Source organism: Hyperolius riggenbachi, chromosome 3 (genome assembly GCF_040937935.1).
Source record: "Hyperolius riggenbachi isolate aHypRig1 chromosome 3, aHypRig1.pri, whole genome shotgun sequence".
Lineage (NCBI taxonomy): Eukaryota > Metazoa > Chordata > Amphibia > Anura > Hyperoliidae > Hyperolius > Hyperolius riggenbachi.
In genome coordinates, this window is record NC_090648.1 from 190,590,498 (window position 1) to 190,835,497 (window position 245,000).

General features: G+C 43.1%; 2 long non-coding RNA genes across 2 annotated transcripts in view; both read right to left on the minus strand.

Annotated features, from left to right (window-relative positions):
- Positions 1-107,903: 107,903 nt before the first annotated feature.
- LOC137561260 (uncharacterized) lies at positions 107,904-230,770 on the minus strand. Its single transcript, XR_011029954.1, has 4 exons — positions 230,674-230,770; positions 190,067-190,135; positions 129,650-129,791; positions 107,904-108,089 (listed from the first exon to the last, which is right to left on the minus strand). It is a non-coding gene; the product is annotated as an uncharacterized lncRNA (long non-coding RNA).
- Positions 230,771-242,902: 12,132 nt separating this feature from the next.
- LOC137561261 (uncharacterized) overlaps positions 242,903-245,000 on the minus strand; it is a 52,918-nt gene continuing 50,820 nt past the window's right edge. The window contains exon 2 of the long non-coding RNA XR_011029955.1: positions 242,903-243,282. This is a non-coding gene — a long non-coding RNA (uncharacterized lncRNA). The remainder of the gene's footprint in view (positions 243,283-245,000) is intronic.

The window sequence follows — 245,000 nt, forward strand, 5'->3', positions numbered from 1 at the left end:
CTTTCTCCTTTACACGCTTCTTAATCTAAAGTAAATGCTTTTCCCATTAATAGCTGACTGCTATATCAGCTCTTTTGGAAGGCATTTTCTTCTAGCTCAAAATAAGTAATCTCAGTAGGGTTTCACTTAATAAAGAATGTTGTATCAAGTCATGGCTGTGCTCATGCTTAATGGACAGTGTGTCATGCGATGTTTTTGCTATTAACACACATTTCCTGGAATGTTCATGGGATGTTGGAAGGGGGGTGGTAGGGGTGGGGAGGGTATAGCAATACATGCTAGAGTGTTTACAAAATGCTACTATATAGTGCTGATTCACTGTATAATGTTGTAGATGATGAAATTAAACAGAGAAGTTTTGAATCAGGATGATTCCATTTACTGTCTATTAAAAGAGTAAAGGCCCCTTTACACTATATCAGTTTCCGTCAATTGTAACTGAAAGGACAACTGATGTGCAATCCAGTGTCCATGTTTTCCTATGACCTTTTTCACAGTCTATGCTGAAAAACGGAATCTTTTTTACAATGTACTGCTATGGAGGAAAAAAATGCATTAAAACCCAACACAAAGCGAAGCATTCAACCACATTAAAGTGGAACTGAAGAACTTAAAAAAACAAAGTGTTTAACTTACCTGGGGCTTTTGCCAGCCCCTTGCAGCCTTCCTGTCCCACGCTAGTCCTGCGCGATCCTCCGTTTTCCCGTCGCCAGCCAGTTTCGTTGCTGCTGACTTGTAAGTTAACGGCAACTGCGCCTGCACGCCCCAAGCCATGCGTATCTTTCTTCAAGTTCCAGCCTGCAAAGGACACTATTGCGGGCGGGAACGAAAAGAAAGATACGGATGGCTCGGGGCACGCAGGCACAGCTGCCATCAACTTACAAGTTGACGGTATATGAAACTAGCTGGTGGCAGGAGAACGGAGGATCATGGAGGACCAGCGTGGGACAGGAAGGCTGCAAGAGGCTGGCAGAAGCCCCAGGCAAGTGAAATATTTGTTTTTTTTAAGTTCTTAAAAGGCCTTGAGGGTCCTTTTATATTCGATCAGTTTCTGTCAGTCATAACTGAACGGACAACTGATGTGCAGACCAGTGTCCATGATTTCGTATGACCTCTTTCACGCTATATGCTGAAAAACTGAAGCTTTTTCACAGTGCACTGCTATGGAGAAAAAAACGCATTAAAATGCAACAGTTAGCAACACATTGTAATAGACCCCAAGCTTTCAGCTGATAAGCCTTATTCAAAGTATATAAATACATTTGGGATAAGACAGTGTATACAGTGGCGTAGGGATCACCATAGCAACCATAACAATTTCTATGGGGCCCAAATCCCTTAGCCACAACTGGGGGGCCCGCTTGTCCCCTGCCTACTTTCAGTTTGTGACCCTCCCCCCTGGGCTCCCCTTACTGCAGAATTGCAGAGAGGCTGGCAGGTGAAATGGGACTATTTTCCAATGGCCGCCTCTCTGCACATTCCTCCACCTGCCCGACACTTATTTTATACTTTAACACAGAAGAGCAGCGATGGCTGTGGCTCCGCCCACCACATGTAGCTCCGCCCCTCCCAGAAAGCTGGTTTATGAAGCCCCGCCCCCTACTGGCTGTCTGCCCAGTCACAGCATCGGAAGAGGGGGCAGGGGGCACATAGCTTGAAAATTGGACCTGAGTGCCAGGGCTCCGGGCAGCTGGCACTGTGAGCAGCTGCCATGGTGAGAGCAGCTGCACAGCATGTGTGTGCATGCAGTCTGTGCGTTTTAACTTTGTGTGTGTGTGTGTGTGTGTGTGTGTGTGGAGGTGTGTGTTTTGCTGTGTGTGTGTGTATGGGGGGTGTTTTGTAACTTGCTTGGGGGGGAGGGAGGAGGAGGTGTGTGTGTTTTGCTGTGTGTGTGTGTGTGTGTGTATGGGGGTGTGTGTGTATTGTAACTTGCTGTGTGGGGGGGCGGGGGAGAGTGTGTGTGTGTGTGTGTGTATGGGGGTGTTTTGTAACCTTCTGTGTGTGTGTGTTTGTAACTTACGTGTGTGTGGGGGGTGAAGGTGGGTTAGGCGAAACAGGTAACTTCAGTGCACAGCACCAAAGCTGGGTTCCGTCATGGCACTAGTGCTATGATGCACGGCCCGTGCGTGATGTGGTGATCCGGTATTCGCCAGTTTAGCAGGGAGAGCGGTAATTCGGCTCTCCCTGCACCCAACATCACGGCGCCCATACAATACACACACGTTGTAGGGGAAAGTGTGTGTGTGTTTTTAACCTGCTGTGTGTGGAAGGGGAGGAGTGTAACTTACTGTGTGGGGAGGAGGGGTGTAACTCTGTGTGTGTGTAGTGTAATGTTAAAGCAAAACGGAGGTGAATTTTAAAATAAAAAAAGGATACTTACCTATGGGGGGGGGGGGGGGGGGGGGGAGAAAAGTCCCCAGTTTTTCCAGCACTGTTACACCTGTTTCAATCTTCCAACACAGGAGGCTTCGGGAGCCTGATTGCTTCTGAAGACGGGTGGCTGCGTAATGCATATGTGCGCAGGAGAGCGTGCTCACGCGTGCGCAGTACCGAGCCGCCCATCTTTACTTGTGGCTTCTTTGAGGCCCTGAAGTCCTCCTGCTCACTCGCCATCATTCCACGCAGTGGTGTAGCTAAGGAGCTGTGGGCCCCGATGCAAGTTTTACAATGGGGCCCCCCAAGCACTCTATACAGAACAATTAATACGGCGCACCAAAACCTGCCAATGGCAACTACAGTGTCAGAGGCGCAAGAAGGGGATGGGGAGCACTTTGTTAATGATTACCACTATTCAAAGTATCTATAGAAGTGATTATTATGAGCACAGGACCAATAGAGAGCTAATACTATAGTTGAGGGAGGGCCCCTCTGGCCCAAGAGCCTCGATGCGGCCGCAATCTCTGCACCCCCTATTGCTACGCCCCTGATTCCACGCTGCTCCGTTCCTCCGATGTCCCCCTCTGAAAGCTGGATGCTTCAGCCAGTCGTTTCCGGGGCCGCACACCTCTTTGATCCTCCTCTTATTGCCTAAAGCATTCTGCGCATGTGCAGTAGCAGTTTTTTTCTTGCGTAAGAGCAGAATAGAGGGAGCATTATAGAGGAGGCATGTGGCATGGGGCCATGCATGTGGCATTCGGAGCGGGACAGCGGGGGAACAGAGCAGCACAGAGTGACAATGTGGGACCAGGCAGATTTCAGGGGGCAGGAAGGAGCCCCAGGTAAGTAACTGGCCATAATAATATTCACGTAATGGCTGTGCTCATGCTTAATGGACAGTGTGTCATGCGATGTTTTTGCTATTAACACACATTTCCTGGAATGTTCATGGGATGTTGGAAGGGGGGTGGTGGGGGTGGGGAGGGTATAGCAATACATGCTGGAGTGTTTACAGAATACTACTATATAGTGCTGATTCACTGTATAATATTTTAGATCATGAAATTAAATAGAGAAGTTTTGAATCAGGATGATTCCATTTACTGTCTATTAAAAGAGTAAAGGCCCCTTTACACTATATCAGTTTCCGTCAATTGTAACTGAAAGGACAACTGATGTGCAATCCAGTGTCCATGTTTTCCTATGACCTCTTTCACAGTCTATGCTGAAAAATGGAATATTTTTTACAATGTACTGCTATGGAGAAAAAAAATGTATTAAAACTCGACACAAAGCAAAGCATTCAATCACATTAAAGTGGAACTGATCTTAAAAAAACAAAGTGTTTAACTTACCTGGGGCTTTTGCCAGCCCCTTGCAGCCTTCCTGTCCCACACCAGTCCTGCGCGATCCTCCGTTCCCCTGCCGCCAGCTAGTTTCGTTACTGCTGACTTGTAAGTTGATGGCAACTGCGCCTGCGCGCCCCAAGCCATGCGTATCCTTCTTCAAGTTCCAGCCTGCAAAGGACACTATTGCGGGCAGGAACGCAAAGAAAGATACGGATGGCTCTGGGCGCGCAGGCACAGCTGCCATCGACTTACAAGTCGACGGTATATGAAACTAGCTGGCGGCGGGAGAACGGAGGATCATGGAGCACCAGCGCGGGACAGTATATTACTGTTTCTTTTTAAATTATGGACCTGTAATAAGTGATGGATGCAAAACTGAAAAATGCACCTTTATTTCCAAACAAAATATTGGTGACATACTGGCCGGATTTCCGCACAGGCCGAATAGGCCCGTTCCTAGGGCGGAAGAAAAGTAGCAAGAGAGCTGGGGCGGCTGTCACATACTGGCAGCAGATCAGCCGTTCGGCGATCAGCTGTCTGCTCCAGCCGCGCTGTTCTCTAGTCTCTCCTGCATACACGCAGCATGAGAGCGCCCCTCCCTTCCTCTCCACTCTGATGACAATGAAGGGAGGAGGGGCTGAGCTCTCTGCTGCTAGCCAGCTGGGAGATTCAAGGGAGGAAGAGAACTGGTAACTATGCGGGGCACTGTAAGCATGGAGGGGGCTTCGGGGAGGGGAAACAACGTGCAGCCAGCCATAGCGAGTGTCTCTCATAGTGAAGTGTGTCTTCAGTAAATATATTGCTGCACACTGTCACTCAGCCCCTACGGACTATGAGTGAGTGCCCAGCTGGGAGCTCTGTGTCTCTCTCCCCCTCCTTCCTCCCCCCTCCCTCCAAGCCCGTGATTTGTAGAAAGTGAGGATGCTGCTGCAAGCCCAGCAATCACCATACCTCCCAACATTTTGATTGTGAAAAACAGGGCATTTAGGCCACGCCCCTGGCCACACCCCCAACCCCCTAGTCACGCCCACCCCACAAAAAAGTTTTTTTCCCCAATTATTAATTACTCCCAAAGGGGAGGCGCTGTGAGGGTGCCAGTGGGTGGGGGGGAGGATGGTGAGGGTGCCAGTGGGTGGGGGGGAGGAGGGTGAGGGTGGTTGTGGGCGGGCAGAGAGAGATCGAGGCACCAGCCCGGTATGCGGCATGGATAGCCGCCGCCCGCCGCCATTACACTTCTCCCTCCCTCCCTCCTAATATGCCCCCAGTGTCCCCTTCTCCCCCGCAGAGTAAAATGGGCAGCGGTCGGAGCGGGCAGTAAAAGTCTTATCACTGCCTCTCCGCTGCGTACGGGGATCTCCTCTGCTCTTCCTGCTTCCTGTGACGTCACAGGAAGCAGGAAGATCAGAGGAGATCCCCGTACGCAGCGGAGAGGCAGTGATAAGACTTACTGCCCGCTCCGCTGCCCATTTTACTCTGCGGAGGAGAAGGGGACACTGGGGGCATATTAGGAGGGAGGGAGGGAGAAGTGTAATGGCGGCGGGTGGCGGCTATCCATGCCGCATACAGGGCTGGTGCCTCGATCGTTTTTTTCCCCCACTCACTCCCCAGCGGCCGGGACCAGGGGGGGGGCAGCGCGGGACAGCGGGACGGCCCCCCAAAATCGGGACTGTCCCGCCGAAATCGGGGCGGTTGGGGCCCCTGAATCACTGCAGCCTTATCTATCAATAAGATAAGGAAACAGAGTTGCCTGGCTTTGTGTGTGAAGAGGAGAGCACACAGGAAGTAATGTGAGAGCAAATCAGGCTGTTATGCAATAACTGAAGCCTGTGTGACTATGACAGCAGAAATGATCTTACATCTCTCTGCTCATTGACAGAATCCTGCTAGCCTGGCCATAATCTGCAGTGCTTCCTACCTTACTCCCAGAATGCTGTACTTCATGCCACCTCATCACTCATCCTGATGCCCTCTCTCATCTCCTGTCACTCTCTCTGCTTCTCCCCTTTACCCCCCCCCCCTTCCAGTCCTTACACTTCATACTCTCTCATCCTATCTGTCCTTCCCTCTTTATATCTCCCAAAGCATCCCACCACTGTGTCATGTAATGCTTTTAACCCCTGCTATGTGATCACAGAGGTGCAGCGCTTAGTGATCCTGATCGCCTAAGTGCCGGGCAGATGATGGGAAAAATCTGGTTCCAAACGTGGGGTTTGTATAAACAATGGCACTGCCGCTGCCCATGTGAACCAGCTCTAAGTATAATATAGTACTCATATCCTCCATACCACATTGCAGAGTAAATGGTCAAGTCAATGATTGTCCTCAGAGGAGCTCACAATCCCACCATAGTCACAGTATAATGATCTACTTATTTATTTACCTACTAAATTATTATGTATTTATATAGCACTGACATCTTCTGCAGCACTGTACAGAGTACATATTCATGTCACTAACTGTCCTCAGAGGAGCTCACAATCTAATCCTACCATAGTCATAGTCTAATGTCCTACCATATTATTATTACGTATTTATATAGCACTGGCATCTTCTGCAGCACTGTACAGAGTACATAGTCATGTCACTGACTGTCCTCAGAGGAGCTCACAATCTAATCCTACCATAGTCATAGTCTAATGTCCTACCATATTATTATTACGTATTTTTATAGCACTGGCATCTTCTGCAGCACTGTACAGAGTACATAGTCATGTCACTAACTGTCCTCAGAGGAGCTCACAATCTTATCCTACCATAGTCCTAGTCTGATGTCCTACCATATTATTATTACGTATTTATATAGCACTGGCATCTTCTGTAGCACATTATAGAGTACATAGTCATGTCACTAACTGTCCTCAGAGGAGCTCACAATCTAATCCCTACCATAGTCATAGTCTAATGTCCTACCATATTATTATTATGTATTTGTATATCACTGACATCTTCTGCAGCGCTTTACAGAGTACATAGTCATGTCACTGACTGTCCTCAGAGGAGCTCACAATCTAATCCTACCATAGTCATAGTCTAATGTCCTACCATATTATTATTATTATGTATTCGTATACAATACAATAACATTTCTATAGTGCTTTTCTCCCACAGGACTCCAAGCGCTTAGGCCCTCTCAGATTCAGTATAGCACTGACATCTGCTGCAGCACTATATGCCTAGCCTAACCCTAAATTGACAAATGACCTAACCACTTTTTTTTTTTTTTTTTTTTGTAAATTCCTACCCCTGACCTGATATCCTGATCTATCAGTATCCCTAAACCCCCCATCCAATAACACTATCCTAACCCTGCCGATGTCATGGGGCGGCTGGTGATAGTGGGCCTAGGGCGGTAAAAAGTACAAATCCGGCCCTGATTGTACTAGGGAAACATTTTAAATGTTGCAATAACAACAAATGTGTAAATAAAATGTGTGGGTTTTAATTACAGTAGCATGTATTATTTTAAGACTATGATGGCCAAAAACTGAGAAATGATGAATTTTTTTCAATTTTTTTTTCTTATTTTCTTCCTGGTAAAATGCAGTTAGAATAAAATAACTCTTAGCAAAAAGTACCCCCCAAAGAAAGCCTAATTGGTGGAGAAAAAGAAAAACAAGATATAGATTGTTTCATTGTGCTAATGTAACGATTGTGGAAATCTCTCCGTGATCAGCGCACAGGACGTGCGCTGCCTGACACTGCGGAAATCCTCCACAAGCGTATAATTTGAGGGAACCCAGCAAAAGGTGCAATGCACCTGTAGAGGGAAATTCCTGTCGGCAGGTGGAGCTGTGGAGTGCAGAGGAACAGCTCCTCTGCCCTGCCACAGACGCCAGACAGGAATGGCACGAAGGGAAGAAATGCAGGGCTAGATAGCCCTGAAAGAGAGAGATCAAAGCGACAGAGGCTATGTGTGTCCACCAATCTAGTCGCCACCCTGCGACGATGAACACACAACCAGGAAAATAAGGTGAGAAAGCAATCGCCAGAGATGGTGGTTGCTAACAGCGACACAAGACCGAATAAGCACAGATGAGGAATGTATGTATGTCCACCAATCTAGCCGCCAACCTGCGATGGCGGACACACAACAGAGGAAACCAAGTGAGAACGCAATCGCAAGAGAAGTGATTGCGAAAGAGAATGAGCACAGGGATAGAATGTATGTACGGTATGTGCCCCAATCTAGTCGCCAACCCGTGCACACACAACAGCAGAAACAAAGTAGGAACGCAATCGCCAGAGAGGCGATTGCCAGAGGTGACACAAGGCTTAAGCAAGACAGGGCATGCAAGTAGCAAAGGCACAGCAATAATACAATGAAAAGATAAGGAAAATAACAAACGCTAACTAAATGCGAACACCGCACTCATTCGCAACAGTGAACGCGTTTACTGCGCGGTCTCCGTGTGTTAAGCACAACAGAGACAAGCACGCCTAACTAACCACCGACAGACAAACATGAAACATAGGACGCGAGCGCTTGCTTAACGGTTACCTCACCGAGCCTCCAGCAAGCGTTCGTATCAGACAAGACAGATACACGAAAACAGGAATAAGTGAGAGATACGATCCACCGCTCTTTCCGCTAGAGCGAGTGCGATCCAAGTAAGGCAACAGAGCTTGCAGGATCCCCTGCTCTTTCCGCCAGAGCAAGTGCGATCCAAGTATAGCAAGATAGCTTTAGCAGGATCCACTGCTCTTTCCGCCAGAGCGAGTGTGATCCAAGTAAAGAAACAGAGCGAGCTGAATCCACTGCTCTTTCCACCAGAGCAAGTGCGATCCAAGTACAGCAAGAGAGACAGAACAGGTAATACAAATAATACAATCCTGACTGCTCTAGCAAGGATGCCTAGCGCAGTCCCAGGAATACTCTAAGCTAATCTTCAAACAATAAGCATGGCTGACACTCCAGGAGTGTTTCACAGGACAAACCCTTATGACCAGCGAAGTACTGTGGAATCACATAGTATATATAGAGCCAGCCTACAAAGGATGTGGCTAGGCAATTTGCATGACAAACGTATGCAAATTCCTCAGCAGCAGCAAGCTGCAAAACTGACAAAAGGTCTCTTTTCCAGAGACCTGCAGAATGCAGACCTGAACAGTGGTAAAAAAACTGCCTGCCTGCGCAAGACAAACCCTTATGACCAGCGAAGTACTGTGGAATCACATAGTATATATAGAGCCAGCCTACAAAGGATGTGGCTAGGCAATTTGCATGACAAACGTATGCAAATTCCTCAGCAGCAGCAAGCTGCAAAACTGACAAAAGGTCTCTTTTCCAGAGACCTGCAGAATGCAGACCTGAACAGTGGTCAAAAAACTGCCTGCCTGCGCAGGCAGCTGAGCGGATCATTAAAGCTAAGTAGTAATAAAGTTGTAGGCGAATGAATGGAAGGAGCGCTGACAAGTGAAAATTGCTCTGTTTTTTAAGGGGATAAAAAACCATGGAGGTGAAGTGGTTAAATGTTGTTATAGCCAAGACAAAAATGGGCAAATAAAATGTGTGGCTTTTATCTACAGTAGCAATGTTTATTTTAAAGCTATAGGGGATGGAATTTGAGAAATAGTGTATTTTTCATTTTTTTCTTTGTTTTTCCCTTTATATTACATACAAATTAAAATAATTCCACAGTAGAGTCAGCAACGTCATATCTTGTTAATGGATTAAAATAAAGAGTTGTTTCATATTGAATGGATGGTGCTGGCTCAGTGTAGATTTATGTTTGGAGGTGCCTGAGTGTACAGAGGCATTAAGGCCCGTATGCAATTAACTTTTTCTCATGAGTTTTCTCCTGGGTGATATTTTTTAATTTGTCAATAAATTGCATTTCAAGCAATCAGAAAGCAAGAAAATACTCCAAATAATTTTAATAGTCCTTTTTCCTTTACTTTTTGGTACTTTTTTAGTTAAAATGTGCTGGAAAGGTATTTTAATGTGAAGATGAAAAATGATCTCCTAGGAGAAAACTCAGGTGAAAAAGTGAATTGCATATGGCCCCAAGAGTCTAAGCACATCAAACTTTCCCTCCTCGGGTGCTAGTCTCACAGAATGGCTTAGGAAACAAAGTAATTACTGAAAACTAGCATCATCTACAAAAAGCTTAATTTGTGGCAAAAAAACAAAATATAGATGATTTAGTTGTGATAAGCAGTGATAAAGTTATGGGCAAATGAATGGGAGGAGCGTGGAAATTTAAAAATGGCTGCGGCGTGAAGTGGTTAAATAATGTGACACAGCCTCAGGAATAGCGTCCACCTGCGCAAAATGTAAGTGAACATATAGTTTCATTGGTAGCAGGGAAAAAGGGCGCCGACTGAGGGTGGACGAAAAGGGCGCCGCCATAGACTTTAATGCAATTATCGTTAATACGGCGAAAAAAGCAGAAAAAATGGCGCCACAAAAAATGTTGTTAATAACATTAGAACATTATAGTTTTTGAGGTAGTTATCATTTTAGAAGTTTACAACGTTATAGTTTTTGTCATATTATTTTGTTAATAAGTACAGATTTTACGTTTTCAAAGGTATTATCGTTAATATATGTAAAAGGGTGTTTCTGCAGAGGGAGTGGTTAGGGTTAGGCACCACCAGGGGGAGTGGTGAGGGTTAGGCACCACCTAGGCAGTGGTTAGTTTTAGGCAACACCAGGGGTGGTGGTTAGGTTCCACCAGGGGGTTGGTTAGAGTTAGGCACCACCGGGGGGGGGTTAGGGTTAGGCACCACCGGAGGGGGGGGGGGGTTAGGCACCACCGGGGGGTGGTTAGGGTTAGGCACCACCGAGGGGGGTGGTTAGTGTTAGTCGCCACTAGGAGAGTGGTTAGTTTTAGGCACCACCAGGGGAGGGTTCTGTGTGAGGGGGGTAGGGTTGGGTTAAGCAGTATTGACGAAAAATGCAACGACATTTAACGTTAATATTTATTCGTTATTATATCACATGTGTTTTTTTGCAACAGTAAATATCATTAATGAAGCTTGACAACGATGGTTCTCATTAGCAAATTTCCTTAATACCTGGCGTCAAATTCGTTAATAAGTCGGGCCCTTTTTTCAGGCGCCCTTTTTTCATGCACGCGTTTTATTTCATATAGGCACACTCACTGGTCAGCTAGAGACAACACTGGCATTTTAAATTCTCATACTGATTCTTTAGTCTCCACAGAAAAATCATCCTCCAGCAAACAGATTAAATATGTGTTTTGACTTTTATTATAGGATTGCTTAAAATCATGGACAAGGAAACCAGAGAATTCCAAGATATTCCTTATCATTGCTAGTAACCCAACATCCTGCATAGCAAATATCCCTTGTTGCGTGTCAAATAATGTATCATATTAATTAGCCCTAGCAAATATTTTTTGGGATATTTGAAAAAACACTTAGGACAATACACTTCATCCTCCTCAGCCAATAACATATAGTAATAATTCCTTTATATAGAGCAAAAGTGAGTGCACACTAATAATCTGCCTGATGACTTATTCAAAACTTCTCCAAGTGGTGCAACATCCTGTTAAACAAAGATCCATATATATATTCCACACAACAGATATGGAATCCAGGAGCAGCTCACCTGCATAGTAAAAACTTCAACACTTTAATCAAATTCTTTATAAAACCATGGCAGCAGTAAAAAGATTATACTTATCAACTCCAAAACGCAACTGATGCAGCAGTATATGGTGAGGTCAACAGGAGGTGCGGAGATAAATCGGTCGACGATCGTTTCACCCTGCCATAAGGTCTTGATAAAGAACCATTATATACCTTTGGGTAGGGTGTGTGTGGAGACTTGGAGGTGGGGTCAATTATCTGGCTCTGGGGCTCAGTGGGCAGGGACAAAGGGGCTTAATGCCACATACAAGGGTGGAGTTGGGGGAAAGGATATTGCCATATTCCTTTCTTTTGTTAAAATAGGGGATATGCTGTCTATAAGGTGACCAGGGGGAGCTCCCTTATTCCATGGTAAGCTTGTTGTTTGCTGATCAGTGGAAATAGGTTGCACAAAGCAGCCAGGTCTCAGACTAGGCTAGGATGGGGCACCAGGGAAAAGAATAAGAGTGTTCTTCAGACTAAGAAATGCAGGAGTCATGAAACGCATTCATAAAAGCCTTCTATTCAACCCAACTGGGTTGAGGCCTTGCAGTGATAGAATTGTGAAGGTATGCTAAGTATGGTTGTGACCTTTGGAGTTGTATAGTGTAGCGCTTAAAGTGGTCCCCTTGCTGTGATTTCCAACAATTCGTCCACTTTGTGTTGTCCTCCTGTGCTGTGGAGTCCTGCAAGCAGCAGAACAATTGAGGATGGATCTGTAAAACTATTTGAACCAACTGGTGCTCGTCATAAATGTTGTGTAGAATCTAATTCTAAATGCTTGTCCAGATTTTCAGCTGCAGTCTGATGGATGAAGCCTGACCATGCTACAGGAAGGAGGAGGAGAACAGTTCTGTCATACATCGCATGCTCATTGATGAGGGCAGTTGGTTGCCTGCAGGGAAATTCTATCATAAATGGCTGTAAAATTCTAACCTAATATTTGTCTTATCCCCCAAGCATAGTCACTCTAGCTGACCATGCGAACAATACAAAAAAAGGACATGGCACTCTATATTCTGCAACAAGCCGTATTGGAGCTCGGTGGACACACAGCATGTTGTGGGTTGCTAAATAATACTGTCTTGTAAAATCTTGAATAAACTTCAACTGTTAAAAGAATCTGTCATTTCTATGCTTGTATGCTGTATCTATTAACATACTTTACACTTTTTCCTTTAAGGTTGCATGGACCAATTTCTGCACCTCACAATGTATTGGTAGCAGAGGCGTAACTAGAAATCACTGCCCCCCCCCTGCAAAACTTTGGATGGGGCCCCCCAGCTGTCATTGCTGGAGGGGGGAGCGCTGATGGTAGTCCAAGATGAGGGAGGGGGGAGCGAAATGAGGGATGCTGTTTTTACCTGCTGCTCCCCCTTCCTGTGCTGTGCCCCCTCCTGCCCCTAAAATGGCCCTGGAGTGCCTCAGAGCCAGCCCCCCCCCCCCCTCAAGCTTCTCCCCCTCTGGGTTCACCCTGTGGCTGCATCCCTTGCAGGTGGTATTGTTATGCCCCTAATTGGTAGACAATCATTATCTTAAGGTCCCATACTTCCTCCAGTATGATTATGACATAACCGGAGAGTTAGCTGTTCTGTGTAACATGTCAGTGAATTGCCTTTGCCTGTAAGTGGTAACACCAGAATGGCAAGGAAAGGTTAGATCATCTAAGGCTGGAGATAAAGAGTAAAGCTCCCTGTAAGAGCTAGAGTCATTTGTGCAGCGCTTAGATCTTAATTATCTTGATTGCTTCAAGTGATGCTGCAGTTGAAAATATAAGTCAAGATCCTTATTTTTATGACCCTTCCAACCTCCTATTTCTCTCTGCAGTAGAAACCCACATGCCTTTGAAGCAGTGTCAACTTGGAGTGATCCTATGCAATTTATCTAATCTCTGCAGGGCTCAGGCATCAAAAGTGATATTTTTTTCTGTACTGTATCCTCCCTAGAAGTTACATGGCAGTACATATCCTGAGTGTGTGATGTGCAATATTTTACACTTAGCAGCAAAAGATAATAATTGCATGATTGGCTAACTACAAGGGCTGGGGCCCACTAGAGCATTTCCTGTAGTGGCTTCCAAAGGACAAAGCACTGCAGCAGTGAAACCTTACGGATTTGGTTCCATTTGCAGCATTGTAAGCACGGACAATTGCAAAGCACTGCATGCAGCTAGAGTTGAGCTGAAATTTTCGTAATTTCGCATTACTATAATTACGCATGCGAAATTTGCGATTACGATGCGAAATTAGCGTAGCGAAATTGCCATTAAAATCGTAATTGAAAATACCGTAAGCGTAATTTTCAACGCGAAATTTCACGTTTCGTTCATGCCGTAATTTCGCATTAAACGCTACCGTAATTTCGCGTTAAACCGTAACGCTCCGTATAATATAAAAAAGCCGCCGACTTTAAGGGTTAATAGCAAAGCCCCCTTAAATGCTAAGAGCCTCAAATTTGGAGAATATATTAAGGAGATCAGGAGGAATAAGAGGAAAATTTTTTTTTTCAAAAAGACCTTATAGTTTTTGAGAAAATCGATGTTAAAGTTTCAAAGTAAAAATGTATACATTTAAAAACCCGCCGACTTTAACGGTTAATAGCAAAGCCTGCTTAAAGTTTAGGAACACCAAATTCCTAGGGTATATTAAGGGGATCAGTGGGAATAAGAGGAAAAAATTTTTTTTCAAAAAGACCTTATAGTTTTTGAGAAAATCGATTTTTAAATTTCAAGGGCGAAAATGTCTTTTAAATGCGGAAAATGTCAGTTTTTTTTGCACAGGTAACAATAGTGTATTATTTTCATAGATTCCCCCAAGTGGGAAAAAAAAAAAACGACGTGGGGTCCCCCCTCCCAGACCTCTTTAACCCCTTGTCCCCCATGCAGGCTGGGATAGCCAGAATGCGGAGCACCGGCCGCGTGGGGCTCCGCACCCTGACTATACCAGCCCGCATGGTCCATGGATTGGGGGGTCTCGGAAGGGGAGGGGCAGCCAAGCTTTCCCCTCCCCCTCCGAGCCCTTGTCCAATCCAAGGACAAGGGGCTCTTCTCCACCTCCGATGGGCGGTGGAGGTGGAGGCCGCGATTTCCTGGGTGGGGGGTTCATGGTGGAATCTGGGAGTCCCCTTTAAAAAGGGGTCCCCCAGATGCCCACCCCCCTCCCAGGAGAAATGAGTATAGAGGTACTTGTAGTACCCCTTACCCATTTCCTTTAAGAGTTAAAAGTAAATAAACACACAAACACATAGAAAAAGTATTTTAATTGAACAAAAAACATAACCACGAAAAAAGTCCTTTAATATTCTTAATTAACCATTAATACTTACCTGTCCCTTTAAATAAATGATCCCACGCAATATCCTCGGAAATGTTCTATCAGTTACAATGTAACAAAGTTATTACAATGTAACAACTTTGTTACATTGTAACTACGCCGCACCCGACGTCACTCACCGCCGCCGCCGCCGCCGCGTCTGCGCTGCAGGACCCGACAGAGCTCTGAGCTATAGCTCAGAGCTCTCGAAAGCATCTTTGTATTTGGGCTCCAAGGAGCCCCATTGGTCCTTAGCAGACCAATGGGGTTCCTTCTGATTTGAAGGAACCCCATTGGTCTGCTAAGGACCAATGGGGCTCCTTGGAGCCCAAATACAAAGATGCTTCTCAGAGCTCTGAGCTATATAGCTCAGAGCTCTGTCGGGTCCGTGCAGGACGCTAAGTCCCTGCCGGCTCCGCTGCCCTCCCCGCCTCTCCCACATGTCACCCACATGTCACCCACATGTGGGTGACATGTGGGTGACAGATGTGGGCGGGGTGGACAGCGGGAGCTGCGGGGACTTGCACGGACGCGTATGCGGCGGCTGAGCGGCGAGTGGCGTCGGGTGCGGCGTAGTTACAATGTAACAAAGTTACATTGTAACTGATAGAACATTTCCGAGGATATTGCGAGGGATCATTTATTTAAAGGGACAGGTAAGTATTAATGGTTAATTAAGAATATTAAAGGACTTTTTTCGTGGTTATGTTTTTTGTTCAATTAAAATACTTTTTCTAAGTGTCTGTGTGTTTATTTACTTTAACTCTTAAAGGAAATGGGTATGGGGTACAAGTACCTCTATACTCATTTCTCCTGGGAGGGGGGTGGGCATCTGGGGGACCCCTTTTTAAAGGGGACTCCCAGATTCCACCATGAACCTCCCCCCCAGGAAATCGCGGCCTCCACCTCCACCGCCCATCGGAGGTGGAGAAGAGCCCCTTGTCCTTGGATTGGACAAGGGCTCGGAGGGGGAGGGGAAAGCTTGGCTGCCCCTCCCCTTCCGAGACCCCCCAATCCATGGACCATGCAGGCTGGTATAGTCAGGGTGCGGAGCCCCACGCGGCCGGTGCTCCGCATTCTGGCTATCCCAGCCTGCATGGGGGACAAGGGGTTAAAGAGGTCTGGGAGGGGGGACCCCACGTCGTTTTTTTTTTATATTTCCCACACTCAGAACGAAGTAAGTAAAACTCTTCCCACTTGGGGGAATCTATGAAAATAATACACTATTGTTACCTGTGCAAAAAAAACTGACATTTTCCGCATTTAAAAGACATTTTCGCCCTTGAAACTTAAAAATCGATTTTCTCAAAAACTATAAGGTCTTTTTGAAAATTTTTTTTTCCTCTTATTCCCACTGATCCCCTTAATATACCCTGGGAATTTGGTGTTCCTAAACTTTAAGCAGGCTTTGCTATTAACCGTTAAAGTCGGCGGGTTTTTAAATGTTTACATTTTTCCTTTGAAACTTTAACATCGATTTTCTCAAAAACTATAAGGTCTTTTTGAAAAAATTTTTTTTCCTCTTATTCCTCCTGATCTCCTTAATATATTCTCCAAATTTGAGGCTCTTAGTATTTAAGGGGGCTTTGCTATTAACCCTTAAAGTCGGCGGCTTTTTTATATTATACGGAGCGTTACGGTTTAACGCGAAATTACGGTAGCGTTTAATGCGAAATTACAGCATGATACGACTGTAATGCGAAAATTACGCAAAAATTACGCTTACGCGAAATTTCGCGAAATCCTTCTTCATTACGATTATGTACTTACGGCCATAATCTTAATTACACTAATTACGCGAAATTTCGCAAAATCGTAATTAGGTCATTACGCTCATCTCTACATGCAGCTATTTTGGGATGATCCCCGAGTGATCACATTCAATGGCTGCAGGGCCAAATTGCATTCACTCCGGGAATTGCATTTAAAATTTCGGGACTTCAGAGTTTCTGAAATCAGGAAACCGCTCGTAGTGTGCCCTGGGCCTAACTCACTCTTTTGTATAAAAGCAGCCTATGTATGTTCAGTTGGTCCCTCTATGTATAATTACCTGGGTATCAGTATGTTTGCACAAAGTCCCCATTATCTGACACTGGCAGGCATTGCCTGATGCCTGATACATATGCTTGTTGGTTATTTGAGCAGAAAAAGCACAAACCTCCCCCTACGTGCATCATAAAATACTCACTGAGTGTCCAATGCTGTTTTCTAACCTTCTGGTAGCTCGTACCAACTTTCCATTGTCCTGCGTGTATGGCTCCTGGCGTGTCACCTGCCCCGCTTTGTGTCACATGACATGCTGGGTGCCATGCACAGATGCCAGAGATTGGCTAGGAGCTACAGGAAGGTTAAAAGACGGTGCTGGATACTTGGTGAGTATTGTTTGCCCCGCAAAACCCCCAAATCATAGTCCCCAGTATTCCCGCAGGCATGCCGGTTAGATGAGACTTCTGTTGCCTGAGTTCAGGATAACGGGGACTAAAACATACAAGTCAAACTTTGGCCCGTGGGCCAAATATGGCCCTCAGAGCCATTCAATTTGGCCCTCAAGTGGTTTGCTCACTTTGCATTATGTTTGGCCCACTCTAGGGAAGCTATGTTGGAGGTGAAGCCCTAGAACACCAGGGAAGCCATATCGGGAAGGTAGGGGGAAAGCACTAAATACTACAGAACTGTATAGGGGAGGGTGGGGTCCTCTAGAACCAGGGAACTGAATAGGAGAGGGTGGGGGCCTCTAGACACCAGGGAACCGTATAGGGGAGATAGGACTATTAGACACCAGGGAACTGTATAGGGGTTGGAGGGAGGTATTAGACACCAGAGAACTGTATAGGTGATGAAGGTGGCTAGTAGACATTGAGGTTGGCCTGCGACTAGGTCCCAGTGTACAGTTTTGGCCCACTTTGTATTTGAGTTTGACACCCCTGCTCTAAAGCATACACTGCCTGTACTATATGCTTCACTGTATGCATCGCACCACATGCCTCCGATTTCTTGTTATTCTGTTTTAACAGAGAACGCAACCCAATGACCCTGTGTGAAATTATCCTCAATATCTATTTCCAGGCTTTTATTTTTATTTTCATTGAAAACTTTGCTGTATCTGTAGTGTACACAGGGGGAATAGTCCACTGTACAGAACTCTTTGTGATATTTAAAAGCTCCCTTTTAGTGCATTGGACTACCCATGGCGAACAGAGAGAAGCTTATACCACTAGCTAGTGTATATAAGGATTATAGAACAAGACCATGATTCATGAAGTGGGCCATAAAGAACCAAAAAGCCCTCTAGTGAATGTTCTACAATGTACCTCTTAAAGGGAACCTGAAGTGAGAGGGATGTGGAGGCTGCCATATTTATTTCCATTTAAACAATACCAGTTACCTAGCAGTCCGGCAGATCATTCTGGCAACAATAGTGTCTGAATTGCACACCTGAAAAAAAGCATGCAGCTAATCTAGTCAGATTTTTGTCAGAAACATATGATCTGCATGCTTGTTCGGGGTCTATGGCTAAAAATATTAGAGGCAGATAATCAGCTGGAAGGCCAGGCATTGTGCATTGTTTAAAAGTAAATAACAAACACAGAACATTTATATTGCGCTTTTTTCCTGGTGAACTCAAAGTGCCAAAGTTGCAGCCACTAGGATGCGCTCTATAGGTAGTAGCTGTATTAGAGAGTCTTGCCCAAGGTCTCCAACTGAATAGGTGCTGGCTTACTGAACAGGCAGAGCCAAGATTCAAACCCTGGTCTCCTGTGTCAGAGGCTGAGCCCTTAACCAGTACACTATCCAGGCACTAGGCTCCTTATCCCTCTCACTTCAGGTTCCCTTTAAAAAGAAGGTTTGTATTTGTAACAGAAGTTGTGGCCTGTGAGAGCCTTTTATTACAAGAGGCAGTGCTATATGTATTTTTAATTATACACTAGTATGTTCATTTTGCAAAGTAGCACCAAAATCAAATGCATTAAAAATGACCATCACATTCAAAGTGAATTAGAAGAACATTTAAATACACAGAAATTAACAGTAGCAGACCTGAAAGTAATGGCTTTGAGGGGAAAAGTTTAGTACTGGGATCATTTTAAAGAAAACCAGGAGCGTGGATTTCCTCTTTGTGACATAAAACAAGAACATAATAAATAAAACATCTTACTTTTTGCAATATGTAAGCCGCATGCAGAACATTTCAGTGACTGGAGCCAGTGGATGACCACAATTAGAATTCAGTCTTTACTGCTGAGTAGTTTTGGTCTCTGTAATTTACTTGTAATGGTTGGGCTTGAAACATATATTTAATAGCTCTGATTCGTTTAGAAGAACCTTGATTAGGTCAAAGTTAGCTCATCTAAATGCATTTAACAGCTCTATTTAATCTAATTAAATACTGCAATTTATAACTTTTTAAGTGCATTCACTTTAACTTCAGTTCTTTCTCACATGCTCTCTGCTTTTAAAGGAAAGCGATGTAAAAGCGTGATATCTTCATGTGTATTACGAGATGTCACTGTATGTTGTGAGATTCAGTAAGCAGGCTTGTTATTTCCTGTAATGCAGTCAAGTCAGTGCCTTGTCAGTGCTTAAAGCAGTTTTTTCATTTAATCACAATTTAATGTGAGCCTGGGATGAGTAAAGTAGAGAATTGATACTTACATGGGACTTCTTCTAGCCCCATGAACTCCTGTTGCCTCCCTCGCTGTCCTCCCCAGCAGCTCCGTTCTTCTGGAATATCTCCTGGTAATAAGGCTTCCGTGGTGCCAGTCAAGTCCCTCTACACATGCGCTGGGAGCATTCTGCGCATATTACAGTATGTTGGTGCAGAATGCTCCCGGCAATGGGAGGGCGACCAGACCGGCCTGCATTGTTGACAAGGGGTGAAAGAACCTAGGCTGTCCGTTTTCATACATTTTTAAAAAAAAACATTATTAAGTATACTGCTGCAATCTGTCATTTTACTGTAAGCATTTTTCCTTTCGCAAGTTTAAAATCAATTTATCTCAAAAACTGCAAGTATCTTTTTTTTTTCTTTACTTGTTCCCACTATTCTCACTAACATACCTAGCAATTAGGTGATTAAAACACATATCAGGGCTTTGCTTTCGGTGTCATTGACTTTAATGTAATTTTGTGAAATTGGTTCACCAAAATTTTGCTGAACCACCGAAAGTGGATAGACTGCCAGAGGCAATTTTTCCCATCCCTATTCACTGGACAGTGTACTAGTTAAGGGCTCTGCCTTTGACATGGGAGGCCAGGGTTCGAATCCTAGCTAGGGTCAGTACCTATTCAGTAAGGAGTACCAGGCAAGACTCAGTAACACTGCATGGTGGCCCCTTGCGCATGCCATTAGTGGCTGCTGCTCTTGAGTGTTTTGAGTTCAAAGGTGCTATACAAATATTAGGATTAAGTACCTCTGAACCAGGGACAAAAAACATGAATGTAGCCCATGGTTGGCTAGGCTTTATTTGAATACATTATGGTATGGACCTCTTATACTACAATTATAGTAAGTAATACATTGAATTTCATGGTCCATTGACTTGTTTTAAATCCATAATCCATAATTTTAATGCAGACACATCTTAAGCACACACCACAAAACACGTACACACATTTCCTTATTTTATACATTGTATTGTAACAAGAAGGGGAAGAATGACAGTTATTTTTTCATGTTTTATTGATCTTTACACACTGGGATAATTTTATGTTTACAGTAAACGCCACATCCTTCTGAATACCTGACATATACTTATAGGTGATGACCTACTGATAAGTACTGTGTGAATGTAAAAACCTTGTATGGCTGTTCTAACTTTATTTCATAAGGGGTTTATTAAAGTCTACAAATACAGTGGGTTGCAAAAGTATTCAGCCCCCTTGAAATTTTCCACATTTTGTCACATTACTGCCACAAACATGCATCAATTTTATTGGAATTCCACGTGAAAGACCAATACAAAGTGGTGTACATGTGAGAAGTGGATCGAAAATCATACATCATTCCAAACATTTTTTTTACAAATAAATAACTGCAAAGTGGGGTGTGCGTAATTATTCAGCGCCCCTGAGTCAATACTTTGTAGAACCACCTTTTGCTGCAATTACAGCTGCCAGTCTTTTAGGGTATGTCTCTACCAGCTTTGCACATCTAGAGACTGAAATCCTTGCCCATTCTTCTTTGCAAAACAGCTCCAGCTCAGTCAGAATAGATGGACAGTGTTCGTGAACAGCAGTTTTCAGATCTTGCCACAGATTCTCGATTGGATTTAGATCTGGACTTTGACTGGGCCATTCTAACACATTGGGCCTGATTCACAAAGCGGTGCAAAGTGTTTGCATGCGAGTGAAAACCCCTTTATCACGCCTAAACTCAGTTTAGGCATGATAAGAAGAAACTCGCGCGAATTTTCCGCGCGCAAAGTTTTGTGCGCGCAGCACCCGGCGTTTCGCGCGAAGCTCCCATTAAGCCCTATAGGACTTTGCACGCGCGCAAAGCGGTGATAACTTTGCTAGTGCAAAGGTTATCACGCCTAAAGTCTTTTAGGCGTGATAACTGAGTTATCACCGCTTTGTGAATCAGGCCCATAGATATGTTTTGTTTTAAACCATTCCATTGTTGACCTGGCTTTATGTTTAGGGTCATTGCCCTGCTGGAAGGTGAACATCCACCCCAGTCTCAAGTCTTTTGCAGTCTCCAAGAGGTTTTCTTCCAAGTTTGCCCTGTATTTGGCTTTATCCATCTTCCTATCAACTCTGACCAGCTTCCCTGCCCCTGCTGAAGAGATGCACCCCCCGAGCATGATGCTGCCACCACCATATTTGACAGTGGGGATGGTGTGTTCAGGGTGATGTGCAGTGTTAGTTCTCCGCCACACATAGCATTTTGCATTTTGGCCAAAAAGTTCCATTTTGGTCTCATCTGACCAGAGCACCTTCTTCCACATGGTTGCTGTGTCCCCCACATGGCTTGTGGCAAACTGCAAACGGGGCTTCTTATGCTTTCTGTTAAGTGTTATTTAGAAGAAAAGTAAAAAAGAAGAAAAATCGGCACAAGATGTGGATCTGGCAGGTCAGGAGATGCAGGTGCAAAATGCAGTTGTGCCTCCAGCAAGAGGTAATGATCAAATGATCAAACGAAAAAAGGGAGGATAAAGCCGGGCACCAATTGCATGTATCATTGAAAGTGTTGGGAGTAATAAATAGGTGACTTATTAGCAATTGGTGCCCGGCTTTATCCTCCCTTTTTTCGTTTGCTTTCTGTTAACAATTCCTTTCTTCTTGCCACTCTTCCATAAAGGCCAACTTTGTACAGTGCATGACTAATAGTTGTCCTATGGACAGAGTCTCCCACCTGAGCTGTAGATCTCTGCAGCTCGTCCAGAGTCACCATGGGCCTCTTGACTGCATTTCTGATCAGCGCTCTCCTTGTTCGGCCTGTGAGTTTAGGTGGATGGCCTTGTCTTGGTAGGTTTACAGTTGTGCCATACTCCTTCCATTTCTGAATGATCGCTTGAACAGTGCTCCGTGGGATGTTCAAGGCTTTGGAAATCTTTTTGTAGCCTAAGCCTGCTTGAAATTTCTCAATAACTTTATCCCTGACCTGTCTTGTGTGGTCTTTGGACTTCACGGTGTTGTTGCTCCCAATATTCTCTTAGACAACCTCTGAGGCCCTCACAGAGCAGCTGTATTTGTACTGACATTAGATTACACACAGGTGCACTCTATTTAGTCATTAGCACTCATCAGGCAATGTCTATAGGCAACTGACTGCACTCAGATCAAAGAGGGCCGAATAATTATGCACACACCACTTTGCAGTTATTTATTTGTAAAAAATGTTTGGAATCATGTATGATTTTCGTTCCACTTCTCATGTGTACACCACTTTGTGTTGGTCTTTCATGTGGAATTCCAATAAAATTGATTCATGTTTGTGGCAGTAATATGACAAAATGTGGAAAACTTCAAGGGGGCCGAATACTTTTGCAATCCACTGTATTACCAAGCAGAAACAGTTGCTTGTAAATATTTATACGCTCTCTTAGGCAATAATAAGTACTGTATATCCTTTAGATTGTAAGCTTGTAAGGGCAGGGTTCTCTCCCTTCTGTATGTTGTAAGTTGCTGTTCATTTATCAGTGTAACAATCAGGGGCGTTTCTAGGGTCCTTGGAGATCGGGGGCACCTGTGGGCACCAGGTGGGGAGGTATATGCGGCGCGCGCAGCGATAATTTACAATCAGTATAGGCATAGATCAAAGATGTATACGCACATACAATTTTGATTGGTCAATCACTGACCCCCAATTTTACCACCCCCGTGCAGTAAGTGGGCCAACAGACAATGAATTTTATGAACAGAGCTAAAATTGGCTAATCAAAATTGTATGTGTGTACCAGGCTTTACAGCTAATACTGTACATGCTGAAAGTAGCAGGGATCAGCATACAATGTAGCTGGTTTACAATCAGTAAAGGCACAGAGTAACACCTTACACTGTACACACTAGAGGTAAATCAGCACACAGTGCAGGCACTAGAGAACAGCGTATACTGTACATACTGTAGGCAGCAGAATTCAGCACACTGCAGCTAGTGTGCCAAAAATATGAGGATCACGTTGTGCGGCGTGCTTATCGCACCGCACCGAAAAATGGGTGGGCCATGGACCAGAATATAGGTGTGGTAACGGGTGGAGACAAATTTACATGAACCTAGCAATGGTGGGACATTAGATTATGACAGTGGTGGTGAACCTTTTGAAGGCCGAGTGCCCAAACTCAGAGCCGGCCTTTGGGAGTGGCAAGTGGGGCAATCGCCCCAGGCCCCGCGCCTGAGGAGGCCCCACACCCTCTGCAGTGCTGAGGAGCGCGGGCATAGTTGTTAATACTCACGTGTCTTCACCGATGCTCACAGCCACCATCTATTTCCTCTCCCAGCATCTGTGTATTGGTAACAGCGCCCCCTGGGATGACGTGACCGCATGTCACCACAGGGGGCACTGTTACTAATACACAGATGCTGGGAGAGGAACTAGATGGTAGCTGTGAGCATCGGTGAAGACACGTGAGTTTTAACAACTATGCCCGCTTTCCCCAGCACTGCAGCCACCTTATCTAACCTGTACTGCAGGGCACTTACCTATCTAATCTATACTGCAGGGCTTCTACCTATATACCGTACTTTTCGCCGTATAAGATGCACTTTTTCTCCCCAAAAAATGGGGAGAAAAAGTCCCTGCGTCTTATACGGCAAAGGCAGGGAATCCCCGACTTCCGAACGCCCGCCGATATGAACCGCGACCCGCCGTCGGGGATTCCCTGCCTGTGGTGCTGCTGTGGCCGTCTCCTTCCTCCCCGCTTCCCTCTACCCGCACCTCGGGTCCCCCCTGCGTGTCCTCGGGTCCCCCCTGGGTGAGAAACAGCAGCGCTTACCTTCTCCATCTTGCCCGCGGCGATTGAAGACATCTGGCTTCAGTGGGCGGCTTCCTCTAGTGCCGGCTTGTAATGACGCGTCATCGATGACGCGTCATTACAAGCCGGCACTGGAGGAAGCCGCCCACTGAAGCCGGATCTCTTCAATCGCCGCGGGCAAGATGGAGAAGGTAAGTGCTGCTATTTCTCACACAGGGAGGCCCGACTCGAGGACACGCAGGGGGACCGAGGACACCAGACAACCCGGGGGGGGGGGGGGGGGGGCAGAGAGCGGACACATGGGGGGCAGAGAGTGGACACATGGGGGGCAGAGAGCAGGACCATGGGGGCACACAGGAGGACCATGGGGGCACACAGGAGGACCATGGGGGCACACAGCAGGTCACTGGGGGCAAACAGCAGGACCATGGGGGCACACAGCAGGACCATGGGGGCACACAGCAGGACCATGGGGGCACACAGCAGGACCATGGGGACACACAGGAGGACCATGGGGGCACACAGGAGGACCATGGGGGCACACAGCAGGACCATGGGGGCACACAGCAGGACCTTGGGGGCACACAGCAGGACCATGGGGGCACACAGGAGGACCATGGGGGCACACAGGAGGACCATGGGGGCACACAGCAGGACCAGGACCATGGGGGCACACAGCAAGACCATGGGGGCAGACAGCAGACACATGGGGCAGACAGCTGGGGGCAGACAGCAGGACCATGGGGGCAGACAGCTGGGGGCAGACAGCAGCACACTGGGGGCAGACAGCAGGACACATGAGGACACCATTTGGGGGAGGCCAGGAGGTCATGTACAAGGTGCTCCTGAAATATGGATGCACCAGGTTTAGTTTTTTGTTTTTTTTCTTGGTTTTTGGCCTCTAAACCTAGGTGCGTCTTATATTCCGGAGCGTCTTATACGGCGCGAATCTATACTGCAGGGCACCTACCTATTTAATCTATACTGCGGGGCACCTACCTATCTAACCTATACTGCAGGCTGGCACCTATATAATCTATACTGCGGGGCACCTACCTATCTAACCTATACTGCAGGCTGGCACCTATCTAATCTATACTGCAGGCACCTATCTAACCTATGCTGCAGGCTGGCACCTATCTAATCTATACTGCAGGCTGGCACCTATCTAATCTATACTGAGGGGCACCTACCTAATCTATACTGCAGGCACCTATCTAACCTATACTGCAGGCACCTATCTAATCTATACTGCAGGCTGGCACCTACCTAATCTATACTGCAGGCTGGCACCTATCTAACCAATACTGCAGGCACCTATCTAACATATACTGCAGGCTGGCACCTATCTAATCTATACTGCAGGCTGGCACCTATCTAACCTATACTGCAGGCTGGCATCTATCTAATCTATACTGCGGGCACCCATCTAATCTATACTGCAGGCACCTATCTAATCTATACTGCAGCCAACTTCCTATCTAATCTATACTGCAGGCACCTACCTATCTAATCTATACTGCAGGCTGGCACCTATCTAATCTATACTGCAGGCTGGCACCTATCTAATCTATACTGCAGGCTGGCACCTATCTAATATATACTGCAGGCACCTATCTAATCTATACTGCAGGCACCTATCTAATCTATACTGCAGGCTGGCACCTATCTAATCTATACTGCAGGCTGGCACCTATCTAATCTATACTGCAGGGCATCTATCTAATCTGTACTGCAGGGCACCACCCTACCTAATCAATACTGCAGGCACCTATCTAATATATACTGTGGGGACCTACCTAACTAATCTATACTGCAGGCACCTTCCTATCTAATCTGTACTGCAGGGCACCTACCTACCTATCTAATCTGTATTGCAGGGCACCTACCTGTCTAATCTATACTGCAGGCACCTATCTAATCTATACTGCAGTGCACCTATCTAATCTATACTGCAGGCACCTATCTAATATATACTGCGGGGCACCTACCTGACTAATCTATACTGCAGACACCTATCTAATCTATACTGCAGGGTACCTACCTACCTATCTAATCTGTACTGCAGGGCACCAACCTGTCGATACTGCAGGCACCTATCTAATCTGCACTGTAGGGCACCACCCTATCTAATCTATACTGCTGGCACCTATCTAATATATACTGCGGGGTACCTACCTAACTAATCTATACTGCAGGCACCTATCTAATCTATACTGCAGGGTACCTACCTACCTATTTAATCTGTACTGCAGGGCACCTACCTGTCTAATCTATACTGCAGGCACCTATCTATCTAATCTACTGTATACTGCAGGGTACCTACCTATCTAATCTATACTACGGGGCACCTACCTATCTAACCTATACTGGAGGCACCTACCTATCTAATCTATACTGCAGGACACCTACCTATCTAACCTATACTGGAGGCACCTACCTATCTAACCTATACAGTGTGTGCTTCCACAACATGTATCCACAGCATATGTCTCTAGGCCCCGCATATGACACTCGCCCCGGCCACACGTACTCTAAGGCCACCTCTGCCCAAACTGCAACCCAAAATTCACTTATCTATCGCAAAGTGGCAACAGCAATTTAAACTAAATACTGTACAAACGTTTTAACTCATACATGAACATTATGGAAAATCCAAGTTGAAAATAAACTGTGAAGATAAACAATTTCATCCATCCTACTCCTGAAAAATGTATTAAATTTTTTAGAACCTCCCAGTTTTATTTTCTGTTTTAAAAAGCTAAAAAGGTAGGTTTATTGCTATTGTCTCATATGATAAGAATTCAGCTTTTCCCATAGTCTCGCAGTTAGCAATCATGTGACCCCCAACAAGACAAATTCAGCAATCATGAGGCCCCCAACAAATCATGAGGCCCCTAACAAGACAAATTCAGCAATCATGAGGCCTCCAACAAATCATGAGGCCCCCAACAAGACAAATTCAGCAATCATGAGGCCTCCAACAACAAATCATGAGGCCCCCAACAAGACAAATTCAGCAATCTTGAGGCCCCCAACAAATCATAAGGCTCCCAACAAGACAAATTCAGCAGTCATGAGGCACATAAATAGACAGCATTTCACATAAATAGGCAGAATGCCCCCTTAATATGGTAGCCACCCAAGTTAGGTAGTGAGTGACAGGGATCCCCAGGTTAGCTAGTGAGTGACAGGCGCCTCCAGTTAGGTAGTGAGTGACAGGGACCCCGATAGTGAGTGACAGGGAGCCCCTTTAGGTAGTGAGTGAATGCCAGGGAGCCCCTTTAGGTAGTGAGTGAGTGCCAGGGAGCCCCTTTAGGCAGTGAGTGAGTGCCAGGGAGCCCCTTTAGGTAGTGAGTCAGTGCCAGGGAGCCCCTTTAGGTAGTGAGTGAGTGCCAGGGAGCCCCTTTAGGCAGTGAGTGAGTGCCAGGGAGCCCCTTTAGGCAGTGAGTGAGTGACAGGGAGCCCCTTTAGGTAGTGAGTGAGTGCCAGGGAGATCCTTTAGTAAGTGAGTGAGTGCCAGGGAGCCCCTTTAGGAAGTGAGTGAGTGACAGGGAGCCCCTTTAGGCAGTGAGTGAGTGACAGGGAGCCCCTTTAGGTAGTGAGTGAGTGCCAGAGAGCCCCTTTAGGAAGTGAGTGAGTGCCAGGGAGCCCCTTTAGGAAGTGAGTGAGTGACAGGGAGCCCCATTAGGGAGTGAGTGAGTGACAGGGAGCCCCTTTAGGAAGTGAGTGAGTGACAGGGAGCCCCTTTAGGTAGTGAGTGAGTGCCAGGGAGCCCCTTTAGGAAGTGAGTGAGTGCCAGGGAGCCCCTTTAGGAAGTGAGTGAGTGCCAGGGAGCCCCTTTAGGAAGTGAGTGAGTGACAGGGAGCCCCATTAGGGAGTGAGTGAGTGACAGGGAGCCCCTTTAGGAAGTGAGTGAGTGACAGGGAGCCCCTTTAGGTAGTGAGTGAGTGCCAGGGAGCTCCTTTAGGAAGTGAGTGAGTGACAGGGATCCCCATTAGGTAATGAGTGAGTGCCAGGGAGCCCCTTTAGGTATTAAGTGAGTGACAGGGAGCCCCATTAGGGAGTGAGTGAGTGACAGGGAGCCGCCGCCGCTTCCCCCTTACCTCGCAGTCAGAAGACCTCAGGATCAGCGGCGACCCGACCAGTAGTACGAGCGGGCGCCGGACGCACCCGCTCTATATGCGGAAGTGATGTCACTTCCACATATCAGTGCGGGCGCTGGGTCCTAGCGCCCGCACGATAGGTCGCCGCCTGATCGCGGTCTGAGTGACGCGGCGGCGGCCGAGGGAGCCGCTGACAGAGGCGCGGCCCTGCGGAGATCCGTGGTACCCCAGAACAGATTGGGGGCACGTGCCCCCCCAAAATAGGGCTAGCGACGCCCCTGGTAACAATTATACTTTCTACCACTTCTGTAGTATGTACCAATGTTTCTATAGTGTTGGTGTTCAACAGAACAAATTTGACACATCTGAATACTTAACACCTCACTTCAGTACCGATCCTTTATTTTTGTTACTAAGAAAAACTTGGTTGCCATGTTTCACCGTACTGTACTACTACTACTACTACTACTACTACGACTAATAATAATAGTTGTTGTTGTTATTATTATTATTTATTGTCTGTGGAACTCCAAAAACATTTATTCATAACATGTTTCATTTTTGCCTTTTTTAAACTTATTTAAAGAACAACTATCGAAAAATTTTTTAAAATACATTTGTATGCATAGTTTTAAAATGTACATTTGTTACAGAGTGAAATGTACTATAAATTACTTTTTTCCTATGTTGCTGTCACTTATAGTAGTTAGTAAAAATTTGACAGATCTCACGGATTTGTGACTGGTCATTCTCCTTATGGGGGATTCTCAGGGATTTTTCACCCTTCAGTCAGTTGGGACAGGACAGTCCATTAAGCATTTTTACCACACAGGCCACACCCCCATAAAAGAAACAAACTTAGCAGCAATTTTACAGCCTGGAGTCAGTGTAGGGAGAACTTCCCCAAAAGTCCTATTGAGGACTGATCCTGCTTTTATTTTGTTGTTGTTTGTGCCTCTGCCACAGTGGCACAGTGGCTGCAAATAAACATTTTTAGGCAGGTAAACATAGCGGCCCTTCTGAAGAACTTAATTTGAAAAATATAGAAACATTAAAAATAAGGAGGTCCACTGCAAATGTCTGGTTCTCGAGCATTCACAGAAAAATGTGTGAACTGTCCACGAATATTCGTTTGCAAAGTTTATCCATCACTACTTATAAGTATTTATGCAATGAATTCTAAATTTTACATTTCATTTTTTCAGTTTTCCTTTCATATACATCCTTATGCTGGGAATACACAGCTCGATTTTGAGCCATTTAGATGGCTCGATTGCTAATTTCCGACATGTCTGATCTCCCGCCCGATCGATTCCACGCTCGATAATGCATAGGGAACAATGGGAGAAGATAAGAAAAATGAATGGAAGATAAGAAAATCGCCCGCATAATCGAGCGCGATAAACAATTGGGCGCGAAATCGAGCGCGAAAATCGAGCCGTGTATTCCCAGCATTACAGTTTAGATGAGTGGGTAAAGCAACAGAATACAAATAATCATACCAGCGTTCACCTGGCCACGCCTGATTATCTTCATGCCCATTTCTACAGGCGTGCGGATAGTGCCACCGCACAGGGCGCAGTGCAGCACTGAGGAGAAGGGGGGCGCAGGCAGAAGGACAGGAATGACAGAGAGAGGGTGACGTGCGCTGAAGAGGAAAGAAAAGAAGTGCTGCGATCACTTCTCTCTCTTGGCTGACTCCTCCTGGGCGTCCTGTTGCCTTGGCTGCAGACTGAAGTAACCACCACGTGGTTAAACTGACATCCTGCAGCGGCACTGTAGCAGCCATCAGGCCACACAAGGAGTTGGCTGCTGTGTTCCTGTGCGTGGTGGAGACTGGGGCAGGAGGAACTGACAGGCAGCGGAGGCTGATTTGACTGTGCTGCTGGGGTCACAGTCAATCAGGACTACAAGCAGCTGCCCCCATCTGAGACACTTGGGAGAGGTTTCCCGGCCGCCATAATCCCCGCCCCCAATCGCGGAAGCCCCGCCCCCGCATGGGACTCGGATGGTAGGATGGCTGGCTAAGGTGAGCACTGCCATCCACATGCAGGAAAGGCCATCTGCAGCCCGTCGGAGCATGTGTCTGGAAGATGGAAGTGTGCCTAGAGGAAGCCCCATCTCCTGTTCAGAGGAAGCCCAGCCCCCCTGCACAGGGGAGAGGTCACCCCCAGTCTCCTGTGCACTAAGGAGGTTTTGTCCAGCAAGAGGAAGACTTGCCTGGAGGAAGCCTTGCCCCCTTAGGACTGCGGAGTGTGGAAGAATGGACACCTGCAACCAGAATTTAGTAAGTATGAATCTACCTGCCCCCATTGTCTTCGGTGACCTCTCCCCGCTAGCTCCAGTGACCTTCCTCCTCCCAGTAGCCCCAGTGACCTTTATCCTGCCCCTGCTAGCCCCAGTGACCTCTTCCCTCCCCCCACTAGCTCCAGTGACCTCCTCCCTCTTCCAGTGGAATACTGCCCCCTCCACTCCAGTAGCCCCAGTGACCTCCTCCCACCCCCACTAGCTCCAGCGGCCTTTTGCCTACTCCAGTTGACCCTGTGAGCTCCTCCCCCCCCCCCGAGCTCCAGTGACCTCCTCTCTCCTTCACCACTAGCCCCAGTGACCCTCTGCCTTCCCCCACTTGCTCCAGTGACCTTCTCCCTCCTCCCACTAGCCCCAGTGACCTTCTACCCCCCCCCAGTAGCCCCAGTGACCTCCCTCCACGTAGCTCCAGTGGCCTCCTCTCTCCTCCCCCACTAGCCCCAGTGACCCACTGCCTTCCCCACTAGCTCCAGTGACCTTATTCTTCCTCCCACTAGCCCCAGTGACCTTCTACCCTTCTACCCCCCCCCCAGTAGCCCCACTGACCTTCTGCCACCTCCCACTAGCCCCATCAACCTCCTCCCTCCCTCACTAGCCCCAGTGACCTTCTCCATCCCCTCACTAGCTCCAGTAAACTTCTGCCCCCCCACTAGATCTAGTGACTTTCTGCGTCCCCCACTATCCCAAGTGACCTTCTCCCTCCCTCCCCCCACTAGCCCCAGTGACCTCCCTCCCCCACTAGCTCTAGTGACTTTCTCCCTCCCCCACTAGCTTCATTGACCTGGGAAGAGGGGGGGATACGTCTCTCCGCCCTGGTCTGAGTACTCTAATACCTGGTACACACCATGCAATTTCCTGTTAGATTGGCAGTTGAATCAGATTTCTGATCATTTTTCTGATCGATTTTCCAATCACTTCTATACAAAATTGATCAGAAAAATGATCAGAAATCAGATTGGACCTGTTGGAAATTATTGATTCAACAGTCAATCTGATGGGAAATTATTGGTTCAACAGTCAATCTGATGGGAAATTGCATGGTGTGTACCAGGCATTATCTGCTATATAATGTAGTGTGTGTGATCCATGACTTTGAAGCTGGTAGTGAGTTAGTTTAATTCCTAAGACAATCTGCTATGTGATCTCCTGTGTTGGCTTAGTAGGTGTTTTCTTTATTTCTGAAATCTACCTCTGATTTGGCTGCCTTCAAAAAAAGGTGGTATAGCCAGTTACAAATTGTAAAGGCCTATACCCAATACGAGTTTTTTTATGGCATTTTCTACAACTGTCCATTTTTTTTGATCGACAAGCGTTTCCGCGGTCTCAGGATGTGAGTACAGGTGTGTTATTTACACAAATTACATTTTGCAATGTGTGGTGATAACAACCACAAAGGATCGGATTTTTAAGATCCCCTGCGACTCTCACGCAAAGTACCGTGAATGTTGGGGGGGGGGGGGGGGGGGTGTATTTTTTGACACTCGCCCTGGGAGAAATTTATCCTAGAAACTGCACTGATTATCTTACTCAAGAACGGGGGAAGACCTGCAAGATATGAAATGGTTAATGTACAGCATTATAAATTGGGCAGCACTATTTTTTTCCAGCAGAGCTCCTAGTGAGAGTATCTTACAGCGGCAGCGCTCCAACACTTTCTTCTATAATTAATCATGAAAGCCTAGAAAAGTTTGATATCACAACTGATTATTAATACATTGGCCTTTCCTCCTCACAACCCTCATCTAAGAAAAGAAATGGTGAATAAGTAAATGATGTCCCCAAACTCTGGTCTGCACACATTGTGAGACGCGGTTATGGTGGCTCAGTGCAATGTGCTCCTAGGATCAGAACATCTCACTTTCATTTTTGACATTGACATTCACCCACCCTTCACAATGGAGCTTTGAGGCCTTTGAATTTCTGTCTCCAAGTAACTAGTCATATCATGCTGGTACAGTGAAACAGCACTTCATTGATTAGCTCCATGATTAATCCCGAGCAGTAGTAATGCTTATCTTTTCTCAGGCAGAAACTTAAAGAGGAGTGGAGGTCTGAGCATGTGATGTGGCTGCAAGCTACATGCAGTAAAGGAAAATGTCATAGTAAAGTTCACAAGGTGAAATATGCATAACTGTTACAAATGTCAACATGCACAAAACCAAAGCATATATAATTCTGCACATTGAACACAGCAGGGATCTGTCCAATTGTTAACAGGTTCGTTCTACGGGAGTCCTTTCAGCAATTCAAATTTCTAATGATATTTCTGGACACCCTGCAGTGATTGCCTGTTCTATAACCAATACACATGTTACCTAGCTATGGGTAAAAACAGAAGGCGTTGCCTTTCGGGCAGTTTATGTATTGTATGATAAAAAGATTTAGATCAAAGACCTGAGTTTGTTTTGCTTCTTTTCTGTAATACTTTCTCATGGTTAGAAATAGACGTTTGCATGGAGATAGAATTATCTTGTTCACACATAGAGGCCAGCAAAATGGAAACACTGCCTGTCCAGGCAAATAGGGATCCAAAGCAAATACACATGGACTGAATATGTCCACAAACAATGAACTGCCACTGTGGCTGCAGGGAAACATAATTTGGCATAGGTTTAGGGTGGAGGTGTCCCAAAAATGATAAAATAATTAATATCAGCTTAAAAAGGAGAGGCAGTATTAAGACTAATCTCCCTTGAAGAAACAATAGCCAGTACAATTTGATTCAATTAAAAGTTTTATTTTAACCAGAAAAGGGTATGACAATGCGTTTCACGTGATTTACCCGCTACCTCATGTCAGTAATACCCACAAAAAAAGTTCTGTGCGGCTTAGATTGTGAACCATACCTGCACCTTCGCATGGCTCTTCATATTGAATCAATCAGTTGTACTGGCTATTGTTTCTTTAGGAGAAGTAAGTCTAAATATTGCCTCTCTTTTTTATGCCAATTTTAATTATTTTATAATTTTTTTGGGTGTCTCCACCCTAAACCTACAGTGGCTTACAAAAGTATTCGCCCCCTTGAAGTTTTCCACATTTTGTCACATTACTGCCACAAACATGAATCAATTTTATTGGAATTCCACATGAAAGACCAACACAAAGTGGTGTACACGTGAGAAGTGGAACGAAAATCATACATGATTCCAAACATTTTTTACAAATCAATAACTGCAAAGTGGTGTGTGCATAATTATTCGGCCCCCTTTGATCTGAGTGCAGTCAGTTGCCTATAGACATTGCCTGATGAGTGCTAATGACTAAATAGAGTGCACCTGTGTGTAATCTAATGTCAGTACAAATACAGCTGCTCTGTGATGGCCTCAGAGGTTGTCTAAGAGAATATTGGGAGCAACAACACCGTGAAGTCCAAAGAACACACAAGACAGGTCAGGGATAAAGTTATTGAGAAATGTAAAGCAGGCTTAGGCTAGAAACAATATTTCCAAAGCCTTGAACATCCCACAGAGCACTGTTCAAGCAATCATTCAGAAATGGAAGGAGTATGGCACAACTGTAAACCTACCAAGACAAGGCCATCCACCTAAACTCACAGGCCGAACAAGGAGAGCGCTGATCAGAAATGCAGTCAAGATACCCATGGTGACTCTTCACGAGCTGCAGAGATCTACAGCTCAGGTGGGAGACTCTGTCCATAGGACAACTATTAGTCATGCACTGTACAAAGTTGGCCTTTATGGATAAGTGGCAAGAAGAAAGGCATTGTTAACAGAAAGCATAAGTGTGAGGATCCACTGGGCTGCCTGCGCAGGCAGGCAGCCTTTTGAGCACTGTTCAGGTCTGCATTCTGCGGGTCTCTGGAAGAGAGACCTTTTGTCAGTATTGCAACTTGCTTCTGAGGAATTTGCATATGTTTGTCATGCAGATTGCCTAGCCACATCCCTTGTGGGCTTGCTCTATAAATACTATGTGATACCACAGTAAGTTGCTGGTCATAAGAGTTAGATCCTGTGTAACACTCGCCGGGACTGTCAGCCTTGCTCTTTGTTGAAGATTAGCCTAGAGTAATCCCTGGAAACTGCACTGGGCAGGTTTCCCTAGTGCAGTTAGGATTGCTTATCTGTTTTGTTTGTCTGTTGCGATTGTCCTGTCCCAGCGGTGGTCGACAGGAAATCGTTCTGTGTGTCTGGGTGCTAATCGGAACAGCGGTTGTTACTGGTAGCCCCTTCTGATCTGTTCTTCTACTCTGTACCTGGATCGCACTAGCATCCTGCGCTAGTGCTGTGGATCCTTCTGTTCTGCTACTCTGTACCTGGATCGCACTAGCATCCTGCGCTAGTGCTGTGGATCCTTCTGTTCTGCTACTCTGTACCTGGATCGCACTAGCATCCTGCGCTAGTGCTGTGGATCCTTCTGTTCTGCTACTCTGTACCTGGATCGCACTAGCCTCCTGCGCTAGTGCTGTGGATCCTTCTGTTCTGCTACTCTGTACCTGGATCGCACTAGCATCCTGCGCTAGTGCTGTGGATCCTTCTGTTCTGTTTTCCTGGATCGCGCTAGCCACTTTTGCTAGTGCTGTGGATCCTATCGTTCGCTTATTCATGTTTTCGTGTGTCTGTCTTGTCTGCTACGAACGCTTGCTGGAGGCTTGGTGAGGTAACCGTTAAGCAAGCGCTCACGTCCTCTGTTTCATGTTTGTCTGTCGGTGGTTAGTTAGGCGTGTTTGTCTCTATTGTGCTTATCACGTGGAGACCGCGCATAAACGCGTGCACTATTGCGAATGAGTGCGGTGTTTGCGTTTAGCTAGCGTTTGTTATTTTCCGTATCTCCTCATTGTATGATTTGCTGCGCCTTTGCTACTCTCGTGCTCTGCCTTGCTGTAACCTTGTGTCACGTCTGGCGATCGCACCTCTCGCGATCGCGTTCCTACTTCATATCTGCTGTGGTGTGTGCACCGCCGCGGGTTGGCGACTAGTTTGGTGCACACACATACAATCTGTCTCTGTGCTCATTCTCAATCGCCTCTCTTGCGATTGCGTTCCGTCCCTTCGTGCGATTCCTGTCTGGCATGTGTGGTAGGGCAGAGGAGCTGTTCCTCTGCACTCCACAGCTCCCCCTGTCGACAGGAATTTCCCTCTACAGGTGCATTGCACTTTCTGCTGGGTTTCCGCAAATTATACGTTTGTGGAGGATTTCCGCAGTGTCAGCGCACACGTCTTGTGCGCTGATCACGGAGAGAATCCCACAATCGTTACAATAAGAAGTCCCGTTTGCAGTTTGCCACAAACCATGTGGGGGACACAGCAACCATGTGGAAGAAGGTGCTCTGGTCAAATGAAACCAAAATGGAACTTTTTGGCCAAAATGCAAAACGCTATGTGTGGCGGAAAAATAACACTGCACATCACTCTGAACACACCATCCCCACTGTCAAATATGGTGGTGGCAGCATCATGCTCGGGGGGTGCATCTCTTCAGCAGGGACAGGGAAGCTGGTCAGAGTTGATGGGAAGATGGATGGAGCCAAATACAGGGCAAACTTGGAAGAAAACCTCTTGGAGACTGCAAAAGACTAGAGACTGGGGCGGAGGTTCACCTTCCAGCAGGACAACGACCTTAGACATAAAGCCAGGTCAACAATGGAATGGTTTAAAACAAAACATATCTATGTGTTAGAATGGCCCAGTCAAAGTCCAGATCTAAATCCAATCGAGAATCTGTGGCAAGATCTGAAAACTGCTCACAAACAATGTCCATCTAATCTGACTGAGCTGGAGCTGTTTTGCAAAGAAGAATGGGCAAGGATTTCAGTCTCTAGATGTCCAAAGCTGGTAGAGACATACCCTAAAAGACTGGCAGCTGTAATTGCAGCAAAAGGTGGTTCTACAAAGTATTGATTCAGGGGGCCGAATACTTACGCACACCCCACTTTGCAGTTATTGATTTGTAAAAAATGTTTGGAATGATGTATGATTTTCGATCCACTTCTCACATGTACACCACTTTGTATTGGTCTTTCATGTGGAATTCCAATAAAATTGATCCATGTTTGTGGCAGTAATGTGACAAAATGTGGAAAACTTCAAGGGGGCCGAATACTTTTGCAACCCACTGTATGTTAATGCACAACTCCTTTAGAGATTATTGTTATTTTTAGTTCAGTACCCTTCAATGGACTTTTTAGCATGGCTCTGAAATCATAGATGGCTGCAGAATAAAACAAAGATGCCATTTTAATTATGTTAAATTTCAAAACAGTTTGAGTGTCAATGAATATGTATTATAACTTTTTTCTAAAGTGTAGCCCAGTTTTCCATTTTACCCTGCAATATCTCTTAAGCTTTGTATTATCCCTGATTTTCAGTGCCCTTTGTGATCAGGGCCAGTTTGATACTTGTCCCCTTGTGGAGCTGTTCCTCTCTCCCCTTACATCTATGTGATGTATGTCTTACAATCCTCTTATTTATAAGAATACAAATAGTATAACTTATATACTATACCTAGGTCCCCTGGCTCTTAATCTTGCCATTGCTTGCTGGACTCAGGAAACATTGGTGGTCTGAGGGTGGAGAGGGACCAAGAGAGACATGGGGAAACAATGTAGAACTATTAAATGTATGGGTTAGTAAACAGTTAGGCTGTGATTTGTACAGAAAGGGGCTCTAAGTAAAGATAATCAAATTCTATTTCCATAGAATACATGTGGGGTGTTATGGGTGTACAGGAATCAACTTAAAGGTTTAGTGGTATTGGTAAGCAGACAGCATTTTCAGTTTGGTCATCTTTTTACATGTAGCCCTAGTTTAGTTGCAAATAACATCTTAAATCTTGTCCTACAAAATACTTTACTTTGTGTTGCAGAGTTGTGCATCCCAACTGAAAATGAAACAAATGACTACAATATGCATACCACTTTAATCATACCTGTAGAAACCCAGTTGCCCTAAACTGCTACCTATATGTACTTTAAAGCAAATCTGAAAGAATAAAAACCCAGAATACTTTCGTCTGTAGAGAGAAGCCTCTGGATGCTCCCGAAGCTTCATCAATCCTCCTCAACTTCTCTGCAGCCGTCTGGGGCCCTCTTCTTCTCTGCAGCCATGCTCCCCTCCATGTATGAGCGCCACTGCACTGTACCTGTGTGAGTCCTGGACTTGCCTATGCAGTAGCGAAAAGCCGCTTGTGTACAGAGTTAAAAGTCATGTATGAGTGGTTCCATGCTACTGTGCAGGACTCACGCAGGTGCAGTACGGTTAGAAAAGCTTGGCCATGAGCAACATAATCAACAATATTTCAAATATGTTTAGAGGGACCTAGCACAGGAACAGAGGGGGTAAGACAACTGGGGAGGTGTAACGATCGGTGAAGCACAGAGAGGATCTGATTACCGGTGATCTGCAGTATCACTGGGAATACAGATGTATACCAGATTATAAGTGATCTGCAGTATCACCGATAATCCGATATACCAGCTAACCTCTGTTCACCTGAGTAGAGTGTAGTGTTTGGTGTAACAGTAACACTTTGAGGACTAAGCCTCAGCGCAGTAAGGTATACTGCACGGATTCCTTCCGAAGACCTGGTCTCTCCAAGACGGGAGGAGTCAGGCTGCGAGTAGGAAGGATTGTCTAAAAGTAACACTCTGGAGGAAGTGTCACTGATAGAACGGGGAACCGCCTCCAACAGTGAGGTCAGTTCTCGAGGTCGGACAAGCCAGGTCGTACACACACGGACAGATAAAGTACAATATCAAGAGGCAAAGGCGGAGTCAGGTACAGGCAGGGTTCGGCAACAGGGTATCAGAAATATCGAGGTACAAGATCAGTAGGCAGAAGCAGAGTCTAAGGACGAGCCAGGGTTCGGCAACAGAGTATCAGAAATATCGAGGTACAAGATCAGAGTTCAGGAGGATAGTCAGGCAGGCAAAAGGTCAAAACAGATAATCACAATCAAACTAGTACTTTAAGCTATCAACAGAAACTAGCTAAGTGTAGGATTACAGCTCCAGCTGGTCCCGGCACACTTGCGGATCTGACTACGGATCTGGGTGCTCCCACGTATGTGATTGCAACGCCAGACAACCAGCAACTGAATAAGCAGCAGAATATATAGTTGCTGGACTCTGCTGCCCCGCCCGAACCATTCAGCTAATCATGAGTCCTGCAGGAATCAGCTGACCTTCCTGATCAGCTGACACTTCCTCTGCAGGTATAAAGGTCCTGAATTCAGGCCCGCGCGAGCATAGCTCTCCATCTGCCTAGGTGCACTAACAGACCCAGCCACACCAAGCACATGCTGCTGCATGCAAACAGCCGCTTTGCTGTCAGGACATGCGGCGGCTTTTCCGCGTTCCACCACACAACCAGACGCGTGCAAACCGCCGCGTAGGACGCGGAGTCAGCCGCCTAGCTCTTTGCACACGCGGCGGCTTTTCTGCGTTTCCTCACAGTACCCACCCCCCCCCCCGAGGAGTGAACTCCGGACAACTCCTACCAGGTTTCTTGGGATGTAAAGCGTGAAACTCTTTCCTTAATTCGTCCGCATGCATGCGGTTCCCAGGTACCCATTGTCTCTCCTCAATGCCATACCCTTTCCAATGCACCAGATATTGTACTGAGTTCTGTACAATGCGCGAATCTAAGATTTTCTCTACCTCATACTCGGGTTGGTCCTCCACCATCACAGGAGGAGGAGGAGTAGGACCCACATGAACCGCAGGTTTGAGTAGGGACACGTGAAACGACCTTACGCCTCGCATGCTGGCAGGAAGATCAATGGCATAAGTGACGTTGTTGATCTTCTTGGTCACAGAAAATGGACCCACAAACCTGGGGCCCAGTTTGGCAGATGGCTGCTTCAGGGTCAAGTGACGTGTGGACACCCAGACTAAATCCCCTGGCTGAAACTTCCATTCCATGGAACGTCTCTTGTCCGCTTGACCCTTTTGACTTTGGAACGCTTTCTGCAAATTCTCTCTAACAATTCCCCAATTGCCCCTGAGTGACTTCTGCCAATCCTCCAGTGCGGGAAACGGAGAAGAGGCAACTGGCAGCGGGAGAACTTGGGCGACCTCCCTGTCACAATCTGGAATGGAGAAAAACCAGAAGAAGAACTCTTCAAATTATTCTGTGCGAATTCTGGCAAAAGCCAGAAACTTTACCCAATCATTCTGTGTCTCCGCAACGTAACATCTTAAGAACTGTTCTAAAGACTGATTAATTTGTTCGGTCTGCCCATTGGTCTGTGGGTGGTAGCCTGACGAGAAAGACAGCTTCATGCCCATTTGGTGGCAAAATGCCCTTCAGAATTTAGAGATGAATTGGACTCCCCGATCGGACACAATGTTTTCCGGAATGCCGTGCAGCCGGAAAATGTGGACGATAAATAGGTCGGCCAATTCCTGGGCCGAGGGGAGTCCTTTCAAGGGCACGAAATGGGCCATTTTGCTGAAGCGGTCGACTACCACCCAAATGACCGACATGCCTTCAGACCTGGGGAGTTCACCCACAAAATCCATGGACAAGTGGGTCCATGGTTCACTCGGGGCGGGCAAAGGCTGCAAGGTACCGACAGGTGCCTGCCGGGAGAGTTTACTCTTGGCACATAACGCACACTCCCTGACATACTCCTTGCAGTCTGTTGCCATAGAAGGCCACCAAGCACACCTGGCGATCAGATCCTGCGTTCTGGCAGCACCAGGGTGACCAGCATTCTTATGGGCGTGAAACATTTGTAAGACCTGTAGACGAAAAGGTAGTGGGATAAACAAAACCCCCTCTGGTTTTCCCTCAGGGACATCCTGCTGAAAGGGACCCAAAGCTTTTGTCCAATCCTCCCAGGTCTCTGTGGCTGCTAATACCAGCCTTTGCGGGATGATGGACTCAGGAGCGGGGGGCTGTGCTGTCTCTAATTCGAAACATCTGGACAGGGCATCTGCCTTGATGTTTTTGCTGGCTGGAGTGTACGTGATAATAAATCTGAATCTCGTAAAAAATAAAGACCAACGGGCCTGTCGGGGACTTAGTCTCTTAGCCCCCTTGATGTATTCCAAATTTTTGTGATCAGTATAAACCGTGATCGTGTGCTCTGCCCCCTCCAACCAGTGGCGCCATTCTTTAAATGCCAATTTAATGGCCAGAAGTTCCCGGTTGCCTATGTCGTAGTTTTTCTCTGCCGGAGAAAACCTACGGGAAAGATAAGCACATGGATGCAATCTGCCTTGTAACCCTGACCGCTGAGACAGCACCGCCCCTACCCCAACCTCTGAAGCGTCAACCTCCACAATAAAGGGAAAGGAGGTGTCTACATGTCTTAAAATAGGCGCTGCGCAAAACAGTTTTTTCAAGTGCGAAAAGGCTGCCACAGCCTCAGGAGACCAGTGGGTGGTATCTGCCCCCTTTTTTGTGAGACTGGTGAGAGGGGCAATTATCGTGGAGTACCCCTTTATGAACCTCCTATAGTAGTTCGCAAAACCTAAAAATCTCTGCAGGGGCTTCAACCCCACTGGCTGTGGCCATTCCAGGACAGCTGTGACCTTGGCAGGATCCATTGACAAGCCTGAGGTGGAAATCACATACCCTAGAAATGTGACAGTGGTCACCTCGAAAATACATTTCTCCACTTTGGCATACAGCATATTTTGCCTCAATTTGTCCAACACGAATTTAACGTGGACCCTGTGCTCGGAGAGGTTGTTGGAATAGATCAGTATATCGTCAAGGTATACTAGCACAAATCTACCCAACACCTCCCTGAATACCTCGTTGATTAATTCTTGGAAGACGGCTGGCGCATTGCACAACCCGAAGGGCATCACTAAGTACTCGTAATGCCCGTCGGGAGTGTTGAAGGCCGTCTTCCATTCATCGCCCTTTCTAATGCGGATCAGGTTGTATGCACCCCTCAGATCTCATTTTGAAAAGATCTTGGCGTTCGTGACCTGCGTAAATAAATCGTCTATCAATGGTAACGGATATCGATTCTTCACCGTGATTTTATTCAGGCCACGGTAGTCGATGCAAGGTCGAAGCCCTCCGTCTTTCTTCTTAACAAAAAAGAAACCGGCCCCTGCAGGCGACCGGGAGGGGCGAATGAACCCTTTGGCTAAATTGTCACGAATGTACTCCTGCATTGCTATTTTCTCTGGTCCAGACAAATTATACAGGTGACCCCTAGGGGGCATACAACTGGCACGGAGATCGATGGGGCAATCGAAAGGGCGATGATTAGGTAACTTGTCAGCAGCCTTGGGACAGAATACATCCGAGAACTCGGAGTATTGCTCGGGAATACCCTCCACATTAAACTTGGTCTGACCTAAAGTCACCTTCCCTAGACACTGTTGGGAACAGAAGTCTGACCAACTAGTTAATTGTCCAGCAGCCCAATTAATCTGTGGCGAATAGAGCTGCAGCCAGGGCATACCCAAAACAATTGTGGAGGTGGTCATGTGTAATACAAAGAAACTTAGACTTTCGTTATGCAGAACCCCAATAGTGACTTCCACCTCTGGTGTCTGAGACAGCGGACGGTCCCTTTGCAGCGGGGAATCATCCACAGCAGTAACCTGGATAGGTGGTCTTACTGGGGTGAGCGGAATGCCCAACTTTTCTGCGAACTCTGAACTCATAAAGTTAGTCGCGGAGCCTGAATCAAGAAAGGCCTCTGTGGCTTCAGATTTGTCCCCCAACGTAATCGTACAAGGAAGGAGTAAACGTCTTTCTTTTAGGGGTGTGAGTTGGGAGCCCAGGGTGTCACCCCTTACAACTCCTAGGCGGTAGCGTTTCCCGGCTTATTTTTATCCGGTTTAATGGGACAGTCTCGTACCCTATGCCCCCCTTCACCACAGTATAGACATAATTGCTCAGACATTCTCCGTCTTCTCTCCACTTGGGTCAACTTAGACCGACCGATCTGCATCGGTTCAGGTGGCGGCAAGACCGGAGACGATGAGACAGCAGGAGATGGAGTTACTAGGGGTGCAGCAGGAGGTGCTGCGTAGGAAGTCACCCTGACACGATGACTGCCCCTAGTTTGTCTCTGATGGCGTAGCCTACGGTCGATTCGAATGGCCGACGAGATGGCCTCATCGACTGTCTTGGGCTCGGGTTGGCTTAACATTAGGTCGGAGACCTCATCCGACAACCCAGACAGGAAGTAGTCTAACAGGGCATAGGTGTCAAACCTAGCCGTAACTGACCACCTATGAAATTCGGCCGCGTAATCTTCGACTGGACCTCTGCCTTGCCGCAAAAGCTTAAGCTTCCGCTCAGAGGTCGCAGCAAGGTCAGGGTCGTCGTAAATCACTGCCATGGCTTTAAAGAATTCCTCTACCGAGGTAAGGGCTAAGTCACTGGCCGGCAAATTGTACGCCCAGGTCTGGGAGTCACCAGTTAGTAAGGTCTTAATAAATATGACCCGTTGGGTCTCAGTTCCCGAGGATCGGGGTCTCAGCTCAAAATATGATAACACTCTACTCTTCAAATTCCGAAAGTCAGACTTGTGGCCGGAAAATTTATCAGGTACGGGCATACGTATGTCATCACTAGGAGGGGATCGCACCGAATCAACTGACGTCTGAAGGGTTCGCACAGAGCCTGATAGGGCATCAATTAAGGCTTTGTGCTGGCCCAGTGCTTGATGGATGCTATCCACCGAAGTGGCAAGCACAGTCAGAGGGTCAGCGTGTGCGTCCATCTGTTTTTTGGTCTGGCGTTCTGTAAAGATCGGTGAATCACAGAGAGGATCTGATTACCGGTGATCTGCAGTATCACTGGGAATACAGATGTATACCAGATTATAAGTGATCTGCAGTATCACCGATAATCCGATATACCAGCTAACCTCTGTTCACCTGAGTAGAGTGTAGTGTTTGGTGTAACAGTAACACTTTGAGGACTAAGCCTCAGCGCAGTAAGGTATACTGCATGGATTCCTTCCGAAGACTTGGACTCTCCAAGACGGGAGGAGTCAGGCTGCGAGTAGGAAGGATTGTCTAAAAGTAACACTCTGGAGGAAGTGTCACTGATAGAACGGGGAACCGCCTCCAACAGTGAGGTCGGTTCTCGAGGTCGGAAAAGCCAGGTCGTACACAGGGCCGGATTTAGGGAAAGGCCCCCAAGGCACAGGACTAGGGCGGAATTAAATTTGCTACATTCTTGGGGCGGCTGCGGGTGACACAGGTTAACTGACTGCAGCACGCACCTGTGACCTGCTGTCCCTCCATACGCGCTGTGTCAGCCTGTCACTACTGAGCCAGTGAGCCGCCCGCTGCGCTGCCCCGCTAGACGCTAGTGTGTGTCCGCAGCCGCCCACCCCGCTTGCCGCTCTGCTCTGTGTGCAATGTGAGCAGAGGCAAGGCGGGTGAAAGCGGCTGCGGTTGCCTGGCAACATGGACGGGAGGCGGGATCCCACAGGAGGCCTGGGAGCAGATCGGACTCCGTCTCCGAGTGCCGATGGTGGTGCGCCCTGGCCCCTGCCCTGCCCCTGGACTCGAGCTAGCCTAGCCTGCCTGCATCTGGCAGTCACCAGCTGCCGGCCAGTACAGGCAGACTTTCGCTCTAGACTCTGGAGTCCCAGGCAGGCGGCAGCTCCAACTTGCAGGCGGCTAAGAGAGAGCGAGGGAGAGGCTCTTTCAATAGGGCGCCCCCGCTGTCAATCAGTGACGTCACGTGACGTCACAGATTTAAACAGCACAGCGCTGGCTGGCCAGGAGTCTAGGGGAGGTCTCGCGGTGCCGCTGGGGCTGATGGATATGAGAGCCTCAGTGCAGTGCGCATGCGCTCGGCAAAGACCCCCCTTAGCTGCGCACATCCCTGGCTGGCTGGCAGTGGCTCCAGATCTGTGACTACGGAATTGACTGTAAGTTTTTGCTGCAGCCGCCAGCCGGCCTGAAGCATGATGATGTCTGTGTTCCTGACTGTCAGTGTCAGGAATCAAATGTCAAATGAATGTCAAGCTGGGTGATGATATTGACTGAGGGTCCCCCTTAGAAGCTAAATGTTATTTGCTAATTAATGTATGTAGTAAGGTAGTAATTATATGCTGAGGACTTCTTAAGCCCCCATCCTGTCTTTGCTGAATGTGTCCCCTAATGGTTTGCTTCTGCGGCTGCCCTGTCCAGCAGCCCATGCTCTCTGTCTCAGTTTCGCACTTTACAGGCAGCGTATGTGCGGTGCGGACAGGGAATGTTCTGCGCAGCCCATTTTGCTTACTATAACTGCTTGCACAAAATGCTCTTAAAGGGAACCAGAGAGGAATGGAGCCTGGAAATAGAAAGAGCTTTTATACATACCTGGGGCTTCTTCCAGCCCCATAAGCCTGTATCGCTCTCACGCTGCCATCCTCCGCTTCCTGGAACCGCCGGTACCGGGCCCGTCACTTCCGGCGGACGCGGCCAATTGTCCACATCACAGGGGCTCCCTCCATACCCGTACGCATGCGGCTGCGCAGTAGCGTATAGAGGGAGTTCTGTGTGATGCGGAGAATCGGCCCCGTCCGCAGGCCGAGTCGCGGCAATGACGGGACCTGGTACCGGCGAATCCAGGCAGCAGAGGATGGCGGCGTGGGAGCGATCCGTGCGTATGGGGCTGGAGGAAGCCCCAGGTATGTATAAAACCTTTTTTCGATCCTCTCTGGTTCCCTTTAATGATATTTCAATCGGGGCCATGCACTCTGGTATGCGACTGGGCTGGATTGCGGCTTCATCATTGTGGGAAAATGGTGGTGATCAAGCAAACTGGTTACTGGGGACTGGAGGAAGCCCCAGGTAAGTATAAATCTTTTTCCTTTAAAGTATCCCTGAGGCCCCTTTTCCACTAGCAATTGCTAGCGTTCGCGCTGAACGCTAGCGATTGCGATTCAGCAAAAGTACAAAATTTAGCGGCGATTTCCTGACGTTTGCGATCGCGATTTTGCTATGTACTGCATAGCAAAATCTCGGCAATAATTGTTCCGCCACACGATCACGATTAGGCAAAAAACGAATCGCAGTAGTGCAAATGACCTACCACGATTCCTATGTTAAAAAGCAAACCGTAGCGATTTCAAAATCACTAGCAGTTTGCGATTCAGCAATCGCAAACGCTATTGTGGAAAAGGGCCCTGAGACGGGAAAAAGTTTTAATTTACGTACCGGGGGCTTCCTCCAGCCCCTCGTAGCCTTACAGGTCTCTTGGTTTCTTCATGGTTTGTTGTCCCCCTCCAAAAACTTGTCCACTAGACCAGTCGTGGCTTCTGCACATGCGCGACCCAGGCCATGCACCTCCTCAATCACGCTCCCACTGCTCTGAGCGTTATGCGCATGAGTAGACTGCTCCCCGCCATGGGAGCACGATCAAGGAGATGTGCGACCTGGTCCACACATGCGCAGTAGCCCACAACTTTTGATCTTTCAGAGGGGCTAGTAAGGCTTGTTCGGTTAACTCACCCTTGTTGCCACCTCTGTGCGCTGCTCTATACATTGCCTTTCTGCTCTTCCAGTTCCAACTGTGAATGATGAAGTAGCTGGAGAGCTGAAATGCTATGTGGAGGGCGGCGCACAGAGGTGGCGAAAAGGGTGAGTGCTGTTGTCAGTTAGTGCATCAGTTTAAAGGGGTTCTTTCGCGAAAAAAGTAGGTAGTTAAAAAATTTGACAGATGACAGGTTTTGGGCCAGTCCATCTTTTTAAGGGGGATTCTCAGGGCTTTCTTTGTTTTCAACAGCATTTCCTGAACAACAGTTTAACTGCCAAAATAGCAAGATACCAGCCGGCCTCCCTAATCATTTGCACACTATTATGTCAGTTAGATTTTGCAACTGTTGTTCAGGAAATGCTGTTGAAAACAAAGAAAGCCCTGAGAATCCCCCTAAAAAGATGGACTGGCCCAAAACCTGTCATCTGTCACATTTTAACTGCCTACTTTTTTTGTGAAAGAACTCCTTTAAATTTAGTAACATGGTTTTCAGAGGTACCGATTGTAATGCTCATCCCTAGTTGGGATGAAAACAGAGTAGCTACAGTATGTACCCTATGGGGATTGGTAAGAAGCCCCTAGGTAGTATGGCTACTTTTTAAAGGCTATATGAGGTAAAATAAAGAAGTGAAACTTTACTTACCTAGGCCTCATAGAAATCTATCTGCTCCCACACTGAAGTTACTTTGTCATCCAGGCTGCTCCTGTCTAACCCCTCCGTAAGATCACCCACCCATGGATGGGTTTGCGGGCTTCTGTGCAAGTGTGGATGTGCCGTGTGGCTCTCATGATCGCACTCCTATGAACAGATGCATTATTTGCGGACAGCACAAACACAATGCTATGGGAGCACAATCACAAGGCGTGAATGTCCGGGCAGGGGGTCGGCAATCTTACATAGGGGACAGTGGCAGCCTGGAGGACAGCAGAACTTCAGCACGAGAGCAGATAGGCTTCTAGGGGCTGTACAAAAACGAAATAAGTAAAGATTCACTTCTTTATTTTACTCATATATCCTTTAAGGGTATCTGAACCGTATATGTGTGAGTATACACTCACCTAAAGGATTATTTGGAACACAATACTAATATGGTGTTTGACCCCATTTCGCCAACATTTTGTGGTTTATTTTAAAGTTAAAAGTGTTGGTAGGCAGTGTTGAAAAAAATGCGGGGGGGGGGGGGGGCGGTCGGTGGTACTGGGCCTAGGGTGGAAAAAAGTACAAATCCGGCCCTGGTCGTACACACACGGACAGATAAAGCACAATATCAAGAGGCAAAGGCAGAGTCAGGTACAGGCAGGGTTCGGCAACAGGGTATCAGAAATATCGAGGTACAAGATCAGTAGGCAGAAGCAGAGTCTAAGGACGAGCCAGGGTTCGGCAACAGAGTATCAGAAATATCGAGGTACAAGATCAGAGTTCAGGAGGATAGTCAGGCAGGCAAAAGGTCAAAACAGATAATCACAATCAAACTAGTACTTTAAGCTATCAACAGAAACTAGCTAAGTGTAGGATTACAGCTCCAGCTGGTCCCGGCACACTTGCGGATCTGACTACGGATCTGGGTGCTCCCACGTATGTGATCGCAACGCCAGACAACCAGCAACTGAATAAGCAGCAGAATATATAGTTGCTGGACTCTGCTGCCCCGCCCAAACCATTCAGCCAATCAGGAGTCCTACAGGAATCAGCTGACCTTCCTGATCAGCTGACACTTCCTCTGCAGGTATAAAGGTCCTGAATTCAGGCCCGCGCGAGCATAGCTCTCCATCTGCCTAGGTGCACTAACAGGGATCACTGGGATGTGATGTATGCGCCTCACGTGTACGTTGCGGAGATACTTCCGCATACGTCACCTAAGATACTGATTGCTAATTGGCTGATGCGCCGTAGAGGGGAGAAACACTGTGAGCCAATCGGAAGGCTCGCTTTACGGAGGTAGCGTTGGGAAGCGTTCTGGGGACACAGAAATGGGAGCGAGTTGTACAGCTGCCATATACATGTTCACCAGGACTGGAGGTATTCCCCTATGTATTTGTGAGCAATATAATAGTATTTTAGGGGGGGCAATCTGTATACAGGGCATATATAGATCTACATTGTCATTGGTGGATGACATGATTAACAGCACTCTGAACCAATGGAGTGCTGGCCCTGCAAAGGGCAACTTCAGGGACCACCTATAGGGGAGGGGTTCTGCCCACCACACCCTTGTATAGGGTATATAAGGGAAGCTGAATGTCATTTGTGTTTGACTGCTATGATGTTATGAGCCTATAGGCCATACTCTGTATCTGTATAATTATGTAAATTCGCACTTTAATCACTAATTGCACTTTTATGTCACTTCACCCTTGAAAAAGCTCCGTTTTGGAGTGAAACATGTCGGGTTATTTGGTGGGGGTTGTGTGATTTTAATAATTTAGCTGTACTGTCAGAGGGCCAGGGTTACTTAGTGACCTCTCTATTATTGACGCAGTAGGCCCGACAGTACTTATGAGTATGTGTAGTGTCAGTCAGTCCACATTTTATATTGACCAATAAAAGTTAATTTTTATCTGATTCAGTAACGAGGGACATTTTGTTATATATATGTGCACTAACAGACCCAGCCACACCAAGCACATGCTGCTGCATGCAAACAGCCGCTTTGCTGTCAGGACATGCGGCGACTTTTCCGCGTTCCACCACACAACCAGATGCGTGCAAACCGCCGCGTAGGACGCGGAGTCAGCCGCCTAGCTCTTGGCACACGCGGCGGCTTTTCCGCGTTTCCTCACAGGAGGCCTCTGGACTCTGGAGAGATTTTTAGTGAGTGCTGAAAATGTGTGAGTATTTTATGTTTTCATATGTGTGCATTGTCTGTGTGTAATGTGTGTTGGTATTGCGTGTATTTGTGTCTATCTGCATGGACAGTATGTGTGTCTGTGTACAGTATATGCTGCTGTTGAGTATATATATATATATATACTTTATGTATGGCTATATGCATTGCATGTGTGCATTGTGTGCTTGTGCAATCTTTATGAACTGAGCAAGCGCAGAGCGCTCCCGGCCATGGCAGTGTGATCAGGAGAAGTGCGCAGCCCGCTCGTGCATGTGCAGAAGACTATGACCCAGCCGCGGTCGCGATCTGATCTTATGGAAGTGAAATTGGCACCCTCAAGCATGGGCAATTTCAGCACTGGACAGATACACTTCTATGGGCTGGAAGAGGCCACAGGTGAGTAAAGCCTTTCTGTTTATTTTTACCTCATGCATCATTTAAGTACACACATGCATTAATTCTTAATTTGAGGCCAAATACTGTAATAACACATTGCTAGCCTTCAGGCTAGGGAGGGGGTGCAGAGGGACAGCAAGCTGCATACAGCTTCTCATGTGTGTATGTGGCTTAATGGGGACCATGGTTGAAAATTGAAACATCTTAAAGAACCTTTAATGTTAGGCTTTGTGTTAGTGCTGTAAGTATTGGAAGTTGCTAGGGTTTAAAACTCACCCACTCGCCTAGAATTCATTTAATGTTAGAAACTCCAGCCACCTAACATAACACTGTGGCTGCTAAGCTGGGGGTGGGCTATGGAAACGCAGGTGGAGGTAGAGAGGTAGAGCTTGGGAATGCTTCAGACTTAAAACAATCCTTGCAGCAGTAATACACATCTTTACAACTATCTTCTTCAACCGTGGTATTCTTTAAAGAGAACCTGAACTGAAAATAAAAAGTCAAAATAACCATACACAGGTTATACTTGCCTCCTGTGTAGCATATTCCTCAAACTCTTTCTCCTCTCCTGCGTCCCACGTGTTCGCTGTGATCAATGGAATTCTCTGTCCTCCATTTTAAAAATGGCCATTACCCCTTAACAGCTTTCTGGTCAGCACACTGTTAAACTGTAATATCACCCACTTAAGCCATAGGGAAACATGGACATTACCTTGCACATTCAGTTGTAACTGACAACTGCTGATATATAACTGACAGCAACTGCTATATTTCAGCTCTGACAAAATATTGTCAGAACTGGATGGGATCACTGTAAGAAGAAAATGGTGAGCTTCTGAGAGGAACTGAAGGCGAGGCAGGTATATAATATTAATTTACAGCTACGTCATGTGTTTATTTTAAATAATTCTACTCGCTTCAGGTTCCCTTTAAGATTGTAGACAGTGTGTGTGCATGCTGGAAAAGAACTGCTTGGAACACAGCCATGGACAGTTTTGTATCTTTCTTCTAGAGTGCAGGCAGTTTTAAGGGGGTTGAGGTGTTTATGCAGACCACAGTTGTTTGTGGAGGCATGGGGGGGGGGGGGTGTCTTTTATGGGGTCCCGATACTTAGAGGTTCCTGGTTATGCCAGCCTTCCTTCCGCTCCTCTGCTTTGCCCTTGTTGGTCCAATGGAAGCTGAATGAGCTAAATTTCTGAAGTGCCCATCTGCTATACATAGCCAGGCAGGAGCATGCACAGAGCACTGAGTGGGACAGAACATGCGCTGAAGGTGCAGAGCTCCTTCAACAGTCAGACCCACAAAAAGGAGTGGTGGAGGAATGGAGGGGAGGCCAAGAAAATCAGTGGACCTGTAAGTAGCAGGACCTGATAATAGATATATTTATGTTTATTTCAGGTCAATACATGTACCTTTTATTCGTTTTTTATGGGGTGGGGAGGTGGTGGTGGTGAATGGTGGCTGTATGCGTTGTGGGGAAAGGAGGCAGAGCAGGGGGATTGGCCACACTTGTACACTGGGGGAGGTGGAACTTAGGAAGGGGGGATGACATTTTTGCAGGTGGGCCACAAGGTTTGTAATTGCGCCCTGCCCCTAAGTATTCCTCTTTTATTTATTTTTTGCTTGCTAAAAGCTAAAGGGATGTTGTACTATAATGTTTTGTGCTGATTTAAAAACAAACAAAAAGAGCAGAAGTAATAAACAAAATATCCCAATAAGACATGCTTACAATATATACAATTCCTAGAAAAGCACGAGTGCCCATGTTGGATACAGATACTGTACACAGATACAGCAAAGATAATCTGACCGTTGGAGTTCATATGGTATCAGAAGCAATTACTTTCAATGTCTCTGTAAAGCCAACACTGATTCCTTCTATAAACTAAAACAATGGAACATGATACAGTACACAGTCTCAAATGGTACTAATCTACTGACTAATGCTATTATGAGCCTGATATCTGTTACATTCCTGGATTTAGTAAGTGAGTTTCTGAGCTGCGTTAAGACACTGAGCTCCATCTTTTAGAAGGTATATTATTTCACTGTGTGGCTTTATGTGCACTATAGTGTCATTTTATGTAACTATATTTAACTAAGATGTCTAATCTTGGGGAAACTGTAGAAAGGTCGACATTCTTTGTCAAACTGAAAGATATCCAAATGTAACCATGACATGATTTCATATTAAAGAACACATCTAAAATGTCCAAGAACCCTTTATCCAGCACAAATACTTCTATGCAGGGCCGGCCTTAGGTTTCACAGCGCCCTGAGCGTAACCAGTTTTTGGTGCCTCCCCCCCATTCATCCTCTTCGATCACACACATGCAGATCACACAGACACATACACACATGCAGATCACACAGGCACAGATCAAATACACACGCAGATCACACACACACATGCAGATCTCGCACACACACATGCAGATCTCGCAAACACACATGCAGATCACATACAAACAGATCTCACACACACACATGCAGATCTCAAACACACACACTCACAAATGCAGATCTCATACAAGCAGATCACACACACACAAGCAGATCTCGCACACACTCACTCACACATGCAGATCACATACAAGCAGATCTCACACACACACATGCAGATCTCGCACACACACATATACACACACACACATGCAGATCACATACAAGCAGATCGCACACACACACACACACACACACACACACACACACACACACACACACACACACACACACACACACACGCAGATCACATACAAGCAGATCGCACACACACACACAGATCACATACAAGCAGCACACACACATGCATACACACCGATCACATACAAGCAACACACACACACGCAGATCACATACAAGCAACACACACACGCAGATCACATACAAGCAACACACACACGCAGATCACATACAAGCAACACACACACGCAGATCACATACAAGCAACACACACACACACACACACACACACACACGCAGATCACATACAAGCAACACACACACACACACGCACACAATCGCAGCAGCAATCAGAGAACACCAAAAAATGCTCTATTAGTGGCAAGAAAAGGAGGTAAAATTCATTTGGATGGTAAGTTTTATGGCCGAGCAATAAATCATTAAAGTGGTGAAGTGCTGAATTGTAAAAAAATTGCCTGGTCACTGGGGGGGGTGTTAACCTGTGGTCCTCAAGAGGTTAAGAGAAGGGAAGTTAAGATGTGATCATCCATATATAAGTTTGCTTTAAATTCAATTTTCATTCTTACCTACAGTGGTCCTCAACTTTGTGGTCATGTGATAATCTGTCCACAAAGCAGGGCAGCATTCCTCCCTTTCCCACAACCCCTTGTGCTGGATCCCAGGAACCCTTGTGTATTCCCATTTCCCACATTGCCACATTCATTTGTGATAAAACACATGCATAAAGCATGGACTGATGGACTCCTACTGGGTGGGAGACCAGTGGCTGTAAGAGGCATGCCTCCTCTTCAGTCATCAGCAAGTTAAAGGAGTAGATTTACTTACCTGTAGGAACTGACATTACTTCTTAAGAGGTCCTGCAGGGGCGTTATTGGTATTTAGCATTTTTTTCTTTATAGAATAAGCCTAGCAAAGCAAACATACCTTACACTTACTTCCTGTGCTGTTCTTTCATGTAATGAAATAGTGAAAATTATTTCCCCTCTTTACAGTGGTATCTTCTTGTTTATTTTCTTCACTCTGTTGGGGTTTTCTTCAGCCAGTTAAGAAATCCACATGATGGTCTTTCTTCACTCCATCAGGGTCTTCTTCCACACACAGCCTTCCTTCTGGGCTTCCACGTGATGGCCTTTCTTCATCCTGTCAGAGACTTCCTAACACTAGTGATGACCATGTCTAGGAGAACTCACGCAGAAGCATGTGATCAGTTTGGTTAGTTGATAGATGTGTAAGTCTATGATTTGCTAGTCATAATCATGTGCTAAAGCAGGATGTGATCACAGCAAATCAGCTGATCAAACATATCACATGCTTCTCCATGAGTTCTCCTAGACATGACCACCATTACCTAATACAGTCTTTCTTCCTCTCACCAGGACTTTCTGTAATGGGTGGTGTTCTTCTGTACACTGGCATATAGTACTGCAGATGTCCATGACAGAGGGTCATATCATTAAAGGACCCTGAAATAGTGATAGTAAGGGAATTCTTAAATTATTACGGTACTTTCAGAAGCACAAAGCTTTTTAATTTAGTTAAAAAGATTGCTAAGTGTGTAATTTGTAATTATGTCATGTTATTATAATAAATGTACCTCTCTGAAAATAAGCCCGTGCTTTACATATTTTCAAACAAACAGTAAAAAATGTTTAGTTGTTTTTAATGAAAAATGGTCACTCTGATGACCTTCATTTACAAATGGGAAATACAAATACCATCCACCGCATTGTAACTGACCACATCTCATTTTTTTGCAGAATTGACTTAATTGTTGTAAATGTTCTACATCCAGCAAGAAATAATTGATGACTAGGTGCCTTTCATTAGAAAGGAAATTGTGCACTGTTTCAATCACCACTGAGTCATTTCCATTCAATCACAAGTGGCATATGTGTTACAGGCATTCATTTTTCCCAGCTGCAAATCAACTTTAGGGATGGAGTCATTGGTTGATGCCAATGTTCTAGGCAATCTAATTACCATCAGTCCCTCTTATAAAAGTGGTTGGGTGACTGTGACTTCACGGAGCATGCTGTGCTAGATAATGAAAGAAAAGTATAATATCAATACTGCTCCAAATATATGCTTTCCACCTATTATTATAGTCAGAATTTTATTTATTTTGGTAATGGACTTGAGGGACATTTTGGAAACTAATGTGAAAACCAAGCTAATGACTGTAAATCAACCCTGGAGTCAGTCTAAAGCAAATTTATAAGGAGGAGAAACGAATCTGAACGCCATCACAGTCACATAAGTCAGTGTGTAAAGTGCAACTATAACCAAAATGTTTTATTTTAGTTTTGAGAGTCAAAGAGTAGAATCTCTGTTGGATAACTCCCAGCACCATCTGTTTTTAGGTACACTGGACAGATTAATTATTTCTGTAAGCAAATTGGAAGCAAAACATGGAAATCACAGCAATCAGCCAGATTTAATCTCTTAACCGGTTAAAGTGTAACTGTCAGGCATAAAGTCAAAAATCATCTCTTTATTTTTATCTGGTAAACAAGTAGTAAGGATGCTAACCAGGCAATCCAAAAGTTAAAATCACTATTACTTTTCTTGTTGATAGGTGCTAATTCCCCAGTTTACCTGACACTTATTTGGTACAAACAAAATTTGGTAAACAAAAAGGAAGTTGAAGGGCATGCTGAGTTGTCTTTTTTTTGTTCCTTTACTTTCCTCTCAGACTTAACGAATGCAGCCTGATTGGCTGAAGCCTCTTTCCCTCCTGTTTTCCCCTCCCACACCTCTGTTCATCTCTGATTGGCCAATATTTCTCATGCTGAGACAATGCACTTTCTATAGCGAAGGGCAGGCAAACCAGGCACAGGAGAGTAAGGGAGGAAATTACATCAGGATTGGCTTAAAAATAGCCACACTTAAAATGGGAAATGAGAAGAAGGATTTTCTCTTTTTATACTGTAGAAAAATCACGGACAGTGCAATACATATGTTATGTAAATACAGCAAGTATTTATCTACTTCAATATGTGTTTTTTTCTGAGATAGTGTGGCTGACAGCTCCTCTTTAACACAAACTGAATGTATATATTCAGCTACCATCGCCCAAAACCCGCCGACTTTAAGGGTTAATAGCAAAGCCCATTAAATGCCAGAATCACCAAATTTGCAGGTTATGTTGAGAAGAAAAGTGGGAGCAAGGGAAATTTTTTTTTCCAAAAAGACCTTATACTTTTTGAGAAAATCAATTTTAAATGTTCAAAGAAAAAAACGATACATTTAAATGCCGCCGGTCAAAGAGTGTGGGAAATATTTCCCAGCAGTTAATAGCAAAGGCCCCTTACATCTTAGCAACACCAAATTAGCAGGATATGTTAAAAAGATAGTGGGAAACAATATTTAAAAAAAAAATTAAACATTTTTAATTTTGGGGAATGTTCTGTCTGAGTGTGGGAAATCTGAAAAAAAGGGCGTGTGATCCCCCTTCCGGAGCCTTTGTAACCCCTTGTCCCCCATGCAGGCTGGGATAGCCAGAATGCGGAGCCCCGTCTGACTGGGGCTTTGCACGCTGAGCTATACCAGCCCCCATGGTCCATGGTATGGGGGAGAGGGGGGCCAAGCCTTCCCCCCCCCCTGGAGGCCTTGTCCAATCCATGGACAAGGGGCTCTTCCCCACCTCCGGTGTCCCAGGAGGAGGTGGGGGTGACGACTCCCGGGGGGGGGGGGGTTCATGGTGGCATCTGGGATTCCCCGCCAAGGAGAAATGAGTATAGGAGTACAAAGAAATAGGAAGCCCAATAAAAGCCTATGGGGGATTTTAGCATTTTGCACCCCCGTAACTTTGTTTTTCAGAGATGTAGGGAACCCAAAATTGAAGTGCAAGTACAACAATATGGCTTCTACCTGCATGCCAAATGTCGTGAGCTTTAGACTTTGCTAACGGCCCTGGTGGCGATTTACGTTCGTCACCAGCACCATTGCCAAAAAACAAGCTTTTGTGACTGTAGGCTATGACCTCTTTTGCCTAGGGGCCCGAAACTCACCAATAAAAGCCGATGGCAAAATTCAGCACGTTTGCACCCCCATAACTCTGGTTGATTTATCACCCACCAACTTTAGCAGTTAATAGCAAAGGCCCCTTACATCCTAGCAACTCCGAATTTGCAGGATATGTTAAAAAGATAGTGGGAAACAATATTAAAAAATATATGTATATATTTTTGGGAATGTTCTGCGTTTGGGAAATCTGAAAAAAAAATGGTGTGGGTCCCCCTTCCCGAGCCTCTGTAACCCCTTGTCCCAAATGCAGGCAGGGATATCCAGAATGCGGAGCCCCGGCCGACTGGGGTTTCGCACCCTGAGCTATACCAGCCCGCATGGTCAATGGTATGGGGGGGCTCTGGGGAGAGGGGTGGCCAAGCCTTCCCCTCTCCCCCAAGCCCTTGTCCAATCCATGGACAAGGGGCTCTTTCCCACCTTTAAGAAGGGGACCCCAGATGCCCACTCCCCTCCCAGGAGAAATGAGTATAGGGGTACAAATTACTCCTTACCCATTTCCACAAAGGGTTAAATGAAAAAAAAAATTCATTCGATTCAATACAAAAAGAACCGGCTCATTCATGAGCCGGTTACTATAGCTTAGAATGCGTCCTGTGCGGACTTATAGCTGTGGATCCCGTGGTCTCTCCCCACCTGGCTGCACCTTTCACCCTCACCTAGGCTGGCACCCGGTGCACCCATGGGTGCACCAGGTGCCAGGCTAGGTGAGGGTGACAGATGAGGAGGCGGGGAGGACAGCAGGAGCCAGCACTATGCATCTACAGGATGCATTGATCGGGAAGGGGGACCCCACGATTTTTTTTCCAGATTTCCCACACTCAGAACATTCCCCAAATATACATTTTTTTAAAAAAAAATTTAAATATTGTTTCCCACTATCTTTTTCACATATCCTGCAAATTTGGTGTTGCTAGGATGTAAGGGGCCTTTGCTATTAACTGCTGGGAAATATTTCCCCCGATCTGTCATTGACCGGCATTTAAATGTATCGTTTTTTTCCTTTGAACTTTTAAAATTGATTTTCTCAAAAAGTATAAGGTCTTTTTGAAAAAAAAAGTTCCCCTTGCTCCCACTTTTATTCTTAACATAACCTGCAAATTTAGTGATTCTGGCATTTAAGGGGGCTTTTGCAAATAACCCTTAACCCCCCTGGCGGTATGAAAAATTCCGCCAGGGGGCAGCGCAGCAGTTTTTTTTTTTAAATCATGTAGCGAGCCCAGGGCTCGCTACATGATAGCCGCTGCTCAGCGGCCTGCCCCCGCCCGCTTCGATCGCCTTCGGCGATCTCCGATCAGGAAATCCCGTTCAAAGAACGGGATTTCCTGGAGGGCTTCCCCCGTCGCCACGGCGATGGGGCGGGATGAAGTCACCAACGTCAGCGACGTCGGGACGTCATTGGGAGTCCCGATCCACCCCTCGGCGCTGCCTGGCACTGATTGGCCAGGCAGCGCACGGGGTCTGGGGGGGGGGGGAGCGCCCCGCAACCGATAGCGGCGATCAGAGTGCTGGCGCAGCTAGCAACGTGCTAGCTGCGTCCAGCAAAAAAAAATTATGAAAATCGGCCCAGCAGGGCCTGAGCGGCACCCTCCGGCGGCTTACCCCGTGTCCAGCACGGGGTTACCGCTAAGGAGGTTAAAGTCTGCGGGTTTTGAATCACGAATTCGTGATCATGACCGAATTTTCCCCTGACCTGGATTCGAATCCACCCGAATCGAATTCGAGTCCATTCGAACCAGCCAAATCCGAATTCGAATGTACTCGAATCGAATTTGGGTACATTCGAGCATCCCTGGGTGTGAGCGGTCCCGCCTACTGCCACTTGTTCTTGACTGGACTTACTTGGCAGAGATTGGTGAATGAAAACATGTTCCCGAAGCCAATCAAAGTGCCTGTGAATGAATAAGCATGGATTTTGTTCATTCATCAAAACAAAAAGTAAAAAGTAGAGAAAAAAAAAACCACCAACACTTCCTGTGCACCGTGCCATCTAGTTGACAAGAAAAAAAAATTACGCTGAAATCAATAAAAAGACAAATCACTTATAGCTTTAACAGAAATGTCGCGAACGGTTCCCAAACCGTTCGCCGGCGAACATCTCTGCATCACTGGGCCTTCTACTACTTCCGGGTCGCTATGACCCAGAGTAGTACGCCTGCGCTGCCCGGCAGAGCGGGTCCTAGATCACGCTCCTGTTGCCGGGCACTTTCTGCGCATGTGCGTGATGTCATGAACGACGTCACGCTCATGCGCAGAGAGTGCCCGGCAACAGGAGCGCGATCTGGGACGCGCTCCGCCGGGCAGCGCAGGCGTATTACTCCGGGTCATAGCGACCCGGAAGTAGTAGAAGGCCCAGTGATGTTCACCCGGCGAACGGTTCGGGCCATCTCTAGTTTTTAACCCCCTCTAGTAACTCCACCCTCTCTCAGTAAGAAAAATAAAACACTTGTAAAAATAATTCATAAAATTGACAGCATTAAAAAAAATACATAAATAGTTACATTACTGACATTTTTTAATATGTATGTCATGATGAGGGTACAATATTGTTGATCGGGTACAAAAAACAGAAATACAGCTTTCAAAATAATATGTTGTCACCATACATTGTACTAGGGACATAATTTAAATGCTGTGATAGCCAAGGCAAATGGTAAAATAAAATATGTGGGTTTTACCTTTAGTAGCATTGTTTATTTTAAAGGGACCCTGAGCAGTAAATAAAATCGAAATTTGGACTTGCCTGAGGCTTCCTCCCCGAGCTCCTCCAGCAGCCGTTAGCCTCCTGCACATGCAAGGTTCTCTAAAGACTGAACCACGCATGTGCAGGAGGCTTACAGCGACCGGCATTCTCAATCACGCATGCTGAAAGATGTTGGGGAGACTTGCTCGATCGGGTGCGCAGTGGGAACGACGTGCAACTTCCCGATGATCGATGAATGCGATAAAACCCTGACACGGTCCCCCCAATGAATAATGTGCCCCGTGTAAAGTATACATTACCTGTCCGCGACCTGCGCTTGCCCCTCCGCTGAATTCGGGTACATTCCCCTCTCCATACACGCATGCCTCACGTGTTTTCCTAGCAAGGGCGTGCGGGTGTCATGTCACACACGCACCCTTACTAGGAAACCACATGGAGCGCGCGTATATGCAAAGGAGATATCCAAGAGGCAGCGGGGGACAAGTGCAGGCTGCGGATAGGTAATGTATACTTTACACGGCGCACCGGGGGATATTTACATTAGGGGGGCACAGTGGTGAGGAGAAAGATGCGGCGCACAAGGACAATTCTGGAAAAAGGAGTGCTATTATTGTTAAAAGGACAATTGAAGCGAGACAGATATGAAGGCTGCCATATTTATTTCCTTTTAAGCAATACCAATTGCCTGGCTGCCCTGCTGATCCTCTGCCTCTAATAATTTTTGGCATAGATCCTGAACAAGCATATGCAGATCAGATGTTTCTGACATCATTGTATTGTTATTATCATAGAATGACTGTTTTATATGCTCATAAAAATAAATAAGCAATCTGAAATACTGCTAAGGCTTTCTAATAATTCTTGTACTATATAGCGCTGAGCTGAATGAATCAGGTTTTTTTAAAATAAAAATAGAAGCCCCACTTAATGAAGAACCATGTTTTGCAATGTAGCACACCCCTGCAAAGAGACACGCTTCCGTGTACATATTTTATATGTGGTAGCTTGTGATATGGCAATTAGAAGTCTATTCGTCACATACATTCAGCATGTAGTGTCTGTGGTAGGTGTAAAAATAGATCTTTTTCAATTGTACGCTTGGCTAGGCACGGCACAATCACTACAGTTGGCTGGATGATTGCCAGTACATCTCCTCCTCTCTTGAATGATAGTACAAGGAAAAGTAGTAATTATCCTGAAATTATTCTGCATGGCTAGAGAGTTTGAAGATACTAAATAAGAAATGGCTCTCATCCACAGTCCACAAGGCTTCACCTTGAAATGCTGAAATCACAAATTAAATTATACATTGACCTGTATTAAGAAACCATTTACTAATTTTAAACTCTGGATTTTGTTAATAATGAAAGGAATGCTGATTAGAAGCCACATATGCAGTGAATGTGATGGGCTGTGATAGGGCTGTGATAGGGCTGGGAGAGGGCTGTGATAGGGCTGTGATAGTGCTGTGATAGGGCTGTGATAGTGCTGTGATAGGGCAGTGATAGTGCTGTGATAGGGCTGTGATAGGGCTGTGATAGTGCTGTGATAGTGCTGTGATAGGGCTGTGATAGTACTGTGATAGGGCAGTGATAGGGTTGTGATATTGCTGTGATAGGGCAGTGATAGGGCTGTGATATTGCTGTGATAGGGCAGTGATAGGGCTGTGATAGGGCTGTGATAGTGCTGTGATAGGGCTGTGATAGTGCTGTGATAGGGCAGTGATAGGGCTGTGATAGTGCTGTGATAGGGCTGTGATAGTGCTGTGATAGTGCTGTGATAGTGCTGTGATAGGGCTGTGATAGTACTGTGATAGTACTGTGATAGGGCTGTGATAGTACTGTGATAGGGCTGTGATAGTGCTGTGATAGTGCTGTGATAGGGCTGTGATAGTGCTGTGATAGTGCTGTGATAGGGCTGTTATAGTGCTGTGATAGGGCTGTGATAGTGCTGTGATAGGGCTGTGATAGTGCAGTGATAGGGCTGTGATTGGGCTGTGATAGGGCTGTGATAGTGCAGTGATAGGGCTGTGATAGGGCTGTGATAGGGTTGTGATAGTGCTGTGATAGGGCAGTGATAGGGCTGTGATAGGGCTGTGATAGTGCTGTGATAGGGCTGTGATAGGGCTGTGATAGGACTGTGATAGTGCTGTGATAGGGCAGTGATAGTGCTGTGATAGGGCTGTGATAGGGCTGTGATAGGACTGTGATAGTGCTGTGATAGGGCAGTGATAGGGCTGTGATAGGGCTGTGATAGGGCTGTGATAGTGCTGTGATAGTGCTGTGATAGGGCTGTGATAGTACTGTGATAGGGCTGTGATAGGGCTGTGATAGTGCTGTGATAGGGCTATGATAGTACTGTGATAGGGCAGTGATAGGGCTGTGATAGTGCTGTGATAGGGCTGTGATAGGGCTGTGATAGTACTGTGATAGGGCTGTGATAGTACTGTGATAGTGCTGTGATAGGGCTGTGATAGTGCTGTGATAGGGCTGTGATAGGGGTGTGATAGGGCTGTGATAGTGCTGTGATAGGGCAGTGATAGTGCTGTGATAGGGCTGTGATAGGTCTGTGATAGGTCTGTGATAGGACTGTGATAGTGCTGTGATAGGGCAGTGATAGGGCAGTGATAGGGCTGTGATAGGTCTGTGATAGGTCTGTGATAGGACTGTGATAGTGCTGTGATAGGGCAGTGATAGTGCTGTGATAGGGCTGTGATAGGTCTGTGATAGGTCTGTGATAGGACTGTGATAGTGCTGTGATAGGGCTGTGATAGGGCTGTGATAGTACTGTGATAGGGCTGTGATAGGGCTGTGATAGGGCTGTGATAGGGCTGTGATAGTGCTGTGATAGTGCTGTGATAGGGCTGTTATAGTACTGTGATAGGGCAGTGATAGGGGTGTGATAGGGCTGTGATAGCGCTGTGATAGGGCTGTGATAGGGCTGTGATAGTACTGTGATAGGGCTGTGATAGGGCTGTGATAGTGCTGTGATAGTGCTGTAATAGGGCTGTGATAGGGCTGTGATAGTGCTGTGAAAGGGCTGTGATAGTGCTGTGATAGTGCTGTGATAGGGCTGTGATAGGGCAGTGATAGGGCTGTGATAGTGCTGTGATAGGGCTGTGATAGTGCTGTGATAGTGCTGTGATAGGGCTGTGATAGGGCAGTGATAGGGCTGTGATAGTGCTGTGATAGTGCTGTGATAGGGCTGTGATAGGGCAGTGATAGGGCTGTGATAGTGCTGTAATAGGGCTGTGATAGTGCTGTGATAGTGCTGTGATAGGGCTGTGATAGGGCTGTGATAGTACTGTGATAGGGCTGTGATAGGGCTGTGATAGGGCAGTGATAGGGCTGTGATAGTGCTGTGATAGTGCTGTGATAGGGCTGTGATAGGGCAGTGATAGGGCTGTGATAGTGCTGTAATAGGGCTGTGATAGTGCTGTGATAGGACTGTGATAGTGCTGTGATAGGGCTGTGATAGGGCTGTGATAGTGCTGTGATAGGACTGTGATAGTGCTGTGATAGGGCTGTGATAGGGCTGTGATAGTGCTGTAATAGGGCTGTGATAGTGCTGTGATAGTGCTGTGATAGGGCTGTGATAGGGCTGTGATAGTACTGTGATAGGGCTGTGATAGGGCTGTGATAGGGCTGTTATAGTACTGTGATAGGGCAGTGATAGGGCTGTGATAGGGCAGTGATAGGGCTGTGATAGTGCTGTAATAGGGCTGTGATAGTGCTGTGATAGTGCTGTGATAGGGCTGTGATAGTACTGTGATAGGGCTGTGATAGGGCTGTGATAGGGCTGTGACTGTGAGCCACATTTGATAAAATACTGTTGTGTTGTATGTCTCTGTTCTCCATGTAGATGCTCTGCACTCTTGATTGATCTATACATTATCAAAGTTTGTAGTCATGTGATAGTAGAAATGTCCGTTTTATTTATACTATATAGAAAGTTCTCTGTGATTGAAACAGGCACATATCTACAAATCATGGGGCCCCCAGCAAAACTTTGACGAGGCCCCTTTAATGTTCCCACCCCTTCCCTTGCCTCCTCTTGGTGACCCTCACAGTCTAGGGGCCCATCTCACATGGGCCATAAAACAAATGTGGCCATCAACATCATCACACCCATAACATGTAGCCATAAAAACACCTGATCTGGAGGGAGGGAAGGTTAGTAGTTGCCCCCCCCCTTACCTCGGTCCCTCCCTGCAGTCACAGGGGCAGGTCCCCTGTTGTTGTTACTCCCCTGCCTTTAAACATAATCACTTAACTATCATATTTTTATTTTCAGGTATATAGTTTTTTTTTAAATAACATTGGATCAGTCTCTAATAATTGCAGTTTCCACAATACACTCAGCATTTTAAAAGATTTCACAGAGCAGGCTGCTGAACCTTTGAACTTTTCTCTGCAGAAAAACCATAAACAAAGAAGAAACAATGAGAGACAGTTGAGACAAGTGCTTCAAAAGACAGTGCTGTCCACGACTTTATTAAGTCACAAAGCTCACAGAAGCTCTTTTGCATAGATAACAAATGAAGTTTCTTAACTCCTCCTGTACTGGAAACAATATGAGACTCATATCTGTGCTAATAACTAACATCAAGTCATCTGCTGTTCTGTCTGGCAGTGATGGCACTGATGATAGTTAATAATCCGTATATTGTTGTATGCAAGCTGAAACTATGGCATTGCTGGATTTCCAGCTAGTTACATTGAAAAATATGCACTCTTATGAGCCCAAGTTCACAGTGGCATTATTGTTGCAAATGGACACTGTTCAGCATTGCTGGGTAAATTTATCAAAAGCAGAGCAAAAAAAAATAAAAAATGGCACAAAATTGGTGTTAAAGAAGAGGTGCCAAAATAGAACAGTTGGACAGACCAATCAGAATCCTTGAGCTGGGCATCTGCTTTACTTTTGCTTCAGTATTCCCACCCCTTCTTTTGGTAAATTGGTCCCACTGTCCTATATAAGCATTTCCTGTGTCTTTCAGCTACAAGTGGAAATTATGATAGTTGCAGAGTTGCTGTGAATGGAAATGCACGTATGCAATGAGTCATGTTGGAGGAGAAACAGTCTCAGCATCTAAAGGCTTTATAATTCCTTAAAGTTTATCTATATAAAAATGTTCCCATTGCACACCCACTCAACTAACACTATGAAAACACTATGAAGAGCCCCTAGACCCTAAAGCCTTCCCCAGATACTCCAGATACTCGCTAGGCCCCAGTGAGGCTTTCAGCTGGAGCTGTGGAGTCTTCTGGAGAAAAGCTATCAATTGTGGAGGGTGAGTGTTGCATGTGTCATTTACCGTCACTAATCTTATTCCAAATTCAGTTCTTGGGCATAGGGGATTGGAATAATTTGGTGAGGAAGAGTTCAAGGCGATGTAGAGCAATGTAGTCCAAATGTGTGGAGAGGGATGAGGGGTACAACTTTAGGTTAGGTGAGAATGAAAAGTAAGGAAGAAGAAGAAAAAATAATGAATTCTTGGTTCCGGACCTTAACACTTAAGGACTAGAGTACATTTAGCACAAGTTTAGCAAAGTCCTTTTTTAAAAAACCTGTGTGATTTTGAGATTTTTTTTTTAACCACAAGCAGATAAATATTTGTATTTTTTTTAAAAAGTTTTTTGCACTGTGGAAGTACAGTGGGTGGCATTGTAGGAAGTGATGTGAGCGGTGGAATGCAGTGCTGGATCACTGGAAAGGAGGTGAGTCATTGCTTCCCTGCCTGCTGCCTGGCTGACACTTATACACAATGCTTATACTGTAGCTGGAGGGGAAGCGTGGACCGGGGGGACCCAGGGGAGGGGGTGTCTGGGTCTGACCCCCATCCCCACTGATGTGCCTGCTGCGGCGCTGCCCCCCCTTTCTGGCTGCTATCCCCTCCAGGCTACCAGGCTACCTATACTGGGGGCAATTATACCTATGCAATTATAGGTGGAAAAAAGTCTACAACTGGCCCTGTACACACCCCGTGTAGATAGTTTATTGCCCAAGATTTAAACTGGTTTCTAATGCTGCAAGTTGAGAGAGGATGCCTCTCTCCTTGATAAAGCGAGGTGACTCTCGCGGAACTAGTGGGAACTTGTCCTCTGAGGGGATTCCTTGTTCCCTGCTGTGCTGCTGAGATTGACTTTACTATTTCTGGGCTAAGTATCTCCTATATATTTTTTGCACTACTCCACTTTATGCTCTTTTCCCTATGGGCTGCTCCTTTGCCAATTTTTTTTACTAGGCATCTTATCACTAGTAATACTGTATACTTGGATGGCAATTGTGCACTTTATTTAATAATCTTATATATGTGATATTTATTCGTGTGGGTTTTTTTTTTTTTTTTGCACAGGTGTTTATTAGTCCTGCATCCCATTAGGTTGTATACTGAACCCGGGTTCCCCCCCCTGTTGGGCTCAATATTGAACCTACTGTGGGGTTTTATATCTGACAGCAGCATTGTGTCATTATACAATATATTGCATTTAGAGTGATTGTTTCATATGCAGCAGGGATCATGTTGGAATATTTGCTTGGTTTTTAAATGGTTTTATTCTTAATTAAATCATCAGTACTGTGATTATTAATATACCCAATGTTGAATAAAGATTTTTGTTATACTTTTTCAAATTTTGCTGTGGGAGGTGCTATTTTTTAAGGGCTTTCTTCCTCTACCATATAATTGCTCTTGTTTTGAGCCCTAGCACACACAGTTATTTGGTTGAGGTGTTGCAGACACTCCCTAGAAAGGGCTCTTCACAGGCGTGCAAACACTTTGCACAGCTTTGTGAATCAGGCCCATGTTCTACAATTAAACATACATTCTAAACAATGCACATTCATTTCTAATTTAAGATGAAAAATTGAGCGTGGCTGTCCTGTCTATTTTCTTGTTTCATTTTTCTCTCTGTCCGCACATTTACTTGTGTTTAGAGAATACATTTAATTAAGGTTCAATGCTATTGAGAAGAAAGGGTACGGTTTAAGACATACTCTTCCTTCTGGCTTTTAAAAGGAGCAGTAATAAGGATTAGTAGTGATTAGGGTGACATGCTGGGTATCAATATGTTCATTTGGGATTGAGCTACAAAAGCAAACCAGATGTGACATCAGAATGCTCAATATGTGCTCTGTAAACAGCCAACAATACAGGATATCAATTAACTTGGAGGTTGTCATGAAGTAGTTAAATTAAATGTAACTCCAACAATTACATTTTTTCCGTTTTTGGAGTGGACTAGCGATATCACCTCTGCAAAGTTCTTACTACCGCCAATGTCTCCTCTCAAGAGAATTGTCTTTGTTGTTTGTTCCCGTTGACCCTGTCATTAGAACAAGAGGTGAGGGGACATGTCTCACCAATATGCATTCATATCTGCTAATCATGCATCAAGAAGATCTGGGTCCCCACATATCCATTTGCATCCTCTCTGAAATGTGTTGTTTAGGGTTGTGGTAGAGGAATAGTAAGGGCAATGTCTGGTTCCAGTCACAGCAGAAATCCTGGTTAAACAAGCCCTGTTTAGCCCTTTATTGAAGTATACTTTACTTTCAGTGGTGGTTGGATTGCAGAATCCTATGATTAACGTTCTTTTTTATTATCATACTTTACCTGTTTGTCAGTGTTCCAGCTCAATAGTGGGGTGTGGTTGCATCTTCTCACTTCTATACTTTGCTTAGGCTGATCTGTGCATACAGTTCATGTATGTATCTACCAAACAATAAGGTAGGAACAAACTCACACTAACACCGTTTATTACAAATAGGCTGTAGCGGCATAGACACAGGAGCTACACCTCATAGGCAGGCCACATAGGCTTGATATTGCCACTTCTCTAGCACCTGCCTTTGTCTATTTGGGGTTTCTGTGACGATGACCACATATTTTTATTTGTGAGTGTAAAGCTGGCCATTTAAGTGTAAAGCTGGCCATATACTGGCCCGATTTGCCGCCGTTTCGACAGCAGATTCGATCACTGGGATCGAATCTGCTGCCAATCGTTCGCGCTACATGCCGAATTTCGATCCATTTCGTCCGATCCCGTCGATCGCTCCGTGCGGAAAATTACCATCGATCGCCCGCGGGTAGGAAGCGCATCGCTAGCGGCGTTCGAGTGCCCGACGACCGACGCAATAGAGCGGCAATACATTACCTGCTTCACCGGCGCGACTGCCCCCGGTCACCTCTGCTCCGTCTCCGCTCTGGTCTCCGGCATGCTTCAGTTCTTCCTGCCCGGCAGGAAGATTAAACAGTAGAGGGCGCTCTACTGTTTAAACTTCCTGCCGGGCAGGAAGAAGTAAAGCATGCCGGACCTGGAGACCAGAGCGGAGGTGGAGCAGCCGTGACCGGGGGCAGTCATGCCGGCAGAGCAGGTAATGTATGCGGGCTTGCGGGCAGCAGCACCACCACAACAGATTGTGAACGGTTTCAGGCTGAAATCGGTTCACAATCTGTTTGCTGTAAAGGTAGCCATACGATCCCTCTCTGATCAGATTCGATCAGAGAGGGATCTATCTGTTGGTCGAATCTGATGGCAAATCGACCAGTGTATGGCTACCTTAAGTCACCGCGGCTGTGAGATGTGGTTCTGCCATGCCTTTGCCAGTACACTCCTTTTGTAATTAATGGCGTGAGTTCATTTCTGCTTTAATCATTAGGTACAATCATGCATGGGCGTAATTAGAGGGGAGCAGCCCCAGCAATCCCAGGGGGGCCCAGAGCTGTGGGGGGCCCCAACTACTAACCTTCCTCTGATACAGGGGACTAAACTTCAGATCTGGTGTTTTGTGGCCACACTTGTTATGGGGTGTGAATATCATGATGGCAGCACTTGTTTTATGACCCTTGTGAGATGGGCCTCAAGGGGAGGCAAGGGAAGGGGTGTGAGCATTGGGGGCACCATCAAAGTTTTTCTGGGGAACCCCTTGAATTGTAGTTACGCCACTACAAGCATGAATTGTATGTTTCTTTCAATTTAAAATTCAGCACCCAAAACAGAGGTATGATGCTGAAATGCCTGTATGTGTGCTGAGAGACGTTGGTTAGCATAAGAACCAGGTCTGCTGATTGTTGTTTGCTGAATTGGCTTAATGCAAATACTGTAGTTTCTGTTAAGTTGTGTCCTCCATTAATAACAACTGCGTTAATAGAGATTTTATCACTGTTTGTGGTACAGATTGTGGTATGCATGTATTTTGTGAGTGCAAGGAATTTATACTGATATGTGTTTGACTTGGCCACACCCCCTAACCTCCCTTTGCCTATTGAGGGTTTCTGTGGGGATGAGCGCACCTTGCTTGGAAGCTCAGTTTAGGTTTAAGTCTAGAACAGCCGCTATCTGTAACCCTAATAAAACATATATCTAGCAGGAAGGGGGAAAAGGGAATAACCTGTTTATGTCTTGCCCCCCTGCTACTCACCTTAAATATGTGATCCTTCCTTATTACAACCTTCTCATATATATTCCTCAGTTAATTTGGTCATTATATTTTTTATTACCAAAATATTTTACTTTATTGTTAATTTTCACAACCTTTAAAAATATTAAATCTGACTCATCACCTATAAATGGGAGTCACTGCATTACAGGTGTCGACCTGCTGTTGAAAAACTGAACCCAAAGACAGTTTGTGTCCCTCCTTTTTCGGTCATGGTATTTCGTCACAGCCACTTAACCTACTTATGGAAAAATAGATAATTGACTAAGAGTGCTCTGAAAACTATTTTAGCATACAAAATATATCTTAAATGGGCAGGCAGCAAATCGTGTTTGCTAAAGGGCTGCTAGATCAACTGACTCTTGGCCTTTTGATAGCATCTTTGAAATGGAAATAGCCATCTGCTTGACCTTCTGTTCAATGACCCTTTCTGTACAAAGTCAAACTGCAATGACTTTCCTGCTACAATTCACCTACGTAACATAAACTGATTTTCCTCTGTTTTTATTTGCACGTTTATTGATCCGTTTTTTTCCTTTCCTTTAGCACAACAAAAAGTGATATAAATTGAAGAAATCCACTGCCAGAATAGGAGAAAGCAACCTAATGATAATCGCCTATTTGAATAGCCAGAAAAATGAATTCAATGTTTGCTGTGAGGATGTGTGTACTGCACAAAATAAGTACGTTTCTCCTAGGTTGTATGCTGATCTTTTTACATTACTGATTGTGCTTAATTATGATTTTAGGTAAATATCTACAAATGGCAAATACTATACTTTAACATTAACTGTTATTAGACTATATACCGGTAAGTTACAGGACAACTGAAGCGAGAGGGTTATGGAGGCTGCTATATTTATTTCGTTTTAAGCAATACCAGTTAACTGGCTGTCCTACTGATCATCTCCCTCTAATAGGATTAGCCATAGACCCTGAACAAGCATGTATTTCTGACATTATTTCTGACATTATTGTCAGATCTGACAAGATTAGCTGCATGCTTGTTCCTGGTGTTATTCAGACACTACTGCAGTCAAATAGGCCAGCAGGGCTGCCAGCCAGCTGGTAATTTTTCAAAGAAAGCAGCCTTGCAGTGTTGGGTCCCCGGTACAAATCCCAGCACAGGGTTTGTTTGTTCTCCCCATGTCTTGGTGGGTTTCCTCCGGGCACTCTAGTTTCCTCACATACGCACAATATAAATACTAAATAATAATAATAATAATAAAAAGGAAATAAATATGGCAGCCTCCATATTCTTCTCTCTTCATTTGTCCTTTAAGATCTGTTTCGTCACTTTTCTGTACAGATTTACATTTGTTTTTGTTCACAGGAATAATCAGAATAATGTACTGTTTGCGCAAAAAAATAAAAAAACATGTAAAGGTGCATATGCACATCCAAATTTGATTGGCCTATCAATGACCAATTTTTACCACATCCATGTGGTATGAGGGCCTTAGAAAACAGACTTTAAAGAGACACTGAAGCGAAAAAAAAATATATGATATAATGAATTGGTTGTGTTCTATGAATAATTACTAGAAGATTAGCAGCAAAGAAAATATTCTCAAATTTTTATTTTCAGGTATATAGTGTTTTTTCTAACATTGCATCACTCTATAATGTGTGCAGATTACACAACACTCAGCATTCAAAATTAGTCTTTCAGAGCAGTCTGTGAAGTAATGACCTCTCCTCTAGCAGAGAAAAAGTAAATAGTCCAGGAACAGTTGAGATAATAAAAGTCAGATAACAGCCCTCTCCACGACTAAGTTAGTCGGAGAGCTTAATAGCTTTTTTGCATAGAGATAACAACTGGAGTTTCTCAACTCTTCCTGTACTGGAAACAATTAGACTGATGTATCTGATCTTAATGTTTTTTTTCTTAGCTGTACTACACATACAAATCATAATATAATCATTTTTTTTTCGCTTCAGTGTCTCTTTAAATACTATGAACAGATTGTGTAGGTAAGCTCTCATATTACATAGAAGGGGTAAAATTACCCTATTATTGGCCAATAAAAATTGGATGTGTGTACCAGGCTTTATATTTAAACAAAATTATTTAATTATGCATGTGTGTGACTGCTATCAGAATGATCAATACAGATATTTGCCAAACTGACTGATTTCCTATCCCCAACCTGTGGTCCGCGGCCCACTGGTGGTCTGCAGGACGTTTCCAGTTGGGCCGCGGGACTGTCCTCTTGTCTGCCCGCCCCGCCCCCTCCGCGGCCGCCGCTCCGTTACCTCTGGCGGCCGCGTGGTCTCTTATATTCTCCCTTCTCTCTCTTCCCAGTGTGTGTCACAACAGCGCGCCCTGCGGCTGCTGTGATAGAGAGGGAGGAAAACAGGAGAGAAAGAGCGGCTTCCTGTAGCGGCGCGCCGTTACTATGGGAACCGCTCTCACCTTCCTGCTTCCTCCCTCTCTATCACAGCAGCCGTAGGGCGCGCTGTTACTCACACGCTGGGAAGAGAGAGAGAGGGGAATAAGAGAGACCGCTGGCCAAGGTAACTGCAGCGGCGGCCGCGGGGGGGGGGGGGGGGGTCGGGGGTGGGGGATGGAGGAGGTGTGTGTGCTGCTATACTGGGGCACTATACTTGCTATACTGGGGCACTATACTAGCTATACTGAGGCGCTATACTGGGGCACTATACTTGCTATACTGGGGCACTATACTTGCTATACTGGGGCACTATACTTGCTATAATGGGGCACTATACTTGCTATACTGGGGCACTATACTGGGGCACTATACTAGCTATACTGGGGCACTATACTAGCTATACTGGGGCACTATACTAGCTATACTGGGCACTATACTAGGCGTAATGGGCACTATACTGGCTGTACTGGGGCATACTAGCTATACTGGGGCACTATACTAGCTATACTGGGGCATACTAGCTATACTGGGGCACAATACTAGCTATACTGGGGCATACTAGCTATACTGGGGCATACTAGCTATACTGAGGCACTATACTTGCTATACTGGGCACTATACTGGCTGTACTGGGGCTTTACTAGCTATACTGGGCACTATACTGGCTGTACTGGGGCTTTACTAGCTATAATGGGGCACTATACTAGCTATACTGGGGCATACTAGCTATACTGAGGCACTATACTAGCTATACTGGGGCATACTAACTATACTGGGGCATACTAGCTATACTGGGGCACTACCTACCCATACGGGGCACTATACTAGCTACACTGGGCACTCTATTAGCTTTACTGGGCACTATACTAGCTTTACTGGGCACTCTACTAGCTATACTGGGGTAACTGTACTAGCCATACTGGGGCAACCAAACTCCCTATACTGAGGCAACTATGCTAGCTATGACCCCCCCCCCCCCCCCCGGTAACCCGCTGTGCACGACACTGTCCACTAGGACGCTACACCCCCCCCCCCCCCCCCCCACGCGGGCCCCGGAGAAAAATTTGGTCAGAAAGTGGTCCCCGGGCCGGAGAAGGTTGGGGACCCCTGCCCTAGAGGGTGCAAAATACACTAGTCATGAAAGAAGTGGAACCAGCGATTGCTGACACAAAATGTTAGTTTCCTGTCTGTATTGCTTATCCTGTGACTTTCATACTTTCTGGATCACCTGCATTGAACTTTCCTGATCTGCCTACATAGTCCAAATGCACGACTTGGAAAGTTTTGTCATCAAAGGATTTACACTGCACCCTAGTAATCATCATTTTTAGAAGGATGTTCACAATATGAGCCTCCATATTTCTCTTTTAATAGCTATAATTCAACTTGGTTGTATTTTTAAGGTGATCCTGTAGGGGGTGTCTGCATACCCATTTGGCATTAAAGTGTGTATCAGAGATGGGGAAAAAATTGTATACATACCTGGGGCTTTCTCCAGCCCCATGCGCACGGATCGCTCCAATGCCGCCGTCCTCCGCTGCCTGCAACTCCAGTACCGCTTCCCGTTTTCCCCAATTGCAGCCGCCAGAGAGATATGTAGGGTCCGGGGCAGGGCCGCCATCAGAAATTTTGGGGCCCCTCACACATCATCAGGCCTGGCCCCCACCTCCCTGGGCCCACCCACTGGTTGCTATGCCTGCCCACTAGCCACCCCCCCGTGTCTGCACATTGCACACTGAATAAAGTGGCATTCACATCGTGATGCTGAAAAAGTGGGCGTGGTCATGCCATGTGGGTGGAGCCAAATACTAGCAAAGTACAGGTAGTCCCTGGTTAACAAATGAGATAGGGACTTGTAGGTCCGTTCTTATCCTTTATCCGTTTTCTTTTGTCCCCTTCTTTTCTTCCTGTGCCTCTTTTGTTCCCCTCTGTCTCACCTCAGTTTGTGCCTCTTTTGTGTCCCTCTGTGTGACCTCATGTTCCCGTCTCATCTCTTTTCTCCCTGTGCCTCTTTTGTCCGCCTTGGTTCCACCTGTGCCTCTTTTATCCTCCTGTGTTACCTCTTGTCCCCTTCTGTCTCAGCTCGTCCCCCTGCCCTAGCCAGGTATAGGTGCCCCCAGTATAGGTATCCAGGCATAGGTGCCCCCAATATAGATATCCAGGTATAGGTTCCCCCAGTATAAGTAGCCAGCTATAGGTGGTGTCCCCATATAGGTAGCCTGGTGTAGATGCCCCCAGTATAGGTAGCCTGGTATAGCTGGTGCCTGAATATAGGCCAGCAAGATACAGGTGCCCCCAGTATAGGTATTCAACTATAGGTGGTGCCCCGGTATAAGTAGCCTGGTATAGTGGCCCCCAGTATAGGTAGCCTGGTATGGGTAGTGCACCAGTATAGGTTAGCCAGGTACAGGTGCCCCCAGTATAGGTAGCAAGCTATTGGTGCCACAGTATAAGTAGCCAAGTATAGGTGGTGTCCCAGTATAGGTAACCAGGTACAGGTGGTGCCCTCAGTATAGGTAGCCAAGTAAGGTGGTGCCCCAGTATAGGTAGCCAGGTATAGGTGGTGACCCAGTATAGGTAGCCTGTAGCCAGTTATAGGTGGTGCCCCAGTATAGGTAGCCAGGTATAGGTGGTGCCCCAGTATAGGTAGCTAGGTATAGGTGGTTCCAGCCCTAGTATAGGTAGCCAGGTATAGATGGTGGCCCAGTATAGGTAGCCTGTAGCCAGATATAGGTTGTGCCCCAGTATAGAAAGTCCGCTGTAGCGGGCTCACCCATCTGCTCCCCATATTCAAGCGCTGATGTCACTCTTCTCTCAGTGCTGGAACATGGTGTGCTGGTTAGTGAGCCACAGGCCGCAGCAAGCACATGCGGCCCTTCCAGCGCTTTGGGGGGCCCAGGGCCCCCAAAAGCCCTGGGCCCCTCACCGCAGTGTCAGTTATCCCCCCCCTGGTGGCTGCCCTGGCTGTGGCCGTGCTGAACATGCAGGAGCACAGCATGAGCAGTAGCATGGAGTTGCTTGTGCATGAGCAGCTCTGGCTTCCTGCTCTTGTTGTTGTATTTCTTTGGGGGTTTTCAAGAAAAACTTGAGGTTCAGAGTTTATAGTAATTTTTGATTACAACAAAGAAAAAATGTGTATCAAGTTAAAACCTGATAAATCTGGCTTGCCAAATTTGGCCTAACTGGCTAATCACGAGCCACTGCACATGCAAATATGAATTTGCTTTCACATGCTAAAATATGCAGGGTCTAAAACTAAAACCGGTTGTATGGGGGCATTGGGGAGCCTCCCCGTGGCGCTCCGGGATAGTGTTAATGTAGCATGAACTAATCCCTGCAGGGAAACTGCTTTGCGGTATTAGTTTTAGACCCTGCATATTTTTGCATGCGAAAGCAAATGCATATTTGCATGAGCAATGTCTCGTGATTAGCCAATTAGGCCAAATTTGCAAAGCCAGATTTATCAGGTTTTACTTGGTTGATGCACACATTTTTTCTTTGTTGAAATCAGGTTTATAATAATTTGTTTATAGTAAGAACCATTTCAAAGGAGGGAATGGCAAAATACAAAAATATTGCAGTTTTTTTTGGAGAAAATCGATATTCTTAATTTTAGCAATGAGTGCTTTTTATCACTGTCTGTTTTACAGGTTGCTGTGGTTATCTGTTTTGGAGTGCAAAAGATAAATATTAAAATATGTTTCATGTGGCCACAACCCTTAAAGAGGAACTGTAACCAAGGATTGAACTTCATCCCAATCAGTAGGTGATACCAGTGGCGTAGGGACCGGAGTTGCAACGGTCGCCATGGCGACCGGGCCCGGCTCCTAAAGAGGTGGGAAAGGGGCCCGGGGGCCCATGTTCATGTGGAGGGCTGTGCGGCCCGTGCGCACTATTGGGAGAGGGAGCCGCAGCCGCGGGGAGGGCAGCCCGGCCCCGACCTCCCCTCCCTTCCTCTCCCCGGGGCCCCCCCCTCAGATGCAGAGTTAGTGGTGCACGGAAGCGATGTAGGCAGAACTCACCTCCCTGCGTTCCACTCGCCGCTGGTCTCCTCCCGCTCTGCATAGATGCTGTTACACACGCAGCTTCCGGCTAAACAGGAAGCTGTGTGTGTAACAGCATCTATGCAGAGCGGGAGGAGACCAGCGGCGAGTGGAACCAGAGACGGAGGTGAGTTCTGCCTACAGCGCTTCCGTGCGCCGCTAACTCTGCATCTGAGGGGGGGCCCCGGGGAGAGGAAGGGAGGGAGAGGTCGGGCTGCCCTCCCTGCGGCTGCGGCTCCCCCCTCCATTATGTGGGGGCAAAGAGGGGGCAGCTACCTAATCTATCCTGGGGGGGGGGGGGCAGCTACCTAATCTATCCTGGGGGGGCAGCTACCTAATCTATCCTGGGGGGCAGCTACCTACCTTATCTATCCTGGGGGGGGGGGGGGGCAGCTACCTACTCTACCCTATCCTGGGGGGCAGCTACCTACCTAATCTATCCTTGGGGGGGCAGCTACCCAATCTATCCTGGGGGCCAGCTACCTAATCTATCCTGGGGGGACAGCTACCTAATCTAACCTATACTGGGGGCAGCTACCTAATCTAACCTATACTGGGGGGCACCTACCTAATCTAACCTATACTGGGGGGCACCTACCTAATCTAACCTTATACTGGGGGCACCTACCTAATCTAACCTTATACTGGGGGGCACCTACCTAATCTAACCTATACTGGGGGGCACCTACCTAATCTAACCTATACTGGGGGGCACCTACCTAATCTAACCTATACTGGGGGCACCTACCTAATCTAACCTAAACTGGGGGCAGCTACCTAATCTAACCTTATACTGGGGGGCAGCTACCTAATCTAACCTTATACTGGGGGGCACCTACCTAATCTAACCTTATACTGGGGGGCACCTACCTAATCTAACCTTATACTGGGGGGCACCTACCTAATCTAACCTTATACTGGGGGGCACCTACCTAATCTAACCTATACTGGGGGGCACCTACCTAATCTAAACTATACTGGGGGGCACCTACCTATCTAACCTATACTGGGGGGCACCTACCTCATCTAACCTATACTGGGGGGCAGCTACCTAATCTAACCTATACTGGGGGGCACCTACCTATCTAACCTATACTGGGGGCACTTACTTATCTAACCTGTATTGGGGGCACCTAGCTAGCCTATACAGGTGGCAACTATACTGGCTACCTATATTGGAGGCACCTACCTAACTAACCTATACTGGGGGCACCTACCTATCTAACCTATGCTGGGGGCAACTATTCTGGCTACCTATATTAGAGGCACACACCTAGTTAACCTGTACTGGGGGCACCTGTCTAACTTATCAAACTTATACCGGCGGCGCCTGCCTATCTAACCTATACTGGGGGCAACTATACTGGCTACCTATGCTGGAGGCACCTACCTGGCTAACCTATACTGGGGGCAACTATACTGGCTTACCTATGCCTGGCTGCCTACCTATACTGGGGGGACCTATAGCTGGCTATAGGGATTCGGATATGTGTGTGCGTCGGGTGTTGCCGGGGGAGGGCTGTTGTTGCCGGGGGGGGGGGCTGTTGTTGCCGGAGGGGGGGGCCACATCCAGATTCCGCATCGGGGCCCAGAAGTTTGTAGCTACGCCACTGGGTGATACCCCCCTTCCCACGAGAAATCTTTACCTTTTATCAAATGGATCATCAGGGGGCTCTGTATGGCTGATATTGTGGTGAAACGCCTTCCACAGTGTGATGTTAGTGCCTAGGTACTGACATCACACTGTGGGAGCCTTGTGCATTGTGGAAAATAACAGCTGTTACCAACTGCCAAGCAACCAGTATCTCCTTCCACAGACATCATCTGCCAGCAGCAAAGATGTTACTATGTGAATAATTTCAGAATGTAAATCAAGTAGAGGGAAGATTTTACCATGGACAATCACTGACTAATTCATTTATAAATAATTATTGTAAAAATTAAGCACTTTTTTTCATTACATTTTTTTCACTGCAGTTGGAACTGCCTTGAAGTCTTTAAACACCTCTTGACCACCTAACGCACATTGGCAGTGGGAGAGTAGCACTCTCAGGCCACATGGCATCATCTAGCGAGGAGCGAGATTAGACTGAAGCTTGTGCTTGCATAAGTGCGAGCTCCCATCACTAAGCACAGTGGGGCACAGAGATCTGCCTGCCAGCCCGCGATCAGAGCTGGCAGGCAGTTTTTAACAATTTTTATATAAAATAAATATGATATAGCGCTGCAATATTGCACAGTGCTGTACTGAGTACTGCCTTGTCCCTTGTAGGGGCTCACAATCTAATCCTTGACATAGTCATATATCCATACTGTATATGTATAGAGAAGTATATGTATCGTAGTGTAGGGGCAATTTAAGGGGGGAAGGGGGGATAAAAATTGCAAAAATGTTACTTTTTTTATTAACAAAAAAAATAAGAGGAGCAGCAGCAATCAGATACCACTAAAAGAAAGATCTAATAATGGGAATAAAAGAAGGTAAAATTCATTTGGGTGCTAAGTTGTACGAAAGAGCAATAAACTGTTAAAGTACTGAATCGGCCTGGTCACTAAGGGGGTATAAACCCCTATTCCTCAAGTGGTTAAGTACCGACCCTTGCCTTATTTAAAGCTTTGTTGGAATAAACACAGATCAATATGTTTGTGCATTTTCCCTGCTCATCCCTAAAAGAAATATGATCATGTACAGGAAATTTATAAGAACATGCATAGAAAGTGCAGACTCCACACAAATACTGTAGCAGTGTGGGTAAAAGTCATACTAAAAACTGTAGCATAATAGGGCTCTAAATATTAACCCCCCCATGCTACCAATGGTGTGACTTGGCATGATATCAACATTTTTTAACAGTGAAGACGAATTAAGCTTTCCTCTGCTCTTACTCTTTAGGTTTTTGCTTTAATCATTCTTCATCTTTCTTCATGTTTAATAGTTTCCATGTGCCCCGTTACCTTGTAATTGTGTTGCTGGTATGGTATTCTACATTGCTAATTCTATTCATTTAGTTATTTGCTGCACAGAAAATGTCATGTACGATGTTTCAGGATTATAACTTAGTTAATTTTGGCAAAGGACATGCTTGGGTTCAGCAGCTACAATGTGTTTTGCAAAATGGTCACTGTGGCAAGTTGCCCAGCCTTGGAGCACACACTCAGAACAGTTCATAATTACATCATAACTCAGGCTGGTACAGCTTGTTTCCAATAAATTCACAAAGAATGAGCATTTTTTTTAAAAGATCCAGATTTGTGGTTGAAATACAGAAATAAAAATTATTGTAGGTCAATTTTCATGGTGTGCATCATGTATTATCTATGAAATGCAAATAAAAGTATTGTAAAAGTGAAGTTACATTTGGTTAGCCCTATACTGAGAGTGTATCAAAATTGATATTGTGACTTTATAGGAAATACCAGTTGCTTGAGAATGGTGATCATCTACCTGTAACTTCTTACTGAGTCATTGAAGCAGAACACGTGCTCATATCAGATGTTATCATTTCACTGTACCCATCTTTGCCTCAACTGGCTGCTTGTTTGTTGCAAATGTTCCACTTTTCCCAGCTCTGCCTAAACTGGCTGCCTGCTTGCTGCAAATGTTCTACTCTACCCATCTCTGCTGAAATAGGCTGTCTTGTTGCAGATGATCCATTTTGCCCATCTCTGCTGAAATGTGTTTCCTGCTTGTTGCAGAATTCTGATTTAAAAACTATTGAAGCCAAAATATCAGCAGAGAGGCCAGGTAATTACAAATGCTTTAGACTTAAAGAGACCCAGAGATGAGTCAAGTGGCCATTTTTTTTACTTACCTGGGACTTCCTCCAGCCCCATAAGCATGGATGCATCCCTCGCCGTCCTCCTGAGTGCCTCCGTTAAGCCACAATCTTCTCCGGTATTCGGCTTAGTGATGTCAGCAAGCACAGAAGACCCCGGCTGACGTCACTTAGTCAGACAGAGCCCGACTGAGCCGAGTACCGGGGGTTTATTGAGGCTGAATGGAGGATTCCGGGAGGACTGTGGGAGGACTGCAGGAGGACTTATGTGGCTGGAAGAAGCCCCAGGTAAGTAAAAAAACGCCCACTTGACTCATCTTTGAGTCTCTTTAAAGAAAAACTTTAACCCAGGCTTGCACTCAGTAGCCAATTCTATGGATGTTTATTCGGATTCTGCGGAAATGAAATTTCTGCATTTCTGATTGGAAATCTGTTAATTGGAAAACAGAAATCAGAAAACAGAAATCGGAAAACGGATTTCTGTGGAAATAACACATTACTGCACATTTTAGCCCAATCACAGAACTTGGAAGCATTGGACCAATGAGAGAATCGAATCAGGGAATGCAAAAAATTACCAAAAAAGTCTCCTCGGAAATCGGAAATCGGATTTCTGCAGAAATACTGCACCATGGCAACTCAGTAATTTTAGCCTAATCACAGAGCTCAGAAGAATTGGGCCAATCAGAGAATGCAAAGAACTTGGAAATACAAAGATGACCGAAAAAAAAACACTACTTGGAAATTGGAAAACAGAAATAAGAAATCTGTTGAATCAGTAATCGGCATTGGCGAAATCAGAATTTCTGCAGAGTCTGAAATCGACATTTCCGCTCCCTTCCACTTGAGAAATCTGTAATTAATTACTCGTGAAATACCAATGATTTCTTGATCTATCTTGTATTTTTTAACTTCTCACTTTGCAATTTATAAACTTACACCCCACTACTATCTTTCAGTAAAGTTCTTCATTGAGTCAACAATGGCAGCTTGCAGATCCGCTTGTTTTGCATCAGCATTCTGCTTTAGACAATAAATCGAGAAACTAGAGCTAAGTGCACTAGCATAATTTACATTTGTCTCTGCCATAACCATTGATTTTATCTGGATTATTTAAAATCCTGGTTAAAGCTTAGTGTTTTAGTTCTAATGCACATGTTTTCTAACCAATGCTAGATGCTCTTAGATTATTTAGTTCCCTATAAACCTACATGTGACAGTTGACCGCCAAATGGCATGCTGCCCTGTGACCTAAAATTACTGTGCTGTGTTTTTGAAAGCAGAGATAGGGCAGAACTTAGATATATGCAAATCTTATACTATGTGCTATGTTTGTAATTTTCAGCGCAAGACTACCCAACATTTTGGGTATCATTTACTATGAATAAACCTCCATTGCACACAAAAGGAAATGGTCTTCTTCTGAGGTCTCAAAAGGAAAAAGTCTGTGTCAATTGGCTTTCTAAATCTCTGACAAGTTGTAACTATATCCTTTAGTTTCAAGAATACTCCATTCAGAGAAATATCACCTAAATATAGCCTTTTATGTAATAAAGTGGAACATACAGCCGGCTGTAAAAGACTCTAGAGCTGACATTTGAAGAGCAGATCAAAGAAACTAGAAGGCGGTTGTCATTCTCTAATGAGTCCTGAGTTGCAGTCCCCTTTGCTCCTGTGGTGGTATCTGCTGACCCACACCAAGATTAAGGTTCACTCAAACCCTCCCTTTCCTAAAGGACATGTGTGGAGCTCTTGTTTCATCTTCGAAAGGACCAAGGCATAAGGAACTGAGTGATGACATCATTACTCTATGCTCCAAAATTCAACTATTCCATCTGGTATTCAACGATGATCATTGGCAATAACTGTACTTTATCCAGTTTTACTACATTTCTCTACTGTCATTTTATCATTATAAACCATTATAATTATTGATTTTCATAGTGTCATCATCTTCTGTGGTTTTGTACAGAAAGTGCAACTAGCAAGGGTTAGTAATTTAGATACACTTGCAGAGGTGTGTCCATTTGGGCAGAGATTGAATATATAAAGAGTGAACTGGAGATGTATAAAGCACAGGAAAGAAGAGTATTATAGAGAAAGGCAAGAGATAGAGAGCATAAGAAAAACAGGGGAAGTGGATGAAAGTGAGATAGAGGTGAGTCAGAGAAAAGAGTTTATGGTGTCTTCAGGTAACTTGACTTCAGAATTCTGTGAGCTACTCCTCTGTGACCACTGCCCCAGTGAAAAGTTTACATTAGAGATCCTTTAGCATTGCCCCTAAATCACTTACCCAACCATAGCACTAACCATAAACCATCCATTGAAGTTTTCTATGCACCATCCGTGTCTGCCACTAAAAACTGGAAAAGTGTTCAAAGTGTCCTGTCATCATACACTGGAATAGTGATCAGTGGGCATTTGAAAATCCCACTGGGCCTTCCTATTGGTTCATTTCATGGGCCAGTAGGAATTCACGTCCTGTCCTGAGCTCACTTCCTCCTCCAGACCTCCAGTGCTCTTTGCAGCCATCATATTTAATTATATCCTTACCATCTCTACTGTGAATTAGTGCATGCAAGGCTTTAGTCAAAGAGCCAGTTTAGCACTCCTAGGAGCCATCTTTGACAAACAAGCCCAGATGGTCATTACCATTCTTCCAAAAAGGTAGGGTATACATACACAAATGTATTATAAGCTTTATGTGTAATAAATGTAATTGATGTTAAAAATAATGCAAAATATATTGAATGCGTGAATTATAGATGTGTGAAGTGTCCTAATGAAGTATAGTCTGTTTTGTAAGTGATTATAGTCGAGATACATAGCCACATTATACACACTACTGTTTCACTGCTCAGTCTATGTTCTGTGTGAGAGAGAAACAAGCTACATGTAAAACAATAATTCTTTGACTTGATAACATATCTGGCTACAGGCCTGGATTTACATCACAGGAGCCTATAGGTACAGATGTCCTGGCACCTTCGACTTCTCCCTCCATGACCATACAAACCCCTGCCAAACTGCACCGTAAGTGCGCGGGATGGCCCAGGTGTCACTTCTACCTTACTTCCCTTTCCCATCACAGGTAGCTAAAGGTGCCCCTTAGTATTAGGTAGATAATTTTATAGAAAAGGACTTGAATTCAAAAAACGAGAAAATCCAGTGCAATTTTGGCAAAATGTTATAGAAAAATATTTATTGGTACAAAAGATCAAGAAAATTCATAAAAACTTCTTCAATTCCACATAATTTATCTTCATGTGATCCATAAATACCACAAGACATAAGTGATTGAAGCTGATTGATAGGTATTATATTTTGACTTGATGCGACTTTTAAATAGGTTTTGTATTTTACAGGCAACGACACATGTTAGTTTCGGGCTCTTTATAGCGTAAATATGCCCTTCATCAGGCCGCAATACAAATTTCTGTATGGCTTCCACCCTAGCAGCGTTCTTTCTTTATTACGCCGTGGAAGAATCCTTATGTGCATCTAGTAGGCATGGATGCCTGAGCCAACTATTTATATTTTTATTTTTCTGGCCTTGCGCTGATTGACTGTGCCATACAGAAATTTGTATTGCGGCCTGATGAAGGGCATATTTACGCTATAAAGAGCCCGAAACGAACATGTGTCGTTGCCTGTAAAATACAAAACCTATTTAAAAGTCGCATCAAGTCAAAATATAATACCTATCAATCAGCTTCAATCACTTATGTCTTGTGGTATTTATGGATCACATGAAGATAAATTATGTGGAATTGAAGAAGTTTTTATGAATTTTCTTGATCTTTTGTACCAATAAATATTTTTCTATAACATTTTGCCAAAATTGCACTGGATTTTCTCGTTTTTTGAATTCAAGTCCTTTTCTATAAAATTATCTAGGTCTTAAGGGCAAGGTGGACTGCCCCTAAGAGGACTTTGTGTATTTTTGATCCTTCACTTATAATAAGGACGTTACCCAACCATATATATTTAGCCTTAGTATTAGGTAGCCAGAAGTACCCTCAGTATTAAGTAGCTAGAGGTACCCCCAAGTATTAGGTAGCTATAGGAACAACAGTATTAAAGAGAATCTGAAGCCATTAAAAATACTTCTTTTTACCTGCTATTTATCTTAAGCAATATGAACAGATGTGAAATGCTGTATTCCTGCGGCAGAACAGGGTCTTTATACCCTCAAATCACGGGGCAAAATTCCATGACTTTCCAGGTCGTGGATTTTGCTGCCCAGGGAGGCAGAGCTTTGTGCTGTAGCCCTGCCTCTACTGGAGTCAATCTCTGTGGATCTCCGCCTCTCCCCACCCCTCTCAGTGCAAGAAGACTGAGAGGGGTGGGGAGAGGCGGTGATCGGGGGAGATTGAATCCAGTAGAAGCAGATCTACAGCCCAAAGCTCTGCCTCTGCCAGGAAGCAATCCACGCTTTTTGGGATTTGGAGGGGATAAAGACCCTGATCTGCTGCGGGAATGCAACATTTCGCCTCTGCTCATATTGCTTAAGATAAATAGTAGGTAAAAAGAAGTATCTATTTTTGCTTCAGACTCTTTTTAAGTAGCTAGAGGTACCCATGACTGAAAGGAGATCTTTTCAGTGGAATGCAGAGAGCAGGGTGGGTACTCTCATTTGCACTCTCATTAGGATTCTGCATAGGGAAGGAGAGAGGGAAGCACTCGGGGAGGGGAGTGAGCCGCCTTTCCATCATCAGGCACATGCCTACAGTGCGTTATGTTAAATCCAGCCCTGTCTGACTATATTTAATCTGAAAAGCACACAATATAATAGTTTTTCAAGCTTGTTTCACATCTCCAGCTAATAATGGGTTTTAGTAAGAAAATAAAAAAATCTGAAATATTTTTTAAATCACAACAAAAATGTAATGATATTGCAGAAATACATTATACTTATTTTCTGTGACAGTGATTAAGAAACTATGGATGGACAAAATGCCTTCTGTAAATGGGTACCCAAAATAACAAGTATTTGTTTCTGGCAGGTGGTGGGGCATGTGTTCTGACTTTTCCCTCTAGGTGCCATCAGTTGCATAGCTGAATATTAACACTTTCATGCAAAGAAAGAAGAAAAGCAACACAGCATATGTACAGTAAATGTGTACTTGGCACTGGACATACACATGTCTATCTCATCATGTCACTTAAGCTTTCATTTAAGACCAAAGAAAGCAAGGCATGTGAGATCTCACATGAAGGTAATGTTTATTTATTTTTGGACAACAAGAGGATCGTCCACCATGAATTTGTTCCCCATGGTTTCACAGTGAGCCAACGTTATCTTGAAGCGCCAAAACAATTGTGTGAGGCAGTGAGGAAACAAGACGGACTGTTTTGTGGTGATCAGGGGATTGATTCACCTTGAGAATGCCCCTGCACACACAGCATTGAGTATTGCGCAGGCAGTTTTTGGCAAAAAAACAAATGACAAAGGGTTTTCACCCTTACTGCTCACTGGACCCATCCCTCTGTGACTTTGTTTTTTATTCCCATGAATGAAAAGAAACATGAAAATTAAGTATTTTAAACAATTAGAAGAGGTGAACCAAAACTCACAGGAGGCACTAAACAACACAACTTTTGAGGAGTTTAAAAATTGTTTCAATCATTGGGAAAAACATTGGGACAAGTACATTGTGTCTGATGGACACTTCTTTTTGAAGGTGAATACGTTTTTAAAATAGTCTGTTAAAGACATAATTTTAATAAAATAATTAGGCATATTATTGCACAAAATTGAAAGTCATAAATACTAAAATAAACTTATGTGCAAGATTCTGATGAGAAAAAAGAAAATCTAATTATAAATCTAATTTGCCAACAACAGTGCCTAGGACTGATGATTTTTACAAGGTGAAGAACTACAAAAAGGTCAAATTCCAAGGATCAGATCCACTCAGATTATGGGGATATGCATCATAAAACGCCCCTTCTAATGGTGAAGCACTGTTTTTATTAGCGGTCATATAGTGCAATTTATAAGAGTGCTGATGGAAAAAAAATGATTGAGACTCACTTCAAATCAGAGAACATATAAATTATCAGATAGAGTACAAATGTCAGTCAATAGTAGTAAAATGACTTTTAGTGGCAGAATACACTTCCAATGTCAAGGCAAAAAAAAAAAAAAAAAAAAAATCTAAACTATGTAATATAACCAAGGGCACCGGACACATTTAATATTTGAAGGGCAGATGAATAGCTGGATATCTTGAACAACAATCAAAATGTTGTACATTTCTGCATCATTCATCACCAATGAATTACACGTGTGTTGTGGGATTCTGAACTTCTGGCTACATTAGACCTTAAAGTGGACCCAAATTAAAAATACAAGATTTCAGAAATAAAATCTATTTTCTAAATTATAATAATAAATAGCAGCTTTTTTTTCAGCTGCATGATGACAAATATAAAATGTTTTACATTTATTGGAGGAACCCCTCCCTTCCTTTCATATTGCTGGGACAGAATCCAGCAAACTGGTGGAGTAGGTGGTGTCCGGCAAAGCAGGAATTGCTAATGGCTGCCACCTGTATAACCCCAGTTATGAAAAGGCTTGAAGGAGTGTTTATTTATCTTTGTATGTGTCAGAGTGGTGCAACTAAATTTTGAATTAAAAAAAATGTTTGGTCTGGGTCCGCTTTAAGTAGCACTCCACCATTGTATAACCCAAAATAAGCTATTTTACAATAGAATAATAATAAAAAAAGAATATAGATTTAGCTGACAAACAGCGCTAGCTTAAAAAATCCCAAAACATTTTGAAACCATGTAAAAGCTTTATCAGATTTATTATTTTTTTAAGGAACAGCTTCTAGTACAAGCTTTGGAATGTAAATAGACAATAGTAGTACCAGGCATTACACAAACATGTTATGAAGTGTGTGTAGAACTTGTTAATTGTGCAATGTGCATTATGCAAATAGCATTGCTGGATCAGGACTAGTAGGGTTCACGTACATGGAGACAGTAGTGTCAGATAAATATTTGAAATAGACAAACAAGGGTGTTATTGATTGAATTACAGGTGTATGACACATATTGTTGTAAGTAAACATCAGTGGTGTAGCAATAGGGGATGCAGATGTTGCAACCGCATCGATGCAGATGTTGCAACCGCATCGAGGCCCTTGGGTCAGAGGGTCCCACTAAGGGCCCTCCTTCATTCATTGTACTAGCTTTTTATTGGTGCTATGTTAATAATGAACACCTCTTTGTGTGCATTGCATAGTGATAATCCTTAGCAAGCTATTTTCCGCCTTCTGATGACGCTGTGAGAACGGTGAAACATGTAAAGGCGATGCCCTCATGAGACGCTGTCCCCTCCCGCGGTCCCCGCTCTCCTCCGCCCGACCCTGAATGAGACATTCCACACCTGGACCAACCCGGGCATGCCCAGAGACCGAGTTTGGTCGGTACAGCCTGTGATTTTGACATCACAGAGCAGCGGCAGCACTGCACTGGTTTACAGCAGCACCAACCCATTGCTATATACGGCACGACCGGACTACTTTCACCGGCCACTACAGGACTGCTATAGGTTGCCACATGTGGATTTCTAAAGCTTCGGACTCAGTATCTGTATAGTGATGACTACGGAGTGGTGAGATATTGTGGAACTTTGTTTCTTCATGCAACCAGTCTGTCGTGATTTACTATGGCTCTGATGCACATGCCATGCTTGCTGCACTGCTTCCTGTCTTCAGCTGTATCTCTTGCTACACCGTGCAGCCCATGATTACCCTGCCCCTCTCCAGGTTTTCGTTCATCCATTGTAAGCTCACTCCCCAATTATATCTGGCCAGTTGGATGTTTGGGTGATGGTGTTTTGTGGATCTGCGTGAGGAGATGGTCATCTCATGTTGCTTTTAAAAAGTTATTACATTAGATTTAGTGAATAAATTGGTACTTTTCATATATTATGGTTGATCAGTTTTGTTTTTTTGCTGAGACAATACCGTGAGCACCTGTAGAACTTCTTCTATTTTCCACTCGATTGTGTAAGCTATTTTCTTACTCTGACTACACCTCTCTGACACTGCAGATGTACTCAGTAGGTTTTGGGGCTCCATATCAATAGAGTGCTTTGGGGCCCCATGTAAAACTTGTACCAGGGCCCCAAGCTCCTTAGTTACTCCACTAGTAAACATAAATGGGTCGAATCAGCTAATACACCAATACAAAGATACAATAGGAGAGTAGGCCCGGCCCATAAAAGCGTATTATCAAATCTTCTTTATCGCTGTATATAGTACAAAATAGACAATAGTTGGAAGCATAGATATATGAGCGGTTCAACACTAGAGATGGCCAGAACGGTTCACCAGCAAACTTGTTCGCGCGAACCCCGGGGGTTCACGTTCATGGTGAACTGCGAACACATAGCGAGTTTGACCCACCCCCTATACCACATCATTGGGCTAAACTTTGACCCTCTACATCACAGTCAGCAGACACATGGCAGCCAATCAGGCTGCACTCCCTCCTGGACTCTGCCCCCCCTATAAGAACGCTGCTGCGTCGGCCATTTTCTCACTCTGTCTGCTGCATGCTTAGTGAGAGAAGGGAGAGGTTGCTGGAGAGATAGGGAAAGCGTTAGTTAGGTCTTGTTAGCTTGCTCCTTGCTGATATTTGTTGCTGAAAAGCACCACAAACAAGCTCTTTTGAGAGCTAATGTTCTTGTAATGTGTTTTTTTGTGTGTGTGCCACTGCATATACAGCCCTGTCTGTTGCATCTGACCCTTACTATACTGTGCCAGGCCCAGCACAGTCACTGCATACATTTCACTGCATCTGTGTGACTGCACACTATTTTCTATACCAGTCAGTGCATACATTTCACTGCATCTGTGACTGCACATTGTATTATACCAGTCACTGCATACCTTTCACTGCATCTGTGTGACTGCACACTGTATTATACCATTCACTGCATACTTTTCACTGCATCTGTGTGACTGCACACTGCATTATACCAGTCACTGCATAACTTTCACTGCATCTCTGTGACTGCACACTGTATTATACCAGTCAGTGCATATCTTTCACTGCATCTGTGTGACTGCACAGTGTTTTATATACCAGTCAGCGCATACCTTTCACTGCATCTGTGTGACTGCACACTATATTATACCAGTCAGTGCATACCTTTCACTGCATCTGTGTGACTGCACACGGTTTTATACCAGTCACTGCATACATTTCACTGCATCTGTGACTGCACATTGTATTTTACCAGTCAATGCATACCTTTCACTGCATCTCTGTGACTGCACGCTGTATTAGTCCAGTCAGTGCATACCTTTCACTTCATCGGTGTAACTGCACACTGTTTTATACCAGTCATTGCATACCTTTCACTGCATCCGTGTGACCGCACACTGTATTATACCAGTCAGTGCATACCTTTCACTGCATCTGTGTGACTGGACACTGTATTATACCAGTCCCTGCATACCTTTCACTGCATCTGTGTGACTGCACACTATTATACCAGTCACGGCATACCTTTCACTGCATCTGTGTGACTGCACACTGTTTTATACGAGTCACTGCATACCTTTCACTGCATCTGTGTGACTGCACACTGTTTTATACCAGTCAGTGCATACCTTTCACTGCATCTGTGTGACTGCACACTGTATTATACCAGTCACTGCATACATTTCACTGCATCTGTGTGACAGCACGTTGTTTTATATACTAGTCAGTGCATACCTTTCACTGCATCTGTGTGACTGCACACTGTATTATACCAGACAGTGCATAACTTTCACTGCATATGTGTGACTGCACACTGTATTAGTCCAGTCAGTGCTTACCTTTCACTGCATCTGTGACTGCACGTCATATTATACCTGGCAGTCAGTGCATACCTTTCACTTGAATGGATGGCAGACTTGCCCTCCATAACAGATGCTCGTTAAAGGATTTCAAGTGTATTTGTCTTATCATTATACAGCAGGGCCTTGAAAGAGTCCTCCTGTATTGTTATTTTTCATCACTACCTCCCTGAGTTGGGACTTGCGTGCAGTGCCTGCTGCCTTCCTTGGATGTGTGGTGGTAGCCGTTTCTCAGGCTCCCACTCCGGACCGGAATTGAACCCTGATTCCCGGCCCGTTACCCGTGGTCACCATGGTAATGAGAAAGTACCATGGAAAGTTTATCACACAGTTGAATGAATGGCAGACTTGCCCTCCATAACAGATTCTTGTCAAAGGATTTCAAGTGTATTTGTCTCATCAGTATACAGCGGGGCCTCAAAAGAGTCCTCCTGTATTGTTATTTTTCGTCACTACCTCCCTGAGTCGGGACTTGCATGCCATGCCTGCTGCCTTCCTTGGATATGTGGTGGTAGCCATTTCTCAGGCTCCCACTCCAGACCGGAATCGAACTCTGATTCCTGGCCCGTTACCCATGGTAACGGCAGACTTGTCCTCCATAACAGATTCTCGTTGAAGGAACTGCACAGACAGCAGAAAAAGTAATTTAAAAAAATAGATGTAAGCTTTAACAATGGTAGAGAAAGAACCATCGAAAGTCTGAGCAGTGATCAACCCCTGGGCTACTGGGTGCACAGGCTTGACCTGTGGCCAGAGCTGTCACAATTTGCCATCCAACTTCTGGCTTGCCCTGTCTTAAGCGTCCTAGAAAGGACCTTCAGCGCAGCTGGAGGCATTTTCAGTGAGAAGAGAAGTCGCCTAGGTCAAAAAAGTGTTCAGTACCTCACCTTTATCAAAATGAAAGAGGCTTGGATCCCGGAGGGCTACTGCCTGCCCAAAGACTAAGTCAGTCCCCACACACAGCATCTTTGCCTGCACGCCATGTGACTGCCTGCCCGAAAACTAAGTCAGTCCCCACACAGCATATCTGTCTGCCTGCGGCCGCTGCTGCCTGCCCCAAGACTAAGTCGGTCCCCACACAGCATCACTTTTTGTGGCCAGAAACAATGTTTGTAGTTTTTCAAGTTCGCCTGCCCATTGAAGTCTATTGCGGTTCGCTGAGTTCGCCGGTTCGCATGTTTTTGCGGAAGTTCGAGTTCGAGGTTTCGCAAACACAAAATATGAGGTTTGGGCCATCTCTATTCAACACACTGTACAATCAGGATATCCACTATCACAAGTTCACACATTATGTATTTCATAGGTGGTGTGTTGTTTGAAACATCACCCATTACTGACATATGTTAATTTGATAAGGCACAACAAATTAAGCTGGGGGCAGCTAGCTATAAAATGGTTTACACATTTATTAGAGAACAAGAAAAAATTGGAAGCGCTCCTGATCAGGTCGCATCTGAAATCACTACCAACTACCCGGCCATCCCTGAACCTCCCAGATGTGCATGTCACTGTTAATCACACTACCATTCGCCCTACCTCTCAACCCCGCTGTCTGGGTGTCACCCTGGACTCCGCACTCTCCTTCACTCCCCACATCCAAAACCTCACAAAGTCCTGCAACTTCCATCTTCGCAACATCTGCAAGATCCGCCCTTTCCTGACCTCTGCCACCACCAAACTCCTCATCCATGCCCTCATAATTTCCCGCCTTGACTACTGCAATGCCCTTCTGTCTGGTCTCCCTATAACCTGAATAGCTCCGCTTCAGTCCATTATGAATGTGGCAGTCAGAATTATCCACTCCTCCCATCGCTCCACTGATGGCGGCTCCCCTCCGTGAATACCTCCACTGGCTTCCTATCCAGTCCATAATCAGATTCAAGATACTGTGTCTGACCTACAAATCCACAAAACCTGTCCAACCTACATTTCAGATCTTACTCAAAGGTACACACCTAGCCGCTCACTCTGCTCCTCGAATGAACTTCGTTCGACTGCCCCCGCATCACCCAGTCCCATGCATGCCTTCAGGACTTCTCAAGAGCTGCTCCAACAATATGGAACTCCCTACCTCCACCCAATAGGGCAGCCCCTTCCTTCAACATCTTCAAGAAGGCCCTCAAAACTCACCTTTTCACTCTGGTCTACCAGACCTCACAAGTGCTCTAAACCCGCAGCTGAACTCTAGTCCCCTACCTTCCGTGTCCTTACCTCTCCCTCTAGATTGTAAGCCTTTGGGCAGGGTCCTCCTTCTTTTGTGTCCTACCTGATCCTGCACCTCCATTACTGTGCACCCATGCTATGCATTTGAGTGAACCTAACTTGTCTAATCTCCATGCTCCCATCCAGTGACTGACTAAGCATTACCTTATACTCATACTGTGCTGCGTGATCTGTTTTTGTTTTGTATTCTTGTATTGTCATATTGCTGTATGTCACCCCTAAATATTGTCTGTAACCTAAACTAATGTCCAGCGCTGCGTAATATGTTGGCGCTTTATAAATACAATAAATAAATAAACAGAGGTATGCAGAACCTCCTAGAAGCAAATACACACCTTGTATTCAAAACAGATGCAAACTATGCACTAAACCCTAAACTCAGATTAAAATGGAATGCAAACTTGAAATAACAAATGGGTGCAGCTAGACATAAGTAAACATCCAATTCTATACAGCAGGGGGAGGTGGCAGCACTCCCAGGACACGCTACTTCTGATTGACCAGCAGCATGGATGTGTAGAGCCTAAATATAGGCAGGTTACACAACTTGCATTCAAAACACATGCAACAAAATGGAGGATGTTGGCTTACAAAACAGTTGGTGCTCAAACTGTTTTGGAAGGCAACATCCTCCATTTTGTTGCATCTGTTTTGAATGGAAGTCACAGACCCATGTGCACCCATTGGCTTGCCTCTGGCTGCCGATATGCCCGCAGCACCCACGTGCATGGGTGAGAGGCATTGCGCCTGCCCACTGCCCAGTACAGCTTTTGGCACACACAAATGCAGGTGGACACAGACCTGCAGCTTTATTAGATAGGATGTGGAGCAAAGGAGGTATTTGACATTGGTAAAAAATAATAGTTTAATGCTAAGAGTAAATGTTAATTTTCTCAGCTTTCCGTAGATTTTTTCCCATACCCACTTCTGCTGGACTAATCAGAAAGGTAGTGTAAAGCTTAATGAACAAGGTTTGCATGTATAATGCCATAAAATATATATTTAAGGAGAAAATGACAGTTATGGCTGGTGCATATGAAATACTGGAAAATCTCACTTATGATACAATGAAGAAAGTGTATCGTTTATGTGCTATAAACACAAAATTATTAAGTAATTTTTGGTATGAACTTATGCCTTGGAACCATTTTTCCTCACAAAATGAGTGTGTTAAGTTGATATAAATGTGTCAGAAATAGTCATATGGCTTAATGTCTTCAGCTTCAGCCTCATAACTCTTTTTTTCCAGCAGACCTGTGATTGTCAGGAATAGCTCATTGTCATCAGGCTGAAAGGGAGGCTTTGCACAAATCCACAGAAGATCAATACTCCAGGCTCTTTTCTTAAAGTCAGAAAGGCTCCAAATGGCCACATACGACTCTAATGTAAATCTACTCCCTGCAAACTTCTTCTGTGGGTTAGGCATCTGGAGTAAGCTTTCAGTCTCTCACATTTCTTGTTGCACTTATGAGTAAAGTGGTGCCTTTTAGTAACCACCTCTCCAATACAGCATGCCTCTTGGAGTTCTTTTTTATGTATTGATCATAACAGGAAATATACTTGGGCGACTTTCAGGAGAAAGGCCACATTTCAAAAAAAGTACTTGAAGTAAAATGTTATTACAAAGGATCCATAAATAGGTCTTTCGTAAACCAAAATTAAGAACAGAAGTGAGAAATGTTCTATGGTGTCGCTCTCAAAAATATTAGCTTTTTTAATAGATGGATTTAAAGGGGACTTTTCAGGATGAATTAAAGTTGCTTCCAGATTTAGTGTTTTTAAGTATTTCATCCTTACATAGAGTCCTCCCAACAACAGCTAGGCTTTCATCCCATTGATCACTTAGTTCCATCAGGACCCACCATAATCTTCCCTGACCGCGCTGCTAAGGCGTTGGTGAATTTGGTGCACAAAGAATGACACACATCCTTTTCTCCAAAGAAAAGGAAACGGCTAAGAGACATTCCAATAAACTGAAATTTCCCTGTGTGCAATGACAAGCTGCTCCAGTGGTTTGAATCAAGCACATTGACCCTTATCCAATGAACATTTCTCTTGAGTTTTCTCCCAGGAGAGAATTTTCATATTATCTAAAGCATACGTTCCAGCTCTAAAAAGCAGGTAAAAAGTATTATCAAGTACAATTTTCTTCCATGCTGGGAGCTTTAACTGTATCGTATTGGTAAGGTTTGAAAATATCTCTATGGAGAAAACTCAGGAGAAAAGTTAATAGGATATGGGTCATTGTGTGCTAGAACCTGGTCCTGCCTGGTCGTATACAGCTACAAACTGAGATATTATTATTATTTATTGTATTTATAAAGCACCAACATATTACGCAGTGCTGGACAATAAATATATACAATGATACAAGGATGACAGAAATAACAAGGTTATACAACATAGAACAAAGTTATACATGCAAATTGTACAAAATACATGATCATGCGGTATGGGCTGGTTAGGTAGGCCCAGTAATATAAGTACAGGCTGTCATTGGACAGGACTCAGGAGCACATGATCCTGTAGATTACACTAGGGAATGGAGGACCCTGCCAGAGGCTTACAATCTAAAGGAGATATGTGAAATATTGCAGCTGCTACATGGAAGCAACTTAGTGAAAAACATTAGTTGTGATTTTGGAGTCACCTCTGGTTGCCTGGTTGGTACAAATGAAATATCCACCATTGTAGATTCATAAATTTAATAAGAAGAGACTCAGTGAGCTTAGTTTCATCACCTCATCTGTAGTGAATTGTTCATTGGTTCCACTCTCAGGTATCCCAGCACCTTAGTCCTGATTCAAAATCTAAACATTTTACACACATTTTTCTAAAGGTGCACACACATAAGGCATCATGGATCTGTTTAAAGGACCAGTCACTAATCCTTTATGGGAAGAGCATTTGCACTTGTGAAATGGGGCTACATGTCCCCCTCTTGATGAAAATATTACTAGGTCCTTAACCACTTCACGACCGCCCCCAGCCGATGGGCGGCGGCAAAGTCCGGGCCCAAACGACCGCAATACGCCCATCGGCGGGGGCGGCTGCGGGAGTGGTTATGCGGCGATCGCGTCATTCGTGACGCGATCAGCCGCCGGGGACTGGCTCCGCCCACCGCTCGTAGTAACCCGCCGGCCGTTCGGAAGCGCCGGCGGGTTACTAGCACCCGGATCGCCGCACTTACATTGTATAATAGGCTTTGTAATGTATACTAAGCCTATTATACTGGCTGCCTCCTGCCCTGGTGGTCCCAGTGTCCGAGGGACCACCAGGGCAGGCTGCAGCCACCCTAGTCTGCACCCAAGCACACTGATTTCCCTCCCCCTGCCCCCTGATCGCCCACAGCACCCCTCAGACCCCCCCCTGCCCACCCCCCAGACCACTGTTTGCACCCAGTCACCCCCCTAATCACCCATCAATCACTCCCTGTCACTATCTGTCAACGCTATTTTTTTTTATCCCCCCCCTGCCCACTGCCCCCTCCTGATCACCCCCCCACCCCTCAGATTCTCCCCAGACCCCCCCCAGACCCCTCCCCCCGTGTACTGTATGCATCTATCCCCCCTGATCACCTGTCAATCACCTGTCAATCACCTGTCAATCACCCGTCAATCACCAGTCAATCACCCCCTGTCTCTGCTACCCATCAATCAGCCCCTAACCTGCCCCTTGCGGGCAATCTGATCACCCACCCACACCAATAGATCGCCCGCAGATCCGACATCAGATCACCTCCCAAATCCATTGTTTACATCTATTCTCTCCTCTAAACACCCACTAATTACCCATCAATCACCTATCAATCACCCCCTATCACCACCTGTCACTGTTACCCATCAGATTAGACCCTAATCTACCCCTTGCGGGCACCCAATCACCCGCCCACACGCTCAGATTGCCCTCAGACCCCCCTTTATCAATTCGCCAGTGCAATATTTACATCTGTTATTCCCTGTAATAACCCACTGATCTCCTGTCAATCACCTATCAATCACCCCCTGTCACTGCCACCCATCAAAAACCCCCTGTCACTTTAACAAACAAACTGCGCCTGCCCCAAACCTATCAGTTCAAATGTTCTAACAAGTCTCGACAAGAGTGTTCGCTATCAACGGGTTCAGCAGAGTTCATAGAAAGATGGATGACAGCGCTCCTCTCATGTGACTCAATTCAATTCAATGCCTGCAAAGATTAAAAATATACTCCACATAGTGCATTACTGTATATAAACATAAAATCTCATTTCTCCCAGTGACAATGAGTGCAGCACACGTGATCAATTAGTGCTAAAACCACAAATCCAACTTCCCAGTATATTAGCCGCTCACCGGACAAGATCCACCTCACATCCAGGTGGGTCTAGCGTTTTTTGTGATCAACCAATGACCAGGCTCTCAAACTCTTTCTTTCCAGATGATAAAAGCTTTAATCCAGATTCATATAAAAAACACAAACAGATAAAAATTCCTCATAGCGTAACTTGTTAAAAGCAAAATTAGCAGCCTGCGCTATACAGCGCACTTACTGAATCCTAGTGAGTGTCGCGCTTATCGGGCTGATTGACCCAGCGGCTATCCCTCATGTGGCGTCGGCGTCCCGCTCCTCCACCGTGGTATATCCGCTAGTTTTAGATCTCGGCCGGCCGGGAAGTGTTTCCGCACCTCGTGACGTCAGACGCACCTGACTCCGCCCTACGCGTTTCGTCCAATGGACTCATCAGGAGCTGACGTCAATGGTGCGGCCGACGTCTTTTATGCATCTAAGTCCCCCCTCTCCCTTGATGGAACGCATTGGCGTCACATGGAGGCGTGATTCAAATGCCGCTTCCTGTTTTGTTTTTCCTTCACTCAACTTTATTAGGAGGATTCCCCCCACTGACTTTTCTTTTTGTCGCCATCTAGTGACTTGTTTGCTAACTGTACTTGCTTCCTTATTTGGTTGGCTGGAAAATTAAAAGATTTGTCTCCTCTTAAACATACCTAAAACCTAAATAGCCCACTATGCTCGTGGTGATCTGTGCACATTTGCTGCACCTCCTCACCCCTTGTGACTAGTGTATTAGATCTATTGCATCTACCCCCTCACCTCCCAGCTCACTCTTAAATGTCATTGTGATGAGCTCAATTGATGTGAATAACGTTATAATAGACTCAATTAGTTTAAACCGCTGGGTCAATCTCCCTTTTTGGACATATTGTATTATCATGCACAATTTATATATGCCCCTAATGCCTCTGTTTACATGCCCCCACTATACATAAGTGGTTGCCACAGAGGGAGAGTCCTGTACCACCCTTATAGAACTTTAGTAACTTACTCTGTCCCCCTTTGAACTCCACGCTTCCCACAACCTCTAAGTCTATGTGGTGCTGGGTTCCCTTTGGTGTACATAGGGCAACAGGGCTCTCGGCAATATGACCTTTATCCTTGTGTCTGTACCCCCAGTATGTTCATTAAATATCATTGCTGATAAAACAATTAAGATCAAATTCTACATTCAGGCCTCCTGGTACCAGTGTTTTTAATTGGTATATCCATCGGCCCTCTGCTTGGGAGATATCCCTCACTAAACTCGAGCCTCTCCACTTTTTAGTATGTGCCTCTATCCCCATAAATCTCAAATCAGTGGGATCGCAATTGTGGAACATTCTGAAATGGTTGGAAACATTATGGGAGATTAGTCCTTTCCTTATATTGGCTACATGTTCCCCCATTCTTTTATGCAATTTCCTTGTAGTTCGTCCTATGTATTCCAAATTACATGGACACCATAGGATATAGATGACTCCCTTCGTATTGCATGTGATACATTGTTTAATTGGGTGTTCTCTGCCCGTATTCCTAGATGTAATGGAGGCTCCTCTTTGGGGTTTCGCCTCAGAGCACCCCCGACACCCCCGACATGGGAAGAAGCCTCTCTGCCCCAACAAGTCTGTCTCCCTTGTGCGGGGGGGATTAATAAAACTTGAAACCAGCTGAGATTTGAGATTGGGGGCTTTTTTGTATATAAAACCTGGTCGATTTGGTATGACCCCATTTAGGGTGCCATCTAGTTGCAGGATGTTCCAGTGCTTTCTAAACAGACGCTCCACATCCTTATGTTGGGCATTATAGTCCAACAGGATGTCGTACTCTCTATTTCTCCTTTGATTAGCACTGTCATCCCCCACACGATTTTCCACGAGGGTCCTCCTATCTATGGTGGCTATTTGATTAACCTGACATTCCAGGTCCGTGTGCTCGTAGCCTTTTTCAATGAATCTGTTTACCAAAATCTGGCTTTGCTGCTTAAAATCTGCAATGTCAGTGCAGTTTCGTCTTATACGCAGCAGTTGGCCCTTGGGAATGTTGTCCAACCACCTTCTGTGGTGACAGCTCCCTTTCGGTATGTACCCATTTTTATCTGTTGGCTTGAAGTATGTTTTTGTACTCAATCCTCCGTCTTGTTTCCTAATGACCAAATCCAGAAATTCCACCTGTTCAGTAGCTACATTAAACGAGATCTTTACAGGGGTCCAATGGTTGTTTATTACTGCACAGAACTCATCCAATTGTTTGATTGACCCCTTCCAAACAAAAAACAAGTCGTCGATAAACCTATTCCAACTTGCTATGTTCTGTGCCCCTGGTAACGATAAGATCTCCTCCTCCCATTTATTCATGTATATGTTTGCTACTGATGGGGCAAACTTGGCCCCCATCGCACATCCTGTGGTTTGTAAATAGTAGGTGTGGTCATACCAAAAATAGTTATAATGTAATGAATAGTCTAGTAGCTGTAATATAAATTTAATTTGTTCACTTTTCAGTTCCGCTTGGTGTACCAATGCTTCCTCTACTGCTTTCATTCCTTGTTCATGAGGGATGATGGTGTACAGGGATGTAACATCCCCTGTCACTAAAACATCTCCCTCATTAATACGTATTTTTTGTAATTTTTGTAGCAAATGTTTTGTATCCTTCAATAGATGGGGCAGGGTTTTTACTATACTTTGCAAAAACCAATCTATATATTCCCCCACTCTTTGGGTTAGGGAGCCCACTCCACTAACAATGGGTCTTCCCGGGGGGTTTTCCACATTTTTGTGAACCTTTGGATTAAAATAAATAACGGGTGTGCGGGGGTAGGTGGGCAGTAAATATTTCAATTCATTAGTGGAGATAATAGTATCTTTTTCCCCTTGTATCAGTATCCTTTTCAGTATTTCCTTATATTCCACCGTGGGGTTTTTTGTTAATTTTTTATAAGTGTACTCGTCACTCAATATTCTATTCATTTCTCCATTGTATTGTTTTGAATTCATTATAACTAACCCACCCCCCTTATCAGCAGGTTTCAAAATCAGATCTTTATTTTCTGCTAATTCCATAATCTGCTGGTTAATTTTCCTCCCATTTTTGTGTGCTTTAATCTCCAATGTATCCAAATCCTTAAGGATGGCCTTCTTAAACGTTTCAGTGGTATTCTCTTTAGTGTGGTCTAAAGGGTTAAATAGGGACTTATTCTTCAGCCCTGTGTGGACAAACTCTTGGGGACCCGGGTTCACCCGTGTATTCTGACACCCTCTATTCAAAAAGTACTTTTTCTGGTTTAGTCGTCTAATGTACTTGTTAACGTCCAAATAGACACCAAATTTGTTTAATTTCTTAGGGGGGGCATAGTTGAGGCCTTTATCCAGTAATTTAAGTTGTGGGTTTGTTAAAGGGATCCCGCTAATGTTGAAGATCCCCTCTCCCTTCACTTGCGCCTTTTTCTGTTTCTCTCTTCGGCCTCCCCTAGTTCCTCTCCTGTTCTTTTTTCTCCCCCTTCCCATTCCTCGTTTTGATATATGTGGGATTGTTCCCACCTGTTCCTCTGGTCCATCCCTAAAAAACGGTCATTATAATCGGCCAATTCCTCATATCTATTTTCTATAGGTATGTTTCCATATCTATATTCATTGTATCTATTGGATCCCTCCCCTTCTCTATGCCTTAAATTGTAATGTTGTTGTCCATACCTCGGGCGATTTTGAGGGTGTCGGGGAGAGATTGGTGGATTGGGGACCCTGATTGGTTTTTGTCGAGGAGGGGGTGGTGATGGTACACCTCCCCATGCTCCTTTGGGCGAATATCCTTGTTGCTGGTGGTTTCTTAACTCCTGTATTGAGTTTGCCCTCTGTTCTGCTATTTGTTCGCTACTGGGTGCCCCATTGTTTACTATGTTAGATGGATTGGCTGGTGCGACTGGTTCTTGCTGGCCTTGTGGGTGTTGTTCTTTGGGTTGTTTATAGGTCTCCCACTTATAGGCTTTATGTTGTTTATATTCCGCACAATCATTACAAAACCTCCTTTGTCGAATGTCAATGATTTCTTTCTCATTTATCACTAATTTTTTTGTCAAATCCTCCATATGTTTCTTATATGCCTCACTTTCCTTAAATGCCTCCATGGTGACTTTCAACTGATCTATTTCGCCCTCCAGCCTATCTAATCTATTTTGTTTTCTCTTTACCAATATTTTCAACAGGTTAACACCACTTTTATTCAGAAATTCTCCCATCTCTTTATCATTTTCCTCATTATTTTCCCCATCATTAATCAAAATATCCCATCTATATCTCCTAGGTACCAAATCTTCCTCAATATATCTCCCCAGTATGGCAGTATCCCACCATGCAATCTGCTCTTTGAGCATAAGGTTGTGTAGTTGTTTAAAATTGCCATCTAAGGTTTCAATTTTACCTGTGCCTGGTTCTTTAACAAATATCCCAGCTATATTAACATCATTGCGGTTTCGTAAGGCAAACGCATCCATGTTTTACCAAACACACTTAGAACACCCTTAGGCAGTATATTTCAATACAATCCCCCCTTTCTGATTTACCTCTGGTATGTGCGTGATAAGTTAGAACCGTTTCTCCTGGGCGGCAGCAATTAACAGGATAGCTGACACTAACCTCACATAAACCTTAACAAACAAACTGCGCCTGCCCCAAACCTATCAGTTCAAATGTTCTAACAAGTCTCGACAAGAGTGTTCGCTATCAACGGGTTCAGCAGAGTTCATAGAAAGATGGATGACAGCGCTCCTCTCATGTGACTCAATTCAATTCAATGCCTGCAAAGATTAAAAATATACTCCACATAGTGCATTACTGTATATAAACATAAAATCTCATTTCTCCCAGTGACAATGAGTGCAGCACACGTGATCAATTAGTGCTAAAACCACAAATCCAACTTCCCAGTATATTAGCCGCTCACCGGACAAGATCCACCTCACATCCAGGTGGGTCTAGCGTTTTTTGTGATCAACCAATGACCAGGCTCTCAAACTCTTTCTTTCCAGATGATAAAAGCTTTAATCCAGATTCATATAAAAAACACAAACAGATAAAAATTCCTCATAGCGTAACTTGTTAAAAGCAAAATTAGCAGCCTGCGCTATACAGCGCACTTACTGAATCCTAGTGAGTGTCGCGCTTATCGGGCTGATTGACCCAGCGGCTATCCCTCATGTGGCGTCGGCGTCCCGCTCCTCCACCGTGGTATATCCGCTAGTTTTAGATCTCGGCCGGCCGGGAAGTGTTTCCGCACCTCGTGACGTCAGACGCACCTGACTCCGCCCTACGCGTTTCGTCCAATGGACTCATCAGGAGCTGACGTCAATGGTGCGGCCGACGTCTTTTATGCATCTAAGTCCCCCCTCTCCCTTGATGGAACGCATTGGCGTCACATGGAGGCGTGATTCAAATGCCGCTTCCTGTTTTGTTTTTCCTTCACTCAACTTTATTAGGAGGATTCCCCCCACTGACTTTTCTTTTTGTCGCCATCTAGTGACTTGTTTGCTAACTGTACTTGCTTCCTTATTTGGTTGGCTGGAAAATTAAAAGATTTGTCTCCTCTTAAACATACCTAAAACCTAAATAGCCCACTATGCTCGTGGTGATCTGTGCACATTTGCTGCACCTCCTCACCCCTTGTGACTAGTGTATTAGATCTATTGCATCTACCCCCTCACCTCCCAGCTCACTCTTAAATGTCATTGTGATGAGCTCAATTGATGTGAATAACGTTATAATAGACTCAATTAGTTTAAACCGCTGGGTCAATCTCCCTTTTTGGACATATTGTATTATCATGCACAATTTAATTAATTTACTGCCCACCTACCCCCGCACACCCGTTATTTATTTTAATCCAAAGGTTCACAAAAATGTGGAAAACCCCCCGGGAAGACCCATTGTTAGTGGAGTGGGCTCCCTAACCCAAAGAGTGGGGGAATATATAGATTGGTTTTTGCAAAGTATAGTAAAAACCCTGCCCCATCTATTGAAGGATACAAAACATTTGCTACAAAAATTACAAAAAATACGTATTAATGAGGGAGATGTTTTAGTGACAGGGGATGTTACATCCCTGTACACCATCATCCCTCATGAACAAGGAATGAAAGCAGTAGAGGAAGCATTGGTACACCAAGCGGAACTGAAAAGTGAACAAATTAAATTTATATTACAGCTACTAGACTATTCATTACATTATAACTATTTTTGGTATGACCACACCTACTATTTACAAACCACAGGATGTGCGATGGGGGCCAAGTTTGCCCCATCAGTAGCAAACATATACATGAATAAATGGGAGGAGGAGATCTTATCGTTACCAGGGGCACAGAACATAGCAAGTTGGAATAGGTTTATCGACGACTTGTTTTTTGTTTGGAAGGGGTCAATCAAACAATTGGATGAGTTCTGTGCAGTAATAAACAACCATTGGACCCCTGTAAAGATCTCGTTTAATGTAGCTACTGAACAGGTGGAATTTCTGGATTTGGTCATTAGGAAACAAGACGGAGGATTGAGTACAAAAACATACTTCAAGCCAACAGATAAAAATGGGTACATACCGAAAGGGAGCTGTCACCACAGAAGGTGGTTGGACAACATTCCCAAGGGCCAACTGCTGCGTATAAGACGAAACTGCACTGACATTGCAGATTTTAAGCAGCAAAGCCAGATTTTGGTAAACAGATTCATTGAAAAAGGCTACGAGCACACAGACCTGGAATGTCAGGTTAATCAAATAGCCACCATAGATAGGAGGACCCTCGTGGAAAATCGTGTGGGGGATGACAGTGCTAATCAAAGGAGAAATAGAGAGTACGACATCCTGTTGGACTATAATGCCCAACATAAGGATGTGGAGCGTCTGTTTAGAAAGCACTGGAACATCCTGCAACTAGATGGCACCCTAAATGGGGTCATACCAAATCGACCAGGTTTTATATACAAAAAAGCCCCCAATCTCAAATCTCAGCTGGTTTCAAGTTTTATTAATCCCCCCCGCACAAGGGAGACAGACTTGTTGGGGCAGAGAGGCTTCTTCCCATGTCGGGGGTGTCGGGGGTGCTCTGAGGCGAAACCCCAAAGAGGAGCCTCCATTACATCTAGGAATACGGGCAGAGAACACCCAATTAAACAATGTATCACATGCAATACGAAGGGAGTCATCTATATCCTATGGTGTCCATGTAATTTGGAATACATAGGACGAACTACAAGGAAATTGCATAAAAGAATGGGGGAACATGTAGCCAATATAAGGAAAGGACTAATCTCCCATAATGTTTCCAACCATTTCAGAATGTTCCACAATTGCGATCCCACTGATTTGAGATTTATGGGGATAGAGGCACATACTAAAAAGTGGAGAGGCTCGAGTTTAGTGAGGGATATCTCCCAAGCAGAGGGCCGATGGATATACCAATTAAAAACACTGGTACCAGGAGGCCTGAATGTAGAATTTGATCTTAATTGTTTTATCAGCAATGATATTTAATGAACATACTGGGGGTACAGACACAAGGATAAAGGTCATATTGCCGAGAGCCCTGTTGCCCTATGTACACCAAAGGGAACCCAGCACCACATAGACTTAGAGGTTGTGGGAAGCGTGGAGTTCAAAGGGGGACAGAGTAAGTTACTAAAGTTCTATAAGGGTGGTACAGGACTCTCCCTCTGTGGCAACCACTTATGTATAGTGGGGGCATGTAAACAGAGGCATTAGGGGCATATATAAATTGTGCATGATAATACAATATGTCCAAAAAGGGAGATTGACCCAGCGGTTTAAACTAATTGAGTCTATTATAACGTTATTCACATCAATTGAGCTCATCACAATGACATTTAAGAGTGAGCTGGGAGGTGAGGGGGTAGATGCAATAGATCTAATACACTAGTCACAAGGGGTGAGGAGGTGCAGCAAATGTGCACAGATCACCACGAGCATAGTGGGCTATTTAGGTTTTAGGTATGTTTAAGAGGAGACAAATCTTTTAATTTTCCAGCCAACCAAATAAGGAAGCAAGTACAGTTAGCAAACAAGTCACTAGATGGCGACAAAAAGAAAAGTCAGTGGGGGGAATCCTCCTAATAAAGTTGAGTGAAGGAAAAACAAAACAGGAAGCGGCATTTGAATCACGCCTCCATGTGACGCCAATGCGTTCCATCAAGGGAGAGGGGGGACTTAGATGCATAAAAGACGTCGGCCGCACCATTGACGTCAGCTCCTGATGAGTCCATTGGACGAAACGCGTAGGGCGGAGTCAGGTGCGTCTGACGTCACGAGGTGCGGAAACACTTCCCGGCCGGCCGAGATCTAAAACTAGCGGATATACCACGGTGGAGGAGCGGGACGCCGACGCCACATGAGGGATAGCCGCTGGGTCAATCAGCCCGATAAGCGCGACACTCACTAGGATTCAGTAAGTGCGCTGTATAGCGCAGGCTGCTAATTTTGCTTTTAACAAGTTACGCTATGAGGAATTTTTATCTGTTTGTGTTTTTTATATGAATCTGGATTAAAGCTTTTATCATCTGGAAAGAAAGAGTTTGAGAGCCTGGTCATTGGTTGATCACAAAAAACGCTAGACCCACCTGGATGTGAGGTGGATCTTGTCCGGTGAGCGGCTAATATACTGGGAAGTTGGATTTGTGGTTTTAGCACTAATTGATCACGTGTGCTGCACTCATTGTCACTGGGAGAAATGAGATTTTATGTTTATATACAGTAATGCACTATGTGGAGTATATTTTTAATCTTTGCAGGCATTGAATTGAATTGAGTCACATGAGAGGAGCGCTGTCATCCATCTTTCTATACACCCCCTGTCACTGCCACCCATCAATCAGCCCCTAACCTGCCCCTTGCGGGCAATCTGATCACCCACCCACACCAATAGATCGCCCGCAGATCCGACATCAGATCACCTCCCAAATCCATTGTTTACATCTATTCTCTCCTCTAAACACCCACTAATTACCCATCAATCACCTATCATTTACCCCCTATCACCACCTGTCACTGTTACCCATCAGATTAGACCCTAATCTACCCCTTGCGGGCACCCAATCACCCGCCCACACGCTCAGATTGCCCTCAGACCCCCCTTTATCAATTCGCCAGTGCAATATTTACATCTGTTATTCCCTGTAATAACCCACTGATCACCTGTCAATCACCTATCAATCACCCCCTGTCACTGCCACCCATCAATCACCCCCTGTCACTGCCACCCATCAATCAGCCCCTAACCTGCCCCTTGCGGGCAATCTGATCACCCACCCACACCAATAGATCGCCCACAGATCCGACATCAGATCACCTCCCAAGTGCAGTGTTTACATCTCTTCTCTCCTCTAAACACCCACTAATTACCCATCAATCACCCCCTATCACCACCTGTCACGGTTACCCATCAGATTAGACCCTAATCTGCCCCTTGCGGGCACCCAATCACCCGCCCACACCTCAGAACGTCCTCAGACCCCAGCCCTGATCACCTCGCTAGTGCATTGCTTGCATCTATTTCCCCCCTCTAATCACACCTTGAGACACCCATCAATCACCTCCTGTCACCCCCTAGCACACCTACCCATCAGATCAGGCCCTAATTTGCCCCGTGTGGGCTCCTGATCACTCGGCCAAACCCTCAGGTCCCCCTCAGACCCCCTTCCGATCACCTCCCCAGTGCATTGATTGCATCTATTTTCCCCTCTAACCGCCCCCTGAGACACCCATCAATCACCTCCTGTCACCCCCTAGCACTCCTATCCATCAGATCAGGCCCAAAACATCCTGTCATCTAAGAGGCCACCCTGCTTATGACCGGTTCCACAAAATTTGCCCCCTCATAGACCACCTGTCATCAAAATTTGCAGATGCTTATACCCCTGATCAGTCATTTTGAGAAATTTGGTTTCCAGACTACTCACAGTTTTGGGCCCGTAAAATGCCAGGGCAGTATAGGAACCCCACAAGTGACCCCATTTTAGAAAGAAGACACCCCAAGGTATTCTGTTAGGTGTATGATGAGTTCATAGAAGATTTTATTTTTTGTCACAAGTTAGCGGAAATTGATATGTATTGTTTTTTTTTTCACAAAGTGTCATTTTCCGCTAACTTGTGACAAAAAAAAAAATCTTCTATGAACTCACCATACTCCTAACAGAATACCTTGGGGTGTCTTCTTTCTAAAATGGGGTCACTTGTGGGGTTCCTATACTGCCCTGGCATTTAAGGGGCCCTAAACCGTGAGCAGTAGTCTAGAATCCAAAGGCCTCAAAATGACCTGTGAATAGGACGTTAGGCCCCTTAGCGCACCTAGGTTGCAAAAAAGTGTCACACATGTGGTATCGCCGTACTCAGAAGAAGTAGTATATTGTGTTTTGGGGTGTATTTTTACACATACCCATGCTGGGTGGGAGAAATCTCTCTGTAAAAGGACAATTGTGTGTAAAAAAAAATCAAACAATTGTCATTTACAGAGATATTTCTCCCACCCAGCATGAGTATGTGTAAAAATACACCCCAAAACACATTATACTACTTCTCCTGAGTACGGCGGTACCACATGTGTGGCACTTTTTTGCACCCTAAGTGCGCTAAGAGGCCCAAAGTCCAATGAGTACCTTTAGGATTTCACAGGTCATTTTGCGACATTTGGTTTCAAGACTACTCCTCACGGTTTAGGGCCCCTAAAATGCCAGGGCAGTATAGGAACCCCACAAATGACCCCATTTTAGAAAGAAGACACCCCAAGGTATTCCGTTAGGAGTATGGTGAGTTCATAGAAGATTTTATTTTTTGTCATAAGTTAGCGGAAAATGACACTTTGTGAAAAAAAACAATTAAAATCAATTTCCGCTAACTTGTGACAAAAAAAAAAAAATCTTCTATGAACTCACCATCCTCCTAACGGAATACCTTGGGGTGTCTTCTTTCTAAAATGGGGTAATTTGTGGGGTTCCTATACTGTCCTGGCATTTTAGGGGCCCTAAACCGCGAGGAGTAGTCTTGAAACGAAATTTCTCAAAATGACCTGTGAAATCCTAAAGGTACTCATTGAACTTTGGGCCCCTTAGCGCAGTTAGGGTGCAAAAAAGTGCCACACATGTGGTATCGCCGTACTCAGGAGAAGTAGTATAATGTGTTTTGGGGTGTATTTTTCCACATACCCATGCTGAGTGGCAGAAATATCTCTATAAATAGACAATTGTGTGTAAAAAAAAATAAAACAATTGTCATTTATGGAGATATTTCTCCCACCCAGCATGGGTATGTGTAAAAATACACCCCAAAACACATTATACTACTTCTCCTGAGTACGGCAATACCACATGTGTGGCACTTTTTTGCAGCCTAACTGCGCTAAGGGGCCAAAAGTCCAATGAGCATCTTTAGGCTTTACAGGGGTGCTTACAATTAGGCACCCCCCAAAATGCCAGGACAGTGAACACACTCCACAAATGACCCCATTTTGGAAAGTAGACACTTCAAGGTATTCAGAGAGGAGCATAGTGAGTCCGTGGCAGATTTCATTTTTTTTTGTTGCAAGTTAGAAGAAATGGAAACTTTTTTTTTTCTTTTTTTTGTCAGAAAGCGTCATTTTCCGCTAACTTGTGACAAAAAAAAAAATCTTCTATGAACTCACCATGCCTCTCACTGAATACTTTGGGATGTCTTCTTTCCAAAATGGGGTCATTTGGGGGGTATTTGTACTATCCTGGAATTTTAGCCCCTCATGAAACCTGACAGGTGCGCAGAAAAGTCAGAGATGCTTGAAAATGGGAAAATTCACTTTTGGCACCATAGTTTGTAAACGCTATAACTTTTACCCAAACCAATAAATATACACTGAATGGGTTTTTTTTAATCAAAAACATGTTTGTCCACATTTTTCGCGCTGCATGTATACAGAAATTTTACTTTATTTGAAAAATGTCAGCACAGAAAGTTAAAAAAATCATTTTTTTGCCAAAATTCATGTCTTTTTTTGATGAATATAATAAAAAGTAAAACTCGCAGGAGCAATCAAATAGCATCAAAAGAAAGCTGTATTAGTGACAAGAAAAGGAGGTAAAATTCATTTAGGTGGTAGGTTGTATGACCGAGCATTAAACCGTGAAAGTTGCAGTGGTCTGAATGGAGAAAAAGGCTCTGGTCCTTAAGGGGCGAAAAGACTGTGGTCCTCAAGTGGTTAATCCGTGGGCCAAAAAGTTTCTTAGATAGGATTCTTGGGTCAAGTCCCCTGTAATGTTAAAGACATTACAAACATGTGAAGCATTAAAACAGGAAAATAGTGATATCCTTTCCTCACAAATGCCAATCATGTGAATTATATTCATTTTAGTTTAGTAGTTTAAGGTTGAAATAGAAAAAAAACTGTGTTGTGAGACACTTATTTACTGTTTTTGAGGCATATGTCTGTTAGTCACTGTTGTTCACTATTTTGCAACCCTACATTATTTAAAATGTAGGTCTATTTGATGTTTTTTATAAAAACAATCAGCTTTATCTTCAATAGAAAATTTAGAGATTGTGTTTTATTTATATAGATATAATTAATTATATATAAATATACAAGCGGACCTAAGCCCATTTAAAAACGAGCTCTAGGTCTGTGCTTTTTGCCTCGCACGTGCCTGCTGCCCGCCGCGCTTGGACCCGCCACCCTACGCCGCGTGCGTCTGCCACGCCAGCACCCGCCGTGCAACCGACACGCGCAACCGCTGCACACCCGGCCGCCCGCTCACCCACCGCACACCTGGCCGCCCACTCATAAGCCGCACACCCGGCCGCCCGCTCACACGCCGCCCGCTCTGCTCCCTGGCCCTGTCCTCCTGTCTCTGTGAGGCTGGGTACGTGCTGCGCACATGCGCAGTAGCAAAAAGCACGGACAAAGCAACAGAGGGACAGCGTGACGCAGGGACACAGGGGTTTTATTATACAGGATACTGTATAATTTTCTCACTGTTATTACCAGTTCTGTACTTTGTACTGATTCTGTATTTTGTACCAACTATCTATTTTGTATATTGGTGTATGCCATGTTACGGTGCTACGGAATATGTTGGTGCTTTATACTGTATATTAATAATAATAAAATAATATAGGCTTAGAAGACATTTTAACAAATATATTTTTGCTATGCAGTTGTGCAGATATTGGGGAACTTCAAAGACATCAAAGACAGGAAATCAAAGACAGGAAGTTCTGAATTAAGATTATACCATTTATTGACTAACATAGTACAATACATTTATTGGCTGACATAGTACAATACATTTAATGGCTGACATAGTACAATACATTTATTGGCTGACATAGTACAATACATTTATTGGCTGACATGGTACAATACATTTATTGGTCAGCATAGCACAATACTGATGTGCTAAAATCAAACATAGTAAACTTTAATTCTAGAGGTTCCATACTTCATCAGAGATACAACTTCTGGGGTGTTTTGTAAATTACAAACCTGTAATGAACACAAGAGTAAAAAATGGCTACATTATTTTAGATGTCTGAATAATGTGCTTGTGTCTGGAATGGGTCTTTAATACTGATAAAATAAATAAATAAATCAATTAATTAATATATTTTACATTGACATGGTAGATAAATAATTGTAGTCAACAGTTCTTTAGAAAGCTGTAACGATCTGCTCAGCTGTCTGCACAGGCAGACAGCTGTTTGTCCATTCTTTAGGTCTGAATGCTGCAGGTCTCTGGAAAAGAGACCTGCCTTTGCTTTGCAAGTTTCAGAGTTGCTCTGCTGAGGAATTTGCATACACTTGTCATGCAAATTGCCTAGTTGCCTCCTTTGAAGGCTTGCAGTATAAATACCATGTTCTCCCAGAGTCTTTGGCTGGTCATGAAGGTTTGTTCCTGCAAACACTCCTAGAGTGTCAGCCTTGCTGTCGTTTGCTAAGATTATCTTAGAGTAATTCCTGGGGACTGCACTAGGCATCCCTTCTAGTGCAGTCAGGTTGTATTATCTGTATTGCCTAGTTCTGTCTCTCTGTCTCGATTGTCTTGTCACCAGCGGTGGTCGACAGGAAATCGTTCTGTCTGTCTGGGAGTGTAGGCCACAGCTGTGGTTGCTACTGGCTGCTCCATCTGTCTGGATTTCATTCGCCCTAGTGGTAGTGGCAATGCCTCCTTCTGTATTCTGCCTCAGGGGTGCTAACCAGAGCAGCGGTTGCTACTGGTAGCCCCATCTGTTTGTCTGTTTGGATCGCATTCGCTCTAGCGGTAGCAGTGGTGATTCCTTTTGAACTCTGTCTGGGAGTGTAGGCCAGAGCTGCGGTTGCTGCTGGCTGCTCCTTCTCTCTGTCTTGTCTTGTACGAACGCTTGCTGTAGGCTCGGTGAGGTACCCGTTTAGCATGCGTTCGCGTTCTCTATTTCGTGTTTGTGTGTCATTGGTTAGTTAGGGTGGCACGCTTATCACTGGGCGCCTAACGCGCAGTGATCGTGCTTAAACGCGTTCACTGTTGCGAATGAGTGCGGTGTTCGCGTTTAGTTAGCGTTTATTATTTTCCTTATTGTTCTTGTTTGCTGTGCCTTTGCTACTCTCGTGCTCTGTCCTGCTCGGACTTGTGTCACTTCTGGCAATCTCCTCTCTTGCGATTGCGTTCCCACTTTGGTTCTGTTGTTGTGTGTTCACCGTCGCTGGGTGGCGACTAGATTGGTGGACACACATTTATTCTGTCTCTGTGCTCTCTCTCTTTTAGGGCTATCCAGCCCTACAATGCTTCAACTCGTGCAATTCCCATCTGGCATCTGTGGCAGTGCAGAGGCTGAGTCCGTCTGTACTCCATAGCTCCATCTGCCGGTGGGAATCTCCCTCTACAAGTGCATAGCACCATAGCTGGGTTCTATATAATTACACGCTTGTGGAGGATTTCCGCAGTGTCAGCGCGCATCTTGTGCGCTGACCACGGAAATTATTCCCCAATCGTTACAAAAGCACATATAACCACACATAACAATAAATACAATGTTAAATATAATCCTGAATACCCCAAACCCCCATTCTATCACCTGTCAAGTGATCAGTGCTGCTCTGTGTAGGCTCCCATCCCATTCATAAACTCAGTAGAGTCTGACATTCAAGGATCAACTCCTTGTATCCAATACAACAACTGCATGTCAATAACTATGCACAAGTGGACCTGAACTCAGACTTCCTCTCTACGCTAAAAGATACACAACAGCATAATAACCTTTGTAGAAATTTAATTTGTTGGTTGCTATGGACAAAAACACACCTTCGGTTCAGCACCAGCAGCTTAGGTTATAGCTGCACCCAGCGATACAACATTTCCACAGCTGGCAGATATCTCAACTCAAAAGTGGATTCCAAACGTCTCAAGCTTTTAGGAATTTATTTGGCAAAACAGATATTCAGGTGTGTTCATCAGCAATCTTATCTTCGTTACATGTTTATTACCTCAGGAAAGCAATCAATCTTTAGTAAGTCCTCTTAAGCGTTTCATGGCATCTTGAACTAGTCCTACTCCTTATGATTAGCTCAGGCTTTCTCTTATGAACATCTATGCTACATAAGACAGCACTTAAGCCTATGTACAGCATACAAACAGGAAATTATAAGGTAAAAGAGCCTAGCAGTATAAGTCAGGAAGTAGAAAGAGTAATTTCCCCGAGACCGTCCGGTCCTTATAATCAGCCAGTGAAGGGTTAACCCTGAAGTCCACCCCTAGTGGGTGGAGTCCGCTGTCAGTCATATACTCAGCCTGCCATTTGCTGATGGGAGCATGTGATGAGTGACCAGCACAATCTTTACTGCGCATGCACTAGAAAATCCCATTTTCCAGTGACCTGTTCCTTTATTCTTAGGAGAACATTGTTTTCTGTTTTCTGCCCATTGTTTACCTTTAAGGTTAGAGAAACCGAGAGCCCAATATAGTGTAGTATGTTCAGCATAAAATTAGTAAAGATAATTAGTGAGACGAGTATACTCACAAACGTGGGTTACCACAAAGGCAACCACTGTATAGGCAGGTAAGGAGATTAGACCTGTCCTCACTCAGGATTAAGAAGTCGCTCTCTGTAGATCAGAAAAGGGGTAGATCACCCCTCCACCAGGGGTGGACACAGTACAGCAAACAGGGAACAGAGGCACCAGCAGGGTAAAAGTGGATAAAACCTTTAAAATTTGCTTGGAGGAAGTGGTGGACTTACCTCCATAAAGCAGACACGAAATACTGTCTGTATAATAGTAATCACGTCTATTAAATAGTACCTCAAAAGTGCAACGCGTTTCGCAGGCCACGCCCGCTTCATCAGGCAATAAACGTGGGGACAAACAGAATTTCAGCAGTAGCAGGAGTAGCGCCTCTGTCAAGACAGAGGCGCTACTCCTGGTACTGCTGATATTCTGTTTGTACCCACGTTTGTTGCCTGATGAAGCGGGCGTGGCCTGCGAAACGCGTTGCATTATTGTTTACCTTTAGGAAACATGAAAACTTTTTATGTTTACCCCACTGCTGCCTGGATGCCGTGACATCTTGAGCTGATACTGCCTTGTGGAAGACACACAAAGGACTCGATTCACAAAGCGGTGATAACCCAGTTAAAGACTTTAGGCGTGATAACCATTTTTATCATGCCTAAACTCAGTTTAGGCATGATAAGTTTAGGCATGATAAGTTTAGGCATGATAAGTTTAGGTGTGATAAGTTTAGGCATGCTAAGTTTAGATAAGTTTATTACGCGCGCAAAGTCCCGCACACAAAGCAGCGCCATTAAACTCTATGCGAAGTGCACCAGACTTTGCTAGCGCAAAACTTTTGATCAGCTGTGCACTGCAGTGCTAACCCAGTTGGTGCTTAAACTTATCACGCCTAAAAACTTATCGCACCTAAACTTATCACACCTAAACTTATCATGCCTAAACAGAGTTTAGGCGTGATAAAGGGCTTTTCACCACGGTGCTAACTGTTAGCACCGCTTTGTGAATCAGGCCCAAAATGTTCTACTGAACATTGTGCTTCTTGCAATGTCTCTATTTCTCTCTAAGAGACATTCTCCTTAAAGAGAAATTCTGCAAAGAAAGTCTTCTTACTAAAACAGTGGTACTTTAACCTCCTTGGCGGTATGAAAAATACCGCCAGGAGGGAGCGCAGCAGTTTTTAAAAAAAAAATAAAATTTTTTTTAATCATGTAGCGAGCCGAGGGCTCGCTACATGATAGCCGCTGCTGAGCGGCATCCCCCCGCCCGCTTCGATCGCCTTCGGCGATCTCCGATCAGGAAATCCCGTTCATGGCGGCGGGGCGGGATGACGTCACCGACGTCACTGACGTCGGGACGTCATTGGGAGTCCCGGGCCACCCCTCGGCGCTGCCTGGCACTGATTGGCCAGGCAGCGCTGGGGTCTGGGGGGGGGGGGGCCGCGCGCCGCAGCAGATAGCGGCGATCGGGCGGGGGCCGGCGGCGATCAGAGTGCTGGCGCAGCTAGCAAAGTGCTAGCTGCGTCCAGCAAAAAAAAAATTATGAAAATCGGCCCAGCAGGGCCTGAGCGGCACCCTCCGGCGGCTTACCCCGTGTCACACACGGGGTTACCGCCAAGGAGGTTAATGTAGATCAGGGTTCTATCCTGCAAGAATCTACCCCAGAGATTCTTACAACCTTTAAACAAAGAACCATTTATTTGTTACAGCTCATACAAATACTAAAATAAATCTGCAGTTTCTACTTCCTGATTCATGGAAGCAGACATACTGTTTACAGTCTGTACTTTCAAATTGGCTTATCTGCTTAATTGCTATAGGCAGTCATGTGACACAGGTGAGGATCAAATTAGAATTTGAGATTAGACACAAATTAGGGGGAATTAGACAGCCTAAACTCTCTAAATACATACAGGGTGCATTTCTCTATGTTTTTCTTCTGTCCTGTGCAAGAGTTCAGGTCCACTTTAAGCCTCACAGTTTAATTCAGTTTCTGATGAAAATGCATATTACTCCATTTTTTTTTATCCCATTGCATAATGGTTCTTTTGCTCATTTACTGTGTCCTTTTTATGAACCTGAGCCTTATTCATATAGTTCATGCTTCTGCTATGAAAACAAGAGGTACATTTAATTTGCTTTCATTGTTGGTCTTGACTCACAATACCAGATATTCAAAGGCAACGTCCAACATTTTATATTTTCACATTCCCAGTACTGTGATAAAATATTTTTACTTTTCAGTATAGAACTATGCTTATTAACAGTGCTTTTCCGAATTCTCAAAATGGGTCAAGATGCGTAGTTTAAGCACTAAGGGTCATGGCAGTGGGTTAGAGGTAGAGACCACAGATGTTATAGCTTTGGCTAAGGGTTTGTTTCTGTGGGCTGGCAAGCTCCCTTAACCACCATATCAATAACACTGACAAATGGAGATTCAGCTGGCAATGAGGAAGTGAAGTCAAGTCCACTGTAAGCTGATAAGGTATGAGTGCTGTATAAACAGCGCAAGAGATTTGGGCGTAGCCGGTGCCACCATGGGCTGTAATAGGAATTCCAGCTATAGCAGCGCTCAGCGAGTAATTTGGGCACTGTCAATAGATAGAGCACAAATTACTACAAAAAACACTGTAATTCGGCTGACAGCAATAGCTTTAAGCCAAATTACATCTTTCCCCCACTATCAATGTGGACCTGCAGGGGGAATAGTAATTAACGCTGCTGGGACTTGTGCAGGAGCAGGGAGAACCATTTTTTGGCTTTGCCCTGGGCCCAAATCTCCCGATGGCTGAATCATAGGTATGCAATAAACTAACCCACAGTTTATAACACTACCAATCCACCATGAGTATCTCAATGTTCATTTAGGCATGCTTATACACACTGTACTTTTAGCTATGTTTTGATTTTGTATATTGGACTCCTCAATAGAAAAAAAATCCAGTGATGTTATGTAACCTGCTCAAAATGTCTTTGTACTTACCATTAAAGGTCAACATAAATGGGCATAAAACAATAAAAACTAAAATCAATTATTTTATGTGCACTAAAATAAAATAAAATACATGCTTGGGAAAAAAACATCAACTAAAATGAAATCCATTCACTGCTAGATATTCTGTGACAGCAGTGGCAGCTGACAGTTAAGCAATTTGTATTTCTTTCCCCATACTTTTCTTAAAAAATACGGAATTATAATCGTTTTATCAAAGCTATTTTTTCAGACCAGTAGGGGATAGAGTGGAGAGCTGCTGCCTGGAATGGCAAGGAAGAGAGGCAGTGATAATGCAGGAGTGAGCCTTTCAATGTCTTTGTTGTGTTAGCAGGGATTTTCAGTGTGATTTAGTGGGGATTGATTTGCAGTATATTCTGCAGTCATTGTTTGTAATGTGCTTTGCCAGCTCATGTACTCTGGACCTTAATTGTTCTAAATTAAACTGTGGGGACTAGACATCACACATTTCAATCAGAATGACAAAATATTGCACAAATCACCAGTGGGATGTGTAATCTCTCGCATTGACGGCAGATCCTGTAGACATGAACTCGAAAAAAGAGGAAAAAAAAAAATTTTATGAAGTCATTTTACTGCAGCACCAATTTTCGCTATCAAAATGGGATATCACAACGGCATAATTTTAATTAACTGGCCACTAGAACACTGCGATGCATTTGAGGTATCAGTCCAGGCCTCTTGAGCATTGAGATGGTTTGTGATGGAGTTATTTCTGTAGTGAAAAGTAACGGGAGCTTGCAAGATGCCATCTGAGACAACTGCTTTAGCTTTTAATGAAATTCAATTTAAAACTATGATAATGTTCAGCCTGCCATGGTTTTAGCTATGTACATATGCTCTGGCTGATGAGAGAAGGCTGGTTATAATCAATTCAGAATATGTGCCGAAAAGACACTTCACTAGCGGCTGTATAGCCATAAGAAGTATTATGATAATGGTTTCCATTATAAATAATCAATGTATGATGATACAAAGAGAGCCTCCTTGACGCTGTAGAAGAATGAGCAGAAGATACCGCATGTACAACATAAATAAATTCAGGTTTATCTTGAACACAAAATTAGCATCATATGTAAAAAACTTACAGTGTTAATACACATAGAAAAAAACACAGAATTATGATGTAATGTGACAAAAAACAGATGTAGGTTTATGTTTATGTTCTTGTTTTCAAATGTTAAAATGAAGAAAAACTAATGATGGCAGAAAGGGACAGTGTGGTTTGAATTTAAGAAACAACATCTTTTGATTCTGAATTCTTTGTGATAGGCATGGCGATGTGTGCAGTGGGGGTGTGGCTATAGATGCGGTGGGTGTGTGTCTAAAAGTGGCCTTCTTTCTTATCTCAAAAGGTTGGGAGGTATGGTGTTAGGGTAGTAAGTGACTGCAAGAATTGAGTTCTATTACTAGCACTTACATAAGCTAAAAGTGCAACTGTCACTTAATTCATTAAAATTAATGAAAATCTGTACTACATAGTGTATGCTTGCTCATACTACAGATCCACTTCTTATTGCAATAGAAAAGCTAATGCTGTGCTATGAGTGGTGATCCTATACTAATTCATGCTTAATTAAATACTGGACAATTTAAATGTTCAGACATGGATTAGAAAATAAAAAAAAACTCTCTTTAACTCACTGATGGCAGCATGTTTGTTTGTGGAAGGTCACAAGATTTTTATAAAGCTGTACATTAAACATTTGTATGCAATGGAAATGCAGTAGTGGGTGGTGGATTCACAATAAATGAAGGCACACTACAGTACACTAATTGCAGGGAGTTATAGAGAAATATAGGCATACTAATGGAGGAGTAAAATGGAGGTAATGATAAAATCATCCTAATTACAGCTTGTAATGGGGCAATGGAGTGTTAATGTTATTATCCACCAATGATCAACATCACCATCTTCTGTTGCACTGTACTCTATGGATGCACTGTGGTCTAAGGATGAGAAAATATAGTTGTTGGCAAGTTTGGAAGATTTCCACCAAACTTCCGATCAGTCCGCGGGAATCTCCCAAATCAGTTTAGCTAAACTGGCTCATTGGATTAGACAAAAAGACCATAAATCAAAGTGAAATGATTGAAAACCAAAGTGAAGGCATCCCTATATAACACATCTATTGATTGATGCTTAGGAGTAAAATCCATTGAAAGATAATTCTAGTGTTGATAAAGTATACTTTACAATTGTTTACAAGGAAAATTCTCCTAACATAGCCACATGGCAAATGGACTTCCGATGTGAGAATCTTGCAAAGCGAGATTGGGACTGGTTTGCTGTGAGACTAAACATGAAAAATGTGCTTGCACATCACTACTGTGGTCAATACATAGTACATACAGATACACAGACATTGATGAAAAATACAGATATACTTTTCAACAACTTACCTTGTAAAGTGCACATAGAGGTGAATAAGCATTTGCGTTAAAGAGGAACTGTAGTGAAAATAACATCATGAATAAAATTATTTTTTACAATAACCATTAAAGATTATTTAGTCACTGTTTGCCCATTGTAAAATATTTCCTCTCCCTGATTTACATTCTGGAATTCATCACTGGTGGTGACTTCTTTAGTCCTGCTAGGTGATCTGTACGGAACGTTCGTTACTGAGAGTTCTATGCACAGAGGGAGATATTGCTTGTTTGGCAGTTGGAAAAAGCCTTTATTTTCCACAATGCAACGAGGTTCACAGATAGCAAACTGTCAGGACCATGGTCAAGACATCACACTTTGGGAGGGGTTTCACCACAATATCAGCCATACAGACCCCCTTGATGATCTATTCGACAAGAGGTAAAGATTTCTCATGGGAAAGGGGGTATCAGCTACTGATTGGGATGAAGTTTAATTCTTCTCCAGCATCAATTAGTGGCAGCAGGCGGCGGCAGGAGCACATACCCTCATCCACCGCAGAGGTCCGATCACTAAGTGCCTCATGCTACTTCCTGTTTAAACAGGAAGTAATGTCAGACACTTAGAGAGAGGAATGCAGGAAGGTATGTGTTCCTGCCCACCGCCTGCAGACACTACTTGATGCTGGAGGGGAGCGCAGAGGGGAGAGCCTGAGGTGAGGGAGGTAGGCTGTCCCCCTCCCCCGCCGATGTGTGGCCAAGCTCTCCCCTCATGCTGCGACCCCTCCTGCCCACAAAACAGCCCTGAGTGGGCCCCCCTACAGGTGCAGTGACTGCATCCCCTATTGTTATGCCCCTGTTGCTGTGCTCTGTGTTTCTGCATATGAACACAAGGCCCATACAATCGCATGGATATGTTCCACATTACAGTCAAACACAACGTATAACACATCCAACAGATGTACTGAACACCGAAATACACAGGTGCAGAGCCTACAGGAAATCTGTGTTAAACTGTGTCTTCTGAATACAATGTTGGGAATATTAGCACCTGGTGCTAATTGAGCTGTTGGGAATCCAGGAAATGTACTAGCTGACTAAACAACAGTAACTACCTCTGATCAATCATTGGAGAGATTCTTCAATACTCAGCACAGCTTCCCTGCAGGCTTTGCATCTGTGAGCTTCCCTTGGTATCCCCCTTTTTCATAATTCTATACTTCCAGTGTAACTCTACACAAAAAAATAAAAAAGGAAATTGAGCTGGTTAGAGACCAATGGGCCCCACAGCATCTGAGCCATATACCAATGCCTATGACTGCTGCAGTTACACCTAGACCCTAAGCTAGATGGCTTAGCAATGGAATAAAAATGGCAAGCTACATTTTCATCTGACTTGAAGTCAGTTTTAAGGTGAACTCTCAAGTATAGCAACTTGCAATTTTCTATCACTTCAAATACTGTAGATGATTGGCTGCTGTGGGTTCTTTCACTTTCCATGTAATACTTGTCTGATGCACTGTTCAAGTAACAGGTCCATTCATCTATTCTTTTGATTTTATTGCGGTATCCAAGGAAATAATTCTAATGGGAACTGCCATATTGGAAGGAAAACTTTTGAACTAATTATACACCATCCCCTTCTGTGTTATCTTAACCACAGACATTTAGAAACCCGACTTCCTCTACTGCATAATAGCCTCTCATTTCGCTCTTGCCTTGACCTTCCTACATCCAAGGTGCAGCTATTTAAACCAGTCAATCAGCACCTTCCTTTCTTTCAGGGACACGTATTTCACAGCTTAAGCATACAAGATTACTGCAGTCTGCAGCCTTTTCAGCCCACTGTGTAGCTGGTTTCCCCATGTGATAGGCTCTCTTCAGGATAGCTATTCTTTCATGCTGCCCCAGCTCTTGCATTGATCAGTGGAAAAGTTCAAGGCAGCCACTCATCAACTACAGCTTCAATACTGGATGCCAGACAAGGTCTGCAATAAATAATACCAATAACAAAGCATCATATTTTCTCTCTTTTCAGAAAACCAACACTGACAGCACGACGGATACAATCCTGTGTTCATAACAGGGGAAATATTTTTCCCTCGCACAAAAACTCTTAAGATGCACAATTCACGGCAGACATAAACAGCCGATGCCCGCTTATTTCTGTGCTTGGAAATGCATGGATATCAGCTGCTGAATGCATAACTGTCTCACCTTTTGATTTGTCAGGGCCTCCTGCCACTGCTAAACACTCTCATGAAATTCTAAGGGAGTGCTTAGAATCACTTATTGCAACCTAGATGAGAGTTGCAGATTTTTTTTTTCTCTCGTAAATAATTGTTCCAAAATGTTCAGTGTTAGCCAACATACCGAACAATCTATTGCTGTAAGTAGACAGAAAAAAAATCTCAAATAGCAGTGTGATAAAAAATATACACCCTACGAGGGCCCTCACAGATTATTGCTATTGATTTCTTTCCAAGAGACGTGGAAATTTTACCAGATGGGGCGTTAGGCGGCAAGTGTGTGGGTGCAAACGCGCTTTATTGCTTGCTGTCTAGAAATCACTGTAGCCTTTCACAGTGCTTTTTTTTCTCCTCTGACAACAGAAGAAGCTGATTTTCCCAGACTAGCCCTTAAAGGAAAGCTTCACGTGGTGCTGCAGGTATCCCCTGACGAAAGAGTGTGCCTTTTGTGAGAATTAATTCATTAGCCAGAAAACATGTTCATTTTAGTAAATGAACACAGGCAGTTATTTGTGTAAGACCTGAGATTTTTGTGTGTGTGCAGTGAGCCTATATTAAGGCAGCTTGCCTTTATGGAACTTTTCCCCCTGCTTTGAGAATAATGTCCATATTTGGAAGGCATTGTCTGTTGATGTCGTTAGAAGAAGCGTTATACAAATGTACTGCATGAAGGTTAACAAATGTGTAATGTGCTCATGTGGAGCTTTCAAATAAGACAGGAACTGGGATATAATGCAAAGCAACTGTGCATGACCCTCTTGGGGATACACCCTTTTTTTCTAAAAGCTGACCTTCTGTCACTTTTTACTTTTTGCTTTTAGTAATTAGTTCTCCAACCTTTAAGGAGATCTGTAAACCCATTGACCCCTGTAAGAAAAGGAAGACTTAACTACTCCAAGTGCCATTTTGCTTGCACTTCATCATCGTGTCCAGAAGTTTATTAGAAATTACATGTAAATGAACTGAAGCAAATTCAAAGGATGCTAAATTAGATGCATATGTCAAATATTTACATACAGCCACTGGATTATATGATGCTAGTCATTTCACTACTCTGATATGACATTTTGTACTTTTCTAATAACTTTTGACAAATATGTGTGAAAACATTTTCAACTGTGCTTGTAAGTGAAGAAATGCAGATATCGCAGCTTTGTACTGGTATGATAAGATGCAAGTTTATTTACCTCCCTCAACTCCAAGTTTTCACTTCCAACTACTTTCTGCGGATTTGCACAATAATTTTGAGGTCACATCACCAGCACCATCACCATTATGCTTTGCCTTTAAATCAGTTCAAAACTCCTGTACCACCTAGTTATCCAATTACATAGTAATATACACTTCTAACCAGGTGGGTCACTAGGGGAAAATACCTAGGTCTATGCTTGGGATACCTGTGTGCCCTGTAATCCCTCCCCCCTACAGAAGAGTTGCACAGTGGGTGGCACTACTCACCTCTACCGGCCACTGGGTCTCCGGAGTCTGAACCCATCTTCTATAGCAGGCTTCTCCCTCAAGTGTTTGAGAATCAAATGCTAGAGGGAGAAAAGCCTGTTACAGAAGATGGGCTTGAACTCTGGAGACTGCGTGGCTGGAAGAGGTGAGTAGTGCCACCTGCTGCACCTGGGGAGGGAGGGAATGAGGGAACACTAAGAGAGTGACCACCAGACCAGGGTATACTATGGGGTTATGGGGGGGGGGGATTGTTGACCTTAGAATACTCTGGGGTTGTGAGGGGGACCACTAGATGACCAGGGAATACTAGGTTTATGGAGGGACCACTAGACCACCAGTGAATATTATGGGAGGACCACTAAACAACCAGGGAATACTATGGGGTTATGGGGAAACTACTAGATGACCAGGGCCTACTCTGGGGTTATGGGGGGCCACAGCCAGGCTATACTGTGGAGGGTTGGGAGTACCACTAGACTACCAGGGATACTATGGGTGGGACCACTAGAAGACTAATGGAGAACATCTACTGGCTTCTACTGACTGGAACCTAATTATTTCCTTCTTTATGTAATCTGATATAATGTATGCTGTACATAGTTAGTCTAGATGTAACGTAGGATAGACAGGAGATCACCTGATTACAGTCACTAGGAAGGTAATCAAGACGCTGCAACGCAACGGAATTACTAAATAAGTATCTGCTTGGCTAAGATATGATGAACTGTATCTGTATAGCTGTGTACTTAATAAACTCCATCAAACTTTGAAGAAGCCTGAGAAAGTCTATCTCCTGCTTGCTGTGATGAATCGTGTGTGCAACTCTCGCGGATGAGTTTGCTGGTGCCGGAGGAAAAGGTGATTTATAACAGTTTATAACAGAGAGATGAGAGGACCACTAGGTTAACACGGAATGCTGTGTGGGGATGGGGTGAACACTAAACTACCAGGGAATATTGTGTAAGGATGGGGGGGGGGGGGGGGTGAAGGAATTAGACGACCACCAGGGAATACTGTGAGGGGATGGGGGAATGGTCAGCACAGGATCAGGCCACCCAACCCAACAGAAAGCTAGGCCAGCCAGCACAGCACAGCACAGAAGCCAAGCCAGCCCAGCATGCAAGCCTGATAACTCTGCCTCATTATGTTTAGGTGCCTATCTATGTGATATGCTGCCTGTTAATGTTTGTTTTTTTCGTGGCTTTTTTTTTTTTTTTTTAAGGAAAGGGGGCTTTATTCAGGATTTTTTGGGCAGGCCTAATTACTGCTGCTAAGTTCATGTACATTTGGCTCCACCCATGACCACAACATGTTCTGTCTTTATCTCTAGTACGCTGCCCTACCATAGGAACATGTTGTATCCCACAGCAACACTGGTCCCAGTCAGTGTTTCAGTGGAAGCAAGCATGGTTAGATGTTTGCAGAAGAAGACAGAAGAATATGGAATACTAACAGTATAGATGAAGAGCATAAAAAGGTTTAAGCATTGTTTTTATTAAACTATTTAAAATCCTGCCTGTTTCTTTCATTAAAATCTTTTCTTTTTTCCCATTATTTTGGTGTTTTCCCTTTTTAAGCCTTTATGGTAAACAGGTAAGAGCTCCTAAATATCTATTTACCTGAGAGAGGACAGGAAACTGGTGACACACTTGTTAATGGGGCTTTTGGAATAAATATAAGCCCCCCCCCGCCATACTATTACCCTCACTGCCTGCTGCGCAATAGGTATGAAACCATTGTCTTTAAAATTAGCATAAAGATGCTTAACCAAGGTGGGACTTTGCCATTTCTTATTTTACAATATATTTTCTCAATGATATTGATCAAAGGATAGAGTACATTTGCTGCCATAAACACCCTTGCCAATCTTAACCTGCATGGTGGAGAAGGGGTTAAAGAGGTTTGGGAAGAGAGACTAATGTTGTTATTTTTTTCTTTTTTAGCAGAAAATGTTTTTTGAATTGCCTTGACAAAAGCATCTTTGCATGTTGTAATACACCACCACTGCAGCATCACCGCCTATGTAACTGTCAGACAATGGCCAGGAATCACTTTCTTAATTCTGAATTTGTTATTACGAGTTATGTACATTTTTCATACATGTGTTTAGCTGAGTTTTGTTAAATGAGGCTGATTTACTTTCAAAACTTAAACCTGTGATCACCCAAAAATAGTGATTGCGGGTTTATTTTTATGAGTAAATCAGCCTCATAGTGTCCTGCTCCAGTTTCAGGGGGAGACAGTTCATGCTAAAGCAAACTTCCATATACAAATGAAACTCAAAAAAAATTAGAATATCGTGCAAAAGTTCATTTATTTCAGTAATTCAACTTAAACTGTTAAACTAATATATGAAATAGACTCATTAAATGCAAAGTGAGATATTTCAAGCTTTTATTTGTTATAATTTTGATGATTATGGCTTAAAGGAAAACTTAAGGCAACTATAAAAAATGAGATTTACTCACCTGGGGCTCCCCTCAGCCCCTAGCAGCCGATCGGTGCCCTCGCAGCCCCACTCAGATGCTCCCGCACCCGCCGGCGAACACTTCCGGTTTGGCCGTCACCGGCCGACAGGCATGGGAACGCGAGTGATTCTTCGCGTTCCCAGCCTGTATATCGCCCCCTATGCTGCTATTGCGGCCAGCTGGTCGCAATAGCAGCATAGGGGGCGATATACAGGCTGGGAACGCGAAGAATCACTCGCGTTCCCATGCCTGTCGGCCGGTGACGGCCAAACCGGAAGTGTTCGCCGGCGGGTGCGGGAGCATCTGAGCGGGGCTGCGAGGGCACCGATCGGCTGCTAGGGGCTGAGGGGAGCCCCAGGTGAGTAAATCTCATTTTTTATAGTTGCCTTAAGTTTTCCTTTAAGGCTTATGAGAACCCCAAATTCAAAATCTCAGTCAATTCGAATATTGTGAAAATGTTCCATTTTCTAGGTTAAAAGTGTCAGGCTCTAATCAGCTAATTAATACAAAACACCTACAAAGGTTTCCTATTCTGTATATTAGTAGAGATAACCCGATCGGTTTGCTGGCGAACGGTTCCCGGCGAACTTCCGGTGGTTCACGATCGCGGAGAACTGCAAACTTTTCCGGAAGTTCGGTTCGCCCCCATAATGCAACATTAGGGTCAACTTTGACCCTCTACATCACAGTCAGCAGGCACATTGTAGCCAATCAGGCTACACTCCCTCCTGGAGCCACTCCTCCTTATAAAAGGCAGGCACCGCCAGTCATTATACTCACTTAAGTGCCTGCAGTAAATAGAGAAGGGACAGCTGTTGCAGACTTTCTCATAGGGAAAGATTAGTTAGACTCTTGTAGGCTTGTTAGCTTGCTCCTTGCTGATTCTTATTGCTAAAATAGCACCCCACAACAGCTCTTTTGAGAGCTAATCTTGTTCTTGTGATCTATTTTTTTTTCTGTGTGTCCCACTGACACTTGTGTTGCATAGACAGCCTTGATAATTCATATTGTGTGTGCCACTGCCAGGCCCAGCACATTCAGTGACTACCTGTGTGTGACAGGCAGCTGCACATTGTAATACCCAGTACTGTATATACCTACTTACCTGTTGTTCACAGTGCACCCACCTACCTACGTGAGCTGAGCGCACGCAGTGTCACTGTGCCTGTCCGCTACCTGTCTGTGTGTGACAGGTGCACATTGTAATACCCATCACTGCATATACCTACCTGTTGTTCACAGTGCACCCACCTACTTACGTGAGCGCACGCAGTGTCACTGTGCCTGTCCACTACCTGTCTGTGTGTGACAGGTGCACATTGTTATACCCATTACTGCATATACCTACCTACCTGTTGTTCACAGTGCACCCACATACCTACGTGAGTTGAGCGCATGCAGTGTCACTGTGCCTGTCCGCTACCTGTCTGTGTGTGACAGGTGCACATTGTAATACCCAGTACTGTATATACCTACCTACCTACATACCAGTTGTTCACAGTGCACCCACCTACCTACATGAGCGCACGCAGTGTCACTGTGCCTGTCCGCTACCTGTCTGTGTGTGACAGGTGCACATTGTAATGCCCATTACTGCATATACCTACCTACCTGTTGTTCACAGTGCACTTACCTACCGATGTGAGTTGAGCGCACGCAGTGTCACTGTGCCTGTCCGCTACCTGTCTGTGTGTGACAGGTGCACATTGTAATACCCATTACTGCATATACCTACCTACCTCTTGTTCACAGTGCACCCACCAATCTACGTGAGTTGAGCGCACGGAGTGTCACTGTGCCTTTCCGCTACCTGTCTGTGTGTGACCGGTGCACATTGTAATACCCATTACTGCATATACCTACCTACCTGTTGTTCACAGTGCACCCACCTACCTACGTGAGCGCACGCAGTGTCACTGTGCCTGTCAACTACCTGTCTGTGTGTGACAGGTGCACATTGTAATACCCATTACGGCATATACCTACCTACCTGTTGTTCACAATGCACCCATCTACCTACATGAGTTAAGCGCATGCAGTATCACTGTGCCTGTCGACTACCTGTCTGTGTGTGAGAGGTGCACATTGTAATACCCACCACTGCATATACCTACCTGTTGTGTTCAGTGAACCCACCTCATCACTGCATATACCTACCTGTTGTGTTCAGTGCATCCTCCTACCTACGTGAGTGCACGGAGTGTGATATACCACTCCGTGCATACCTGTTAACTGCACCTGTGTGACTGCACATTGTATTAGTCAAGTCAGTGCATACCATTCACTTCATCACCCCCGATATGGACACAACGGACAAAACAGGTAGAGGTAGAGGCAGACCCAGAGGAAGGCCACCCAGCAGGTCTGTGCGAGGTCGTGTTTATGTGATTTCGTACGGCCCACGACCAAAGTACAGTGCTCAGAAGAAGGCACGTCCCATCAACTCCAAAGATTGTCAGGACGTGGTTGACTAACACAGAACACCTCATCTTCTGCAGCCACCAGCACTATTACAAGCACCACATCCATTGCATTTGACACTAAGCAAGAGTTAATTGGTGGGGAATTAACTGATTCACAGCCATTATTGTTACAACCAGATGAAGGCACTAAACAAGTTACACCACCTCATGTGTCTGAATTAGGCGACGACACTATGGACGTAACGTGTGAAGATGATGAAGCAACTGCTGTTGGTGCAGTTTTTGAGGTGTCTGAGGCAAGCAAAGCTGGGCAGGATGATTAGGATGATGATGATAATACGGATCCCACGTATGTTCCCAATAAAGGAGATGAACAGGGGGACAGTTCAGAGGGGAGTCAGAGAGGAGTAGGATGAGACAAGTTCCTGAAAGAAGCAGGGGGAGCACATCATCAGAAACAGCTGGTGGCAGTGTCCGGCGCAATGTTTCGCCACCTATGTACAGCCAGCTAACATGCCCTTCAACATCAGCTGCTGATGCCACCATAGTGCCATCACCCCAGGGAGGCTCAGCAGTTTCGAAATTTTTTAATGTGCCTGCCTCAGATCGGAGCAATGCCATCTGTTGTCTCTGCCCCCAAAAATTGAGTCAACACTCAAAAAAAGGCCAACACTTACATAGGGACAAGTGCCTTATGAAGGCACATGGAGAAAAGGCACAAACTGCAATAGGAAGAGCACCTGAGCAAAAGCAGCACACAAAAGAAAAGCCACCCTCCTTCTCCTCTTCCTCATTCAGGTGCAGCATCCTCAGCCACTTTCTCCCTTGCGCCTTCACAGCCACCCTCCTCCACTCCGCCTCTGCCCCTGAGCAGTTCCTGCTCCTCTGCCCACAGCAGCCAGGTGTCCATGAAGGAAATCTTTGAGCGGAAGAAGCCAATTTCTGCCAGTCACCCCCTTTGCCCGGCGTCTGACAGCTGGCATGGCGGAACTGTTAGCTCGCCAGCTGTTTTCATACAAGCTGGTGGACTCTGAGGCCTTCTGTAAATTTTTGGCCATTGGGACAGCGCAGTGGAAGACACCAGGCCACAATTATTTCTCTAAAAAGGTGATACCCAAACTGTACCATGAAGTTGAGAGGCAAATGGTGTCATCTCTGTCACACAGCGTTGGGTCAAGGGTCCACCTGACCATGGATACCTGGTCTGCCAAGCATGGTCAGGGCAGGTACATTACTTACACAGCCCATTGGGTCAACCTGGTGGCCGATGGCTAGCAGGGAGTACGTGGCTGTGCAGCGGACCAACTTGTGACACCTCCACGGCTTGCAGGCAGGCCTCCTGCCACCTCTTCTCCTCCTGCTACATCCTCTTCACTTTTGTCATCCTCCACCTCCTTGGCTGAGTGGCAGTTCAACTCTACTGGTGCTGTGATCTCCTCTCCAGCTACACAGCCCCATCTCCCCAGGGCCTATGCTGCATGCCAGGTACGAATGTGTCATGCCATCTTAGACATGTCTTGCCTCAAAGCGGAGAGTCGTACTGGACCATTCCTCCTGGCTGCTCTTAACAAACAGGTGGATCAGTGGCTGACCCCGCACCAGTTGGAGATCGGCAACGTGGTGTGTGACAACAACGGCAGCAATCTCCTTTCTGCTTTGAATTTGGAAAAGCTGACACATGTACCCTGCATGGCACATGTGCTGAATCTAGTCATTCAAAGATTTGTGTCAAAGTACCCAGGCTTAGAGGACGTCCTGAAGCAGGCCAGAAAGTTGTGTGGGCATTTCAGGCAGTCTTACATGGCCATGGCACGCTTTGTGGACATTCAGTGCAGAAACAACTTGCCGGTGAGATTGTTGATATGTTATAGCCCGACTCACTGGAATTCAAACAGGAGAAAGCCGTCTCCCAGTACCTCTACAATTTCAGTAGAAGGAAACAATCTGTGGAGATGGGGATGTTCTGGCCCCCGAACTGGACACTGATGCGAAATGCATGCAGGCTTATGCGGCCGTTTGAGGAGGTGACCAACCTGGTGAGTCGCAGTGAAGGCACCATCAGCGACTTGATCCCGTACGCTTACTTCCTGGAGTGTGCTGTGTGTAGAGTGGTGGATCAAGCTGTGGAGGAGCGTGAAGAGGAACAGTTATGGGAGGAACAGTTGTGGGAGCAATTTACATCAGAATCAGATGTTTCCTCAACACCTGTGGCAGCACAGAGGAGGGAGGAGGAGGAAGAGTCATGTGGGGAAGAGGAGTCAGACTGATGAGGAAGGTGTTTCTTTGGAGGAGGAGGAGGCCGCGGCAGAAGAACAACCATAGCAGGCGTCGCAGGGGGCTTGTGCTGCTTGACGTTCCCATGGTATTGTTCGTGGCTGGGGGGAGGAGGAGGACTTACCTGACGTCACTGAGGAAGAGCAAGAGGAGATGGATAGTATGTCTGGATCCAACTTTGTGCAGATGGTGACTTTCATGCTGTCCAGCCTGTTGAGGGACCCCCGTATAAAAAAACTCAAGGGGAATGAGCTGTACTGGGTGGCCACGCTACTAGACCCTCGGTATAGGCACAAAGTGGCGGACATGTTACCAACTCACCAGAAGGCAGAAAGGATGCAGCACATTCAGAACAAGCTGGCAACTATGCTTTACAATGCGTTCAAGGGTGATGTCACAGCACAACACAATGAAGGTACCACTGCCAGTAATCCTCCTCCCATGTCCATGCAGGCAAGGACAGGACGCTCCAGCGATCTCATGGTGATGTCGGACATGCGGACATTCTTTAGTCCAACGCCTCGCCTTAGCGCTCTTGGATCCACCCTCCACCAACACCTGTACCGGCAGGTAGCCGACTACCTAGCCTTAAGTGTGGATGTAGACACTGTGAGCAGCGATGAACCCTTGGACTACTGGGTGCGCAGGCTTGACCTGTGGCCAGAGCTGTCCCAATTTGCCATCCAACTTCTGTCTTGCCCTGCCTCAAGCGTCCTATCAGAAAGGACCTTCAGTGCAGCTTGAGGCATTGTCACTGAGAAAAGAAGTTGCCTAAGTCACAAAAGTGTTCAGTACCTCACCTTTATCAAAATGAATGAGGCATGGCTACTGCCCAAGACTAAGTCAGTCCCCACACACAGCATCTCTGCCTGCACGCCATGTGACTGGCTGCCTGCCCCAAGACTAAGTTGCTCCCCACACAGCACCTCTGCCCGCAGGCCGCTTGACTGCCTTCTCCACCACCACCAACAGGGTCCAGGACTCCAGAGGGATTCCTGAAATGTATAGGCCGCTGCTAGCAGCGGCTGCTATAATCATTTTTCTGGTGCGTGTACATGCCTGCCTAATTTTTCTGGCTGCACTGCAGCTGCAACAACAAAACTAAAGGCATGTACATGTGCCCATTCCCCTTCATGATCATTACCTTGCCGCGGTGAAGGGGCTTGCATATCACAATGAAGCAATGATCGCCGGCTATATGAGTGTCTCGGGGGGTGGCACACCAAAGATAATAAGGTTGTTGTTTCATTGTGGACAGACCAGATTTGGTCAGCTGGACAGTCACTGTTGTTCTATCATTGAGCTACCACAGCCCGGCGACCATATGGGCTTGAAAACCGTCACGGCCTGCACTCTGGCCATGGTGCGCACCAGTCCAGCACGGCCGTCACTACGCAAACAGCTGTTTGCGGTGCATTACACAGTGAGTTTGGTGTGTGAAGCAGTACTCTAATTACACTCCTTGATTGATGTGTACACATGCAAGATGTTTTAAAGCACTTTAGGCCTGCAATTTAGCATTCAATGTGATTTCTGCCCTTAAAACGCTGCTTTGCGTCCAATCCAGATTTTTCTCCGGGACTTTTGGCATGTATCCCACTACGCCATGCCCCCCTCCAGGTGTTAGACCCCTTGAAACATCTCTTTTACATCACTTTTGCGGCCAGCATAAATTTTTCTAATTTTCAAAGTTCATCTCCACATTGAAGTCTATTGCGGTTCGCGAAAGTTCGCGCAAACCGAACTTTCGCGGGAGGTTTGCGAACCTAAAATCGGAGGTTCGGGCCATCTCTATATAGTAGTTTCACCGTTTAAGTTGAATTACAGAAATAAATGGACTTTTGCACAATATTCTAATTTTTCAAGTTTCACCTGTACATGCAGTATCAGTTCAGTGTCATTATTGTGTACATGCATTGAACATGTACTATACACTTGTCAAAGACCTTATTGGTAAAATGCAGTTAAACTGAAGATAACTACCAGTTGTTGTATTGTGCTTTTTCTTAACAGAATTCATGGCTTACATTTTATACAAGTGGTACTTAAGAGTGGGTAAATGGATGCATGCGTATGAATGTACATAAGGGTTTTAGTTTTTATTAGTGTTCTTGAAAGATGGAGCAGATGGATGAATGGGCATGAATAAGAGGGAGAGGGAATCTCAGTACAGTAAGTAAATAATCAATAATGTCCTTAAAGTAGGAAAGGCTTAAATGTTTTTTGTGGAGAAATATATTTCCTCATCATATAAGTCCCATATGTTACTCTGCAGAACAATACGGCGTTATTGCTCATTCTTATAAAAGAATCACCCACTTCAAAAAAATTCACATTTTTGTTGCATTGCAGGTTCAAAAGAAGACATACCACAAAATAATTTTCCATATTTACTCAATGCAGCTTTCAACAGCCAAGTGAATATAATACTTTCAAACGAATCACCTTCTCTATTTGGAAGGTAGGAGGCGTCCGATTCAGGAGAGTAAAAATACCATATAAATGTTTTAGCAATCAAATCAAATAAATATCAAAGATTGAAATATAATTTCATTTATTGGTTGTGGAAAGCACAGTGACAACGCGTTTCTCTGCGTGAGTCGGGCGCCTCCTACCTTCCAAATTTACCTGATATACCCTACATAGTAGGGTGTTCGATGCCTCGTGATTAGGCGTATCGAATATATTTTCATTTAGGAGCTGCTACCAAGACCACCCAAGAAAAGGCAGAGTGGGGACGGCATTTCTCCACCAGCACACACGAGTGGTTGCCTCTTTGAAGCAACCCATATTTGTGAGTATATACCTACTAGAATTTTCTGCTAGAGAACTACACAGATGATATCACACCAGAGCGGGCTCTCGGTGTCCGGGTGTCCGGGTGTCTCTTGTTCTTTGTCCTTTCAGCAACATACACCTTCTCTATTGCATGCCAAGTCAACTGGCTTCCACCTGTCAAAAAATTATAATCATTTTGATTAGTTCATCAAAGAAACAGCTATTCTTGGAGCATTTCAGTGCATGGTAGTACAAATGAAACCAAACAATCGAATGTGGGTGGCAAGCCAAGAAATGGATAAATAAATACATAAAAAACAAAGGCTCCATCAATGCCAGGAGAATCTATAATTGGAAAGGGGAAAATGTTTGGTAATTTTAGGCAGTGTTGCTTGTGAATTTTTGCCAAAGTTGTTTTCACATCTCAAATGCTATTTTTGATTTTGAGAAAATATTTGTGAAAATACATTATATTTTCGAAAAATATGGTCAAATGAAACACATTTTTCTTTCCAATGTGAAAATTTGTGAAAACTGTGAACAATCTATATTTTACCATGAAAATTCGTGAAAAAAACAAAATAGTTTTTAAAAATTTATTTTTGATGACATTTTCACTTAAAAGTCAAATCTAACATTCTTTTCATGAAAATGAAAGTGAAAAGAATATCTGTATTTTCACTTATCAGGCTTTTAGGACCCTTCCCAGATCAGGGGTCCAATGAACAAGACAGGATGAAACAGAGAGGCTACCAAAACTTAACATCTTTGAAACAATAAATTCCCCTAATAATTTATGGCAAAGAATAGTTATTGTTTGCATGTGACAGTATCACAATATTTTCACAAATTGGTGGATTGCAAGAAAAAAGTCCACTTCTAAAGAAAAGGCATACATCTTTTAGCTTTGCCCCAAAACACCTCAAAAATTCTGAGACCAAATGGTAAATGTGTTATAGCCTGCAGGTCATTGATCCTCTTTATTTGGGTACAATACCACAATACCATCTGAGCTCTAATGTGATAACTTGAAATGCCTTTTTAAACAGTCAAAATATATCAACCTAATTATTATGAAATATTAATCAACTGAGGAAGTCCAACCCAACTGTTAATTTTTTCAGAATTCGGGCAAACAGAAATTGGAGTTCCACAGAAATCCAATTTACCACAATTCAATAATTTTAGCCCAGTCACAGAACTCGGAAGCATTGAACCAATCAGATAATGCAGATTTTTTCTGCAAAAATTGGATTACTGTGGTAATTTTAGACCAATCACAAGATTCTGTTTTTTTTCGATTTGCGATTTTCCAGTTTCTGATTTTTGTTTTTGTCATTTTTTTGGATTCTTTGATACAAAAGAATGCCAAATAAAATACTCCTTGGAAATGGGAAAATCAGAAAAACAGGAAAACAAAAAAACAGAAATTGGTTAAAATAGGAAAATTGGAAATTGGAAAAACAAAAATCAGAAATTTGCAGTGGCAAAAATCAGAATTTCTACAGAATCGGAAGTGGGCATTTCCAATCATTTCTATTGGAGTGCTAGTACATTACGTTACATCCGCTAGTGCATTTAGGGCCAATTCACACTAGAAGCGCTTTTCTGAACGTTTTGCGATTGATTCGCTTTTTAAAAATCACTCCTATTCACTATCATTAAAATCGCGGTAAAAATTATGGAAAAATCGCTGAAAATTTGCGTTTCTAGTGTGAATGGGTCCTAAGAGGTGGAAAGGTGCTAAACCCAATATTGTAGATATTATAAATTTATCTATACAGATCTTTTGTTTATAGAGATTTTAACTATGTTATGGTCATTGAGTGCTTCTCCTCTTGTTGCCTCACATACAGTTAAGTGACCAGCAGTTCCAGGTGGGTGGTCAATGAGTTGTAAATATTTCTAGCTTTTGTGCAAATTTAGTGCAAATTGTATGCTGTTTGAACCAGTCAAATACACTTCCTTAAGATTTTAATTGGCTCAGTTTTTAAGCTGCACACAATTTTTATCAATAATAATTTTTTAACATCGGATTGAACATCTTTAGTATTGACATTATGGGCCCTATTCATTATGCAACAGTTTTCTTCTGTTTCTACTTCTGTGGTTTGCATTTTACAGGGGAAGACATTCTGCTTCCAAACCACCTTGTCAGCATTATAAATCCTAATTTTTTTATTGTATATTTAGAGCTTCTGAAGAAATCTGGTTATTTGTTCAACATTTTTAGATTATTTTCTCACTGTATGACAATTTCTATATGTAAAGATATTTTGCCATCGTTCTTGGCATGTAAACTCATACAACGAACATAAAAAAGAAAAAAGCTGGTCTGGCACTGTAGCGTTAATGAAATCAGCAAATGTACAGATGTGGAGAGGATAGTATGACATCAAAGTGATACATTGAAATCAACAAAGTACTTATCATGCTGCTGCTGGGGTGAGGGAGAGGCTGTGGGTGCCAGTGGGTGCACGGCCTTACGACCGTTTCGCAGTGGGGTGAGCCTTGCTTCTACCGAGGCCTGTGTGCACCCAGTGGTGCCCACAGCCTCTCCCTCACCCCAGCAGCAGCACGATAAGTGCTTTGTTGATTTCAATGTATCACTTTGATGTCATACTATCATCTCCACATTTGTGCATTTGCTGATTTCATTAAAACTACAGTGCCAGGCCAGCTTTTTTCTTTTTTATGTTCATTGTACACTGGCCCACTACGGTCTAGAGCACATAGCTTCTGCTGAGGGGGAACATCACAGCTGCTGATGCATCTATCAGCACCCACGTGTTTTACTGAGTGCCTTCCCACTTCCTTTCACCTTTTAAACTCATACAACATCTACTTTTCTTTTTAAAAATGAAGGAGGGTCTCTACAACCATCACACACATATCCAATCAGGAGCAGGGAGTCAAATGAGCCACATACGTATCAATTTGAAGGAGGAATCCCGCTGCACCGAAGGAGAAGTAAAAGTCCAATCTTTATTTGCAGCTCATGCGAATCAGAGCATGCATTGCTGGTTAATCATAGCTGACACACAAGTGATACTGAACAAGTTATAAAAGTATCTAGATCTGCCTTACATAGGTGTCACCCAGAAGTACATATGAAGAGGAATACACTTATTTACATAAATCATGAAGTCAGCGTATTGTATTTAAAACCATCCCAATACTGGAACATAAATAATAAAGTACAAAATGAAAAACAATGAAAAAACACGCCACATAATTCTAAAGACAGACATATTATAATCTAGTATGATGTATTTTTACAAATGAGAAAAAATATTATTAACATCATAGATCAAACTCAAATCCCATTGGGTATTTACACCATGTGGGGCATGTGAACCTAACTGCCATATCCAAAAGTCCTCTTGATTAAGAAGTCTCCTGTATCCATCACCTACCCTAGATTGTTGCACAAATAGCTCCAATTTCTGGAACCTAAAAGCTGACATATCCACTTTACGAATTGTCAGAAAATGTTTAGATACACTGGATAAGCCTGCCACCAGCGAGTTATTGTTGATACACCTGCCTGGACTATTAAATTGTTCCACAATACATTTATTCTAAGGAGTGGATGGTGCAAACAACATACTGAAAGTAGTAGGTTATGCATGTAATCACATAGATAATGTTCCTGGATTGACCATTAACCACTTCCCGACTGCCGTATTGACAATTGGCGGCCGGGAAGTGGACCCCGCAAGGACCGCCGTATTGACAAATGGCGGCGGTCCTTGTAGGGGCATGGGTGGAGCGATCGCATCATCCGTGACGCGATCCTCCGCCGCCGCCTGGCTCCGCTCACCCGCCGCAACATCCCGCCGGCCATACAGAAGCGCCGGCGGGATGTTAACCCGATGATCGCCGCATACAAAGTGTATAATACACTTTGTAATGTTTACAAAGTGTATTATACAGGCTGCCTCCTGCCCTGGTGGTCCCAGTGTCCGAGGGACCACCAGGGCAGGCTGCAGCCACCCTAGTCTGCACCAAGCACACTGATTCCCCCCCCCTGCCCCCTGATCGCCCACCTCCTGTCACCCCCTAGCACACCTACCCATCTAACCACCCCCTGAGACACCCATCAATCACCTCCTGTCACCCCCTAGCACTCCTATCCATCAGATCAGGCCCAATACAACCTGTCATCTAAAAGGCCACCCTGCTTATGACCGGTTCCACAAAATTCGCCCCCTCATAGACCACCTGTCATCAAAATTTTCAGATGCTTATACCCCTGAACAGTCATTTTGAGACATTTGGTTTCCAGACTACTCACGGTTTTGGGCCCGTAAAATGCCAGGGTGGTATAGGAACCCCACAAGTGACCCATTTTAGAAAAAAAGACACCCCAAGGTATTCTGTTAGGTGTATGACGAGTTCATAGAAGATTTTATTTTTTGTCAAAAGTTAGCGGAAATAGATTTTTATTGTTTTTTTTTCACAAAGTGTAATTTTTCACTAACTTGTGACAAAAAATAAAATCTTCTATGAACTCACCATACTCCTAACGGAATACCTTGGGGTGTCTTCTTTCTAAAATGGGGTTACTTGTGGGGTTCCTATACTGCCCTGGCATTTTAGGGGCCCTAAACCATGAGGAGTAGTCTACAAAACAAATGCCTCAAAATGACCTGTGAATAGGACGTTGGGCCCCTTAGCGCACCTAGGCTGCAAAAAAGTGTCACACATGTGGTATCGCCGTACTCAGGAGAAGTAGTATAATGTGTTTTGGGGTGTATTTTTACACATACCCATGCTGGGTGGGAGAAATCTCTCTGTAAATGGACAATTGTGTGTAAAAAAAATCAAAAGATTGTCATTTACAGAGATATTTCTCCCACCCAGCATTGGTATGTGTAAAAATACACCCCAAAACACATTATACTACTTCTCCCGAGTACGGCGATACCACATGTGTGGCACTTTTTTGCACTCTAACTGTGCTAAGGGGCCCAAAGTCCAATGAGTACCTTTAGGATTTCACAGGTAATTTTGCGGCATTTGATTTCCAGACTACTCCTCATGGTTTAGGGCCCCTAAAATGCCAGGGCAGTATAGGAACCCCACAAATGACCCCATTTTAGAAAGAAGACACCCCAAGGTATTCTGTTAGGACTATGGTGAGTTCATAGAAGATTTTATTTTTTGTCACAAGTTAGCGGAAAGTGACACTTTGTGAAAAAAACAATACAAATCAATTTCCGCTAACTTGTGACAAAAAATAAAATCTTCTATGAACTCACTATACTCCTAACGGAATACCTTGGGGTGTCTTCTTTCTAAAATGGGGTCATTTGCAGGGTTCCTATACTGCCCTGGCATTTTAGGGGCCCTAAACCGTGAGGAGTAGTCTGGAAATCAAATTCCGCAAAATGACCTGTGAAATCCTAAAGGTACTCATTGGACTTTGGGCCCCTTAGCACAGTTAGGGTGCAAAAAAGTGCCACACATGTGGTATTGCCGTACTCGGGAGAAGTAGTACAATGTGTTTTGGGGTGTATTTTTACACATACCCATGCTGGGTGGGAGAAATATCTCTGTAAATGGACAATTGTGTGTAAAAAAAATCAAAAAATTGTCATTTACAGAGATATTTCTCCCACCCAGCATGGGTATGTGTAAAAATACACCTCAAAACACATTGTACTACCTCTCCTGAGTACGGCAATACCACATGTGTGGCACTTTTTTGCAGCCTAACTGCGCTAAGGGGTCCAAAGTCCAATGAGCACCTTCAGGCTTTACAGGGGTGCTTACAATTATTCACCCCCCAAAATGCCAGGACAGTAAACACACCCCACAAATGACCCCATTTTGGAAAGTAGACACTTCAAGGTATTCAGAGAGGGGCATGGTGAGTCCGTGGCAGATTTCATTTTTTTTTGTCGCAAGTTAGAAGGAATGGAAACCTTTTTTTTTGGTCACAAAGTGTCATTTTCCGCTTACTTGTGACAAAAAATAATATCTTCTATGAACTCACTATGCCTCTCAGTGAATACTTTGGGATGTCTTCTTTCCAAAATGGGGTCATTTGGGGGGTATTTATACTATCCTGGAATTCTAGCCCCTCATGAAACATGACAGGGGGTCAGAAAAGTCATAGATGCTTGAAAATGGGAAAATTCACTTTTTGCACCATAGTTTGTAAATGCTATAACTTTTACCCAAACCAATAAATATAGGCTGAATGGGTTTTTTTTCATCAAAAACATGTTTGTCCACATTTTTCGTGCTGCATGTATACAGAAATTTTACTTTATTTGAAAAATGCCAGCACAGAAAGTTAAAAAAATCATTTTTTTTGCCAAAATTCATGTCTTTTTTGATGAATATAATAAAAAGTAAAAATCACAGCAGCAATCAAATAGCACCAAAAGAAAGCTTTATTAGTGACAAGAAAAGGAGCCAAAATTCATTTAGGTGGTAGGTTGTATGAGTGAGCAATAAACCGTGAAAGCTGCAGTGGTCCTCAAGTGGTTAATGTCTTTTTTTTATTGATAACATTTTGGTTTGAAATGTTGATGGAATTTCACAAGTCTGGCTATGTACACAGTAATATCTACAGGTTGCACATCCATATTTTAAAGAGTGCATAGTGGCTAACCAGGTGGGAGTTCGTCCTCTGTCGGATTGGTAGAGATTAGGTGACAAACTAGAGCCAAGAGTTGGGGCCCGGCAGGAAGAAAGTCTAACTTTATCCGATAAAATCATTTTTTCTTGTCTGTATTTTTCCCATGTGCAAACAAATCATTATTGTCCATAAATAAATACAATCTGCTAAAGAAATGGGAAGGGAAGAGGATAGGTTATTGTGCCAAAAAGTACTCAGCAGTTTTTTTTTTACATCATTGCAATTCCAGAAACCAACAAAAAGTTCCATGCTGCTTGGGGCCTAAGCATGAGCTGTAGTGTACATATACAATACCAGCATCCAAAATCATGTTATTTTCCAGTATAGGCCATAGCACCATTATTACACTCAATATAGTAGAACAGTTTATCTTTATATAACATAGAAGAAGATATCTGTGTTCAAGTGAAAGGAGGTCCAGCTGAGAGCAAATGAGCCCTGGGTAGGTGGATGTTATAAGGACTACTGCAAGGGATAAATGGTCACAGCTAGAGCATGGGACAAGTCTAACTTCAATAATCAGTGTTTCAGATGCTTTTGCGTTGAGCAGTGGGGACAAATCTGGTTAATTAGTCACAAGCATGTTTTACATGATTTTTCTTTATATTTATGTTGGCAACAACCAAAAATGTGTCTGCATATTTAGATGAAGACTCTTATAGATAAATATGTCTATTCTCCTAAAACCTCACTGGAAATTCGAAGAAGCATAGACCAAGAGGAATAATAGCGAGAGGCTGAGCCTTTTGAGCAAGTAAAAAAGGTATGAAAGGTATTAATCTGTATAGTACAGTATTATGAAAACATGCCAGATGTATTTACATAAAACCTGCAAACTTTCACAAATAAAAACAATTAAAAAATATATAATTATCCAGCCATATAGTTTCACCCAATGTAATTATTATTATTATTGATTTATAAAGTGTCAACATATTCGGTAATGATTAAGTTGTAGTGCCTCCATAACAAGAATAATACAAAAAATTCAGCAAAAACAAGTCTGAATTTTGTGGGTAAAACCAGCTTCCTCAGAGGCAGGTGAATAATACATGGCTGTATAGATAGTGTGGCCTCAGCACAATGCCAAATTGTATTAATACCGAGAGCATATAAATCCATCAGGGGACTGAGAATACAGAATATTGATAAAGAGAAATGCACAGGAGCTGGATTACTGAAAAGTGGAGCAAGCAGAGACAGATCATCCACAAGGAAAACCTAGGCAGTTGCTTAGGGCCTGGAGAGAGTCTAGGGGCCTGGCGGGTGCTAGCACCCCCAAATCTTACAAAAAAAAAGCCAGATGATCATCAACAGTGGGCAAAAACTGCTATCATGCCTAGCGCCCCATTCCATCTTACTCCTTTTCTGGGAGCAACACATGAAAGATGGGAGCTGCTGTTCAAGGGAGTGATGCATGAAAGAAGGGGAGTGCTGTACACGTTCCTCTTTGAAGAAGGAGTTGCACATGGAATGTGAGGGGAACTGCTGCAAAGAAAGGGAACAACAACAAAGTTGGCCTAGGGGAGAAAACAATTTAGTCTGGTCTTCAAATATGTATATCTGTACTACTTAAAGGAATACTATCGATACCCAAGTGTTCTAAAATGACAATGTACAAATAATGCCTAAGTAGCTGTGTAAACATTTTCCTACTTTTCATGTTAAATATCAGAGGTGAAAGCTGTAATTTATTGAGGGTAGGATTTAGCTATATTGGGACAAATCAATTGCAGAAGGGGTGTCTGCTTCAATGCACAGCCAGAGTTGCATATCAGACTACAGAAAGCAAATATCAAACATATCAAACTCTGAAAGCAAAAACAATATGAAAAAGCTGTGACAATTAGTTACATTTCCTCTGCTCTCTTCAGACACTTCAATCAGAAACACAGGACACAGAAGCAGCTGCAGCTGTTGGGAGCTCTCTCTCTCTGCCACACACAGAGTTACACATAGAGTTAACTGATCAAGTGTGAGGGAATTTCCCCTCTCCTCATGGCTCAGTCAGCCATCAGTTTTGGCGTCAGTAAAGTTTGAATGTATTTTTCTAACAGTAAACAAAGAAGTTGCTACTAAAATGTATACACCAGTACTTAGCAGCAGTTCCCAAATAATTCCTGTGTCAATTAAAAAAAATATGTGAATCGATAGTTTTCCTTTAAAGAGACTCTGTAATTTAGAAAAAAACCTCTGGGTGATACTTACCTCGGGAGGGGGAAGCCTCAGGGTCCCATTGTGGCTTACGCCTCCCCTGTAGGTTCAGGGAATCCAGCGCTGGCTCCCCCGAACACTCCTTCCCGCAACTCCCCCGACAAGCTTGACAAGGGATGATATATTTACCTCGCCGGGATCCAGCGCAGGTGAAGCAGCCGCTCTTCATTCAAGCTAAGCAGAAATATCCGAACCCGATCCTATCCGCTCCACTGCGCAGGCGCAAAAGGACTCACGTCTGCGCACTAGAGCGAATCAATCCGGTTCGGCAATTTCTGCCTTAACCCGAATGAAGAGCAGCTAGTGCGCCTGTGCAGGATCTATTACAGTAAATATTACCTTGCAGCACTTCAGGGGACCTTGGCACTTGAATGGAGGGATGGAGGAGGACTGGGGGAAGCTTCGTTAGGATCTAGAGGCTTCCCCTCTCACGAGGTAAGTATCCCCCAGAGGGTTTTTTTTTCCATTAGAAGGTTTTCTTTAAAGGTTGCCAGCAATGAGCAACTACACACTTTATACATAAAAAACAAAGCTGGGTTCTTGATGGTGCTGCAACTCTTATAAATTAAAGAGACTCCGTAACAAAAATTGCATCCTGTTTTTTATCATCCTACACGTTCCAAAAGCTATTCTAATGTGTTCTGGCTTACTGCAGCACTTTGTACTATCACAGTCTCTGTAATAAATCAACTTATCTCTCTCTTGTCAGACTTGTCAGCCTGTGTCTGGAAGGCTGCCAAGTTCTTCAGTGTTGTGGTTCTGCTATGAACTCCCCCTTCCAGGCCCCTCTATACACACTGCCTGTGTGTTATTTAAATTAGAGCAGCTTCTCTCTTCTCTCTTATATTTTACAAGCTGGATAAATCGTCCTCTGAGCTGGCTGGGCTTTCACATAGTGAGGAATTACAGACAAGGGCAAAGCTGTTTGCAGGAAGAAAAGAGCAGCCTGAAACTTCAGTGCATGAGAGATGCACGGGGAAAGAAACACACAATGATCTCTTGTGATTCAAAAGGAAGGGTGTATACAGCCTGCTTGTGTATGGATGTATTTTCTATGTGTGGACATACTGTACATCAACCTACTTCCTGTTTTGGTGGCCATTTTGTTTGTTTATAAACAAACTTTTTAAAACTGTTTTTAACCAATTTTAATGCGGCGGGGAGCGGCGAAATTGTGACAGAGGGTAATAGGAGATGTCCTCTAACGCACTGGTATGTTTACTTTTGTGTGATTTTAACAATACAGATTCTCTTTAAATTACATTGGGTATTGCCATGAGGCCCCACAATGGCTGTATATTTATAGAAACTATATAATAATAATAATAATAATAATAATAATAATAATAATAATAATACATTTTTCTATGTTTGATGAGATGTATTTTAACATTCTACACTCTTTACACATTTTTTTTTTTGCCTCCCCCAGATATGTAAAAAAAAAAATCTCCCACAACTAATTCACTAATTGGATCAGGAGGAAAAAAACACTAAAAAAATGCTAAAGTGATTTTGTTTTTGTACAGCCAGTTGAGATGTTTATTGTCTAGCACCATTTTCTTAATGAAATAATGTGAGTGAATTTTTGCCTGCATTAGACAATCACTCGTCCTTAACACTGTTATAACCAAATCAAGCTTGCAAAGTAAAACAGAAGAATAGAAAAAACAAAAGCTCAAAGAAGAAGAAAAAAAGTTTGATGGAAGAAGGCAATAAGTGTAAAATGAAGATGACATAACTACCTAGAAGTATGCAGAAGAAAAAAATTATTAGAACAGACGTAAGACTTAAATGTATTAGAAGAAAGATACAGATAAAAGAGCATGAGAGATAAAAGATATTATTATGTCGTGTATTTTTGATAAAAAAACATAACAGTTTTATTTATTGCAAATATAAGGTTTGTCAAAAATGAACTACTTACCTGGAAGTGGCTGAGGGTTCCTTTATTTTTAAAGGGTTTCCCATATTCCATCATAACCACCAAGGATTTATCCCTAACTATGAACAGGTACAAGGGCAAACAAGTGGAGATGGCGCGAATGGTTAGCCGGCGAACGGTTCCCGGCGAACTTCCGGTGGTTCGCGTTCACCCTCTAAGGCGAACTTTTCCGGAAGTTCAGTTCGCCACCATAGTGCACCATTAGGGTCAACTTTGACCCTCTACATCACAGTCAGCAGGCACATTGTAGCCAGTCAGGCTACACTCTCTCCGGGAGCCACTCCCCCCCTTATAAAAGGCAGGCACCGCCAGCAATTACACTTGTGTGCCTGCATTAATTAGAGAAGGGACAGCTGCATCAGACTCTCTCATAGGGAAAGATTAGTTAGCCTCTTGTAGGCTTGTTAGCTTGCTCCTTGCTGATTCTTATTGCTAAAACAGCACCCCACAACAGCTCTCTCTTTTGAGACCTAATCTTGTTCCTGTGATCTATTTTTTTTTCTGTGTGTCCCACTGACACTTGTGTTGCATAGACAGCCTTGCTAATTCATACTGTGTGTGTGCCACTGCCAGCCAGGCCCAGCACATTCAGTGTTTACCTGTGTGTGTGACAGGTGCACATTGTAATACCCAGTACTGCATATACCTACCTGTTGTGTTCAGTGCACCCACCTCATCACTGCATATACCTACCTGTTGTGTTCAGTACACCCACCTCATCACTGCATATACCTACCTGTTGTGTTCAGTGAACCCACCTCATCACTGCATATACCTACCTGTTGTGTTCAGTGAACCCACCTCATCACTGCATATACCTACCTGTTGTGTTCAGTGAACCCACCTCATCACTGCGCACCAGTCCAGCACGGCTGTCACTATGCTAACAGCTGTTTGCAGTATGTTACACAGTGAGTTTGGTGTGTCAGTGTGAAGCAGTACTCTAATTACACTCCCTGATTGATGTATACACATGCAAGATGTTTTAAAGCACTTTAGGCCTGCAATTTAGCATTCAATGTGATTTCTGCCCTTAAAATGCTGCTTTTGCGTCAAATCCAGATTTTTCCTCAGGACTTTTGGCATGTATCCCACTCCGCCATGCCCCCCTCCAGGTGTTAGACCCCTTGAAACATCTTTTCCATCACTTTTGTGGCCAGCATAATTTTTTCTACTTTTCAAAGTTCGCCTCCCCATTGAAGTCTATTGCGGTTCGCAAAAGTTCACGGGAACCAAACTTTTGCGGTAGGTTTGCGAACTGAAAATCAGAGGTCCGGGCCATCTTTACAAACAAGGTGGCTGGGGAGGGCTTCCTGAAAGGTCTCTCTCAGCCATGCACAATATAATAAATAATATGGTAGGACATTAAAGGGAACTTGAGGCGAGAGGGATATGGATATTATTTCCTTGTAAGCAATGCCAGTTGCCTGGCAGGCCTGTTGATCTTCTGGCATAAGTAGTGTCTGGAACAAGCATATGGCTAATACAGTAAAACCTAAGTCAGCTGCATGCTTGTTCAGGGTCTATGGCTAAGAGTATTATGCTGGGTACACACTATGAGATTTTATGATCGATTTACTGTCAGATCGATTATTTCCAACCTGTCCGATTTGCTTTCCATCGATTTCTGAGCATTTTCCGATCGATTTCCATTAACTTTAATAGGAAATCGATCGGAAAATGCTCGGAAATTGTTTGGAAAGCAAATCGGACCGGCTGGAAATAATCGATCTGACAGTAAATCGACCGTAAAATCTCATAGTGTGTACCCAGCATAAGAGACACAGGATCAGGAGAACTTCCTACTGGTATTATTTTGAGGAAATAAATATGGCAGCCTCCATCTCTCTTTCACCTTGGGTTCCTTTAAAGTATGACTATGGTAGGAATTAGATTGTAAGCCCCTCTGGGGACAGTCAGTGACATGACTCTCTACTCTGTAAAGTGCTATAGAAGTTGTCAGTGCTATATAAACACATACTAGTAGTTGGAATGAGACATTGTTGCATTTTTTAATTTTTTTCTTTTTTTGGGGAGGGGGGGGGGGGGGGCGCTGGTGGGAGAGAGTTGGTGAGACAGTGACAGGAAAGGGGGATAAATAAATAGAAGAGAGTGGGAGGAATAGGAGTGAGTGTCAGTGTGTCTGTGGGGAAGAAGATAGTGAGGGGAAGTGTGAGAGACAGGAATGGGGGAGACAGAGAAACACATACACAGGGCAGAGTAGGAGAGAGAGAGAGAACAGAGGAACAGATGAAATGAGAGGCAACACAGAAACAGGTGAGAGATACCTGTCCAGGATTGCAGTATTCTGTTTTGCAGGGCCATACTGAGATAATACACAGGGATATTGCAGTGTGGAGGAGACTGGAGAGACTGGGTAAAGGAAAGAGACAATATACCCCAGAAAGAGGGTGAGAAAGACATGTGGGAGAGCGAGACACACATTTCAGTGAGACATAGAGCCGACTGTATTTAAGAGGGCTATCACATGAGCAGCCTGAGACAAGGAAATATTCAGCAGGCTTCTCCGTCCAGACCTCCCTCAGTGCTTCTCGCCCTACCACTACAGAAGTCTGATGATTGTAAGCTTGGTTATCTGTATCCCCTGGCTTCCGCAGCATATTCAGTGAATACAGATAATAAGGAGGACAGATGACATCTGTAATGAAGGAGAAAGTGAAGCCTTCTGCAAGGTCCTGACTTACTTCTTTACTACACACAGCAAGGGCACCAGGCTGTACTCATATCTGGCTCTTGCACTGGGGCCGAAAGCTCTTTAACTACGCAACTGCCTGTGCATGTCCCCAGACAAATAATCTAATGCTAAAAGATGACATCCATGAGAGTAAAACCACATACACATGCACAAGGACTGTCACCCAGCAGGGATCGGGATCAATTCCCAAGGCAACAGTTTTGGGCCTGATTCTGTACAGATGTGTTCATAGCCTTCAGTAGCTATTGATGGTAGAGAATGGATGACGCATGGTGCACGATGGTGTGGCATGGAGTGGTTGAGGTGAGTGGAAGAACAATGCACTTGGGGGTTGCACAGATCTGGCATGCAGATTCTTATTAGATACTCACCCAAGGCGGTCTATATTTGCCACCCCAGCTTAAGCCTGCATGTGTGCGTAGCTTAGGGCTGCACATTTTCCACCCACCTACATTTGATTTACCACTCCTGGTCATACCAACTGTACAGTATATATGTATTTTTACTCTATCTGTATATTCATATGCACATTCCCCCATTTACTCTTGCTTCATGACCATAGATGAAGTAGGTACATGTGCTTGGCTGCTTACATGTCTTCTGTTGTTAGAACTATCGCCATACTGCAGGCTTTCCCTCTTCAGATACCTCTTACAGGATTGCATTCAGTGGCTGTTCACTTTGTTTTAATCTGATACTAATCTTCCCTCATTTTTGTGATTTATGGGTTAAAGATATTAAAGAATCAATTCTCTTTTCCATTGCGTTCGATTTATTTGACTTCATCTTATGTATCAAACATGTCAGCATACATATAAAACTATGCCTGACGACTTACCGCCATCAATTGAATAAATTATAACCATTTGTTCTAAATATCATTTGGAATAATGTCATGCCTGACTTTCAAAGATGATGACCTGAAAGGCCGCGACATTATGACATACATTTTATCAATAATGAAAAATTGCTTCTTTTGCATGTTTGTTTGCTGCAGAAGGTTTCAGACCTTGATGAAGTTTAGCCATCTATAAGGCTATCAGTGGTAAATTGGAAGATAAATTCAAAATAAAATGGAGAAATCATGAATTTAGTGGCGATTTATAACTTAGCTATATAGGTATTGAACTGCTTTCCAGAGCCCCGGAATGAAAAGGCAGAAAAAAGAAATATACAAGAATATAAAGATACTGTATTCAAGAAAATCTCATTACTTTCTGGAGATTATTATGGTGGTAACTTGCATATGGGGGTGTGCAGTGAAACTCACGTAAGTTTCTCAATATTTATTTTAACCATCAAATTGAGGGCACATAAAGAAAGTTATTATTATAGACATAGAGCAATGTTGTGACATAGAAAGCTACAGACAAACTATTAGTTATAGGTGCAAAAATTAACTTATTTACAGGCTTAATTTTCAGTAATATAATGTTCACTCTAACATATGAGGTAAAAAGTGTAGCTTTTGATGGAAGGTTTCTCCTCTGGTCTTGGAGAAAATACATAGAGCTTGCTTCTTCCTGGTCTTTGTAATAATACCTACCAGTGTTGGTGTTCAAATTCAGAACATTGTTCTGAATTCACCAGAACACCACACTTTAGCGCATGCATGAAAAGGGGACGTGAGGAAATTTGGATGCCCAGTTTCGTCTAGTAGAATATCGGTAAAATGTATCGATATTCTAAGTTTTGAAAGTGTATCGTAGTAAAATATCAGAAAATAATACCGATATTTAACTACATCTTAACCTAACATAACTCTCACACAGAACCCTCCCTTACTGTTGCCTAACCTTAACGGTTACCACCCCCACGTCTAACACTTAAAAATACCCCCCCCATACCTAACCTTAACTATTCCCCCATGCCTTAACCTTAAAAACAACCCCCGATGCCTAACCTTAACTGACTGCCCCACACCTAGCCCTTAAAAACATCCCCCTCCATGCCTAATCTTAATTGTTTCCCCACCAAGCCTAACCAGAACTGGCCCCCACCACCAATCCGCTGCTATTACTATAATGTTGGGGCACCACCATAGGCGCCCTTATAAATAGTGGAAAATTTGCTGTTTATGGGGTACCCTTAGTGTGAAATGTGCTATTTATCAGGCGCCCAAATTTCACACTGTAGCCGCTTTTTATATTGGCACCTACAGTGGCGCCCAAGTTTCTTATGATAGCGGGCGCTCAAATTTTCCACTTCACACTTCTGCACCATTCAGCACTGAGCCTGAGGACAGGGTCAGCGGGAGTTCACTTACTTGCTCCACAGAGAATTTCACGTGACTCCGATACTACTTTGATTTGAGTCATGTCAAACATGCAGTGAAGTGCAAGTAAACACCCCCTGACCTTGTCCACGGGTTCAGTGCTGAATGGAGCTGAAGTGTGGTTTTTGGAGGAATTTATAATGATGTTCTGAATTCAAACACAGACACTAGTATTTACAGACCGTCAATAAGATGCTAGTGATTCTACCTTTCATGCACAATTAAGGCACATTGTATGCAGCTTGGAATTGGGACACTCCAAATCATTTGAAAATTCATCTGATTAGTCCAGTTCCCAGATTCATATAGTTTGAATTACATTTCCATGCAAGCTGAAATTATCAGCAGCTTGTCCACCATCTCTAATTATATGTAAAGAAACAAATAAAAGCTAATTCAAGGAAGAATCATGTGTACTTAATTGTTAAGCATCTGCATCCTTCAACTCTTTTAATAATCAGTATCTAGTCTTGCTACATGAAATACACCTTAGTAGTAATTGATTTGAGATCTTAAATTCTATTCCATTCCTTGCTTGTGAATACTCTCCAGACTCCTCTTCCGTTCCAACACAAAGCCACATTATCCAGAGATTAGGATGCTAACAACCTAAAATGTTCCTTATTTACTACAATGGGAGTTAAAATCTGCCTCCCCCCAACCCCAACTGAATCCAAGTGTAAGCCTGGTACACACATCCAGTTTTGATTGGCCAAATTTACCACCTCCATGTAGTATGAAGGCCAGATGATCGTAATCTGCAAATTAGGATTATGCGAAATTATGTGTACATTTTTGCAATTAGGCATACTGGCAAATAAACATTCGTAATTCAATTGACTTTGTATATTCATTCATAATTACACATGAATTTATGCTTAATTTACACGTAATTTTGTGCCAATTTTGGCGGTGAATAGCAAAGCTATTGCTACCAAAATGGCTACATATATTAACCATTTAATGGCAAGCATACGTATTAAAACGTCATGCTTTAGCCTATTAATGGCAACATGACGTTTTAATACGTTGTGCGTTCCCGCTGCCGCTCCGCACGTGTCCGCGCCACTACTGCCGCCATTACCGTCGGGTTTCCGTGCTATGTGATTGGGGAAGAGGACCGAGTGGTCCTCTACCCAATCGCAGTGCCTGGAGTGAATGGACGTAACCGCGAACGGCGGCTACGTCCATTCACAAAAACAGGAAATTGTTACAAGTTTAATAAAGTGTAAAAAAAAAAAAAAAAAGTGATCACTTCCTATTACGGAGAGTGTTCACTAGCGCCATCTTGTGGCCAAAAAGTATATTACACATACATGCACATACACAATATGAACATACACAGTATTAATAAATTAATACATTACACTATACAATACAACCCCCCCCCCCCCCAAAAAAAAAACCCTTGTAAAAAAAATCAGCTTCAAATAAATAAATAAATAAATAGTTGCCTTAGGGACTCAGCTTTTTTCAATATATATTTTATGTGGGAAAATTTATTTTACTTTATTACATAGGGGCTTGTAATTATGGCCAGAACAACAAAAAAAAACAACAGAAAAATAACACCTATATTTCAAAATAATATATTGTCGCCATACATTGTAAGAGGGACATAATTTAAACGGTTTAATAATCAGGACAACTGTGCAAATAAAATGAGTTGGTTTTATGTTTAATTTTAAAACTATAATGGCTGAAATCTGAGAAATAATGATTTTTCCCATTATTTTTGTATTTTTCCCATTAAAACGCATTTAGAATAAAAAAATTCATAGCAAAATGTACTACCCACAGAAAGCTTAATTGGTGGCAAAAAAAACGAGGTATAGATCATTTTCTTGTGAGAAGTTGTAATAAAGTTATTAGGGAATAAAAGGGAGGAGCACTGACAGGTGAAAATTGCTCTGGTCCATTAGGGTAAAAACCCTTGGGGTGAACTGGTTAAAGAGCATATTGGGTACATGTAAAAAAAATTATTTTATTTTTTTCAAAAAAACCTTGTCCTTTTTAAGAAAATAGATTTTAAAAATGCAAAGAAAAATGGTTTTTAAACCCAGAAAAATCAGTTTAAAAACCATTTTTTTTGTATTTTTAAAATGTTGCACAATTCTTTTTGTAAAGTACCCACTATTCTTCTTAACATACGTAGCAATTTTGGTAGCAATGCTATGTATGGGGACTTTGTTATTTACCGCCAAAGTCGGCATGAAATTACACGTAAACTACACGTAAATTCATGCGTAATTATGAATGTAAACAATTTACTGCGATATTGATTACGCTATTCCTCAAAATGTTCGCATTATGATTATGATGCGTAATTGCGTATTACGATGCGTAATTACGCTTGGGTGTAATCTTTGCTCACCACTAGACAGTATGTGAATACTGTAAAAAGATTCTGTAGGTAAGCTCTAATTGTATACAAAAGTGGTAAAATTGGCCAGTCATTAACCAATCAAAATTGGACGTATGTACCAGGTTTTAGTGAAGTCCAAAAGTGGCAGCCCACTCAGCTCTTATAAAAAAGGGTGAATACAGAAAATGAAAAAAAAAAATACAAAATTCCATATGTATTATAAATGTATATAATACTGGCAACTTCTTGTTTCAACACTTTGAAGAGAAAATTGAAAAATCAGTTCACACACCTGTTAAAAAACATTAAAATGAAATCTATGGTTTCTATACTGGAATAATTATATTCTTCAGCTCCACAGTGAAATACTGAATAGAATTAAATTATATGAATCTATCTTTTTTTTTTTTTTAAATTAACTATGCCCTGCAATTATAGCTGGAAGATTTGTGACATAATCAAAGCTTCACTTAGTTATTTCCATAGTGTTGCTGGGTTGTTGTAAGATAAGCAATGTACACTGACTGCCAGGAACTCTATAAATGCTGAATTAGACTCATATCGTTATAATTAAGGGTTGTTTTCTGTTATCGCATATAAATTATGTATAATCGCAGTATGCACAGAAGATGGATATAGTCATCAACTTTATAGTGCATTCAAAGAAATGCTGGAAATGATTGGTTTGCTATGCCAGATGGCTTCCTAGTTGAAATAACAACCATATATCTGCTCCATTTCTACCTCTGTATATCTGCTATATTTCTAACTGTGGTATTTCCTATCACACTTGTAATCTGCATGTTGTACACTATAGTTACAGTACTGATAAGGGTATGATTCAGACATAAGTTTCTCAGACCTTATAAGACTCCTGAGGAGAAAATAAACTAATGAAATAAACAATTGTATCTATCCTCCTTCTTCTAAAAATGACTTTTTAAGATATTTCATAGTTTTATTTTATATTTAAAACTACTTTTTAAGTTTTTACTGTTTTATTGTTTTTGCTCAATGACATGTCCAGTGAAGAATGCCAGAGCTAAAATATATGAACTACTGACTCTTTTTATCTCTTTCCTGCGCTCAGAAGCCATTTTCTGCTAGGAAAGTGTTTTATAGTTGTAATTTCTTATCAGTGAGGGTCACACTGTAGTCTGACCCAGTCCTGACTCGGACAGGAACTGCCACTTACATACCTGATGTTTAACTCTTTCAGGCAGAGGAAGAGAAAAAGGAACACAGCATACTTGTCTGTGTGCTAGGCACTGTACATACACATGTCTATCTATCTATCTATCTATCTATCTATCTATCTATCTATCTATCTATCTATCTATCTATCTATCTATCTATCTATCTATCTATCTCATCATGTCACATGTCGCCTCGGGTGTCCTTTAACAGGACTGTGTGCTTGTGAGACAACCTGTATTGCCAAGTGCTGGAGAAAAAACAGTTTTCTTGATTCTCTGTTGCTATACCGGTTTATCCAATATACAAACAAGACATTTTAAATTGCTACTGCTCTCTCTCTCATCATTTTAAGCCAGTCTGTCAAGTTATGTTCTTTTGTGGGACTGACAGAACTTGTGAAATACTGGTGGCTTATTGTTTTAATATAATGAAATGGTATTGTTTGTAGATCAGAATTTGATGTCATTAATGGGGATTTGTTATTGGGAGAGATACTTTTGAAGGTGGAGTAGGGTAAGGTTAAGCATCAGGAAGAAGATTAATTGATGTTAGGTATCACTTTAAAGAGAAACTCCAATCAAGAATTGAACTTTATCCCAATCAGTAGCTGATATACCCCTTTTACATGAGAAATCTATTCCTTTTCACAAACAGACCATCAGGGGGCGCTGTACAACTGATATTATGGTGAAACCCTTCCCACAAGAAACTGTGAGGACCATGGTACTCCTGGCAGTTTCCTGTCTGTGAACCTTGTTGCATTGTGGGAAATAGCTGTTTACAGCTGTTTCCAACTGTCAAAGAAGCATGCAGCAGCGACATCACCTGCCAACAGTAAAAATGTCACCATGTAATAAATGTCAGAATGTAAATCAGGGATTTAAAAGATTTTACAATGGGCAAACACTGACTAAATCATTTATACATAATTATTGTAAAAATGAAGCACTTCTTTTATTACATTATTTTCACTGGAGTTCCTCTTTAAGGGGTAAAGGTGGGGTTAAGCATCCATAAGTGGCGTGGTTAGGATTAGGTGAATGGTGAAACAAAAAGCATTATAACTGTTTTTAAAATGGCACTGTGTAGGGGAAATGTAAAACAGAACTGAGCCATGGTGCTGAGTCCGGCACTCAAACCAGTAGTGGTCAGTGGTCCTCAAACTAAGGCCCGCGGGCCGAATGCGGCCCCTTGAGGCTTTTTCACTGGCCCCCAAACACAAAATGTATAACTTATAGATGTGGCCCACTGCACCTTTTAAATATTGGTGGCCCACATATAGAATAGCAGTGCTGGGACCACCCATCCACATACTATAAAAGCCAGTGAGCAGTAATTTGCTGGCTCTTAATCCAATTCTGCATCAGGTGACACTGCTGACCAACTGGACACCTGGCTGTCACCTGGGTTATGCTTCACTGTCTGGTGAACAAAGACGGTTTTCAGGCACCGCATGACTGAATGGCTGCCGCTGGCAGTTCTCCACCGGGCATGATTGGGGGGAATAAATACCTAGATTCAATGTAATGTTTTTTAACATAATTTTATGCATGTTCCAGCGCCCCAGCAGTCTGAAGTATGTTGACCCAGCACTTGACCGAAAAAGTTTGGGGACCCCTGGTCTATATGGAAAAGATAGAGCTTCACTGTATGGTCTTGGGGAAACTGTTACAAATGAGAAGTGGGTATAAGTGCTCCAGGTACAAAAGTGTATGAAGGTGTAGCCATTTCAAACAAGGATATAGCCTCAGCCAAGTTGGATTATACCATTTGTTTAACCAGTATGTGCAGTACTATTTAACAGAGGCACATGAGACCTGCTCAATTCATTGATCTTTCTTTTACTAGAGCCAACTCAGAACAGGTGGGTGGACTCTTGGCACTATAAATAGTAGACAGCCGGCAGTTACAATACCTAGTTAACTGATGTAACTGTTTGACTTATTAGACCTCTTGAAACAACAAAGGTGCTAATAAAGTCCTTGAGCTAGGCAGCATGGTTACCCCAAAGGGTTGTAATAGGGGACTGCACAAAGATGTTAAGTTCACAAAGCCTGATGGAAAGTTTTTTTTACCATTGCTGCTGAAATGTAGTAGAGCACAGTGGCTTCAATTCACTAAGCCCTGTTCAGTTAAAAAAATAATAGGTCGGTAAAATACTGCTTTTGGTAATTTAGACAAATTCACTAACATTTTCACACATCTGGTAATAGTTTGGTAATTTACCAAAACACATGGCTTAAATTCACACAGACTGTTAATGACAATTAGACAAGTCACAAGAGTCATTCAACTGGTTTAGCAAAGGTAGAGTCCCATTTTAGAAAACCATTACCCTTGTAATCATTATGGCCATCAGGTACCACTATGGCAACCTTTTATGAGTTGTGATTGGCAGGGAGCTTAGGTAAAACCATTTGGTCCCACTTCATGGCAACAGTGCAATTCCAAAATTTCCACATAGGTTCTCACCAATAAACCCACAGATTATCTTTTTTTCAGGGTCAGGCACAGGAACCCACTTGGCATGGCCTGTGGTTATTAGACAGTCTCATCAAATCCACATGACCTATTACAGTTGAATAGGCAAATAGAGCCCAATGTACAAATATAATTACATTTAAAATAGAAACAAGGTTGTAAAACATAAACATACATGAAGTACGAATATTTAACAACAAGCCGCTCTCTGTCCCGTGTTGCAATGGCTATAAAGAAAACAACATTTTCCGTTTTATGATGCCTGCATTACTGTCTGTCTGAAGAGAACAGCGTTCTCCTGTACTTGGCTTCGATTGTCTGGTGAGCACATCAGCATTTTCCAATTTATTAACTGAAGGAGGGATTTGCACACTGAAAAATATGATAGAAGCAAAATGATTTATTGTTCAATCAACAGCTGTGATATACATCTTAGCACTACACCATGCATGGTAATCAGAGAAAATATACTCGAGTCTTATTATATAGAACAATTCTGACACACAAAGGCCTCGATTCACAAAGCGGTGATAACCCAGTTATCACGCCTAAAAGACTTTAGGCGTGATGACCTTTTCACCACTGAGTTATCACCGATTTTTCCTGCTCTTCGCGCGAAGTTACCGCGCGCAAAGTCCCATAGGGCTTAATGGGAGCTTCGCGCGAAGCGGCGGGTGTTGCGCGCGCGCTTACGCGCGTACGCGCGTACGCGCGGCAACTTCGCGCGAGTTTCTTCTTATCATGCCTAAAGTGACTTTAGGCGTGATAAGGGCCTTTTCACCATGGTGCTAACACTTTGCACCGCTTTGTGAATCGAGCCCAAAGACTCCATTGTTATTGAGAAAATAGTGTATAATTTACAGTAATACCAATATAGCTGTTATATTAAATTCCTGGTTTAAAAATGATCTTATGTGAAATTAATAGACTACTGAGAATGCACTATGTATTGTATCATATAGAGGGAATTCAAAAACTAAAATGCAGAAATGCTAACAAGAAATAGATTTTATCATTGTATGACCAAAAACACAATGTGAAATGTCCGTTTTAAAAACAGGCCATGTAACAAAACTGTAACTCTTAAAATGAAGTGAAAGAATACATTGAATGTGCACAGTTTACTAGATGAAGTTAAACTGCATTGCACCATATGCCGTAGTCCGAAATAATCAGGACCTCGCTGTTCTAATGCGGGTCTTTCCTTAACTATTTTGCTGCAGAAATCATATAGTTAATGACTAAAGAATGGAGTCCACATAATCAATAGAGTCCTCAAGCTGTATTGATTGAAATTGCCTGCTTATTTTGCAAAGATTTTTTTAGTCTATTCAAAACAAAGACACCCTTGGGGACTATTAGGTAAATAGATGTTAAAGACTTTTGCAGCTAAGAAAGTATATAATTATTGTTTGTATTCATTAACACATTGAATTAAAGCCTATCTCAAATGTACAGCACAGCGACCAAGGTGAAAACCAAAAGAGGCCTTTTTTGTGCAAGATGTTTATGGGAATATTGATTGCTGTAAACATGGAAAAAATACACATTTGCTGGTTAGGAAGCACCGATGACCAATTATTCGTAGGAGTCGGTGGAATATTTTATAAAGGTCATGAAAATACAAAATAATCTTTAATAATTTTTTCCCTTTATAGTAAATTTGTGCATTTTTTAAACAATGAAAGGTGAATTAGGTCAGTGTTTTTCTAACCCCCTTCTGGGAATAGGCACACATTGTGGTCTGGAGGAATATTCTTCAGTTAAATGTTAAAGCTTTTAAAATAAATCATTAATATTATAAAGGGAGAGTATAAATGTTTTTCATTCCGTTTTATTTATTTTTTTAGTATTTTTTACAAAAAAATTTTGTTAACCCTTTTTTAATTAGGGAAACATAAATCTGGCTTAAGGACAAAACATTTTAATTTTACTGCTGTATAAGAGATAAAAGTTTATAGTTGGCATAGACAACAAATCTTAGTTATCAGTCAGAAGTCTCCACTCATCTTAGACCTGGTGCTCACTTGCTGCTTTCATTAGACTCGTTGGGTATGATTCATAGTTACAGCCCAGGTCTTGGCTAACACTGTGGTACAAAATGAGACAATTTTGTTTTCACTTTTACAATAAAACAGTGTTAGATAGTTTGGCTTCTCTAATCTTAAACATCCCTTTAACAGTCTTTATATTATTTTGCATATTCCTAATTTAAATAGCTACTTATTTAGCAGAGTATTGTTTTATATGAATTATGCAGTAAGCCAAGTTTTGCAGAAAAAAATACAATAAAAATAACACCTGATTAAAAATTCACAGCTTCTTGTTTACTCCAGCTGTTCACATTCTCTTCCTTACCCCGCCCACCCCACCACTCAGTTTGAAACCATGAAAAACTGCCAATCAGGAAGCAGACATAGCTGACTGATCAATCAGTATCCATTCTGCATACCATTGTGACTAATAAGGGAGAGTTTCAAGCTTGCTACATTTGAACAGGCACCTATTAATCCATGAGAAGCTCTGAATTGGTGAAGCAAGTAATTTTCTTTATTATTTAAAAAAAAATATTTTAGCATAAACTCTGCCTTAACTGGGGCTTTGAGAAAAAAATAATTCAAGTACAAAGGATAAATAGTCTCAATATAGTAAAAACACCATACATTTGCCTTTAAATTAAACCTGAGACAAGAAGTGTCTCAGGTTCCATACTTACCTGGGGCTTCCTTAAGCCCTCTTAAAGAGAACCTGTACTGAGTAAAAATATTTAAATTAAACACATGAGGTAACTTCAAATGAACATTACATAGTTACCTTGCCATCAGTTCCTCTCAGAAGCTCACCATTTTCTTCTGACAATAATCCCTTCCAGTTCTGACAATATTTTGTCAGATCTGAAATATATCAGTTGCTGTCAGTAAAATATCAGTTGCTGTCAGTCAAAGCTGAGAGGAAAACTGATGTACCAGGTAATGTCCATGTTTCCCTATGGCTCAAGTGGGCGATGTTACAGTTTAACTGTGTGCTGACCAGAAAGCTGTTATGGGTAATGGCCATTTTCAAAATGGAGGATGGAAAATTCCCTTGATCACAGTGAACAAACAGGACGGTGGAGAAGAGAAAGACACTGAGGAGTAGACTACATGGAAGGTAAGTATGACTTGTGTATGCTTATTTTGACTTTTAATTTTCAGTTCAGGTTTTCTTTAAGGACGCTCGTCCCTCGCCGTCTCCCCAGGTGGCTCTGGTCCCCGTAATTCAGCCCAAAAGCCTTGCCGAGTTGCGCTTCATCACGTTTCAGGCGTGGGCCGGGTTGTGCATTCACAATGATGCGTGACTCGGCCAGGCTTACATGCTGAATTATGGGGACAGAAGCCACCCAGGGAGAGAACGATAGATGAGCGGCCTTAAAGGGGCTTAAGGAAGCCCCAGGTTAGTATGGTACCTGAGACGCTTCTCGTCTCGGGTAAACTGGAAGTGATATACTAAACAAATTAAAATGTCAATAAATAATATGTACAACTAATTTAACTGAGTGAGGGTTTAGCAATGGTCCGAGGTTTTGCCAGCTCCAGAATGGCTTTAGCAGTTGTGCCTATATATCTTCAGCTTCAGCAGTCTACCCAGATTGTGGCCCCAGATATGTAGTGGCTCTAGAAATTATCACACCATTTCTGTTGGCATATATAGAGGGGACTAGGAAACTGGGTCATGTGGGATAAATAAGTTGTATTTATTAATTACAATTCCTACTTAGATGAGGCCATTATTATATGATCCAGGAACACAATAGAATAATGTCATCAGTCCCTTCATTCACTACTACATTGTAAAACAGACATGGGCAAACTTGGCCCTCCAGCTGTTAAGGAACTACAAGTCCCACAATGCATTGCAGGAGTCTGACAGCCACAGTCATGACTCATAAAGGCAAATGCATTGTGGGACTTGTAGTTCTATAACAGCTGGAGGGCCAGGTTTGCCCATGCCTGTTGAAAAAGGACTTATTTAAGATCACATTTAGTAAATGAAAAAAATACCATTGCCCATCATCTGTCATTGTGTAAAGTGAATCTAAACTTAGAGTTTAGGTCTAAATCAGATGTAAATGCCTTCAAAAAATAGAAACCTGGCTCTTTTGGGAAAAAGAGTTTCTTCATTATGTTTTTTTACTTCAAGGTCTTGCAGGCATAAATATAGTATTATAGATAGATGATAGCAAACTAAACTTGTGTAAGATTATATTATAATGAAATATATTTTTATAAATATTATTGTATTGTATAAGTGTATATAGTTGTATTATAAAACGGTGCATATTTAGCTGTATGGTTTGAAATATAGAATAGTCATGTGAAGTAGCATTAACAAAGGCAACTCTGAAATATCAACTTCTGCACCAAGATCCAGAGTCAAACTCTGTTTAGACTTTAGCAATTCTTCAGGTCCAGAAACATAGCGTTCATGTTGCCCCAGCTCTGGCTGTTCTCTAAAAAATGTTCTACAGCCTTATAAAACATACATATCTAGGCTCACATTAACATGTAGGTTCAGGCTTAGGATAAACTAATGACTGTATTCATTACACATGATGCTTTTCTTGCAATTCCATGCTTGGTCTATGCATATTCATTCATTTAAATAAATAAATAAATAAATAAATCTCTGTACTGCTTTTTCCAGATGTTTGGGGATGTCTACAAATACATCACAACATTTCCCTATCAACAACAATATAAGGGGCCTGATTCACAAAGCGGTGCTAACAGTTAGCACGCTGGGGAAAAGCCCTTTATCATGCCTAAACTCAGTTTAGGCATGATAAGTTTAGGTGTGATAAGTTTAGGTGTGATAAGGCATGATTTTAGGTGTGATAAGTTTAAGCGCCAACTGGGCTAGCACCGCAGTGCACAGCTGATCAAAGGTTTTGCGCTGGCAAAGTCTGGTGCACTTCGCATAAAGTTTAATGGCGCTGCTTTGCGTGCGGGACTTTGCAAGCGATCTAAACTTATCTAAACTTATCATGCCTAAACTTATCACACCTAAACTTATCATGCCTAAACTTATCACCCCTAAACTGGCTTTTCACCAGCGTGGTGCAATGGTTATCATGCCTAAAGTCTCTAACTGGGTTAGCACCGCTTTGTGAATCGAGCCCAAGATCTCTACTTGCATCAAAAATGCATGCCTTCCAAACTTCCAGGTGGATGTATGCGTGTACTAATCAGTAGACGTTCCAGATGGAACTTCATGAAATAATTATCACAACATATTGAATCAGGATGATACCATTCATTGGCTAACGTAGAGATAATAAAAAGTAATCTTTTGGCTAATAAGTCTTCTTCCGACTTAGTTCCTGCATATTGACAAGATGTTAAAACACACATGAAATACTGTAATTAGCGAAGGTTAATATTATTATACTCTCAAAACAAACTTGTTTGCAGTAAATATTAAAATACTGTTTTTTTTTTCAAATGATGCCTTCCAAAGTGTTGTGACCATCCGTCCCATGTTCACAAATACAAACAAATATAAACAGATGGTTCTGTTTCTATTTTTTAGAACACACTGACTCTATATCTCTATCTTGTGGCCAAAAAGTAAAACCACATCCAAATACCTTATTATGCACCTTCCCATAGAAATATGAAATACATGTTAATTATTTTTAAAAACTCTTGGAGGTGAGTGGGTTAATGATGTCCAAGGCCAAGCAAATATTTGCCCCATTTCCATTTCTCTTTTCTCAGTACTATGGGTGTAGACAGGCATTCCAAGATATGTACAAAGTTGAACGGTCATTGTCAAACCACCAGGTTGTTGGACTGGTTCATTTCTATGCTACAACACCTTGGAAATGATATACATTAGTTTTAAGGCTTAACACCCAGTATTTGTATTAACCTTAACTTGAATTATTTAACACTAACGCATGTATATTTAAGTCTTTCTTTTTCTTTTTCCTTATTTCTTTTTTGTGCTGTGAAAAAATATCAAGGTTTGCCTGCTGCTTGGTGTGAATTCTGATGTGGCAGATCACAAGAGATGCAAAAGAAAAAGATTCCGAGATTCACATCCTTTAGCAAAATTTTTTAAATCTATGCTTTTCCACCTAAAATATTGTGAACATCCTTTACTACTTCACTTAGTATTTGCCTTCAGGCACTCAGCATAATCGAATCAATGCCATCCATTTAAAAATGAAAGGGGTTGTACTGTTTTTACAGATATAATTTTACATCATGTGATATAAACATGCCCTGGAACTGTTGCACATCAAATGACATGCAAGCATCAGAAATAATAATATAATTACATTTTGTAAATTACGAGAGTAAGTAATAATCCCCAGGGTCCACAAAATATAGACCAAAATTTTCAAATAAAAAAAAAACATTCATTAAGAAAAAAACACCATGCAGGTGGTATACTGTGACTAAATACCACATTTTAATAAGGCTGTATCTGCACACAACTGTAATTAAAAACAATTGAAAAGGTCATAGGCTACCATAAAGTGTTACTCAAATATTAAATTCATAAGGTCTTCAATGAGTAGCATATACCTATACTGCACCAGGACATAACGAGTGACCATCCGTCACCTACTACATTAATAAATATTGTAAAGGGATTTGTGCAACAAATAAAGAGTGCTAGAAAGTGCACGGTAAACATCTAGTCAATGTATCAACCACAACTGAGTTCACTAATCAAAATCCAAAACTCAAAGGTCAACAAAATTATTCATGTAGATATATATTCCAATCCAATAATCAATATACAAAAATAACTGTAATTCTACATGCCCTCCTGCCTTCTGAGTAGGGAATTGAGCCTGGAGAATAACAATGGCACCTGGGACCTTCCGTACATATATTATGGAAAGATTCACTTTATTAGAGGTTGTCTAGGCTGTAAGAGATGACCGCACACCATTCCCTGGCTCATATGAACACATTTTTAATCGTCTGGTTAAAATATTTTTTCAGTACTATGCAATTGAAAGTGCTAAAAGTAGGTGACAAGGTACTATCAAAATTATTTTGAGTATTTACTTGCTTGCTGGTGGTTTAAAATGCATTTTATTTACAAGGTGTGAAAATATTACCTAGGAGAAAACTCAGGAAAAATTGCATATGGGCTGCTGTGTTGTGTCACCTGTACAATGCAATATACAAGCATGGCTATGAATCCTACAAAACCACGTTATAGTAAGGAGAAAGTAGACAATACTTTGCTTTACCATCATAAAAGGGGGGCATTGGTTGAAGGTTTATGATGACACCTCCAAGTAGTGCAGAGTCCGTGCTCCCAAAATTCAAGAATTTAAATATTAAGTACATGAACTGAAAAGGAACAAAAACTCCCCTTAAACCTACCTACAGACACTCGGTAAAGATTATAACCCAGCAACAAATGGATTTCTGTAAATATGCTTGATCTAACTCAAATCTACTCAGGTAGGACTTTCCTAGATGAATCTCTGATGTTTTCACCCACCATCTTTTACTTCTCTCTTCCCTACTGTCTCCACAGTAAGGAACATGAAACTTTGATCAACCTGAGATGGCATATTTGTACCGCACTTCGTAAGAAGGATCTATGGTACGTGAACTGTGTCAAGAGGGCCTCACTATCACTGAAAATCTGAAGGTAGCTTTACCAGTTCACAAGTTTCAAATTTAGAAAAACATTTTAGGGATAAAATTAATTTAAGCATTCACTGAGTATTACAGGTTTGGGATGGATCAATGCACCGTGAATTTTCTTGAGCTGTGGATTGATTAGACCTAGTGTAAATTCTTGTGGCAAACTGTTCCACTCAACAGTACGTTCAGTATGATTTACCATTGTATTACTTTGTTAAAACAAAATTGACAATATCCATTCCATGCATCCCAACTTCAAAGGCAATTCAATGACTTGCGCATCTCAATAAATCCTTATGGGAAAACTTGATCAACTCTTGATCTAAACACAGCTCTTGCAAACTTCTCTGTGCCTCCACGTTCAAGCAAAACAGGCAGCCAGTTCCATCACATAAGAAAGAAAACGTGGGCACCAGTAAAATGCACACCTCTGTGTTTAATGTTGCATCAGCAAACTCTTCCAACAGATGTAATAATACAGGCAATACTTCACCCCATCCAGGTGCACCCCGCATAGAGACCCCTCGGTCCATTCCATGCATTATGTGTTAAAACATATGTAGCTAAAAAATATATATATTCAGTTGTCTAGAATATTCTCCAAACAATAGCTAATAAGCATAAGCAAACATATTTATTCATTTAGCTATAGTTGAACATTCATATTAGTACGTCGCCCAGTCAGCTGGGCGCAGGGTGAGCTGAATAATGGCTCACCCTGCTGCCGCTGAAATATAGGGTGGCATTAAATACTATTTCCCCTGCGACAAAGTCAAAGCAACTCAGAGGGAGAAGTAAATCAGGGTCCGGCTATTGCCATTACCTGGATTACAATTAAAATTGCGCTGCACGGCCATGGACACTTTAACATTACATTAAAAAGAAAAAAAGGCGTGTGCTCATACCAGAAATCAGATGACTTATATACTGGATGCCAATTGTCTATTGACTTATTAAAATGGCACAACAAATGTGTATTGCTTAAGCTTGCAAGAATGTGCAGATTCTTAAACTTATGCTGGATACACACCATGAGTTTCCGCGTCGCACGCGGCCGTCGATACGTGTCGATTCGATTATTTCCGAACATTTCCGAACGAATTTCGATGATTTTTAGGTCGAATGCCATGTAAAGTATGGCAAATCGACCTAACGATCCATCGAAGCTTGAATCGGACATGTCGGAAATAATCGAATCGATGCGTATTGACGGCCGCATCGAACGCGGAAACGCATGGTGTGTATCCAGCATTACTCACTGCTATGCCCTGCAGGAGTTGGCCCATGCAACATTCTTAGCATCTCAGCAGGGCACCGTTTGTAGGCCTCCCACTGTCTGCGCACACACCTGGTCTGAGCACACACCTCTTTTTTCTTTTGACTGCACATTTCACCATTACGTCTATGGCGGCGCAAAGGTCAGGGGAAGCACAGGGGGAAGAGCGCGCTCCAAAGTGACCTGCTTCAACGGTTGAACCCTTATTTAGTTAGGTGGATATAAAGTGGCATTAAAATGTCTTCATAGTTTACTTTTTTCAGAGTTTTCTTTGTTATTAATCATTCAAGAATTCCATACATACATTTATGTGCCTCATTCTTTAAAATATATATTTTGGGAAGGCATATCACTGGTAGGAAATTTGGAAATCTTTTTTAAACATTCGGGATTTCCCAGTGTGCAAAAACAATAAGATCTTGATGCAGCTCAGCCTAAGTGATAGATATTTTATCACTGCTGAATGTGCCGTTGTATTTGCCTTGGATGTATGGTTTTATCAGTATTGTGAAAGAGGGAAAAAAATCAATGCTGCACTAAACCTCAGGCAGTCAAAGCCAACATGGTCAGCACAGTGTGAGCAAAGGAAATGGCAAGGGGAAGAAATTGACTGCTCAGCAATAGTGTGGCGCAGTGGCGTACATTGCTCAGGGCTAATAAAAGCTTGCAATTACCCATGGAAATCCAAAGCTTGGAGGGCATTTAGAACAAGCTGGAGTGACATTTGTGTGCTATAGTTTGTATCCATGCTGATAATTTGTAGCATGCACTGGACTTTCTTCACATTGCCTGAATGAGCAGGTTTGTAGCACATGTGCTTCTTAGGAAATTACTAATTGCCTGTGAGATGTTCATTAAAAAACACCTATATAATTTAAGCATATAGAAGTAAGGCAAAATTTAGGTTTAGGCTGGATTCACAGTGGTCAGTCGACTAACATACACAATATAATGAGTGTGAACTGCAATAGAGACCAGACATAGGGCTTGATTCACAAAGCGGTGATAACTCAGTTATCACGCCTAAAAGACTTTAGGCGTGATAAGCGGTGCAAAGCTGAGTTATCACCGATTTGTGCTGCTCTTCGCGCGAAGCTCCCGCGCGCAAAGTTTTGCGCGCGTAGCGCACCGCGCTGCGCGCGCAAAGTCCCATAGGGCTCAATGGACGCTGCGCGCGAAGCACGGCACACTGCGCGCGCAGCGCGGTGCGCTACGCGCGCAAAACTTTGCGCGCGGGAGATCGCGCGAATTTCTTCTTATCACTCCTAAACTGAGTTTAGGCGTGATAAAGGGCTTTTCACAGGCGTGCAAACACTTTGCACCGCTTTGTGAATCAAGCCCATAGACTTTAATAGAAATCCTGCAGTGAATTAGAATGATGTGATCTGTTACAGCGCAGTATTGTGATCTGGCTCATAGAATATTATGGGCAGTGAGATGACATGCAGAATTATTCTGCAACACAACTGAGCACTGTGAACTAGCTATTAGAGTCAATGGAAGACTTATACACCTGTATCAGCTACAACATTAAAATCATTGGCAGGTGAAGTGAATAATATTGATTATCTCACTACATTCTTATCTGTAAAGAGAGGGGAAATATTTGGCAGCAAGTGAACAAACTGAACAGTCTATTCTTGAAAGTGATGTGTTGGAAATAGCAAAAAAAAGTGTTAACGCAAGATTCTTCCTGATTTTGACAAGGGCCAAATTATGAATGCTAGATAACTTGGCCACAGCCTCTCTAAACTGGTAAGTATTGTGCAGTGGTTCTAGTTCCACATCCCAAAAACATACAGATAAGTTAATTGTCTTCACCGTAAATTGGTGTTGGACTATGATGCATACACTGTGTGATACAAACATAGATATATGACTATGGTAGGGATTAGATTGTTAGAGACAGTTAAAGGACAAACCTATATACAGTACTTGGGTCCCATGCTGATCTGCAGGTCTGTCATTCACCGCGGTGCTCTGAGGTCTTTCATTGCTGTACTGATCTGCAGGTCTGAGACAAGGTGAGTTGGACACCTTACTAACTACACTTGGGGGCACTACTCTACTTATACTGGGAGCAGCACTCTACCTATACTGGTGTAAGCACTCTACCTAGACTGGGGGCAGCACTCTACCTATATTGGGGGCAATTCTCTACCTATACTCGGGCACGACTCTACCTATACTAGGGCAATACTGTACCTATACTTGGGCAGCACTGTACCTATACTGGGGTCAATACTCTGCCTATACTGGAAGCAGCACTGTACCTATACTGGGGTCAATACTCTGCCTATACTGGAAGCAGCACTGTACCTATACTGGGGCAGCACTTTACCTACACTGGGGGCAGCACTCTAGCTATACACGGGGCACTACTCTTCCTATACTGGGGGCAAGACTCTACCTATACTGGGGGCAAGACTCTACCTATACTGGGGGCAAGACTCTACCTATACTGGGGGCAGCACTCTACCTATACTAAGGGCAGCACTCTACCTATAGGAAGAGAGGCTACTGGGAATCCTAAGTTTTGCTGTGGGGGGGTGGAAACTAGACCACTGGGTTGGCTGCAAGGGTGTTTGGGGGGGGGGGGGGGGTTGTCTGACTTGGTCCCCATGCTGCTTAAACTGGCCCTGACCAGAGCCTTTATAAACAGGGTTTTTTTGAGTGGGGAGCAAACCTCTCGTAAAAAAGGTTTATTGGTGTCCCTTTTTTTTTTGTATGTCTGTGCGACTAGCAGTTTTCACATTATTCCCACAAAGATAAATAAAGGTCCCAGGGACAGGAAGAGAAGCAAATGTTCTCCAGTGGAAAATTATAGCAATAAAAGCACACACAAAAATCCTGGAGTTCACCTTTATAATAATAGGAAAATCATTAAATCAATAAGAATTTATTGATATTTTTCTGGATCCCCAGTAATATGTCAATTTGATACTTTGAACAATATTTCTCTGAAGACCAAGTGATTCATAACATAAACTATAACCTGTCAACACCAAAATGTTTATATTTTGATATTTGATTAATTGTTATTTTTGATATTTAATTAATACTTCTTTTTCAGGAAAATAAAATAAAAAAATATAAATTGCCAATTGATATTTTCATGGTCCCCAAATGACCTATCACTTTGAGAATACCATGACCAATATTTCCTTGACTTCCAAGTGAATTGCATTGTACTTGCATTGCTGATTGTGATTTTTGGTGTCAAAGGGTTCTAAATAGCAGTATTCCATTCAGTTGCAGTTTTGCAGTGTTTTCTGCTTATTTGTGCTCCGCAAGGACATCAACAAACCTGCATCTGCTTAATTACCACAGAGTGTCCAAGCAGCTTGGGGTGACCCAAAACCACTAGGAAGGTATAGGGGACTAAAAGAGAACGAAAAGCCCTCCTACTAAAAAAGCAATGCTTAGTAGGTTTACCTTCTTAAAACAGAAGGTACTTGGGATATTTCAGATTTAAGTGTGTGACTGTGGTTACCCACAATGCACAATGCTTGCTGAATATGCAAATTCCACTATATTCCTCCTCCTCTTCATTTTTCATGATGATTTAAAACTGAAATCAACTGAGGAATAATGAAGGAAGTACCGTATATACTCGCATCTAAGCTGACCTGGGCCGTGTATAAGCCGAGATACCCACTTTTCCCTCAGAAACCAGGAAAAATTGATTGATTGACTCGATATGTATAAGCCACCTCACCCAGTTTAGCCCCCTCCACAGTAGCCAGATGTACCCCCAATACAAGTCGATCCCCTCTCCCCATAGAAAGATGTGCCCCAAGGATGATACAACTGTGTCTCAAGACACCACTAGATGGTGTCATAGAGACACAGTGATTGCCACACAGGAAGAATACCTAATCATTGCACCACTGACATGTTGCTTGCACGCACTGCTCCACAAGCCAAGGGACAACTGTAGTTTTGAGCAGCACACTCTGCACACAATGTTGCAGGGGATCAGGGGGTACAGATACAGTGGGGAGCCAGCTGGCTAGAGCAGGATCATTAGTGCAAACTTCTTATGCTCTTCTGCCAGTAACAAAACCTGCTCCACCATCCGTTCTGCTCCACTGACATTTTTGTGCTGAAAAATTAGGCTTATGCTCGAGTATATACAGTAAACAGAATAAATGGTTTATTCAGTGGTGGCCGGTCACCACACTACTGTTAACATCTTCTACAATTAGAGAAGAAACACATGAATTATATATATATTGCCCACCTTATTTCCTTGTTACTTGTCCTATAGCATGGTTTTCCTTCTGGCAATACATTACATGTATTTGCTTGATGAAGGGAGCACAGCTTTAAAAAAAATTGGGGCAGTCATACACCTACCTCATACAGAGGCATTAAAGAGAATCTGAAGATATATATTTTTTTAAATTTTATACCTTAGTCATGTTATTTAATGTATTTTAAAGTGTTTTGCCACATACCAGCAGCAGAACGAGCAATCCTGTGCCCAGAAATGATCCTTTATCATATCATGACCTATTAGGTCACAGAAAATTCTGCAAAAAAGAGGCAGAGCTGTATTCCCAAGCTCTGCCTCTTCAACTGTCATTTGATGCCTATCCCCACATATCTCTGCCCATGTCCGCCTCTCATGCGTGCCCCAGATACTTGCAGCATAGATAATTTACATAAGCAGTGGGAGCTGACCTGCATGCGCATCCAGTCCAACCTGCTCCATGCACAGATCTATTCATGGAGCAGGGTGGAGCATGCAGCGTGCGCACACTCATGTGCCGATCCGTGCCCTGGCCCGAAAGTTGTCACAGGGGTCACAGCCATCTTATACAGGAAGAAACGGATTTCTATTTGTGCAAATACCAGAGAGAAGGAGAGGCGGGAGTGTCATGGTAAGGAGCTAAATCTGCTCCATTTAATCAGGGCTACAAAGCAATATATATTTTAAGGAAATTTAAAAAAGACTTCAGATTCTATTTAACATATAACACCCAGCTCTCAATAATGCACTGTGGCTTGGACTTTTATTTGCACATTAGTAAAATTTAGAAGGATCTCTACCAAGCTATTTGTGAGCTGTGTCTTTTGTACTTTAGGCTTCTGGCCATTTTTTATAAGAAATTTTGAGAGGATTTAAACTGAAATCAGCCATAAAACTGAACTCTACTTTGAAAGGAACATAAAAGGGGCAAAATGATTATTTCCCCTCACTTGCACTCTTTGTCAGGCCTTTGTTATTTATGAAAGAGCAAAACTCACTGTCACTGCTGTATTCTGAAGGAATAGTCAACCCACATTCATTCAAAATGTGGCTGAGATATTTGCAAAGCAGGAAAAAATATATTTTTTTGTTGCCTAAATAGGTCTTTATTGATTTCAATACACTAAAGGTAGAGTTTTTAGTTAAAGTTAATGGGAGTTTCATTTCCTCTGTGTTTTCAAAGGCTAAATACTGACTGGTAGATTTAGCAGGCGATTGTTGCCTGCACCTGGCTGTTATTTTGCAACATTTGCTGGGGCTTTCAGTGGCACTGGAGCACATTTTACAACAAATTCTGCAAAGTACCAAAAATGTCTTCAGTGGGAATTTAAGCAGAGCCAGCCAGTGTCACATTTCTAAAGGGAGGGGGACACCAAGAGCCCAATAGTGTGATATTGTATGGATGAAAATGAATAATGAGTAATATAACAATGTAATACTCACAAACCACACAGAGGCACTCAGTGTGGTTTTGATGCTGATAAGCTGTATGCTCCTTTTTGATTGGCCTGTTGAAGCGGGATTGAGCCCGTGAAACGCGTTGCCTATTTTTACTGTGGAGTATAAATAAATTGTTGTTTGACTGTTGATGCCACAGTCCTTCCTTTGTTTGCTTTGTTCGCATGGATGGGATAGGTCCACCACTGCCCCATCGGTTTTAAGCTCGTTTAAGTGACTTTTATTCTATTGGTGCCTCTGGAAAGCTTCTACATAGTGTCACATTTCTGTTGTGATGTGATGCCATTAAAGCAAAGGTCAACAGTACTGTTCACATATCAGGGAAATGGATATTTACTGCACACTAAAGATGCATACTTGCCTCATACCCTTTTTTTGTGTGTAAGCTCTGCCCCTTGTTTTGCAGTACCACTATCATGGCTGTTCATGGTCTTCATGGTCTTGTATCTCTGTTCTTTTTTCCTCTAAGTTGCACACTTGGTTCCTTGGTTTCAGGCTTGCACATATTGGGCCTGATGCACTATACTGTGTTAAAGTTGGCATGTCCATGGAGCACCTGGCAATTTTACCATCATGAATGCTGGGGGAGCACCGCATGTTAACCCTTTAACACTATGAGTGTTACCGCATTAACATGCATGTTGCTATGGTAACATACGTTACACCGTGCGTTACCACAGAAACACACACTGCAGCTAAAGCACTACAGCATGTCATCCCCGATTTCTTTCTAGTTCCTCCATACTCTATGTGTAATAAAGCATTTACTTTTTTCCACAATTTCCTTATTGTGTTTATACAAACTTAGATGAAAGTACAGTAGTAACTGTTCTCTTACTGCAGGCAGGGATGGCTTCTCATACAAACCTGGAGAGTGTGAAAAGATCTTCATGCTTCATTACACACTGAGCACGAAAGCTGAGCTGCACAGCTGTGGTGCTGCAGTGAGAGGAGGTGGGCTGGGTTAGGTGATCTGCTCTTTGTAGGGTGAGGGCATCCTCCCTGCTCTTTGTTGGGGGAGGGCATCCTCCCTGCTCTTTGTTGGGGGAGGGCACCCCCTCCCTCTATTGGCAATAAGGAGCTACTGGATGCTGCAAGTAAGATCTTTTCAAGATATTTACTGTAAAATAGACAAATGTGCAATGGACAAAACTGTGTGCATTGTTAATTCATGCACAAAGATTAATATATGCACTAAAAATGAAAGGCTAAAACAAGTAATTAATGAAGCTATTTATATTGAGCATGGAGGTTGTAAAATTTGAAGAATTGAGCTCTGTTCCATTGGATAATTTAACAAAAGAATAATTTTAAACACTGTACATTAGCACTGAGGGGCATTTAAAGTGGAATTAAACTCCATATTAACTGAAAAAAATAAAATAAATAATCCAAAAAGACATTATTTATTTGGTTTATTTATTCTGATGTCCTCAGAGTTCACTGTCAGATTTAAGAGAAATGTGATATGAAAAAAAAAAGAATATTTATCCTGGTTTCCATCTTTACTGTTTCTCTGTGATGCCAAAGATGACATCTCTTCTGCCCTTTTTTTTAACATAGCTCAGCGTTAATGTACCGCTTATTTTACAAATTACTGTTCCTCAATCAGCAACCATCACCTAGATAATTGGCTTACATCCCTTTGTAAACTCTTCAAAGGGAAAGTAATTATTATATTAATAGATATATATTTTAGAAAAAAGGGGGTTACATATTTATTTACGGCACTAACTATTTTTAGTATACATACAGGAAGGCAGACCGGGCAACAGTCCCTTTAAGTTTCTTTATTGCGACATCTTGCCATTAAACATTGCAGTGATACATTCAGATAAACCACAATATGGATGGATCAAACCTGCATCGATGAGAGTGTTCGGGGAGTGCGGGATTCGGGTGACCAGGGATAGGTGGACGGCACTACAGCAGTTTCGCGCCCAGCTGGCGCTTGCTCACGTGCTTGTGTCCTTGGCAATGGCGGCCATTGCCAAGGACACAACATGTCTCTGCAAACACTGTCAACAATAGTGATCTTACCATTCTAAGGGCTCGATTCACAAAGCGGTGATAACCCAGTTAAAGACTTTAGGCGTGATAACCATTTTTATCATGCCTAAACTCAGTTTAGGCATGATAAGTTTAGGCATGATAGGTTTAGGCATGATGAATTTAGGCATGATACGTTTAGGCATGATACGTTTAGGCATGATAAGTTTAGATAAGTTTAGATCGCGCGCAAAGTCCCGCACGCAAAGCAGCGCCATTAAACTCTATGCAAAGTGCACCAGACTTTGCTAGCGCAAAACTTTTGATCAGCTGTGCACTGCGGTGCTAACCCAGTTGGTGCTTAAACTTATCACGCCTAAAAACTTATCACACCTAAACTTATCATGCCTAAACTTATCACACCTAAACTTATCACACCTAAACTTATCATGCCTAAACAGAGTTTAGGCGTGATAAAGGGCTTTTCACTAGCGTGCTAACTGTTAGCACCACTTTGTGAATCAGGCCCTAGGTATGCAGTGTAAATTGCATGTGTAAGCAGCATGATTGGAGGTATTGGGAAATAAAGCATCTCAGATATATATTTACGTTTTAACCTCATTTTAACCTGTTGGAGTGTATTTATTTATTCTTCTAGTATGGTAGGCGTGTTTGTCTGTGTCTAAAAACAACCCTGTGTGTTTTGGGTTTCTTCATAAACACATAGGCTGTTTAGCTGGAATCCCCCCAAAATTGACCCTAGAATGTGGACCGGACCCATTGCAGGGCCATATTTTTTGAATTGTTCAGTATGCTGTACTGCACTCTGGAAAATGTGTCAGTGCTAAATAAATGATTAAAGCGGAATATAATCCTGCATTTCAACTTTGCTCTAAAACATTATTTACAGCATATTATATGCAACCAGCATTTTTTTTTTTACTTGACCCGCATTGGAAGGGTTACTCACAGAGGTTTAAAGTTCCGTGGAGAGATATGCAGAAGTTCAGATAGATACATTTAACTAAATAGAATGTAACAAGTGAGAAATGTTACACACTCTTTGGTTGTCCTCCAGCTCCTGCACAGTCAGAGAGAGTGAGTCACATTCCACACTTAGATACATTTAAGTAAACAAAATGTATCTATGTAAGCTTCGGATGCGTCTGCAGTTCTCTCCAGGAACTTTAAAGCTCTGTGTAACCCTTCCAATGCTGGTCTAGTAAACAAAAAAATGCTGGTTCCATATAATATACTGTAAATAATGTTTTAGAGCAAAGTTGAAATGCAGGGTTATATTCCGCTTTAAATACATAAATAATGTATATATTAGGTGGCATTACATGAGCAAATTGTTTGCAAATTATCTGACAAGATTTTTTATGCTACAAATGTTAAGGATTGATCAAAATCAGATTTCAAGCTGCTGTTAATTCAAAATATGCAGGACCCAGTTAAAATACTGAGGCCCAGTACCACAAGGATTTTACTGTACGTGGTGTACAAATCTTTGAAAAAAAGACTGAAATTTTGCCTTTTTTAAACACAAGGTAAGGTAATTACAAAGGATCTATCCCTTTTTTTGGAAACCCATAATGCATCACTTCAGGATGCCGTTGTAATCAAATACATCACTTTCTGCAGGTTTGTTGTACATAAAGCCTTTAAATACACAGAATAATAAATCCATCTTGTAATGAATCATGGGCATCTAGCATCAATACACTATAGAATTATTGAAATGTACATGCAAAGTTAATTGTTCTTCCTAACAAAAAACTGTCCTTAGACTATTGTATAAACATTAAACTATGTCCATGATAGGAAGCAGATTGAGCTCCTCTGAGGGACAGATAGTGACATGATTGTGCAACCTGGAAATTACTGCTGAAGAAATAATTGGATATACATTACAAGATGACACATCATTGCATTCCAGTGGTTCTGGAGGTGTGGTTAGCTGACAGAGACAACAAAGGATGATTTGCATATTCAGCAGTGATGCACGGTGGGACACCTCAGCGCTCACTCCAACCTGAATGATTGCAAATACCTTCTGTTTTAAGAAGGCAAACGTTTGCTTTGTGTAACATTTTAGCAAGAGCCGAGGGCTTTTTGGTCCTTTGTAGCCCCTTAGACACTCCTAGGAGTTCTGGTTCTCCATGAGCTTGCTGGGTAGTCTGTAACATTCTCTTTATGATTCAGTGTATCTAATTGCTATGTGAGCTATAAACTAGCAATGCTAGGTTATTTTCCTTTCTCAAAGAGCCAAGAAGAAATTATTTTCATGGCACCACCGACTATCCTATAGTGATGCATTACAGGTATACCATTTCAAAAGAAGAGAAGTATTTACATATATACCGTTACTTTCAGTTTTAAGAAGGCCAACTGAACTAAACAGTTGAGACAAAACATAGGACCATAATATGACCACATTTGTAGCATTTATGAAGTTATTGAGACCTCAAATATAGAAACTGCATGAGGGAGTTATTCATAAATAAGTATGGTTAAATGTATTAACAATTTATACTTTCAGGCGTACATATGAAGTTGGGGTTCAGTGCAGAAAAAAGGGAAGAAATTTGTCTCTAAAAACACAAAAAAAATCATCTTACAGTATACAAATGAGTTTAATTCTATAAGGAATCTTGAGGTAGATTTCTAAAACTATGGATACACCACAAATTAAGTCTTCAGATAACACTATAAGTTGTACTTCATTTCTAAAACAGTAATTAAACAGGGATGACAATTTTTCTCAACTCCATTAAATACAGGGAAAACCACCATAGACACAATTGGGTTTATTTACCAGTAACATTTACATACATAGACAGCATATGTAAAGTAAAAGTGGACCTGAACTCTTGCACAAGACAGAAGGAAAACAGAGAAATGTGCCCTGTATGTATTTAGGGAGTTTAACCTGTCTAATTCCCCCTCATTTGTCTCTAATCACAAGTTAATCTCTTCCCGGCTCTGCTAAGCAGATAAGCTCATTTGAAAGCACTAGATGTTAACAATATGTCTGCTTCCATGAAAGCAGGAAAGAGAAACAGTGCAAATTTATTTTAGGATTAGTATCAGCTGTAACAAATAAATGTTTTTTGTTTAAAGGTTATTATGCTATTGGGTATCTTTTAGAGCAGAGAAGAAGTTCTGAGTTCAGGACCGCTTTAACTGGGCATTACACAAACTAATTAATACTGAACATGTTATGCAGTTTGAATAACTCATGTTATACACACAATGTGTAATGTGCATTACACAAACAACATAATGCACACTATAGGAGCAATGTACATGTAGTATGTAAACGGTATTTGCAATGTACATTGTGTGTATAACATAAATGATGCAAAGTTATGCAAAGTGCACAATGTACATTAAGTAGTTTGTGTAGCATTGGTAAAATTTAGGTGTACTGTTTACGTACGTAAATTTGGCTGAAATTTAGTGAACACGCCCTATTGTGTCTTTCGTTAGTGGTTTTGCCCTTATTAAATGAAGTTGGGAAAATCATGACTAGGACTTAAATTTGTATTCCAGTAGAAAGTGTCCTGAAGCAGAAGCTGATTGAATACAGTATTATGACAAAAGAAGATAAACTGTCTATGAATAGAAAATATATGCCTTTTTTTCTCCTTATACATCTTGTATGCGTCATATATATACCTCAGTACCAAGTGCACAATAATGCAGAGAAATGATAATTTATAAAAATAATACTAAAAATGAAAGATAAATTATGGTTAGAACTCAGAATGTTTTAGAGAGATATTCTCAGGATTATGGTGAAATACAATTTAGAATTAGGGCAAGTACTACTGACTTTTAGGCTACTTGCACACCAAGACGTTGCGTTAGGTGCTACGTTAAGGTCGCATAACGTGCACCTAATGCAAGGCCTGGTGCTCTTCGATGTGGATGTCAGAGTGAGCCGCGTTGTGCAGCTCACTCTGGCGTCCATGATGCCGTGATGCGTACTCTTGGACGCATGCGGCATCACATGGTCCCGCCGGCCAATCGCCGCACAGAGCGGCCGCACCAGGAAGTAAACACTGCATGTCACAACGTGCAGTGAATATTAATTAGCCATGTGCCTGGCCGCTCTTCGCTTCTCCCCAACATGACTGAGTATGTGCAAACAGTCTAACGCGGCTTAAGCCGCTGTAACGCCGTAGCATGCTGCACTTTCTGAAGAACGTGCAGCGTTACATGTAACACAACGTGGGCAGTGTGAACAGCCCACTTGTGTTACATTGCTGTACGTTGGGGGAGCGTTACAGGCTGCACTAACGTGCGCCTGTAACGTCCCTGTGTGTAAGCAGCCTTACAGTTAGGAGTGCTATTAGGTTAATTATATTTCATTGTTAAAATTGATATTAAGTGTGCTTATATAGTAGGTGTAGGGTTACACAGGGGAGAAAAAAAATCAAAACAAAAACAAAAAACAAAAACAAAAAAAACAAAAATAAAACAAAACAGTTGGCCAGTTGACTAGTTAAAATGAATACACTGACAAATTTGACTACATGGTAAAAATAAAAAAAGTTCTATTATGTGATGATAAATTTGTTTTGGTTGTAAATAGCTAGTCAAATTACCAGTGGACATTGGTTAAATGCTGTTGATCTCCAGCAAGCATCCTATTCCATATCATGCTATATTATTGTAAGAATTGGAAAAAAACATCATAATAATAATAAAACACTTTACAAAGATATCTTGTAATATTGCTAATGTAATCCTAATTCCATACACGACAATGAAGTAGGGTGACATTTCCGTTCACTATAACTGTGCTATAGCTGTCCCACTTTGTTTCAGCATCATCCGATAACACACTTTTGTGACCATGCGTGCCATTTAGCATAGCACTGCCTTGCCATACTGACCTTGCTCTAAGCAGTAGGTTACAATTAAATTATTTCAAATACCCTTCTATTACAGTGCTGTCTGTAGCAGAAAGCCCAGGTGACTGTCTCACATGGAGAGTCAGAATAACATGTAATAATGAAGGAAAAGATACTCTTTTAAAAGAAGAGGAAAGCCTGGGATTTTTTTTAAATATGTTTTTTTTTAATGGAGGGGTGGAAGAGAGCATTGACCAGCTACAATGTCACCTGCAGTGAGCCATTAGCGTGCACAGCATCAAGCCTCTTTTTCTAAATGCTGAATCAAATTAATCTAACAAAAACAGATGACCTGTAAGCACTCTGCCTGCCTTACAGCAAAGTCAAATAGAAGAGATGGCATACAGCGTAACACCACACAGAGACCATACACTGATCAGTACCCTCCCCATGAAGCTTACACTTACCATTCTCTCCTTCAGTCCTTTTCACCACAGCCTTCAGTGAGCATTGTGGTGGCTGGTGAGCTGCTCAGTCATGGAGATGGTAGCCAGAGAAGGCTCAGCAGCTGTGCTACTTCTCACATTAATCTTTAAGAATCAATGAACTTTTCATTAGAATAATCATTTGTGGGATGGATCCAGTATTAATACACAGTTTCTCCCAACTGCTTTCACAGTCAACCTGCACTGAATGACTGAATGACTAATATGATTAGTACTTTATCTCTGCAAATATGTCTATCTATCTATCTATCTATCTATCTATCTATCTATCTATCTATCTATCTACAATTTATTCCCCTACCCTTTTTGCTGTGTGACTATCTTTCTATCTTTTTTCACGCAAATACATCATTGATTTAAAAAAAAGTCACATTTGGAAGCCACAAAACCAATCTGGGGCATCAAATCTTTTTCATACCTGCCTGTCCTATTACATATTTTGAATTAGAGATTCACTTTCCTTAGAGGGACCCCGAGCGCAACATAAAAATTAAATTTGGACTTACCTGGGGCTTCCTCCAGCCCCCCGTAGCCTGCAAGGCCCCCCCAGCATCCTCCTGGCCCCTTCCGTGGTCTTTGTCCCGGCTCCACCGACTTCGGCTGAAGTGATCCATGCACGTCCTTGCCTTGCGCGTCATCACACTGGGTGGCGTAAAAGTTCTGCACATGCGCGGCGTGATGTCGCACAGCATGCACAGTGGGGACACGCATGGACAATTTCAGCCAAAGTTGGCAGATTACCGGAGCCCGGTCCATAGAAGGGGCCAGGAGGATACTCGGGACCTCGCTGGCTATGGGGGGCTGGAGGAAGCTCCATGAAAGTCCAAATTTCATTTTTATGTTGCGCTCAGGGTCCTTTTAAGGTTGGATTCACACTATGCACATTGCATAACGTAGGGGTTATAATCAGTGGCGTATCTGGGTAGCATAGCGCCTATGGCAAACACTAAAATTGCGCCCCCCCCCCGGTCACAGTGTCCCTTTATAAAAACGGCATCCTTTCTCATGTACATATGTTTTGGGAAGCTTCATATTGCCAAAGTTCTCTGCACTCTAACAATAACCTTCCCGCCTTTAAACACCTAACACTAATGTGACATGAGTATGTACTCTGTAAAGTGCTGCAGAACATGTCAGCGGCAGCGCTACATAAATATATAACAATAATATAGTAGGATATTACACTAGGATTAGATTGTGAGCTCCTCAAAGGACAGTCAGTGACATGACTATGTACTCCGTAATGTGCTGCAGAAGATATATAAATACATAATAATATGGTAGGACATTAGACTATGACTATGGTAGGATTAGATTGTGAGCTCCTCTGAGGACAGTTAGTGGCATGGCTATGTACTCTGTAAAGTGCATTACAATATGACTATGGTAGGGTTAGATTGTGAGCCCTTCTGAGAACAGTCAGTGACATGACTATGTACTCTGTACAGTGCTGCAGGAGATATCAGTGCTATACATATACATAATAATAATATGGTAGGACATTAGACTATGACTATGGTAGGGTTAGATTGGGAGCTCCTCTGAGGACAGCCAGTGACATGACTATGTACTCTATATAGTGCTGCAGGAGATGTCAGGGGTATATAAATACATAATAATAATAGTAATAATAATATGGTAGGACATTAGACTATGACTATGGTAGGATTAGAGTGTGAGCTCCTCTAAGGATAGTCAGTGACATGACGATGTACTCTGTACAGTGCTGCAGAAGATGCCAGGGCTATATAAATACATAATAATATGGTAGGACATTAGACTATGACTTTGGTAGGATTAAATTGTGAGCTCCTCTGAGGACAGTCAGTGACATGACTTTGTACTCTACTCATAGTCTACTGTCCTACCATATTATTATTATGTATTTATATAGCACTGCCATCTTCTGCAGCACTTTACACAGTAGGATTAGATTGTGAGCTCCTCTGAGGACAGTCAGCGACATGACTATGTACTCCGTACAGTGCTGCAGGATATGTTGGCGCTATATAAACACATACAAATAATAATAATATGGTAGGACATTAGACTCTGACTATGGTAGGATTAGAGTGTGAGCTCCTCTGAGGACAGTCAGTGACATGACTATGTACTCCGTACAGTGCTGCAGGATATGTCGGTGCTATATAAATACATAATAATAATAATAATATGGTAGGACATTAGACTATGACAGGATTAGAGTGTGAGCTCCTCTGAGGACAGCCTGCTGAACCCACAGTGACTGCTCATCACATTCTTGTCCCCTTGTGAGAGTCAGAGTGCAGCTGACGCAGCAATAACAGACAGGGGGATCAGATTGCAGGGCAGCCAGCCAGTGCACTACACATGCATCACTTTGCAGCTGAACAGACGCTGCCTGCAGAGTCTGGGCTGCATACAGAGTAAACAATGCTCTCTCCTACCTTGTGCAGGGCTAATCTACTGATACATTTCCATGCCTCACTGCACTCCCCCTCCTGCAGATCTGCATGCTTCTTCTCATCTTCTCCACTATGATGATGCCGAGGTGAGGGCAGATCTATGATCCTGGAAGAGTGCAGGCAGGGAAAAAGAGAAGTGATCCACCCCAGACCCATACCAGTCACCTGCCTCCCCAGTCTCCGGCTCTCTACCCGGCCCCTCAATCCTGAGTCCTCAGCATGTTCCCATCTGCAATGCACGAGTCTTCAGAGCTCAGTGCACTCACTCTCGCCTGGAGCTCCCCCTAGTGGCGCCTCCTCTCTCTTCTCTCCCCTGGACAGAACGAGCAGCTTAACTTTGCCTGTGTGTATCCGCTATCGGGACACACACCAGGTGGCTTCAGTAGCACAACACGGGTGCAGGCATGGCGCCCATGATGTTATTGGCGCCCATAGTACTTGCCATGCCTGCATCCTTCTACATACGCCTCTGGTTATAATGAGTGTGTACTGCAATGTAGACTGGACAATGTTGTTAATTCAAAGCCTGCATACAGTGAGTTACAATAAGGTGCTATGTTACGACTCAGAGATGTGAACAGCCCCCAGGCATTGTATGAGCAATGACTTGACATGCAGAATTATTCTGCAAATCATCTGATGCAGTGTGAATGCACACTTATGTTTTTTTTTTTTTTTTTTAGAGATCACACTTTTGGTTTTTACAAAGCTCATGGTGGCCATGGAACCACTGGGATATAATAAAGAGCTCAAATGGACAAATTCCCCTCCCCCTCCCCCCTCCCTACCAACAATTAACGTATCAGGCAGATTCATCATTTTGTTTGTGGGACGAAAGTAATAACCAGAATGCTATTTTAGTCTAGCTTTCATCAAGCTACTTGCTGTGTTTTCTTTAAGCCTTTATTACCATATCAATTTTGTATCTAATAGCTAACATATCTCATAATAGTAATAACTTAAAGTTTTCCCAATAGTTAAGAAACTAAGTATATGATCATATATACAACGGTCATCAAGAAAGTAGCAGCCATTTTCATTTAATAAATTAAGAAAACATTTTATTTTTTTTATTTTAGAAGCACTGGCCCATATCCTATTCACTTTTTCCAAGGAGGTATTTTCAAACTTTTCAAAAAAATACCTTTAAAAATCCCACTATGCAAGAAAAATACTTAAAATAAGTAGTACTTTTTACTTACTTTTAATATTATGGGCTTGATTCACTATGACAAATAGCATGCCTTATCAAAGTTAGCACGCCTTATCAAAGTTAACACACCTTATCAGAGTAGCATAGCGAACTTATGCCTGCTAATTGGCAATGACGAGAGCTCCACTCATCCTGCCCTGAACCCTTGTGGGTTTGTAGCACTCGCTAAGCTGCTCTGATAAGGAGTGTTAACTATGATAAGGCGTCCTAACTTTGATAAGGCATGATATTTGTCGTAGTGAATCAAGCCCTATAAGTTTGAGGGTTTGGGGATGGCCTCATTCATGTTAATGGTGCCGACATGACTAGCATTACGGGAAGAAAAAGAGATTAAACTGACAGGTGAACGTTTAAGTGCAAAGAAAGAAATAACTTACATAGCACATAATAGCAAATGGCTGTTACTTTCAGAGTGACCTTCATATATGTGTGTGTGTGTGTGTGTGTGTGTATGTGTGTGTATATATGTATATATATATTTTTTTTTATTTATTTATTTTTTTATTTTTTTATTTAGAGCACATCTTTCCCCAAAAATGCCATGGAGATGAGGCTTTCACCCACATATCTGTAAGTCATCCTCTGGTCCAATGCAGAGCCTAGAATATGATCAGGTGTGTGGTTCATGGTCGATTGCCTACAGACACACCGCAGCCTATAAGCTAGTGTTGTGCCTGTTGTTATGGAGGGGGAGGATGAACAATGCACGGCACACAATGGAGTGGCTTCCAGCTGGAGGGGAGTGGAATCAGCTTGGTTATCAGATCTCAAGATAACTTGGGGGGGGGGGGGGGGGGCTCCTGTACACATCATAGTTTCCTTTATACTCACTTAACCTCTTGAGGACCAGTAGTTTATTCAGCACTTTAACAATTTATTGCTCAGCCGTACAACTTAGCACCAAAATGAATTTTACCTTCTGTTCTTGCCCCTAATAGAGCTTTCTTTTGGTGGTCTCTGATTGTTGATGACATTTTTTTTATATTAATTAATATCTATTATTTTTTTTAAATAAACATCCCTATTTCTTTAACTTTAGCCTCCCCCCCACCTAAATTGGCCCTGACTGTGATCCATACACTACACTAATTAGTACAACTACTAATCGAGCTAATTAAATGCACATGATAATGCGTCCCTAAAAAGGCTATACAACAAAAATAGCAAATCTATAGAAAAGATGCCTTCTCTTAGAGACAATATGTAAACACAATACAATTCATTCAATTACGATGTAAAAATATAAATGTTTATTAAGGACTTATCCAGAAACATCAAGAATTAAAAAGTATAAAACCACCCTCTTAAACCGATTATAATCGGAAATCTCTCCAGGAGCTAGGATCAAAGCAGTGACAAATCATTTGTATAAGTGACTAGTGCACGAAAAATAGTATAATATATAATGGTGGTATGATAGTGAAGGGATTTGTGCAATATATGTTATACTATTTTTCGTGCACTAGTCACTTATACAAATGATTTGTCACTGCTTTGATCCTAGCTCCTGGAGAGATTTCCGATTATAATTGGTTTAAGAGGGTGGTTTTATACTTTTTAATTCTTGATGTTTCTGGATAAGTCCTTAATAAACGTTTATATTTTTACATCATAATTGAATGAATTGTATTGTGTTTACATATTGTCTCTAAGAGAAGGCATCTTTTCTATAGATTTGCCATACACTACACTACACATACATAGGCATTAGCCTATTAAATGACAGGCCTGCCCCCTGTACAGCGCTGCACTAGATTGCAGTACTGTACAAATGTTATTTGCTTTTTTTTTCTCTATTTCAGCCTGCCAGCTCTGATCGCAGCTGGCAGGCTGGCCACGGATCCCCGCTTTGTTTATGCACAGGTAATACGTGTCCCCTGCTAATCATGCCAACCGCACTTTGACGCCAATCGGCGTTAGGTGGTCTCAAGCGAGCCACTCTCCCACCACCAATCAGCATAAAGCAGTCGGGAGGTGGTTAATCCCTGGAATTACACATTTTTTTTTACGTGTATTGTCACTGATGGTAACATTTGGTTATGCATTCATCTTATGCTTCATTTTGATTGCTTTGATTTGTGACAGGTTTGCTTTAAAACAACATAAGCATCAATCAGAAATGCTGTTTGCCATCACGAGTTTGCATTTTTAAGTATTATAAGTACAAAGTTTTTTGTTTGTTTGTTTATATTAATTTGTATACCCTTCACAAAAATGTTCACTTTTGAAATGATATTCTTTAGTAATGGCATGTGGAGCACTGTTCCTGAAAATCCTAAATTCAGTCTTTGTTCGAGATATAAATTATAACCCTGTGAAAAAAGCAAAAAAATATGAACACTGTAATCTAGCAGCAAGGCTGATAAATCCTGCCCACCTAACTTTAGGCCTCTAGGCAAAAAAGATCACAAAATGGATTTGTGTACTCAGGCTCTTTTGACAAAAATGATAAATTTGCTCTCAAGAATGAAAGATGTTATCCAAAAACTAACATAATCATTTCAGACATAATGCCTTCCAGTTGAAACAACCTCATATTTCTGAGCCTTGTGATTGAAAGCCCAATAAATAAAATACTCCTAAATGTGAAATCATGATGTACTTCTCTGTATACTTTGGCTCTGATGGAGTTAAGGCATCTCGGAAAGCAGATGATATTTACAGATGAATAATGCATCTTTGAGAAACTTTTTTTTCTATATATCTGATTGCTAACCATGAATGTGGAGGACAAAACAAACTTTTAAAAACTTGTTTATCTGTGGTTTTACCAGTTATCAGCCTATTTTACCTAAATTTTGCTTTAATTTTTTTCCCTTATTCTAAATTTTTTTTCAGTAAAATTATCAGATGTATAAAAATTTGTGTGGGTTCAGGATGGTGTTTTTTTTTATCTGGTTGAACTTGGAACTTGCACTTGATGAACTAACGATGTAACTATGTAATAAGCAGCATGCTATTTGCCCCTCTCATTCTTGAGAAAGTGCAGCATAGGAAAGTGTCTGTGATACACTTAAGGGAACTGGTAAATTAGTTAACTAAATCCCTTGGTCATAAAAATAAAAAGACCCATTGTTAACGACTGACTTTTTATTAAATTATATTGCCACCAACGCAGCACCTTTTTGAAAATAATGATTAAAACAACCACAGGAGTGTTAAATCCACCATGTCTTCTTTACAGAAAACTGTCTCCAGCTTTAAAAGTGGAGGGTTTTTGTTTGTGATTGTGTCTCCCAGTCCAAAATAAATGAATCCTCACTAGTTTACTGGCAAGGGAGTGACGATTTATTACCCCCACAGGGCATAAACTGTATTCCATTTTTTTTGTACCAAGTCCAGATGTACAGTATTTGGAATATAAAGTCCAGTAACATCCAGCAGTAAACAACACTTTTGCTAACATAAAATAACGTTATCAGTTCAGCTTTATACATTTAAAATATTTACATAAAACATTATTACAGCTTCTTTGCATTGGTTTTGATGCATATTAAATACAGTCATTTGATTGTGTTCTGAGCAGAGACTGTAGGACAGTTGAAAAGTTTGTTAACAGTGGTTTAGTAATTAGTAGTAGTAGATTCATTCAGATGTTGAAAGCAAGGAGAGCCTAAGCGCTTTGAGTCCTATGGGAGAAAAGCGCTATAGAAATGTTATTGTATTGTATTGTATTGTATATTGAGGCAGCTAACCACTTATGCTATAAAATGAGGATTTCTGGACAGTCTTTAACGGACATCAGAGGTGAAAATAAACTTATGAGATAAACATTTGTATCTATCCTCCATCTCCTAAAAATGACTTTTTTAGATATCCCCCAGTTTTAAAAGTGGGCTGTAGGTCTCGGTCCTGCCACCACCAGTCAGTGCGCATGTGCACGCACCCGTCCGCCGCGTGCGAGCGTGCACCCATCTGCACGGCGCCATGCATAGCCATCCGATCGCTGCATGCACACACATGCCCGCCCGGCCTGCCCGCCACCTAGCCCATCCTGCGTCCTGTCCCAACGGCTGTGTCAGTGCAGGATATGCGCAGTAGCGCAAAAGCACTTACACGCGGACAGGACGCAGGGACACTTGCTTACTATTATTTTATATTTAAATCTAGTTTTTAAGTTTTTACTGTTTCATTGTCTCTGCTCAATGACACCTTCATTGAAGTATGCCAGAGCTCAAATTTATGAACTATTGACCATTTTTATCTCCTTCCTGCTCTCAGAAGCCATTTACTGACAGGAAAGTGTTTCATGGCTATAGTTACTTATCAGTAAGGGTTATGCTATAGTCTGACCCAGTCCGACCCGGACAGAAACTGTTACTTGCATACCTGATGTTTAATGCTTTCAGGCAGAGAAAGAAAAAAAGGAACACAGCCTAGTTATTTGTGTGCTTGGCACTGTACATACACATGTCTAACTCATCATGTCACATGTCACCTCAGTTTTCCTTTAATTAGAGAGTACAATTATTAAGTACAAGTATTAAGAAGTACAATTTGAGCTCACAGTCAGTTTAGGAAAACTGTACCTGGTTCTAAACTGAAATGAATAGATACCATTAGTAAACATTAAATTACAAAATTGTACTGCAATTTTTATACTGAAAATGATATTTAACTTTGAAAAACTGAGTAAGTTTGAGTATCTCCTGTTAAATGGAAACTTTTGTAGATGAAAAAGAAATGTTTTCAGCTTTTCTCTATATATTGCAAGGGTTAATGGCAATAATTATTTTAGCATGACTACATTGTGCCATGTGCATATAAAATACAAGCAATCCACATTGCTACTAATAAAAACTGGTAGATAGGAATTTCAAAGCTTATTGCTAATATATGTGTATTGAAAATGAAAGGCAGGACCTCTATTGCACCGTGCAGCTAATTACTCCTGCAAGGTGGGGATTTCTGGATATGCCAAATGCAATTGCACTTCTAACAAAGTACGTTTCCTAAGGCAGCTTTGGAAATTCTTAACAGAAAACATATTGAAATAAAATAGAGCAAAGCATAAAAATGCAAACTGAAAAACAGACTTCTGGAACACTAAGGGTGCTTTTGAGGGGTTTTAAAGCGCTGTCGATTTCTGAAATTCCCCTAAAAGCTCTTGTGCAATAATTCCCTATGCGAGTGTACACATATGAACAGTTTGATTCTGATCCGCTCACCAAAGCGCTGCCTGTACCATTTTCTGAGCGTTTTGGCTCAATCGAAGGTATAGGGAAATTGGTAAGCAATTGAAAAAGTATTGTATTTATTCTTTTCCAGGTCAAAGAGTTCCCTACCTGACTGACGTCAGGAAGTGAAAACACGAATCACTCTGCAAAAGCGCTTAGAAAAGCTCTTTACAAAAAAATCACTAACTTGCAGGGTGCTAAAAAAATTGCTCACAAAATCACAAAACGCTGGCATCTGCGATTGCGATTTATGATGTGTACAAGGCCTTAAGGTGCCTATTAACTGTACAATTTTTCACTAAATGTGATCTTTTGATGCGATTTGAATGATTGTAACTAATCAAAAGACAATTATCGATTGTTCACATTTATTAAACAATTCTTTTTTCAAATTTGAAAATAAAATCCGACTTTCAGATCAATTTTATCCTATTTAGCAATCGACCAAAGAATCGTTCCTTATCGATTGCCTTCATAAACGGCAAATTTTTTTTTTTGATGCAAAAAATTGCATCAAAAGATCGCATTTGGTGAAAAAATTGTACCGTTAATGGGCACCTTAATGTACATTTACAGCATTTTTTTTTAAATCAAAAGTGGAATATCCATTTAAAGCACTTATTTAAATGCTGTATGTGTATAGCATACTGACTTTTATTGGCATAGCAATCGGCCGCCCAACATTCCCATATGCCTTGTAAACCAATCATCTTGCTACAGATTTTAACTACTTTAGGACCAAGCTGATTGAAATCTACATCCTGTTATGGTGGTTTCCTTACCTGGCTGGCAGGGCATAATTTCAATCAGCCGCCGCTGCGTGCATCCGCCATTTCCTTAGCTCCCGCCGATCTTGCAGCTTATTTCCCGCTGTCTCTCGCCGCAGCTCACTGGCTCTGCCTGTCTCTAAGATGGCAGAGCCGTGTGAGTGCGTCAGGAGCTGATTTCAATGGCTCCTAGCCCTGTCTTTCAATGCAAGCCGCTCCCATTGGCTTACATTGAAAGACAGGGTCAGGAGCCAATGAAAACGGTTCCTGACCAGCTCACAGGAATTCTGTCATCATAGAGACAGCAGAGTGGGTGGCCCAGGTTCCTGACATACTGCGGTGACGGCGATTGCGGCGGGTATGTGCCGCGATTTGTCATTATCCATGGAAATTCCGCCGTTTCTGTACCAGCGGCCTCTGGTCCTTAAAGAGAACCTGTACTGAGTAAAAATATTTATAATAAACACATGAGGTAACTTCAAATGAACATTGCATAGTTACCTTGCTATCAGTTCCTCTCAGAAGCTCACCATTTTCTTCTGACAATGATCCCTTCCAGTTCTGACAACATTTTGTCAGAACTGAAATATATCAGTTGCTGTCAGTAAAATATCAGTTGCTGTCAGTTATAGCTGAGAGGAAAACTGATGTACCAGGTAATGTCCATGTTTCCCTATGACTCAAGTGGGCGATGTAACAGTTCAACTGTGTGCTGACCAGAAAGCTGTTATGGGTAATGGCCATTTTTAAAACGGAGGACTGAAAATTCCCTTGATCACAGTGAACAAACAGGACGCAGGAGAGGAGAAAGACACTGAGGAGTAGACTACACGGGAGGTAAGTATGACTTGTGTATGCTTATTTTGACTTTTAATTTTCAGTACAGGTTTTCTTTAAGGGGGCAGAGACTGCTGATACTTAAAGTGGACCCAAATTAAAAATACAAGATTTCAGAAATAAAATCTATTTTCTAAATTATAATAATAATAAATAGCAGCCTTTTTTCATCTGCATGATGACAAATATAAAATATTTTACATTCATTGGACAGAATCCGGCAAACTGGTGGAGTAGGTGGTGTCCAGCAAAGGAGGAATTGCTAATGGTTGCCACCTGTATAACCCTAGCTATGAAAAGAGAAGGGTGAAAAGCATGCACTGAAATGATCATAGGTTTGAAGGAGTGTTTATTTATCTTTGTATGTGTCAGAGTAGTGCAACTAAATATTTTGAATTAAAAAATTTTTTGGTTTGGGTCCGTTTTAAGTGGTTAAACAATGACATTTCCTCTTCTGTGGCATAAAAATAACGTTTTTCTTTATTTAACATGTCATCTTTATTGGAAAAAGTGCAAAAGAGGTACACACAGGTATCGGCCGCACGCAGGCGGCATGCACATAATAGTAGCAGATATAAAAGATAGTGTAGTTAAACATTGCTAACATAATTTATTAAGTTCTACCAAAGTGGAAAGATTCTTCATGAAGGATTCGTTTTTAGAAGGATAGATTAACCAACAAAGTGACATGTTATAACCTAAACAGAATAAAAAAAAAAACAGTACACAGTAGAAATATATATAAAGAACAGTTGAGTTCTCACCCCCCCCCACCCCCACCCACGGTAGATAGTCAATGATTAATGTAATTGTGTACATATACAGTATTATGCAGGGTTTACACCATACAATTTTCTGTTAGATTCTTCTGTTAGATTTTTCTGTTAGATTTTCTGTTAGAATGCATAATTAGATTATTTTCTGTAGAGAATGGTCATTATCTCTGGTGCATTGTCTTCTGTTTATCTCCTGCTGAGTAGAAAAATGCCTAATTGCTTGGCAGATAGATCGTAAGATACTGTAGATACATTTCCAACATGCTGAACTTTCTCTATCTGGCAGGTAAATCTAAAAGAAAATTGTATGGTGTAAACCCAGCATTAGACTCTAGAACGAGTGTAACATGAAGTGATCCAGATATCCCAGATGGAGTGATATTTGCGTTCTGTGTAGATATATGGCTTTATGGAATGGTAGAATTTTATTAATTGTTCAAATCCAGTCAGCCAATACAAGAACTTGAGGTTGTATATTCAGTGTTGAGTAAGAACCTTACGGGCTATATGGAAAACATTGAGCAGGAAAAGTTTAGTGTGTTTATTACGGATGTCATGAGGAATCATGTTAAGTAAACAGAGTTTAGGGTCAAGGGCTACAGAGCATGTAATTTAAGAATTTAACAATTTGTTGCCAGTAAATGTTTACTTCAAGGCAGGACCATATCATATGGTAAAAAGTACCTTGGGTCAGGGCACATTTAGGGCATAAGAGTGAGTACCCAGGTTGAAATTTAGCTAGTCTGACCGGAGTAAGGTAGGCTCTATGAAACACGTAGAGACTAAAAAATCTATCTGGTATGTGGGGGAAAACCCTAGCAGAATCTTCGAGAGCATCCTCGAAATCTTCATCTCACCCACTGAGATTTCTTTACATAGGCTCTACGGGTGGCACCGGTTATCATAATAGCTGCATATAGAGCAGAGATTAGTTGACTGGAAGAGGAACCTGTTACAATATTTAACATACCAGAGTCAGAGAGGGAAGTTGGCACTGTAGGAAATTGAGTTTTTAGAGCATGAGAGAGTTGCGTATGGTAGAACTTCATAGAGGTTGGCAGTTTAAATTTAGTTGCTAGTTGTTCAAAAGGGACAATAGATCCAGAGTCTACGACCTGATGCAGGTATATAATACCACGCTCAACCCTCAATCGGTAATTGGTGAGTTTACGTAATTCAGGAAGGCCTCGATTCTCCCATAGAGGGGTAGATTTCAAAGGGGCATCAAGCTCGAGATATTTATGAGCAGTATCCCAAACCTTTAGAGTTTGACAAAAGGTAACCGGGAATAGTTTAATGTGAGGCGAGTTTTTAGCTCCAGTTGCTATAATGCAAAGGGGCTCCATATGATGGAGAGGGGGAGTATCGCATATTAAATTGCAGGTGCGGTCCCTGTTAATTGTGAGATCATAATACATGTGTGATAATTGGGAAGCCAGATAGTATATATGGCAATTGGGAACCGCCATACCTCCTAGGTCTTTTGGATTTGGAAAAGTAGTGAGAGAGAGGCGATGTCTCGGTGAACCCCAAATAAATTGAGTTAGGAGGGTATTTATTTTGGAGAAAGTGTGGTATGGGAGGTAAATCGAGGCATTCCACGAAACAAAGAGCACCTTGGGAGGAGAATCATTTTGAACAGGTTTGCTTTTTTTAGACCTTGGATCAAGGGGTCTGATCTTATCAGGGCAGCTAGGGGCTCAATTGCCAAATCAAATAGAAGGGGAGATAGTGGGCAGCCTTGTCTCATGCCACTTGACATGGGAAAGACATCAGAGACCCATCCACTAATGCGTATTCGGGCATGTGGATCAGTGTAAAGAAGTTTTACCCAAGTGATAAACCGAGGGCCAATGTTATAGCCATGTAAGACTGCCAGTAAGAAATCCCACACAATTGCGTCAAAGGCTTTTGCGGCATCGAGAGATACCACCACTCTGGTTCCAACACTCTCATGCTCTGCCTGCATAGCAAGGAACAACCTCCTAATATTTAGAGAGGTTGATCTGCCTGGAATAAATCCAGATTGATCTGGATGTATAATGGAGGTTATTACTTTATTTAGTTATTCTGATAGTAATTTAGCAAGAATTTTGGCATCAGTCTGAATTAAAGAAATTGGGCGGTATGCTTCACAGTAGAGGGGATTTTTGCTAGGCTTCAAAATTAAAGTTATTAAAGCTTCTCTCATGGAAAAGGGCAGGGCACCTTGTTCTAAGGCTTGGTTATATAGTGCTAGGAGCTTAGGCATCAATAGGGATCTATATTGCTTAACCTCCGTGGCGGTTCGGGGTAAGCCGTGCAGGTGGTTTTCTCAGGCCCTGCTGGGCCGATTTCCGTAATTTTTTTTGCTGGACGCAGCTAGCACTTTGCTAGCTGCGCCAGCACACCGATTGCCGCCACCCCGCGCTCGATCGCCGCTATCCGCGCCGCCGTAGTGCCCCCCCCTAGACCCCTGCACTTCCTGGCCTATCAGCGCCAGGCAGCGCTAAGGGGTAGCTCGGGACTCCCTTAGACGTCACGTCCATGACGTCGGTGACGTCATCCCGCCCCGTCGCCATGGCGACGGGGGAAGCCCTCCAGGAAATCCCGTTCTTTGAACGGGATTTCCTGATCGCCTATCGCCGGAGGCGATCGGAGGGGCTGGCGGCTATCATGTAGCGAGCCCTAGGCTCGCTACATGATTTAAAAAAAAAAAAACGCAAAAAAACGGCAGCGCTGCCCCCTGGAGGTTTTTAATATACCGCCAGGGAGGTTAAAGAATTCACCTGGCAGACCATCCGTACCAGGAGATTTGGAGGAGGGAAGAGAAGAAATGGCATCTTCAATTTCCTGGATTGTTATTAGAGCATCCAATAACAACTGATGAGAATCATCTAGGGAAGGGAGAGCAATGGCATATTGGTATGCTGTGATTGTGGGTATAGAGGCAGTAGAGGTCTTGGTATACAGGGATTCATAGAAAGAAGCAAAGCGTTGTAGGATATCAGAGGGGGAGGAAAGGACAGAGCCATCTGAATCCTCAATTTTAAGGATAACCTGTGGGGCAGTCATTTCTCTAGATAATTTAGCTAGCAATGCACCACATTGCTCACCAAGTTCATAAACTCTTTGCCTAGAAAATAAGATTTTCCGATTTGTTTTAGCTATAAGTAGCTGTTCATATGCAGCAAGTTTAGATCTATAGTGATCGTTATGGAGGTGAGTGGGGTCAGCGGCAAAATCTGAAATGGTCTGTTGTAATTCTAGTTTAGTTTTAGTTAGCCAAATAGGGTGTAGTCTCCAAAAAGGTATCTTAGGGCGAAAAGACCAATGCAGGTGGATAAGGTATGGGGAATGGTCTGACATAAGGGAGGGGAGGAAGCATACCTTGTGAACATTTGTGAGTAAGGAAGATGAAACTAGGATATAGTCCAGGTGTGAGTGTGATTTATGCGATGCAGAGTAGCATGAGAATGCCGGAGTATCAGGGTGCCTCACCGACCACGTATCATATAAGGATACTTCTGTAAGGAGAGTTAGTAGTTTGGTGTCTCTACAAGGGGATGAAATTGAAGTAGTTGGCTGGGGGATTTTATCAGTGTTAGGGTATAGAACATAGTTAAAATCCCGAGCCAAATTAATGGTACCTGGGGATGAAGAGCAATAAAGTTCAGTGCAAGTTTCAATACTGCAAACGAAAATAGAGGCGGTATGTAAATGGCAATAATTAAAGTAGGAACATTATACAGCAAGCAATGTATAAATACATATTTGCCTTCATCATCAGTAATTTGGTCAATTAACTGAAATTGAACCCTTTTAGCAATTAACAAGGAGACACCTCTAGATTGTGAATTATACATAGAGTGAAAGGACCAGCCAATCCATGGACGGCGTAGAGCGATAGGAAGGCTACCATCTAAATGTGTCTCCTGCAATGCAATTATGTCCACAAGCTGTTTAGGCAAAAATTCCAGTACCACTGTCCTCTTGACTCTGTCTCGCAGGCCCCTAACATTCCACATCAAAAGGGGCAAGGAAGTGTTAAGAGGTCGGGAGAGGGAGGCCATATTGGGATATTAGATGAATAATGAAAAACATATATCTTAGCAAAGAGGGGGACGGGATAGGGGTGTCTTGGCTGCAAAACAAAGGGTTAATGTAACTCTGAAGAATATTACCCGGCTCATAACCCAAAACATAGGGCCAGAGCTTTTTTTCAGAACATATAATAACATGCATGAAACATATTTAACCCGCAGAATCCCAGAAAGACCAGGGAGAATACATGTCAGAAGACCATAATAATGGAATAAAGATATCTGTGGGTGCAACATCAAAATATGGTGTTGCATAAAGCCTTGCTCTGCACTTTACTTGAGCAACCAGTTACGTCTTGTGCTTTGGGAAGTAAGACTGATTGTCTACATGCCAAAAAAAGTCAAAGGCAGACATAATATGACAGGCACAGCATTCTGAAGAAGTGTGGATAAAATGACAGGGAGAAAATATGTCTAAACAGCAATACAGTTTTGATGGAACATCTTCATATTTAGGGTGTAGTCCACAGCAGAGCAGCAAGTCATACCGGGTGACGCAGCAGATAATGACAAAATATTGCACAGGACTTATCTGCATGAACCCAGAAGTAAAGTAAATGGCAATAAAGTAAAAAAGTAGGGTATTTCAATCTTCTGGACAGGGTTGAGACTTGCTCTTTTCAATTCAAGCGAAAACATCAGCAGGAGATTCGAAAAATAAAGTCTTACCGTTTGATATGACTCTGAGACGGGCGGGAAAGAGCATGGAATATTGCAGGCCTAAAGTTTTTAACTTGCATTTTGTATTCTGGAGGGAGAGATTTTTTGGGTTATCCCAGAAAATTCCGCGGAAGTAATAAAATTTCCGCGGAATTCCGTTTGAGAGGGTTAGCAATTCCGTTCCGACTACCGGAATCGGAAATGACCTAATTCCGGCAGGAACCATGGAATTTACATTTCCGCGGAATTCAGCGAGCATCCCTAATTAGAAAACAGACACAATGATGCCAACAATTATATGGCAAAATAATTAACTGTTTCTGAATGCATGATTATGCCGATTTATGCCTTAGGCAATAACTTCAGTGATCACCAGTAAATAACATGATGTTGCTTTGTGACCATGGATTGTGGCTGGAAAAAAAGAAAATGTAGCTGCAACCTCAAGAAACCTTATCATGTGTAACTAATTTTTAATATTTGTTTTATCAAAAAATAAATACACAAACAACACACAAAAAAGAAGGCAAGCCCCTATCTCCAAAGTAAGAAATGAAACCCCATATAAGCCATTAAGTTTGGGTAGCCAGTAAAGAGAAGTTGATACACCCCTAAGTGTCATAATAAGTCATGCATGTACCTACGTGTGGTAATACTTGCAGTAAACTCACAATCAGAATCCAATGGCTTTCATACATCAAGTCCAATATTTCCTACAAAAGAAATTCAAAAGCATTCTTGAAACAAGTTACCCTATAGAATAAATAACCATCTTTAGATACCACCAAATATACACATTTTGATCCCTCAGGCTTATGTTGCTATACTGCCTTGTGGTACTGAATGTGTGAGTTGCATACTAATTGGTATAATTATCAAAGATTGCTTAAGCAAAGAGGAATATGGGTATTTTTTTTAAAGCTAGTTGTCTGCCTATAATGCTTATCTTTGTGTTCCAGCAATGGAATCAGAGACATAATACCTGATGTGCTTAATTGCTCTGAGCCAATGATTTAGAAAGTATAAAAGTGAAATGATGAGCAGAACAGTGAGGCAAATAGCATTTTCAAAAGGGAGTCAACAATGGCACTATCGTCTTATATAGGTTTCCTTTATGAAGGCCAAGGCTCAGGGCTCATAGTGATAACCAAGATAAATGGAAATAATAACCCAAGACCAGCACTGTTCCTGCTATGTGCTGACTCTCCATACGATCAGTGAACCAGAGTGGGACATTTTTTTAGAGAGGCATGTCTATGTAACAGATAAAGAAATGTCAAATGGTGCTGAAAAGCAAGAACAATGAGAACCTCAAAGGAGAAATTCTCTTGTATATTTTTGTAACGTCAGTTTCTCCAACCTCTATGTATATAATAATAATAATATTCTTGGATCATCTGCTTTTATTAGCAGATTTCTTTTAAATTATTAAGAATCAAATTCTATATTTAGTCTAGAATTTGTTACTAATAACAATAGGAGCTTATTGTTTGTAGAAATTTTAGCTACTGTGATGAAATGTTATAATTAATTACACCACATGAGACAAGGTATATATTTCTTTGTTGGACTTCAGCATGAATAGTTTTGTAAATTCTTTTGTAAGAGAAGAAATCATTTGCTATAAGCAGTATATCTAGCGTTATGGGCTTGGATGGTTTTACTGATTACTAGAGAATGGCTAGTGACCTTCAGACCAGGAGCACACTAATTTGCCGAACAATAGAGGTCCCATGAGCCTATTTCGGACAGGTCAAATAATCAGCTGGAGCCAGAAAGCTCTTCTTGTCCAGCTGCACCCTCTCCCTCCAGGACCTAAGGACATGGTTAACTAGACAACTCCACACTATAGGAGCTGAAATTATGAATTGGAAAATTAAACATAATGAGAAAGGCCTTTAGGTGTAGTAGCCCTTATCTAATAGAAACAGAAATCTGCACAACTGTAGATGTGCTGTAAAGACTTCAAAATCTTTCAAGTTGCTAAAATAAAAACATTTTAAACTATTCCATTTAACTGATCACTGAAGCCTACCAAGTAAAATAGCCAACAACTGAAAGAAATCAAAAGTTAAAGTCACGCTGAATGCTTTGTAGGCAAGATTACCCTTAGGAACAGTTTTCATATGTGACATTAGTAGGATGATGCTGAGAACAATAGTAACATAAATTATGTCACATGCTGGGCCTGGAGTTCTTCAAGCATGTAAATCCACTCAGGTTTTCATATTTGTGAATTGTATTACTGTTATCAGGTTCTTTGTGAAAAATCATTTATATTTCCAGAGATGCAAGAAACACAATGTGCATTTATTGCTCTTCTTGTGAGATAAAGAAGCTCCTTGAGTGTGACCCTTGAGTTTTCCATCGTAGAGGGGATCCACCTTTTATATCTCTAAACAAACTACTGTATTGAAAGCTGACTTCTATCCTGAACATAATAATTACTGTATTAGTTGTCACCCACTATGGTTATGTCAGCAGTGAGGCCTAGTGCACACCAAAAAACGCTAGCAGATCCGCAAAATGCTAGCAGATTTTGAAACGCTTTTTCTTCTTTTTCTGTAGCGTTTCAGCTAGCATTTTGCGGTTTTGTGAAGTGTTTTTGGTGTAGTAGATTTCATGTATTGTTACAGTAAAGCTGTTACTGAACAGCTACGGTAACAAAAAACGCCTGGCAAACCTCTCTGAAGTGCCGTTTTTTGAGAGCGGTTTACGTTTTTCCTATACTTAACATCGAGGCAGAAACGCCTCCGCAATCCAAAATCTGCAACAGCCCGGGAGTATGCATTTCTGCAAAACGTCTCCCGCTCTGGTGTGCACCAGCCCATTGAAATACATTACCCAAGCGTATCCGCAGCCGCAAGCGGATCGCAAAACGCAGCCGAACCGCTCTGGTGTACACTAGGCCTAAGACCTCTTTTTTTGGGCAGCAATGTGGTGTAGTGGACAGTACTCTAACCTTGCAGTGCAGAGTCCCTGGTTTGAATCTAAGCCACGGCTCTATCTGCACAAAGTTTGTATGCTCTCCCCGTGTATGGGTGGGTTTCCTCTGCATACTCTAGTTTCCTTCCACATCCCAGAAACATACAGAAAAATTGATGAATTTCCCCTAAACATTGGCCCTAGACTACGATGGAGATATGATTGCAGGAATTAGATTGTGAACACCTCTGAGGGACATTCTCTTGTTGTAGCATTTTTGAATGTCTTTCCTTCAGAGGTGGGCAGTGGATCTCTCTCCCGGGGTAGTGGTAGCCTTGGAGTGACCTGTCTGCACCGGTCCTCCCCCTCTCTGGGGTGCGCCGTGTGGGAGCCACCCTAAGCTTTAACAAGCTTGGGGTGGCCCCTACATTGCTCCCCTTTCTCAGTAGTGCTCCTGAGTCATGCTTATTTTGCAGCTTTTTATCGATACAGATGGACGTAATGCATTACAAGGTAGGTACGCATCCTTGGGGGGGGGGGGGGGGGGCAACCTGAGATGCCTGGCTGCAAACTTAGCCTAATCGGATCAATTAAGAAGCACAGCTTGTGCAAATTTGCATTTGCTTTCGCTTGCTAGAATATGCAGGGTCTTACAACTAACCACACCACAAAATGTTTGCCCTGCGGGGATTAGTCCATGCAAAATACATTGCACATTAACAGGGGCACCACGGGTAGGCCCCCCATGCCCCCATGAAACGGGGAACCACATGAACAGAGCCCAAAGCCTTCTCACTGTCTAGGGACACTGCAGCTGCATCCCAGTGGTGAAAAGGAGCTGAGAAGTGCAGGCGTCCCTCCCAGGTATGGCCACCAACAGGAAGAACCGTCCAAAGCTGCCTCCCAAAGGATAGGTATTTCGTTTAATGCATTGCATCCATCTGTATTGATAAAAATCTGCAAAATAAGCATGACTCAGGAGCACTGCTGAGAAAGGGGAGCAATGCAGGGGCCACCCCAAGCCTGTTAAAGCTCATGTGTGGCACCCACGCATCGCACCTCAGGAGGGGATGGGGACGGGTGCAGACGGTTCACCCCAAGGCTGCCACTACCTAGGGAGAGTCATCCACCACCCACCTCTGAAGGAAAGAAATTAAACAATGCTACAAGAGAATGTGTGCTTTACCAAGTCACACCAGACTATACAGTGGGATGCGAAAGTTTGGGCAAAGTTGTAAATCGTCATGGTTTTCCTGTATAAATCATTGGTTGTTACAATAAACAATGTTGGTTAAATATATCATATAGGAGACACACACAGTGACATTTGAGAAGTAAAATGAAGTTTATTGCATTTACAGAAAGTGCACAATAATTGTTTAAATAAAATTAGGCAGGTGCATAAATTTGGGCACGGTTGTCATTTTATTGATTCCAAAACCGTTAGAACTAATTATTGGAACTCAAATTGGCTTGGTAAGCTCAGTGATCCCTGACCTACACACACAGGTGAATCCAATTATAAGAAAGAGTATATAAGGGGGTCAATTGTAAGTTTCCCTCCTTTTTTAAATTTCTCTGAAGAGTAGCAACATGGGGGTCTCAACACAACTCTCAAATGACCTGAAGACAAATATTGTTCACCAACATGGTTTAGGGGAAGGATACACAAAGCTGTCTCAGAGATTTCAGTTGTCTGTTTCCACAGTTAGGAACATATTGAGGAAATGGAGGACCACAGGCTCAGTTCAAGTTAAGGCTCGAAGTGGCAGACCAAGAAAATCTTGAATAGACAGAAGCGACGAATGGTGAAAACAGTCAAAGTCAACCCACAGACCAGCACCAAAGACCTACAACATCATCTTGCTGCAGAAGGAGTCACTGTGCATTGTTCAACCATTCAGCACACTTTACACAAGGAGATGCTGTATGCAGAGGAAGCCTTTTCTCCTCCCACAGCACAAACAGAGCCGCTTGAGGTATACTTAAGCACATTTGAACAAGCCAGCTTAATTTTGGAATAAGGTGCTGTGGACTGATGAAACTAAACTTGAGTTATTTGGGCATAACAATGGGCATTATGCATGGAGGAAAAACAACACAGCATTTAAAGAAAAACACCTGCTACCTACAGTAAAATATGGTGGTGGTTCCATCATGCTGTGGGGCTGTGTGGCCAGTGCAGGGACTGGGAATCTTGGCAAAGTTGAGGGATGCATAGATTCCACTCAGTATCAGCTGATTCTGGAGACCAATGTCCAGGAATCAGTGACAAAGCTGAAGCTGCACCAGGGCTGGATATTTCAACAAGACAACGATCCTAAACACTGCTCAAAATCCACTAAGGCAGTCATGCAGAGGAACAAGTACAATGTTCTGGAATGGCCATCTCAGTTCCCAGACCTGAGTATCATTATAAATCTGTGGTGTGAGTTAAAGAGAGCTCAACATGCTTGAAAGCCATCAAACCTGAATGAACTACAGATGTTTTGCAAAGAGTAATGGTCCAAAATACCTTCAACCAGAATCCAGACTCTCATTGGAACCTACAGGAAGCATTTAGAGGCTGTAATTTCTGCAAAAGGCGGATCTACTAAATATTGATTTCATTTCTTTTTTGTGGTACCCGAATGTATGCACCTGCCTAATTTTGTTTAAACAATTATTGCACACTTTCTGTAAATCCAATAAACCTTATTTCACTTCTCTAATAACACTGTGTGTGTCTCCTATATTATATATTTAACTGACATTTTTTATCGTAACAACCAACAATTTATACAGGAAAATCATGATGATTAACAAGGTTGCCCAAACTTTCGCATCCCACTGTATATACTCTATAAAGCACTGTGGAAGATGTCAGCCCTATACAAATACTAAAAAATAATAATAATAGTTCCCTTGTAAGCAACTACCTTACTTATCAGTCAAAAGTGGGAGAGAAAGGGTGGGTGAGTATTCTGCCCTTCTTCATAGCGCTGTGGGTGTAAGAAAGCAAAAAAATTCCCAGTAGGACAAACTAAAGAGAAAATATCATGATTTAAATGGTTTAAAATCAATGGGAAGCTAAAAATAGACAAACAAACAAACAAACAAACAAACAAACAGAAAGTTACCTAAGAAGAGAGAAAACTCTGGGTCTTATACAGCCTTCCCACTCCTCTCATGGTCATTCCATGCAGCAGTGTCACCCCGTTTGAATCCCCCGCAGCAGGGGGCTTTGGAAATCTTCAGTACCCCTAGTGCACCCGAAGACGGGCAGCTGCGTACTGTGCAAACGCGCATGCGCAATACGGAGTGGCCTGTCTTTGGTGGCATTCGCTCTCCAGAAGACTCCTGAAGCCTCATGCAGTGGCAGACAGCAGTATTCAATCGATTGTTCCAATACTGCTACCAGGGGTGACAGCGCTGGAACAAGGAGACTGTTAGAGGAGACGGAAGGCTCTATAGGACCCACAGCCTTCCCTCTCCTTAGGTAATTATCTGTTTGTTTTTTGTTTTTTAGGTTCCCATTAATTTTAAATTTCAACAATATATTTCATCTTTATACCACTGACAGATTTTTCAACCCAGGGGACCCTGTGGTCCTAACAACGTCTGGGCATTGGGTATCAAAGAGCTTATAGCTTATCTCATTGGGTATAAGTTATTTGATGAAGGTGACTTTTATTTGGTCTTAAAGTATCCCTCAAGTAAACATTGGCTGGTATTAGTGTTGGGCGAACAGTGTTCGCCACTGTTCGGGTTCTGCAGAACATCACCCTGTTCGGGTGATGTTCGGGTTCGGCCGAACACCTGATGGTGTTCGGCCAAACTGTTCGGCCATATGGCCGAACTAAGAGCGCATGGCCGAACGTTACCCGAACGTTCGGCTAGCGCTGTGATTGGCCGAACGGGTCACGTGTAGTGTTGGGCGAACATCTAGATGTTCGGGTTCGGGCCGAACATGGCCGAACTCCGAACATAATGGAAGTCAATGGGGACCCGAACTTTCGTGCTTTGTAAAGCCTCCTTATATGCTACATACCCCAAATTTACAGGGTATGTGCACCTTGGGAGTGGGTACAAGAGGAAAATTTTTTTTTGCAAAAAGAGCTTATAGTTTTTGAGAAAATCGATTTTAAAGTTTCAAAGGGAAAACTGTCTTTTAAATGCGGGAAATGTCTGTTTTCTTTGCACAGGTAACATGCTTTTTGTCGGCATGCAGTCATAAATGTAATACATATAAGAGGTTCCAGGAAAAGGGACCGGTAACGCTAACCCAGCAGCAGCACACGTGATGGAACAGGAGGAGGGTGGCGCAGGAGGAGAAGGCCACGCTTTGAGACACAACAACCCAGGCCTTGCATGAGGACAAGAAGCGTGCGGATAGCAATTTGCATTTTGTCGCCATGCAGTCATAAATGTAATACAGATGAGAAGTTCAATAAACAGGGACCGGAAACGCTAACCCATCACAGATGTTCATTGTTCATGTTACTTGGTTGGGGTCCGGGAGTGTTGCGTAGTCGTTTCCAATCCAGGATTGATTCATTTTAATTTGAGTCAGACGGTCTGCATTTTCTGTGGAGAGGCGGATACGCCGCCAATCTGTGACGATGCCTCCGGCAGCACTGAAACAGCGTTCTGACATAACGCTGGCTGCCGGGCAAGCCAGCACCTCTATTGCGTACATTGCCAGTTTGTGCCAGGTGTCTAGCTTCGATACCCAATAGTTGAAGGGTGCAGATGGATTGTTCAACACAGCTACGCCATCTGACATGTAGTCCTTGACCATCTTCTCCAGGCGATCGGTGTTGGAGGTGGATCTGCACGCTTGCTGTTCTGTGTGCTGCTGCATGGGTGTCAGAAAATGTTCCCACTCCAAGGACACTGCCGATACCATTCCCTTTTGGGCACTAGCTGCGGCTTGTGTTGTTTGCTGCCCTCCTGGTCGTCCTGGGTTTGCGGAAGTCAGTCTGTCGGCGTACAACTGGCTAGAAGAGGGGGAGGATGTCAATCTCCTCTCTAAAGTCTCCACAAGGGCCTGCTGGTATTCTTCCATTTTGACCTGTCTGGCTCTTTCTTCAAGCAGTTTTGGAACATTGTGTTTGTACCGTGGATCCAGAAGGGTATAAACCCAGTAATTGGTGTTGTCCAGAATGCGCACAATGCGTGGGTTGCGTTCAATGCAGTCCTAGGCCGAAGAGGTCATAGCCTAGGGTCACAAAACCTGTTTATTTGGGCAATTTCAATGGTGGCGAGTCTGACGTACATAAATCGCAGCAATGGTCGTTAGCAACGTCTGAATCTCACGAAATGTCTCATGCAGGTAGAAGACATATTGTTAGACTTGGGCTCCAAAGATGGGTTCCCTACATCTCTGCAAACCAGAGTTACAGGGCTCCAAATTTGGTAAAATCCCCCATAGGCTTTCATTGGGCCTCCTATTTACAGTTCCAAAATCTCACATCTTTTCAAAGGGCAATTACTCAGCAGTGGCAAATTTTCTAGCATTGTAGGGACCCTTAGGGGGAACATGACTGGTGAGTTTCAGGCCCCTAGGCCAAAGAGGTCATAGCCTAGGGTCACAAAAACCTGTTTATTTGGGCTATTTCAATGGTAGTGATGGTGGCGTACATAAATCTCAGCCATGGCCGTTAGCAACGTCTGAATCTCACGAAATGTCTCATGCAGGTAGAAGACATATTGTTAGACTTGGATTCCAAAGATGGGGTCCCTACATCTCTGCAAACCAGAGTTACAGGGGTCCAAAATTGGTAAAATCCCCCATAGGATTTCATTGCCTCCCTATTTCACTTTCCAAAATCTCACATCTTTTCAAAGGGCAATGGCTCAGCAGTACCAAATTTTCTAGCATTGTAGGGACCCTTAGGGGGAACATGACTGGTGAGTTTCGTGCCCCTAGGCCGAAGAGGTCATAGCCTAGGGTCACAAAAACCTGTTTATTTGGGCTATTTCAATGGTAGTGATGGTGGCGTACATAAATCTCAGCCATGGCCGTTAGCAACGTCTGAATCTCACGAAATGTCTCATGCAGGTAGAAGACATATTGTTAGACTTGGATTTCAAAGATGGGGTCCCTACATCTCTGCAAACCAGAGTTACAGGGGTCCAAAATTGGTAAAATCCCCCATAGGCTTTCATTGGGCCTCCTATTTACCGTTCCAAAATCTCACACCATTTCAAAGGGCAATGGCTCAGCAGCGGCAAAACTCACCAGTCATGATCCCCCTAAGGGTCCCTACAATGCTAGAAAATTTGGTACTGCTGAGCCATTGCCCTTTGAAAAGATGTGAGATTTTGGAAAGTGAAATAGGGAGGCAATGAAATCCTATGGGGGATTTTACCAATTTTGGACCCCTGTAACTCTGGTTTGCAGAGATGTAGGGACCCCATCTTTGGAATCCAAGTCTAACAATATGTCTTCTACCTGCATGAGACATTTCGTGAGATTCAGACTTTGCTAACGGCCATTGCTGCGATTTATGTACGTCACCATCACTACCATTGAAATAGCCCAAATAAACAGGTTTTTGTGACCCTAGGCTATGACCTCTTCGGCCTAGGGGCCCGAAACTCACCAGTCATGTTCCCCCTAAGGGTCCCTACAATGCTAGAAAATTTGGTACTGCTGAGCCATTGCCCTTTGAAAAGGTGTGAGATTTTGGAAAGTGAAATAGGGAGGCAATGAAATCCTATGGGGGATTTTACCAATTTTGGACCCCTGTAACTCTGGTTTGCAGAGATGTAGGGACCCCATCTTTGGAATCCAAGTCTAACAATATGTCTTCTACCTGCATGAGACATTTCGTGAGATTCAGACGTTGCTAACGGCCATTGCTGCGATTTATGTACGTCACCATCACTACCATTGAAATAGCCCAAATAAACAGGTTTTTGTGACCCTAGGCTATGACCTCTTCGGCCTAGGGGCCCGAAACTCACCAGTCATGTTCCCCCTAAGGGTCCCTACAATGCTAGAAAATTTGGTACTGCTGAGCCATTGCCCTTTGAAAAGATGTGAGATTTTGGAAAGTGAAATAGGGAGGCAATGAAATCCTATGGGGGATTTTACCAATTTTGGACCCCTGTAACTCTGGTTTGCAGAGATGTAGGGAACCCATCTTTAGAATCCAAGTCTAACAATATGTCTTCTACCTGCATGAGACATTTCGTGAGATTCAGACTTTGCTAACGGCCATTGCTGCGATTTATGTACGTCACCATCACTACCATTGAAATAGCCCAAATAAACAGGTTTTTGTGACCCTAGGCTATGACCTCTTTGGCCTAGGGGCCCGAAACTCACCAGTCATGTTCCCCCTAAGGGTCCCTACAATGCTAGAAAATTTGCCACTGCTGAGTAATTGCCCTTTGAAAAGATGTGAGATTTTGGAACTGTAAATAGGAGGCCCAATGAAAGCCTATGGGGGATTTTACCAAATTTGGAGCCCTGTAAGTCTGGTTTGCAGAGATGTAGGGAACCCATCTTTGGAGTCCAAGTCTAACAATATGTCTTCTACCTGCATGAGACATTTCGTGAGATTCAGACGTTGCTAACGGCCATTGCTGCGATTTATGTACGTCAGACTCGCCACCATTGAAATTGCCCAAATAAACAGGTTTTGTGACCCTAGGCTATGACCTCTTCGGCCTAGGACTGCATTGAACGCGACCCACGCATTGTGCGCATTCTGGACAACACCAATTACTGGGTTTATACCCTTCTGGATCAACGGTACAAACACAATGTTCCAAAACTGCTTGAAGAAAGAGCCAGACAGGTCAAAATGGAAGAATACCAGCAGGCCCTTGTGGAGACTTTAGAGAGGAGATTGACATCCTCCCCCTCCTCTAGCCAGTTGTACACCGACAGACTGACTTCCACAAACCCAGGACGACCAGGAGGGCAGCAAACAACACAAGCCGCAGCTAGTGCCCAAAAGGGAATGGTATCGGCAGTGTCCTTGGAGTGGGAAAATTTTCTGACACCCATGCAGCAGCACACAGAACAGCAAGCGTGCAGATCCACCTCCAACACCGATCGCCTGGAGAAGATGGTCAAGGACTACATGTCAGATGGCGTAGCTGTGTTGAACAATCCATCTGCACCCTTCAATTATTGGGTATCGAAGCTAGACACCTGGCACAAACTGGCAATGTACGCAATAGAGGTGCTGGCTTGCCCGGCAGCCAGCGTTATGTCGGAACGCTGTTTCAGTGCTGCCGGAGGCATCGTCACAGATCGGCGGCGTATCCGCCTCTCCACAGAAAATGCAGACCGTCTGACTCAAATTAAAATGAATCAATCCTGGATTGGAAACGACTACGCAACACTCCCGGACCCCAACCAAGTAACATGAACAATGAACATCTGTGATGGGTTAGCGTTTCCGGTCCCTGTTTATTGAACCTCTCATCTGTATTACATTTATGACTGCATGGCGACAAAATGCAAATTGCTATCCGCACGCTTCTTGTCCTCATGCAAGGCCTGGGTTGTTGTGTCTCAAAGCGTGGCCTTCTCCTCCTGCGCCACCCTCCTCCTGTTCCATCACGTGTGCTGCTGCTGGGTTAGCGTTACCGGTCCCTTTTCCTGGAACCTCTTATATGTATTACATTTATGACTGCATGCCGACAAAAAGCATGTTACCTGTGCAAAGAAAACAGACATTTCCCGCATTTAAAAGACAGTTTTCCCTTTGAAACTTTAAAATCGATTTTCTCAAAAACTATAAGCTCTTTTTGCTAAATCTTTTTTCCTCTTGTACCCACTCCCAAGGTGCACATACCCTGTAAATTTGGGGTATGTAGCATGTAAGGAGGCTTTACAAAGCACAAAAGTTCGGGTCCCCATTGACTTCCATTATGTTCGGAGTTCGGGTCGAACACCCGAACATCGCGGCCATGTTCGGCCTGTTCGGCCCGAACCCGAACATCTAGATGTTCGCCCAACACTAGCTGGTATCAGCATAAAGCAACACAGGGGATCTACAGACTACAGTAAAGTTGATAAAAGCCAGTATTCTTTATTCAAAAGTTCCACAGAAAAATGACAAAGACATCCTCAGGATCAACTGTGGATGGGGATGTATTTGTCCTTTTTCTGTGGAACTTTTGAATAAAGAATACCGGCTTTTATCTACTCCACTGTAGTCTGTGGATCCCCTGTGTTGTCCTAGATGGCTTGGCTAACCAGATCCTGCACCAGTGGGTACACGCTTGTGGGGGGAATAGAGCGTTTGGGCCTCTTTTCTCGCTTCCTATCAGCATAAAGCCACACATGGCCTCAATTCACTAAGCTTAACTCCTGTCTTTAATAACTCTTCAGAGCTGTTTTACAGTTATCACTGAGCATAACTGAACATAATTATTTGAAGGTTGACTTTTTTTGTTTTAAAAACACTTTTCTTTTATTGGTCAGATGAAATATGCTAATTTTTTTAGATAGGAAATTTGGGTTTTCATGAGCTGTATGCCAAAATGATCAATATTAAAAGGCTTGAACTACTTCAGTTGTGTGTATTTGAATCTAACATATATGAAAGTCTAATGTTTATCAGTACATTACAGAAAATAATGAACTTTATCACAATATGCTAATTTTTTAAGAAGATCCTGTATGGTTTTTTGTGTTAGGTACACAAAGTGCAAATGCATAAATTATTATTATGATTATATTGTTTGCATATGTGTTTTTATATATTTGACAAGATTTGAACTGTGCATATTTTAAAAAATGCACTCATTTCTGTGCCTGCAAAGCTTTGCGTTAAACATATGTATTTGGGGTGATAAATTTAGCATGTTTGATTAATTTGAAGTGATTTTATGTTGGGGTCCCACACCTTCATGGTGGGTAAACGTAATGTTTAATGTACTTTTTAGAACTAAAAAAAAAAATACAGTATGTATAATATTTTTGAATATAAAATATGGCAATAGTTCAAATGTTTCAGTTTCCTTAAATGTATTACCGGCTTTTGGTGAGTAGAGGAGATGTTGCTTTATTGGTACAGTACAGAAATCACCAGCATCACAAAAACAAAGTCTCCAGGTCTGGTGACTGTCTGACAAGGAGTCTTTCTTGCTCTGTATGGAGCTATCTTATTGTTACTGCAGAGAGGAAAAACAAGACCTTTCTTGACCTTACAAAGCTTGTCAGTTAAACTAGCAGATGGTGCTCCAAACAAATATCACATTTTCATTTGTGACATTTAAAGCCCTACTAAACTTAAAGTTATAAATCCCAACAGCAGGCTAGTGCTGACTAGTTCAGCACTATCTTATGAGCCTTCATTGACATCCACATAGACTCTAATTAGCTTCTTAAAGGAATACTTAAGTCAAACAAAAAAAAATGAGTTTTACTCACCTAGGGCTTCCAATAGCCCCCTGCAGCTGTCCGGTACCCTCGCCGTCTCCCTCCGATCCTCCTGGCCCCGCTGGCAGCCACTTCCTGTTTCGGTGACAGGAGCTGACAGGCTGGGGACGTGAGTGATTCTTCGCAGTACTGGCCACAATAGCGCCATCTAAGCTGCTATAGCATATATCATATACCATATAGCAGCATAGAGGGTGCTAATGTGTCTGGGAACGCGAAGAATCACTGGCGTCCCCAGCCTGTCAGCTCCTGTCACCGAAACAGGAAGTGGCTGCCGGCGGGGCCAGGAGGATCGAAGGGAGACGGCGAGGGTACTGGACAGCTGCAGGGGGCTATTGGAAGCCCTAGGTGAGTAAAATTCATTTTTTTTGTTTGACTTAAGTGTCCCTTTAAGCAAACCTGTAACTTTATTAAAGAAAAACTTAGATAACATACTTACCCCAGTAGAACAAAACCTCTGGATCATCTAGAGACTCCTCTAATCCTTTTTTTTAGACCACCACTGGTTCCTGGTATCCTCTTCTTCTTCACAGCTGTGCTCCCATTTGTGAAGGAGGGTGCCTGCACTGCGCAGGTGCACTGATGGCCTGCGCCTGTGCAGAAGCTCAGGGTCACTCATGCACCCAGATAAAAGCTATGCATGAGCAGCTCCATGCTATTGCAAGGGCCATTTTATACCTGCACAGTGTGTGGTGGTCATCCACAAGTGGGAGCACAGTCATGTGAACCTATTTGAGAATTAAAAAGCCCTTGTTGAATAGTTTCAGAGGGTCCAGGCACTGAAAAGGCAAACTTGCAGGCGACAGGGGAAGCCTCAGGACTATCTAGATACTTTCCTCTTCTAAGGTGAGTATATATATATATATTGCTTGATAATAACCTGTTAGCCTGCTCGCTTCAGGGTTGATATATATATATGTGTGTGTGTGTGTGTGTGTGTGTGTGTGTGTGTGTGTGTGTGTGTGTGTGTGTGTGTGTGTGTGTGTGTGTGTGTGTGTGTGTGTGTGTATATACATACACCCGCACACACAGTATTTCCCTAAACTGAGTATACCTCTCACATTTTTCATGTTTTTATCATATCTTTTCATGGGACAACACTGAAGATATGTCACTTTGATGCAATGTAAAGTCAGTTTACAGCTTGTAAAAAAACAAACTGAACAATTGAGCTCCAGCACACCCCACATTTGTGAAGTTTATTTATCTAACCTTATCTCAGAATAAGTCTAAGGCCCTGTTTACATTACAAACGCGGACGGCCACGCATGCAGAACGCAACGCATGCGAACGCACGCCATCCGCGTTTGTATGCGTTGTGTGGCTGATCCCATCACTGAAAAGTGAATGGGACAGCCGTGCGTTTTTGCAAAATCTGCGTGCAGCATGCGTTCCCGGACTGCACAGGTCCGGAACGCATGCAGTGTGAACATCAGACAGTGCACTCCAAAACGTGGCCTGAAACGCGTGCAGTCTGAACGGGCCCTAAATTCTTTCATGAAAAAGCCAATAATGAATGCTTCGGCTCATAATCATTGGCTTTCTTAATGTGTGTACAACATATGGCCGACATCACTTAAGGGTCCACCATGTTGGATCCTTAATGACTCCCGATGACTGAGCATGCCTGATTGTACTGTAATTTTCATTCCCCCCCAACCATGGTTAGCCACTCCGTTATGTGCCAATCCTCATCCCTCTGCTCCCATCCATAGCAATAGAATGCATCGCTAGCCCGAAGGTTTGTACAGCATTGGTCCCTGATTTGAAGCCTAGTGGGATCCTTTGCTAATCCCCGATGGGCAACAGTAATGAAAATGTTATTAAATTTATTCTAAATTTTAGTTTAATGAAACAATCTAATCCAGTGCATATGCATGGCAAGAAGAAACATAGCAGAACAAACTGGAGCACCCAAAATTAAGCCTATATGAACAAGGAGAGAGTTTGCAACATTTATTAAGATGGTGACTTTGGGATATAAGCAACTGACTCTATCATTGCTAGAAGTTCTAACTACTGTGTACTAATAATATATTGTCTTCTAAAAGGGGTTCTGCAATCAGAACAGTAAATTAGGACTTCTGCCTGGACATTTTTTTTCCAAAAGCCTATTTTATTTTTTAATTCTGAGAATTTGGACAGCCAATATTTGCTAACCAGCCATCAAAATATGTGATGTATGTCACTTCATAATGATGGATGTAAATACAAAGGTACAAACTGGCACTTCAGTGCTGCTTCTGTGTTTGCTTGCTTTTACCAGTGTACAATACCTCAGAAGGCAGTAGCCCATGTTGTCGTATAATATATATAAGTGACTGAGCTGGACTCAAGCCACCAAGTGCATAATTATCAGAAAACATAGAACAACGTTTGTTCAAAACCACGCTTGTCCACTAAAAACTGCTTTAATATCCAATGCTGCTCATACTAACACATACAGGCCCATATATAATTCACTTTTTCTCCTGAGTTTTCTCCTAGGAGATAGTTTTTCATCTTGTACTTAAAATAACTTTTCCCCACTTTGCAACTTAAAAAGTATCAAAAAGTAGGTGAAAAGTTACTATCAAAATTATGTTGAGTATTTTCTTGCAGGCTGGTGGTTTAAAGCGGTATTGTCACCATAAAAATCAAATTTCAACAGCAACTGGTCTGAGTGTATTAACCACTTGCCGACCGCGCACTCATAACGTGCGTCGGCAAAGTGGCAGCTGCAGGACCAGCGACGCAGTATTGCGTCGCCAGCTGCAGGCTGCTTCCTGTCAATTCACGGCGGGGGGCTCCGTGAATAGCCTGCGGGCCGCCGATGGCGGCTCGCAGGCTAAATGTAAACACAAGCGGAAATAATCCGCTTTGTTTACATTTGTACGGCGCTGCTGCGCAGCAGCGCCGTAAGGCAGATCGGCGATCCCCGGCCAATCAGCGGCCGGGGATCGCCGCCATGTGACAGGGGACGTCCCGTCACTGGCTGCACAGGACGGATAGCGTCCTGTGCAGCCCGGATCTCCAGGGGGGGCCAGGTAGGAGAGGGAGTGGGAGGATTTCGCCGCGGAGGGGGGCTTTGAGGTGCCCCCCCCCGCAACACCCGCAGGCAGGAGCGATCAGACCCCCCCAGCACATCATCCCCCTAGTGGGGAAAAAAGGGGGGCGATCTGGTCGCTCTGCCTGCACGCTGATCTGTGCTGGGGGCTGCAGAGCCCACCCAGCACAGATCAGCTACAACAGCGCTGGTCGTTAAGGGGGGTAAAGGGTGGGTCCTCAAGTGGTTAAGTGATAAAGATGCTAATCCTGCATTCAAAACTTGCAAAACTTTTTTTGCTGTTATGGTTTGGAGTTATCACATACTTTTGGAGCATTGGCCCTAGTGCCAAACAGTTGAATGCTGGGAGTTCTTTTTATCTATAGTCTATTCCTCCTCTTCCATTTATTTCCCTGCCTAGCTGCTTATCAGAAACACCCTCTGATCACTTGTGTTTAAAAGCAAGGCTGAGGTGACTCAGCGATTGGAAGTGTAAATAAAAAAAGGACAGTGCAGTTGTTAGTATACAACTCAGTGGGAGTATCTGATAGTTTTTCATCTTGTACTTAAAATAACTTTTCCCCACTTTGCAACTTAAAAAGTATCAAAACCTAGGTGAAAAGTTACTATCAAAATTATGTTGAGTATTTTCTTGCAGGCTGGTGGTTTAAAGCGGTATTGTCACCATAAAAATCAAATTTCAACAGCAACTGGTCTGAGTGTATTAAGTGATAAAGATGCTAATCCTGCATTCATAGTTACATAGTTACATAGTTATTTTGGTTGAAAAAAGACATACGTCTTCGAGTTCAACCAGTATAAAGTACAACACCAGCCTGCTCCCTCACATATCCCTGTTGATCCAGAGGAAGGCGAAAAAACCCTTACAAGGCATGGTCTAATTAGCCCCTAAAGGGAAAAATTCCATCCCGACTCCAGATGGCAATCAGATAAAATCCCTGGATCAACATCATTAGGCATTACCTAGTAATTGTAGCCATGGATGTCTTTCAACGCAAGGAAAGCATCTAAGCAGGCACGTGCAGAGGGGGGTGCTCTGGGTGCCCAGGCACCCCCCCCTTTAAAATCTTCAAAAAAGGCCCCTTTTGCCGCGCAAAATAAGCTCCGCCCCCGATCGCGATAAGCCCCCGCCTGGGACACTTTCAAGTGAAGAGGCCCAGACAGGAATCCAAGTGTGGCATACTGACCTCTTCCTCCACCTAGGACCCATACTGACCTCTACCTCCCCCAGCACCCATAGAGATCTCTTCCTCCACCTAGTACCCACAGTGACCACTCCCTCCCCTAGTACCCACAGTGACCTCTCCATCCACCTAGTACCCACAGTGACCTCTCCCTCCCCTAGCACCCACAGTGACCTCTCCCTCCCCAGCTCTAGCAGTGATCCTGCCTACCCCAGCACCCACACTAACCTACCCCTCCCACAGTGACCACTCCCTCCCCTAGCACCCACAGTGACTTCTCCCTCCACCTAGGACCCATACTGACCTCGCCCTCCCCAGTACCCACAGTGATATCTCCCATCACCTAGCACCTACAGTGACCTCTCCCTCCACCTAGCACCCACAGTGACCTCTCCCTCCATCTAGCACCCACAGTGACCTTTCCCTTCATCTAGCACCCACAGTGACCTCTCCCTCCACCTAGCACCCAAAGTAACCTCTCCCTCCCCCAGCACCCACAGTGACCTCTCCATCCACCTAGCACCCACAGTGACTTCTCCCTCCACCTAAGACCCATACTGATCTCTTCCCCCCCCCTAGTACCCACAGTGACATCTCCCATCACCTAGCACCCACAGTGACCTTTCCCTCCCCCAGTGGCTACCCTCCTGTTCCCTGCAGCACCCACAGGGACCTCCCATCCCAAAATCAGCACCTACAGTAATCTCTCCCATTGCCAGTGCCCACAATGGCCTCTCCCAACACCCAGCATCCACTCCCTCCTCCAGTAACTACACTGACTATCCCAGCACCCATAGTCACCTCCTCTTCCTCCAGCACCCATACTGATCTCTTCCTTCCACAGCGCCTACAGTGAATTACCCTTCCCCCAGCACCCACACTGACCTCTACCTCCCTTAGCAGCAACTATGCCATTCACAGCAGCACCCATAGTGACCTCCCCTTCCTCCAGCACCCACAATGACCTCTACCTCCCCCAAGACCCACAGTGACTTCCATCAAAGGACCCACAGTGACCTCCCTTTCCTCCAGCACTCATACTGACCTCTACCTTCCACAGCACCTGCAGTTACTCCCCCCAGCACCCACAGTACCTACCCTTCCCCCAGCACCCACACTGAGCTCTACCTCCCCCAGAAACCACACTAACCTCTACCTCCCTTAGCATTAACTATGCCATTCATAGCAGTACCCACAGTGATCTCCCACCCCCTGCACCCACAACAATCCCACCAATATTCAGCACCCAATTCAGCACAGTACATGCACCCAAATCTTACATGGCACTAAGTACTTGCAATCAACACCCGCATGTTACTCGATACCCAACCATAGCCAGTACCCACATGACACTCTGTACTCACACCCAGAACCCACATGGCATCCAGCATCTGCATGCAGCACCCACATGACAACCAATTCCCCCCTAGCCAGAAACGAGGAGGGGGGGCATGTGGGGGAAGACGTTGCCAGGCCCTTTTTTTAAATGTGAGCACCCCCAACTTAAGGACCCTCTGCACGGCCCTGCATCTAAGCTCCCTTTAAATGCAGGTATAGAGTTTGCCATAACGACTTCCTGTGGCAATGCATTCCACATCTTAATCACTCTTACTATAAAGAACCCTTTCCTAAATAAATGGCTAACACGTTTTTCCTCCATGCGCAGATCATGTCCTCTAGTCCTTTGAGAAGGCCTAGGGACAAAAAGCTCATCCGCCAAGCTATTATATTGCCCTCTGATGTATTTATACATGTTAATTAGATCCCCTCTAAGGCATCTTTTCTCTAGACTAAATAAACCCAGTTTATCTAACTTTTCTTGGTAAGTGAGACCTTCCATCCCACGTATCAATTTTGTTGCTCGTCTCATTCAAAACTTGCAAAACTTTTTCTGCTGTTATGGTTTGGAGTTATCACATACTTTAGGAGCATTGGCCCTAGTGCCAAACAGTTGAATGCTGGGAGTTCTTTTTATCTATAGTCTATTCCTCCTCTTTCATTTATTTCCCTGCCTAGCTGCTTATCAGAAACACCCTCTGATCACTTGTGCTTAAAAGCAAGGCTGAGGTGACTCAGCGATTGGAAGTGTAAATAAAAAAAGGACAGTGCAGTTGTTAGTATACACCTCAGTGGGAGTGTCTGAAGACTCTGGGAGGAGGGCAGCTAATGAATACACGATGAGCAAGAGAAGGGAGGGGGGAAAACAAGAGTCAGGGAGAATATGATGTCAGCATTAGCTTGGCAAGATGGCCACTGCCTAGAATAGGATTTTCTGCTTTTCCTTTATAAAATTCACATGAATCATTATGTGGATAGCACAATACATCTGTTATGTAAGTAGAAGTAGTATTTATCTACTTATATATGTGTTTTTTATTTCTAGTTTAGCATGGGTGTCGCTTGTTCTTTAAAAGGCATTTTATTGACAATTTTGAAAATATCACCTAGGAGTAAATTATGGAAAAAAAAAGTTTATTGTATATGGGCCATACAGTGTATGGAACCATAAGTAAAATAACATACCAAGTGCTATGACGAGGCTGTGGGGTAGCGTGGGCCCACCTAACAATTGTTTTGCAAGTCCCGCGTCTTCAGAGGCTTTGTGGCCTCAAAGCATCTGAAGACTTGGGACATGCGAAACAATGGTTCCATACACTGTATGTGTTAGTATGAACAGCATTGTATATTAAAGCGGTTTTAAGTGGACAAGAGTGGTGCCAGACAAACTTTGTTCCATATTTTCTGATAATAATGGATGTATTTATAAGGATTCTGAAGCAACAAATATGCTCTAACTCTCTGAAAATCCAGTAAAATGAACAACTCTTTTATACCTGTGGGGCAGAAATGGAAAATTAACTTAGCTACAATAAAAAATACATATGCAATTCACCTTTTCTCCTGAGTTTTCTCCTAGGTTATATCTTGCAAAATGCATAAATGCATAAAATGCATTTTAAACTGTCAGAAAGCAACATAATTTTGATAGTACTTTTTCAGCAACTTTTAGATACTTTTTCAATTGTAAAATGCTTAAAAGTTAGTTTAAAGAGACTATGAAAATTATCACCTAGGAGATAACTCAGGAGAAAAAGTTAATTGCATAGTGTTTTGTTTCCAATTTTGACAACACTGACCAAGCTATAGTAGTCTTGTATACATTTTCTCTTATGTTATTAATTGACATTGCTGCCTATTTTATAGGCCTCTGCAGAATGCAATGAAATTAATCACGAGTGAAATTCTGGTGTTAGGTGGAAGTGCTTTGAATTAAAAGTTTGCGGTTGTATCTTAAGTGGAGCTGAACCTCTCTCTTTGTTAGTAGCCTGCACCCGACTTGAGTGATTGATTAAAGAAAATCTGAATACAGCAGATGAAAGGATTCTGGATCCATTTTCTTCAAGCTTGCTCTCCAGCATTTTAGTAAGGGCCTCTTAACAGCTCAGGCGCTAAGATTATTTTCATCTCTTCAATTCAAGAGCATCTTTTGATGGCAAACCGAGTCTTCAAATGTACAAGGATTAGCGTAATCTCCTAGAACCTTTAATTCACATTGTCTTTACCTGCTAGGCATAAGGAAGCTCCAGTCATTTCACAGATTCCTGGCACATTCAATAAAAGCTGGATTTTTAAGCATGTCAACAATCTCACAGCAAAAATGAAGTGTACAGATCATATTTAAGGTAGTACCACTCAGCAGATGTCCTCCTACTCAAACCCCTATAGTTCTATTGTAACAACAACCACAAAGATATTCTAAATGTTTTCCAATGAATACAAAAAATATCAGTAACTAAACAGAATACAAATTCCATAAAAAATGACAGCGAGTAATCTTGACACACTAGTGGTTGTGAAAATTATTTGGGTAAATTTCTTATTATGAACAAGTGTTTGTGCTGTTGTTGTTTCACTAGGGAACAGTATGTGATCCATCTAGTATAAATCCAGCACTGCAGCGCTTTACGCCATCATCATACCACCACTCAGCAGCTCACCATTTCTCTATCCCCTGTTCAGACTGCAGACCACTAGCTCTGTTACACCCATTAAGTACAATAGAGCTCATCATGCCATCTTATGAGTTCCATTGGGCAAAATTTTTAGGGCAGATGTAAGCGTGGGTGTAGTCAAGGGGGTGGAGACAACTATAGTAGAGGAAAATGTGGAGGACTAGCTGACTGCCACAAGTGGGATTTTTGTAGAGAAAGGCAATAAGGATGTAACAGTTTTGGACTATGCAAAGTTGTTTATGTTCTTGTGGTGCAAGGGGGGGATTGGAACTATGGGAAGTGGAGGAGAGGTACTACTGCAAATTCATGATCTACTGAAGGGAGTTGAATCACTGCAGACAGGTCATAACCACCTGAGGAACTGTTTAAACCCTTATAGCCTGGTGGTCTACTATCTTGCTTGTTCAGAATTACAAAATAGAGAGAGAGAAAAAACCCTGGGTATCTTTAACACCAAGCTGAATACTGTTTCTATGGTCTCCAGCAAGTTTCCTTAAAAAGGTATGGCAGCTGTCCACTGTAGTGATGGAACATTCAATATCATATTTTGTACCAAAGTGATACAACCTATTAAAGTATTTTGTTTGTTTTCAGATTTGACCAAAATCTTTAATAGACAACACTTGAATCACATCCAATGGTGGTGTATATACAACACTACGTATTCATCCAAATTTGTATACAAAAAATGTGAAACTTTTGTTTTGTACCTGTTGTTTTCATACATAGGTAAATGTGATGTGTATGGCAGTACATCCTTTTGTTTAGGCAGATGGAAAAACTGTGAATACTAATAAACATAAGCATATAGTTGCATTCCAGTCACACAGTAAATTCAGATGAGAAAGTCAAAGGGAGAGTATTGCTTCTTGTGGTCAGAAGAAACCACTTTAATCCAACACTTTTTGCATACATACAAGGCATTTGTACATTATATACCCAAAGGAAAAATCCAAAGAAGGACCACCACAGGGCAAGCAAGTACAAATGTGTTAAGGAGCACAAGGCCTATAGTTCCAGCTTAGGCAATGTGCAAGAAATCAATCCCTGGCCCAAATGGAAGATACTTAGTATGCTGGCATGATCCTGAAGTGTGGCCTGAGGAGCTTTAGGACCAAGTATAAAGTCTTAGAACAGATGTTCTCGGTGGTTATTGAAATATGGGGCACACTTGGGAAGCCCCAGTATGATCTGTATAAATCAAAAGTGACAGCACCATAATGCTCTAGAGACCCCCTTTATAATGAGAAGTGTAAATAAAGTTTACCTGTTGGCAGGGGATATGCAGTAGGAAAGATAAAGAAGCTACTAGAGTGGAGTAACCCTTTAAAATCCTTAGTTTGTCAAAGCTGACAATGCAGCCTGATTTATTCCAGCACTATGGATGAGTGTTATTTTGTTGTCAGTAACAAGCACATGTAATTAAGAGATCAGACACAGCGGGCAAAAACAAGGCAAGAAAAGAAATATAAGAAATCAAATGTGCCTCACATCATTATGGTGGGTCAAGATGTACATTCATGGCAGAATATTTATCTCTGTATAATATTATATATGATTATGATGGTTAAAAAAATGTATAGGGTAACAGCGATATGAAAAATATGTTTATAGTTTTATAACATTGGGAATTTTAGACAGATCTTTGCAAATAACACTTCACTACAAGTCATATTCTATAGTGCACACCTACAAAGCACTTCAAATTAATAATGGAAAACATCACATCAGTGATCCGCATTGTGTTCATTAGCCTGTGGCACGTTCCCACTCATCAATAGATGTTGAACAACAAAGCAACATGTTTAAAGCTTGCTAAAGAAGTGCTACGTACTATCTGTATTGACTTTGTTTTCTAATTATCACCCATAGGTGACAGATGATATGGCACTAATGATCGCACTCCCTCCTTTATCGTTATTGCTTTTACTTTTTCAAGAAATCTATTTTTTTTCAGATAGCTGTAATGGGCAACTATTAGAAATCTGTTAACCAGATTAGACTTTTTTTTTTGGGGGGGGGGGGGGGGGGGAGGGAATTTAATTATGACTTACTGACTTAACTTTATTGCTTTTTTTAAACAGAGAAAACAGTATAAAAGACAAATATGACTATATGTATTTTCCTGGTGTATGCTTTCCTCAAATATTTCCAGAAGCTCATTATTATTTGATCCCTGAGATGAGATCTAGGGTGACTTTGATCCCCCATATTCAGTCTAAGGCCAAACATTGAATAAAAAATGGTAATTCCTAAAAGTGACCCTGAAGTGAAAAAAAAAGCCCCATTTAGGTACTTCAGACTCTTCATAGGCTTTCCCTCTCACGCTCCAGCATCGAGACCCTAGCAAGATGGCTCGCGCCTGTGCACTAGAATGGAGCTGGGTGTGCTCGGCTTTTGTGCATGATCTTCCCGTCGGTGTGTGCACAGGGTTGGCAAGCTTTGGGGGTACCAGCGCTGGAATGGAGTGACAATGAGGGATAGGGAAGCCTCCTTTCCTGTGGTTAGTATCTACATTTTTTTTTAAATAGTCCCAGATCTGTTTGATAGAAGAACTGTAATGACATACAGTAGAATGCAGTAAATTATTAACCACTTATTACACTACTACAGTGTATCTACATCCTCTGTGACTTTATCCAAACTATGAGGACATAGATACATGATTTTTGTTTGCACGATAGTGCATGCTCCTGTGCATGCCCCCGGCATTTTTAGCTGTAACACTAATTGGTATAAGGGAAAATAAGTTCCCCTAACCAATCCGTTACAACCACAGGGATGAACGATCACCACTGTGGCCAATAGCAGTGATCGTTCATCCATCCCTCCATGTGCTGCCGAGATCGAGGAATAAAAGCTGTGGAGGAAGCCTTTCTCACCTCTCCTGGTCTGGGTCCATCAAAGATCGTCCTGCAAGAGCTTCTTCACTCAGCCCTGTACTGCGGAAAATACTGGGTCCCATCTTGATGACGTAATGGGCTGAATGCAGAGCTGAGCACAGCAGCTCTTGCAGAACAATCTCCGATGGACCCAGGAGAGGTTATAAAGGCTTCCTCCACAGCTTTTATTCATTGATCTCCAATGGGGGGAACGCTGCCTAATTAGGGGGGCACATCTGGGTTCTAAGGGGGGATAATAAATGGTCCCCCACTCACGTCAAATTGTTATCATTACTGGGAGGGGATCTAATAGTGGGGGCACATATGGGGGGAGGGCTAATACTGGGGGAACAATTGATTGCAATAGGGGGCCCTGAGGACACATTTGGCAGTCTATACTGGGGGGACACACCTAATACAGGGCCACATATGGCTAACTATACTGGGGGGGGGGGGTAAGTAAAAGGGACACATCTGGCTATACTATGGGGAAGCTAATGAGGTAATACTGGGGACACATCTGGTCATTTATGTGGGGTGGTATCTGGTTAATACTGGGACATAACTGGCAAGCTTTACTGGGGGGGGGGGGGGGGGGGGTTGGTTTACTATCGGGGGCATATCTGGTTTTATACTGGGAGGGGGGACCTAACACTGGGGGCACATCTAGTTACCTACAGGATGTGCATACAGGGGGCACATGTGGCTACCTATACTGGGGCTGCACTTAATGGTGGGGGCCCATCTGGCTATCTATACTGGGGGGAATAACCTGATATTGTGGGCACATCTCGCTACCTATGCTGGGGGAATGTCTGCTATCTTTACTAGTGCAGGCAGAATTAGGAAGGGGAGGAGCTCTGCTTGAAATATCTGGTATTGGAGAATCTTGGCTGACCTGGCTGAGCATACAGGGATGCCATTAGGCCTTTCAGTGAATTTTTTTTCAACAAAAGTTTATTGAAAAATGTTTAACAAATTTAGCAATACTATAGTACTGTCATTTGCATAGAATGAACAACAACATACAACAGCGGGTAGTGTTCAGCATAACATTACACAAACAGTAAGTACATTATTAATGCGCTTAAGCACCTCTTGGGGCCAGTGAAAGATTTTTAAGGTAGGGAGACCACGGGTCAAATGCAGAAATGTAACAGGGTAAACCTTGATAATAGAGATGCAGTTAAATCTATTATAGTAAAATAAACTGTTTAACCATGCCCACTTTAAAATCACACCTACTTTTAAGACCACACTCTATTTATAATAAAATGATTGATTAAACTCCCAATAACCTTTTCTACCTAATTTTTTACAATTAAAAATACTTTGATTATTTTCTAATTTCAAAGTAAACAGCACACAGTGTAGCAAAAACCTACCTTTATTTCAGAATCAAATATCATCGCCGTAAATTGCGACAGGAACATAATTTAAGTTTTGGGATAACTGGGAGAAATAGCCAAATAAAATTAATGGTTTTTATCCATAGTAACACTGTTCATTTTTAAACTAGAATTGGTAAAAAACTGAGAAAGAATGCTATTTTCCCATTAAAATGTGTACAAAATAAAATTGTTTTTGGGAAAAAATACTTTCCAGTGAAAGCCTAATTTGTCTTGAAAAAAAACAATATATATAGCATTTAGGTGTCATAAGTAGGGATACAGTTATTACTGATTAAATAGGGACATGGTTAAAATGTCAAAACTGCTCTGGTCCATAAGAGGAATACAAGGTCTGGATGCAAAGTGGTTAAAGGGAACCTAAACTGAGAAGGATCTGGACTTTTCCTTTTAAAATAATACCAGTTGCCTGACTCTCCTGCTGATCCTGTGTCTCTAATACTTTTAGCTACAGCCCCTCAACAAGCATGCAGATGAGGTGCTCTGACTGAAGTCAGACTGGATTAGCTGCATGCTTGTTTCAGGTGTGTAATCCAGCCACTCTTGCAGTCAAAGAGATTAGCAGGATGCCAGGCAACTGGTATTGTTTAAAAGGAAATATCCATATCTCTCTCAGCTAAGTTTCCCTTTAAAGGGACTCAGAGGTTAATAATTAAAAAGATTACTTGGGGGACATACCTGAGGCATCCTCCAGCCCCATCCGCTCCGATCGCTCCCACGCTGCCATCCTCTGCTGCCCGAAGCTTCAGAAACCGGATTCCGTCGCAGACGTCAGTCGCGGCCAGCTACGCAGGAGAAGTGAGCCCTCTACGTAGCTCTCCAGCGGCTGCTGGAGAGATACACAAACAGCGCACTTCTCTTACGTCATACTGGCTCCAACTGACGGAAGTGCAGAGACCGAGTTCCCGAAGCTGTGGGCAGCGGAAGATGGCGGCGTGGGAGCGATCGGAGCAGATGGGGATGGAGGAAGCCACAAGTATGTATAAAATCTTTTTAATTATTCAGCTCTGGTGCACTTTAAGGACACCCACTTCATTGTTAAATATCCTGGTTTCAGTCTCAGAAATGATCACCTGGCAGAACTAAAGATGCTATTATAAATTTCAGAAAGTAAATTAGGGAGAGGAAAGATTTTACAACGGGCAAACACAGACTAAACACTTTATAAATTAATATTGTAAAAAAATATGCAATTTTATTCATTATGGTTTTTTTTTCTTTTACTACAGTTCCTTGTTAAAGGAAGTCTGAAGTCAGAGAAATATGAATGCCACCATAAAGCTGCTTTTTGGCTGCTATGTTGATCTTTTGACTAAGCAGTTTGGAACAGGTCAGTTATGCCAAAAACATTCCTGGATCAGCACAGCAACAAAGCAAAAAGCCTGTGTTTTTTTAAATAACTCATCCCATATATGTCTCAATAATAGTTTTCCTTTATTTTCTAAGTAGCAGTACATGCAAATCCATCAAACATCATAAAAATCTCTTGTTTTATGTTATTGTACACTAGCTCTGGACTATGGTGTTTGAATGTTTTTTTTTTCTTTTGCAGACATACAATAGGAATATGCACTCAAGCCAACTTTCCCAACACCAGCTAAAGTCACAGCTGCATTAATGAATAACTATGTGAACTGTAACCTCTGAGTGAAGCGCCAACATCCAAAAACAGAAAACTGTTTTCCTTTGTCTGTTGTTTTTAACACAGTATTTTCGTAGAATGCTAATCTGGAGAATCAACTGCAGCACTTCTCAGCTTGCCCTCCTAAAGTGGTGTAGGAGTATTTTGCTGAAGACAGAAGTGTGGGTGCTGTTAATCTACTTAAAGAGAAACTGTAAAGGCATACAGTAGAATGCAGTAGATTATTCAGGATACCCACTTTTACGTTAAATATTCTGCTTGCTGTACATTGGTCTGTAGCCCCGCCCTCTGACTGAGGCATATCCTAGGTTGTTTATTATCCAGAAACCCCCCTCCCCTGTGTATTCTGAGAGGCCAACTATGTTTTTGTGCTGGCTTTAGAACTCTCAGTAAGGAACATTCTGCATTATGTCATTTTTGGTTAGTTTTTCACGGCACTGTGTATTTTCACAGTTTTTCATGTTCACTGTGTATTAAATGAAAATTAAAAAAAACTCCCCTATTTTAACAGCCCTAAAAAAGAGTCTAGTAGGACTAGTCTAGTATTATGGTAGGGATTAAAATGGGAGCCCATTTAAGGGATAGTTAGTGACACAACTATATATACTCTGTAATAGCATTGCTCAAGATGTCGGCAGTATGTAAATGAACAATAATTAGAATAATAATCCCTCACCGGTCCACTCCACAATGCCATATTTTAAAATGGGGACTGCATGAATCAGTGATAGCATTTAGAATTTAGTGCAGAAATTCATATAAATGGGGAAAGTGGAATTTAGAAAATAATTGAAATTCCTCACTGACTTCTAAGCATTCTGTCTTAAAGTGGAACCATAGTGAAAAAAGCATAATGAGTAAAACTGCTTATTTTTACAATACAGTAGAGTCTCAGTTATCCAGCACCAACGGGGATTGGCTGATGCCGCATAAGTGTGCTTTCTGGTTGCTTGAGACTCGATGTTAAAGAGAAACTCCGACCAAAAATTGAACCTTATTCCAATCAGTAGCTGATACCCCCTTTTGCATGAGAAATCTATTCCTTTTCACAAACAGATCATCAGGGGGCTCTGTATGGCTGATATTGTGGTGAAACCCCTCCCACAAGAAACAAGAAAAGTACGTACTCTTGGCAGTTTCCTGTCTGGGAACCTTGCTGCATTGTGGGAAATAGCGGTTTACAGCTGTTTCCAACTGCCAAAAAATCATGCAGCAGCTACATCACCTGCCAACAGTAAAAATGTCACCTTGTAATAAATGTCAGGGATTTAAAAGATTTTAAAATGGGCAAACACTGACTAAATCATTTATACATACTGATTGTAAAAATGAAGCACTTTTTTTATTACATTATTTTCACTGGAGTTCCTCTTTCAAAATAGGTCTGTAACGATTGGTGTCAGCAAGAACAGATTACTCTGATTATTTTATTGGTGATCTGCAGTATCACCAATAATACAGATGCTATACCTGATTATGTGTGATCTGCAGAATCACCAATAATACTAGTATAGCCAGAACCAGGATTACCAATGTAAGGACAGATGTTTGGTGCAACAGTAATGATAGAGATAGTCCAGAGGAGCTGATGGTGATAAGTATCTCAATAGAACACAAGAGTATTCGCCCAGCAAGCTGGATACGTAATTCAGTACAGCTAAGATCACCCGAGGAGCGAGAGACTCAGACTGTACTGCAGCCGGGAATCACCTGAGGAGCAAGTGATAAAGACTGTACTGCAGTCAGGGCTTACACCTGTGGAGTAGGTGTTAAGACTGTACTGCAGTCAGGGCTTGCACCTGAGGAGCAGGAGCTAAGACTGTACTGCAGCCAGTGGACACCTGAGGAGCAGGTGTTTACAAATATGCTGCAAGTAATGATCACCTGAGGGGAAGGTGATCAAGACTGTGCTGCAGTCAGGGTTTCACCTGAGGAGCAGGTGATACAAAACTAGAATCCCTCACCAGTGGCTGACCCACTGGTGAGTACAGGATAATAATAATAATCTGAACATTTGTATAGCGCTTTTCTCCTGTCGGACTTAAAGCGCTCGAGAGCTGCAGTCACTGGGACGCGCTCAAGAGGCCACCCTGCAGTGTTAGGGAGTCTTGCCTTGAACTCCTTACTGAATAGATACTTGACCTAGCCAGGATTTGAACCCTGGTCTCCCATGTCAAAGGCAGAGCCCTTAACCAGTACACTATCCAGCCACTAGTCATAGGATAGTCAGACAGGCAGGATCGGCAACGTACGGACAGATACAGTACAAAGACGGAAGGCTAGCTCAGAGTTAAAGTTCAGGCAGAGTCGGCAACTGGATCAGATAGGCGAAAGTACAGAATCAGAAAAGCAGGAAAATAGTCAAGGCAAGCAGAAGGTCATAACAGATAATACAATGCAATTAGTACTTTAAGCTATCAACAGAATCTGGCTAAGTGTGGATCCCCAGCTCCAGCTGGTTCTAGCACACTTTGGGATCTGACTAAGGTCTGAGCGCTAACACGTTAGCATTTGCAACAGCAGACCCGGAGCAACTGACAGACTACCACTATATATACATAGCAGCTCCGCAGCGCCGCCCCAGTCACTCAGCCAATATGAGATAGCTTTTGGAGTCAGCTGACCTGGCAGATCAGCTGACTCCCCTTCTATTCGCATAAATGTCCTGTCGCCTGGCGCGCGCGCGCGTAGCCCTCAATCTATGTGCAATAGAAGGACCAGGCTGAGCACCAGCATGTAACTGCGTGGCAGAGTCCGCCGGCTGATACGCGGAGATAATGCCATACCGCTTGCCTCAGCGGCGGTATCTCCGCTATCTATTACAAGGTCAAGCTGATACAGTAATATGCCCCACTCTATATACATACCATGAACTAGGTATTAAATGTTAAAATACTGTAAATGAAAGTATATTAACCTAGGGAGAGCCATGGAACCCAGTCTTTAAGCACAACAGAGCCCACAAACGGCCTAAGAAGTTGGCCTTCACCACTGTGAGTACTGCCGGTGATATGTGCTGGTTGGTTGAGACTGCTGGTTAGTTGACTTCTGGATAAACAGGACTCCCGTGTATTAATTTACAAATGATTTAGTCAGTGTTTACACATTGTAAAATCTTTCCTCTCCCTGATTTACATTCTGAAATCTATCACCGCTGGCAACATCTTTAGACCTGCCAGTTAATCTCTGAGGAATGTTTATTTACTGAGAGCTCTATGCAGAGGGAGATACTGCCTGCTTGGCAATTGGAAACACGCGTTATTTCTCACAATGCAATAAGGTTCACAGACAGCAATGGCCATGACATCACACTGTGGGAGGGGTTTCACCACAATTTAAAACACAACACATAGGGGTTTCACCACAATATCAATGAGATGCAAATAATAACTCCTCCTTGCATTCAAAAATTCATATACTGTACATTATATGCAGCTTGAAATTGGACCACCAAGAATAACTTCCTCTCAATTTTATTGATCCTAGTTCAATCTGCATAAAATGTACATGGAGTCTGAATGCAAAAAGAAAGGATTTGCATCTCATTGATCATCACTATCCAGATGTTCTAGCCAATCCCTGTCTATTGCACCAGAGATTTCCAAACAAATGTGTATTTACCTCTGAAGGGCCATATTTGTATTATAAATAAGTGTTGTTATTATTATTATTATTTAGTATTTATACAGCACCAATATCTGGTGCAGCGCTGTACAGCGCTTACTATCTTGTCACTTAACTGCCCATCAGAGTGGCTAACAATCTAATCCCTACATAGTCATATGTCTATGTAGGTATTGTGTAGTGTACCTGCATGTATCATAGTCTAGTCAATGAAGGGGGAAGCCAATTAATTTATCTGTATGCCTTTGGGATGTAGGAGGAAACCGGAGTACCCGGAGAAAACTCACGCAGTCAGGGGGAGAACATACAAACTCTGTGCAGAAAGTGCTTTGGCTGGGATTCATTCTGTGGACCCAGTGCTGCAAGGCGAGAGTGTTAATTTACCAGAGTTGCCCTAAGGTGTGGTAACCTGCTGGGAGTGTTCTAGTTGTTATGGTGCAGTAAAAGGGGTATGATGTATTTCTAGTGGTTGTAGGGGACCCCATAATAGAGATGGCCTGAACGGTTCGCCGGCGAAAGGTTCCCAGCGAACTTCCGGGGTTCGCGATCGCGGAGAACCGCAAACTTTTCCGGAAGTTCAGTTCGCCCCCATAGTGCATCATGAGGGTCAACTTTGACCCTCTACATCACAGTCAGCAGGCACATTGTAGCCAATCAGGCTACACTCCCTCCTGGAGCCCCACCCCCCCTTATAAAAGGCAGGCAGCGTCAGGCTTTTCACTCACTTGTGTGCCTGCATTAATTAGAGAAGGGAAAGCTGCTGCAGACTCTCATAGGGAAAGCTCAGTTAGGCTCTTGTAGGCTTCTTAGCTTGCTCCTTGCTGATTCTTATTGCAAAAAAAGCACCCCTCAATCTTGTTCTTGTGATCTACTTTTTGTGTGTGTGTGTCCCACTGACACTTGTGTTGTATAGACAGCCTTGGTAATTCCTACTGTGTGTGCCACTGCCAGGCCCAGCACATTCAGTGACTACCTGTGTGTGTGACAGTGTGACAGGTGCATATTGTAATACTCATCACTGCATATACCTACTACCTGTTGTTCACTTCAGTGCACCCACCTATCTACATGAGCGCACGCAGTGTCACTGTGCCTGTCCGGTACCTGTCTGTGTGTGACAGGTGCACATTGTTATACCCATCACTGCATATACCTACTACCTGTTGTTCACTTCAGTGCACCCACCTACCTACGTGAGCGCACTGTGCCTTTCCGGTACCTGTGTGTGTGTGACAGGTGCACATTTGTAATACTAGCCATTGCATAATTGTTCACAGTACCTGTGTGACTGCACACTGTGTAATATACCACTCTGAGCATACCTGTTAACTGCACCTGTGTAACAGCTGCACATTGTATTGTAATACCAGTCACTGCATACCTTTCACTGCATCTGTGACTGCACATTGTATTATACCTAGCAGTCATACCTTTCACTTGAATGGATGGCAGACTTGCCCTCCATAACAGATTCTCATTAAAGGTAGTAAAGTCAATTAGTAGTGTCACATACTGCAGGGCCTCAAAAGTCTTCCTGTATTGTTATTTTTTGACACTACCTCGGGACTTGCATGCCATGCCTGCTGCCTTCCTTGGATGTGTGGTGGTAGCCGTTTCTCAGGCTCCAACTCCGGACCAGAATCAAACCCTGACTCCCTGGCCATGCGCTTTTTTTAACAATGGTAGAGAAAGAGCCATCGACAGTATGAGCAGCGATGGACTACTGGGTGCGCAGGCTTGACCTGTGGCCAAAGCTGTCACAATTTTCCATCCAACTTCTGTCTTGTCCTGCCTCAAGCGTCCTGTCAGAAAGGACCTTCAGCGCAGCTGGAGGCATTGTCACTGAGAAGAGAAGTCGCCTAGGGCACAAAAGTGTTCAGTACCTCACCTTTATCAAAATGAATGAGGCATGGATCCTGGAGGGCTACTGCCCGCCCCAAGACTAAGTCAGTCCCCACACACAGCATCTCTGCCTGCACGCCGTGTGACTGCCTGCCCCAAGACTAAGTCGCTCCCCACACAGCACCTCTGCCCGCAGGCTGGTTGACTGCCTTCTCCGCCACCACCAAGATGGTCCAGGACTCCAGATGGATTTCTGAATTTTTAAGGCCACTGCTAGCAGTGGCCGCTATAATAATTTTTCTGGTGCGTGTACATGCCTGCTTAATTTTTCTGGCTGCAGTGCCAGCTGCAACAACAAAACAAAAGGCATGTACATGTGCCAATTCCCCTTCATGATCATTACCTTGCCGCGGTGAAGGGGCTTGCGTATCACAATGAAGCAATGACCGCCGGCTATATGAGTGTCTCGGGGGGGGGGGGGCACACCCACAATAATAGGGTTGTTGTTTTATTCAGCTGGACAGTCACTGTTCATTCAGCTACCTCAGCCCGGCGACCATATGGGCTGGAAAGCCACCATCACCTGCACTCTTGTCATGGTACGCACCAGTCCAGCATGGCCGTCACTACTCAAACAGCTGTTTGCAGTCACTGCATACCTTTCACTGCATCTTTGACTGCACATTGTATTATACTTGGCAGTCAGTGCATACCTTTCACTTGAACGGTTGGCAGACTTGCCCTCCATAACAGATTCTCATTAAAGGATTTAAAGTTGATTCATCTCATATACAGCTGGGCCTCGAAAGTCCTCCTGTATTGTTATTTTTGGTCACTACCTCGGGACGTGCATGCCATGCCTGCTGTCTTCCTTGGATGTGTGGTGGTGGTGGCCGTTTCATAGGCTCCCACTCTGGACCGGAATGAAACCAGGATTCCCCGGCCATTGCCCGTGGTCACCATGGTACTGAGAAAGTACCATCAAAAGTTTCACACAGTTGAATGAATGGCAGACTTGACCTCCATAACACATTCTCGTTAAAGGCAAGTGGTGTCATCTCTGGAACACAGTGCTGGGTCAAGGGTCCATCTGACCACAGATGCCTGGTCTGCAAAGCAGGTCAGGGCAGGTACATTACTTATACAGCAAATGGGTCCTTACTTGGATGTGTGGTGGTGGTAGCCGGTTCTCAGGCTCCCACTCTGGACCGAATCGAACCCTGATTCCCCGGCCATTACCCGTGGTCACTCACAATGGCAGATTTGCCCTCCATAACAGATTCTCGTTACAGGTACTGAACAGCCAGCAGAAAAAATAATTGAAAAAAAATAGATGTAAGCTTTAACAATGGTTGAGAAAGAACCATTGAATGTTGATAAGGCAGTCAGACATTCCCTGATATCACTGAGGAAGAGCAATCTTGCCATGGTGTGCACCACTCCAGCACGGCCGTCACTACACAAACAGCTGTTTGTGGTGCGTTACACAGTGAGTTTGGTGTGTCAGTGTGAAGCAGTACTCTAATTACACTCCCTGATTGATATATACACATGCAAGATGTTTTAAAGCACTTTAGGCCTGCAATTTAGCATTCAATATGATTTCTGCCCTTAAAACGCTGCTTTGCGCAAATCCAGATTTTTCTCCCCAGGACTTTTGGCATCTATCCCACTCTGCCATGCCCCCCTCCAGGTGTTAGAACCCTTGAAACATCTTTTCCATCACTTTTCTGGCCAGCATAAGTGTTTCTAGTTTTCAAAGTTCGTTTCCCCATTGAAGTCTATTGCGGTTCGCGAAAGTTCGCACAAACTGAACTTTTGCGGAAGTTCGCAAACCCGGTTCACGAACCGAAAATCGGAGGTTCGGGCCATCTCTACCCCATAGGGATGCAATTTCAAACCTACACTTTTTTCTTGTAGTTATTTACTCCTTCTAGAGGGTTTCAGGACTTGGAAATCTAATTTGAGTAACAATGATATTATAAATGGAAGGCTGAAGGGGATCTTAAGATTTGTTGATTGTCCATCAACAATAAATTTCACACCCTCTTTGACTTCAGTATATCTCTGATTGACTAAAATTAGAATTTTGTTTTCCATAAATTATATTGAATCATGTACACATTAATGTTGGACAGTTTTGGTCATCTGCTGTGGGTATAAGCAGGATTACTTAAGGTAACCTAATGGAAATAAGCATTATTATTATTATTGATTTACGAAGCGCCAACATATTCACAAGTAACAAAGTAAGAAACGAACATGGGGTACCGTATATACTCGCATATAAGCCGACCCGCATATAAGCCGACCCCCCAACTTTTCCCTGAAAAACCAGGGAAAAATGATTGACCCCCATATAAGCCGGGGGTAGGAAATGCTGGCCGCCTTATTCCCCGAGTGTGTCCCAGTATAGCTAGTAAAGTGTCCAGTATGGGTAGGTAGTGCCCCAGTATAGCTAGTATAGTGCCCAGTTTAGCTAGTATAGTGCTCAGTATAGCTAGTATAGTGCTCAGTATAGCTAGTATAGTGCTCAGTATAGCTAGTATAGTGCTCAGTATAGCTAGTAAAGTGTCCCAGTTTAGCTAGTAAAGTGCTCAGTATAGCTAGTATAGTGTCCCAGTTTAGCTAGTATAGTGCTCAGTATAGCTAGTAAAGTGTCCCAGTTTAGCTAGTATAGTGCTCAGTATAGCTAGTATAGTGCTCAGTATAGCTAGTATTGTGCCCAGTATAGCTAGTATTGTGCCCAGTATAGCTAGTATAGTGCCCCAGTTTAGCTAGTATAGTGCTCAGTATAGCTAGTAAAGTGCCCCAGGATAGCTAGTATAGTGCTCAGTATAGCTAGTATAGTGCCCCAGTTTAGCTAGTATAGTGCTCAGTATAGCTAGTATAGTGCTCAGTATAGCTAGTATTGTGCCCAGTATAGCTAGTATTGTGCCCAGTATAGCTAGTATAGTGCCCCAGTTTAGCTAGTATAGTGCTCAGTATAGCTAGTAAAGTGCCCCAGGATAGCTAGTATAGTGCTCAGTATAGCTAGTATAGTGCCCCAGTTTAGCTAGTATAGTGCTCAGTATAGCTAGTATTGTGCCCAGTATAGCTAGTATAGTGCCCCAGTTTACCTAGTATAGTGCTCAGTATAGCTAGTAAAGTGCCCCAGGATAGCTAGTATAGTGCTCAGTATAGCTAGTATAGTGCCCCAGTTTAGCTAGTATAGTGCTCAGTATAGCTAGTATAGTGCTCAGTATACTAGTAATGTGCCCCAGTTTAGCTAGTATAGTGCTCAGTATAGCTAGTATAGTGCCCCAGTTTAGCGCTCAGTATAGCTAGTAAAGTGCCCCAGTTCAGCCAGTACAGTCCCCCGCTCCCCCCATGGCCGCCGCCGCCGCTATTACCTGGCGCATCTTCTATTTCCCTCTCCGTGCTTGTAAACATGCACAGCAGCGCGCCCGGCGCTGCTACTGTGATGAGCGGCGAGCCAGGAAAGAGCGGTTCCCATAGTAACAGGAAGCCGTGCTCTTTCCTGCCTCCTGCCTTGTCACAGTAGCAGCGCCGGGCGCGCTGCTGTGCATGTTTACAAGCACGGAGAGGGAAATAGAAGATGCGGACAGGTAATAGCAGCGGCGGCGGCCATGGGGGGAGCGGGGACCCGTGGAACAGCGGAGGGGGGGGGGACCCGCGGACCAACATGACTCGCATACAAGCCGCACCCCCAACTTTTGGCCCCCTTTTTGGGGGTCAAAAATTCGGCTTGTATGCGAGTATATACGGTATATACACCAATATACAAGATACAGCATTAGTGACAAGATACAAAAATTATACAAAATACAGAATACAAAATACAGAATTAGCAATGACAGTGATAAAAGTAACATGATAAATAAAATGTATAATAATTTTCAAGACACAAAAGGGGGAGAGAGCCATGCCCTTGCAAACTTACAATCTAAAGGGAATGGGGGGGGGGGGGACAAGAGGAGGGGTAGTGTGTTACCTAGTAGGAGTACAGCTTGGTCTTAGGACAAAGGGAAGTGGCCTAAGGTAGCGCATATGCTTGTCGGAACAAATGAGTTTGCATCTACTACTATTTATGCATTTCATTATTGTAGGTCAATAGTAATAATACTAGTTGTTGTTATTATTATTTTAGACAAAAAAGTAGTGTAGAGAAGCATCACGAAGGGTTAAAGTGGTGAGCCTAGACCCCATACCGATCATAGAATACAAAGATGGGTCAGCACCACTTGAGTAGAAATCATCAGCTCTTTTATTGCATCAACATGGCAGCAATGAGAGATGCTGTTTTGGGCTTAATCACCCTTTTTCAAATTGTAATAGCCATACAATATTATTATTTTAGAATAAGGAATTGCCCTCTTTTACAGATTTATTCCATTTGATCTCAGATTAACAGCAGGACACGTGTATGAACCCCAAAAAGACAAATACATTGTCACCTATAAGACTAGTTAACATGTAGGAAACAATCTGATAAAAGTAGGGAATAGCCTAGAAACAGCCCTAGTTTCCTGTTTATCAGGGTTAGTGCTGTCATTGGTTACTCACCGGCTTGCACTAAAAATGAGTCATTTGAGATAGTGGAGAATGTGTCTGGCGGGGAACAGGAAGAAAACAAACAAAAGGACACGTTTTGTAACATTACGAAGATGAAGGGGAAAGGGGCAGCCTGAAGAATAAGCTTAGGTTAAAGTAAAGAGCAGTGAAATCTATTGCCTTTGTGGGAGACTTTAGCAATTGCACACTTCATAATACCCTCAATTGTTGTCTCCAACATGGAAGAAGTGGGTCACTGCATGTAACTCTGTCAGTCTAACCCAAGAAAAGACATTTCATATTTACTAAACCTGATAAAAAAAACCCCAATAAATTATTTATCAATAGAAAGGAATACAAAAAAAAAATCAGTAAAGAAAGAAGCTAACTGGAATAAATAAAAATAATTGTATAATTCACTATTAAGGGTGAATTAATAAACCAGTGTTAGTTAATTAAATATCAAAATGTGACACATGAACCACTTTGAAGGCATTGCTCTGAAACAGAAATGCCATTTACTACCATACTTTTCAGCCAGCCTCTTATAAAGCTCTGGCACTGCGTGGATTAAACAAACTCAAAATAGATCAGTGTTTTTGCATGTGGCCGAGGGCTGTATTAAACAAGTAAAGGTTTAGACATTGAAATGTCAAACCGCAAAGCTGTTTAAAGATTAAATCTTGGCTTTTCTGAAAAAAAAAAGAAAAAGGAAAACATATCTCCCAACTCTGAGATCCTCCCCGGTAAAGTTTACAGCCAGCAAAACATATCTATAAAAACACACTTGGTGCTTTTCTGTAGTGTCTGCCCTCGATAAAATGCGAGAGTCATTCAAAAAGGGCATCATTTCCAATGAATCCTGAAAGTGTCACACAGAGTATTGATCGATCAGCCTTGCCGTCAGCATGACCGGGGCCTGCACACAGCTCTCCCTGTGATCCTATTTTCATAGCTCAGACACCTTCTCTTCCAGGCAAATGGCGTCAGGGAATAGCATGCTTGCTTAGAAAGGAGACAAACATTCGCCAGAATTGCTGCAATGGAGCCAGACATATATGTCTTAAATAACCACTATATTCTATTGTACAGAGCCTGTCCTCTAAATGGTTCAGGATTTCCTGCATTAGCAAAGCTAGTGGTATGTCTACGTGTTACAAAGATTTTTTTTTTTGTTTTAATGAATTTTTGACCTATATTCAATAAATTTCACATTATTTCACATCTATTGCGACAAATCCAGCTAGGTATTTTACAGAAAATGGGAACGAAAAGAATCATACAATCTAAAGAAAACACAAAGAACAATATCAAGGTCAAAGAGATTGCATAGAGTTGTTTTAGGTTATGCATTATATTTCTTGTTTTATTTACCCCACGCATATTTTAGTGCTTCTGGTGCTCCTCCAACGTATAATGTTCACTGGGCAGAAGGGTGGCAGATTACATTTGCAGTAAATACATTTCTTTAACATTATACATGCAAAGGCCCCTCGCAAAAAAAGCATCTGAAGTAACATAATGATGATTAAACATATGTATATATAGTACTAGTCCTACTAAGAAATTGTCTAAAGTCCCATTCTATTATCCTGCTTGGCAAGTGTTAAATAACTCACATTTTTAGCTATACAAATGGTCTTGTGGAACAGCTTGTTGAATTCAGCTTGGTTTCATGAAAAGTAAATAGCAGGCAAAACTCTTTTATCTGGCTGATAAAAGACTGCTGATTTTAGTGTCGAAAAGTTCAAAGAATTATTACTTCTGTTTATTTTGTAACTGAATAAAGCAGATTTTAGATCAGATGGTCAGTGCTGCAGTTAGAATTTCATCTTAAACATCAAGCCATTAAAATAAAAATGTGAAACTCTGTTCTGTGTTTTTAATGTTCTTTATTCCATTAGTACTAAAGATTCATTTTAAAGGTCAGTGTACATACATATACCAGTAACCTGTACTTATAAATATATTAAATCTGACCCAAATTGCTCTATGACTCATAATGTGATTGTAATGTATTCATGATTTTACTTTTTGATGAATAGATATGAAGAACCCTCTTATTGCCTATTGCTCATAAACATTTTTCCTCAGCAATTCCTACAATGGGTAAAACTCTACACTAGTTGTGCAGTGTCTGAGCTATGCTTGCTTCCCCAATCCTATTCCTGTTCACTGCAAACTCCTCATTTCTATGTGAAAGCTTTATGCACATATGCAGAGGCGGCCTTTGGGGGTGGCAAATGGGGCGATCACCCCAGGCCCCGCACATGAAGAGGGCCCCGCATGTCATGCCCGCCATACCATGCTCATTTTGGTGGTGGTGAAGGAAAGGTCTACAGAAGTCTAGCTGTTTGTGTTCTGAGCAGTGTGTCATTTAGAAATACTCAGATTTTCCCATTTTGTTTTATACACCTTATATTTTGCACCAACCCCCCTTTTATTGCTCAGATTTTCGTCTTCAGCATGCTTTACTGTACTATGCAGTTTGCATTTTTGTAATGAATTTCTGCATTGACATGAAGCTTGCCAAATGTCAGATTAAGGTAACGTGCAAGAGCCTCGGCCTGAGGGCCCCAGGGGCATTTAGGTTAGTCAAGCTTGAACTGGAGCTAGAGGGGGCTCAGGCTGGAGCTTCCAGACTGGCTGGGGATTGGTGCTAGGTTTCATGGGGAGCTAGGGATAGGTAGAGGCTGGCTGGGGGCTAGGAATAGGTACAGTTTGATTACATTACATATTGTAATTGTTCCTATATTGGTTGGCTTAGTTTTTAAACAATAATAAGGCATACTGCTTTAGAGGTGGACAAGCCCGTGACTGTGGTGGTACGGTACATGGCCTTCACTTATGCCTCTAGGCCCCGCATATGACACTCGCCCCTGGCCCCGCGTACTCTAAGGCCGCCTCTGCTGAGATCTGTAGTCTGGTCTGATCAATGCTCTCTGTATATAAGTTATTTTTCTTCCAAAGGCCCTGATGAGGTGAGCATCTGTAATAACATGCTGCATATGCTCCTGAGCAACTCTTTGAATAGCAAATGAGTAAATAAGCATTTAACCGAGGTCTATTATGTTTATTAAGAAAGATCTGTTTTATTGAAGATGAAGAATAAAAAGAGATGACATTTTAAGAAGATGCGCTCTTTTGTTTCCTGGTTTCCATTATGCATTTGTATTTTATTTCATTAAAGTACTTTATTTTTGCAGGATTGGCGATTTAGTTTTAAGTCCTTTCATGGAATGGCACCCTTCTGATTATTAAGTAGGATTCAGGGGCGTAACTAGAAATCACTGGGCCCCCCTGCAAAAATTTGGATGCCCCCCCCCCCGTAATGGAATTGCCGTAATGGGGCAGCGTTTCATTATTAAATAATTGTAATGGGGCAGCGTTTCACTATAAAATAATCGTAATGCACCAGAAAATAATGGTAAAGTGGGCAGTGTTTCACCATAAAATAATCGTCACGTGGGCAGCATTTCACCATAGAATAATTGTAAAGTGGGCAGCATTTCACCATAAAATAATCGTAAAGTGGGCAGCAGTCACCAGAAAATCGCAATGTGGGCAGCAGTCACCAGAAAATCACAATGTGGGCAGCAGTCACCAGAAAATCGCAAGGTGGGCAGCAGTCACCAGAAAATCGTACAGTGGGCAGCAGTCACCAGAAAATCATACAGTGGGCAGCAGTTATTAAAATAAAATGAACCTGTAAAAAAAACAAAAAAAAACAATGAACTCACCTGGCAGAAGTCTGCTCTCCCCAGATGATCCTCCTGCAGCACATCTCCCACGCTGACAGACAGAGAGCAGGGCTATAGCAAGATGCCGCCCGAAGCCCTGTACTGGAGACACAAACAATGCCCACAACTGTAAGTGCCATGAGCAATATAATTTACTTTGGTCTAAGTCCTGTTTTTATTTGATCAGGGCAGGTCATGTGCTCTTTTAATGGACAATAAGAGTCCAACTGTTTTATTATTATTACACCTGCTCATCCACAATCTCCCCTTTCCTTCGTATAAAGTCTGACTTATTAAACTTCCTTTTATGTTGGGGGGTCAGTTTAAATTATTATTTCTTTCTTCCTGATTATTGTATTAAGAGACAAGGAATTCTAAAGAGTGCCAAGAAAGGAAGTGAAAATTAAACACTCCAGTCAACGTGTTCTGTACACATCTATAGTCATATCCAGAAGCATTGATATTCTATCAAGCAATAAGGAACTGTAATATTCCACATATTTATCAATCATAAAGTAATTTATCAAGTTGAACTTGCAGTTCCATTTCATGCGATTGAGACCTGTGTAAAATATGAAGCATGTACTCATCATGGGAATGGAACTGGGTAAAGCTGATCTGTACACTCATTATATACAGCACCCTGACTTGCTTACTGTCAATAATAGAACTGCAGAGGGATGATTTATCATATCCTTCCTGGTTGCACCAAGGGCATTGCAAGGTCCATCCACAGTGTATTGGGCAAAAAAGCAGTGAAGTCAGCCTGAGTTCTAGGATGGGGAATGCTGCATTAAATCACAGCTCAGCAACATTAAATGCATATCCCTTAGATTTTGGTCATTTAGTTAACCTTATAGCTCCATCAGGTCAAGCCACAGTTACCGGCATAGCGCCACCTGGCAATATAGACAGAGCAGGGAAAACATCTAAACCTGATCCTGTATGCACTGTCATATCACTGCTCATGTAAGAAAAGTGTTCTAAGTCAATACTATTCAATTCATGGTAATCAATCACATTGCTTGTTTCTTTGTTTTACTGTGAAAAAGATGCATGGAAACTGGTTGTAATGGACATCAAGAACATGTTTCTATAGATCATTTTCCATCCATGAGGCCTTTGAGAATCCAGACACATTTGCTTGCCTAGATGTGACCATGTTTGTTAGCATTTGCTGGTGACATTCACTGCCTGGGAAGTGTTATGTATCAAGAATACTAACAGAAATGCTAAGTGTACAGATGAAGGTATTAGTGTATGTGCAGACGTTTATAAATAAACCTTCAGTTTTTTTTAGTTGTTACATATTAAGTGGTTACTGTGAGCCAATCACAGTAATCATAGGGCACAATAGGGGAAGGATGGCTCTGGTCCTTAAGGGTCCAAAGCCATCTGGTCCCGAAAGGGTTAAACAACCATGACTTGTTAAATTGTTATACACAACACATGTTCAATGTAAATAAGTTTGCACAAGCCATGCTTTAGGTTGGGGAAAGTGCAAGAAAAGGCTAAGCCAGTGCTGGGCCGAAATTACGCATTAGCGTAATTACGCATCGTAATTCACTACAAATGCACCGTAAGCGTTACGTGTAAGGTTACGGTATTACAAGTAATTAATTACGCGTAGACCGTAGGTTATGTTATTACGCGTAACAAATTACGCGTAAGACCGTAAACTCCTATTGAAATTACACAGTCTGCCGTAATCGCGTAATATTACGCTCCCGTATAATATAAAAAAGCCGCCGACTTTAAGGGTTAATAGCAAAGCCCTCTTAAGTGCTAAGAGCCTCAAATTTGGAGAATATATTAAGGAGATCAGAAGGAATAAGAGGAAAAATGTTTTTTTTCAAAAAGACCTTATAGTTTTTGAGAAAATCGATTTTAAAGTTTCAAAGGAAAAATATATACATTTAAAAACCCGCCGACTTTAACGGTTAATAGCAAAGCCTGCTTAAAATTTAGGAACACCAAATTCCCATTTATATTTAGGGTATCAGTGGGAATAAGAAGAACACATTTTTTTCAAAAAGACCTTATAGTTTTTGAGATAATCGATTTTTAAGTTTCAAGGGGAAAAATGTCTTGTAAATGCGGAAAATGTCATTTTTTTTGCACAGGTAACAATAGTGTATTATTTTCATAGATTCCCCCAAGTGGGAAGAGTTTTACTTACTTCGTTCTGAGTGTGAGAAATTTATAAAAAAACGACGTGTGGTCCCCCCTCCCAGACCTCTTTAACCCCTTGTCCCCCATGCAGGCTGGGATAGCCAGAATGCGGAGCACCGGCCGCGTGGGGCTCCGCACCCTGACTATACCAGCCCGCATGGTCCATGGATTGGGGGATCTCGGAAGGGGAGGGGCAGCCAAGCTTTCCCCTCCTCCTCCGAGCCCTTGTCCAATCCATGGACAAGGGGCTCTTCTCCACCTCCGATGGGCGGTGGAGGTGGAGGCCGCGATTTCCTGGGGGGGGGGGGTTCATGGTGGCATCTGGGAGTCCCCTTTAAAAAGGGGTCCCCCAGATGCCCACCCCCCCTCCCAGGAGAAATGAGTATAGGGGTACTTGTACCTCTTACCCATTTCTTTTAAGAGTTAAAAGTAAATAAACACACAAACACTTAGAAAAAGTATTTTAATTGAACAAAAAACATAACCATTAATACTTACCTGTCCCTTTGAATAAATGATTCCTCGCAATAGCCTCGGAAATGTTCTATCAGTTACAATGTAACAAAGTTATTACAATGTAACAACTTTGTTACATTGTAACTACGCCGCACCCGACGTCACTCGCCGCTCAGCCGCCGCATACACTTACGCGTCCTTGCAGGACGCTAAGTCCCCGCCGGCTCCCGCTGTCCACCCCGCCCACATCTGTCACCCACATGTCACCCACATGTGGGTGACATGTGGGTGACATGTGGGTGACATGTGGGAGAGGCGGGGAGGGCAGCGGGAGCCGGCGGGACTTAGCGTCCTGCACGGACCCGACAGAGCTCTGAGCTATATAGCTCAGAGCTCTCTAAGCATCTTTGAATTTGGGCTCCAAGGAGCCCCATTGGTCCTTAGCAGACCAATGGGGTTCCTTCTGATTTGAAGGAACCCCATTGGTCTGCTAAGGACCAATGGGGCTCCTTGGAGCCCAAATTCAAAGATGCTTAGAGAGCTCTGAGCTCAGAGCTCTGTCGGGTCCGTGCAGGACGTTAAATCCCCGCCGGCTCCCGCTGCCCTCCCCGCCTCTCCCACATGTCACCCACATGTGGGTGACATGTGGGTGACAGATGTGGGCGGGGTGGACAGCGGGAGCCGGCGGGGACTTAGCGTCCTGCAAGGACGTGTAAGTGTATGCGGCGGCTGAGCGGCGAGTGACGTCATGAACCCCCCCCAGGAAATCGCGGCCTCCACCTCCACCGCCCATCGGAGGTGGAGAAGAGCCCCTTGTCCTTGGATTGGACAAGGGCTCGGAGGGGGAGGGGAAAGCTTGGCTGCCCCTTCCTTTCCGAGACCCCCCAATCCATGGACCATGCGGGCTGGTATAGTCAGGGTGCGGAGCCCCACGCAGCCGGTGCGGAGCATTCTGGCTATCCCAGCCTGCATGGGGGACAAGGGGTTGAAGAGGTCTGGGAGGGGGGACCCCACGTCGTTTTTTTTTATATTTCCCACACTCAGAACGAAGTAAGTAAAACTCTTCCTACTTGGGGGAATCTATGAAAATAATACACTATTGTTACCTGTGCAAAAAAAACTGACATTTTCCGCATTTAAAAGACATTTTTGCCCTTAAAACTTAAAAATCGATTTTCTCAAAAACTATAAGGTCTTTTTGAAAAAAAATTGTTTTCTCTTATTCCCACTGATCCCCTTAATATACCCTGGGAATTTGTGTTCCTAAATTTTAAGCAGGCTTTGCTATTAACCGTTAAAGTCGGCGGGTTTTTAAATGTATATATTTTTCCTTTGAAACTTTAGAATCGATTTTCTCACAAACTATAAGGTCTTTTTGAAAAAAAATTTTTCCTGTTATTCCTTCTGATCTCCTTAATATTATCCAAATGTGAGGCTCTCAGCAATTAAGGGGGCTTTGCTATTAACCCTTAAAGTCGGCGGCTACCTAACATTGATCCATGCGTCAACTTTTCCGCTTGGGAGCATTGCCTTACGCATTAATTGCTAGTAGGAAATTATGCGTAAGGCAATAACGTAACAACCTGCATTACGGTATTCTTACGTGTAATTGCGTAAGGGCCATGCGTAATTACAGACACGAACCGTAGATAAATGTCTACGCCGTGTAATGATCGCTGCTGCAGCAGGTGTTGCTGGAAGTAGTAGTGCTGCAGCTCAGGCAGTTCTGATGTCTTTCCATGCAAGCTGCATAGCTTTGTCTGTCTTTCCCTGCTGTCAGCTTGTGACTGATTATCATTCACCTGTGTGGGAATCTGCATGTCTGCTCCCATTGGATGACCTCAGTATAAAGATCTGCTTCCTGCAGGACTCCTCGGGTTTTCATAGCTTCAGTTTAAGCCCGTCTTGCTGTCGCTTCAGCCCCCGATCGTGTTTCTTGTTCTAAAGATACTTTGCTGGTTTTGCATCATATATTGGTTCATTGCCCATATATATGCATACCAGCACGTTTATTATTTTCCTTGTATTCGTGTTACGTTGATACATCAGTGTCGCTGATGTATACGTACACGAACTGTTTATATCCTGTGTGCAGTTAGTCAGCTTTCCAGCACGTTTTGGTAGTTTGCGCGTATCGTGAGCACCCGTGCTGAGCTAGTATCCTGCTCCTGGTCCTGTTCGTGGATTGCGTTCATCTCTGCGAGGAGATAACGAATCCTTCTGAATCCTGTCCTGTTACCGTTTGTGGATTGCGTTCATCTCTGCGAAGAGATAACGAATCCTTCTGGATCCTGTTCTGTTACTGTTTGTGGATTGCGTTCATCTCTGCGAAGAGATAACGAATCCTTCTGAATCCTGTTCTGTTACCGTTTGTGGATTGCGTTCATCTCTGCGAAGAGATAGCGAATCCTTCTGAGTCCTGTTCCCTGTATTACTCCAGTCCTAGTCAGCGTTCCTGCTTATGTCATATATCGGTTCATTGCCAATATATACATATGTTAGTCAGACGTTACAAATAGTTTCATTGATAGCTGTAATTGTAATACGCTAGGAATACATACTTATTGTATATTTGTCTGTGTTACGTTCATCTATCTTGATCCTGCTATTTCCTGACTATCCTGTCCTGTCTTTGTGAGGCACGCCATCGCTGCATTAGCATTGGCTGCCTCATTCCAGTCTGTCTTGTTTTGGACGCTTGCTGTCGCTAAGTAGCCGCTAGCTAGCAAGCGTTCATTCTGTCTACCTGTCCTGATCTCCTCAGTTCTGGTTTATGCGCTCAGCGCTACTTTGCGCTGAGACGTTATAACGAAAGCATTGTTTGTGGCTGTCAGATCTGCACCGGCTCTGTGCGCCACAATCTCCTATTGGAGTCAGTCTTCCCCTCCACTATACTAGGGATAGCCTCTTTCCTTGTGCTGGTGTGTGTACCTCCTCCACGCCAGCTCATGCGTTGCATGCTGACTGTGGAGAATACACCACCAAGCCTTACACGCCGTAAGCGTAATTCCGTAATGCGTAATAGCGTAAAATTACGCGTAATGATCCGTAAGCGTAGTTTTTTCTATTACGCCCAGCACTAGGCTAAGCAAACAGGCAAAGATTGAAGCTGAAAATCAAATCGCTAGAGATATCGAATCTAACCCAAAGAGGTTTTACAAGTACATCAGCTCTAAAAAAAGGTTTACTGTATAGGACTCCTAAAGGACTAGGGTGGGAACTCAATGGTGGATGACCAAGGTAAGGCAGAGTTATTAAATGCTTTCTTTGCTTCTGTCTTCACTAGGGAAACGTCACTGTTGCAAATTACAGATGCGGAAGGGTCTCAGTCTTCCAACTGTAATATTAAATATTGAATGCAGAAAGAAGTGAAGGAAAGTCTAAATAAATTAAAAATAGATAAGGCACCTGACCCGGATGGCATACATCCTCGGGTCCTAAGGGAATTAAGTTCAGTTATCGATAAACCCGTGTATCGTATCTTTTGGGACTCTGTTTCAACTGGCAGAATTCCAATAGATTGGCATACAGCCCATGTTTTCCCATTATTTAAGAAGGGCAAAAAATTCAGATCTGGGAAATTATATACCTGTAAGCTTAATGTCAGAAGTGTGCAAACTATTTGAGGGGCAACTAAGAGATACCATACAAGTCTTCATAGCAGAAAATAATCTTATTTCTCAGCATCAGCATGGGTTTACTAAGGGCAGGTCCTGTTTGACTAACATGCTCAGCTTTTATGAGGTAGTAAATGGTAATGTGGATATTGGGAATGCTGTAGATGTGATATACTTGGACTTTGCAAAGGCCTTCGACACTGTTCCCCACAAAAGTCTGGTGCAAAATTTGAGGATGCAAGTTAATGGACAGTTGTGGTCAATGGATCTTATTCAAAATGGGTGACTGTTAGCAGTGGGGTCCCACAGGGGTTAGTACTGGGTTCAGTGCTCTTCAATTTATTTATTAATAACCTAGTAGATGCAGTAGAAAGCAACATTGCTATATTTTGCAGATGATACAAAATTGTGCAGAATCATCAAGTCTCAGGAGGATAGTGACATATTGCAACAGGATCTGGATAGGATGACTATACGGGCACATAAATGGCAGATGAAATTCAATGTTGACAAATGTAAAGTCATGCATTTTGGACGTACTAATGGTCTAGCACCATACAAAATAAATGGGATACAGTTGGGGACATCAAACTTGGAGAAGTACTTATGAGTACTCATAGACAACAACTTAAATAATCGTATTCAATGCCAAGCAGCTGCACCTAAAGCAAATAAAATTTTGGGATGCATTAAAAGGCGAAATAAAAACTTGAGATGCTAGCATAATATTGCCCCTGTTCAACTCTCTAGTAAGGCCACATCTGGAATATGGAATTAATTTCTGGGCACCACATTACAGGAAAGATATTGCAGTTTTAGAGCAGGTGCAGAGACGGGCAACAAAATTGATACGTGGGATGGAAGGTCTCACTTACCAAAGATTAGATAAACTGGGTTTATTTAGTCTGGAGAAAAGGCACCTTAGAGGAGATCCAATTAACATGTATACATATGTCAGAGGGCAATATAAAATCTTGCGGCTTTTGTCCCTAGACTCTTACAAAGGACTAGGGGACATGATCTGCGCACAAAGGAAAAAGGTTTTAGCCATTTATTTAGGAAAGGGTTCTTTACAGTAAGAGTAATTAAAATGTGGAATGCATTGCCACAGGAAGTAGTTATGACAAATTGTATATCTGCGTTTAAAGGGGGCTTGGATGCTTTCCTTGTGTTGAACGACATTCATGGCTATAATTACTAGGTAATGCCTGGTGGTGTTGATCCAGGGATTTTATCTGATTGCCATCTGGAGTCGAGAAGGATTTTTTTCCCCTTTTCGGGCTAATTGGACTATACCTTGTAAAGGTTTTTTGCCTTCCTCTGGACCAATAGGGATATGTGAGGGACAGGCTGTGTGTTGTACTTTATTTTCTGGTTGAACTCGATGGACTTATGTCTTTTTTCAACCCAAATAGCTATGTAACTTTGTAACATAAATAACATGTTTTCAAATAACCTGATTCAAATGTTGCCAAACATTGCAGTAAACGAGGGCATAGTATATACGAATTAAAGTTCATTGTATTGGAAATGGCTCCAAGGCCAAGGAGGAGAGGTAGCAGCGCATCACTTCTTAATACATGTGAGGCCTTGTGTATCAAGTTTCTGCAGTGTATGTAACCCTGAAGAATGAAATAGAATATTATTTAGGGGCTCCTAAGAATCATTATTTTTGTGCCCTCAACAAGCCTGTGGCAACCCAATAGTCCCACTCCCTGGGGTCATAAGAATCTGGATAAATAAAATTGATGCCGTTCATACCTGACCATACTACTCTACAATGAAACAGGTTTGGATTTTTTTGGGGGATAACAGGATATTACAAGCATTTTGTCCCTTTTCTCCACGTGTGCATCTCTTGTCAAAAGGAAAAAGTACAGTGATAGTAAAGTGTGCCCCTAGGGCAGAACGATCATTTCAAGCCCTGAAACAAGCTCTCTGTGGGCAGCCAGTGGTAATATGTTCCCCAGACATATCAATACAATTTGTAGTGCAGACAGATGCTTCAGAAATGGGTCTCTAGGTAAAGTTGTCACAGGTACACAATGGGGTGGAGCATTCAGTGATGTACCTGAGCCAGAAATTAAATGACCGTGTAATTGAGAAAGAGAGCTTGGGTATAAAATGGGCTCTAGAGGAGCTGCATTAATATTTACTAGGTTGACACTTTGACCTATTGACTGAAAATGCCCTACTGAAGTGTGGCTGAGAAAAAGGAAAACCAAAACAAAAAAGGGATTAGGCAGTTCTTGACCCTGCAAGAATTTCATGGTACAGTATCTTCCATGCATAAATTTAAAAGCACCACAAGCTTAGCTAAGTTGGACTTGGTTCTTGCTGCTAAAAATGTATTGGTAAAATAACCATTTTGTAGTAGAATATCAGTAAACTTACTGATATTCTACTAACTTCATCCACATAGTAAGATATTTGCCAATATTTTACTATGATATAGCCACTCCCTACTCTCACACAGAATTACCCTGGTGGTGTCTAACCTTCACCACCCTGCTTAGCATTAACCCCTCCCCTGAAGGGTGCCTAACCTTAAAGGGAACCTTAACTGAATGGGGATAAAGAGTTTTAATTACCTGGGGCTACTACCAGCCCCCTGCAGCAGTCCTGTTCCCTCGGAGCCGCTCTGGAATCCTCCGGTCCCCCGCTGTCACTTTGTTTCGTTTTTGACGACTCACCAGTCGGCCGGCCGCCATGCGTATTATTGGACGCACTCCCTACTGCAATTAGCGCTGTTGCGGACCGCAACGCGTACAAAAATACGCGTTGCTGCATATCTACATGTGCGGAATGCGGCAACACATATTTTTGTACGTGTTGCGGTCCACAACAGTGCTAATTCCAGTAGGGAATGCGTCCAATAATATGCATGGCGGCCGGCCGACTGGCGAGTCGTCAAAAACGAAACTAAGTGACAGCGGGGGACCGGAGGTTTCCAGAGCGGCTCCGAGGGCACAGGACTGCTGCAGGGGGCTGGTAATAGCCCCAGGTAAGTGAAACTCTTTACCCCCCCCCGTTCAGTTAAGGTTCCCTTTAACCTGCCTGTTGGGTACCTAAGGTGCTAGCATATCGTAACCAAAGTTGAGAACTCAAATTATACAAACGGCTAGCAAGAAGCTTTAACGAAACAGCTTAATTGACTAAACAGTTGTGCCCAAACTAGCTTGCGCTTCTTTTAGCTATTCCATCTTCCATGGTCTAAGGTGGCAAATGGAGATGCCCTCTACTGGGTTCACTCCCTGTGGGCTAGCTGTGTTCTAGCCATGGAACTGAAACAATGGAAGGAAGGAGTGAGGGGGTATGTGGGTGTTGCAGAAAAACAGTGCCAGCGAAAGTGATCAATGGCATCTATATATGTCCAAGATTTATCTCTTCCTCATTACCATTTTAAAGAGAACCCGAGGTGGGGATCTTATAATGAAATCTATACACAGAGGCTGGGTCTGGCTATAGTGCCCAGCCTCTGTTGCTATTTGAATCCCCCCTAAGTCCCCCCTGCGCTCTGCTCTAGCCCATAAATCACAACCACGCTGTCGGGCTCTGTTTACCTAGCTAATGTCACTCGCGCTACTCCCCCCACCTCCTGCAGAGTGCCGGTCCCCGCTTGCGTCCCTTCCCTCCAATCAGTGGGGAAGGAAGGGATGAGGCGGGGACCGGCGCTCTGCAGGAGGTGGGGGAGTGGCGTGAGTGACACTAGGGAGGTAAACACAGCCCGCTGCGACACGCTGCGTGTCGACAGCGTGGCTGTAATTTATGGGGTAGAGCAGAGCGCAGGGAGGACTTAGGGGGGATTCAAATAGCAACAGAGGCTGGGCACTATAGCCAGACCCAGCCTCTGTGTATAGATTTCATTATAAGATCCCCACCTCGGGTTCTCTTTAACAGATCAACTCTAGGATTTGCTGTTTCGCCTAAGAGAGGTGCTCAGGTGAGAATAAAACAACTAATTAGTTCAACCCAAAGAGTCTTATACTGCAAAGCACGTGGTATGTGCTGAATAGAACAAACAAAAATGTATCACATTGCAGTGCTGTTTTGGGACAAACAGTATATTAGCTACCAGTGAAGAGGAATTTAGAATTAAATTCATATAGATGTTGTGTTTCCCACAGTGTTTTACCTCTTTTATTGTCCTAAATGATACTCCATATTTCTTTTACTCTCTTAACTTTTCCTCCTCTGTACAGGTTCCCAGAATGGTTGGGGATGTGCCCTCAAATGGTCTTTGTTTTTGTTCCACGTTTAGGTCTATACCATATATCTTTTGTATTTTATTTAGGCTCTCTACTCCTTGTTAATCTTATTTAAGCACTATTGTTCAGCCGTCCTCAACCTTTTTTGAACCAAGGACCGCTTCAGCTCAGGCAATTGTTCCAAGGACCGGGAAGGTGCATGCGAGTGACGGGGGGGGGGGGGGGGGGGGGTTTCTTTCCTACCTAACCCAACCCTATTCAACCACCATTCTCATTATCACCCTCAACACTTTGGAAAAGATGCTTCTGCTGCATAACCCACCAGCACAAGGTACATTTGGGGCTTGATTCACTAAACCATGATAACTCATATCACGGCCACACTAGCGGTTTTTACGTTATGGTTTACGCGCACAGACGTGAATTTACACGTGTGAACGAAAATTCACGTTTGCGCACAAAAACGTCACGTTTGTGTGCATAAACCCTTAATTGCATTGTAACGCGTGCAAAACGCTAGCGCGGCCGTGATATGAGTTATCACGTTTTAGTGAATCAAGCCCTTGGTGTGACAGGTGGTGATAGAGAGGAGGTTACTGCCTAGCGTACGTTAAAAAAGGGCGTCGGGAAAAAAGGGCGCAGGGTTTTAAACGATAAGCATGAATAACGTTTAAAAAAATTGTGCTATATTTCGTTTAAAAATAATGTTTTATAAAGTTATAAATCATTAAATAATGTGTATGAAAGCGGCAATTGTAAAAACGTTAATCTTCCCTGTTTAAAAAGTGAAATGTATAATAACGTTTTCTAAAAGATTAATAAGAACTTTACTAAAACTATACCTAAAGCTACTCTCACACAGAACCCTCCCTGTACCTACCCCTAACCCCTAGACCCACCTGGTGGTGCCCAAACCTAAGACCCCCCTGGTGGTGCCTAAACCTAAGATCCCCCTGTGATAAGCATTAATAACGTTTAAAAAAATATTGTGCTGTTTTTCGTTTAAAAAGAATGTTTTAAAAAATATTGTACTTTTTTTCGTTTAAAAATAATGTTTAAAAAATTATAAATCATTAAATAATGTGTATTCATGAGAAGCAGTTATAAAACATTAAAAGTCTCCGGGCGCCGCTTGTAAAACGTTATTTTCTCCGGCGCCCTTTTTTCCTGTTGGGCGCCCATTAAATGATATTTATTATGGGAGTGGATGGCAGCGCCCTTTTTGTCCACTTGCCTCATGCGCCCAAATTTCCTGCCTCCTACTGCCTGGGTTTCCCTTCCCTATTTACTGGCACAGTTACCTCCAGCATTCCCCCCTCGCCACAGTCCCTTTACCCTTCCCTCCTCCCCACACTCACTTTGCCCTTCCCTCCTCCCCACACTCACTTCACCCTTCCCTCCTCCCCACACTCACTTCTCCCTTCCCTCCACCCCACACTCACTTCACTCCTCCACACACTCACCATGCCTAAATCATCTAATTTGCATTATAACATGCAGTAGTGCACAAATATAAGTGTTACGGATAGTGCATATTGTGAACAAGTGCCAGAACGTAGGTGAAAAAGTGCCAAAATGTAGGTGAAAAAATGCTGTTAAAATAATTCTTACTAGCTATGTGTTTAATAGGCAATTTATTGGTAAGGTGTGAAAATATCAGCTAGGAGAAAACTTAGGAGAAATTGTGAATTGAATAAGGGACATTATTTTCACAATCACTAAAATAACATAAAATATTTTTGACATAAATACACAATGCACAAGGAAACCAAAAAGTTTTGGTCTTCATGAAGTATAATATAACATTTTATCAGATGTTGGAACATGAAAATCATTTTTTCTTACTTCACCTCACACACATATGGCAGAGTAAGATAGTCATGATATCACAGCTGTTAATTACGGCTGTCATTGGACACGCTATCAATTCACTTTCTACCCTGGGATTTGCTGGAATGATGCTTTCCATGGCACTTCACCTGCGGTAAAATCACTCTGAGCCTTGGCTATGTGGAAATCCCAGAAGTAACGCGCTCATTGTAGGGCCCACTAGGATGTAGACAATGGGCATCTTATTCAAGAAAGAAAAGTGTTGTAACTTCACATAAAAGCTGTCAGCCCGTCTGGTCCCCGGAGTGTCTTCTGACATAGCATCACTGACATAAGAGATGAAAGGGTAAAAATGTTACCAGAAACATAGTGTTGTATTTCAAACATCTTCCGTATCATAGTCTCATCATTTGTGAGCTATTATTGTGTCCAGTAAAAATTTGCAGCTGCGTATCCCACACAAGACTGCATCATGATCACAGCTTATCCATATCAGCAACATCGGATGTCTGTAACTCTTTTAGTAAATAAAAAAATATAATGAAACACACATACAGTGTATTGAATAGTGATCATGTGTGTAGTGTAAACTTTTTAGTTATTCTTGAGTTTTGTAGGCTTGCTACTGTATAAGATCTTCCTACCACAACCTCTGCAGTAGTTGGTAATCAGTGCAGGTAACCATGGGTGTCCACAGAAAATTTTCCAGGGGGGAGGGGGGAAGCCAAAAATATCCGAAATACGAGGGGTAAATTAAAAAAATGGGGGTAATAGTACATGCTCTGCGCAAAAAAATGGGCATGGCTATGGACCAGGATGTGGTTGTGATCATAGGTGGAGCCAAATTTACATGAACTTAGCAATGGTGGGACATTAGACTAGGACTATAGTAGGAATTAGATTGTGAATGCCTCCGACACAGGAGCCCCCCAGTTTAGGTAGTGACAGGTGCCCCCCCCCCCAGTGTACCTAGTTACAGGGCCCCCCAGTATAGGTAGTGACAGGTGCCCCCCAGTGTACGTAGTTACAGGGCCCCCAGTTTAGGTAGTGACAGGTGCCCCCCAGTTTATTTAGGGACAGGGACCCCCAGTGTAGGTAGTGACAGGTGCCCCCCACTCATGGTAGTTCCAGCAGCAAGCCCAGCATGAACGTCAGACCTCATAATCAGCCGGCGACCAGTGAGAGCGAGCGCACCATGCTCCGTGGACACCACGCTGCATATGCGGAAGTGATGTCACTTCCGTATATCAGTGTGGTGTCTGCGAGGTCCAAGCTCCCGCATTCACTGGTCACCGGCTGATCAGAGGTCTGATGCTGGGCTGCCTGGTCTGCTGCGACTTGGAAGCGGGGATGGCTGTGTGTGTGTGTGTGTGGGGGGGTTGCTGGCAGCCAGGGGCCCCCTTTTGCCAGACGTGCGGACGCCCATGCAGGTAACATTTGGTGCAGAGGCGTTGTCACTAGTGAGGGTTAAACATTACATGTTGCGGTGTACACCAGGTGAATAGGCTCACAAACACTTTCCCTACTGGCTACTCTAACCCAGAAGACCTTAAGTTCAAAGGTCATGCTGGGCATTATGGGCAAAAGTTCATCAACAGAACCCTATCCCTGGTTGTCATCAACAGTGCCATGGAATATGTTGGCTTTTATAAATTAATAAGAATAATAGTAATAATGCCCAGAAAAGCTTTAATCCCAGTGTCTAACAAACTACCAAACTAGGTCTTACATTAAACTTAGCATCAACAAAAAACAACATTTGTTCAGTGCTTTTCTCCCATAGGGCTCAAAGCGCATAGATATGTCTCAGATCAATACATGATGGCAGGTTAAGCTGTGTCACACAGGTAATAGTTGAAGGACAACAAAAGTGAGAAGAATATGAAGGCTGACATATTTATTTCCTTTTAAACAATACCAGTTGCCTGGCTGCCCTGTTTAGCTATTTGGCTGCAGTAGTGTCTGAATAACACCAGAAACAAGCATGCAGCTAATCTTGTCAGATCTGACAATAATGTCAGAAGCACCTAATATGCTGCATGCT